The sequence below is a fragment of the Schistocerca cancellata genome, chromosome 4 (assembly GCF_023864275.1).
Source record: "Schistocerca cancellata isolate TAMUIC-IGC-003103 chromosome 4, iqSchCanc2.1, whole genome shotgun sequence".
NCBI classification, from domain to species: domain Eukaryota; kingdom Metazoa; phylum Arthropoda; class Insecta; order Orthoptera; family Acrididae; genus Schistocerca; species Schistocerca cancellata.
In genome coordinates this window covers 339,172,936-339,461,293 of record NC_064629.1, presented here as the reverse complement: position 1 = coordinate 339,461,293, position 288,358 = coordinate 339,172,936, and the positions used below count along the sequence as shown (strand labels likewise).

Here is a 288,358-nt window from a genome sequence, read left to right as displayed (position 1 = left end):
TATCCTTCATAAGAAGACTATCACGAATCTCTAAATGTAATTTTCACATCGAATTACCGTGAGATTATTAGATTATTCAGCAATTTATTAAATCCCATTAGTATTGTACTTGTTTCAAAAATGTGACTGACAGGGCATTCATCCATTTAAAGAAACGAAATAGTAAGCGAAGTGTGTTTTGTACCCTCCAGAGGACAAAAACAAAGAAGCTGGAAGAAGATTACCTCGGATAGACAGTTCGAAGTTGCTAGCTGCACTGCTGTTATTGGTTTGAGCGGCATGTAATGAAATTATTTAGCTGACAGTAAATGCGCGGAGAGTTAGAAGTTAGTTACCGAAGTTTCCACGACCATGGAATAGTGACAGGAGCTACATGGAATTACAGCTGGCAAAGTTTCGTAAGAGTCATCTGACAACGTCGAAAACACGAAGTACTACTTGTCGCATATCAACGTGTCATCCTGTTTCGACACGTTTACTATGTTATCCCACAAACGTTATTTTATGTGGTACTAGTCATACATAATAGCTTTCACTAATTCATACCTTTATTTTTGACAAACTAAGTACACAACAAGACATCCTTACATCCTCATTCATTTACATAACAAGAACTGAAATGTACGAGAGGTGTCCAAAAACACAGAGGAAATGATCATTCATCCTGTAGCCGGTAGACGCGGATAACACTAGCTGTTGCGTACATTAAAAGCTAAAATCTCAAGCTTCGCAAGGACCCCACAGATGCAGCCTGTATCAAAATAAGATTTAATATACCAGATGTTATTACACGTTTTCCTTCAATACTTTTGAATAATATACTGTATACACACTGCGCAACACAATCAAAGGATCCCTTTTTCGAAACGCCGTAATTGTCTCCCATCGCGACACACAAGTTTGAAATTTCGTTCAAAGGTGGCTGCAACCTCTTCCTCTGTAACGGTGCAGAAGTGTGGCGCTCTGCGAAATCATCCTCGAGCTCGCCGACGCTCCAAACAGCAAGATGTCGGCACGCGCGAAAGAAGGCCAAAGCTCAGAAGTTTAACGTGAGGTGTAAGATGAGTTGATGATGTCACACTGACACCGAACTGCATCCGAATTCTGTGCAACGACGCTGTGGATATGTCACACGATCCGAAGGTCGTCACAGCCTCCCTTACCCGTATTTCAGCCTTTTTTTCACGCCTCTGCAATGGAGGTCAAAACTGCGACGCCTAGCGGTAAAATCACGGGGTTTCTTATCGGTGGCCGAGGAATCGATACTTAAAAGCCTTAGCTGTGGCATCAAGGGCGTCAATGAAACCAACCCTTCCCTTGGGATGATGATTCCCATGCATTTCCCGGTCGAAAACTACAATTCGATGACAGAACGACGTTCTTGACAATCTTTGACACAGCTTACACCTCCCGGATGCGTCAACCCTTCACTAAGACAATCGCGGGTGCCAAAAATCGTAAGCACCCTTTGTTGCTTTTGATCACGTTCAAATTTCGTCGAATGGTTTTTGAATGGTCCCTAGTGGTTCCACCCTGTACACAAGAGCAAAAATTGCGGTCGCACTACATTCCGAAGGGGTCAGATCACGTTCAATGGTGTTGCTGCCCCACGATGTCCTTTGAGAAGGGTTTAGAGCAAAGCGCCCGTCAGTCCTGCTCGCTTCTCGCCGTGACCGAGGCTCGTTTCCGCCGACTCGGGAGTGTTGGTGGGGACAGCTGACGTCACATTGCGTGTGCCGAGGCCCATTCTCGTGGGCCTCTGCGTGAGTGAGTGGGCGTCGACAGCTGTCGAATCGGCACGATGTGACGAATTCCCAAGCAAGCCAATATTTCCGCATTCACTTCATGTAGAGGCTGTCTTCAGTATTTGTGCTCGTCTTCAGCTATTCGCGACACTTAATTGAACATGAGCGGAAGTGGAGCAACCTCTATAAGCGGACAGTCTACAATTCGGCAACCACAAAAGAAACTGTTTCAAATAAAATGGCTGATGGAACGTACATTCTACTGGGTCGTCCGGAAGTAAGAAAAACTAGTCGTACATGGGAAAAATTTAAGACAAGAACTTCTATGATTACTTAATATCTGTACACTGATGTGTCAAAAGTCATGGGATACCTCCTAATCTAGTATCGGAACTCCTTTTGCCGGCGTGGGAAATCAACTCTACGTCGCATGAACTCAAGAAGTTATTGAAAGTTCCCTGGAGAAATATTGAGCTATGCTGCCACTAAAGCCGTCCGTAACTAAGAAATTGTTGCCGGAGCAGGATTTCGTGCACGAACTGACCTCTTGATTATGTTCCATAGGATTCATGTCAGACGATCTGGGTGGCCAAATAATTCGCTCGAACTGTGCAGAATGTTCTTAAAACCAATCGCGGACAACTGCGGCCCGATGGCATGGCGCACTGTTATCCATAAACATTCCATCGTTGTCTGAGAACATGTAGTCCATGAATGGCTGCAACAAATTGTCTCCAAGCAGCCGAATGTAATCATTTCCAGTCAATCATAGGTTCAGTTGGGCCAGAGAGCCGAGTCCATTCCATGTAAACACATCCCACACCATTATGGAGCCACAATAAGCTTGCACAGTGCATTGTTGCAACTTGGCTCACCAGGCCACGATTTTCCAGTCGTCTAGCGTCCAATCGACGTCACGAGCCCAGGAGAGGCGCTGCAGGCGATGACGTGATGTTAACAAAGGCACTGCTTGAAATACGTTGCTACTTCCAAGGGATGGAGACACTTTCGTGTTCAAAGAAGGCAGTAACTTTCACGTTGTGGCTAATCATGGAGGCACACGTGCTACATCTTTAAGCGACCGCATACAAGGTTGGGAGATCCAGGTCTACGAGCTTTTGTTACCTCGGGCGCCTTCCCAGAGTACGCTTCCGCGGGAGGCAAAGAGCTGCCCGATGCCAACATAACCTGGGGAGAAGTGCTAATGATTTCTGTGGCCCCCGACCGGCGGAGCGGCTCAGCCTTTGAAGTTTAGGTTGCCGGACCTGTCTGGGAGCCAGTTCTTCGAATCTAGTGGACAACTGGTGTCCCTACGCGACAGTATGCCCTCTAATTAGTTCGAAAGTAACGGCTTCAATTTTAAGAAAATTCCCCATCTTAAGCAATTTTAATACTGATTGAATGGTTAACGGGAAAAATGTTTGGCTCCCTTCGGCCAATAGTACGTCATACCAGCATGACATCTGTGGTGCTTGTTGGTCAGGGAAAATGAGTTTTGATACTCAAATTAACAGATCTGTGCTTGGTATCAATAAACTGTCATCTGTTCAGCAGCGTGAATCTATAATAAGATATTCTGGATCAATTTTATTTCACTCCCTCTCTCTTTGATTTCTGATTATGGAAAGGGCAGTCTGTATGGCTTCGCCATGTGCTGTTTCCGTTCACTAAATGTCTATGGGTTATATACGGATACTATACCGAACATTATTTGTGTCATTTGTGAGCGTCAGGCCTCGAAGCGTAGGTTCCAATGGACAGAGTATCCTAAAAACGCCTTTAATTAGCTTAGTGACAGCTTTAAATAATTGCATAAGCGGTCTTTTACTGTAAACAAAATAGGAATGACTCAGACGCACGCCAGCTGCCAGTACGAAAGAATAGCATGCACGTGTAATCGTGCACAAATCCAGCAAGAGGAACGTGTTGCCATATTTAGCCCTTGCAGATGTTAGCAACTCATTACTATCTCCACGGAATTGCAGACTGAAATCAAAACATGCACTCCGTTCCGAAAGCGGTGCTATCAGTTACTTGAAAGTAATCATCAACATCATCATCATCATCATCATCATCATCATCATCATCAATTTATGTAGTGGAGACAGAAAAATCGTAATACTGAAACTGTCATTTTAATTTTAACCATAAAGTACTATTAATTGCCGATATCTGTATCTACGCCGACCTATATCCACATGTTTTGAATCTTGCCTGTTGCCTTGGAATGTTAACTGGTAAGAGCTACACGTGATGCCTACAGCGTGAACACAAATCCCTTTCACTGTGTCAGTATGCACTGTAATTTATAAGTTAACAAGCTATTTCAGGCAAAATGACAATACTCTTAGGTTGCCCATATACCGTAGTCCACTCAGTCACAGCACGTAGTACACTGGTTACCCATTTCTGCCTCAGAAAAACCACAAAACCAGTTAAAACATGGCTTTTGCAGGTACGTCAATGCCAGATTTATCACCATTAAAGGGTCAATCAAAAACCAGTGCACTGTGTATAAGCTTCAGTGAACGCCGTATCTGCTCGGTTATTGATTGATATGTCAGGGTGCACGACTACGTGCTTCGAACTGGCTGCTACTGTGCAGTGCTATTGCCGAAAATCCCGTCATTTTTAGGTCCACAACATCCCACTCTTCACGGATGCTACGTACTTCGTCAGGAACGTACCACTTCTTTTTCGTTTTAATGTGAAGACGTATATTAAACTGCGAAAAAACTACACTACAGATCGTCTAATTTTACTGCCGTCTTAAAACAAAATAAAAGTTTCACTAGCATTGATTATGACGAAGGCTTCAACAATTTCGCACCTCCCACTTTTCATTTTTAACAGCGAATTACAGTCGTCGGATGCCCGACTATACAGGAGAGAATACAAATCCTCTTGGTGTATGGAGACCGAGCGAGGTGGCGAAATTGTTAGGACACTGGACTCGCATTCGGGAAGACGACGGTTCAGACCAGTGTCCTGTCATTCAGATTTAGGTTTTTCTAGATTCCCCCAAATCGCTCCAGGTAACTGCTGGGATGGTTCTTTTGAAAGATCATTGCCATTTCCTTCCCCATCCTCGACACAATTCGAGCTTGTGCTCCGTCTCTATTGACCCCGATGTCAAAGGGAAGTTAAACCCAGTCTTCATTCCTTTTTCTGAGGTATGAAAAACGGGTGTTGTCGTGCTGACAAAACGACATGCAGTAGAGGGAAGAATCAACTGAATTAAAAACAGCTGCTGTGTCGGAGAGAGCGCGTTCCTTTCGGCACGGGGGAACGGCACAGCTCCGAGTGAGGCATGTTGTCAGTCTGACCTCGTTGTGACCGCCATCGTGGTAGTCGTGTGCACGATGAGTGCCGGAAGCCATCGTCTCTTAAGACGAGGACAACCATTACATCCTGACCGTAGAAAGAAAGAGCCTTTCATAAAATCACACAAACTCAGCACACATTATGACAGCTGATGAAATTGCAAATCATATGACCGCAATCACGGATCAATTACACATACAGAGTGCAAACGTTGACTATTTAACAACGTACCACAGTGGTGTACGGGAAGTAAGGGCTTAAGTCCGGGGAGTATGGTGGATGGCACAGTACTTCCCAGTCCTATCGGCTGAACAGACCAGCCACAGCTTGCGCTGTATGCGCCACCGCATTGTCGTGCAAAATGATGGGTGAGTTGCGCAGAAAGTGTCGCCGCTTCTTTCGCGAAGCTGGTCGCACGTGATGTTCCAAAAACGAACAGTAATACGATTTAAGTCCTTAGGACTTCGATTTGATTCCGAAGATGAAGGAACCGCTTCGTGGCATTCGCTTCAGAAATGTTCCAGAGATTCGATAGGAAGTAGACCGCCCCACTCGCACCATCAACAGAACAGGCACTGCTAATGGTATACTACGCCTTCCATATCGCTGGCAACGGGTTCTACACAACACTGATGACTACTTTGAAAGACACTAACAGGTGCAAACGTGTAACTCTTTTGTATCGGTTGTGAATAAATAGTTGCCACTACGTAAGTTCCAACCCTAGTATATGTAAAGTAGAACAAATGATTCTAATTTCGGAAAAAATTGTACGAAATACTCAAGAGAAAGAACTCCACAAATTGAGTTAGTCGATAACGCGTTGATCCACCTCTGTTCCTTATGGGAGCAGTTATTCGGCTTGGCACTGGTTGATAGAACTGTCCTATGACGTCCTGAGGGATATGGTGCCAAAGTCAGTCTGATTGGCGCGTTAGATCGTCAAACTCCCGAGATGGTTGGAGGGCCCTGTCAATAATGCTCCAGACCTTCTGAAATGCTGGCCAAGGCAGGGTTGGGTAGCAAGAAGGCAAGCTGTAGAAACTCTCGCCGTGTAAGGGCGGGCATTATCTTGCTGAAATTAAAGCGCAGGGTGGCTTGCCATGAAGGGCAACAAAACGGGGCGTAGTATACCGTCGGCATACCGTTGTGCTGTATAGGTGCCACGGATGACAACCAAAGGGATTCTGTAATGAAATGGCACTCCAGACCATCACTCCTGGCTGTCGGGCCTGGCCGGCCGCGGTGGTCTCGCGGTTAAGGCGCTCAGTCCGGAACCGCGCGACTGCCATTTTGGCTGTCGGGCCGTAAGGCGGGCTACAGTCTGCTTGGTATCCGACCGTTGTCCGGGGCGTTTCCAGACGTCTTCACTGGTCATCGAGGCTCACTTCGAAGCAGGACTCATCACTGAAGACAATTCTACTCCAGACAGATTCCAGGCTGAATGTGCCCGACATCACAGCAAACGGGCTTGTTGGTGTACAGAGGTCGATGTTAGTCGGCGCAAGGGTCGCCGTGAGCTAAGTACTTTTTCTGTGAGCTGTCTATTAATGATCCTTGTGGTCACTGAAGTACCAGTTGCACGTGGGATCGATGATAATGATGCCTGGGGTTCTGACTGTCTCGCAGACGATTTCTCGGTCCTCATGTTCTGTCGTCTCTATCTAGGTTGATCGCTTCCTACTTGATGCTGTATTGGGCCATGGTTCATGAAGTCCTACCAACATCGTCAAACAGTAGCGTCTCTCATATTCAAACGTCGAGAGATTCGCCGATTAATCCAGCCGCCTTCTTTGAGCCCCACTGCACATCCTCTCTCAAATGAGGACATCTGCATATATTGTTCACGCGCCTGTTTGTGAGGCTTTGTTACTGTCGAGCTGAGTACAAGGAGTGAAGTTCGCAGAGACTTCATGCTCTTCTATCGACATGTCCCTTGTTTTTACTATTCTTGCCGCTGCGCGGTAAAACTGCGCTACAATGTCACACATACATCCAACTGCCGCTGACGTTTACAATTTTGCATTTTCCGTCGATACCTGTACGAATATCAATTTGTGACCACGATACCTGATGAATGTCAATTTGTGACCAATTTGCTCAACTCCTTCGTGGTGCATGGCTCTTCTTTTCTTTTTCCCCCTTCTTAGTGTGTATTTTCAATGTCCTCTCGCTCTCTTACGTCACCGGCTTAGTCGGCTAGTTCGTTTACATTACTGACGTAAACTTTCCCGTGATGATAGTGACAGAAAAAAAACTACTGTAAAAGTTGTGTAAAAACTAATTATGTTTACAATTCGGTCTATATTTATCTATTATAAGAACAATTGTTTCATAGTAAGCAGGCCAGAAAAAAATTGCTAGTTTTACGCCGTTAAAATTCGCAATATTATGATGTAAAATTTACACAAACCTCAATTCGAGGGTTTGGAGTCATAATGACGTACCTACAAAATGCGTGTTTTCAGATTAACGCAAAAAAAAAAAATATATATTGCTACAGCAGAAGCTATCACTGCACGCTGTGGATGACAAACCAAGGTCGCACGCTGCAACGGTCAGACCATGCCCTGTGACCACAGCAGGGGATGACCACCACCGTCATTGTGAGAAGGGTTTTAAAACACACAAACACCGCGTGACGTATCACTACCGGTGAAATGGTAACGCCGTAACTGTTAAGCAGTAGGTTATAACGAAGAAACGAGCAGAGACAACGAGCTTTCCTCTAGTGACTGATAAGGGCTTCTAGTGACTGGTTACAGACTAGGGCGACTTATAATCAAGGTCAGCCCCACTTCCCTTCCCCCTCCCCCCACCCCCAAGGAATGGATAGAGGTTATCCAGGGGAACCCCACCCCTCTTCTCCCACTCAGAGCAATGAGATTCAAACACCCCTCCCCATCATCATCATGTGGCTGGCTTCACTCTGGAGCTGGGCACCAGTGGGTATGTAGTTGTTAGTAACAAATAATTTAGTTATATTGCCACATCAATTGAGATCTATTTGTTAACAAGAAATTAAATTTAATATTATGCGATTTTAGTCATTTGAGACACTAGCAGGCAAATGTGTAAGTTTTCTAATTTTTTTCCATTATTTTTCGTATTTTCCTCAGTTTTCCGTATTATTCAATATTTTTACAGTTTTTTCCATTTTACACAATTTTCCATATTTTCACACATTTCTTACTGTTTTTAGTTCTTTACCAGAATTGCATACACATAACGTGAGTACCGTTCCACTACTCTCGACATCGCGTCGACGTCGTCGTGCTCTCGGGCAATCGCGATGCAGCAGCATGTGCCCAAAAGTAATGGAATTATTTATCATTGCTAAACCACCACTTCATATGACGCCAGGGTAAATATATAACGTTACAGCAAAATTCCAAGATTTACCCATTTTCAACCAACGATACTGCGTGTATGAGAACTATCACCGCGCTATAAAACACGCACCTAGTATCTGCAACCACCACAGCGAAAAGTATGTCACCTGCGGGATAGACCACTCCTCTAACGTTCATGTGTGGAGTATATCCGCGACCGTGAACACCACGCTAGCAACACCCAAGAAATTTGCAGTATTTTAGGTGTAATCATCTCCGACCTGGTTGCTGGCGCAAATCACTGGTACGAAAGCATACACTCAATGAGGGCCATCCAGCCCATGGTAGTAACGGCAAAGAGGTGCCAAGACGTCGGTGGAAAAAACAGGTGGGTTGGATTGCAGGCACTCACCTCCCTCCCTTCTCTCTATGGACCGATCATAATGAAGCTTTCCGATCTAGTGCTTATGCATGGGCGACGTGAGTCTTGATCAGCCTGAGATCCCCGGTAGAATAAAAAGCCATGTCATGTCATGTTATGTCATCTCTCTCTCTCTCTCTCTCTCTCTCTCTCTCTCTCTCTCACACACACACACACACACACACACACACACACACACACACACACACACACACATAATGAAGTGGTGGCTCAGCAATCATAAATAATTTCGATACTTTTGCTACATTCTGCTGCATTGTAACTGGCTGAGAACACGACTACGTCGGGAGCGGTGTGATGGATTTCAAGTCATTCTGATACAACTGTGCCAAAGAAAGAAAAATTGTAAAAATGTGGGAAAATACGTAAAGTTGTGGAAAATGTGGAAAACTACGAAGAATGGGAACACTTACTGCCTGGCCTCTGAATGCGTCTCGAAGAAAATCGCTTAATATTGGTTATCAGTTACAGTTTTATCACATCACCAGAAGTGATGTGTCACCCTATGTTTACCTGTCTTAGAAGCCGCCCGCCTACACTCTCAGCGTTTAGGACACTGTGATGCGGAAACTTGAGCGCGTCCACAGTTCGACATCGGCCGCTTGCGGACTGAACTGGTGGAACGATTACTACTGCGCCGTGATTCATGTTGGTCATTCTCGTCGAGCGATGTCGTTATCCCGAAGTAAGTCATTCACAAGATGTGCATGATGGGAGTGCGAATTATCGTCAATGAAGACGAATGCCTCGCCAATCTGCTGTCGATATGGTTGCACTGTGTGTCGGAGGATGGTATTCACGTATCGTACAGCCGTTAATGCGCCTTCCGTGATCACCAGCGGCGTACGTCGGTCCCACATAATGTCACCCCAAAATAGCAGGGAACCTCGCTGCACACCGTGGACAGTGTGTCTAAGGCGTTCAGCCTGACCGGGTTGCCTCCAAACACGTCTCCGACGATTGCCTCTTGAAGAGAACGTGATGCCAATCCTGAGCGGTCCATTCGGCATGTTGCTGGGCCCATCCGCACCGCGTTGCATGGTGTCGTGGTTGCAAAGATGGACTTCGCCATGGACGTCGGGAGTGAAGTTGCGCATCATGCAGCCTATTGCGCAAAGTTTGTGCCGTAACATGACGTCCTGTGGCTGCACGAAAAGCATTATTCAACATGGTGGCGTTGCTGTCGGGGTTCCTCCGCACCATATTCCGTAGGTAGCGGTCAGTAGCCCTTGGGCGCCCTGAGCGAGGCATGTCATCGACAGTTCCTGTCTCTCTCCATCTCCTCCACGTCCGAACAACATCGCTTTGGTTCACTCCGAGACGCCTGGACACTTCCCTTGTTGAGAGTCCTTCTTGGCACAAAGTAACAAAGCCGACACGATTGAACCGCGGTGTTGACCGTCTAGCCATGGTTGAACTACAAACAACACGAGCCGTGTACCTCCTTCCTGGTAGAATGACTGGAACTGATCGGTTGTCGGAGGGGAGGTGCTGCTCCTGCATGGTTGTTTACATCTTTGCGTGCGTTTAGTGACATCTCTGAACAGTGAAAGGGACTGTGTCTGTGATACAATTTCCACAGTCAACGTCTATCTTCAGGAGTTCTGACATGTGATTCCATTTTCACGCAGAAATCAGTACCCAGAACAACCACCTCTGGCCGTAATAACGGCCTTGATACGCCTGCGCATTGAGTCAAACAGAGCTTGGATGGCGTGTACAGGTACAGCTGCCCATGCAGCTTCAACAGGATACCATAGTTCATCTAGAGTAGTGACTGGCGTATTGTGACAAGCCATTTGCTCGGCCACCATTGACCAGACGTTTTCTATTGGTGAGAGATCTGGAGATCTGCACTATTCTGTTGAAACGTAGGGTTTCGCAGGGATCGAAAGAAGTGTAGAGCCAATGGTCGTAACACATCTGAAATGTAACATCCACTGTTCAAAGTGCCGTCAATGTGAACAAGAGGTGACCGAGACGTGTAACCAATGGCACCCCATATCATTACGCCGGGTGATACGCCAGTATGGCGATGACGAATACATGCTTCCAATGTGCGTTCGCCGCGATGTCGCCAAACACGGACGCAACCATCATGATGCTGTAAACAGAACCTGGATTCATCCGAAAAAATGACGTTTTGCCATTCGTGCACCCAAGTTCGTCGCTGAGTACACCATCGCAGGCGCTCCTGTCTGTGATGCAGCGTCAAGGATAACCGCAGCCATGGTCTCCGAGCTGATAGTCCATGTTGCTGCAGACGTTGTCGAACTGTTCGTGCAGATGGTTGTTGTCTTGCTAACGACCCCATCTGTTGACTCAGGGATCGAGACGTGGCTGCAAGATCCGTTACAGCCATGCGGATAAGATGCCTGTCATCTCGACTGCTAGTGATTCGAGGCCGTTGGGATCCAGAACGCCGTTCCGTATTACCCTCCTGAACCCACCGATTCCATATTCTGCTAACAGTCACTGGATCTCGACCGACGCGAGCAGCAATGTCGTGATATGATAAACCGCAATCGCGATGGGCTACAATCCGACCTTTATCAAAGTCGGAAACGGGATGGTGCGCATTTCTCCTCCTTACACGAGGCATCACAACAACGTTTCACTGGGCAACGCCGGTCAACCGCTGTTTGTGTGTGAGTAATCGGTTGGAAACTTTCCTCATGTCGGCACGTTGTAGGTGTCGGCACGTTGTAGGTGTCGCCACCGGCGCCACCTTGCATGAATGCTCTGAAAAGCTAATCATTTGCATATCACAGCATGTTCGTTCTGTTGGTTAAATTTTACGTCTGTAGCACGTCATCTTCGTGGTGTAATAATTTTAATGGCCAGTAGTGTAATTTATTTGGAAGCGTGACCAACATCGAAGTACAGAATTTAAATTGTAGACCTCACTTATCTACCTAATCTTCTGACTACACCGAAGACAGTCTTTACATCTAAAATTTCTGGTCTACTGGTGTAATCCTTGCACTTGACGAACAAGGAATTGGAGAAAATATAATAAAATGAGATATTTTTTATTCTCTTATTAACACAATTATATGAATATTTTACAATTTAACCGGTTCCAACAGCACAGTGGTGATCTTTATACTTTATAATAAAGAAACAACACAGCAAAATCCGCAAGTTTCGAACATTACAGTACAAGAAACAAAACAATGTTGTATCTAACAGTACAAGTCGCCTACGGTGACACAGTGGAATCCAACTGCCCACCCCTCTCATTACGAGTACTAAGTAAGTCAATAGTATGGCTGATGGGGTACGTTTTAAAGTTACACAATCATTATCCATAGAGCAATAACTTAAGGGAACTACATATGTAGAAAGCTAAGTATTTGACTTCAAAATTCACACAAACTTTACTTATGACTGCAAATTATAGCGAAAATGCATCACTAAATGCATGAACTTTATACAGACTGGTTTTTAGCAAACGTACTCTTATGTCGGTGAGTATAAACATACCATTGGCAGCGTTGCAAATGAGCACGAGCTGTCACATACCTGCGGAAAAAAGAAAAAGAAAAGAGTACAATGTTTCAATTCGTACACAACAGGAATTAAGTAAATGCGTAGATTGATTTTGACAAAGCAGTAGTGTGGCGCTGCCGCAGCGCTCGTGGCAAACACCTTGTTAGGCCAACTTCGTACCTCCTGTTATCCCAGAAAGTAATTCCTCATGCTATAATGGTGAACACTAAACACCACTCAAACTGAAACGCAAGTTATAAAGAAGATTTCACTTCAAAAAGGTCAAGTTCCCACCGTTAGCAAAAAGGAAGCACAAAAACATCGTCGCGAAACATACTGTAGTACGCGATACTAAGAGCGCCAGAGAAATGGCAGCACGCTGGATTAGTATCCAGAATAATGATTTAACCTTTAGTTGGCTACACTGACTGACTTATTGGCAGTTTCTTTGAGTCACTACAGGTAAGTTTTGTTCGACTTGTATCAAATGACTTCATTCCTGAAGAACAACTAAACCCTAAAACCTGAAAGTAAAACGCACGTAACGGTGCTTACAAAATCATCTGTAAGAATTCCTGTTAACCAAATGACGAAAAATGTCACGCCGTAAACAAAGAACTGGCCCGAGAGAATACATTATTGCAAGTACGACAAAGTAGTGGATGAGGTGTGCGACGATTTTAATGATTTTTAATGATTCTAAGAAAGCTGATAAGTCGCAAAAAGTAGTCAACATATGTTAATGAAAGTCCTTGTATGAAAAAGGAGTTCCACAAACATCTAATGACTACTACTGGCGACCTGTCGGGTTTTTTAGAATCATGTTAAAAAAGGAATTCTTACATTAACGACGATTTGTGGAACAGAGTCACCACGAAAACAGATGGGCAAATAATGGGATTGCTTCAAACCCACTCATACATTTCTAAGGCATCAAGCATGGTATACGTGCTAAATAAATATGGAAACGTTTTTAGCACAGTACGTTTATCGGATTCTTGTTTTTTTTCATTATCAGTAGCTGAAGGTTTATAGAAAATACTGTTGTCACCGTGCACTGAGCCAGTGTAAAATAAGACCGATGATAGCTACAGCGGTTAGACTCGTTGGAACACGGGAGAGTTTCCACAAGGCGCAGACGCAGTCAGCGCGCATTTATGTTTAGCGGGCAGCATCTGTTCACCTTGAAGGCTCTAAGTTGCGCGGTTTTTCGGCACAAAGAATCTGCGGGAACACATGATTAAAGCGATCACAAAGCTTGAATTTCTGAGCTAAAGATTAAAAAAATTATTTTTAGTCATGTCATAATTCCTACAAAATCTCAGAGGGTGACCACTGCAACGCTACATTTAATGAAACGTTCCTCACACGTCTGTCGCCTTCCGCGAGGTAGCTACTAGTCAGAATGACGCAGTATGTACGGAGAAATACCGAGAAACGGAAGCAACAGTCAGCGAACTACAGCATTTCTTTCATGTGACCGATCTCTAACAGCTTAGTCGGAACGACTCATGATGTAAGCCGCGAAAAAAGGCTTTAGATTCCTCTCAACCGCTACTCAGACTGTCGGGTGCAAAACAAACCATGCTTCACCATGCTTGATTGAGGAACACCGTGAGTGTCACATACTACAGAGGAAAGATTTGTAGCAACCAGCCATAATTAAGTAGTTTCCAGTCGCTGTCGATTCTCCCCCAATCGGAGGAGTGAGCTAATATTGCAGTATACCTTCACTCGGAAATACACAGGGCTATACATTTATTTAAAGTTTACTCACACTCGCTATGGTTGGTATTTATGAGTAGCGATTTAATTGCGTTTTTGCCATATGGGACACATGGTTTCGAAAGTTAGCGTAAGGAGGGCTATGCGTGAAGCGTTTAGTGAATTCTAAAGTAAAATACTAGGTACCGACTTGACAGAAAATCCTAGGAAGTTCTGGTCTTACGTTAAATCAGTAAGTGGCTCGAAACAGCATGTCCAGACACTCCGGGATGATGATGGCATTGAAACAGAGGATGACAAGCGTATAGCTGAAATACTAAACACCTTTTTCCAAAGCTGTTTCACAGAGGAAGACCGCACTGCAGTTCCTTCTCTAAATCCTCGCACCAACGAAAAAATGGCTGACATCGAAATAAGTGTCCAAGGAATAGAAAAGCAACTGGAATCACTCAACAGAGGAAAGTCCACTGGACCTGACGGGATACCAATTCGATTCTACACAGAGTACGCGAAAGAACTTGCCCCCCTTCTAACAGCCGTGTACCGCAAGTCTCTAGAGGAACGGAAGGTTCCAAATGATTGGAAAAGAGCACAGGTAGTCCCAGTCTTCAAGAAGGGTCGTCGAGCAGATGCGCAAAACTATAGACCTATATCTCTGACGTCGATCTGTTGTAGAATTTTAGAACATGTTTTTTGCTCGAGTATCATGTCGTTTTTGGAAACTCAGAATCTACTATGTAGGAATCAACATGGATTCCGGAAACAGCGATCGTGTGAGACCCAACTCGCTTTATTTGTTCATGAGACCCAGAAAATATTAGATACAGGCTCCCAGGTAGATGCTATTTTTCTTGACTTCCGGAAGGCGTTCGATACAGTTCCGCACTGTCGCCTGATAAAGTAAGAGCCTACGGAATATCAGACCAGCTGTGTGGCTGGATTGAAGAGTTTTTAGCAAACAGAACACAGCATGTTGTTATCAACGGAGAGATGTCTACAGACGTTAAAGTAACCTCTGGCGTGCCACAGGGGAGTGTTATGGGACCATTGCTTTTCACAATATATATAAATGACCTAGTAGATAGTGTCTGAAGTTCCATGCGGCTTTTCGCGGATGATGCTGTAGTATACAGAGAAGTTGCAGCATTAGAAAATTGTAGCGAAATGCAGGAAGATCTGCAGCGGATAGGCACTTGGTGCAGGGAGTGGCAACTGGCCCTTAACATAGACAAATGTAATGTATTGAGAATACATAGAAAGAAGGATCCTTTATTGTATGATTATATGATAGCGGAGCAAACACTGGTAGCAGTTACTTCTGTAAAATATCTGGGAGTATGCGTGCGGAACGATTTGAAGTGGAATGATCATATAAAATTAATTGTTGGTAAGGCGGGTACCAGGTTGAGATTCATTGGGAGAGTCCTTAGAAAATGTAGTCCATCAACAAAGGAGGTGGCTTACAAAACACTCGTTCGACCTATACTTGAGTATTGCTCATCAGTGTGGGATCCGCATCAGGTCGGGTTGACGGAGGAGATAGAGAAGATCCAAAGAGCGGCGCGTTTCGTCACAGGGTTATTTGGTAACCGTGATAGCGTTACGGAGATGTTTAACAAACTCAAGTGGCAGACTCTGCAAGAGAGGCGCTCTGCATCGCGGTGTAGCTTGCTCGCCAGGTTTCGAGAGGGTGCGTTTCTGGATGAGGTATCGAATATATTGCTTCCCCCTACTTATACCTCCCGAGGAGATCACGAATGTAAAATTAGAGAGATTAGAGCGCGCACAGAGGCTTTCAGACAGTCGTTCTTCCCGCGAACCATACGCGACTGGAACAGGAAAGGGAGGTAATGACAGTGGCACGTAAAGTGCCCTCCGCCACACACCGTTGGGTGGCTTGCGGAGTATAAATGTAGATGTAGATGTAGAATATATTCTATAGGTATGATCAGTTCGACGGTGTTCAAAAGTGTGTGAATTCCTAAGGGACCACACTGCTGAGGTCCTCAGTCCCTAGATTTGAACACTACTTAAAACGAAGTTTAACTTACGCTAAGGACAACACACACACACACACACACACACACACACACACACACACACGAGGGAGGACTCGAACCTCCAGCGGGAGGGGCCGCGCTATTCGTGACATGGTGCCTCAAATCACGCAGGCACTCCGCGTCGACGGTGTTTCTAAAATTCGATCGATGGCAATACAAAGAACAAAAGTGCGATCTATTACTATTACGATGACAAAGAGTTCGACAAAAATTTGCGAACACCTTGAAAAACGCATGCTTTAACATAAATGCATATGCTAGCCACACCTGCAGGTGACGCTACTGTGTTTGAACACTAACGGCATCTGTGGAATGTCCTCAAAACGTTTTAAGTGTTAGTCCTGGTCAGAACAATGTTACATGCCGTTTTGAGTGCATTACGTCGGAGCTCAGTGCATTAGAGCGTGGGCAGAATGTTGGCGTTCGTGCCGTGGGTGCTTCAATAACCAAGGTAGCCGAGGAGTTTGGTATTCCAAGAAGCACCATATCGAACATTTATATCGCGTACAAGAAAAACGGAAAAATATTAACCGCTAAGTCACAATGCTGATGCAAGTGTGTGTTGAGTGATCGTGGAGGACTGTCATTGAAGAGGATTGTGATGAGAAGTAAGAGGACGACAGCTACAGACATCACTGCAGAACTGAGTGTCACACTCGCGAAACTTGTCAGTACAGAAACAACATGATGGAACTGCATAAGCCGTGAACTGCAGGGCGAGCTGGAGTTCCAGAACTACTCATCAGAGATGCAAATTCCCGTAACAGAAAAACTTTGTACCGAATCATAAAACTTGGACCTTGCAGTAATGACAGAAAGTCATTTGGTCGGCTGAGTCTTAATTCAGTTTCCAACATTTGGCCGAGTTTACGTCCGGCGTACGCCTACCGAGCCTACCACTCAGACTGCTTCCTGCCAAGAGTGAAACGTGGCCGTGTTTCGGTGATGATTTGAGCAGCCATATTGTGGTATTCCACAGGCTCCATGGTTACTCTGCAAGATCGCATTACTGACACGGAATTTGTGACCATTTGGATTATAAGGTACAATCAAGGGTAGAAAACTGGTTTCCCTAATGGTGATGCTGTGTACCAAGATGACACGGCCGCTGTTCGCACTGCTTACATCGTCCAGGACTAGTTTCGTGATGAACTGTCAAATTAAAAAAATTAAAAAAGTTTGTTAAATCTGATGGGACTTAACTGCTAAGGTCATCAGTCCTTAAGTTTACACACTACTTAACCTAAATTATCCTAAGGACACACACACACACACACACACACACACACACACACACACACACACACACACACACACATGCCCAAGGGAGGGCTCTAACCTCCGCCGGGACCGGCTACACAGTCCATGATTGCAGCGTCTTAGACCGCTCGGCTAATCACGCGCGGCTGTCCAATTTCCCCTGGCCACCACGGTCACCACATCTCAAGTAACATTGAACCTTTGTGTTCAACTTAGGAGAAAAGGGTGCATGATCGCTTTCTACCTCCATCATAGTTACCTGGACTTGCCACTATACTGCCATTGTATAAATGACGTGTTTATCATTCTTTATTCTGCTAGTAGTTACGACTTTTCATTCATCAGGAGGGGGTACCCTATGTTACATACGTATGCAGGGATTGGATGAAAATAAAACACATTACCATGTCTAATACTGCGGAGGAAGACGTTGGCATTTAAATAACTGGATCTGTACAGGTCCTGTACGGTTTTCAAGGAAATCTTATATCATTTTTCCAGAAAAATAATGGCAAGTTGAGGTAACGATGATGGAGGTGCATAGAGATGACGCACACTTAGGGGAGATGCGACAATTCATCCTCGCGCTGACAAAAGCAGACCTGGACAATGCGAGCTGTGGTAACAGGGGCCTGTCGTCCTGTAACACAGCATCATCATTGGGGAACAAATCTTCTACCGTGGGACGGACTAGATCGCAGAGTAAACATAGTGCCCATGGAATATCGCGATATGGTTGCCCAAATCATCAGTGAAACCCGGCCATGTTTCAACCTTGGGAACTGAACTCGGCCAGAAGCCGCAAACAGTGTGAAAAAAGACTTATTCGAGCAAATAACTTTCTTTCATTGATCTACTGTCTAAGTTTTATGGCTCCGGCTGTACGATTTCTTCTCACGGGCATTTGCATCGCTGAGTGCGCTTTTGCAATTCCGGATTGCCCACCATTGCGCAGCTTACTGGAGCTCCCTTCGCGTTGTTCTGGTGCTGACAGGTTTAGTGAGAAGGACATTCAGTTCTGCAGTGACTTTTGCAGCTGTCGTCCTCATAGTTTTTGTCACAATCCTCTTCAATGACCGTCTGTCACTATCACTCAACACACTTTTTCGTCCGTATTGGAACTTACCTGATGCCGCGCCGGGTGCATGTGATGTAATTCCTCGGCACGTTGCCTCTTGAAACACCAGACGCATCGGCTACCTTGATTACGGAGGCATCAAGCATACGGGCAGGAGCAATATGTCCACGCCCGAATGCATTTTACGAGTAGACGGCACCTACTCGTCATCACCGATTTCGTCCAGATTTATGGTATATGTAGGGCTTGGCCAAAAGTTACGAAGTGGAAACTCAAGATGGTCTACCACTTAAAACAAATAGCATTTTTGGCGCCAGTCGAGCGTGGCGTGAACTATTTACGTTCGCGCAGCATCCAGGACGCGGTTTGCGCACCGGACAGAGAACAGAACCATAATCTGAGAGTAGTGGGATCGTTTCCCTTTTTTGAAACTTCTTTCATTTTTATTTTCAATTTTTTCGCTAACTGCACTGAAAATGAATCATTATAACGCTCAATGCATTGTATTTGTTATTATTTTTATATAAGATAGGAAAAGTAAAGGAAAATTTGGGATTGAAAATAAATTTCCGGGAAGGGATTGTAGAGTGTACACGAGAACTTCGTCTGTAAAATCAGATATCTTTATTATTTTACAGCTGATGATTTACACGTGCTGAAGTGATATTCATCATAAAAACAGGGGAAGCAGTAATTTTCTCGGCATCTTGTACAAGTTACAAACGCCGCGTTTTTACAATTTCATGTTTGCTTTAAAGTTTCACGTTTGTTTTAAAGTTTCTACAGAAATGCATACATGGTTTACATTTATGAAAGACAGGCTCTCATCTCACGTTTTCACAGCAAACCACGCGTAACGCATCATTTCGCCCAATATTGGCGAGGATAGCTGGTGACGTACAATGGAATGTATTTTGAAACATCCTCCTCTGGATGTAATTTCTTTTTCTCTGTCGGTGAGGTAAGCGGAGTTTGAAGCTTTTCCATCAAATTCTGAGGATAACAACAAAGGCCACAGAGTTGCATCAGGGTAATGCATTTAGCGGGAAACGCTTTATAATACTGAACGATGTCAGTCCTCCATATTGAAAAATATCTTCGTACAATTGTGAATTTGTTAGTTCTCCCCACCAACCATTTAACGGAAGTAATTTGTTCTCCTTCACATCAGTCGAAAAACATGTTTCATGCACTTTATAAAGATACTAATAAATGCGGTATATTGAAAATTATTTCGGTTTATCTGCAGTGTAAGTAACGTAAAAATTGAAAATAAAACAGTTTGCACAGAGAGATTCGACCCTCGGATTACCGTTCTGCGTCAAGAGCGGCCTGGAAACTACGCTAGCACAAACAGCTCACGCCTCGCCCGACTCTCTCTCTGTTCTAAACGTTTGGCCATCTGGGGGCTCCCACTTTTGTCACTTCCATTTCTGACCAACCCTCTCCCATTCCATAAATTTGGAAGGAATCAGTCATGAAAAGCAGGCGCGGTCCCCTTGTTAGTTTCTACAGAATGCACAGAACACTGTTCTTTTTTTTTTTTTTTTTTTTTTTTTGTGGTTTTAGGGCGCACAACTTCAATGGTCATTAGCGCCCTGACTACTCTAAAAATGCACCGCGAGCCACAAGTTGACAACAACAACTAAAAGGAAAAACACAATAAAAGACAGACTGACAGGCATAGGATTAAAAAACTTCATCAAATGTCCTTAGCAAGGTGTGTCAAATTGATAAAACAAAGAACACGAGCAGCTGCTCGTGGGTCATCCGCTAAAACGGCATCGAAAGTAATAGGCAGGTTAAGATCGAGGCGCAGTTGGTTAAGATCGGGACAGGACATTAAAATGTGTCTAACCGTCAGCAAGTGCCCACATGGGCAGAACGGCGCCGGCGCAGCCGTCAGCAGATGGCGATGGCTGAACCGGCAGTGTCCAATCCTTAACCTTGCTAAAACGACCTCCTCCCGCCGAGAAGGGCGTGAGGAGGACGTCCAAGCCACGGGAAGAGGTTTTAAGGCCCGAAGCTTGTTGTCGGTAAGTGCAGCCCAATCGGCATGCCACAGCGACACAACGCGCCGACAAATGACCCTGCTAAGATCGGACGAAGGGACACAACAAGAAGCTGTCCGAGGCTGGAGGACCGCAGCCTTGGCCGCGGCATCTGCAGCTTCGTTCCCAGGGATACCGACATGGCCGGGAACCCACATAAAGCTAACCGGCGGACCGACGTCCACCAGCCGCTGAAGAGAGCGTTGGATCCGGTGTACGAAAGGGTGAACCGGGTACGGATCACTGAGGCTCTGGATGGCGCTCAGGGAATCTGAGCAGATGACATAAGCAGAATGTCGGTGGCGGCAGATGTAAAGAACAGCCTGGTAGAGGGCAAAGAGCTCAGCTGTGAAGACCGAACAATGGTCATGGAGCCGGTATTGGAAACTTTGTGCCCCGACTATAAAGGAACACCCAACCCCGTCATTGGTCTTAGAGCCATCTGTATAAATGAAAGTCATGGTGATGAACGTCGAACGAAGTTCCAAAAAACGGGAGTGGTAGACCGAACTGGGGGTGACCTCTTTTGGGAGCGAGCTGAGGTCAAGGTGAACGCGGACCTGAGCCTGGAGCCAAGGTGGCGTGTGGCTCTCGCCCACTCGAAAGGTTGCAGGGAGTGAAAAATGAAGGTGTTGAAGGAGGCGACGAAAGCGAACTCCAGGGGGTAGCAGGGCAGAGACATACAACCCGTATTGACGGTCGAGAGAGTCGTCAAAAAAGGAAGGATAAGACGGATGGTCGGGCATTGACAGTAGCCGACAGGCATACCGACAAAGCAGTATATCGCGCCGGTAAGTGAGCGGCAATTCGCCAGCGTCAGCATGAAGACTCTCTACGGGACTGGTATAAAATGCTCCGATCGCAAGTCGTAAACCCCGATGTTGTATGGAGTTGAGGCGGCGTAAGATGGATGGCCGTGCAGAGGAGTATACAAAGCTCCCATAATCCAGCTTGGAGCGGACGATCGACCGATATAGACGAAGTAGGACGGTTCGATCCGCTCCCCACGACATACCACTGAGAACACGGAGGACATTTAAAGAACGGGTACATCGGGCGGCCAAATATGACACATGTGGAGACCAGCTAAGTTTCCTGTCAAAGGTAAGGCCTAAAAATTTGGTTGTCTCCACGATTGGGAGAGCAACGGGACCGAGTCGTAAGGACGGTGGGAGAAACTCTTTGTAGCGCCAGAAGTTAATACAGACCGTCTTCTCGGCAGAAAAACGGAAGCCATTGGCGACACTCCAGGAGTAAAGACGGTCAAGAGAACGCTGAAGACAGCGCTCCAGGACACGTGTACGCTGCGCGCTGCAATAGATGGTAAAATCGTCCACAAAAAGGGAGCCTGATACATCAGCTGGGAGGCAATCCATTATTGGATTGATCGCGATGGCGAACAGAGCGACGCTCAAAACTGAGCCCTGTGGCACCCCATTCTCCTGGCGAAAGGTGTCGGACAGGACAGAACCCACACGTACCCTGAACTGTCGATCCATTAAAAAGGAACGAATAAAAAGAGGGAGGCGACCGCGAAGGCCCCATGTATGCATGGTGCGGAGAATGCCCGCCCTCCAACAGGTGTCGTAAGCCTTCTCCAAATCAAAGAACACAGCCGCGGTCGGGCGCTTCCGCAAGAAGTTATTCATAATGAAGGTCGACAAGGCAACCAGATGGTCAACAGCAGAGCGGCGCCTACGAAATCCACATTGTACATTTGTAAGTAGGCGTCGAGACTCAAGCAGCCAAACCAATCGAGAGTTAACCATTCGCTCCATCACTTTACAGACACAGCTGGTAAGTGAGATAGGTCGATAACTGGAAGGCAAGTGCTTGTCCTTCCCCGGCTTAGGAATCGGGACAACAATAGACTCGCGCCAGCATGCGGGAACATGTCCCTCAATCCAGATGCGATTGTATGTACGAAGAAGAAAACCTTTACCCGCAGGAGAAAGGTTCTTCAGCATCTGAATATGAATAGAATCAGGCCCTGGAGCGGAGGACCGTGATCGGCCAAGTGCGGTTTCGAGTTCCCGCATGGTGAATGGGGCATTATAACTTTCACAATTCGAGGAGCAAAAGTCAGGTGGCCTAGCCTCCTCTGCCTGTTTGCGGGGGAGGAAGGCAGGGTGGTAATGAGCGGAGCTCGAAACCTCGGCGAAAAAGCGGCCGAAGGCATTGGAGACAGCCTCAGGGGCCACAAGGACTTCATTCGCGACCTTCAAGCCAGAAACTGGGGAGTGGACCTTAGTGCCAGATAGCCGGCGCAGGCTACCCCAGACAACAGAAGAAGGAGTAAAACTGTTGAAGGTGCTTGTGAAAGCAGCCCAGCTGGCTTTCTTGCTTTCGTTAATAATACGACGACACTGAGAACGTAATCGTTTATAATTAATACAATTCGCCACTGTAGGGTGGCGTTTAAAGGTGCGTAAAGCACGTCGACGAGCACGTAAAGCGTCTCTACATGCTGCAGTCCACCAGGGGACCGGTACACGACGTGGAGAAGAAGTAGGGTGAGGGATGGAATATTCAGCAGCAGCGAGAATGACTTCCGTGAGGTGTGCGACCTGACGATCGCAGCTTGTGAAGGTTTGATCCTGAAAGGTCGCCCTGGAAGAAAAGAGCCCCCAGTCTGCCTTGGAGATGGTCCAACTAGAAGAGCACGGAGAGGGAGTATGCTGCAGGAGATGGATAACACACGGGAAGTGGTCGCTCGAATATGTATCAGCAAGTGCATACCACTCAAACCGGCGTGCAAGTTGGGGAGTACATATAGAGAGGTCTAAATGGGAATAGGTATGAGATGTGTCCGAAAGAAAAGTAGGGGCGCCAGTATTAAGGCAGACAAGATTGAGCTGGTTGAAAAGGTCTGCTAACAAGGAGCCCCTCGGGCAGGAGGCTGGAGAACCCCAAAGGGGATGGTGGGCATTGAAGTCTCCAGTTAACAAAAACGGTGCAGGTAGCTGAGCAATAAGTTGCATCATGTCTGCCCTGGTAACGGCAGAGGACGATGGAGTGTAAACGGTACAAAAGGAAAACGTAAAAGTGGGGAGAGTAATGCGGATGGCAACTGCCTGCAGGCCGGTGTGCAACGTGATGGGATCGTAGTAAATATCATCCCGGACCAGCAACATAACCCCTCCATGAGCTGGGATACCTACCATAGGGGGTAGGTCAAAACGCACAGAGGTGTAGTGTGCCAAGGCAATGTGATCGCATGGGCGTAGCTTCGTTTCCTGGAGGGCTACGACGAGCGGACGATGCAAGCGGAGCAGCAACTTCAAGTCCTCTCGGTTGGAGCGAATGCTGCGAATATTCCAGTGAATAAGTGCCATCGAAGAAAAGGAAGATGAGAGAAGGGGTCACCTCGAAGGCCGCTTAGGGCCTGGCTTCGAGCGAGCACTGCCGCCGCTATCAGTAGGCGGACAGTCATCGTCCATGGGGTCTATAGGGTCATCGGCCATCTCAGGAGGATGGCCGGGAGGGGGAGCTTCCTCCGCCGGTGAACGGCCAGATGTACGGCTACCGGCGGTGCGGCCAGGCGAGACGGATGACGGCCTGGGGCGGCAACCGCTGGGTGGCGCAGGAGAAGAGATGCGCCGTGGCGGGGAAGGAGAACTGTGCTTCCTATGCGCCTTTTTGGAAGGACGTTTGGTGGAAGTATCGGTCGAAGGCTGGGAGGTCGAGGGACGGAGGAAGTCTGCACGGGATGGTTCCTTCTTGAAGGACCGTGCATCTGACTTCGGTGTCTTCGACTTAGCAGAAGCTGAGGAAGTGGCTGGTGTCTGTGGTGTGATGGGAGGAAGAGGAGACGTCGACCGCGCGATCTTAGCACTGGCCGAACGGACGACCGTGGCGCTGAAGGTCAGATCGCATGTCTGGGTTGCGACCTCCCGGGTAGTCCGAGGAGAGGCGAGGACAGTACTATATTTCCCCGCTGGGAGCAGCGTGGGCTTCCTACTAGCCAATAGCTTGCGAGCAGCCGAGGTTGACACTTTCTCTTTGACACGAATTTCTTGGATGCAACGTTCGTCCTTATAGACAGGACAGTCGCGGGAGGATGCGGCATGGTCACCCTGACAGTTCACACAATGAGGAGACGGAGGTGGACAGTCACCCTCATGGGCATCCCTGCCACAAGTGACACATTTAGCCGCATTGGAACAAGACTGTCGAGTGTGATTGAAACGCTGACACTGGTAGCAGCGCGTAGGTGTCGGGACATAGGGGCGAACAGAAATAACCTCGTAGCCCGCCTTGATGCGCGATGGCAGCTTAACACTATCGAAGGTCAAGAAGAGTGTCCGGGTCGGTACAAGGTCGTTGTTGACCTTTTTCATGACCCGATGGACAGCCGTCACGCCCTGCTCAGCGAGGAAAGATTGAAGCTCCTCGTCAGTCAATCCGTCGAGGGAGCTAGTATACACTACACCACGAGACGAATTCAAAGTTCGGTGGGCCTCCACCCGGACAGGGAACGTGTACAGGAGGGTGGCCCGAAGCAGTTTTTGTGCCTGAAAGGCATTCTCAGTTTCTAGTAATAAGGTGCCGTTACGCAACCTGGTACAAGATTTGACAGATCCGGCTATGGCATCAACGCCCTTCTGAATAACAAAAGGGTTGACAGAGGAAAAATCCTTTCCGTCCTCAGTGCGAGAAACTACGAGGAACTGTGGGGCAGGCGGTAGTACTTTTGTCACTGTTGGCTGGTCACGTTTCCGTTTTTGGGTCGAAGTCGAAAGCGATGGAGTAGAATCCATTGCGGAGGAATCCCCCATGATTGCCAGCGTCTCCGATGGCGCGCTCCTTCCTTGTGGGGACCCTCTCAGAGGGCACTCCCGCCTTAGGTGAATGTTTACACCTCAGGTCACACCTCCCGAGAAACAGACGGAGGGACCAATCGGCATGGTCAGAAGGTATCAGCTCAGGCAATCACCCCTCCCCGGGCCTGGCCTTTACCAGGGGGTACGCGCGTGCCTTACATGTCTACCCAGGGCGGGGACTTACGCGTTACCCCGTCACCGGCTACGCGTGCGAACGCGTGGGTCGGCCTTCAGACACGCACAGGGAGGAAGGAAGAAGAGGAAAAAGAAGAGAGAGAGGGAGAAAGAGGACAGACTGTCTCAAACGCCGAGGCGGAGACCAGAGAAGGCAAGGAGAAGAAGGCAATGAGAAGGCAAGGAGAAGGCAAGGAGAAAAAGGCAAGGAGAAGGCAAGGAGAAAAAGGCAATGAGAAGGCAAGGAGAAAAAGGCAATGAGAAGGCAAGGAGAAAAAGGCAATGAGAAGGCAAGGAGAAAAAGGCAATGAGAAGGCAAGGAGAAGTCGAGGGAAAGAGTAAGGAAGACAGTGAGGTGGAGAAGAGCAAAGAAAGGGACCAACAAAAGGAAGGAAGAAACGAGAAGTTTAAAACCAAAAAGACCACGATTATAGGTCGTGAAGATCGTCCGTCTCCGGACGCAGGCGCTAACTACCCCCGTGAGGGGGATGGACTCCTTTTAGTCGCCTCTTACGACAGGCAGGAATACCTCGGGCCTATTCTAATCCCCGGACCCACAGGGGGGAGAACACTGTTCTGTGCAAGATAGGCACTTACAACTTATTTAGGCCATTGTGCAGTTGCCGTTCGTAGTCAGATGCAACAGCGTACATGCGGGATTGGCTAGCAGCCCCGTTTATGTTCAAGCAAGCATTTCTAGCAGTGTTTTCATATTTTTATCAAGCCTCTGGTATAAGAAATTGAGGTATGCTTTTACCTCCTAATGATCGAGAGATCGTAACCAATATCCGAGTAAAGCATTTTCAACAGCAGCTGTGATTGTTGATGATTATCTGAGTTACACCTTACACAGGGTGGAAAGAAACTATGTATAAAGGTTTTGAGTGTTTAGGGGAGATAACGTGAAATACTTTCTTCATGTGACATTACTATCACAGGTGTAATGTTTTCCCTCTGGGATCCACCAATGGTATACGCTAGTGATGTTCAGAGACGGAGCCCAAATATTCGTGCATGTGACAAATATTGTTTTAGAGATTTTACTGAAAATTTCGCGCGTTTTCATTCAAGCACAAACAGGATCTCCGTGCTAATGATGGTGTTACTTACACCAAACAACCAGGTGTTTCACAGATAATGGCGGCAATGTCAACCAAACTGGCAATCAGTTCTTCTATCAATGCATTAGACAAAGACTAAAACGCTGATGCCAGTTGTGCATTAATGTATACGGACATTTTCAGCAACATCTCTAGAGCAATATTCAGCACACGGCAGTTTGAACACCGTCTCTGTACATCAATACAGTCAATCTCTTAAAGTTTCTTTTTACTATTCTAAAAACACTACAATTTTGTGTACATGGTTTTTTTCTTACACCCTATACTTTGGAGCATGAAACGCAAAATATTAACCACTAACAAGGAGAGGTCCCCAGCGGTGCGATCGGCTTTTTGAAGCTGTCTATATGGTGATGAAGGAAGGTTAAGATTCCAGGTATCACATACTGCTGCCATTCACCCCGATGGGCCCTCGTCTGCCGAGTAATTGACGAAAAACAGAGAGCTCTGAATTCTGTGTAACACTCGATAGCGTGAAAAAAGCTGTGTGTCAAAGGCTGGTTGTCTGGCGTAATGTATAGGATAACAGCTTCACATGCAGGAGGTTGTCGGTTCGAATTTCATCTGGCGCAATACGTTTTATTTTTTATTTTTAAATCTTTATCGAAACGATTCTGAACATAATTTTTATTCAGTTAATTGATTTAAATGTAATTTTTTAATTCCATTCCTTTGTCACAAAATTTTAATGGTAACAACTTCGTCATTTGTTCTCATTTTCCTTCCTACCATTATTTCTCCACTCCAAATCTATGTTCATGTATTTGTAGTTACTTTTATGTATTAATTTCGATTTAATTTATTTTGTTTTATCGCCCTGTTTTGTCGTCCACATTACTGCATTCATAATACCTACTTTTCTTGGATTTCGTGTTACTTATATACCAGTCTTTCATTTAAATTTTCAAAAAATGATGCAAATGGCTCTGAGCACTATGGGACTTAACATCTGAGGTCATCAGTCCCCTAGAACTTAGAACTACTTCAACCTAACTAACGTAAGGACACCACACACATCCATGCCCGAGGCAGGATTCGAACCTGCGACCGTAGCAGTCGCGCGGTTCCGGACTGACGCGCCTAGAACCGCTCGGCCACGTCATCTACGTCATTATGTTCATAGTGCACTGGGTATTTAGGTTATGTTTTAAATGCCTGTATGACGATTACCGGTCAAAAAATTGCTCGTCAGCTAACAAAAATACATTTTTCACATCATTACACAAATAGATTATTTCGTCCTTTGTTTGTAACTGACACATCGGAATTTTCAAATAATTGCATATTATAATAGATAAATATAACGAAATATATATTCCCAAAATATCGATAGGAAAAAGAATGATATAAAGAAAAAATGAAAGAAACGAAAATGTTCATACAGTGATTAAAATGATGTGACAGACGAATAGAAATGCAAAATTACATTTAAACCAATTAACTGAATAAAAATAATGATCGAGGTAATTTCGATAAAGATTTAAAAATTAAAAAAAAATATTTTGTGTAACTGACAAGATTCGCATCCACAACCTCCTGCATGTGAAGCTGTTCTCCTATCCACTACAGCAGCCAACCAGACTATGACAACTTTTTTAGCGTTATTGAGTATTACACAAAATTCCGAATTTTTTTCCGTCAATTACTGGCAAACCAGGAGGGTCCACCAGGGTGAATGGCTGCAGTTTGTGATACCTGAGATCTTAACATACATCACCGTATAGGTTGTTTCAAACAGTTGACCGGACTGCTAGGGACCTCTACTTGTATGATTATACGAACTCGACAATTAATTCTAGCTGGGGATTCTCTATTTACTGTTCGCAAGAAATGAATAGACAAGCCGGCTTGACGGCAGTAACTTTCCATCTATCAATTATTTCGGGAAACCATCAATCACATACGCAGTACACTTTTCAAATTTTCTTACTGTGCACTCAAATGTAATGTTTTCCTTTGTCAATCAAAACAGACTGCACCCAAAGGGACTAAATTGACTAGTATTTTGCGTCAGTGTAAACAATCTGTAATTTTGTGTGGAATATGGATAACGCTGCGAGTCTTGGTCGTCTCACCATCATCTTTTCCAATGTGCAAGCCGCCGCATGCACAGACGGCCCAATGAGGCGTTTACCCCGCAACGTGTGTAGGCTGTAGTGCAGGACAGAGATGATTCTGTGTTTTCGTTCCACGACTTGGGCCCATTCATTCAGGTTACAGTGAACATAAAGCAAGATGTTCATTTCCACATTCTCCATGATCAAGTGTTGCCCTTTCTTCTACATCTTCATAATGCGGTCTGTTTTAGACTCTCGTCTTCCGAGATGGTGTCAGCCGTGGTTACGGGGCTACAGGCGCACGTTCCTGGTATGACGAACACTCCAGCACCCTAAAACACCTCAACTGTCTGCTAAATCACCCAAAGAATGTGTCTGACTATTTTGGACAGCGAGACAAACTTAACCATCAATGTTGTCAATGAGCGGCTTCCGCTGGTCCCTTTGCTCGCCCAGCTGAGGCCATTATCAAACTTGGAAGTGGTGTCCCGCGGAATTATCGTCCTCTCTATCAAGAAATCCTCAATCCAGTCACAAATTTCATTCGATACTTCCAAATGATCGCACTTTCGTTTAGAGTGGTACCGAGTAGAACGCTTTTCGTAAGTCAAGAAATACTGTGTGTACCTGAGTGCCTTGATCCATGGGTATAGGGATGTCACGTGATAAACGCGCTCTAGTCGTGATTCGCATGGTCACTGTTTCCGGAATACATGCTGGTTAGCACGAAAGAGGTAATTCTCTTCGAGATACCTCACTACAGTCGAGATCAGAATGTCTTCCAACATTGTACAACAAAAAGAGTCACGGGTGGTGGACAGTAGTTTCGTAGATTATGTTTCCTACCCTCCTCATAAACGACTGTGATCTGCGATTTCTTCCAATTGCATGGAAAATTATTTTGCTCGACGGATTAAAGGAGGGTATAAATGAGAGGAAAATTCTGTACAGAACCTGACAGGGATTCCACCGGGTAATATCTGAAACCAGTATGCACAGGAAGACGAGAAAAGAATTTTATTTTTTAAAATTTTTCTTCACATTCCTGGAGATAATATGAGCCAACGCTGTTCGGTAATGAGACGCGTCACCGATTAATTCTCAAACATGTGATAAAAATACAAAATCCGCAAAACAAAAACAAGGGCTCTGCGTATGATAGTACACGCTAAAAAACGACGCACTACGAAGGAGTTACGCCAATTGGTCGCAAATTAGTAATCATACAGGTATCGATGGAAGACGCAAAGTTGTAAACTTTGGCGAACGATGGATGATTGACGCTGCAGTACAATTACACGGTGCTGCTGTCAGATATAGTAAACAGGAGAATATGTTGATAAAGTCTTTGAATTTAATCCAGTGTACTTTGACAGTTGGGCAGTTACTATACCTCGCTGACAGGCGTGTGAACAAATGGCTCTGAGCACTATGGGACTTAACATCTGAGGTCATCAGTCCCCTAGAACTTAGAACTACTTAAACCTAACTAACCCAAGGACATTACACACATCCATGCCCAAGGCAGGATTCGAACCTGCGACCGTAGCGGTCGCGCGGTTCCAGACTGAAGCGCCTAGAACCGCTCGGCCACACCGGCCGGCACGTGTGAACATATACACAGATGTCAGTTTTTGAAAGAAGTCATGCACTTAGGCTCAAAGAAGCCGGTCGGAGTAATCGGTGAATCGCTCCATATTTGAAAAGGAGCGATGCCAATACTCGACAATGTTGGTAGCAATGAGAAAACAATGTCCGAAAGCAGCGTCAAGAAGGAAGCGGTCGACTTAGTGAAACGACGGAACGAGAGGACTGTGCAATCGTCAGACGCACTCAGAGCCCCGGATTCATCATTAACATTGATCCGACGTGCAACTGGCGCATCAGTGACAACAAGGACCATTAATAGGGGTTACGCCCACGCAGCCCTTGCGGCAGTTACCACTGACAGTACACCGACAATCCCATTTGCAGTGGTGTCAAGCACATTCAGTATGGAATCTGACTGATGTACAGTTGTCTTCAGCGATGGGCCCCGTTTCGAAATGAGCCCGTCGACCAGCAGAGACGTGCCTGGAGGCGCCCTGAACAGCAGTGCAATACCAACCCGACTGTCGCCCGCCTTATGGCCCGTGAGCCAGGAGTGGTTGTCTGGTGTTCCATTTCATTTCACAGCAGGACCTTGTAATATCTCTTTATATTCGATGAATTATTCTGATACAATTCTACCCTTGAATGACGTTTACAAATTTTCTATCTTCATACTCGCAGAATCCATGCGCAAAATAGTTTCATACAATAGCTATGCCATGAGCGCATAATTATTCTTTGTAGTACTCTCTCTGGTGGTTGTTAGAAATAAAAAAGCTTCCGGGATTGTCTTCGTGCCGATTAGCCTGAGCTTGGTTTGGAAGAACTGTAATTTGATTATTGAGATTTATCACAGAAGATAACTGATACGAACTGTACGATTAAAAAGGAAATATATATATATATATATATATAGCTCCTTCAAAAAAAAGGTGTGTATGTGACATTTGGGAATTAATGATATTTATCGATATATTGCGTAGTTGTTAATCAGAAGGGACTTCCGAAAGACTGGATACGAACCTGCATTTAATAATCCAAGAGCTCCATTACTTCTTCGGAAGGTTAAACTTCATCAAAGCCAAATATCCGCTTGATCTAAGGTTTCCCGACTGATTATACAACGCTCCCAAAATTACGAGGCATTTTATTTATACGTATTAGCAGACTGCCGCAAAGCACGAGCCTCCAGAGAAGAAGAATCATCGCCTGATTTCATTCTAACAAGTAAAATTTCAGAATCATTTTTGAAGTGACTGAGCTATGACTGTGTTTCCTATCATGAATGATTGATTGCTCGAACGAATTGAGAGCTACAGAATTACGTAGATAGGAGGAAAAATTACAACCTCTTTGGTTGGCATCCACGGCACCATTGCAGCACAACGGTACGTCGACGATATTCTACACCTGGTTTTGCTGCCCTTCATGGCAAGCAATCCTGGGTTTTCATTTCAGCAAGATAATGCCCGCCCTCACACGGCGAGAGTTTCTACCGCTTGTCTTCGTGCTTGCCAAATCCTACTTTGGCCCGCATTTGAGAATGTCTGGAGCATTATTGATAGGGCCTTCCAACCATCTCGAGGTTTTGACTATCTAACGCGCCAATCGGACAGAATTTGACACGATATTCCTAAGGAGGACACAAGATCTCTATCAATCAATGCTAAGCCGGATAACTGCTTGCATAAGGGCTAGAGGTAGACCAACGCGTTATTCACTAGCTCAATTTGTGAAGCTCTTTTCCTTGAACATATTATCCAATTTTTTAGAAATTGTAATCATTTGTTTTTCCGTACACGTACATCACATCTACCGATACCCGTCCAATTCGGATAATTCCTGCGTGGTGTGTGTCATTTTTTGTCCTACAGTGTATATACAATATCGGATACATAACTACGACCGTCTCTGAAATACTTGTGGGTACTCCTGTACAGTATAAAAGATTTTGTACCACATGGAACACTTAAAACTTATATTTAGAACTGCGTAGTTAATCTCTCACTTTTTTTTTCTTCTGCTGAAATCTGTAAACGGTACGCACAGGCTAGTGCACAACTTTCTGTAATAAGCTTAAAGTAGTGTTTTCGAAACGAAAATCGTTTTTGTGTTCCCCCTAGAGAACGCTGCAGCTCCTTTTGAGTTCTAGTTTTCGACCTTTAATTGCCATTTCGATAGCTCTGGTTGGCTACTGCAGTTCTAAGGTGTACGTGTGGGCTCGACATGAACTTTTTAATAGATACTAAGGAATTTATTTGGCCACCACAACGTGAAATCAATTTGTTACCAATACAGCTAATCTGAGTACTGCCCTGAGAACCACTATACGGGTTCAGTCAACTGCTGTCTAGTTTGTGTGTTGTTTGGCCCAAAGAAGACATGCCGCTGTAAGTGGCGCTGCGAGCATTGGCCTTTTGCAGGGTATCCGATTCCTAACGTCCATCGCATGTCGTTTGCTTCGCAACGTTCGCTCAGAAACTGGATGAGATGGATCTGTCGGCATTGTTTCATCCATTTTGGTTGGAGGACACTGCAGCTCTTTTCGTAAATTACACTGTAGGAAATACAGCAACCAGCCCCAAGTTTTCTTGAAATGATTTTATAATGCCATTACTAGTTTCGGGGCTGAACCTATCGTCAAATGGTGGTGGTGACTTCTTTGCAAGTTTTGCATTTGTGAACTAAAAATAACAAAATTTTTGGTGCATATTCTGCGAAAGATTTTACCTTTTGCGTCCTAAAACTTAACAAAATTTTTGTAATTACATAATTTTACACTTATATAGGATCTATAAATTGTACTTACTACCTCAAAAGCCCTCCTTTGCATACTGTAAGACAAGTGTTTGAGCTTCTTTTACAATCAACACCAATCAATGAACTGAACTAAAAACAAGATGGCGGATACATGTATCAGCATTAGAGTAATTACAGAGCGCACAGAGGTGTCTACGTAACCAACCTTCCTGCGCGCGGTATGAGGTACAACGGTTAGTACACTCTCCGTGGACGTCAAGGTGGTTTGCAGAATATCGATGTAGGCGCTATTGTAGAGACTCTTTGTTCACTAGTGTTTGAAAGCTAGGAAAATTTGTGGTCAACGCCCCATCGACGAAGAGCTCATTAAGGAAGTGGCAAAAGTTTTAAATGAGAAATGATGCAAAAGAAATAGGCAATGTCGTTTACAGAGGAACTACTCAACACTCCTATTCAGCAATTTTTTTTTTTGGGGGGGGGGGGGCACTCAGGAAAACTAAACCTTGGTGGACGGACGGGGATTTGAAGTGAATGCGAGCGCAGTGTCTTAACCACTACACCACCTCTTTCGGTATTAATGCTTGTTAGCACATCACAAAATCTATACTTACCCTACTTCGATGAGATTTTCGCAGTCAGTGTATCAATTTACGTGTATTAAGTACGTGGTATGCACGGTGCTGAAGCACAAGGACTTGAAGAAATCTGACGGCATTTTATTTTCAAATCATCTCCCTAATTAGGATACGAACTGACGACTCGACGCTTAAAATAGGTCATCAACAAGACAGCGTTGAATTAGGCACTAAATAAAAATACCCCGAATACAAAGCCGCAAATGAAATCACCGCTATCAAACTGATTCACTTATTTCAATACTGGTCGTATCGTTATTCACAGAATAACCACTTTTGATAGCTGTGTTACCAAATTACCACTGCCTAAGCAAACCTGCGTCGCTGAAATCCCACTCGGTAATGTACGCATCTATATACGGTAGCAGTTACATGTTTAAGGCTAGGATGACGGTGGTGCAAAGGGAGGTAAGAGAGGGAGTCCTACTGCATTGTTGACAGAGAGACCCTTGGAGGTGGTTCAGTATCTTAAATGGAAAAGTTTTCTTTCTTCGTGCACCATGACACCTATACCAGTACTTCGCGATGTGTGAAAGCTGTGTCGTAAGAGTAGGTGACTGGTGAGTGCATGGAAAGATTGGTGTCATGTCTGTTCTGAAGACCACATTCCATGGAGCTCATAGGTCCCTTCCATTAACAACATTACCCACAGTTCCTATCCAACAGCAGCAGTTGGGTCGCCGATCTCATCATCGTTACCTCTTGTAACGTGCCTTCGCACCGCGAGATATTGCGGAGAGGTACAGCGCCAGACACTGGCATCAAGTCTGTTCATTAGCAACCGTACACCATCACCCGTCCTCCACTGCCGGTCAAATACTTGCACTGAAAATTATCTTTACTGCCAGGATTCGAAACAGCTATATCGGAGTCGACTACCACGTAACAAGAATTTCAGTGACCTCCGCTACATAGGCGGGTAGTTAGAATGCTCAGTTCTGTCGAATGGCGTTGACTCAGCTTACCTAGGGCCAAATTTGACCGAAACTTCAAGTTTTTCAGCACGTCACATTCGGAAAAAAATGGACACGTGGTTAACTGGTAGCCAATGTATGCGTACACTGTGTAATAATTCGTGAGTGCAGGCGGTAGTGTAATGTAAGAGCTACGGAGTGCGCCAATAACCGGAATTTGCTTGTATGGATTCCAAAGGCGTGTGTGTGTGTGTGTGTGTGTGTGTGTGTGTGTGTGTGTGTGAGAGAGAGAGAGAGAGAGAGAGAGAGAGAGAGAGAGAGAGAGAGAGATTTTGGGGGAGGGGGGGGGCGGAAGAACTTGATCTCCTGACCTGAATCCCAGAAGCAGATGCCAGGAATGCTCTTGCAAGGATTGAGGTGTGTCATTGTTAAGTCCTCCCCGGACCACTGCCACACTGGATGCAGATCTACAAGAAGAACTGTGGAATAACGAAATCGTGTGCAAGACTTAGTAATTGACGTCACTTAGCTTGGACGTTACGTGTTTTAAGTGCAGCTGTCCATTTTAGCCAACGGCCTTGCGCAGTGGTCACACCAGTTCCCGCCAGATCAGCCAAGTTAAGCGCTGTCGGGTTTAGCTAGCACTTGGATAGATGACCGTCCGGATCTGCCGAGCGCTGTTGGCAAGCGGGGTGCACTCAACGCTTGTGAGGCCAATTGAGGAGATACTTGATAAAGAAGTAGAGGCTCCGGTCACGAAAACAGCCAACAGCCCCTCAATATCCGCATTCACTGACGCCTATCGGCTGAGGATAACACTGCGTACCGTTGGGCCTTCCGAGACCAGTTCGGACGGAGAGGAAGTCTCTCTTTTAGGTGACTAATGTGTGTGTGTGTGTGTGTGTGTGTGTGTGTGTGTGTGTGTGTGTGTGTGTGTGTGTGTGTGTGTATATATAGTGTGATGGATATTTTATTTTGTTGCTGTTGTTATGATGATGATAGAAGGGAGAGGATAAAATACGGCGTGAATAATTCTGTCCATCGTACTCAGTTTTTCCTAAATTTGGAAACGATTTACACACTAAATACAGGGGTTTATGTATGTATCGTTCGTACTACTGTAATACAAAAAAAAACACAAAATATTAATAGAAAGTTCCAGACACACTTATTTCTTGTTCACCTTCAAAGGTATTTCAGAATCTTTCTGGTCACACTCTGATCGATGATTTTTATGCAAAATTACGCTATAGTTAAGAGATTCTCGATCACCTATATGTTTTGGGACACACTGTGTATCTTTAACTTAGCGTTTAAATACGATCAGAGTAAACGAAAACTTATACTCCTCTATCGGTGAACCAGCGCTTGGCGTTTGAGCGATGAGCTACTTTCCTGGAACCAGCAAAGACGACTGCGAAGGATCTACGGACGCGGTGCATGAGCGGTATTCACATGCTGTGAATCTCATAGATATCCGCATCTTCACTAACACCACCGCAAATTTTTGTATGTAATGTATTGCTGCTAAGGATGACGGACTCCTGTTTTAGGTTGCATGTGCAATGCAGAACTGGAACAGTGTGTGTCTAAAGTTTATAAAATTGCACAGTCTCATGTTTTATGAAAGTCTCGTCGTATACCAAACTTCTTGATTTATCTGTTTCTTTGTGATTTTTCCTTGATTTATGAAAAGCACATTAAATAAGTACTTGTGGCACATCGACATTCCTCCGAAATAGAGTCTCTGAAATCTCAACTGTTGCATGTGAAGAGACGTAATGAGAGGGTCTGGATAGCCTCTTTTCGATGGGAGCGGCGAAGACCGTGCGAGCGTGTCGCACAGGATGAAGTAAAGGGGCAGCGGAGCGAAAAACTACCGCCTGCCGCCACTTAATACGAGTACGCCGTGCACGGCAGTAATCAGCAGCGCGCGCCAATATGCATTTACGGCCCCGAATAGCCAAGCACCGACACGTATCCCACGCACTGATTAATAAGCGCGGAACAGCGTGCAAATTAAATCTGATGGGCAATGTGCGCGATTAAAAGCTGCGCCAACGGAGCGACAGATAACGTACGGCCAACTTTTCTCTGGCTATACCTGTCAGTTGCACTGCCGGCTTTCACCCTAACACTTCTCAAGGTTATGTGACTGCTCTTACAATACAATGAATTCTGAACAGACAGTGTCCTTCGTTCCACACATATTAATTAACTTCCCTAATTAGAAAACAGGCAACTGTCTAAATATATTTAGACAATAAGGCGCAGCACGCACACATTTTTGGACGTAATAGTTATAGTGGCGTGCGGACGGAAACAACAGCAGGTAACGTCTCCGTTCGTCGCTTGATGTCTCGACCATTTCGAAATTACTGTTCTCGATGTTTTGGAGGAAGCGTGTACCCGTAACAAAAATACGTGAGCTTTTCTGAAATGACAATTTTAACAGCTCAATAAGCAATCGCACAGTATTCGCCACGATGATTTGTATGGGGTATCGCATCCGCAAGTTCTTATTGATGCATAATGAACCTGCGATTCAATGCAAAGAAAGTCGCTCCACCATCAATCTGCCTCTGAAGCTACGATTGTGAATCGTAAGTATTCCTTTCTTTTTATACTGTGTGAAGTCGATTAAGCGCTCGAGTACCATTTTTGCAGTAAGGACAATTAAATAGCCAAATAAGTAATACAATTATGCAAAACGAGAAACATTTTTGAGGACATGATTTTATGACTGTGTATGGATGGACTAATCTCGCGTAATGTGTTTCCATATAATTGGCTGACAACTGTCGCCGTATTCTGCTAGCCTTTTACTGAAGCGAAGTGAAAACAGGTACCGAAGAGGAAGTGCTAATCAATCACGCGATGGAATTATCTACCATGATAGATGGTAGTTGTAGTTACAAAGCGAGTGACGCTGTAGTCAGAGTGCAGGTTACTTAAAACAGATATAGTTATCAATTGGTAAGACGCATTAACGTAACTGTGTACGCAATACCGCGTAATTTTACGTAATGAAACAAAACCAACGTTCCGGCCAATTTACAAGGATCTTCTGGGCGACGGTTGCCTGTACCTCTGATTGCGACTTTGAGAAGCCCCTTCACGTCGTGCTCTTATTCCTTTATCGGATTTTTAATGTGATAACTGATATCTGCCTGAAACATTGGTAATATATTGCAGCGACTTGCCACATATAGTTTTGTGAGTTACTGATACACTAATGATTCAAATCTCACACCGTACCAGCCGCGAGCGACATTTTTTCCCCGTCATTTTCGTGAATGCGAACGCAGTTGCCCAACGTGCAAATGTACATTTACCATTGTGCTACGCCAGATGGTAGGCATGCGGCAGGAACCTGTAGCTTCCCCCTGCCATGTTGTTGCGATATTTTGAGAGTTCTATATATTTTACGTTCCATTATTTGTTGTTGCTTTCTGAAATACATGATTACAGCAATTTTACATGTACTTCGGAGTCCTTATTCTCCATTATCACTGTTGTCTCACAATACATACTGAATACATCTGCGTGTAGAGAGCATCAATAGTCATCGATTGACAGGTCGAAACTTTTACAGAAAAATAAACGAACAAAATAGGAAGATGGCTACAATTTTAAGGATTTAACGGTGGCCATTTCCTGAAACCGCAGTCACAGATAAATAAAAAAAATAAAAAAAACTGAACTGCTTGGAGCTAAAGACCACGTTCTCGGAGGGTTGACCGACAACAATTTCATTCTCAACAATGTACACCATTCAACGGTAGTGATTCTCACTAGCCCTCTCGGAGTTCGGAATGGGCTCCGTACCAGTCGTCTCTGGTGGTTCCAGGAATGTAACTGTGGTCAGGTACGCTGAACGCTCGCTCACAGAGGAATAATAAGTTTTAGTTTACTCGTTCGTATTTAACCTCTACTGTCAACGTACACAGTACGTCCCCCAAAACATATAAATGGTGAGAATCTCTTTTAACTATGATGTACTTCTGCACAAAAAACATCTGTCAGTCCACGACTAGCTAAGTTTTCTGATGTCTTTCAAGGTGAATAAGAAATACACGTGTATCTGCAACTAACAATGAATACTTTGAGATTTTTGGATTACAACACTGCAAACAAATACAGTCCTCAAAAATAGGGTGTAAATCGTTTACAAATTTAGGCAAAAGTAAGTACGTCAGACATAATTAGTCACGACACATTACGCTAATCCCATATAACACCGCCCGAAGGCTTGACAGTGGCCTCAGTTTCCATTTAAGACTTGTACTCTCGCCTTTTTGTAACTTAAGTGTAATTTCAGGCAGTCTGTAGCGTACTGGTTATTCATTTGTTTGTTCTGAAGAGCCAGGGACCGTTCGTTTCAGCCTAGTAAGTGTCAGTCAGGCTCCGACAGTCGCTGTTACACACCTACAGAGCGCCAAGTTATGTATTTAGCTTTTTCACTGTTTTTTTTTAGTACTATGTTTCTTACATTAGGTACGTGTTTTTCTATTTAAGAGGTGTAATCTCGCCTTTTTGTAACTATAAAGTGCAGAGTCAGGCAGTCTGCATCACAGTTGTCAGTCCTTCTGAACAGAGGGGAGCAAGTCACATATCTAGACTTCTGTCTGCGCTTCTATAACTTACTCCTACAATTAGCCATGCTAGGATAGGAAGAATGTATGCGTGCTATGTGCGGGCTTAGGAGGAGCTGGCCGCAGTTCGCGAACGGCCGTTGCTACGGTCTGCCGTCTTCAGGCCCCTGCCTCACGGTCTGTCGGTAATGGAGAATGTGGCGCGTCGTATGGAGCACCTCAGATACACATTGTTTCGTTCGCGGGCTCTGCTGGCTGTACCCGACGCGGTGGATCCGCCCTCACCGCAGGATGAATGGTGGGCGGCGATGCGTTCGCGTCCCTCGATGCCGAGGGCCGGTGTGGAGGCTGTTGGTCTGACCTCGCCTATTCGCCCTGTGAGTGGAAAGTTGGGCGTTCCTTCAGCAGGGTCCAAGCACGCAGGGACAGTGGTTTGCTAGTTGTTGGGAGCTTCAACATTAGGTGCGTTATGGAGCCCTTACGAAAATAGCATTCAGGTCCGGAAAGAAAGCCAATGTGCATGCGGCTATAGAACGGGCAGGGTGCAGTCTCCTACAAGTTGTGGCTCAATTTGGCACAAACGGCGCCTGTCGCGTGGGTTCTGATGCCATCCTCAGTTGATACAGGCGGCTGAAAGGAGTGAGCAAGGCTGCTCGCATCGTGCACAGGGTGCAAGCGGAGGTCGCAATTTGCAGCATCGCTCCTACAGTTGTTCGGTGTCCTTTGGTTTGGGGGCCAGTAGAGTCTCAACCAAAGGTTTCGTCGACTGACGGTCTTGCCTTTAGATTTCTGGACTTGCGTTATATGGTTGGGGAATTATAGGACTATTTGATAGGTCAGGGGCGCACTACACGAATCAACCACCCACTTAGGTCGCGGGGTACTTGTGGATTGCACATAGGGCTTGTTTTATGCTAGGCTATAGACTGAGGTACTCTGAGAATACTCACTAGAAACAAGCAGACAGCGAAATCAAACGATGTTCAGAGCCATGACACTTCGACTGGTAAAATTTTATCGGTTACCTGTCTAAGTATTCGTACCATAGTTCCTGAATTTACTACCCTGCTGGTAATTTCTCGCACTCAAATTATCCTCGAGGCCAAGAGCTGGCTAAAGCCTGAGATATTTAGCGAGTCATGGAAAGTTTACAGAAACGTATATATGGAAGTGTGAGTTTTCATTGCAGTTGACAAAAATATTGTCTCTACAAAGGTCGAATGCGAGTGTGACAGTGAAGTTATCTGGTCGCGTTTAACACGTCTAGGTGACACCAAGTTAATTGTTTGATGTTTTTACCGGCCACCCGATTCCGCCCTGAAAGTTCTAGAGTCATTCAAACGAAGTCTACGGTCAGATCCGCCGAGGTACACACACCATGAAATATTAGTTTGAAGCGACTTTTACCTACGGAGTATAGACTGTGACGTCTATGGATGCATCGCAGGGGGGGGGGGGGGGGGTACATATAGGCAGTCTTGCGTAGTACATTTGAAGACGTTTTCCGAAAACTGTCTTGAGTAATGGAAATTTTTAGACCTGGGAGCTACATTTTGTTTTCGGGGAGGGTGGGGATTTTAGGGCGCGTTTCGAGGTCCAATACAGAAAGGAAGAAAAAACAAATCTAAAACGTCAAGAAGTTACGGAAGAGTATCTAAAAGACGTCCATAAGACACCGGAGTCACCAGGTAGAAATCAAATCTTAAAACTTAAAACGGGAGCCACAGCTCGCACGTCATCCGCTAAAATGTTCGGTAAGGCGGGCGGCAGTCCGACCCTGAGACGTAAGTGGGTAAAGTAGGGGCAGAGGATCAGGAAATGTCTGTTAATGGCTGGCTACAGAAAGAACAGCTAGGTGCAGGGTGGCCACTCAACAAGTGACGGTAACTAAAGCGGCAGTGCCCCATTCGCAACCGAACTACATTACTTCTGTGTGCCCGACCGAGATTCGAACTCGGGACCTTTGCCTTTCGCGGGCAAGTGCTCTACCATCTGAGCTACCCAAGCACGACTCACGCCCGGTGCTCACAGCTTTACTTCTGCCAGTATCTCGTCTCCTACCTTCCAAACTTTACATAAGCTCTCCTGCGAACCATGCAGAACTAGCACTCCTGAAAGAAAGGATACTGCGGAGACATGGTTTAGCCAGAGCCTGTTAAGTTTGGAAGGTAGGAGACGAGATACTGGCAGAAGTAAAGCTGTGAGACCGGGCGTGAGTCGTGCTTCGGTAGCTCAGATGGTAGAGCACTTGCCCGCGAAAGGCAAAGGTCCCGAGTTCGAGTCTCGGTCGGGCATACAGTTTTAACCTGCCAGGAAGTTTCATATCAGCGCACACTCCGCTGCAGAGTGAAAATCTCATTCTGGTAACATTACTTCCTCACGGCGAGATGGCCGGGAGTAAGTCGACCAGGCTATTGGGAGAGGTTTCGCTTCTCTGAGTTTGTTCCCATGAAGGGAGCACCAATGGTCATGCCAAAGTGACGCGATACGGCGATAGAGAAAATTACGAATATCTTGCGAGGGAACTGAGTAAGAGGCGAGCCGACCGAGATGGACTGCGGCCTTGACTTCATCAGCAGCGTCATTCCCAGGCACACCAACATGGCCAGGAACCCACATGAACATCACTTGGACTCCCCCATCCGGGAACAAACGCAGGCAGTTATGGATCCATCGAACGATGAGGTGGACTGGATCTGGATCATCCAGACTATGAAGGGCACTGAAGAAGTCAGAGCAGATCACACAGCAAGTGAACTGGTGCCTCCGGAAAGTAGTGAACAGTCTGATAGAGGGCAAAAAGCTCTGCGGTAAAAACTGTGCACTGGTCGAGAAGCTGGCATTGAAACTTATCATCCCTGACGATAAAAGCACAGCCAACACCGTGGGAGGACTTGGAACCATCAGTGTACAAAAATATGCAATCGGCAAATTGTGAGCGAAGTTCGAGAAATTGGCAGCGATAGGTCAGCTCGGGAGTTGAATCCTTCTGGAACGAGCTGAGGTCAAAATGAACACAAACCTGTGCCTGAAGCCAAGGTGGTGAAGGGCTCTCGCCCATTCGGAAAGTGGCAGGAAGTGTCAACTGCAGCTGTTGAAGCAGGTGACGAAAGCGGACGCCGGGAGGCCGCAGAGAAGAAACAGACTTCTCGTATTGGCGGTCAAGAATGTCATCAAAAACAGGGTCAAAGGTTGGGTGGCCTGGCATGGAAGAAAGCCGACACGCATACCTACTAAGTAGGATGTCGCGCCGGTGTGACAACGGTAGTTCACCGACTTCTGCGTATAGACGCTCAACTGGGCTAGTACGGAAGGCACCAGTGACGAGACGGATCGCGAAATGGTGGATTATATTTAGACGCTTTAAGATAGACGGCCGTGCAGATGAGTAGGCAACGCATCCATAATCCAACTTTGAACGGACAACGGATCGATAGAGGCGGAGGAGGACAGTCCGGTCAGCGCCCCAAAAGGTACCACTCAATACACGAAGGACACTGAGGGACCGGGTGCAGCGTGCAGCCAGGTAGGACACGTGGGGAGACCAACTGAGTTTCCTATCGAACGTAAACCCTAAGAACTTCGTTGCATCCACGAACGGGAGAGCATTTTGGCCCAGTCGTGAGGACGGTGGAAGATACGCCTTGTACCACCAGAAGTTGACGCTAACTGATTTCGTAGCAGAAAAGCGCAAACCACATGAGACGCTCCATGAATAGAGACGGCCCAGACAACGTTGAAGACAGAGTTGCAGGACACACATCCGCTGGGAGCTGCAATAAATAGCAAAGTCGTCAACGAAAAGAGAGCGGTATTTGCCAGCTGTAAGGGACTCCATAATTTGGTTGATGGCTGTGGCGAAGAGGACGACACTCAGTACGGAGCCCTGAGGCACCCCATTCTCCTGTGGAAAGGTGTAGGGTAAGGAGGAACCCACACGTACCCAGAAAACTCTGTCTGTTAAAAAGTCCCGGATGAAAGTTGGAAGATGACCGAGGAGGCCCCATGTGTGCATAGTATGTAGAATGCCTGTCTGCCAACAGGTATCATAGGGTTTCTCGAAATCAAAGAACACGACCTCTGTTTTACGCTTGTGCAGAAAATTATTCATGATGAACGTCGACAGGGTGACGAGATGATCAACCGCTGAGCGGCGCTTTCGGAACCCACACTGAGCATTAGTGAGAAGATGGCCACCACATTAATCGACAATTAATCATGCGTTCCATCACCTTACAAATTCTGTTGGTAAGGGAAATCGGACAATAGCTGGAAGGAAGAGATTTATCTTTACCAGGCTTAGGTAGTGGAACAATAATAGCTTCACGCCAAAGCGTGGGAAATACACCGTCAATCCAACTACGGGCTATACGGGAAGTAAGGTCCGATCGGTCGCGAAGTGGAAACCACTGTGAAAATCCAATAAAGCTTTGCCCAGATGTGTTGGGCTGTGTCTAGTATTCCCCGTCAATCGCGTCACGTCGCTATTTTCTGTTCTGAGCAAACAATGAGCACGTAAAGATGCCCTGAAAATATCGTCTCCCGTCAAGTACGAATGTCTGGTGAGAAATACAGTCTGAAGCTATGCAGCCCACATAACATCCTCCTTCAAGACAATTCTCAGCCGCATTTTTCAGGGGCACTGAAGATGCGCATGCAGCGTTATCGATGGGAAGTGTTTGATCACCACAATACAGCCCGTAAATGCCCCCTCCCCCCCCCCCCCCTTGGATTTCACCTGTGCTCGTATGAACCGCTGGCTATGAAGACAACGTTTTGGCACACAAAATGCGCTGTAGACCAGCTTAGAGAATGCCAGAAAGCACTGGTGGCTGCCTTCTATGACTTAGAGTATTGGAAATTTTTTTACAACGCTACGATAAATGTCTAAGTCGGATCGGCGACTATGTAGATAAGTAGTTGTAATGTACCGTTAACTACTTTTCATTTTCACAGTGATCTCCAGTTCGCGGTCGATGGGACATTACTTTCCGAGTAGCCCTAACCTACAAGACACATAAGCAAGTGAAAATGCCTCTTCCGTACAAGAGAAGAAATAATACAAAGAAGCAACAGTTTGTGTAGAAGATAGAACTGCTGGGGACGGGACAGCACAGCCGAGTCGAGTCCCAGTGGTTTTTGCCTGAAACCACCATTTTATTGTTTTCTTTTTACGTACCAGTGCCTTTCGCATCAAATCTCCTACGCTATTGCTAGAAACAGACATCTAGTGGTACACAGAGGTGCTTCTACGAATGTAGTGCACTGTAGCAGTAAACAGCGTTCAAACCAACAGTCGGGGCGGAGATTGTGATATGTGATTGTACTAGATTGTGATGTGTGTTTTTTTTATAGTTATCAAGTTGAGGGGATCATTGACAGTTAAAGTAAGTATACCTGAAGTTCTTTTAACGTAAATTTGAGTTTTTACTACTGCTGTTATGAGTGGTTTCCAAATGAAACAACAAAGCAGTACGTATTTTTGATATAAATTTATTAAATTTTGGGACTGTAACTTGTTTTAGGAGTTAACGGAAGTTCCAGTGTGTGCGACTACGTCTAGGAAAAATGCGAAATTGCTTTCAAATATATCATGAAACGACAAGAGGTTGAAAACTATACGTCCTAGTGGTTCCAAAGTGAAACCACAACATTAAAATAAATGAACGTTTACTTTTTGCCAATTTCTTCTCATACATGTAGCTTACTTTGATAATAGTCAATGTTGCGAAAAAATTTAGAATTAATTTTTTAATATTACTATGACTCAAAAGGGTCAAGTGAATGTGATGCAGTTCCAGTAATGGAGGTCGCAGCAGCAGTATCCGTATGACGAATACGCATGCCACTATTTCAAATATGCCGACAGCGGAACTCTAAACGTGTACACTTTCGAGTTTCGCGCACTGGGCTCGACTAATGGGACTAAAGGGCCCGCAATCTAAATTTAAAAATAAAATAGACGTCCCCGGCTGTGGCGTGATCAATGTCACATCAACGCCTAGCCGTAATTATAGAGTGGGGGAAAAAACGTGTGTGGCGGCAGAATTGGGTTAGCTTGTGGGCATAATGAAGTAAAGCGCGGCCGGCGGGGCAGAGGCGGAGGCGGGCCAGGCGGAGGCAGCGAGCGGCGGCGGCGGCGGCGGCGGCGGCGGCGGCGGCGGGTCGATACGGCGCGCCGCTCCTACTCCCGGCGCGGCTCACGCTGCCCGCTCTGGCGTCAAAAACTGATCGCACCCACACCTCCGTGCTCATTACTCGCCCTTCCAGAAATATCCACCACAATAAACTAACAGCGCTAACTTCACTTAGGGGCTAATTCTACTCTGCTGACCACAAAATTAACGTTTACTGCGTTAAGCGCGACGCGATTCTACTATTAATTCTCGCATAAGTAAATTTAGCACCGCTCACCAGATAGCCGAAGCATTTTAACTGGTACGAGTGGCTCCATATTTCTGCCGCTTCATTTCTAACTAGAAAGTACAAGAGCTGTTCACACAGTGAAAAAAAGCTATCCTTAACACGGCGGTCGATTTCAACGACGCAGTATTGTATCGTCTTATTGGAGGAGTTACGCCACTGTCTTCTTTGAACTGACTTAGTTATAGGGAGACCTAGACTTTACCGTGGAGAAACTCGGTATTTTTCACAGTAACAAGTCGTTTCCAGAGGACAGCGGTGAGAGAAAAATGCCAGGTCCGACTAGGAATCGAAACCTAGACCTCTGGAACTGCAGTGTAGCACTTACCACCTGAACCACGGAGCCACACCCTTGCCACACAAGTGTTTCCAGAGACAGTCGAAGAAGAGCCTGCTGTCAAACAATGCGTGGTTTGAGTACGAGGTTCCATTTGTTGACTGGAAAAGGGGGACAGTTCGATAATGTGGTACAAACTAAAAATCAAACGTAAGTATGGGAAAAGGCACCAGTAAATCGTCAACCTATCTTCGGATTCAAAGGCGAGTATGAAATGAAGACTTCATGCAGAGACCTAATATGCATATAGCGAAATACTCCAATGACAAAATTAATTGAGTCATCAGCGGCACCTATCTCTTCGTTTTCTGCAGGGGAAGCACCGCGATTCTGAGAGAAGTCGACTTCTATACAGTATTGGATGCACTATTCTTTACCCAACGGAGCATCAAGCGAAGCACGAAGTGTCTCGTCCGGTGATGGAGCACGAGGTGGAGCAGGGACCGATAGACGAGTTCCAAAGCTGTCAGTCCGTATGGTCTGTTGCCTACGCCACAACCAGCCGGGAGCGTTCTTGGTTAATTTGCGACAACGCACCCTCGGACAATTATGCAAAGTCTAAATTTATTCACCCTAATATCCGCCGCCTACGCAATCAAACAGTGCCAGAAAGCACTGTTACCACACAGAACCTATGTCTGTACAACGTTAAACATGTGGCCTCCATGCTGTCTTTCTGAAAATACTTTTTACAATCTTCGCACTGCGTTTGGCCAATATACAAGCGGGAACTCCCGTGGCGTCCTTAGTCCCAGTGACTCTTTGACGCAGCCGGATTCCTTAAACTTGGAAGTTGGTTTTATAACCGTCCAGTGCCCTAGCAATCTTGGCGGGCCAGCGTTCACTAAGGATGGGAAAAACAGTACGTAGATGTCTTCTTTTGTTTCCTCCTCCTCCTCGTCCACCACCACCACCACACCACCACCACCACCACCACCACCACCACCACCACCACCACCACCACAACGACAACATTCATGGCTCATGGGTGCAGCACATTTTGTGTGTCTTCGAGTAGCCGTTCATGCAGAAGGTTTCGGCAGGTTCCGTATTTCGGCAGGAGGGCTCTTCTCGTAGCAGAAGGCAGTGCACTGTAAACTCCTGACGTTCCTGTACAGGTGCCTGTTTTCATCCCACTAGTAGAACATCCCAGCGAACCACCCGGACTTCACTTCAGCGGTACGTACAGGAATAGCAGATCCATTTCATTTCACGTTCATGCTGAACCCCATGTGTTTGTGAATGGTGTCGAGGTGTCAAAAGCACTTCAGTACAGCGCCGACTTACCTTCGGATCCATGAGGACGAAAGAGAAACTGGTTCAAGGATACCATTACCAGCGACAACCGAAATCAGAAATTGACATTTTTAACAATGTAAGATATCACAATCCTCGAAATATATAGTGGAGCGGACAATTGCCGTCATTTTCAATCCATTCCCTCCTTTCTATTATTTTCGTTTTGTAATACTAGTCGGTGGGTAGGTTTAAGCTGTAAGCTGAGGATTAGCATGTACTGCCGGACCATTCGTCCGTCTGCAAGGAAGGAGAACGAAATATAAGTATATTGTTTCAAGAAACCACTACAAAAAATTACTCACATATGCACACTTAACGCCTCTTTCTTAGAAAAAGATTTATGCAAATAAGTGACTAATATTTGTAAATGAGATAATTAGTAACATATCTACTAATAAAATAAAAATGACCCGCCAGAGTACCCGAGAGCGCTAATGCGCTGCTTCCTGGACTCAGGCAGGCGCGCCGGCCCCGGACTGCAGCCGCCTAGCGGATTAAGACGAGGGCTGGTATGCCGGCCAGTGTGGATGTGGTTTTTACGCGGTTTTCCACATCGCGCTAGGTGAATACCGGGCTGGTCACCACGTTCCGCCTCAGTTACACGACTCGCAGACATTTGAAAACGTTAGCACTATTATATGGCTTACACTAGACGCAGACAGCTGGGGTATACTAATTCTGTCCTGGAAGGGGGGGGGGGGTGTTCGGGGTAGTGTAGCTGTAGGAAGGGCATCCGGCCTCCCTCTGCAACTAACACTGCCAAATCAATAGCAACACGGCCGATCCCACATTGAAGCAGGACCAAGGTCCCGAGAACAAGAACGATACTAATAAAATAAAAATGAATCTTTGGAATTGGGACCTTAAGCATCACTCCTGTTGACGTATATCAGTGCTCCTATGAATCTATCACACGGCTAATTGTAGGTTACCTAGCTGTATCTTAGCAACTTCGTAGGTGATACATGTTACAAACCGGACACAATAGGAAGGACCAGGCCCCTTTCCTTTTTTTCCATTTATCACTCGTTTATTACATCAGAGAAATACACATTTTAAGACAAAATTTAACTACATGAAATACTGCTCCCAGTAAAGGTTAACATAAGCAGTGACAAAATTTAGTTCTCTTAATGGTTTCTGCTCGCAACAAATTTTAAGGAGGCAATGTAAGGTTTATATCAATTTAGCTCAAACACGTAGCTAGTGATTGAATCACGACACAGACACTTTAACAATTTCGGCAACAAATAAATAGCGTGAATTTGTACTCACAGTAACCAACTAATCAACAGCCTTGCCATTGAATATGTAGCAGGCCATTTGGAACGAATTAGCAACACCCAGCTACTAGGGGAGTTAATACCAACAGTGTTTAAATGTCTTGCTCCCCATTAAATAAACAAACTTACAGTAATTAAATGAATAACAAATCGAACACACTACGCTCCACACAAACTCTTCAGTGGAGGCGAAGCCAAAATGAAGATTCCATTAACTGACTAGCACTAAAGTCACTAAAGTTCATCTCTGTGTTCCCAGACACACATGGGGCAAACTTATACAAGACAAGATTTTGAAGGGAGCACATTAGTAAAACCGGTAGTGGAGCTAACTCGTGCCACTGAAAATTAAGATACTAGACCGGGGCACATGGTGGTATACAATGACGTGGCCTTAGTGCTATACTGCGCTCCAAAATATGAATTCAAATGGCCAATTCAAAATTAAGTACACATAAACCAGCATTAATTAACGAGGAGGGACACCAGGTCGCTCGAAGGGATGACAACACTTAATTGAAAAGACGAATGCCGGAGGCGGCAGTAACATCGAACATCTTCTCCGAGTTTTAACCAGGAGTCACTTCCCGCTATACAAGTAAACATTTAACCAAGCACAAGGAAGGAACCCCAAAGAGAAAATTCAAATAAAACCCCCAAAAGATTATAAAGGACAGGGAACCCCAACTATTTAAATCTAAAAGAATTAGCTCTCCCCAAAGGCAGTGTAAACGCGAAGCCACACTTACGAGGCCACCAAAATTGGTTACAAAAAGTCTTATGCATTTGCTCCTTTTCCTTTAAAAAAAACACAAGGCTGCTTAACTTCTGCTGGACGTCCGGTATGGCTCGTGTAGGATACACCAGGCAGTAACCCAAGCTAGGTGGTCGAAAGGCATGGCGAGCAAAATCAGCTTACAGGCAGGCAGCCAACACACATCCTGCATCCTGAACCGGCAGACCGCGTACAACCAACTCCACATATACGTGGTTGCTTCCCATCTCGTACCTCGCGGCGTCTCAGTAGGTAGCCCGAGCAAACGTCAACTGCCCCTCGCCCCGCGAATGCGGAAAACAACAAGGCAAGCAAAGATAAGAAACATCCAAGGATCGATAATGGAGATCCAAGAGACTGGCACGCTCAGTAGGCACCGACACTCGATTAAAACAGGAATCAGTAATAATTTCAATCACAGGAGTTGCATGTATTGCCCTGTAGGTCATACGGAAGGCACATAACCGTGACGGACAAAAAGTTACCCCAGGACAGCCACGATAATACCGCGCACCACCACCTTTAGCCTTGATCATTGCTTCAATTTAACGAGGACGAGAGTCCACAAGTTTCTTCAGGTGTGTCATCTACAGCTGATACCACCTACTGATGAGTAGGTGCCATGGAAATGCCAAATTGTGGGGATGTTGTTTGCTATTCTTAAAGATACAGAGGGCCAATGGAGGTGCTACAGGATGCCTTTGCGTCCGTCAAACCAGGAAAGCGGGCGTGAAAGAGGCTGTTGTCTTTGGTGGCAGGAGTATCGACAGCATCCCCGTCACGAAAATGTAGCGCATGTAAAGCAAAGGGCAGATTGCCAGGGAGAATGTTGAAATGTCAACAGGTCGTGATACGAAAGAAAAAAAACAAAAAAAACAAACCCAAAACGACACAGAACTGCCTCTGGCCTCAGCTACAGCCTCCACACACTGCGACTAAACGCCTCATTGGGCCACTGGTGAACTCGACAACTTACTTCACTGGAAAAGATGCTAAAATTCGCAACTCGCATGACAACATCACGCGTCTACAGTCACAGTCAGCTAGCTACTGTCCAGGTTGTGTGTTGTTTGGCTCATTGCAGATTTATTTGCCGCTGTGTGCAATGGGCTTTTACGACGTATCCGACAACGTATGTCCATTTCGTGCAGTTCCTTCAGCTAAGTTCGTTCGAAAATTGACTGAGGCAGACATGAATTCATTGACAGCAGCAATTCCTGTAGAGTTTGAAAGCGATTATCTTTGACAACGCATGACACTCGTCTCCGATCCCGATCAGTTAGGGTCTTTGTGCGACCACTGTTCCTACGCCATGTTAGATGACTACGAGTGGTACTCCATTCCTTGTAGTTACTGAGACTCCGTGTTGATAACGGCTCCGAATGAAATCAAGTTCTCCTTAGAAAACAGGCTGCTGCTCGTACACATGTAATTATGTATGTTAATCCATGCACTGGGTATGGACCGTTGGTGGTTGCTCTAAACAGTGGTCGTCAAGTGTTCGTAGGGCCCGCGGGTGTCAGCCGTATTTTAGAATAACATGCTTCTGGAAACGAATAATGGAATCAAAAACGTCATATAACGTTAACAGCTTTTCGCGAGTGTATTTTTCTTCAACAACAAACAAAAATACTTACAGAGACAGCAATATTTGAAGAGGTGCTTAATTTTAATTGACATTGGTGAATTTGGCTGTGAACTTACGTCAGGGGCAGATTGGTATGTAGCGCGGTTACTGTAGGGTTAATAGAAATGAGATGGGGGAATATTTTATTGTTTGTCTTCCAAACTCATGAGCGTTATCAGCATGCAAATAGCATCAATCAGATTCTGTGGTATAAATGTCAAACGGAAGTAATACGGATTCGGAATGCGCGTTATACAGATGGTCATATTCAAATACGGCATATATTTGTTACAAAAAATATGAAATAAAATTAAGGCTGTTGTAGTACAATGCAAGGAGTAAAAGAAAAATGGAATTCAAAACATTTAGTAAACATTTGTGATCGTGTTCCATATTGCAATTACTGTTATTAATTAATATGAAGCACTAATTTACGTAAATTACCAATTAATAGTAAGGTCGGTTACGGAAGGTGAAGTGGCCAGGACGGGAAAAGTGGCAGTTGGATATCTTCTGATCTTAACAGCGCTGCTGCTTGCTGAGAAGTGGTTAGACGAGTTCTTATATACATACATCGTCATTGTTGTCAGTGAGACTGAAAGAGAAGCTTTTTCCGTTTTTTTTTAGTAACATCTCTCTGTTTTTGAGTTGCCTGACGTAAGGTAAGTCATTTATATTAGTCTTGTTACCTCACTTGTATGAAGAGCAATAATTTGTACTACATTACGGTTTCAAAAGCGTCTTTTCACCTACAAATGTAGTTCCTTGTTATTTATTTAAGTTTGATTGTGTCTTCTGTGGATCACTAATGCCTACATGGCGTCCGATCTGGAAAAGTGACCGAAGTGTTCACCCCAATAGGAGTGAGTTACTTGCAAACATCACGCAAAATATTACAGATCAGACTGTCTTTTACATCCTTTTTGTATACGCAAGGCTATCATTTGCTAATCTATCTCTTTGTGACAATTCTGAATTAATGAAGTTATATTATTTAAAATCATCTCTGTTCTGTTATATGTCACCTAATACCGAAGTTCGATTCAAAACTATGTGCTGCTGTTGCTTTGTATTCTTTCAAATAGTATGACGTAAAGATACCTGGAATATGTGCCAGGAAAGCGAAACAAGAAACATGGGCTCTTTCTGCAATAGCACTGGACATTGTGTTCATTTAGGTACGGAGAACTAGTCACTATGTAAGCCTTCAGAAAAATGCACGTAGTTCCAACATATTATTTACCTTTTCACTTAAAAATTTACTGTGATATCTCGTACCATGTACGTTCAAAATGTGTAAGTGCTAAGCTTCTATCAATAACCAGGTTTCGTGAAAATTGAATCAGAGTGGCCACAACACATTCTCCCCCCCCCCCCCCCCGCCCCCCACCTTTCGATGCGGCCTGTGTTGTCGCCCTAAAATGTCAATATTGGCTCTTAAGCATAAAAGCTTGACGGCCACTGCTCTACTTACCTAGTGGAGACCTATTGCGGGCGAACGACGAGCACAGTAATATTTAGTACTGTTAGCCGTCATAGGCAGCCTCGACTGTTACTGGACTGCAATCGGTTTCTCACGGAAGACAAATTTCGAAGTCACGCCTTCCATCGTTATACATCTGGCACTGTAATTCAGCAACGTCCACCCAAGATGTTACGAAATGTCCACGGTGGTTTTAGTACAAAACAGATAACGTTTCTTCCCTGCTCTGCTATAAATGTTGCCGAGTGACCATGTGGTACGTATTGATGCGATAACTGGTTGCCCTTCAGCATGCTCCTCAATTCAATTCAAACGTGGATCTGAAACGAAGCAACCTGTCAAGGACTATCTTTGGAAGATACGTAACGCCTTTTGTTTGGATGATGTTACGTATGAGAGTTATCTGCACAGTTCGTGTTACAGTTGGTTATTTGATAGTATTGCTTAGAAAATTCTGCCTATTTTGGCGTTATCACACTTTCACTGTGGGGTCTGCACTTGTCATGTTTATATAATTTCTGCATAAGTACAGGCTACAGTGTCGTTATGTTTTAAGAAATTTCAGGAATACCTTGTTACGAGGCTCAGAGTAACGCTCTGTGCCAGTTCTAAGTAATTTTCTCGAATGACAAACACAGATTAATCTGCAGTTCTTTACCGTAAATGTTCCTTTTTGCATCTGCACATTTTTTAAAAAGTATCGTTTCCGTCATTTCTCTGAGACTGTTCCCGTTTCATATTATCGTGAATGGTGTCGAGTCCTACGTGACAGCTATGGGATCCGCAACCGATTAGTAGTGGACAGGCAGAGGCAACAATGGGAGCGCAGAGTCAAAAGCGTAGAATTAACGGCCCAACTCCGCATTCGTAGATAGCTTTTCGCTTTCTATTCAGTCCAACGCCAGAATGCGGTCGTGCTTGTGATTGCTTGCATCAATACGGCACACAGCGCCAACAGTGTGGACCGCTGCGATTTCGGTTTAAGCTACAATTTTACGTCGGATCAAAGACCATCTATATGCCAATAAAAGGCCACTTGCAGTTGCACGCTGCTGTTTACTGTACACCAGTGAACCGCCCAGTTCAGTTTGCCGAATGTGAAATTGTCATTGAGAATTAAGCCGTAATCCGCTTCTTTTCTGGTGTGGCTAGCACGCGATCAGTGAAAATAAATCTATTGTAGTTTGTGTTTTTATTAATTAATCCGAGAACGTTAGCGGAAACCTACTCCGTATAAGAGCACCACAGTTACACTAAATTCCCCAGACATTGCTGAAATATCAACGGTGTTCGTTGCTAGTCTTTGATTATTTACGCGCTCTTATAACTTGAGGCATCGCTGTTCCGGACTAATGTTCTACCATTCGTCTGAAGCCATACAATAAGCGAACACAATGCATTACGTTACATGGCGACACTGCTTATCGATAATAACAACTGATACTATTTTCTACTGACTGTATGTCCTCTACACGAAATGGACATTATATTCATTTGTGTTCGCGAGCACGCTAAACAGAACTGTGGCTCTCTGGGCTGTATTACCGTTGTGTGTGTGTGTGTGTGTGTGTGTGTGTGTGTGCGTGCGCGCGCGCGCGCGCAACGCTCTTCACATCTTCAATTCTTCACAGACACCATTCTTCTGTTATAGTAGATAGGTAAATGTATTTCCTCCAGTTATCCTCCGAGTTAGTGAACTGTTCTGCTCTCTCTGTCTGTCTGTTCATTGGCTAAAACTCGTCCCAGAGATGTTCAGATGGGTTAAGGTTAGGATCCTCAACCTCTCATTCGATTGTCGTTTAAAAATGGAGAATACTTGCAAAGATTATCCGTTATTTATGGTTAATCGGAGAGAGACGTAGTAGTTGTGAGTCTGGAGCCAGATTCGGCAGGAGTAGGATTAAAACTCCCGTATGTTAACTGTATTTGGTGATTCCGTAGTTTCAGTATGCCCCGTGCTACACAGCTGCACCCTAGTCTCTAATAATTTTGACATGTACGTTAAGCGCCAATATTCTTTCCTCGTTCTTTGTGTCGGTTGGTTGGTTAACGAGGGGGGTGGGGGGAAGGAGGGGCTTAAGGGATCAAACAACAAGGTCATCAGTATCTCGATCCAAGAGTGTTGCCTCCAGGAGTAGAGACGTACACCGAGAACGCTTTTTGATCTCGTCAGGAGATTAACAATAAAAGCGAGAAGGCAAAAAACGTAATGGACGTAGTTTGTACCGTCAATAATAAAAGAGAGCTGAAGGAAATAGGGAAGGGTGCAGGCAGGCGTCCTTGGGGCTCTGTAAGCGACAGGAAACGTCCCACCGACAGCTTTGCCACCCCTGAGCCACTGAAGTCAAGATGCCCACCATTCAGCAGCATGACACACCTAGAACAGAAAATTGGGTGAGGCAGAAAGGAGACAAACCGAATCTAAAAGCGATTAACGTAGAGAAAAATAGGGATGAAACAGTAGCCTGGTCAATGAGGTAGAGTCGGGAAATCCCCGACTTAGCACACAGCAGGAGGGCCCCCATCCTCAATCACCATGACCCTGCTCCGAAGGTAGATTAAAAACATTTAACTTTGCACGGAGAAAACCGGGAACCACGTCAGCCATCAGTGAATCGTCTGCCAGCATTAGAGCCGATGAGTCCGGAACTCCATACATAGCATGTAACATGGAGAGCCAAAAGAAAAAGGGGGCGGGGGGGGGGGGGGGGGAGGCATTCCATAAAGATATGAGCTATTGTCTGTAAGGCTTCACAACCACAATGTGTAGATGGCTCGTTACACAAAAGAAAACGATGGGTTAACCTGGTATGACCGATGCGGAGACGAAGTAGGACGGTGGATTCCTTCCGGGAGAAACGGAAAGAAGAGAGCCATGCTGCCATAGTCTTCTTGATAGTGCGGAGTTACATAGTGCAGTAACCCACAAGATGTCATTCTACTTCCAAGCGAGCATAAATCTCGTGTGGACCTTCAAATCTGTACCCGGGATCGGCAAAGTAAACGGAGAGCGAGTAAATGGTCCTCTAGACAAACGGGTGGCCAGTTCAACCCACAGAAAGACAACTAACCAGGCGGCATGACGAAGGTCACCGAGAAGGTCATGGATAACAGAGACCACAGGGTGGCAAGAACAGCATCGGTCAGTAGCCTGGAGACTGCTCATTGAGTCATTACATATTATAAACACGATCAATAGAATCCCGTTTAATAAAATGGAGGGCTCTGCAAACGGCCGTCAGCTCTGCCGTAAATATATTGCATGTTAACGGCAGCGAATGGAGTTCCATGCTGACACAAGGTGTAAAAGTATATCCCATCCGATCAACAGACTTAGAACCATCGGTGTAAAAGCTGGCAGAACTTTTGAAGAAGTGGACGTAACAGACACCGAAAGACGCGACTGAGGCTTTAGGTCCTTGGGAGAGATCGGTCCTAAACCGCGACCTGGGCACCATCCAAGTCAGAGTGCACGAGAAAACTTGGTGAGCACGCTCCAGGGAGGGAAGATGGAGATCTTGGCAGAGGGAAGTTTTCTTATTTGGGTAATATTATGACCCACCATACTTACGTAGTTCTCTAGTTCACTGTTGCCGTATTTTACTGTTGCATGGCCGACGACAAGGACTGAGGTAATTATGCGTTCGCTTTGATGTTGCAGATCGCCTACGAAGTCCACGTGGGAAAAAAATGAATGACAGGAATGCTGGCCTCTCCTGTACCTGCCGATCAAAAGGACTGTTCTGTATGTATCTAGAACGGCTAGTTAGTTTCTTTCATGGCTATTTGTGCATCTTGTAAGTTTTTGTCTAGCCGCAGTTATGGCGTTTGTTAAGTGAATTCTCGTCAAGTTGTCAGAACGTTACTACAATCTAAAGGTAAGTAATTCGTGTAAATCGCTTAAAAGGCTTCCTTATACCGGTCGGTCTATCAGACGATCGATAATTAATTAATCTTGAGTTCGCCAATTCGACTGCACTGTGTCTCACCTCTTAGTCACGGGAGCTATTGGTATATCTCATCGTGTGAAAAGAATTATTACTCTGTAACGTTATGGAACAACTCTCTCTCTCTCTCTCTCTCTCTCTCTCTCTCTCTCTCTCTCTCTCTCTCTCTGTGTGTGTGTGTGTGTGTGTGTGTGTGTGTGTGTGTGTGTGTGTCAATGGAGATGCAAAGAGTTTTTAAAAACTACCCACGCCCTTTACTCGCACACACTCCAACAAGATAGCGGCTAAACACAAGTAACCTGAAAGGTGAAAGCATTCATAACAGCCTAGCGCATGTTGATCACTTTCTGGTTGTTGATTTGACATTTGACCTGTCTACGATAGAAGACGTTCGAGGTAAAACCAGTCGCCGACAGGTCCGCCAGAGTCACCCTACAAGACAATGCAGCAGGCTCGGAACGAAACTGCTTGCATACCATAAACACACCACTCATCTCTCTGATATGAGGCTTGAAAGTAAACGAAATGGGGACTCTGCAGCAAAATAGCACAGCTTTTTCGCGTATGCTCGAAGCCTCTCCCCCCCCCCCCCCCCCATACACACACACAAACGCGCGAGCAACAATTATTTGCAATGACTTCTCTTGATTTCTCTATGGGATTCATTAACGACATACATTAGGATTACCTATGTTTAATCGATCTTCCCCTTCTGCATCTGCTTTGATCTGACACGAGATGTAGACGTCTTCCCAGCAGAAAGCACTTCATATTTGGTGATAAGGGGGGACGTATGTTGTACCCTGCGCAAAGTAATCTACTCCTGTCATCGACATGCCACTCACAGTCAAGTGGACGGGCACGTGACGAGCTTGTCTCTTTTCAAACGAAGCAAAACGTCGAATACACCTATACCCCAAAGATGCGTTTAATGCGCAGGAAGTGGAGGCTATAGCTGAGACCGGAAGTAGTTTTGGGATCTTATTAATGAAAGGCTTCGCCTGGATATGGGATACCTGAAGAAACTTGTTGAGTCTCCTCCTCGTCAAACTCATGTCAGTATTAAGGGTAAAGGCGATTGTACAGGCTTTTTAGCGTGTTTACTCCGCAGGCGATTAACATTTTCTCCGGTTTGCTGAACACCATCGTATGCACTGTCCACTGTGCACGAAGTTTGCTTTAAAAAATGTCAGGAACACTAGATGAATATGAAATCCATCATCCGACAAAATTACTGCCGTCTCACGGTGTGACGTACAGCGTTTTTCCCCATTTCTGTGAGAGTTCTGGGTGTTCAGAATGAGAGTGCGTTTACTGAAGTTCAAATTGCCGCGGGGAAAAAACTATTCACTTGGTTACAACAGTAGTAACGTTTCCTGACATATGTATGTCACTATAGATAATACTGCACAGGCCTTTATACATTGTGCTCGCTTCAAGAGTCAAATTATACAGTGTGAAATTATACAGTGTCAGTGTGAAATTATACAGTGCGAGTGCGAAATTATACAGTGTCAGGAGGAATGGCCAGTATTCAGGGACACGACAGGAATGATCATTCGCAGCAAAAAAAAAAGTCTAGTGAACATGTGCTCTAAAATGCATACCTTAAGAGCTATGAGCACACTGTTCAGTAAAGGACGTGTGTTGAAACATGAAGATGATTTCGCCGGATTGTCATTATGCACTACCCTTCTTCATAGGTCTGCAAACTGAAGATCACACAGGTTCTTACCCTCCCTCCCTCCCTCTCTCTCTCTCTCTCTCTCTCTATCTACCCCCCCCCCCCCACTACGTCACAAGAAAGAATTACACGGTGTTTCACGAAGTTACACTGACTCTCCGCAGGGAACCTTGCGAATCAGGCGACACAGCGCACAGACATACTAGGGGACTATTTGTTTTCCACAAACTGTGTTAACACTACTTGGAATGCAGATTGAGTTACTAGTAATTATAACGCAAGAAACGCGTACTGACATATTATACGTAAATCTCTACACATTGTTCTCCCAACATCTGTATGAGGCCCAGAGACTTAAATTCTCTCCCTCTGTAACAGTAGTCGATCACCTGTGTGTTGTGGAACTTCATATACTTAAACGTAACTCAAGCAGCAATCCACTACAACAGATTACTGGTCTAAACTCAACTATGATCAGTCTCATTCCATCAAACATAATCACACCCACCTTGGAAGATACACTGTAGACGTGTGTAAGTGGCTCCACTAAAGTAATGTGAAGAAGTATGGCATGAATAGCCGGAAGACACAGATGGGCAGCAGGTTCAGCCACCTAATAGGAAAGGCCCGCGCCCGCAGGCACCTTCCCTTCGCGAAGTGTGAGAACTGTTTGTGTAACTGTACCTGTTAAGTGTGTATGACTGTAACTGCATGTGATCGCGATGATGAAACCCGGTGCCAGCAAATAGCCTACTTCCCTCGTAGAGCATCAAGGGGCCCGCCGAGCTTAACGTCACCATCCGACAGAGGTTTCTCCATCAACAGTGTTCATGGGATACTACGCCACCCCTCCTGTCCCTTCTGCCGTAAGGACGAAAGGAAAATTGTCATCAATAAATGACGCAAACGGACGGTCACCCATCCAAGTACTGGCCACGCCCGACGGTGTAAAACTTCCAGCTCCACTCAGCGCAGCCCACACTACAAGTACCAGCAATTCCTGAATGGAAGAGGTTTGTACAGTCTACCAGGAAGAGAATTAATGGTGAGAGATGTGCAGCAACATTCTACTTTCTGATCACTGTTTAACACACGACCAAGTGACAACACAATTACAGGACCTTACAATATGCTGTCAACGATACACAGTGGAAAGTTCTAAATTTACCAACCCAATACCTTTCCCACAAACACTACAAAGGTATTTTCCCCTATTCGCCATTTATTTGGTCTTCGTTCCCCACGCTTTTTGTGACACGCACTGTTTGCAACATTATGGTCGCTGAATTTCGTCTTGGGTAACCATCCTATTGTGAGAGGAAAAAGTTAACTTCAATTATTTACGCGATTTTAACAGTGAAAGGCACTCATCTTTTACCCAAATGTCAACAACGTTTGCTAATTGAAACAAACCCGTACGATGAGTGAAAGAAATTTTCATGGTCGTCGTGTAATGCTCGTGAACTCACACCAATCAATGTCTCATGGACTGAGGACACGTGGCACTATAGGAGAATATGTCCACCGGATGGGCACGTCAATATTTTTATGTAAAAGTAGTATGCGGAGTTGGAAATTTGGGTTGGACGGGAAACGTGTTCGGACAGCCCAAGCCGTTAAGGCTACCTCTCGCGTAAAGCGGGTTCGAGTCACGGTCCGGCACAAATTTTCACTGGTAAGTGAATTCATTTCAACGACCGATATCAAAATTTCTATTTCATCAACAATTATTTGTTGGCTGCAAGGTAGGACATACTCAATAAACCTAGTCTATTTCGAGGGGACTAGGCTACGTGCTACCAGCTGATTTCACCATCTCCATTTCATTCCACAGTCAGCCTTAACAATACGAACGGTAGCGCTGTATCACGTTTGTCTGCAACAGCTTACTTAGTTGCTACTTTAAAAGCTAAACTGAAAGACATAAAGTGGACAGATTTGAACATCCTTATCACACCTAGAGCGAATTTCGACAAGAAAAATGTGGACCTTAGATTTACGGCAACTTCTGGGTCAACCAAGGTTGCTACCTCGCCTTCTTTTCGGTACTGTTTATTCCGATTCTCGGCTATAAAGCATGAGATTCATGAAATTTCCAGGCAGATTAAAACTGTGTGCCGACTCTGTGTTTTAATCTGCCAGGAAGTTTCATATCAGCGCACACTCCGCTGCAGAGTGAAAATTTCATTCTGGAAACATGAGATTCATGTTTTTCACCTAATTGCGCAACACAATGCCGCAATTACAAAATTTTATTCCATTCCAAATTTGTCCATAACTAATGCGAAACATTTATAACTAATGCCACGTAGACATGATTATTATACAATTTAATTCACGTAATGATAAAAAGAACTTAATTATTCATCAAACTTTGAATCACCATCATATTTCAAAACAGACTTAACATCTTCAGAAATAAATTATCTTGATGTAAAACCAAATATAAGCAAACCCTGTGACATATTTTGAAAATTATTGAACTTTTTTTTGTACTATAGAGATACCTTTTGTTTCTATTATATTTCTGCGAATTTTGCCGTCAAAAAACAATTTCCGAAAAGCGCAAATTGTACAATTTAGTAATTTTGTGCACTGAAATTTCTAGAACATTCTGGAAGCAATACTGTTTCGTATATGCTTCGAAATGCGCACCAAAGCACACACTCCTTGTTAACACACTAAGCGGGTCAAGTCAAGCTGCTATCTGTAAGAACTTCTACTCTGCATATATGACGACTTTAAAAAAAGTATTACGCAAGTGTCTCTCATGTGATTAAAATTTTTGTGTTGTGATTTTGTGAAAAGATCTTCATGTGATCAAAACGTGTGAAAAAACTGGAAATTTATGGTAAGGTCTTATGGGACCAAACTGCTAAGGTCATCGGTCCCTAAGCTAACGCACGTTTTGATCTAACTTTAACTTGTGATGAGAATTTGTCGAAATGAAAATGTCAGTTAAATCTCGACTAACTGCTTCAGTCGCTTATAACAGAAACTCCGGATGAACCTTAATATGATGAAGACTTATCTGTAATTTTCACCTAGACGCTCGATTAAGATAAGCAATAACGTAACATCCACTTTGAAATATTACATACACACATCAAAAACAGATTTGCATCACCCCGGTTCCCAGAACTCCTGACGATAGACGTTGACTGTGGATATTGTATCACAGACACAGTCCCTTTGACTGTCCAGAGATGTCACTAAACATATCCAAAGATGCAAACAACCATGCATGAGCAGCACCTATTAGACGGAGGGGGTCCGACAGCCGATCAGTTCCAGTCATTCCACCAGGAAGGAGGTACACGGCTCGTGTTGTCGGTAGTTCAACCATGCCTAGACGGTCAGTACCGCGGTTCGATCGCGTCCGTATTGTTACTTTGTGCCAGGAAGGGCTCTCAACAAGGGAAGTGTCCAGGCGTCTCGGAGTGAACCAAAGCGATGTTGTTCGGACATGGAGGAGACAGAGATATGAACTGTCGATGACATGCCTCGCCCAGGACGCCCAAGGGCTACTACTGCAGAAGATTGACACTACCTACGAATTATGGCTCTGAGTAACACTGACAACAACGCCACCATGTTGAATAATGCTTTTCGTGCAGCCACAGCACGTCGTGTTACGACACAAACTGTGCGCAATAGGCTGCATGATGCGCAACTTCACTCCCGACGCCCATGACGAAGTCCATCTTTACAACCACGACACCATGCAGCGCGGTACAGATGGGCCCAACAACATGCCAAATGGACCGCTCAGGATTGGCATCACGTTCTCTTCAACATACAATCGTCGGAGACGTGTTTGAAGCCAACCCGGTCAGGCTGAACGCCTTAGACACACACTCCAGCGTGTGCAGCAAGGTGGAAACTCCCTGCTGTTTTGGGGTGGCATTATGTGGGGCCGTCGTACGCCGCTGGTGATCATGGAAGGCGCTGTAACGGCTGTACGATGCGTGAATGCCATCCTCAGAGCGATAGTGCAATCATATCGGCGGCCTATTGCCGAGGCATTCGTCTTCATGGACGATAATTCGCACCCCATCGTACACATCTTGTGAATGACTTCCTTCAGGATAACTACATCGCTCGACAGTAGTGGCCTGCATCTTCTGCAGACATTAACCCTATCGAACACGCCTGGGATAGATTGAAAAGGGCTGTTTATGGACGACGTGACCCACCAACCACTCAAAGGGATCTACGCCGAATCGCCGTCGAGGGGGGACAATCTGGATCAACAGTGCCTTGATGAATTTGGGGATAGTATGCCACGACGAATACAGGTATGCATCAATGCAAGAGGACGTGCTACTGGGTGTTAAGAGGTACCGGTGTGTATAGCAATCTGGCCACCACCACTGAAGGTCTCGCTGTACGGTGGTACAACATGCAATGTGTGGTTTTCATGAGCAATAAAAATGGCGGAAATGATGTTTATATTGATCTCTATTCCAATTTTCTGTACAAGTTCCGGAACTCTCGGAATAGAGGTGATTTAAGACTTTTTTGATTTGTGTTGTAAATGCAATTTATTAACGATACTCACCAGAAGTGCGTGCATGCACGCATGCATGCATGAAGTTATAGTAGTCTACCCAATAATGGACGGTTATACACTATATGAGCAACTGGTTTTGCATTCGACAAGGCAGTAAAATCTTCAACTGGCATTAGTGTACTGGAGAGTGCCATATATATATCCCACTAATTTGGCAAGGGAAAAGTTCAGTAGAAGCCTATCATATAACGCAGAAATAATTCAAATCTAGTCTTCTTGCCATAAGAGTTTAAAATTCAGCCACATCGCAGCTGAGACGACAGGGAACAATATCTACATCTAATGCAATTTATACAGGAAACACACAGTAAATACAAATGAGAAGTCAAACGAAATAGTTAGCTTAACATAAATGAACAGCTACACGTGGCACAAACTTACGTGGAGCGAGGAATATAATAAAAAGTATGATGGATGCATGAAAATAAACTCTCTCATTCACAGGACTCTCAGAAATGTTCTTCGCTACTGGAGGATGATTCTTCGAAGAAAGGACCAAAATGAATGACGTTTGATTTATACGTTATACAGTTATGTATGATCATATTCATAGGGTTACACGTCTTTCGATACATTATCTTGGCGCAAAACAGTTATATGACCAGTCTAAGTGCGGTAATTGTAGGCTACGACTCCCCACACCAGGATGCACGCTGACGGTCCTGGATGTCGTTGCCTTAACACTCCGGCAATCGCCCACTTGCTGATCGTTACTAAGCTAACAAAGCATCCCCGACGCAAAGGTAAATCATCTCCCACTGCTAAACATACCGCTGTCCCAGTCCTCCCTTCTTCCAGTACCACCTTCTAATACACGATCATCCAAGTTCGGCTGCGCGGTAATGAGGTCTGAGTGGATGCGGAGTGGCATCGTTGCTCGAAGGCCAGCCTATCCTCAGGATGCAATGGTTAAAGCCGACACACTGGGTGCAGAATTTTCTTAATCTGTGCTGCGGTTGGTGAGCAATCAACAATGGCTGCTCATCTGATATGGATTTCCACACGTGAATCTGTATGCCGCCGCTATTAGGAGTACGGACCGGAAGTGTGATAACTTTCTTGGACATGACGGCACTTCACGACCACCGAGTTGGATAGTTCTCCTGCCCATCCAGCCTGTCACACCATCTCGCTAAAACTCACATTTTAAGAACTGTGTTCTTCGAAGGAGACCTTACGTACTAAAAATGTTTGCTAGTTCAGTACGATGCTCGAAACAATAGACCATTCTCTCAAAAGTCAGATGCAACTATCGTCGTAACTCTTTCATGCTTATATGTCGTTCCTTCTCACACAGTCTGTAGCGTGACTCACTGAATCACTGTCTTTGCTGCTTCGCTTTCCATTACTGAAAAAGTTCGTTTGCTTTGGATCAGCAGTTTTACTATCTGATAAAGCGTATTGTGTAGAACACACTGATGTTTACACAAATCCCATTAAAGGCTTCTAGGTGTTGTAGAGGGGACTCAGTAGATGAAGTTCTGATGAGGAACCCAGTCCGGAAATGTACCGCTTGCATGAGAAATAAGTTATAAGCTCTACTTCTATACTCGGTAAACAACTAAAGTGCATGGCCGAGGGTTCGTCCGAGTGTACTAGTTATTAGGGTTTTTCCGGCTCCATTCTCGTACGGAGCATGGGAAGAATGACTGTTACATGTCTCTGTGCTTGCCGTAATTATTTGTCCTCACGATGCCTATGGGAACAAAACGTAGAAGCTTGTAGTATATTCCAAAAATCTGCAACGTTAGCATAAGTAGACGAGCTAATCCGCAGCCTAGAATTGCTATGAGGTAAGGTGTATTTGATATATGGCTGAAGCTAGCTGGCCAGGGGCTCACGGCGGGCCGCAGCGGACCCTGCAGGCAGGTACAAGAGCATCAGCGCAAGGATCGGATGTAGGTTCACCCAGTACCGGGAATTTTGGCGACGAACGGTCGCTTTGGAGGATAGACAATGCTACATGAAATCTCAGGGTATCAGACAATCTTAAAAGATGGCTAAGTTACAGCTCTCTGAACTTCGACAATAAATCACAGTTACACATTAATGCAAATCTGAATACATCGGGGATCTCAGAGAGATCAGGCACATCCAATGACAAAAATAATTCAGTACCTTTAGAACTGCAAAAGTTAATACTCCACAGCGAGTATACATTTTCAAAATGCCTCTCTGAATTAACTTTTAACCGCCCCATGTGATTGGAACAAACATTATCTCAGATGATAGCATTACACTACAGCTATCATCCCTGAAATCTACGTAACTGTATCTATTGATTTATGACGCCTTTTATGTCTCTTTCATTATGCAAATGTTCGGCAGAACATCCTATTCTCCACATTTACACAGAAAATGAACACAGAATCAACACCTCACATTTGCCATACTTGTGTTTTTATTTAATGAACGGTTTACTATTTTGCGAGTAACTTTCTTTAAATGTTGACTGCGTGTGCTATTAAAAACTGGATAAGCGCATGTGTTAGCACCACAGTTGAAGAGAGAACCAAAAGATGCTTCTGTTAAGAGCGCATAAATAATTGTCTAAATAATATACGAGGGCTATCCACAAAGTACATTACGTTTTGGAATTAAAAATAAATAAAGTATTGGAAATTTTTTTTATTATATACAGATGAAAGCCACACTTCAATGCTACTTTTCTACATAGTTGCCATTTAAATTAAGGCACTTATCGTAGCGATGGACGAGCTTGGAAATTCCTTCGTCGTAAAATTCGGCCACCTGCGCCTTCAACCACGTGGTTACCTCTTCTTGAAGCTGTGCGTCGTCATCAAAACGCTGCATAGCCAACCACTTCATCATTGCTGGGAATAAGTGGAAGTCGCTCGGTGCCAGGTCGGGACTGTAAGGCGGATGAGGAAACAACTCCCACTTAAAAGATTCGAGAACTTCACGAGTGGCATTTGCCGTGTGGGCCCGGGCGTTGTCGTGAATCAGCAAGATCTTTGAGCCCAACTTTCCCCTGCGCTTGTTTTGTATTGCTCTTCTGAGGTTGTGCAAAGTTTGGCAATACCTTTGAGAGTTTATTGTAGTGCCTCTTTCCAGGAAATCCACAAAAATCGTATTTCTACCGGGTTACTGATTAACCACGTGGTTGAAGGCGCAGGCGGCCGAATTTTACGACGACGGAATTTCCAAGCTCGTCCATCGCTACGATAAGTGCCTTAATTTAAATGGCAACTATGTAGAAAAGTAGCATTGAAGTGTGGCTTTCATCTGTATATAAAAGAAAAAATTTCCAATGCTTTATTTATTTTTAATTCCAAAACGTAATGTAATTTGTGGATAGCCCTCGTATAACGACAATCTGTTGCCATTTATCGTGAGTGCACCTGCACAACCTTTATTCATAATTATTGTAAATGATTTGAGTGTAACCCTGTTTAGGACAATTCTTCATTTAAATATTGCTGTAATACATTAGTTTAGACCGAGAAGTGGTCAGCTTGAATAAAATCATGCCTGTAGAGCTGAAGGCTGATGTATTTTTGGTAGTGGTGGCCTGGACAGTGACGGAACACTGCTGGAGTTGATACTGGGAATGTCGAGTGATGAGCTCAAGAGAGCGATTATGGACACTTTATGTCGAGTTCTTGAAGGAGGCAGACCTGTCTGAGGTAATGTGCGTCATTCAGTGGTATAGGTGACTGTTTTTGGGCGGTGAACGGCCGCTACCATACCTTAGTTTCTGAAGTGAACAGTCAGGCGCGTGTCCAGATGCCACGGCAGGGTAATTCGGCGGTGACTGTGACATCGTGACCCCGTGGTCGCAGCTCGCTCGGCCGCCACCTCTGTGCATCGATTGCCGCTCTGCAATATCGTCCCACGCGTCGACACACTGCAGAAACGTGTGAGCCACCCTCTCCCCATTCACCTCCCAAGGCTCGATCAATGGCAACTGTGTTCTATGTATCCACGACTGCCCACGAATCGTGTTTCCAGATTATTATCTACAATTTTTCCCGCCAGGTGTTGTGACTAGATAAAGCAGAGTATTGCAAGGTGTTTTAATGCACCAACAAATAAATCCGTAAACTGAAGAAGCAGAATACACACGAGAAAATATACGCTCTTACATTTAATAATTTAGATACATGATAATAAGAACGTATTTCAGTTGTTCAGCGATTTTTCTTGCTACATGGGAAATGATATCAAGTTGTAGATAAACGCGGCCCAGTTACACGCCACAATAGGCACTAATAGGTATAACAGTTAGGTAAACACTAGAATCTTTCACAAACAACATAACAAATTAGCTTGTTAAGAAAGCTAAAGTAAATCTTCAATTGGGAAAAACGTGGCACCAAAGATCTTGTTGGAAAGAACTGCAAAAACTGAGAGAATATACTCTGCTGCGTGTTCTTTTGGTTGTATTATTGCCTTAATTTTTCTGATAATTTTCCGCATAGACAGATCATCCGGAGCGCCCGTGTTCCTCTGGAACTGTTGACCCTCACGACTAAGAGTAAGTAAGGTATTTTTCTGATAAACTTGGAGCATTTGAAGGAGACTGCATCTACAGGTAACGCGAATCTCTATAATCACATCCGTGACTTCACATCTGATGGGCCTTCGTGAGTACACTGTTTACCAACTGTGGTAGCAGTGAGAAGATGATGGAACGAACAAATTCGCTGCTTTAGGAAAATCCCAGTGTTGCACAGAGTAGGTGATCTATCAATTCGTCAACTCCCGTACGATCCTGGGCCACCATCCAGACGTGCAAGAAACACACACACTACGAACACAACATCAAGGCGATCAGACAAATCTGTTTTCTAGGCCGAGATAGGTGGCGTATTTGTTTGCAGGCTGGACGCGCAAGGTTGGAATTCCGTGATTCCCCTGAACTGACTACGGCGAATACCAGCACTCCTCATTTGATGATGACATGACCGACTTCTTTTCCTATCATACTCCGCTACATCTTCAACCACTGACTTCGGCGTCGATGGGTCATTAAACCGAAATCATCCTCTTCCTTCTTCATGTCCATCGACCCTATCATGAACATTTATTTCATTTACTTGTTCTCCACATTAACAGCCTATTAAATCCATGGACCATACAATCCACGTATCAATGTATAGTGACAAAATGTATAGCGGAACTTTGAGTTCCAGTTCTTTACCAAAGAAGATCATTAAGAGACAGACTACACAGTTCATTTCTTACTAGGCTGCATTGACTGTTAAAGATCTATAAAGGTTTGCCTCTACGACCTATTGTGAGCCATACTGGAGCAGGCACGCATGATTTAGCCACGTATTTATCTTCTTTATTCAGATCATGATAAGCAAGTGTCCACATATAAGTTCTGCTAGTTATATCAGCTGAAAAGCAACGACATATTCGTCATTTTTGACGTTGGCTCCCTTTTCATAGAAGTGTCTGTGGTGGAATAGCTACATCTCATCAACAAAAGATTTGGGACTGACCTAACAGCGTTGTTTGAACACACACTCTCCCCTACATACGTTTTATTTAACAGAGAGTATTATGAACAATCTGATGGTGTGGTAACCAATCTTTTTATGAAAGATTTTGAGGAGTGATCACTCGACTCGGCAGTTTTAAAACCAACAGTATCTTGGCAATACGTTGATTATACTGTAATAGTTTCGTCTAGTGGTTTGGACAATCTGCGAGATTTCCTCTCACATCTCACTTCCATACATGGAAACATAACATTTGCTATGGAGATGGAAAAAGAATGTTGTTTGTAGCTTTTGAGCGTGTTCGTGCGACGTAAGAGCGATGGTACACATGGACAATGCGGTAGTCGAAAGCCCAATCATATATACCTGCCTTTACAAGCAACTAATTGCCATCATCCGGCACTAAGAAAGAGGATGGGGCCTTCAAGATGTCAACCAACCTACCACATAACATATGTTCCCGCGAAAGTAGACAGAGTACTTCAAAAATATATGGTTAACGTTATCTTTCGTCCTTCTTTAAAAATGTCGGCGATTCTGGGATCGGTCAAAGACGATTCAAAGTAAGGCAGGTGTTAACAAGACTTAGTGCATGTGCGGCAAATCATACCAACTGTTGAGCAATCGACGCCTATTATTCAGGAGAGCATTTTTCACCACCAGCGGCAGACTCGCCTCCTCCAAGTCAGCAAATCCGTTATCGCAGAACACTGTATTTCTGCCGATCATTTGACGAAATACAGCGCAACAATAATTGTAGGCCATACTTCAAACTACTGGAACTCCAGTATCAACGAATCAGTGGAAATAAGGCTGACTGAGGATCGTATCAATCGTAACAGCGGTTTCCAGCTAGACTCCGCATGGAATCTTGTAATAGAAAAACTTCGTGCTCTACGTAGCTGTGAAGACGATCAATATGACATTGATGAGGCGAGCTGATCTCAGAAGCGCAAAAGCTTTGCAGCAGAAGCGCATCCGCTCAATCCGTACATGCACAGCAACAACTGGGTACCCCATGCATGCGTCGATGAGGTTTTAAATAGGGGAGTTCAGTGTTGTCTCCAGTACATACGGGAAGATAGCCAGAAGACGCAGCGTTGACATATTGTGGAAGCAAGATACTGACAAGCGCCAGTTCGCCCTGAATATTATGGAATACAAAATGTAGAACTGACCACCGATGGATGGTTTAAAAGCTTATGTTGTGAGAAATGACGTAGCCAGAATTTGTCAAACGGGAAAGGGAGGGGTGGGAAGTTCAAATTGTCGAAGAGGATCTTACAGGGCTGATGCTTTTTCCTTTACTGTGAATAGGCCATCTGAGGACCACGTACCAATTCCAAGGGATTTTCTCTGCCTCGTGATGACTGGGTGTTGTGTGATGTCCTTAGGTTAGTAAGGTTTAAGTAGTTCTACGTTCTAGGGGACTGATGACCATAGATGTTAAGTCCCATAGTGCTCAGAGCCATTTGAACCATTTTTGAACCGATTCCAATTCTTCGTTCTTTCTTCTTTTCTTCCAGTAAGCCTTCATCTGTTCACTCCGTTTCTTCTGTCTTCAGGCCATTTTGAACCAGTCTGTTTACCCTTGGAATCATGCCATTTTCAATACTTTTTCCAGAAAGGCTTCTATGTTGTTTATATCTTCTATTTTTATATTGTTTCCTTCAAAATCCTGAGGCAACTGAGGTGCACCACGGGCTATAGACAGCCGGGGTGAACAATGGCTGGGGAGATGTGTACAGGCGAATAGGTGTGCAACTGTTTAGGAACTCATCACTCAGATGAGCCAAGGGGCTACCAACAGCGTTTCCTTAACGACCGTTCAGCGAACGTTACTGCGTACGGGAATCCGCAGCAGATGCATGGCTCATGCAACCATGATGACTGTTGTTCATCGGCGACGAAGGCTTCAATTTGCAGGCCAAAACCGCAAATGGATGCCCATTGAGTGACGACGGGTAGCCTTTGCAGATGACACATGGCCTTTGGCGTGGACGGAGTGAAACATCTGAAGGCAATCACCCTGCAAAATCGTCGGAAGGTTCCAGGCCGGAGGAGGAAGCGTTATGGTCTGAGGAGTATCTTCGTGGCATTCTCTGGGTGATCTCATCATTCTCGAAGGCACGCTAGTAGCATCTATCCTTGATTACCATGTCCAATCTCGCATGCAGTTTGTTTTTCCTCAGCACGATGACATCCACCAGCATGACAGTGCAGAGTGTCACTCAAGCTCGCAGTGTACGTGCGTGGTTCGAAGAGAACCAGGATTAGTTTATCGTCCTCCCCTGGTCACCAAACTGTTCGGATCTAAACCAAATCGAGGATCTGTGGGACCACATCAATTGGGCTGTGTGCACCACGGATCCTAAACACCACGGCACTAGAGTTGGCATGGATACAAATCCCTTCCAGATCCTCATAGACACTCTTCCTGCGCGTCTCGCAGCGGTCCTTGCTGCAAAAAGGTGATTCTGCAGGCTTCTCACAGGTGGTCACAATGTGACTGGACAGTGTATAGACAATATACAAGCAATACCCAACTGCACTTAAATATTTCTTTATTTGGCAATATGACAACTTCACTTTATTGCCCAAAGAATTAAAACTCAAATATGTGTTGCATGTTTCTAATAAAACTCAGCTTAGTGTTCTAACATAAGGTTCACAATAGCAGAGCAGAAGATCTTAACGTTGGTTTGATTGACATATGAAGTTAAACAGGTTCAAATCTCTTGACAACAGCTATCTTTCTCTTACTTCAATAGTGTGTTTATATTTACGACTTATCTGAAACCAAGTCAGAATTCCTTCAGCACATAAAAGCATCCTCATTTCCTAGTTAAGTCTCAAATTTAATTAAAGTTTATTTCATTTCATTAAGTGATCAATAACTTCCTTGAAAATTATTATTTCGACAGTCAACTTGAAACTATAGCAACCGATTTTATCTATAAAACACAACGAAATACACAAACACAATGAGCTACAGTTTTGGGATCTTAACACTGATTCACACACTGATTTCAACTATATTTCGAATGTAAGCGACCTCACAAACAAGTTTGTATTTATCCGTGATTATATGGTTATACAGTACTTGATGTTACTAAAATCCTCTACGACTAACAACATACGTTGTCGTTTATATGACATTTATTTAAAAATACATTAAATTTGTGACGGTTGTACACACTATTCCAAGGATATTAAGAAAAAGACATTGCACAATAGAAAATCGTTCTTGTGGCAATGTATATCTAGCCGCCTTCCAACGTAAATATCGCTTAACTACGCATACTTTCGACATCTTACGCAGACCAACGTTAAAATTAAGTACTGTCCGCCCAAGAAATAAATAACTACTCATCAAATCAAGGGAAGCAACGGTAATGTTACCGAAGTAAAGAAAAAATTATTTTTATCTCATTGTTGCTACAATTTAAGACTATTACAGTTTGAAGGTAATCAAATAACATTTGAAAAAGCTTCAGTTATGATAGTACTAAAAGAGCGTAAATATATTCTGGACGAAAGAGTGGGGGTGGAGAGAGGATGGATGGACTGTGCGGCTGGCCCCGGCGGAGGTTCGGGCGTGTGTGTGTGTGTGTGTGTGTGTGTGTGTGTGTGTGTGTGTGTGTGTCCTTAGGATAATTTAGGTTAAGTAGTGTGTAAGCTTAGGGACTGATGAGTCCCATAAGATTTCACACACATTTTTTTTGGAGAGAGGAACGGGGATGCAGGGCGCAGTCGGCTCGGACGAATTCAAACAGCTCCCTGAAAAACCCTTTTAGAAACGAACGAACTATAGAATGTGTTGTCATCACAAACATATCCCTTCCGTTCTCCATAAACCCTACCCCATAGTTCGTTATCGGAACTGGCTTCCGTAATTGAGTAACAGCTGGGTGACTAGATTGGAAGATATCATTTGGGCTACTAATGATAGAACTGAGCATTCTTTTTTGTTTTTTTTTTTTTTAAAGAAATGTAACCATCGCCGTTTAGACGAATTTTTTGTTGATCGACGCTATTTTTGGTAACACAGGCAAATCCAGTCGTACTTGTAAGCACTGATTTTAATATGTTATTTGTAAATGATGTTCACCGCTACGCTGCCTATTGAAATACTGAAATATTGCAGCCCGAAAGTTGTACCAGTCTTCAAATAACGACTCCAGTGTTCATATTAAAGTACTATAGGTAGGTAATTAGGTTATTATAGTTGTGTGTTCGTATTTTTATCTTACCGAACGCTAGTGGACGAATCAATATCGGGTTTCCTCTTCTTCCTTTGTTACAAACTAATACATAATTAGAAAGAATCACAACAGCATATAGAACAAAAGCAATAAACGACGGCACTCACACTAAATTCTACTGCAAGTAAGAACTGAACTGCGTAACTAAATCAATAACTGAGCTCAAGTAAGGCCAATAATGTACAGTAGTTGATTTTAGTAGAAGTACGGATGAGCGATAGCCGATAGTGTTATGATAGTTCAAATCTATCGATGGCCTTGTTAACTATCCATAGTGGACATCCCTTTTTCGTCGTATGACTGAAAAATAAAAAGTCTTTCCACTTCACTACGCAGCAACTATGTCGTGTGTAATTTCATTCAGGTGATTTGGGGTGGGGGGTCGGCAACCCCCTCCCCTCCCTTGGCTAAGTCCTTGTTGCGAGCATCAGTCACACCATTGAACGCCATCGAGGATCTGAATGCCTTGCACTAACATAATTCTTAAATTCGCACACAATGCGACTCAGACAGAAGATCTTAAAATTTTAGTTTTCAATTGGACCAAGAAAAGCGTACTGTGGAGAACCTTCTGCTACGTTCTTCCTGAGACAGAAAGTAACATGGGACTCACTGTGAATCTGCTTCATGTAGTCATAACCGACATTCCCTTTTCTAAATTATGTGACGACATCGGAGTCAGTTAAATATCTCCCCTTTGGCGACCACTTAACAATTTGGGTTCCACCGTAATATTTTGCATCAGATTAGAACGGTCTTCTCCTATAGGTTTTTGTAACATGTATGTAGCCAGTACGTAAATCAAGATGCTGTTTCCCATTCCCTATGATGTCAATATTGGCTCTGAGCACTATGGGACTTAACTGCTACGGTCATCAGTCCCCTAGAACTTAGAACTACTTAAACCTAACTAACCTAACTAACCTAAGGACAGCACACAACACCCAGCCATCACGAGGCAGAGAAAATCCCTGACCCCGCCGGGAATCGAACCCGGGAACCCGGGCGGATGTCAATATTATTCATTTATAAAATGAATACTGACAAGAATACGGCTGTTGCAACAACTGCCACCTGTGTGAAAATGTGGAACGAAAATCTGCGGTAGTACCGTCTGCTCAAACTACAGCGGCACTTAAAACCATTCGCAGATGCGTTAAGTTCGACCGTCCAAGAGCAGCGGCGAACGGGATCGATTATCTAAGGCCACTTACCACAAAAATATTGTAATATGGGATGCGCTGACGAGTGTTTCGATTTCAACTGCTATTTTAACAAATTCTTCACAATTAGTAAGTCTCTCTGCAGCAATGAAGGCCTCAGATTATGAAATTTGCAGCTATCAACAATAATGTAAACTCCGTAAAAATGTATGCAGCTAATGTAAGTACTATACAGGGTGACTCTTTATTCCACCGTGTACAAACTCTAGGGATTGATCGATGAGAGGATACGGAACCAAAAAGGTCTAATGAACTTATGTCCGGAAATGTATGGTTTTCATACTAGAGACCATTTATTCAATCACACTTTGGTACAGAGACTGCAGTCTAATACGCACTGTAACATACAGCCCACAGTTACAATATGCATGGTATCCTCCTAGAGGATGGTACTGTTTCTCGTACATCAGGTACTGGTCCTCGTACGTCATGCCCTAGCGCCCTCTTCTGCCATAGTAATTGGTAATGTTATGTCCGATTCACTTCTCTTGCTGACTCACCTTGTGGTGGATGTGGCACAACATTGTACATTTCGTATTCGAATCGGAGTTTGCCGACATGGTGTTTACTTACAGAAAGGCAAATGGCAACGGGCGGTGGACAGCAAGGTTGTATCAGGAGACAACCAAAGCATTCAATGTTTGCAACGAGATTCGCCGTTTGTCTCAGACAGGTTCTTTTCAGAAAGCAGGAAATCATGAAGGACGTATCCGAAATGTTCAGGCATCAGACTTGGAGGAAAATGTGATGAACACGGTGGAAGGCGACTACCGTGTTAGTACCAGGCAGTTGGCCCGCCAATACAGGATAAGCCAGACGACCGTGTGGAACATGCTCCATGACACCTGTTATTACCCGTTGCACTTAGAGCGTGGGCATGGCCTACTAGCGACAGACTTTCCACACCGGGAGCGGTTTTGTCACTGATTTCTCCACTAGGCAACCATGATTCCGGGATGTGTGTCACCCATCCTATTCACAGATGACGCAACCTTTACATGGAGTGGTATCTTCATATTTCATAATAGTCATATGTGTGATAGTGTACAGAAACCCCATGGTATGGTGACAGTGAATAATAAGCATCGGTGCAGCCGGAATGTGTGGGCCGGGATAATTTGTTACCATATTTTGAGATCAGTGTTCCTTCCAAGTTGCCCAAAAGGCCGGAACTATTAGCGTTTCTTGCGGGTGACTTTGCCTGCCCCGCTGGAAGAAGTCCAATTGGTGATTCGAGGGGTTATGTGACTGCTACATGATGGTGCTACAGCCCACTTCGTCGTTAACGTCCAGACGCGTTTCAATCGTGTCTTCCCTGGTCGATAGATCGGACGAAGGGGTGTAGTTGCATAGCCTGCTTGTTCACAGGATCTCAACCCGTGCGATTGCTGGTTATGGGGCTATCTCAAAAGTATCGTGTATGCAGAGCCGATTCCAGTTGTGGAGACAATGGAGTGACGTATTCATGCTGCCTTCGACACTGCCAATGTGAACATGAGAGAGAAAGCGTACACGCATGTACTGAGGCACTTGGGAACCATTTTCAACACATACCGTAGCTGTTGCTGCATGGCACAGCGCGTTTTAGACTGCAGTCTCTGTAACACTGCGTAATTGAATAAATGGTTTCTAGCATGGAAACCATTTCCGGACGTAAGTTCATTAGACCTTTTTTTGTTCCGTATCCTCTCATCGATCAATTCCTAGAGTTTGTACACGGTGGAAAAAATCACTCTGTATAGTGCGTCCAGGAATGAATTAACGAAGGAACACAGCCTCGTTGTCTGAAACAGCTGTGTGTACTGTCATCCCATATTCCGCACACGAGTTTTGACATACGGCGATATATGGAAGCACACTGGGAAATATTAAACATCACCGAAAATGACACCTAGCGCCCACAGACGGACAGAAACAGACGATGTGTCTGCAAATGTTTTTTTGTTTAATGGATGTGCACAGTTAGCACATAGCTAGATAAGGGAAACCTTGTGTTGCGGTTATTATGAGGTGAGAGGTATTTAATCTCTCATACGAGGTACTGAGATTACTGTGAACGGAGGAACGGATGAAGTAGGCGCAGTGTGGTCTGATCGCAACCATCCTAACAGGTGGCATGAAATATTGACACACTCAAACAGGCGGACGTTGCAGACGTAACGAGCACAAAGATTCGCGGTTCTTCTAACCGTTTACAGTTGCACAAGTTTACATTTCATAACCCGTTCAGATATGTTCCGGAACTACTGGAGGGCATAGAGACAAGCGGAAGTATTCCTGTATGTGACGAAATTTTTTCTGCAGACTTGGTGTGCTCGTCCAAAGTAATAAAGAAGTTCTTCGCCTTTTCAGATTTGGTTTTGGGATACTGTCGAGAAGAATAGGTGATAATTGTTCGCAGATTTCCGAACTAATAAATTTACGTTGGTATACTAAAATTACTTGAGGTCTCCATGGTACTGAAGTTTACCTCCCAGGCTTTGAGCGCATGTGACAATTGGCGACAGATCGTCATACATCTGGACGAAGGCAATATTGAAATCTTCATGTTTGGCACTTACATCGGCGTAGGAATATTTAGAGAATAGAACTGACGAGATATAATTAACAACAATGGTGGGACCAGGGCTGAACCCCGTAGTTCTCCTGAAAGAACATGCGCTCCGGACGGTTTACTTCCCACAGACAATATATTCTGGTCTGTTATTGAAGTAGCCTACACCGCCACTTCACCACACAATTTGAAAGTTTCCGCTGTCGTAATTTTTTGAGAATTATGTCGACGTTGACGATATCAAATTCTTTTCAAGTCTCGTATTGTCAATACTGTGGCCTCACGTTTGTCCGTGGCGTATTTCAGGTTATCAGTTACTTTAGGGCTTTGTTAAAGTTATGACATTTACGAAGTATTTGCCATACATTTTTAATTTTCTTACATATTTAGTCAGCTGTTCGCGAACAATAAATTCCATGGCTTTGGATATAGCTGGTAGGATGCTAACTGACCCGTAACAACAAGGTAATTGTGATTTTTCGTTATTACGAATAGATCGGGCTATGCTTCATTTCCCAAGACACGGCGTGAATAATCAGTCTGGAGCCATTATTCGTCTGCCTTAATAACATCATTTGTATGGAAACGATATACCCCTTAAAAAACTACCGAAATCTGTTGGAGATGCGTGTAATCCACAGCTTTCTGAAAATAAAACAACTCCAAGGAAACATGTTAGAAACATTTTACTTTTACTTACATCGTTAGTATCACGCAAATATTCCTTCGAATTTGAAATGTCAAAGCAAACTGCATGATGCAAAAGCCACATCTTCTCCTCGCCCGTCAGGTACCCTAACACATGTACATTTGACCTGTCGAATGCGTAACCAAGTTTTTGATTATTCACGAATTTATTAAATTCGCATCTGACATTGCTTTGTGCACCTAGCTACAACTGAAACTGAGGTCTCAAACTGACGGAATATTAGTATTTTCTTGATGTTTAGCTGCTTGTTTCTTTTCTGGTTGAAGAACAGAAGAAAAACTCTTGATCAGATAAAAACCGTGTGTCGAACAGTTTTCGGATCAATGTCCTTACTTTTGGCCGGAGGTTGGAATAACGGCATACAACGTTCCGTTCAGAAAGAGGTCATTGGAGACGGAGAGAAGCTCGGATTGGGAACTTGCAAAGGAACTTCCCCGGAATTTGTTTGAAATGATTTAGAGCAGGGCTTCCCAACCTTTTCAGCTGGCGGACCCCTTCTTCAGTCGAAAATCCATGGCGGACCCTAGTCAGTCGAGAGCACAGTAACTTTAAATTTCAGAGCGAAAGCCATGGAAACTGAAAGCTTCTTAATGCAAGTGCGATGTTCCCAATGACCCCCCCCCCCCCCCCCAATACCGAAGTATCAATAGTCTTTGGTTTAGAGATGAATGAAAACAACTTGAAGGTCAGAAATCGACTTATGAAATAGGTAGTGCACTGACAAAGCAAGTTTAACATTTAATGATGCCTGGGGCCGTATACGTGCCAGCGAGCGCTGTGATTGGTCGACAAAGCTTGCTCCGCTCACGCGCAAAAGGTTTCAGCGCATCTAGCGGCGTGAGCCGGCGCACAAACGACCCCCGTATTGTTGCGAAACAATCGATCAGAGAAGCCGCATTCTCCGGCACTGAACTGTGTATGCGTTCTCAAGTACGAACCGCAAAGGCTGCTTGGGAATACGACCTGAAGTAAAAGTACACATGTTTTCACACGAAAAAAGTGATGAATTTGATTTTCACATTTTTATTCAGTAATTTTACTCATTATTTTACACGATTTGGTGAAACGTGGCCGCGGACTCCTAAGGGGTCCGCGGACCACACGTTGGGAAGCCCTGATTTAGAGGAACACGGAAAATGTGAATGTCGATGCCCAGACATGGATCTGAACCACCGTTCTCCAAACTGCGAATCTAGTGTCTTACTACTGACCCACCTCGCTCCGTACTTGCCTTTGGCGGGTCATATTCTTACCAATCGAGGAAGCAGGCAGGCCAAATACCTAAATGTGCCATCAGCTGTCTCTTACTTTCCGACCTGCACGAAATCTCTCCTGCATACCACTCAGGCTGTGGTTAGCCTTTCTCCGCCATATACTTTCTCCCAGCAGTACCGCAGCAACAATGTGAGTAGGAGAACTTCTCTAGAATTTGGCAAGTACTTGAAACTGGCGCCAGTAGGGGGTAGCTCAGTTAGTAACAGCACTGCCCACGAATGGCAAGGATTCGGATTCGGCACACAGTTTTAACCTATGAGGGACTGTAGCAACAATAAACGCTCCGCTCCACTATGCAAGATGAATTTTTCAGAAAAAATCCTAATACTTCGTTCTATAACTGCGAAATAGCTGACCACTTTTTCCCAAATATCGTTGGTTTAGTTATTTATCTGTTCCACAGATCATTTGAAACATTCTTTTATCGAAATGTTGTGGAACGAGTCGGTTTACTGGATATGTATACGTGATTATTGTGAACACTACTGAACATATTTTTAGTCCTACTTACACAACTACATTTAATCGCTAGTTTTTTTAGCCACTACTTTTTAAATAGAAAATTCGTCCATGAAGTAGGAGGAATTGTCCAGGAGAAATTATTTTAGGTCAGATTTGGAATTTGCGTTGCTACTTGTCAGCCATTTTACGTTATCGGGCAAATCATCAAAAATTAAACTTCTTTCTGAGCCACTGAGAGATTTAATAATGGGTAATAAAGGACTTTTTTCTCTAGTGTTGTAGGTATGAGCATAACAATTCTGCTAAAATTGTGACGGACTCTTTACGATGAATTGTATTGAGATGGCGCAGTTAAAAGGCCAGAGTCCTTCAAGGGATGCCTACATGACGACCGCTGATGAACACCACATACCATCCCTGCTGCTCACTTTTGTGCAATTAATACCTTCTTTCTAAGGGATGAGTGACACCAGAAAACTATTCCGTAAGACACTGAAGAAATGAAATATGCCAAATATTTCAGCAGGTTGATTCGTTTCTTTCTGATGTTAGCAATTCTGCGAAGAGTAAAAGTAGCTCAACCTAACTGTCTGAGAAGATCGGTACCATGCTTCTTCCATTGATATGTACACCAAAGAATATGGAGCCATCTATCCTGCTTACTGACTCCATGTGCTACATCAACTTTTTGTGTGACTGTTATGCAGAGCTGAATATAGTATGTTTCCTTAACATTTTGTGAGAGTCCATTTTCAGAGAACCATTTAATAATTCTCTGAAAAACGTCATTAACATTCTCAAGTGGGATTTATTATAACACTAGTATCGTCTGCAAAAAGTACCAATTCTGCTTGATGGATGTAAAGTGGAAATTCAATCACATTATATACATACACAGGGTGAGGCAGAAAAGTCATAACACGTCTTGTATGTTCCCAACCGTAATAGATACAAAGATGCCGTGTGGAAAGTGAATTGCAGGGACAGAGGTTACTTGAATACATTACATTTCATGTTCGTGATATTTTTTATTACACAGATATGAGGCCATCTTTGGTTTTTTTTTTTTTTTTAATGGAACCCTATATCAAAAGTGAGCGTCACATGATGGGCTCGAAAAGACGGTTTCAAATATGTGTACATCATAATATTTAGGCGAATAGTTTTTGAGACATATGTTCTCGTATCGTATTCGTCCTTCGAAGCGGCGTCGTCCAATGCGACCTTTCTTGTTGTGTAGAGTACATGGTAAACGTCGCGAGTCCGTCCTTACAAAAAACACGTCCATTTACCCGACAATAGTAATATTTACTGCGATATTTTGCGCAAAAATTAAATGATGATGTCGCGCAAATATTATTCAGTTATTTGGCAACTGTGATTACCAAAATAGTAGACAACATACAGCATTAAAATACTACAAGATGTTAATAAATTTTAAGTAACAGAAATACAAATGTAAATGAGGAGGCCCTTATTGGTCACAATTATTTCATACGTATTTGTTTTTTATTTGAAAATATTTACTATTGATCACAATACGAAGCAAATACACACAAAGATGCAAAATACATACTTTACATGATACAAAACTTTACTGAAGCATGTGCTCAAAATGCTTCCCCCTCTGCTGCAATGCACATTTGTAGTCGCCGTTCGAATGATTTGTAAACGGCTGTGAGGGTGTCACGTGAGATATCAGCGCACGCTTCGATGATACGTTGCTTCATATCGTCTGGCGTAGCTGGTATTTGAGCATACACTTTATGTTTTATTGGTCCTCACAGAAAAAAAATCAAGAGGGGTCAAATCAGGAGACCGGGCTGGCCTCTTCAGCACTATCCAACAATCCGGGAATTTTTCATTTAACAGATCTGTAGCCACACGGGAAGAGCGAACAGGACAGCCGTCATGTTGGAACCACACGCACTGATGCGTAGTTAGTGGTACGTCTTCCAGTAAAATGGGCAGAACGTTTCGCAGGAACTGTACAAAGTTATTGCCATTTAGTATACCCGGATAGACGTACCGCCCCACAATGACATTTCCGACGATGCCGCACCACACGTTAACACTCCACGGTTGCTGATGCTTTACCTGTCGAAGCCAATGAGGGTTCTCTATTGACCAGTAATGCATATTATGCAAATTCACATTACCGTGGCTAGTGAAATTTGCTTCATCAGTAAAAAGCACCCGTTGAAAACACTTTGGATCATCTTGTAGGCGCTGCAGAGCAAACCAGCAAAATTCCTGGCGCCGTTCGGAATACACACCGGAGTGTGTTTGATATAATGAGAGTTGAAACGGATGAAATCTATGCCGGTGCAGTACGCGTAGAACACTTCTCTGACTTATACCACATTCCAAGGCGATACGTCGCGACGAAACAATAGGGTCGTTATGCGCCAACGCTAGAATTCCCTCTTCATGTACCTCGACAGTTGCAGTTTTCTGCCTCGTCCTCTGTATGGCGTTTCATGATCCCGATTCAGATAGTTTCTTGCAAATCCGTGCAAGCAGCTGGCGCGTAGGATGCTCACGATCAGGATACAGCTCTCCGTACCAGCAGCACACTTATACCCTTCTGTCCAGCTACCTCGTGCGTCACCTTGCGGCGTTATCGAGAAGCAGGAAAACAACGCTTTCCCTGTTAAGTTCCTCAGTGGTCAACAGGAAAGGTCGCATTGGACAACGCCGCTTCGAAGGACGAACATGATACGAGAAGTTATTTGTCTCTCAAAAACTATTCGCCTAAATATTATGATATACACATATTTGAAACCGTCTTTTTAAGCCCATCATGTTACGCTAAAATTTAATACAGTGTTCCATTAAAAAACAAAAAACAAAGATGACCTCATATCTGTAATGAAAAATAGCACAAACATGAAATGTGGTGGATTCAAGTAGCCCCTGTTCCTGCAATTCACTTTCCAAACGGCATCTTTGTATCTATTACGGTTGGGGGGATACAAGGAGTGTTACGACTTAGCTGGATTAGCAGTGGGCCCAAACTGAACCTTATGGGACACTGTGTTTTCTCCCCAGACACTATTTTTTTCCTCTCTTTTCGAGACTGTTTGAATTATTCAGCCTAACGTCTTGCAGTTTTTTAAAGTATGGTTCAAACTAGTTCTGAGTAAGAAAGACGAACTGGTTCCCAGTACTTACTTTTTGGAACAATGGTCTGTAAGATCCGCACACTAGTCTGTATATCCACAATTGAAGACACCATTGCACAAATTTGTCTGTTCTGTGTCTTCCTACGATGCTACTGCGTGGACAGCATCGTACTTTCATAAAAGAGTAATAATACGAGGTACCTGATTAAGAATAAAGAATGACGAAGAGTGATAAAATTGGAAATAGACATATGTGGGATCAATACTGGTCCAGTGAGAAACCAACAAAGTGTTTGGCAAAGGCGCGGGCACAGCTTGGGACCGCGGCGGTTTTGCAACGGCGAAGAAGGGGAGAGGGCGGCTATTGATTCAGTGAGTCGCATCCCGCATCCCGCTGCGCCTCTCAGCCGGAGATGCCCGCGGGGAGCACGCCCCAACTGCAGTCTCATTACACCGGCCGCGGCGCGCCTCTTATTCTACACTCCAGTAGTCACACCGCAAATACTCTAATACCGTCTCACTTCTGTCCACTCCAACACAATAAGTAGATCGACCGCAATACTGGCCAGACGCATAAATGGCTCAATGGAACAATGCGTAACAAAAATTACGCCACCTCATCATTAATACATTACACTGAACTGTTTTATTCCTTGATTTTTGCAGCTAATACGTATTTGTGAATTGCCTCGCAATCTGCGAAATATTTTAGATGTGACAAATTTTAGCTATCATTTTGGGTTATTATCAACTTTCGTCTTAGTATCGCCTCATGCGCTGGTAACAACTGTAAATACTCTGTAGGAACAGAATAAATAGAGTCAACATTAATGACATCTTCTCAGGAGACGTATACACTCACTGACAAAAAAAGTTAATAACTTACAGGAAGAAAGTGAAATGAAGTTGACGCGTTGACAAGTTAGGTGGTTTTATTTTAGTGATGAAATCAAACAAACAACAAAATTGGCAGCACGACGGCACTGCTGGTTCAGATGTTGCACCCCTAGGGTCTGCACGCGCGCAATGATTTGATTGGGAAAATATCAGCCAGCCTTTGTGGCCCACATCTGTTCTAACTACTACTCGATATCCTGGATACTGGCACTGGGAGGGGGTTGACGGCCGGCCGAGCAGGTCACACACAAGTTATTGGTGACAGATCGGGGGATCTTCCTGGCAAATATCTCGTATTAAGTTCATAGACACATGTGCCGTGGAAAGACTAGCATCGTTCTGTTGAAAGATGGTACCCGTATACAGTCACAGGAATGGTAACACATAAGAAACGGCTAACACCAGTGTTTCTCCGAAACATTCAGAGAAAAGGAAAATGATGCAACGCTATTCGTTGGCAGTCCATTCTTCTCAAGCACGGCACCAATCCAAAAGCATCTCGCTGCGTTATAGTGTTAATGGCAGCCCACTCATTAGATGGGGATTTTGTAGCCCAGTTTCTGCTAATCCGCAAGGGGTGGTTTACGATATGCTTGGTGGATAGTAGGGCAAGCCTCCTTTGATAAGATTAGAAGTGGTCACCAGAACACTGACGACGCTTTTGGTTTCCTTGGTGTTCCATCTAGTCCAGACTTGAGACCGGTAACATCCAAACGCCAATAACGACAGGATCTTGCACAATTTGACCAGCCAGCCGTATGCAGACACTCAGTGACGCTCGTTTCAAACTCTTTCAGACGACGGTAACGTTGTCACACTGACGTACGCTGCATTATGTGGCGCCTTCACAATGCTCAGTAATCACGTTACTCATAACACACCCGTTATATACTCTGTCAGACCCAATCAAATGGCAAAGTGGTGGTAACACTAATGTACTCTGAGGGCCGTCACATATCGTATACCTCAGCATTTGCTCGTACAGATCCGCTGACGTTATATATTTATGTATGTATGTATGTATGTATGTGTGCGTAACTGCGTTAACATCGAACCATTCCTCTCATTTGCTTAACTTTCTTTGTGAATGTATTTAGGTACTAGGCTGAGGCTGCCACTGTCGCGAGTAAGGCGAGAGTCGAGCTAATGGAGGAAGCCGTAAAGTCTTCAAGGACAGCGTTTAGTTGCCTGAAAACTCACGGCAGTTCACTACATTGTCAGAACGACTGAGGATTCTTCGGCAGACCAATGGAATATTTTCTATATGATCCAACGGAAAAATCTCCTGTTCTGCTAAAGAAAGAGCGAGACGTGGCCTCAGCAAAAGATCATACTACACTTGTTTACATACCATACAATGATTTGTTTCGCAAGCGATAGTGATGCCACCATACTGTTTTGGTGTTGGTTAAACACTTCCCTGGGTGAGCTCTCAGACGACAAAGTTAGGCCTGTGCATTACGGCACAACTAACTACTGGTGAAGGAACAATGAACAGAAACCAGCGAATATAACTCTTATTTTTCGCCTTTTATAGTAGTACAGTTTTTAACAGTTTTCCTATTCTCCCATTACGCTATATACGAGCTGTAACTGATTCTTACACACACATACACACACACACACACACACACACACACACACACACAAACACACACACACACACACACACAATTTCAGGGCATCCATTGTGCTGATAATTGTTGAACACACAGTGACCAGAATACACTGGACAGAGCCATAACTCCCTCAATAGGTATTATTCTGTCAGTATTTGAGACGGCGTCAAGGTTTTCTATTTCTCAATAACCATACTTTATATTCATCAAGGGTTAAAGTTTGCTTACAAATGGGAGCCTTCAACTGTGATTCATGGATTTTTCGACATTAGAATAAAATAATAATTAAAACTGATCTCGTTTTTCAGCTCTAACTTCCGTAGATTTTCAACAATCGATATAGCCATTTTCTGTGACGCCTAAGTCACAACATCTATAACTAACTGAAGAGCCAGTCAGACGTGCGAGTGGTGAAAGAGGGTACTACTAATAAATGTCGAAACATGGCTTATGTGAGAAAAGCAAATTTTACTTAAGAAAATAAGTTCTCTCCAAATAGCGCAACGAAGCTGAATCCGAATTCACAGATCCGGAGCACGAAGCCATCAGCATACATAGTTGGCAAGCTTGGCAAGCCACTGGACAATTTACGTCTGAGGGTACTTCGTACAATCGTTCTCGATTTTCCGACCTACTCCACTTGTATAATGAGCGAGGGAAAGTTACTGACTCTGCACGTGCCCTCTTCTCTCTTACCTTATTCACGTGGTCCTTATGTGATATATACGATGGCCGCGCATACTTCTTCCAATACATGTTCTTTTAAATTCACTCAACAGGATTTCGCGAAAACTACATCGCCTTTCTTCCTAAGTTGCCATTTAAATTCCCCAGATACTTCTGTTACACTTACGTATGGGCTATAGTCGACCTGTTACGATCCTAGAAGCGCGTCTCTGAATTCATTCGTCTACTGTCGTGCCTTCTTAATAATAATTCTCGCACTACTGTCTTGTAGTGCGATTTCCTTTACAAGTGCACTGCATTTCCCCCAAAACCATGCCAAATCATCTGTCTTCCATTCGCATTACCTAACAATGATTTTACGTAAATGTCTTTATTTCATATCGTTTCCTAGTATTGCCCGTCAATACTTACTCGATTTGACGTTCTCAAGACGTTCACCACTAGTCCTGCAATTGGATGCTATCGTTTACTGTCTCTTGGATATAGGCATTAACTTACATGTATACAAATGTAACGACAACTTCCATTCATTACATCAAGTATAAATTTGGTCCAAGTCCTAAGTTGTTTTCTAAAAAACCACAGAGATCTATCTAAAAGGAGAAATTAGTGTAGATTATTTTATGTTACAAATATCTAATTCATCCCACAGCTACCAGTATCCTCTTATTAGCGGAAGATCACACGAAGGCGCTCTGCCGTTCACAATCACTCTGTCACGTTACTGAGACAATTCTATGCGTGCCGCGATGAACGATTCTCACGATGTGCACTTTTAAACAATCCAACTTATCTATAATCTCACCGAATCTGCAACTTAACTTGGGCGTTATTATCATCATCATCACCTTCACTACAATCGTACTGCATTACCGAATATGTACATACACAACGTATGTTCGCATATGGCAACCAGATCGCAGTACTGGGTGTCATTCGCTTCATGTAACTTTTTCAGGGCACCTTTAAAAAGCAGATTGTGCAGTTCTTCAGAATATCCAATGGAACAAGTTTACTTTTGCCAGTCACTGTTTATTTAAATTTATTTCTTCCGATGTCAATAAGTCACGGTGAAGCCTAGCCAAAGATGTTCACATTTGAAGTCTCCACAATACATCTTGTTGTCTGTCCTTCCGCATCACACACTGATGCAGCACTTTCACAGTTACCCCCTTCAAGATGTGATCCCCACTCCTTTGTCCTGTTCGGATTCGACTGAGCATGTACCATTCGCAGCATGCAAGATCAATCTGTGTGACGCTTTGCATTGGGATTTGAATCAGGTCGGTGTTCTTGTGTGGACTCTCATTCCAGTGTTGTTTCTACCTCTTTGTTACACAGAAAACATCCGTAAACTTAAGATCTAAGTGATGTCGGTTTGTTTACAGTGCAAATGGACAAGATTTTAGCAGTGTAACAACACAAAATTAGAGTTCTGACAATGGTTTACTTTTCTCGAAGACAGCAATAAAGATTTTATGGATTTGAGAGTAAGTGACCATGGGATATTAACTCCGCATCCTCTAAGTGTGTTTCTTGCCGAGTTCTGTAAGACGTGTAAACGATAATATTACACTTCAACGTTTACTTAAATGTTCTCCATAACAAAGACAGATACTACCCGACCATATTATTGCACTTGCCCTCGCATGGCCGTCATCGGAAACACGCGGTGACATTACAATAAAAAATTACAGTGGTGAATCAGGAAAGTGCACCGAACAGTGCATTATCAAGACAGTCCTGCATTTACTATCAAATTGTTCAGCGTGTTTCCGTGGAATATCACGGTAAAAACTCGCGAAAGGCCGACCAAGGAGCCCCTACTCCCACGCGCAGTAATACTGACGATGAGTTATATCCCATTCTGCTGCTGATGATGAACAATCAAGCATGCATTGCAGTGCCTTCATCCCTGTGCCACTCATTTAATGGTCTAATGGGATGTCAGTTATTTGTCTGTTTGTAGGTCAGGTATGAACAGAGCACTCGTTTACACACCTTCGTCTTTCATTTTTTCTAGTTGCTCGATTTCTTTGATGTTTAGGGCCCTGGCAGTATCAGAGATGTCAGAGGTTTAGAGAGTTTAAATTCCCAAGCTCATTGTCAAAGAGAACTATGTTTTATACTTAGCTCATCATGACAAGTGAGTTTACGCAGGGATTTCGAAAAGTAAGGTACACACGTATTCCCAAGCTAAGACCATTACGCAACAACGATGGCGCAGTGTCAAAAGAGAGTACGTGTTTCAGGTGTCCTGCAGACAATTCTGCTGCAGTACAGGTAACAGGTACATCACACCGTGCGACTGAACTGATGCGGCAACTCGAAACTTACTCCAAAGCAGAAATACACTGACAGTACGATTCTTCTCGGGAAAATGTCTAAATTGTACACAGATTCATCGTGAAATTTTGGCTGTATATGGACCAATGCAATGTCCCGTCCGGCTGTAGGGAAATGGTGCCAAAATTTTTTACCAGAGCCGCACAGACGTGGGTGATGCCGACCCGCCATACAGTCCAGATCTTGCACCAAGCTATCTGTATCTTTTCGGCAAACTGAAAGAACATCGGCGGGGGCGGGGGAAGCGATTTTTCAACGATGAGGATGCGCACATGGCAGTTCTCGTAAAGCTCCGTGATCAAGGAGCTAATTTCTATCGTCGAGGAGCTGAATGACTAGCAGAACGTTCCGACTTTTGTTGACAGGTAGCAGGTTACCATTTTGAGAAATAGTGCCCTTTATGTGTGTCACTTTGAATAGTGCAGCTTTGAATAAAAATTGCTTGGCTTGCCATGATAACGTGTAAATTACTTTTTGAAGGTCCCTCGAAGAACTAAATGAATGGTAAAGCAAAATAATTTGCCGTTAATGACTATTGCTGCAAACAGTAAAACAGTAGAAGTAAATTGACAGTCCGACAAAAATCCTGAAATTCTTCCTTTAGACTGTGTCGGATGAAGATAACAATATCACTTTTGACCCCGTAAAAAAAAACCTGATTCTTCTCATAAATGGCTGATGCAAGCCTGTGTTTATTTTCTGCATCTACATAAAGCTCCGACAACCATTATGCGGTGAGCGAAACCCTCTACAACTGCGACTCATTTCCTATCCCGTTCCACTCGCAAATGGAGCGAAGGGAAAACGACTGTCTATATGGAGCCACACGAGCCATGAGAAAGAGCTCTGATTTATCTTGCCTTCGCGGTCCTTACGCGAGATGAACGTTGGTGGCAGTAGAATTTTTCTACAGTCATAGACAAAATTTTCTCAATAATGTCTCGCGATAAGAACGCCTTGTTCCGTCCAAAGATCCCTATTTCAATTCACGCACCATTCCCATAATACTCGCGTGCCGATCGAACCTACCGGTAACAAATCTAGCAGCACGCTTCTGAATTGCTTCTATGTCTTCCTTTAATTCGATGTCGCTGGGATTCCAAACACTCCAGTGGTACTCCAGAATGGATCCATTCGTCTTTCCTATTATCTATCCTATGTTCTCGTTCCATTTCATATTGATTTCCAACGTTACGACTAGACATTTATTCGACGTGACTGTCTCAAACAGCAAACCACTAACACCTTATTCGAACATTACAGGATTGTTTTTCCAACTCATCTGCATTAGCTCGTATTTTTCTACATTTAGACGAAGCTGCCATTCATCACACCAAATAGAAATTCTATATAAATCATCCGGTAATCTTCCTACAGTCTCTTAATGAAGATCCCTTCCCGTATACAACAGCGTCTTCAGCAGACGCTGACTGCCGCTCATCCTATCCGTCAGATCATTTATGTATACAGAGAACGATAGTGGTCCTATCACACTTTCCTGGGGCACTCCTGGTGATGTCCTTGTACTCATGAACACTGTGGTGTACCACGGGAGATAGATGACAGACGTGAACAACGGCTCACATATCTGTACGGGAGAAAACGCGTGCACCTGCTGAGCAACTGACCGCACAGGTGACAAAGAACTACGAACAGTGTCTCGTTAACGACAGTTCAGCGACGTTGTTGCGTGTGGGTCTCGGCAGCAGGCGCCTCGTCTATGCAACCATGATCACTGCTGTTCATTAGCGACGAAGGCTGGTATCTGCAAGCCAGTGCCGCAACTGCACGTCCACTGAGTGGCGAGAGGTGGCCTTTCATATGAAGCACGTTTTTGCTCCACTGGAACAACAAATGGCTCTGGGCACTATGGGACTTAACGTCTATGGTCATCAGTCCACTAGAACTTAGAACTACTTAAACCTAACTAACCTAAGGAAATCACACAACACCCAGTCATCACGAGGCAGAGAAAATCCCTGACCCCGCCGGGAATCGAACCCGGGCGCGGGAAGCGAGAACGCTACCGCACGACCACGAGCTGCGGACTGCTCCATTGGACTGATGGCCGCTACCCCGTACGGCGCGAAACGTCTGAAAGCAAGAGAAAGGGAGCGATATGGTGTGGGGAATGTTTTGGTAGCATTCCCTGGGTGATCTCGTTATTCTGGACGACACAATGAATCAACACAATGAATCAGCACATGTATGCACCTATCTTTGGGGACCATGTCCACTCCCACACGCAGTTTGTTTTCACTCTGCATGACGCCACATACCAGCAGAGCAATGTAACGTGTTGCACACCTCGTAGTGTATGCGCATGGTTCGAAGAGCACTAGGATGAGTTTACAGTAATCCCCTGACCATCAAACTCCCCGGACTTAAACGCAATCGAGAACCTGTGGGAGCATCTCGATCGGGCTGTTCGCCCCAAGGATCTCAGCCGGGGAACCTAGCACATATAGCCACGGCACTGGAGGCGGCATAGCTCCAAATCCCTGTCGGTACCTTCCAGAACCCCACTGACACATTTCCTGCATGTTTCGCGCTGCAAAAGCTGGTTATTCAGACTTTTGACAGGTGATTACATTAATGTGATTGGACAGTGTAAATCCGCGCTCATTTGTGGACAGAAGCCGTTCTGTCTCAAATAAATTTACTTTATGCGAACAAATAACATGATCAACAATTCTGCAGTAAACCGATGTTAAGGATATTAGCCTGTTATTTGGCGGGTCCGTTGTTTTATAAGTCTTGTACACAGGATTCGCCTGTGCTTTTTACCGATCGTTTCGGACTTTGCGTTGAGCAAGAAGTTTGCGATAAATGCAAGCCAAATAAGGGGTCAATGTCGAATACTACTCTTTGTAGAATAGAACTGGTATTCCATCCGTACTTGGCGACTCATTTGTTTTCAACTGTTTCACAGTTGTTTCTCAACGATAGTGATGCTTATTTCTGTGTCCTCCCTACGGGAGTCTGTGCGACCGTCAAATGATTTTTTGAACTCGAAATTTAGAACTTCAGCTTTCCTTCTGCTGTCTTCTACTGTCACACCAGACTGGTCGATGAGAGGCTGAACAGAAGCCTTCGACCCTCTGATTTTTCGCATAACCAGAATTTTCTCAGGTTCTCGTCAAAATTTATTGCTAACGCACGACAAAAGTCTTTATGTGCTTCGCGCATCGATCTGTTAACAGACGAACGGATTTGTATTAACTTTCGTACGTCGAAATTTCCGCGTTCTTTCTCGAGCCAATTGTGCAACAATCCTACTCCCTCAGCATTTTCGGTATGTTGTTATTAAATCATGGTGGGTATATTCCGTCCTCAACCCACTTAATTCGGCACATACTTCTCGAAAATGTGATTACAGTATCTTTCAGCTTTGCCCATTATTCCTCTCTGTCTATCATACTGGAATTAGATAATATCCACTCGTCTGAGTAGCATGCTAACACTTGCTTATCTTTCCAGCATAATAGCCCTTCCAGCTTAGTCGCTGGATTAATTAACTTGGGTAACTATCGTCGCTACGACGACATCACCATCACTAAATTCCTGTCTGAAACCTGACAGCATCGATAAGGTTCGCAGGAGAGCTTCTGTAAAGTTTGGAAGGTAGGAGACGAGGTACTGGCAGAAATAAAGCTGTGAGGACGGGGCGTGAGTCGTCCTTGGGTAGCTCAGATGGTAGAGCACTTGCCCGCGAAAGGCAAAGGTCCCGAGTCCGAGTCTCGGTCGGGCACATAATTTTAATCTGCCAGGAAGTTTCATATCAGCGCACACTCCGCTGCAGAGTGAAAATCTCATTCTGGAAGGTCACGACTGTTTTTGGCTTCAATGTCTAAAATATTTCCACTGGAGAAAATGTGTTCAGTATTACTTCACAATACTATTACCATTTCATTACATACACTACTGGCCATTAAAATTGTTACACCAAGAAGAAATGCAAATGATAAACGGGTATTCGTTGGACAAATATACTAGAACTGACATGTGATTACATTTTTACGCAGTTTGGGTGCATAGATCCTGAGAAATCAGTATCCAGAACGACCACCTCTGGCCGTAATAACGGCCTCGATACGCCTAGGCATTGAGCCAAACAGAGCTTGGATGGCGTGTACAGGTACAGCTGCCCATGCGGCTTCAACACGATACCACAGTTCATCAAGAGTAGTGACTGGCCTATTGTGACGAGTCAGTTGCTCGGCCACCATTGATCAGACGTTTTCAGTTGGTGAGAGATCTGAAGAATGTGCTGGCCAGGGCAGCAGTCTAACATTTTCTGTATCCAGAAAGGCCCGTACAGGACCTGCAACATGCGGTCGTGCACTATTCTGTTGAAACGTAGGGTTTCGCAGGGTTCGAATGAAGGGTAGAGTCACGGGTCGTAAAACATCTGAAATGTAACGTCCACTGTTCAAAGTGCCGTCAATGCGAACAAGAGGTTACACACCAATGGCACCCCATACAATCACGCTAGGTGATACGCCAGTATGGCGATGACGAATACACGCTTCCAATGTGCGTTCGCCGCGATGTCGCCGAACATGGATGCGACCATCAAGACGCTGTAAACAGAACCTGGATTCATCCCAAAAAATGACGTTTTGCCATTCGTGCACCCAGGGTCGTCGTTGAGAACACCATCGCAGGCGCTCCTGTCTGTGATGCAGCGTCAAGGGTAACCGCAGCCATGGTCTCCGAGCTGATAGTCCATGCTGCTGCAGACGTCGTCTAACTGTTCGTGCAGATGGTTGTCGTCTTGCTAACGTCTCCATCTGTTGACTCAGGGATCGAGACGTGGCTGCACGATCCGTTACAGCCGTGCGGATAAAATGCCTGTCATCTCGACTGCTAGTGATAGGAGGCCGTTGGGATCCAGCACACCGTTCCCTATCACCCTCCTGAACCCACCGATTCCATATTCTGCTAACAGTCATTGGATCTCGACCAACGCGAGCAGCAATGTCGCGATACGATAAACCGCAATCGCGATAGGCTACAATCCGACCTTTATCAAAGTCGGAAACGTGATGGTACGCATTTCTCCTCCTTACACGAGGCATCACAACGTCGTTTCACCTGGCAACGCCGGTCAACTGCTGTTTGTGTATGAGAAATCGGTTGGAAACTTTCCTCATGTCAGCACGTTGTAGGTGTCGCCACCGGCGCCAACCTTGTGTGAATGCGCTGAAAAGCTAATCATTTGTCTATCACAGCATCTTCTTCCTGTCGGCTAAATTTCGCGTCTGTAGCACGTCATCTTCGTGGCGTAGCAATTTTAATGGCCAGTAGTGTAGCTTTTTGAACAGCATGTATAGACCCAACACGAAACCTGTACCTTGTGTGCCATAACGATGAAGATAGCCATAACGCAGATACAACTACAATGGAGGAGTATCTGTTAAGAGGACAGACATCTATTTCCTGAAGAGGAGCAACAGTCTGGATGATTGACTAAGCTTTGAACTTTAGCTAACGTGGCCTTGCTATATCGGAACTGCGAACGGCTGAAGTCAATAGGAAACTAGCTGTTACTTTTTTCGAGGGCATGTGCTCTACTATATCGTTAAATGATGATGGAGTCCTCTTGTATAAGATATTATACGGAGGTATAATCGTCCGCCACTCAGATCTCCGGGTGGGGACTACTGAGAATGCTGTCGTCATCAGGAAAAACAAACATGGCGTTTTATGAATCGGAGCGTGGTAGGTTAGAAAATCTAAAAAGGGAAATAGACAGGCTGAAGTCATATATAGTGGGACATAAAGAAGTCATGTGGAAGGATGAACACGACTTCTGGCCAGCTGAGTACAGGGTTATAAATACAGAAACAAATAGGGGTAATTCAGGAGTAGGCCTAATGATTTATATGAAAATAGGAAAGCATAGTGAACGCATTACTGTAGCCGAGATACATACGAAGCCAACACTCATCACAGTAGCACAAGTTTTATAATGCCAACCAGCTCCGCAGATGATACTGAAAGAATGTATGAGGAGATAAAAGACATTACTCAAGTAGTTACAAGAAACGAAAATTTAATTGTAATGGAGATTTAGAACCAAAAGAAAGATAGAGAGAGAGAGAGAGAGAAAAAAACCTGTAAGAGAATATGAACTTGGGGGAAAAGAGTGAAAGAGAAAGCCATCTGGCAGAATTTTCCACAGAGCACTATGTGATCATTACGAACACTTGGTTTAAGCGTCGTCACGAGAAGCAGGTTGTTTACCTCGAAAATACTAGGGCACACCGTCATCGGTCACAAAACTGAAGTGTAAAAAATGTAAATGCTGCAAAAGAAAAAACTGATTCTAAAAGCCGAAAAATCGCTAAGAGTGAAAGTGCAACTACCTTTCTTCGATGTCAGCCTGTGCACACTGTTGTTGTTGTGGTCTTCAGTCCTGAGACTGGTTTGATGCAGCTCTCCATGCTACTCTATCCTGTGCAAGCTTCTTCATCTCCCAGTACCTACTGCAACCTACATCCTTCTGAATCTGCTTAGTGTATTGATCTCTTGGTCTCCCTCTACGATTTTTACCCTCCACGCTGCCCTCCAATGCTAAATTTGTGATCCCTCGATGCCTCAGAACATGTCCTACCAACCGATCCCTTCTTCTAGTCAAGTTGTGCCACAAACTTCTCTTCTCCCCAATCCTATTCAATACCTCCTCATTAGTTACGTGATCTACCCACCTTATCTTCAGCATTCTTCTGTAGCACCACATTTCGAAAGCTTCTATTCTATTCTTGTCCAAACTAGTTATCGTCCATGTCTCACTTCCATACATGGCTACACTCCATACAAATACTTTCAGAAACGACTTCCTGACACCTAAATCTATATTCGATGTTAACAAATTTCTCTTCTTGAGAAACGCTTTCCTTGCCATTGCCAGTCTACATTTTATATCCTCTCTACTTCGACCATCATCGGTTATTTTACTCCCTAAATAGCAAAACTCCTTTACTACTTGAAGTGTATCATTTCCTAATCTAATTCCCTCAGCATCACCTGACTTAATTTGACTACATTCCATTATCCTCGTTTTGCTTTTGTTGATGTTCATCTTATATCCTCCTTTCAAGACACTGTCCATTCCGTTCAACTGCTCTTCCAAGTCCTTTGCTGTCTCTGACAGAATTACAATGTCATCGGCGAACCTCAAAGTTTTTACTTCTTCTCCATGAATTTTAATACCTACTCCGAATTTTTCTTTTGTTTCCTTTACTGCTTGCTCAATATACAGATTGAATAACATCGGGGAGAGGCTACAACCCTGTCTCACTCCTTTCCCAACCACTGCTTCCCTTTCATGCCCCTCGACTCTTATAACTGCCATCTGGTTTCTGTACAAATTGTAAATAGCCTTTCGCTCCCTGTATTTTACCCCTGCCACCTTCAGAATTTGAAAGAGAGTATTCCAGTCAACATTGTCAAAAGCTTTCTCTAAGTCTACAAATGCTAGAAACGTAGGTTTGCCTTTTCTTAATCTTTCTTCTAAGATAAGTCGTAAGGTCAGTATTGCCTCACGTGTTCCAACATTTCTACGGAATCCAAACTGATCTTCCCCGAGGTCGGCTTCTACCAGTTTTTCCATTCGTCTGTAAAGAATTCGCGTTAGTATTTTGCAGCTGTGACTTATTAAACTGATAGTTCGGTAATTTTCACATCTGTCAACACCTGCTTTCTTTGGGATTGGAATTATTATATTCTTCTTAAAGTCTGAGGGTATTTCGCCTGTCTCATACATCGTGCTCACCAGATGGTAGAGTTTTGTCATGACTGGCTCTCCTGAGGCCATCAGTAGTTCTAATGGAATGTTGTCTACTCCCGGGGCCTTGTTTCGACTCAGGTCTTTCAGTGCTCTGTCAAACTCTTCACGCAGTATCGTATCTCCCATTTCATCTTCATCTACATCCTCTTCCATTTCCATAATATTGTCCTCAAGTACATCGCCCTTGTATAAACCCTCTATATACTCCTTCCACCTTTCCGCTTTCCCTTCTTTGCTTAGAACTGGATTGCCATCTGAGCTCATGATATTCATACAAGTGGTTCTCTTCTCTCCAAAGGTCTCTTTAATTTTCCTGTAGGCAGTATCTATCTTACCCCTAGTGAGACAAGCCTCTACATCCTTACATTTGTCCTCTAGCCATCCCTGCTTAGCCATTTTGCACTTTCTGTCGATTTCATTTTTGAGACGTTTGTATTCATTTTTGCCTGCTTCATTTACTGCATTTTTATATTTTCTCCTTTCATCAATTAAATTCAATATTTCTTCTGTTACCCAAGGATTTCTATTAGCCCGCGTCTTTTTACCTACTTGATCGTCTGCTGCCTTCACCACTTCATCCCTCAGAGCTACCCATTCTTCTTCTACTGTATTTTTTTCCCCCATTCCTGTCAATTGTTCCCTAATGCTCTCCCTGAAACACTCTACAACCTCTGGTTCTTTCAGTTTATCCAGGTCCCATCTCCTTAAATTCCCACCTTTTTGCAGTTTCTTCAGTTTCAGTCTGCAGTTCATAACCAATAGATTGTGGTCAGAATCTACATCTGCCCCAGGAAATGTCTTACAATTTAAAACCTGGTTCCTAAATCTCTGTCTTACCATTATATAATCTATCTGAAACCTGTCAGTATCTCCAGGCTTCTTCCATGTATACAGCCTCCTTTCATGATTCTTGAACCAAGTGTTAGCTATGATTAAGTTATGCTCTGTGCAAAATTCTACAAGGCGGCTTCCTCTTTCATTCCTTCCCCCCAATCCGTATTCACCTACTATGTTTCCTTCTCTCCCTTTTCCTACTGACGAATTCCAGTCACCCATCACTATTAAATTTTCGTCTCCCTTCACTACCTGAATAATTTCTTTTATCTCGTCATACATTTCATCTATTTCTTCATCATCTGCAGAGCTAGTTGGCATATAAACTTGTACTACTGTAGTAGGCATGGGCTTTGTGTCTATCTTGGCCACAATAATGCGTTCACTATGCTGTTTGTAGTAGCTAACCCGCACTCCTATTTTTTTATTCATTATTAAACCTACTCCTGCATTACCCCTATTTGATTTTGTATTTATAACCCTGTAATCACCTGACCAAAAGTCTTGTTCCTCCTGCCACCGAACTTCACTAATTCCCACTATATCTAACTTTAACCTATCCATCTCCCTTTTTAAATTTTCTAACCTACCTGCCCGATTAAGGGATCTGACATTCCACGCTCCGATCCGTAGAACGCCAGTTTTCTTTCTCCTGATAACGACGTCCTCTTGAGTAGTCCCCGCCCGGAGATCCGAATGGGGGACTATTTTACCTCCGGAATATTTTACCCAAGAGGACGCCATCATCATTTAATCATACAGTAGAGCTGCATGTCCTCGGGAAAAATTACGGCTGTAGTTTCCCCTTGCTTTCAGCCGTTCGCAGTACCAGCACAGCAAGGCCATTTTGGTTAATGTTACAAGGCCAGATCAGTCAATCATCCAGACTGTTGCCCCTGCAACTACTGAAAAGGCTGCTGCCCCTCTTCAGGAACCACATGTTTGTCTGGCCTCTCAACAGATACCCCTCCGTTGTGGTTGCACCTACGGTACGGCCATCTGTATCGCTGAGGCACGCAAGCCTCCCCACCAACGGCAAGGTCCATGGTTCATAGGGATGGGAAAAAACCGACTGGTTAAATCCGATATCAGTACTTTAGTTCCGAATAGCCGGTGTTTTTCGGTATTTATTTGATTTCGGTTATAACACGTATTTTTTTTCAATTTTTTGTCATAATTGAGTAAAATACCGAAATATCGATTGGCCACAGCAGTTATGTTAAATCCTTTTGTTCTGAATAATCATTTTATTAAAAAAGTAATAATTTTTATTAGTGCCATCTGCATTGCTATGAAATATTGCGTTATTACAGAAACTGGGAAAAACGATCAGTGCTATTTTAATAAGTGCTGACAGAACTGAGCAACAAACACATGGCCTAAGAATCGCTACAACATTGCTCAGACAATAATGTCACTGTGGCCGTGTGTCGTGGTTTGAAGTTCGTGTGTACGTACAGTGTACAAGTTACTTAGCAATGAAGTACAATGCTTCATTCGCTTTAAAAGATTAAAGGTTTGTCTGCCATTTCTGTGAAATAATAAAAAAGGAAGGAAATTATAGTGAAAGTAATAAATTAAAAACTAAATAACAATAAAAATAGATAGTAGCTGATCTGCCTGTGCATACGTAATATGTCTTCATCTGCTTGCAGCCCTCGAAAACGGACAAATTAACAGGAAAAACACCGTTCTTCAACCTCCGTTTTCATCCTTTACCATTGGCCCAAATACTGGTATGATCCCCGATTTAAACATGATTTTTGAGCAGAGTTTCAAAAAATTACAATCGATAGGAGAATAGTTTTTTTTGTAGTATTCAACCACTTACCACTTTTCGAGAAAAGCAGCGAACGGTGGATGGGTTAAAGTTTTCTTTTCTTTTCATACGTAATTTAAAAAAAAATGGTTCAAATGGCTCTGAGCACTATGGGACTTAACTTCTAAGGTCATCAGTCCCCTAGAACTTAAAACTACTTAAACGTAACTAACCTAAGGACATCACACACATCCATGCCCGAGGCAGGATTCGAACCTGCGACCGTAGCGGTCGCGCGGTTCCAGACTGCAGCGACGTAATTTAAAATTTTCATTCTATGTAACTTGCAACTGAAGGACTCAATTTTTCAGTCTTTGTTCGAGTTCTAGGTTTCTTACAGGAATGATAGGAATTAAAACCGAAAATCGGTTACTTCAGAAACCGGTGAAGCTAAACGGCTTTAAATATCAGGTTAAACTGGCGTGGAAAAAATCAGATATAACCAAAAACCGGTTGTTTCACCGACAACCGCCATCCCTAATTCCAACAAAGAGAAAGAAACTTGACTTCAGAACATGTAAAAAAAAAAGCAATAAACGCCCACTGACGATGCTTTGTAAATAAAAGCGAAATGCGTCTGATGTAAAATACTCAAACTGTGGCACGCGTAAGACGAAAAACAACACACAATCACTGACGCAAAGCAATACTGAACCAACGACCTATCTCACAAATGAGACTGAAGAAAGGTAAAGCTACTTTTATAGCATTAGTACATTTAGAGTACGTTTCGAAAGTGTTGACAAATTCGGAAGGTAGCAGGGATAACGCACATGGGCCGAATGGTTATCTACAACTACCACAGAAATGAGACTGCGCTTGTAATAGTCAAACGACATGAAAGGGAAGTCTTAGTAGAGGAGTGAGTGACAGAGGGTTTGCAGCCGATCCCCGTTGTTATTCATTCTGTGCATTGAGCAAACAGTAAAGGAAACCAAGGAGAAGTTTGGAAACGGAATTTTCCGATGACACAGCGACAGTAAAGGACTTTGAAGATCATTTGATCGGAATGGATAATGTATTGAAAAGAGGATTAATATTAACAGACGTAAAAACAGGATGACAAAACGTATTCTAATTAAATCTGGCGATCCTGAGGGAATTAGTTTAGGAAATGAGACACTAAAGGTAATAATGGGTGATGCAGAAAGGCGGACTGGTAACAGCAACAAAATTATTCCTAAACAACAAAAATTTGTTACCTCTAACATAAATTTCAATTTTACGAAGTCTTTTCTGAATGTATATGCCTTCAGTGTAGCCCTGTATCGAAGTGAAACGTAGTCAGCACGCAATTTAGACAAAAAGAGAATAGAAGTCTTGAAATGTGCTGCAAACCAAGGAATGACTCCAGTAATCAGGTTCAAAAGGGTCTATGCTGCAGTAGTTATGCAGACATTAAGATGCTTGTCCAGGATGTACGAGCGTGGAGAACTGCATCAAACCAGTATTTAGACTACAGAAGAAGACCATCACCACCACGTGTCGCAACAAATGCACATAGATTTTTCGTATTTAATTTACTACGTCGTATGTAGTAGTCTGTAAACGGCCTGTGTGTAGCCGAAACACACACACACACACACACACACACACACACACACACACAAAATCACGTACACGTTGTTTTAACATGTCTCTTTCGACTAATACGACAGAGATCTTATGAATTGTGTGTGTAAAATAGAATTAACGACTAACTTAAGCCCTACGATTAAATGAAAATGGCTTTGATCGACAGCGAAAAATGCGCCTCAAAGTTGTCGCGATTCAGTAATGAAATTACCTTTCCAAATTACCTACCGTATTATTGGAACAACTGGAAGTACACTATGTGCGAAAAATCTAAAGCGCCTAGTGGGACACATGTTTTCACAGTGGTTTTGCAGCAGCCGTAATAATTACTGAAGTTTACCCGTGTGATACATTTACGCAGATGTACACACAGCGCGTGCCTGCACGATAAAAAGAAACAGTGCGAAATATTTGGAGCGGCAGGAGGTGGTGGTGGGAGAGCCGGAGCTCTCTAGCATTCACATTCAAGGACACCGGTGTGGTGGTAAACAAACAAAAAAGTTCTCCAAGGAACAAGCGGAACACGTGCAACCGTTCATAGCACTGTGTACCGGAAACAGCAGATGCGCGTCACAGAATTGGTGCTGATCAGAATTAACGGGTGTGAGAACTGGACCGGATATTTCCGATGTGGGTGCTGCTGTACACCGAACAAATCTATCTACCTACCCCCCCCCCCCTCTCTCTCTCTCTCTCTCTCTCTCTCTCTCTCTCTCTCTCTGTGTGTGTGTGTGTGTGTGTGTGTGTGTGTGTGTGTGTGTGTAATACAATACGACTTATTTTCTGAGGAACTTTTAACGTTTATGACTGCCAAATAGTTACACTGACATTATTTATGGAACTACAGACTTTTTCTGTGGCAATGTAAAAGCCTCGAAACACGTCAGACCTCGATCAAGAAGCAACAAAACATCGCCGCACACCAATGTCCCATCGTCAGGAAACGACGTCCTTTACCAAATGTAAGCAACCAAGTAACTCGAGCACAATTCACGTGTTTGCCTGTGCGCTTTAACTCTTCCACATCATCTGGCTACAACTGCGTAAGTTAACTTTTACTGTGTCTTAGCTGCAACAGAAGTATTTTTTCCCACTGGAAACTGAGGTACACATTTCGTCATGCTTTCCAAATTGCTGGGCATCACTATTAAAATATCAACAAGTCAATGCAGCAGTGATCAGCAGCTCGTGACCATCATAATACTAGGATGTGATTGGTTTGCTGTATTCCACCGTATAATTGCATATTGTGACTTTTTTGCTTGTGAATTACTGAACGATCAAAAAAAAAGAAGTTCAAATGTGTGCTAAATCTTATGGGACTTAACTGCTAAGGTCATCAGTCCCTAAGCTTACACACTACTTAACCTAAATTATTCCATGGACAAACACACACACCCATGCCCGAGGGATGGAGGGAGGGCGGGAGGGAGGACTCGAACCTCCGCCGGGACCAGCCTCACAGTCCATGACTGCAGCGCCCCAGACCGCTCGGCTAATCCCGCGCGGCAATGAACGATCATTTTACTATTTATTACAATAGAGAATATTTCATAAGTAATTATTTTAGTCCATAAAGCCAAGTGTACAAAGCATGTTTCGAAAACGGCTACATATTGTTGTATAAATCTTGCATCACCTAAGACCATCACCAAAAGAAAAAATTGCCTTCCTACACAAAAAAATCAGGTATGAAACGGTTAAGCCCATAGGACCGTGTTTTGTTTTTGTATTCACAATGAATATGACAGGCGAAAAAGCGGATAAGATGTTCGTTTGCCGCGAAAGTCGCGTAACTGTTACGTCAGCGGTGCGGTTGCGTATGCTCAAAAGTATCGTACCAAATCCACACGATAAGAGTGTAGGAAACTCGAATTGTGAAAAGTAGAATACGCCACAAAAAACAATAGTGACGTTATGAGAGATGTGTGTAAGGGGTTACTGGGCTGCGGGTCGGGAGAGGGGTGCTTCTGCTTGCAATGTTAACTGAATATGTAAAAATGGCCTAACATATCTGACATAATTCAGAAGAATTCCAAAAGAATTATCAACGATTCTTACCTACGAAATTAAACAAAAATCACAATGAACTTAATTTATTACATAAAACACCAAGAGAAATAATTTGACAATTACTGACAATGATAAGCTAATGCCTTAGCAAGCCTGGCCAAGGGATCTGGAATGTGATTCAATGAATGCCTATCTGGATTATCAGTTATATTTGTCTAATTCGGACCGTGATTTCCGAAGGGTTAATGTTTAAAGTCAGAAAGCGCTACAGACGGGTACGTATTTGCATCTATAGGCGGAGTTTAAGCATTGTGAATCTTTAACGTCAAACAAGTCTTCAGAATGAAGACTGCAATTACTGGATCTTGGTAAAATAACTATTTTCCCTACAGCTCGCCTCGCCATTGCGGCTAATTCTCACCATATTAATCGGCCGGTGGTGGCTGAAAAATCAATCACTGTCTCTATCCCAACAACTTGCGTCTGCATCTAAGTTCAAATCAGCTGGCTACATGCATAACTGATGTCTGCCAGAGACCGCGCCCGTTCATCAAGTCTGTCCAACGTGAATCCCTCCTGTCAAGACACCTGGTTGTAGAGTAACTTTTGACCATCTGCATCTTATAAAGACTAGTGTGTCTGCGTTTTTCTGGCGTTTAATAAGTAACTCAACATTTTTTCTTAAAGCAGGTTGGTTTTATTCAGGATTTCAATACATCATAATATTCGCCACTCTTTCGGCTACAAAACCCTGTTTTTCAACGTCATCTCGGTTCAATGAGACGGCGTTGCGCCATCTTAGTGGGACAGCCTGTATGCCTGCATGATATCACTCTAATGGTCAACGTCGGAGCAAACGTCTTGCTGCGCCAATAATCTACCTATCATTCACGTACTGCTTCCCGCGAAGTGCATTCTTCATTGGGCCAAACAGATAGACGTCGGAAGGTGCGAGATCCGAGCTGTAGGATGGATGAGGAAAAACAGTCCAATTAAGTTTTGTGAATTTCTCTCGGGCGCGCAGATTTGTGTGAGGCCTTTCGTTGTCCTGGAGAAGGAGAAGATAGTTTGCCTTTTTTGAGGCGACGAACATGCTGAAGTCGATTCTTCAGTTTCCTGAGGGTAGCACAAAACACTTCAGAATTGATCATTGCACCATGAGGCAGGACATAAAACAGAATAATCCAGTCTCGTAACGCGCAAGCAATTCCGCACAGGTGGTCCTTTGTTGCTCTTTATGACACTGGGTTGTGGAACCCAGCGTGCACGCACCTTTGCGCACCCCAACTAGTGGAGCAGTGTGTCGCCACTAACAACATAGACGTTCAGCTAAGCAGCTATTAGTGTGATTGTGATCTGTCTATCACCTCGGATGAGAGTGTCCACATATTCCATCACTGGAGGAGTCACAGTTGTGTGCGGCCGGCCAGCACAAGGGCGATCGGACAGGTTTGTGTGACCCTGTTGCGATGATCACAGACGCCTCGCCCGACGACTCACAGTGCCCTTGTTCAATGCCAGGTCCCCATAAAAATTCAGAAGTGCCTATGAATACCTGAGACGCTCTGGTTTTCAGCTGAAAGAAACTCAGTGATAGCTCTCTGCTTGACACGCTTCTCCGTTACAGACGCCATTTTGAGGATACATATACCACCGTCACGTAACGAAACTTCATCAAACTACAGGGGCTGAAGCGACAATAATCCACGACGTCCCACAACAAATTCTGCAATTTTTCAATCTAAATTGGCCGAGAAAAAGAGATGTGTTGCATTACTTATTGAACGTTCCTCCTACGTCGAGTGCCGACCAGTAAGAAGCTGTCTTACAAGACGCTAGTCTCCTTCCCTTCCTCTCATTTCAGGCGATTAACCAATAGCAAATGTCTTAATGCTTGGCGCTGCCAAAACTCAGTCCTTCTATCTCTCTTTCTATGTCTACGTTCGAGTGTCTGATAATGAGGGTGACCCTCTGCATGCACAGTCGTGTTTCTGTCTTCCGCTTTCAAGTTAATTAGTTTACCAAAAAGTACCTGTTTACCACATTTCGTTCAACCTTGTAGGGCCTGAGTTCGGTGGGGGTGTGTCACACTCTTCAGAGGCGTCCTAAACTTCCCCGTTTCCCATTCCATTCTCAGATGTTATCTTTAGCGGTCTATGTATTTCGACTGATTCTCGCTTTCCACCACTCTTTCTGTAATAACTCTTCCGGGACGCTGCCAAAAAGATCACATATCCCCTTATCACACACAGCTCATTAAAAACAGACTCCTTTGTGCCGGCTCAGCTTTGAGATACTATCTGTATTGTGACTTTAGCATGCGGCGCCCAGGGGTAGCTACAGGTAAGCCTCAAGGCACGGGCAGTCAGTCTGCCTGGTGTTGTCCCTTGCAGGTGTCAGAGTGCCTTTGGCGATTTCTCCTGAAGCGGTCTCCCGGCTGGCTTTTATAACCTACGGCCTGTTCGTTCACTAACAGATAAGTGCAAGATGCTTTGAGGGAAGCTACTTATTTAGATTAACATGCATTTTAATAATGGAAATTGTAATTTACGTTAGTTAAGTACTGGCAATCACTGGTACTGATACATATTCCACTTAATGGTGGGCTTTTATTATTCCGATTTGATTTTTCTTGCTATTCCGTATTATACATCAGTTACGGGACGGTTTGAGATAAACGGTCGCATAACGAATGAAACTAACATTTAAGTAGCGGTAACATACAACACACACGTTATAACGAGGCAGCTTGAATGTGTGTGCGGAATCAGCCACAGGGGTGTTTTGCGAGTATTATATTCCGACGCATTTTATACTTCCTGCGTTTTTTCCGCCAACAGCCTCATGTCAATGGATTTCTAAATCTGCTACAGTTCTTCCAAGGATGTCTACGAAAACTACTAACTTATGCAGTGTTTATATACAAGATTTTGTTTGTGGACGAAGCATCGTTTGCAAACCACGAACTAGTCAACCTTCTCAATACCCCTTACTGGACACTTGAAAATCTACGAAGGCTGAAAAGTGGATAAACAACGTCCATGGTCTGTTAATGTGTGGTGCTGGATTTTCACGAATCGCATCACTGTTCTCTGTTTTATTGACGGGACTATGAATAGCAACAAGTCTTTACAATTCCTAACAGACATGATGCCGCAGTTATTCTCTCATACACTTAACTAAGAATGTAACTGGATAAGAAGCAAAGCATGTGGTACAAATACGAAAGATTTCCCATAAATTTCGCACAGATAAATATAGACTTTCTTAGCAGAACATTTTGGAATCGTTGGGAAACACAAAATAGCCTGCACACTCACCAGACACACCACTTCTAGCTATAACAAGAGGTGACTGTTGGCTTGTCTTATTGGTCGAAATAGCACTCCATCCGGAAGCTAATAGCAAGAATGAAAAACAAATAAATAAAACTGCGTAGCTGTGGAACTTTTATTTCCAGAACCAATACCAATTGATTCTCCTTCATATTCTTTACAGATTTAATGAACGTATTCGAAAGTCCTCACCGAACGACGTTTAAGAAGCTATATTAACTACAGATATATCGGTATCAACTTCGCTGTTTCAAACTGAACTATAGTAATTTCTGCAACTAGTACTGTAATTCTAAAAGAGACGAAAAAAATGGAGTATCACTCTTCGAAATTCGCTTAATCCACAAGTTGGTAAACGAATTTTTGAACTTTAAACTCTGAAATATATGCCAATGTAGGAAAAAATCTCATGCATCGAGAAAGTGTTCCACGCGAAAAAAATTGATATTCATTAACTATTATACATGTCTTTTACATTCTGTCAGAGAGCTATGGAATTAATGCAATTAATTTATTGGTGAAGGCCACAAACACTCAGAAAATATATGTTGCTAAATTATTTAACAGCAGCAGCCCACCGTATAATATGAAATGCAGCTGTACTGCACATCAATAACACTGTCTTCCAAAACTAGAAGACTTCGCAGCAGTAATACTACTGTATATATTCACTAGTAACATAACCTTAGTTTTTCCGCGAGACCGCTACGGTCGCAGGTTGGAATCCTGCCTCGGGCATGGATGTGTGTGATGTCCTTAGGTTAGTTAGGTTTAAGTAGTTCTAAGTTCTAGGGGACTGATAACCTCAGCTGTTGAGTCCCATAGTGCTCAGAGCCATTTGAACCTTAGTTTTCCCATATTCCGAACGAAGTTTACAGAACACGCGGTCAGAGCCAATACCTTCCCAAGGACACAAGATACATAAAATATAATTTTTCAAGAAGTGTATAAAACTATCGTCTATGAATATTTCGATGTCTTACTTAAAGCGAAGAGCCTCACTGGTAAAATATTGTTATCAGGAAGCGTGTGGAGCAGAGTGAAAGTGCGTGTGTGTGTGTGTGTGTGTGTGTGTGTGTGTGTGTGTGTGTGTGTGTGTGTCGCACTTCGAAAGTAATTCGACAAGGCCATTTCTTGACAGAACTGGAAATGATGGATCGAATTACAGCAACCTAGGGCTCTATGCTATACTTCTGTACCGCACATCGCTAAATTACCCGAGGAAAAGGGTTTCCTAATAGCTGTAGTTATTAGTGAAGCATGACATTGCCAGGAAGGAGACACCGGTCTTAACGTAATTTATTGAACATTTTTTATGCAAAAACTTATTATACCTAGAACGCAAATTTCATTACACAATTAAAGCATGTGTCTAGTTCCGGTTGCTTTCTACAACCATCTTCAGCTCCTTCAAACAGTAAAAACGAGTTGAATATGCATTGAAGAATATCATCATTAGCTACAGACATGCAATGACACGCATTCGTATTATGAGCCAATAAGACTAGGAAAGTATCTAATTGTACGTTTCACTGAGAGTGAACCATGTTGTAAACCATAATCTCGCAAGATGCAGATAACAAAAAAGGAAAATGGCCAGTTGCATCAGTAAAAATTGCATTAAATGTCTGTTATTTGCAACTGTGCAGCAGAAATTAAAGTGAAAAAGGTATATGCAATGTTAACAAGAATTGTCAGCTGTTCCACAGAAAGGAGTGATTCATAATGGCGCATAAAATAGTCATGCTTATAAAATATGCACAAACTGAAGATTAAAAGAAAAATGCCACAATCCCAAACAGCCTGGCAAGACACATTTGGACGTACATATTTAGAAAGGATTACTATTTTGTACGACATAATGGAACACTCCTTTCTATAGTACAGCTGATAATTTTTGTTATCGTGCCATATACTTTTATCGCTATGATTTCCGCTTTGTTGTTGTTGTTGTCGTCTTCAGTCTGGAGACTGGTTTGATGCAGCTCTCATGCTACTTTATCCTGTACAAGCTTCTTGATTTCCAAGTAACTACTGCATCCTACATCCTTCTGAATCTGCTTGGTGTATTCATCTCTTTGTCTCCCTCTACGATTTTTACCCTCCACACGGCCCTCTAGTACTAAATTGGTGATCCCTTGGTGCCTCAGAACATCTACCAACCGATCCCTTCTAGACAAGTTGTGTCACAAATTCCTCTACTCCCCAATTCTATTCAGTACTTCCTCATTAGTTACAAGATGTACCAATCTAATAAAGTGCCTAGGTGAACATATATTTCGAGAGGAATTTCTCAGGTGTCAAGCATGAAAGGGATGCCGCCGCCTCATCCTGGTGGGACCCAAACTGACACCTACGCGTGGTCTGGCAGCTGACGGCCACGTCATCACTTCGCGGGGACTGCCGATGCATCCGAACTCCTGGGGACGCGTGCAGAGTCGGCGGCGTCGGGCGTGGTGTGGCGGGATGTGTTTTTCTATTAGCATTCTTTTGTTTAAACTATATTCGATCGATTTGACCGACCAATAGGGTGCCGCGAATCAAAAAGATCTACCCCATACATGTGAAGAATATCGATTTAATTAATTTGCATACATTTTTTTACGTCAATGTGGTGTTAGGGGCACAATAGTTAAGGGGAGGGTGTGTGTAAGTGGGTGACATGGAGCAGAACAACAGATGATGTGCGTAACACTAGGTAAATTTGCATAATTTTTACGTAAAACGCAGTACAATAGGTTAAGGGGATTGGGCGACGATGAAGAATGTGCCAGAAATGGCGTTCAAAAGCATGTGAAATTCAAAAAGTGTACCAGAAAATGGTGGGAGGACGTCACTAATTACTTAATTTGGTATCAAAGGCAGTACAATAGTTTAAGGAAATGTGGGTGACATGGAAAACCACTTAACAGAACAATAGGTCAAGTGCCGACAAAGGGTCGAACATTTGGTTAAGACACCCAGAGTACAGTGCCAAACATTAAGTTATGCACATGTTTGCTCCATGTAATTACTTCATACAAGACTACATGTTTCTAAAGAGCAGAGAATGACGAGCAAGAGATATCCAGCCCCCACAAACTGAATTTTTTATAAATAAACAATATACCCTTGAATTTCCTGTTATGAGATCCTACCTCTCTGCCAATTACCATATACTCTGTAAACTGCCTTGAATCCTCTAAATTGTTGAAATAAACAATATTCAACACACAGCAATCGATTTCCCTCAAAATGGCCGATCAATTGAGTCTTTTTCCCGCCAATTTCCAGGAGGGAGGATGGGACGGGAGGGGGGTATACCAGAGAGGGAGAGGTTAATTAATTGATCAATTTAATTAAGTAGGCAATCAAATTGGTAAGAGTGAGAGGAGCTATTCCAATAACTCAGACCTGAAAGTGTACCTGTAGCAGTGAGGGGGGAGGGGGCTTGGGGGACGGGGGGGGGGGGGGGGGGGTGCCTGGGGGCAATAAGATAAGTGCCTGTAAATCAAAAGGAAATGGGGGTGACATGGAAAACCACTTAACAGAACAATAGGTTAAGTACCTGTCATTGCAAGGAGAACAATAGGTTCGCCCTTGAGTGCATACCTGCCCCTTATGCAGGTAACCCGCACTAACAAAATGCACTTGCTGCTGCTTTGTCCCCCTACTGTCGTTAATTCTAAGGCAAACAGCTAATATACCGTACAGATGACACACAACATACATGGTCATGTACCATATTTCAGTGAAGCATTTACAATAAATATGACAAGATATGAAACTTCGATAATTATGCGCTATTCCCTAGATAAAAAGCTACAGAATAGCCAGAGGTAACATTGGGTACAGCTATTTTCTTACCTCTCTCTATTGTTGTAGGATTCGACGAATGTCAGATGGAGGCCGATGGCGAGACACAGCAGGTACTCCTAAAAAGGGTCCAGAGAGACATTTTAGGTCCACAGGAATGTATTTTCTTCCTTAATGAAGTCTTCGACGCAAAAAATACGTGCTGCATGACAGTCAGTCTGGTTTGTGGGCATTTTCACACACGAAGTGTTTCAAAAGTTTCTGCAGAACACAACGTTAGTATATAAAGATCGGAATTGCATTTCATGTTTATGGGTAGGAATGCAGAGCTCGTTGCTTTCGAATCATCACTGGGCAAGAAACTGTGGTTTCTACTTCCTTTTGCAGTTTAGATCATCATTCTAGGTCTAGCATTATTCCCCGAGGCAAGGAAAGACGACAATTATCTCTTCACATGACATGGTATTACCAATTTTAAATTCAGTCCACGACGAAGAGTGAACACAGATGCAGTTTATCCGCACTAGCTCATTTTGAGGTGGCTAATCCTTTCATCTAGCTATGAAACAACGTATCATCGACAACATAGCTATGACTATGAAATGCTCTCACTCGATATAGTTACAAAATCTGAACAACGCCGAGAACTGACAAAAGTGACTGAAATCTTGTTACAGTTACCGCCATCTTACGATGAACGTAACTTTTCAAGTGTTCTGTTGGCGAAATAAAAACGTTTATAGTATATTTTTTCTTGTTCTTTTTTTTATATGAAGCAGGCAGCGAAGTATTTGTCAGCCACCACCACAAATATCAATTTCGAAGAAAATTGGCATAATGAAGAAGTAAAATAAAATGAACAGTACAGAAATGTACTCACTCACTTGTAAAGTATACTCTCATGTTTTTTAATGCTATTCCCAATACCTGATGAGCCTGTAATTTCGTTTTTTCCAGATACCGGTCAACAACTGCTTTCAAGTGCAACAGTTTGTATGTTTTAGTTGTTTGCAGGATCAAAACCTAGTGAGCCATGCTACCTTACAGTCAATGGTTCTATGAAAACATTTTCTTGAAGAAATGAAGATACATTTCTCCAGTTAACTTCTCTAAGCTGCAAAGCCTCGTTCAACGGCAATTTGTACGAGAAATTTAGTGAGTCTGAAAGTTTGTTAATTCGAATCGAATCGACTGTACACAATTTTATCACCCAAGTTGAAACGTCGAGCGACCACTGTTCGTCAATATCTACCCGAAAGTCGTCAGACAACTCACCAGATAATGAACACAAGGTGTAGACGAGGCCTTACAGAGCTCCTGCGCTGCTGCTTTACCTTCTGGTTCTGCATCTAGGGGAGGGCACAGAAGATTTCTGTGTTCACGACTAGACTTCATGTAGCTCCTTTACCCACGAGGCAATTAAAAATTTTTTGTCTCCAAAATAATCTTTCTTCTTAGCCCCTCCCAAAAACATTGCCAAGTTTTGTATAGCTTTAAAAATGGTTAGTTGTCGCACATTAACAATCTAATAGACTGTCCTTACCCTTCTGCAGGAACACAATTATCGGTAACAATAGCTGAAAGGTAGAGCTAATGACTTCCGTCGGCATGGTACTGCACAAATACCTCGCTTCCAACGTCCATTTGATTCAGCTTTTGACACACTATTAACTCGCTTCATACAACTGATATCGGGGAAAATGTTTTCTCGGTTTTAAAATCCACGAGAGAAGTCTGCTCCAAATGCTGTACACAGTCAAAATTTGGGTAAATATTTACAACAGGATTCATCCAGTATAAGTTTAGAGATCCACGACTACTTTTTCTCCTCCTTGCTTCCACTCATGTCTACATAAAAAAGCGGTATGTTTCATGTGACATTCCGTACACGACGAAATCCACACTGACGAGGCAGTTACAAGATTTCGCTCTTTTTTTTAGTGTGGGAGTATCCAGAATGGGCATTTCTTATAGACGTCCCAGTCAACATACGACGTTTACTTGAGAGTCTGAATATAAACAACTCTCATTCTCTTCTTTTTTCAGCAACTCCTTAAAATCGTCACGTTTGACAACTATGTTGGTTTCAGTCTCAATTAGTCTGAGTCATTATGCCACAAATCAAACATACCCTTGCCCTTTATAGTAATTAATCAATAAATCTTCCACCACTTTCAGTTCATAAGGTGCTCATTTCATAGGTTTCTTCGTAGGTGACCTCTCGTACTTCATTTGGTTTGAGTTTTATCGTTAACCAAAATGTCATATTAAATCATCATGCCATAATAGAAACAAACATTCTTGAAATCTACAGTCTGTTCCGTCGTGTCATCATGACAGAGATGCGTGCAAGTTTCCTTGGAAATAGTTCAACTAATATCGCTGTTTGTTTTTATCCCATTACTATTACTCGCAGCGACAGCAAGAGATAGGAAAGAAAAGTTTTGCACTTCTCGTCGTGGTACCATCAGGTTCACCCAGGTAGTCAATAACAATGGTCAATTATCTGAATGTGCAGTAGATTTTCACACATGTAAATGTTACATTAATGAAATTTTTTGTTCACGCCGATTTGCTGGACAACAGCGTCGGTTTTTCTATGTAACGAACCGCGACATCATCACACAAATGTTGTCAATACTTTATTCGTCCATATTAAGTAACTGACAAATAACGTGTTGTTCCATCAGTATCCAAAACATTCAAGAGCGCCTTAGCATTGGATTGATCACATACACACCTCAAACTGAACAATGCAACCTCCAGATATACTCAACATTTTTAGTCCAACAACATACTGATCATTGAACAACTATAATTACGACATACGTTGTAACCTCTGTCTACATCAAACTCGCAATGATTATCAGGTTTGTATGTTAAAATCTCTACTGATTAGACGCGGCAAAATAATTTTCGAAGGTTCAGTCAATGTTCTGCACGTTGTAGGTAGTACACACAGTAATTGTGCCCAACGAGTTTGAGCTTTAGAATCTGTCCAACAAACTCTTTGAAAATACACGTCGTTGCGCAGTTTGTGATACGCTAGCTTGTATATCCTATATTTTTATACGACTTGAAACTATTGTAATTCGTCATTTACCACCTGGTATATCGCGAAATCAATCTGTAGCTCTATAGTTATCAGATGATTGAATTTTTTTGTGTTCGGTCCGCTTCAGGTTGCTTCCAGTAGTAGTAGTAGTAGTAGTAGTTCGTTGATTTATACGATTTTATAAAATTCTTTCCCGGGATACAAGCTGTTCCAAGCAATACTGTGTTCTGTACGTATCTCTTCACTGCTTCCTAAAATGTGCGTTTGTTCTGTATTGAAGTTACATGACTAATTATTACTGGGATGATCTCACACTGTTCACCTGCCACGTACGACTTATCTCTATGATCCAGGTGAGCAGTTTCCTCATTCATGTTCGCATCATAAGGAAACTGTCATCCTTCCAGATGCACTACACTCTCTTTGCCTGTTTTACAATGTCAGTCTTTTTACATGCTACGCAGTACCGTTAGTTTGCACCATTCTGACGTCCAAGATTGTTCCAGCTGCTGTGTGTCTGAGAGTTCCAGTACTACAAGGGTTCAACACATTGGCCAGTGGTGGTTTGTATTCCGTTTTTGAATGAGAGAATAAGGAAGAGCTTTACTTTCTCCACTGTCGTCTAACTGTTCCTTGTCCGGTGTTATTTGTATTTTGCCTCTATTGAATTTTCACTTTCAATTAACTAATCAACTACCATTATAACTGGTGTGTATCACGCCATACCAATCATTTTACAACAACCTCACACCTGCATTGCCACGGACTTTTGGGAAGCACTTTATGTACGAAATATATCGTACCAGACTCTTGTAATTACTGACATTACTCGTACTTGAAGTCAATGATACCTGACTTCGCTATATTGCTCCTTTCATGATAAAGTTATAAAAAATGAATCATATACCTATTGAAAAGTTGATTTTAAACGTCAACCTTTTGTTTTATTACATCCTTTAATTCTTCCGCAATATTTCCTGAAGTGTCTTTTTCCTTCTTTTAATACTACAATCTGAACATCAAACCTCTTTCTAAGTGATGAGTCTCACTAAGCATACAGAGACAACTATTTTTTTTTCCTTATACACACATAATAGTTTTATCAATGATATATGAATTATTTTAAGACTTCAGCACAATACATATAAGCACTGTTCCCGATTAACTTCAAAATTATATTTTTCTGGGTGGTAAGTCTACGGCACTTCCTGAAGCTACCACCGAAAGTGGCGAAGCAGTACAAATATCTTAGATCAACCCTAGCTTCACTTTCTGTGCCTTAATCTTCGAAGTAACTTTATACTTAAATCACAGGTTTAAACGCCAACTAATGGATACGCTAAGAGTAAGACGATCACTGATACGAGAATGTTCTTCGACCTCTGTGTTCAGTAATGTACTTACTTTGTCTTCCAAATTTTAATCCTTTTTCTCTGTAGCATATATTTATGCCCATCTCATCAGGAAACTCAGCCAATAAGCTACGTGATGCAGCAGTCTGAGGAGGACAGGGATCTATTCCCCATCAAGCTATCCATATGTCGGTTTTTCTGTGATTTCCTTGAACAGATTAAGGCGAAAGTCCAGTTGGTTCCTTTGAAAATGAATTGTTCGATTTTACTTATCACTGCCCAACAGGAGCTTCTTTCCTTCCTTCGGTTCTTTGAAAAACATTTCATGATAAAAGTGTTAATCTACATGATTGCAAGCAGAATTTTGTAGTTTTCTTCGATTAGTTCAACATCTACGCGCCATTATTGTTGTCTTGCTGGTACCACGTTGTCCGCAGATCGTGCTCTAGTAGGCAGCGTCGCAGTCTCTACATCACGACGTCCTGCGGGTCGATTCCCGGCAGGGTCGGTGATTTTCTTCGATCGGAGAGTAGGTGTTTGTATTATCCCAATCACTTCATCTCACCTTCATCACAAAGATGCCCAAGTCGTCCGAGTGGTGTCAAATGAAAGAATTGCGCCAAACGGCCGAACAACCCCACATGGGGTCTACTGCCTGTTTGTTGCAAAACCGAAGATAGGCTTTAATGTAATGTTTTAATGCATTAAACGTTTGGCGAGAAAACTCGGCCAGAGGCTATGATTTCTGACAGTAATTCCCAGCTTCACGAAAGAAAAAAGTAAGCCTTCCTAATATTGCAATAGAAATAATGTTCATCAGTTTCTTATGTTCCTCCTTCTTCCTTTGTATATGTAAGGTTCATGTTTAACATTTTTAATCTTCACACCTTGAGACCACAGGAATGGTTGAACATGTCGGGTCCAGACGTCCAAGGAAAATAATCTTCGTCTCTCAAACGTGTCAGATCTTACATTTCAATGCACTCTCTCACTAGCTTCACTACTTCACGTAATTATGTCTGAATTAGCAAATGATCACGATAGCTAAAAATAATCATGAGATCCCCACTTTTGTGCAACATATTTCATTTCCGTGTAACTTGAAACTGAAGTTTGTACAGTGGTCTTCTGTACTACAGTAAAAAAGACTTTCGAAAAAGGATGGGAACACAAATCTTTGATTTTTTATCCTGGTATCATTTCTTCATAAGGCTAGGTAACCTTCAAAAATAAAAGAGGACTATGGCTTCGTGTTGTTGATCCGTGGTTAGCAGTACCACCAAATCGAAGGAACTTCTCAAAAATAGCAGACAATGAAAAATTCATCAATGATGGAATTTCCAGTTCTTCATGAATGATATCACTTCAGACTAAAATCTTCCGTTTTATGCCGTACTTAGTAGGCATTTACCTTCTTATTGCATCAATATTTTTGTTGTTTATGTGGCTCTCCGTCTTACTTTGTAAAACGTCATAAAAACATTATATGTTAATGTCTTCCCAGACGACAAGAGACTGTCCACATAAAGCTGTGGATTCCTACGATGAACTGCTTCAAAGTAGAACATAATTTCATGAATTGGTGAATTTAGATATTTACATTGCTGGAAACAGCACTTTCTTTTTACAGTTTTATTTCATTCCACATTAGCAGTGATAATCAGTTCGCTTCCGGGTCTTTTGTTTATTCACAGAATTGACTAACTAAGTTTATCTATAACATTTCAGAAGATTGTAAGAAAGTTCTCATTAACTAGATGAGACCGTATTTGCATCGACTATCAAGTCCAGGATATTATTTTCACATTCGTTTTACTTGCTTCAAAAGAAACTTTCTTCTTAACTAACTCCATTTTATCTGAATTGTTTCAGTCTTGGTGGATTTTATATTTACCAATGACAACATACTTCCGACTTATCAATCTTGCTGAATAGAAAATTTATTTATGATGACACAACAAAGCTTGGCAAATTTTATTATTTACCCAACAGAAAATAATTCTGAAAATGACATGATAAATACTACTGATTTAGGTAACAATTCTGAAGTGCTTTCTGATTAATACCATCAATTTACAGAATTACAATAATCTCTAACGCACTAGCTTTCTTGTGGCTGTTATTTTTAAGAAAAGTATCATAATTAACATTAGAAAATTCGCTATGCATAATTTATATAATCATTATTAGTTCAAATTTACGATCTCATGATTTTATAAACACAACTAATGGTCTAAAACAATCAACTTCTTTTCAGTCAATATTGCATTAAAGAACTGCTAAATTTTATAACTACAGTTTTGTTCTTCTTCGTGTGCATTCTATCGATGGCACATCGACATTTTCTCGTTACTTGTTGCCTATTGAACTAGACAGCCATTACTTGGTTGACGGGAACAGCCTTCTCCTCGTTGTGAACAGCTACTTCGGCGGACAGCGTGCTCTCTCACCTCAATGAACCTACAGCCTTCACAGCAGTTGTCGGTCCAGCATTGACGACTATGACACGAAACTCACCTGAAACAGAAGACGTAAGATGTTCGGTTACACTATCATGACATTCATCAGGAAAGAAAAGGATGATTTTTATCCTACTTTCGCTGATTTTAGTGCCTCGTCATCAGCGAAGAATGTACGTAAACACTGAACACTAATCTGCACACAGTTTAAATCAGACAACGGTAGTATTTGTCGACATCTCAAAATTGGAAAGCTCAAACACACATTCTTAAATTCCCAGCAATTAGCTTACTTCATGCACTTACAGGTAAAAATAAAAAATAAAAATGGAAAGCTAGCTCTCTCTCTCTCTCTCTCGCTCTCTCTCTCTCTCTCTCTCTCTCAGGAAAGACATGTGATGCCTTAAGTGCATTGTCTGTCTATGTCTATAGACGGGCCGAGAAGAAACATCTGATAATAACTCTGCACTGACAAAGAAGAATACTATATTCAGTCCGTGGACAGCCGGCTCCTATACAATGCACTAGGTATGAAAGAAATGCTTCAATCAACGAACATGACTACGATACGAGCTCTGAGGAAGTTTTCGTTTTAACAAAATAAATGTCCCTGACTGTAAGCAGAAAGTTTCGTGAGTCACCCTTACTCACTACGTAGTCGTTATTGTTTTCGTTGTAGTCAGAAGACTGGTTTGCTGCAGCCATCACACTAGTCTAACCCCGTGCAAGCCTTTGGATAACAAGTTTTTGGATAACAACTGCAACCTACATCCATTTGATCCTGTGTACAATTTTTGCCTCCCCCCTCCCACCGTTTCCCTTAATCACTAAACGGACTATTCCTTGAAGGCTAAGAATGAGGAAGCGAGAGGCACTCAGCAATCAATCGCAATCCCATTAGTTTTTATCATTCTTGTAACTCTAGATTTCGGTTGTAAATAGCCATCTTTATTTCACAAGACTCGCGGCAGTGTGTCAGCCTATGTTCTTACAGGTGTACAGGCAGAAGGAAACTAAGGAGGTTGTTTGCAGCATGTGAAACAGCTTTAGTTGACGTCAACTAAGGCTGTTATACTTGTTGTAAACAACCGCCTCAGTTCCCTTCTGCCTGCACACTTTGTAAGAACATATGGTGACACACTGTCGGGAGTCTTTTGAATTGTATCTCAAAAGCACTGAAGATGGCTATTTATAGATAAAACCTAGATTTGCAAGAATAATAGAAACTAATGGGACTGTGACTGCTTGTTGTGAACCTCTCCTCATAGTCTATGGTCGCTTTAGACAACGGCTCCCTATGGAATCAAAGTTGGCTCAGGATAAGTCTTACAAATCGTTCCCTTTACTCCTAAATCCGATTTTATGCCACCTCATTCGTTATTCGATTTACTCATCTGATCTTCCCTTCTTGTCTGAACTCACCGTCCACGTTTCACTTCCGTACAAGGCTATAGTTCACACAAATACCTCGAGGAAAGACTTCATAACACTGCAATTTGTATTACACGTTAACAAATTTCTTTTTTCACAAATGCTTTCGAATGAAACATGTTTTACTGCTACCAGTAACTATTTAATTATTTCCAAGATGCGTTTCGTAAGGCGGCGGAGGGGGGGAGGGGGGACGAGAGGGGGGAGGGGGAGGGCGGGAGTGGGGCAACGAGTAGGAAGAGGGGGGGGGGATGAGAGACAGTGAGAGAGAACACTTGGATTATGATTCGAATATTATACGCATATAGATACACTCTTAATAATATAAAAAGATCTATATACTGCCAAGCTGATAAGAGTGTACAAAATGTTTGTGTGTGGGTGAACCTATTGTGTTTTGTGAGTCAATCCACTATTGTTCGTGTGTCAGTATGCCAATTTAATAAAGTAGGCTGCTGATAAAAACAGATTACACTGGCGTAAAAATTGTTACTTTTGTCACTTAGGGTGGACTCAGGCTGTTTTCTTCGGTGTTTGTATATTTGGAGCGTTTCAAGGGTGCCTACTTTTGTGATTTTAGGTTGGATATGTAGAATGTTGATACCTTTCTTATTAACATGTTTTATTTTAGGCATGTGAGCGGCTACTGCCAATCTGTATTTTTATTTTGTTTCCTAGAGCTTATTTGTATTACTTCAAACTAATCTCAAGCGATCTACCGATCTCAACTGCCTACATGCGTTAACGGAAATGTAATGCCTCCGAATTTTTTATGTGGAAAATCTTAAAGCTTTTCAAATCAAACTTGAGTAACTGTCTACACCCCTATTCTTCACGTCTGCATGTTTATTTCTCAAAATCGTCACCGTGGTGACGAACACATTTCTCCCAACGAGAGACCAGTTTGTTGATACCGTCACTGTAGAATGTTGATGGAGACAGAACCTCATCTCTGCTTGAACCGCTTCATTGCTACTAAAGAGACCTCCTCGAACGTGTTGTTTAAGTTTCAGAAATAGATGAAAATCGGGTGGGACCAAGTTGGGACTGTATGATCGACAATCAAGGTGACAACCAAGGTGTCCGATTGTTGCATATGTTGAAACACTTGTGTGTGGTTTCGAATTGTCACGCTGGTGCTCCATGTGTCGACGAACTCTTCGAATTGGAAACTCAATTACAGCATGCTGTTTCTCAAGCACCGACGGAGTGACTTTATGCACCGCCATGTTAAACGCTACAATTCAGAGCTCTCAAGCGGCAGATGGCTTTAAATATGTACACAAGAAGAACAAAGGCGTATATGTTAATAACGTTTGTTTTGGTTAAAAAGCTTTAAGAGCTTTCACATAAAAAATTCAGAGGCATTACATTCAAAAACTGAAATTAGTTCTAGAATTCCAATTTTCTCGTTCTCAGTTCAATTGCTCTAAAGGCTGGTGACCCTTTTAGATCGTGAGGATAACACTACAACCCTATTAGATTTGCGAATAGGTGATTTTCATTTTAATGGGTCATGTTCAAATGGCTCTGAGCACTATGGCACGTAACATCTGAGGTCATTAGTCCCTTAGAACTTAGAACTACTTAAACCTAACTAACCTGAGGACATCACACACATCCATGCCCGAGGCAGGATTCGAACCTGCGACCGTAGCGGTCGCACGGTTCCAGCCTGAAGAGCCTAGAACCGCTCGTCTACAGCGGCCCGCAACATGACTATGTTGCGTCCTAGAAATAGGTAAGTCTTGTGGCTCCCAGCCCGGTGCGGATGTTTCGATTTGCTGCCGATTAGGCGTTTGCATGTCATTTTTTCCGTTTTTTTACCTGATAAACTTCTGATAATGTCTCGAGAGAATGTTTGTACCCTGTTTTAGAACTTCCCGTTACTGAAAAAATGCGATATGATCAACGAAAGTTGAGCCAGAGACTAATGTGTGACTTGCCAACAAAACGAATTATTGTTCTAAGAGGCGCGAAAGGGAAGGAAGATTTGGGTTTAATGTTCCATCGACGACAAACTAGGATTGGGAAAGTTTGAAGAAGGAAATCGGCCATGCTCTTTTCTAAGAAACGGGTCTGGTATTCTCCTCAATCAATATATGGCCAACACAGGAAACTTGAATCTGGATGGCAAGAACGGGTGTGAAGCCAATTCATCCTGGATGCGACGTGGGTGCGCTGCGGTGTTCTGTTCATCTGTAATCACGTTACCCTTTAGTGGTGTTGTAAGGTCTGTCGACCTGTCCGACATCACCGCAGACAGTAATAGCCCACAGGATAACCTAGGTTGGTATCTCAGTCTCCACATGCTGGTTTGACTTTCGAGTCATCCCCGAAGTTATGGCGATTCAGCGCAAGGCACGTTCAGTAGTTTCCGTGTGAGATAACACCCACCCCACACAATGCAGTATCATCGCTACATCACATCTAAATCTTAAACGCTTTCTCCCGTTTCTCACAGTTTGCGTGAAAAGGAAGTAAGAGCAAGATAACCTTTGACGAGCCATCAGATAATGTACGATAGCTGTAAGTAACAATAGCGAATAGTAAAAATATTTAAAAAATTAGACGTTGAGAAATGAAGACAGATAAGATACGACGCCCATATTACGAATCTAAATTACATCGTAATGTATTATGTTACTGCCCTCTATTTGTGAACTGCATGTCAGAATTTGTCATTGTCATAATTCGTACTCAGAATGCGAATACCGAACGGTCCTTTCGTGTAATTACAACAAGACATCTTATCTGGTACAGCAGCACGAGTCAACATCCTTATCGGAAACGTGGGGACCTTTGCACCACTGATCCGCTGGGCCGCGATAGCTGACTCCCTACCGTCGAAACCGCCATTATTCCCACACATTTCGTTCTACCAGCATCATACCTGCCTCAGCACATATGGCATCAAGATTTAGTGTGCAGCTACACCTTACTGGCATGAATTTCATATTTTACTGGCATGAATTTCGTATTTTCGGGATTCGGTCCTGTTTCTTGACACCAGGAGGGAGATATTGCTTCTACATCCACATCGATATTACGCAAGCTACCGTGCAGCGCGTGGCGGAGGGTACCCTATACCACTACTAGTCTTTTCCTTTCCTCTTCCATTCGCAAATAGAGCGAGGAAAAACGACTTTCTATACGTCCCTGTACGAGCCCTAATTTATCTTTACTTATGTTCGTGGTCCTTAGGCGAAATGTAAGTTGGCGGCAGTAGAATTGTTCTGCAGCCAGCTTCAAATGCCGCTTCTCTAAATTTTCTCAATGGTAATCGTCGAAAAGAATGCCGCCTTCCGTCAAGGGATTCCCACTGAGTTGCCGCAGCACCTCTGTAATACTTTAGTGTTGTTCGAACATATCGGTAACAAATCTTGCAGCCCGCCTCTGAATTGTTTCGTCATCTTCCTTTAATCTGACCTAGCGCGGATCCCAAACACTCCAGCAGTACTCAAGAATGGGTCGTACTGGTGTCGTTTATGCTGTCTCCCTTACAGATGAACCAAACATTCCTGAAATTCACCCAATACACAGGAGTAGGACCTTTCGCCTTCCCTACTACAGTCCTTACATTCTCGTTCCATTTCATATAGCTTTGCAGCGTTATTGGTAGATATTTAATTGATGTGTCTGTCACAAGCAGCAAATTACTAATGCTGCATTCGAACATTACGGGTTTGTTTTTCCTACTTATCCGCATTAACTTACGTTCTTCCACATTTAGAGCTAGCTGCCATTCATCACACTAACTAGAAAAATTGTCTAAATCATCTTTTATCTCCCTATAGTCACTCAACTCAGACACCTTAACGTATACCACAGCATCAACAAAAAATAGTCCGCCCCAGTAGCTGAGTGGTCAGCGCGACAGAATGTCAACCCTAAGGGCTCGGGTTCGATTCCCGGCTGGGTCGAAGATTTTCTCCCCTCAGGGACTTGGTGTTGTGTTGGCCTAATCATCATCATTTCATCTCCATCGTCGTTCAAGTCGCCGAAGCGGCGTCAAATCGAAAGACTTGCACCCGGCGAACGGTCTACCCGACGGGAGGCCCTAGTCACACGACATCAACAAATAACCGCAGATTGCGGCCCACCTTCTCCTCCAAATCATTTGTGTGTATACAGCACAATAGCGATCGTATCACAATGCCCTGGCCTGGCAATTTTAGTTTATACTATTATTGGATCTCCTTAACAGCCGGCCGGAGCGGTTCTAGGCGTTACAGTCAGGAACCGCGCGACCGCTACGGTCGCAGGTTCGAATCCTGCCTCGGGCATGGATGTGTGTGATGCCCTTAGGTTAGTTAGGTTTAAGTAGTTCTAAGTTCTAGGGGACTGATGAACTCAGAAGTTAAGTTGCATAGTGCTCAGAGCCATTTGAACCACACTGCCCTGGGGCACTCCTGACGATACCCTTGTCTTTTATGAACACTCGCCATCGAGGAGAAAATACTAGATTCTGTTACTGAAGACGTCTTAGAACCACTTACATATCTGGCAACACCCACATGTCTGGAAACCTATTACGTATGCTCGTACCTTCCTTAACAGGCTGCAATGGGGCACCGTGTCCAAAGCTTTCGGGAAATCTAGAAACATGTAATCTGCCTACTGCCTTACATCCGTTGTTCGCAGTTTATCACGTGAGAAAAGGGCTAGCTGAGTTTCACACTAGCAATGCTTTCTAAAACCAAACTGACTCGTGGAAATTAACGTAGGGATATTGGTCTGTTATGTTGCAGGTCCGTTCTTTTACGCTTCTCATACACTGGAGTCACCAGCGCTTTTTTCCAGTCGCTTGGAACTTTGCGCTGGGCGAGAGGTTCGCGATAATGCAAGCTAAGTACGGCGCCAATGCCGTAGAGTACTCTTTGCAAAACTGCATTGGGATTCCATCCAGACCTGCTAACTCATTTGCTTTCAAATCTTTTAGTCATTTCTCTGCGACAGGAATACTTATTACTGTGTCGTCCATACGAGATTCTGTCCGATTGTCAAATGACGGTATATTTGTACTATGCTCTTGCTCGAACGATTTCTCTGACGAGAAATTTGAAACTTCGACTTTCGTTCTGCTATCTTCAACCGCCGCACCAAACTGGTCAACAAAAGAATGGATGGAAGGCTTAGCCCTACTTAGCGATTATACACAGGACCAGAATTTTCTAGGGTTCTGTGCCAAATCTTTTGCTAATGTATGACGGTGGTAGCTGTTGTATATCGCGTAGATTTTATTGCAGACGCACGAATCACTACAAACCTTCGCTTGTCGTCGTTTGTACGTTCTCTTTTAAACCCAGAGTCCAACAGCCTCTACTTCCTCAGCATTTTGAAAATTTCGTTATTAAACCATGGTGGGTCTTTTCCGTACTTTATCTACTTACTGGGCACATAACTCTCCAGGCCGCAACTACTCACATATTCACTTAAGTTAAATGAGCAGAGTGTAGACATTATCTACAGGAAACATGTTATATATTCCTGCTGAAGTCTTTAACTTCAAATGTCTTTTAATAAGGCGACACTGGATCCTACAGTTACGTATTAGGTACATCCTTGTACCCGTGTACTGTGGTACGTACGAAGGATGAGCACTGTCACACTCGTGCAAAAACGTCAGGTTAGATTTAAAGATGCATAGATCCGTTCCGTTCCAGAACTGGTCTTATAAACATGTACACGCACATTTTTCAGTTTTGTTATTTCTGGTCGTTTCCGAAGGAGGTTATGTACTTTAGTTGCCTTTTTACTTCACCTTAAATACAGCTGTATCGACAGGCAAGCCTCGGGCTAGACAGAGAGGAATGGTTCATGTTGGTGAGAAAAAAATAGTTGCTATATCCACCTGGAATAATTCAGGTCAGGACTGTCTTTTAAAAAATAAAAAAATGGAAAAGTGAAAATTGAATAAATTTTTCAACTGGAAAGACCGCTAAAGTCATTCATTCATATCTTACTGGTTTCGGCAATTCTCTCTGGCCATGTTGTAAAGTGGTGATGAAAGTGAGCACTTTTAATCGGCACTATAACATACATGTACTTATTGTTCTGAGGGAGAAGATTGTGTAATAACGTAAACATGTGGTAGATCCGAAGATGGCAACAGTAAGTTGCCGAAACCAATTATCTATATGAATAAATGATTTTAGCGATCTTGACACTTAAAAAATTTATAAAGTGTTCATAATACTTAACATCGCCCCCCTACGCTGACGATGTCGGAAGTGTACTGGAAAAGTTACTTTTCGATTACGTATTTCAGTTTATTCTAACTATGATGTGTGTGTCTTTTGCAGTAATACCGCACATTGTCTATACAGCATTATAAGACTTTCGTCTGAAAAGTTTTTAAGGGTGTTGCAAGGGAGACTGTTCTGAGAAACAACAGCTAAAAAGAAAATTCGATACGTTGCGCCGTTTCCAGTTTATTTAGCAGTAAAGTTAGCCAATCAGGTAGTCACGTGTGCAGCTTCAAGCAGCCTAACGAAGACAGTGTCGCCAAACTTGGTCTTCGTTTGGTTTCCTCAAACCTAAAAAACTTAAGTGTTTCTAACCTAGCTTCAATTTATCACATCCGCAACAGGCACATTTTAACTGGTAATGAGCATCTGAACAAATCGTAATTCACGGACCCACAGGTGATATGTGCATTACAGCATTTCAGCGCGTGAAAGCGATTGAATTTTTCGCGCGACGATCTGGTTGGGTAATTTCAATGCTAAAGAATTCGGAAAAGGCGTAAAGTGTCGAATTTTTTTTCTTAACAATTCTTTCTCAGCACAGCCTCCCCTGCAACACCCTTACAAGCTTTCCAGACTATTTCGCACCACCTTGTATATCACTGCAAATCCATATTGGCGCCATGTACATGTCAACGTCTCCTCTGTGCTTTCTTACAAGGCCATTATGGCTAGTGGGGTATGAAAGTTATGTAGCAGACAAAGCTAACAGCAAAATGACTGCCAGGATGACTCGTCTACCGCACACGGTCCTCCTGCCACGAGCTGAACGCCGGTGTCTCTCTTCCTGCAACAGCTGCGGCACATTTTCACACAGTGTGTATCTCAACAGCTGTAGCACATATGTGTAGAGGCCTTCGTTTCCGGTACTGACAGCCCTTCCCAGCTTTAACCTGAGCGCACTGCCGGTAGTCTCTCTCTCTCTCTCTCTCTCTCTCTCTCTCTCTCTCTCTCTCTCTCCCTCCCTCCCTCCCACTCGCGTCTCAAGATACATTTGATCGCATCAGCTATGTTCCTTCGATAAGTAATTATCATCGCAACGAAACACTTAAAATGAGACTGACTTGTTAAGTTCCCATCGAAAAAGGATTTCACAGCCACGGCGCACTGTAGAGTTGATCTTTTTTCTTTATAATGGCATATTAAATGAGAGATAAACTGATACGAAAGACGCTAAGTCATTAGAGCTGCATTCCTTCGGGATCGATGACTCGCAAAGTCGAAAAATTCACTCGCTGCAAAAACGTTGCAACGTCTTCGACAGTTGTTATGGGAGACATTCTTGCACATTAACCTATTGCCTTAATTATATTTTCCCCATATTCGACCCTATATTTTGTTTTACATACTTTCCTCAATATAATATAATAATTTTTACAGGTATTCCTTGTAAATCTATCCTAACTACACTCCTGGAAATGGAAAAAAGAACACATTGACACCGGTGTGTCAGACCCACCATACTTGCTCCTGACACTGCGAGAGGGCTGTACAAGCAATGATCACACGCACGGCACAGCGGACACACCAGGAACCGCGGTGTTGGCCGTCGAATGGCGCTAGCTGCGCAGCACTTGTGCACCGCCGCCGTCAGTGTCAGCCAGTTTGCCGTGGCATACGGAGCTCCATCGCAGTCTTTAACACTGGTAGCATGCCGCGACAACGTGGACGTGAACCGTATGAGCAGTTGACGGACTTTGAGCGAGGGCGTATAGTGGGCATGCGGGAGGCCGGGTGGACGTACCGCCGAATTGCTCAACACGTGGGGCGTGAGGTCTCCACAGTACATCGATGTTGTCGCCAGTGGTCGGCGGAAGGTGCACGTGCCCGTCGACCTGGGACCGGACCGCAGCGACGCACGGATGCACGCCAAGACCGTAGGATCCTACGCAGTGCCGTAGGGGACCGCACCGCCACTTCCCAGCAAATTAGGGACACTGTTGCTCCTGGGGTATCGGCGAGGACCATTCGCAACCGTCTCCATTAAGCTGGACTACGGTCCCGCACACCGTTAGGCCGTCTTCCGCTCACGCCCCAACATCGTGCAGCCCGCCTCCAGTGGTGTCGCGACAGGCGTGAATGGAGGGACGAATGGAGACGTGTCGTCTTCAGCGATGAGAGTCGCTTCTGCCTTGGTGCCAATGATGGTCGTATGCGTGTTTGGCGCCGTGCAGGTGAGCGCCACAATCAGGACTGCATACGATCGAGGCACACAGGGCCAACACCCGGCATCATGGTGTGGGGAGCGATCTCCTACACTGGCCGTACACCACTGGTGATCGTCGAGGGGACACTGAATAGTGCACGGTACATCCAAACCGTCATCGAACCCATCGTTCTACCATTCCTAGACCGGCAAGGGAACTTGCTGTTCCAACAGGACAATGCACGTCCGCATGTATCCCGTGCCACCCAACGTGCTCTAGAAGGTGTAAGTCAACTACCCTGGCCAGCAAGATCTCCGGATCTGTCCCCCATTGAGCATGTTTGGGACTGGATGAAGCGTCGTCTCACGCGGTCTGCACGTCCAGCACGAACGCTGGTCCAACTGAGGCGCCAGGTGGAAATGGCATGGCAAGCCGTTCCACAGGACTACATCCAGCATCTCTACGATCGTCTCCATGGGAGAATAGCAGCCTGCATTGCTGCGAAAGGTGGATATACACTGTACTAGTGCCGACATTGTGCATGCTCTGTTGCCTGTGTCTATGTGCCTGTGGTTCTGTCAGTGTGATCATGTGATGTATCTGACCCCAGGAATGTGTCAATAAAGTTTCCCCTTCCTGGGACAATGAATTCACGGTGTTCTTATTTCAATTTCCAGGAGTGTATTTACTGATTTATTGGAGTGATGAGGAGTGAAGATAATACTGTTTTACAAGTTTTGTTGGTATGGTATACCAGCGCGACTAGACATTTCTGAAACTCATACCGTGTATAAGTTTTCTTCTTCCTTGTTTGCACACTAATCCATTTCGGGAGGGTGTTTTCTTGATGGGATTGAGAAGGCGATAAACCTTACAAAACCTGAGAAAGATTGCTAAAACTCACAAAATATAGAAAGGAATCGAGTGTGTTATAACACCACTAAGAAGATCAGTGTCTCAGCTTCCCAGTGGTATATAACATGTCATGCCATCTGTTAACAGAGAAGAAGAAACATTAAGAAGCAGCTACAGCTGCTCGGCCAGTCTCACTGCCGGCAATGTAGTAACAGACTTGAAACCTGCGGCAGGCTGTGAAGTCAATGGGTTACTTTCCTGTTGAAAAACGCCATGTGCCGTTATCTCAAAGACAGTCATTACCTTTTGTTCGCTATTTGTTCAGAATATCAGAGTAGGAAAAACCGTGTTATATCTAATAAGGTCCCCAAACCACAGGGGTTTCACAGCTGTGCCTCAAAAATTTTTATTTACTGATTCATTTATCCTGGCAAAATTATAGACTCTCTCTTACATGTAACCTTCATATTTTGAGCAGCCGACTAAGTTGACAGAGTAGTGTCGCCATGAATCTTGTCTGGCCACAACCATCCTAACCAAGCAATAACATGATCAATTAGATCATTCAGGTCGACACATTGAGGTTACAGCGAGATTCACCTGAAAATGCTACGTTTTGCCACTAGTCACACCAACGACAGCTCTAAATGCCCAATGTACTGTAGGTTTTTGTGCTTTCTGGACAATGTAATCCGACGGCATGGCATGCGTCCAGATTGAACTGTCTACGCGGACTCGACGTAATCCATTGGACTGTTGTAGCGTCGAGCAAATGTAGAAAGTGTACGGTCACTTTGTGCGATGGTCACGTTGCGTCGTACAGCGCACGCTCACTGTTACATTTCCAGAAGACCGTTCGTCTTCACATGCTGATATTACTGATACTGCGCCCTTTGACGACAAAAAATTATACCATCAGTTCACACATCGATTGCCGGCTCTTCATGGGGACGATTTACTTTTTCGGTAATATAAGAGAGCGCTGCTATGGGGAAGTTTACGCCCTCTCAATCATTCATTCATTGATGGTACATTTTACTATACTTTCGCTGTTCGTTAATTTAGTGCTATCCTTTCTAGATGTATCAACTTTCCTTCATGTTAGTATGGATGGGATTTCAAAAAGGAGATGTACAGACTACTGTTAAATGATACATTATAAACTGTGAAATAAATACGGAATCAGAATGGCAAATTCTCTGTATGAATTAATTATGAGAATCAAGGAAGACAATAATTCCTGATTGCGTCCAGCAGCCACATACCTTAAGTATCGAAATGAGAAACTGCAATGAAAATAAGTTGACTTTGTGCAACATTATTCTAATATGACATACCAACAGCGGGCAATTTTAGTTTGTCAGCAACTGGTTGAGACTTGCAAGTGATTGTACAGACGGCAGACAAAGTGTGATTCGTGCTAGATGGTACAAAATACGTTTTTACAATTATCGAGCAGCTAGACTAGTCGCAGAATTAAGAATTGCCAATAACTCTCGCTAACAAACAAGCTAGAACTTTGCCACTCTATTTTGGTACCGGGAGTAGTGACAGACGACAATTCTCATATACAGGCAGTGACTGCTTTCGTTGAACTGTTACTAAGGGAAGAACAATAAAAATATGCTTCAACTAGAACACATTCAACCACGTAAATGAGAATGTTGATAACCTATGGTTAAAGATACTGAACAGGCACGCTCAAAATAAACAGCTTACAATCAAAATCTGCCCGATGCAACGTCAAGAGGAAAGATACGTATCGGGTATTTATTCAAACAATTTTAAGCCAAAATTTTATCTTTTGGATTATCAAATACTCACAGGAAGTTTTGGTTCTTTGTACAGTCAGTTTACGAGTAGAAATCATCTCTTCCGCCAATGAATGAGCATCCTCGTACTGCAGTAGTAGATACAATAAAAATAAAATCCCAAATTCTGCCTTTCGAAACACTTTCAAGGCCTGAATTCAATATTCGCTATAGAAAAAAATGCACGAGCACGATCAGGATAAAATTTATATAAGATGGTATTCCAACGAAACGTTGCTGTCGCTCAGACGAGTTCAATCATTGAGCTACCAGCATATTACACGCTAGTCGCCCCCAACAAAATGGTATCTATTGCCGTTGTTACGAACCGCAATAATGCACCTCTTCCGAATCTATAATCGTAAGAATGAAACAGTGTCTTCTTTTTTGTCTGTGTTTGCACAGGGTGGAAGCAATCCTTGTAGAGTGTGGACTGTAGCTCGCCAGAACGGTAAAATTTTACAATGTTGAAAGTATCTGCGTGAATTAAAATATAATTTTGTTTTGTTTCGTTCACTGCACAGTTTCGGCTGTGTAGCCATTTTTAAGGTTTGCGCTATTGCAGCCCATAAAAATCGTCATACATTGATCAGAGTACAAAAATTCATCAAACCACACAAATTATAATTCAAACGCACAAAGTTGGCTACATTACCGGACTTCACAATGAAAGGCATGGCAGCTGCTGTCTAGAACACTACTCATCCATCATACCACTAGTATTTTATGGATGTACTGGAGTAGTTACAGTATGTGGTCAAAAGTATCCAGACACCCCAAAAAACATACGTTTTTCTTATTAGGTGCATTGCGCTGCCCTACTGCCAGGTAATCTGTATCAGCGACCTCAGTAGTCATTAGACATCGTGAGAGAGCAGAGTGGGACGCTCCGCAGAACTCACGGACTTCGGACGTGGTCAGGTGATTGGGAGTCATTTGTATCATACGTCTGTCCGCGAGATTTCCACACTCCTAAAAATTCCTAGGTCCACTGTTTCGGATGTGATAGTGAAGTGGAAACGTGAAGGGACACGTACAGCACAAAAGCGTATAGGGCCACCACGTCTGTTGACTGACAGAGACCACAGACAGTTGAAGCGCGTCGTAATGTGTAATAGGCAGACGTGTATCCTGGCCGTCACACAGGAATTCCAAACTGCATCAGGATCCACTGCAAGTACTATGACAGTTAGGCGAAAGGTGAGAAAACTTGGATTTCATGGTCTAGCGGCTGCACTTCAGCCACACATCACGTCGGTAAATGCCAAACGACGCCTCGCTTGGTGTAAGGAGCGTAAACATTGGATGATTGAACACTGGAAAAACGTTGTGTGGAATGACGTATCACGGTACACAATATGGCGATACGATGGCAGGGTGTGGGTATGGCGAATGTCCGGTGAACGTCATCTGCCAGCTTGGGTAGTGCCAACAGTAAAATTCGCAGGCGGTGGCGTTATGGTATGGTCGTGTTTTTCATGGAGGGGGCTTGCACCCTTGTTGTTTTGCGTGGCACTATCACAGCACAGGCCCACATTGATATTTTAAGCACCTTCTTGCTTGCCACTGTTGAAGAACAATTCGGAGATGTCGATTGCATCTTTCAACACGATCGAGCACCTGTTCATAATGCGCGGCTTGTGGTGGAGTGGTTACACGACAATGACATCCCTGTAATGGACTGGCCTGCACAGAGTCCTGACCTGAATCCTATACAACACCATCGGGATGTTTTGGAACGCCGACTTCGTGCCAGGCCTCACCGACCGACATCGATACCTCTCCTCAGTGCAGCACTCCGTGAAGAATTGGATGTCATTCCCCAAGAAAACTTCCAGCACCTGACTGAACGTATGTCTGCGAGAGTGGAAGCTGTCACCAAGGCTAAGGGTGGGCCAAAACCATACTGAATTCCAGCTTTACCGATGGAGGGTGTCAAGAATCTGTAAGTCATTTTCAGCCAGCCATCCGGATACTTTTGATTACACAGGGTAAGCTCAGCGTCGGAGGCACAGGGGGAATAGCACATTGCCATCGTGGGCAAGATCCTACAGGTGGTGTCTTGCTGTTGCCTTACTTCGACCCATGTCAAGGGTATAACTGAGTGAATGTGGTCAGTGCTTTGTATATATTGTTTTGTGTATGTACTGATATTGTAAATAGGAGACTCATCTAGTACACAGGATCCACATAGAGAGTTCCCAACAACAATTTCGTTCAGCCTTACAAAGAAGGGGATATGAACTAATGAGCTGGCAAATTTCATACGGAAATTTCACCCTCAAAAGTAACTTTCACAGCCATTTCTAACAGACCAACGTGTTTCCAAGAAAAAGGACCATCGGATGAGAAGCTCCACATAACTGTTAGATTCCTGGAATCAATTTAGTAAAGTAACCCAGGCTGGTGTGTCTGTCCAATAAGACGACAAAGCATCAGAGTTCACACTCGCATCGCCGGCCGGTGTGGCCGAGCGGTTCTAGGCGCTTCAGTCTGGGACCGCGCGCCACTACGGTCGCAGGTTCGAATCTTGCCTCGGGCATGGATGTGTGTGATGTCCTTAGGTTAGTTAGGTATATGTAGCTCAAAGTTCTAGGACAATGATGACCTCAGATGGTAAGTCCCATAGTGCTCAGAGCCATTTGAACCAAACTCGTATCGCAGATACGATTCCGCACAGGAAGACATTGTTTCTTGCGCGACAGCTGGTGTGGCGCCACAGCACGGTGTCCAACCTAAACGCTGGTGGTCTCGCACGCTCCTCCGCTTCAAAAGCCGCAGGATGGGGTCAGCGAAGCCTCTCTTCTGGAAAAACTGGCCCTTTTTCTCCAACGTGGTCACTCCATTGAGTCACTACCGAACTAATGAAACTGCAATACTCTCGCCGTTATTTTCTTGTGTAATCTATGTATTCTTTCTCCGTGGTTAGCATGCTTCTGACAAAAGCAGCCCATAATTATGGATTCACGGCTTTTCCCACATTATGAGCCTGATTCGCTTCCTCCCGTGTTTCTTAAAGAGCTATATATTGAATTTAACTAAACTAAAGCATCTCCGTTACACGTCAGTAACCCTTCCCCCTGCCCCTAAATAATTCCAACGCCACAACTGAAGCACTTGCTATAGATTGCGAGCACCAACGCCGAACGGTCAAGTGAGCATGCAATTTTGCAGATAAGCTTTAAATGACCTTTAAAATTGCGGGAAGGACTGAAGAGTTGCCGCTACCTTTGTGATCGATCGTACCCCACCTTCTCAATTAATTAATATCGTCACAAGTGTTGACGAAACAATCATATAATTCCCTCCAGAGCTTCACAGGTCTGGATCATTGTATCCCATCTACAAGGTATTACAATATGAATTGAAGGGACGGAGAGCGTAAAATCCTGTGCCTGCCCGCGTGCGTAACGTCCCTATTCGGCAAATGAGTTACTATCAACAGTATAATATACCCTCACACTATGAGATACTTCTGAAAAATTTTCAACTGAATCAAGGAATGGGCTCAAAGTTTGTTGATCAGGAGCTAAACGCCACCACGGTCGTCCTATTTTCGGCGAAATACTGGTGGTGGAAATCTCTTCCTTTATGAGTACTCGATCATGCTACCTGCAAGGCAAGCGGCACCTTGCGTTGTGCGTCAGTCGCCAGCGGGGTACTGCTACGTCATCTGGGAACTCGCCGTCTCCGCATGCTCGGCCACTCGACACGCAAGTGTCCGCCGCTGCCCATTTAAGTGGTAGCTCGTCACTTGGGTCTATTGCTGGGTACAAGTAGATGATACGAGCGTAGAAACGAGAGAGAGTCCAAGAGTTCACAGGTACAACCGATGACTCGTGGCATCCGCTACGTACACAACTTTTGGGTATGACTTATTATTTACTAGTGCATTGACTAATCTGTTAGCAGTGAATATTGTTTTGTTTATACGTCTATTTTCATGTATATATGTATGTATGCACGTTTGTATACATGCATATATGTGTGTATACAGGGTGGCTCCAAAAGTCACTGGTCTCTGGGCACTGACTTAAACAAAAGATTGAATTTATGTTTCATTACAGATACAAAAAATACTTTCAATTAATTTTTATGTACAAACTGTTTTCTGCCTTCATTAATACATATTTTAAATATTTTTGGAACACTGTTACATCCTCTATGGCACAGTGTGGTATACCGTCCAAATCATGAAATGAGTCGTGTATGTAGTTTTTAGTTCAGCAATGGTCTGAGGCTTTTGAGAACAAGCGGAGTCCTTGACGACACTTCATACGAAAAAATCCACGGGCGTGATATCTGGTGAACGTGGAAGTATGACAGTATCTGCCCTCCGACCAATCACTTTTCTTTGGAAGGTTTTGCTTAAAAAATCGCGGACGATAGTGGTATAATGTGGCGGAGCGCATATCCAAATAGTTAACTCTTGTCACTGTTCCTTCGAAACAATATGGTCCAAGTACGCCGAATAATGATACTGCCCACCAAACACTCAGATCAGGTTGATTGTCACTATACCAGTAAGTGCAGTTATGTCTGTTAACTTGTCCGCTTAACTTCAAATTGGCCTCGTCAGACCACACAACTTTATTGAACAGGTTAGGATCATATTTCTGTTGTTCAAACATCAATTCACATAACTGAAAACGTCGACCAGTAGCATCTTCAAGTAACACCTTTCGTAAATGTGGAATGTAAACTTTAGACTTCTGTTTGTGTAACATTCTTTGCACCGAGTACAAGTGCGTTCAATTAACGATTTAACAATTTAAAATTTTAGAGAACCTGATGCTAAATTAAAAGTTACCTAATTTCATGATACCTTAGCCATGGCTTACTAAAGGGATAAAAATATCTTGTAAACAGAAAAGGGAAATGTATCTCATAGCTAGAAGGAGAAATGACCCAGAAACAGTGAAACATAATACAATCTACGGCAATGTATCAAGAAAAGTTATTAAAAAGTCCAGAAGTGTGGGCACTACGTCTGGGATAAGCACATCTGATAATAAAATTAAAACAATTTGCAATATTATTAAAACGGGAACAGGGCAACCGAAAGCACAGGAAAACTGAATTCCTATCAAACTTAATGAGAAGTTTGTTAACAAAAAGTCAGAAGTAGAAAAAATTTTTAATCATCACCTTTCAAGTATCGTAAAGAAAATAGGATCCAGCTACTCATTAGAAAATACAAGGCAGTAATATGGAAAAAGCAATACCTATGCAATTTGATAAAATTGGAATTCAACCCACCTCTCCTACTGAAATTAGGAAAATAATACATTCATTCAAAAGGAAAGCTCGCATGGAATTGATGGCTTTTGCAACAGAGTACTAAAAGCTTGTTCCCAACAGATAAGTAGGATTCTTAGCCACACATGTAGCAGCTCAATGAAACAGGACATTTTTCCAGATAGACTGAAATACGCTATTGTCAAACCATTGCATAAAAAAGAGGATAGGTCTATAGCTACGAACTACCACCCGATCTCACTTCTGACAGCTTTATCCAAAATTCTGGGGGAAAAAGTCATGTCTTCAATAGTAGCATCACATACTTGTTGAGAATGAAGTACTAACAAAATGTCAATTTGGTTTTCAGAAATGTTTTTAAACAGAAAATGATATATACGGTTTCATTGATCAAATATTAAATGCTTTGAATAACCGAACATCCCCACTGCGATATTTTGTGATCTCTCAAAGGCTTTTGACTCTGAATTATGAAATCCTTTTACATAAGCTTTTGTATTGTGGTATGAGTGGGGCAGTGCAGAAATGGTTTAATTCATATTTAACTGGAATGATGCAGCAGGTTGAAATTAACAGTACAGATAGCCTGCAAAAATTAGCAGAGTCCTCTAACTGGGGGGGGGGGGGGGGGGGGGGAGTGTTTAAAAATGGTGTCCCACAGGGCTCAGTCTTGTGTCCCTCATCGTTCTTAATATTTATTTATGACTTGCCACTCTATACTCATGAAAATGCAAAGCTAGTTCATTCAGCCAATAACAGAAGCATAATAATCACAGCCAACAAACCAAGATCAGCTGAGGAAATTGTAGATAATTTCAGAAAATTATTAAGTAGTTCTATGCGCATGGACTTTCACTAAATTTTGAGAAAACACAGTATATACAATTCTGTACAGTAAATGTCGCAACACCATTGATAAATACAGACTTTGAACAGAAGTTTGTTGCTAAGGCAGAATACTCAAAATTTCTGTGTGTGTGCACTGATGAGAAATTTAATTGGAAGAAACACGTTGAATATCTGCTAAAACGGTTACGTTCAGCTACTTACGCTATTAGGGTTATTGCATATTTTGGTGATAAACGTATCAGTAAATTAGCCTACTATGTCTACTTCATTCACTGCTTTCATATGGCATCATATTTTCGGCTAATTCATCAGTAAGAGAAAAAGTATTCATTGCACAGAAGTATGTAAACAGAATAATAGCTGGAGCCCACCCAAGATCACCTTGCACACGTTTATTTAAGGAACTCTGTATATTCACAGTACCTTCGCAATACATATATTTACCTATGAAATTTGTTATTAGAAACCCGTCCCAATTCAAACATTAAAAGTCTGACAGACAGCCAACCAACATTTAAAAACAAATTGAATGAGTTTCTGAATGATAACTACTCCAACTCAATAGGTGAATTTTTGTATGTGAAGTAGTAATCGTACAAGAAATTAATTACATTGCGTAAAGAAAACTTACATTAAACTCACATATTTCACATCATTACAAAATGTCGTATTCTTGATCTATGGAACAAATATTAATTTAATGTAATGTCACTGACCTTCCCAATAAATCCTGCTTAGTTGCTAATCGTCTGGTTGATTTTTGCGGACAATGGGTCAGAGCTAAAAATACTCACAATTAATTTTCCTCAGTTGTGACGGTTGTTCGTGCATGCATAACAAATCCATGTTCTTCATATCTATCTTGTATGGCGTACAGTGTTTGACTAGACGCTGGTTATGATCTGAAGTGTCTTCCCCATTTATTAACAACTGCAGTAGCACCAATTTTTTATAACGTTCTTTTAATGAGAAAATACTTTCTTCTTTCGTTAACATCAAGACAATTCGGAAACCTACAGCCGTAAGCACGTTCACGTTTTCAACAATTCACTAGTTTAATTATTGTGTCTGTTTTGTTTGACACCGCAGTGTATGCCAACTTGACAAGGCGTAATTATCACTGTGTGTGTGTGTGTGTGTGTGTGTGTGTGTGTGTGTGTGTGTAAACAGGTATTTGTATACATTGCATCACTTACTCTTCCTTTTACACCATCCACCATCTCAACTACAGCTTCTTGGAGGCCATCTGATCAGGAGATTCGGCCATTTTCCCGTCAGCTTTACATTACAACAGAAGACTGTGTTCTCAACTTCCATACAAACTCACGATTAGCCTTGCACTCCTGTACGCTCCAGTAAGAGGGAATGAGTCAGCGAGTTGGTTTGACCGCAGTACCACCGTCCTCAGACCCGTCATAATTGTCATATGCGCAGAACCACAGTGGGAAGGGGTATAGCACTCACCGAAGACCGACGCCTTGATTTCTAACGTATGCAACCCTCAACACTGGACTCGAACCCACTCCGCATGCATGTCATAAGTTGAAACAGAATGTAGGCTTGTCAGCTACAATCTGAATTACCGTAACTGCCCCGCTACCATGGTAAGAATTACACAGCTAATGTTTGACACTAGGACTTCACTGTTCAAGTTGTGAGTGTGCACAGGGCTCTTTCCCCAATTTTATCAAAAACAAAACCAACCACTCAAACAACCAACCCATCAGTATGAATATGAGCAACTACACCTCCAATATGCTTACACAGTGACAGATCTGTGTAGGCCTTATCCTGTTTTGTATCCACTGAACTATGTTGTATGCATCAACAAGAACACAGTGCAATATTTGACAAGGGCAATTATTTGCTGGAAAGTCTCATATGCTCAGTATTCCATGAGAATAATATCATGTAGTATCAGCCAACCTGAATATGCCTGACACATGCAGAATGCGTCATTAGTGAATAAATAATACTTACAGCGCTGTAACCAAGACCGATCCTTCATCGTATATCACTGGTCGCTTTAAAATCCCGGCTATGAGTTGGAAAAATTTTTATATTTTATTTCTTTGGTACTGCCAGACAACATTTTTACTTTAGAGTTCAAGACAATATATTTTGCAAGCTTCATTCTGTGTTTGCATTTATTATTACGAATACAGTGTGAAAATTCACAGGCGTCAGCCGCGAAAGACTTTTTGTTTACAAACCGTTCCAGGGCCACAGGAGTTTGAGAGGCGCTGCAACTATCTACTACAGAGCTCAATGGTTACCAACTCTTTACAAAAATCGCCTCTCATTTCGCCTCTCATTTCGCCTCTCAACAGACAGTTTTATGAGGATCATTCAATAAATAATGCCCCACATATTTATCCTTTTCGAAATGCGTCCCACATTGAGAAACCTTAAGTGGCCTAAACAGATGGAAATCCGAGGGTGCACGGTCTGCACTATAGGGCGGATGAGGCAAAGGTCTCCAACCTAATTTGGCAAAGCGTGCTCCAGTTCTGAGACTCTTGAGTGAGTATGCACTAGTATGTTGAAGCAAGATTTCTTTTTGCATTCTTGTCAGGACGAACACATCGGAAAAGAATCTGAAGTTTGTTCAGTTTCTTCACATATACTTCTGAATTAATGGCTGACACTTTTGGCAACACATCCGTGAGAACGACAACATCCCTGTCCCAAAAGACAGTCATATTGACTGTCTTACACGGAGCTGCATTGAATTTCTTCTTTCTTGGTGACTGCAGGTCCTGCCACTCCAATGACTGGCTTTTTGTTTCCAGCTGAAAATGATGCACCCAGGTTTAGTCACGTGTAACGATTCGTGACAGGGAGGTCTCCACTACCTCATACTGCTCCAACAGTTCATATGAAATGGTTTTTCTCTGAATGTTGGCGTCTCTTGTGAGCATTCATGGAACGCATCTTGTGCACACGTTTGGTTATCCAACAGTTTCAATCATTACACTCTCCCTTCCAATGTTCGCCCATTCAAGTGAAGTATTAGTGGTGTACTGATGGCGCCGGTTTGCACGAACAGTGGCATCTGCACGATTCACCCTGTCGGCAGCAGTGACTCTGACACGACGTCTCGAACGTGGTCTACCATGGAGCTCAGTTTCTGCACTTCCTGACGCTTTAACACTATTTTCCTATCGCCCAACAGTGGTGTCAGTTGTATCACTACCATAAATCGCAGTCAAATTTTTATGGATGATCACCAAGGTTTCATTTTCCGCAATCTAAAATTCAATCATAGCACGTTGTTCATAACGTGTGCATTGCGTATGTGACGTTTAGATATTTCACTAAGGCACTGCTATTTGTCGAAACTGTTCGAAACAAGTTGCTTAAAAATCAAGTTTAAAGCATCTAAAGGGACTATTCCTATATAATATGTAATACGTTAAAAAAATTGGGGCATCATTCATTGAACAACCCACGTATGGCATGATAAAGCGATTGGCTGGTTTGCAGCTGGAAGCGTTCTCTGATGCAATTTATATAATAAATTAAGTTCGTTAGGTATTAACTGTAATCTAAGGGGTATTATTTATCACAGAGTTTGCTGTCGACAGCGAACGCCTGTACTCAGTACAGATCTACTGCCCACAACAGACCAGTTGGGATTAACGATTATCTATCTCCTCGTTATGCAATGCCCAAAATTCCTTTCATACAACTACTGGAAGAAAGTAGTAAAACAAAGAATTAATATCGTACGATGATTTTTGGTTCTGACTCCATCGTACGAAACCTTCGGATGCAACCAAGCCTCTAAAGCTCACAAGTAAAACAAAGCAACTATCCATCGTAATGAAAAAATACGGCGCCAAAGACGCTTGCCGCTTCCATAGCTAATTAAGAGCATTACTAGCAGTATCGGTACAGTTAATTAACAGACAGATAAAAAAATTAACCATAAATCACTTATAATGAGACATGAAGCAGAAGGCTAGTGCAGAACGAAACAGTCTACAGGCGAAGCGGCCAACAAATGAAATAAAATGAACGGCCCATCATAGGGTTTATAAATGATGGGCCCATAATAGGGTTTAAAACAGAAAAAGTTGCGTTGTTCGTGTGTCATGGGTCACAGTAAAACTAACCTCTAATAACACGAAAGGGTCAGTATCAATGACGTTCACTCCCCTTAACCCTGATTCTAGCTTTCATCAAAGAGCATTGCATATATCCAGGGTCACAAAATCCTCAAGCAGGTTCTAGTGACAGTGCGATGCTAACCGACTATTTCATCCTCACCTTGCAGCGTCACGAGATCGCAGAACTGGAGGACCGTGTTGTTAGCACATTGCTCTCCCGGTCTTTAATGTCGGCTCTCTTGTTTCAACAGTAAGTCTTGCAAATGGCTCTGAGCACTATGGGACTTAACATCTGTGGTCATCAGTCCCCTAGAACTTAGAATTACTTAAACCTAACTAACCTAAGGACATCACACACATCCATGCCCGAAGCAGGATTCGAACCTGCGACCGTAGCAAGTAAGTGTTGCACTCAGGCATTCCCTGGTGAAGCAATGAAGCAGCGTTCCAAAATAAGTTGTACTATATATACGGTGATAATTATTGAACTATATGAAGAAACGTACATTAGTTACTAACTACAGCGTGCACACACTTTATTAAACATTTACACGTCACTACAGACATTCTGGTTTAGGTTATGACATGTTCGATATGCCTGCCATCACTGGCGATGATGGGGCGCAGACGAATAGCGAAATTCTGCATGAACCGCGGAAGTGTCGAAACATCGATGCTGTCGATGACCTCCTGCATGGCTGTTTTTAGCTCAGCAATGATTTTTGGGTTATTTCTGTACACCTTGTCTTTAATTTAGCCCCCCAGAAAGAAGTCGCATGTGTTCAGATCCAGAGAATATGGCGACCGACCGCGGCCCATGCCAGTGGCCTATGGGTACCCCAGAGCCAGAATGCGGTCCCCAAAGGTGCTCCTCCAGGACATTAAATATTCTCCTATCTCGATGGGGTCGAGTTCCGTCTTGCAAGACCGCATATTGTCGAAGTCAGGGTCCCTTTGGATAATGGGGATGAAACCATCTTCGAAAACCTTCACGTACCGTTCGGTAGTCAGCGTGCCATCAAGGAATATCGCACCGATTATTCCGTGACTGGACATTGCACACCACACAGTCACCCGTTGAGGGAGACGAGACTTCTCGATCGCGAAATGCGGATTCTCAGTCCCCCAAATGCGCCAATTTTGCTTACTGACGAACCCATCCAAATGAAAGTGGGCTTCGGGCTTCGTCGGTAAACCAAACCATACTAATTCCCATCAGGCCCCGCAGCCAACCGTTCATTTTGAACGTCCTAACGCAAACCGTTCAGAAGTTATGACGATTTTATTTCATAAAGTTCAATAATTGTCACCCTGTATTTACGCAGGTATGAATAATAGAATTTCGTTTGCATAACGGGGTAGTTAATAGGTCGATGAAATGACAGCATTCGTCCTAGAGGAGACTGTCCGCATTCTCGCAATGAAAGCGATCTCCATTCTCCGATTTGATAGAGTACGGGAGGAAACAGTGAGTTAGTGTTCCAAGGTCTAGCGTGATCAAGTCACATATTTTTCATTTCATTTCGTGTGCAAAGTATGTAGGATGGAAACCAAATCGTTCGTTTTCTTTTCCAGAAATGGACGACCAGAACTGGCTGCCACTTTGCTATCAGCAAAATCCCATACAGCACATATAAAGAAGTTTATGTGATCACATTAAATTGAACTAACACGATAGCTCTGTTTCATCTACATCCATACTCCGCAAGCCACCTGACGGTGTGTGGCGGAGGGTACCTTCAGTACCTCTATCGGTTCTCCCTTCTATTCCAGTCTCGTATTGTTCGTGGAAAGAAGGATTGTCGGTATGCCTCTGTGTGGGCTCTAATCTCTCTGATTTTATCCTCATGGTCTCTTCGCGAGATATACGTAGGAGGGAGCAATATACTGCTTGACTCTTCGGTGAAGGTATGTTCTCGAAACTTTGACAAAAGCCCGTACCGAGCTACTGAGCGTCTCTCCTGCAGAGTCTTCCACTGGAGTTTATCTATCATCTCCGTAACGCTTTCGCGATTACTAAATGATCCTGTAACGAAGCGCGCTGCTCTCCGTTGGATCTTCTCTATCTCTTCTATCAACCCTATCTGGTACGGATCCCACACTGCTGAGCAGTATTCAAGCAGTGGGCGAACAAGCGTACTGTAACCAACTTCCTTTGTTTTCGGATTGCATTTCCTTAGAATTCTTCCAATGAATCTCAGTCTGCCATCTGCTTTACCGACAATCAACATTATATGATCATTCCATTTTAAATCACTCCTAATGCGTACTCCCAGATAATTTATGGTATTAACTGCTTCCAGTTGCTGACCTGCTATTTTGTAGCTAAATAATAAAGGATCTATCTTTCTGTGTATTCGCAGCACATTACACTTGTCTACATTGAGATTCTGTTGCCATTCCCTGCACCATGCGTCAATTCGCTGCAGATCCTCCTGCATTTCAGTACAATTTTCCATTGTTACAACCTCTCGATACACCACAGCATCATCTGCAAAAAGCCTCAGTGAACTTCCGATGTCATCCACCAGGTCATTTATGTATATTGTGAATAGCAACGGTCCTATGACACTCCCCTGCGGCACACCTGAAATTACGCTTACTTCGGAAGACTTCTCTCCATTGAGAATAACATGCTGCGTCCTGTTATCTAGGAACTCCTCAATCCAATAACACAATTGGTCTGATAGTCCATATGCTCTTACTTTGTTCAATAAACGACTGTGGGGAACTGTATCGAACGCCTTGCGGAAGTCAAGAAACACGGCATCTACCTGTGAACCCGTGTCTATGGCCCTCTGAGTCTCGTGGACGAATAGCGCGAGCTGGGTTTCACACCGTCTTTTTCGAAACCCATGCTGATTCCTACAGAGTACATTTCTAGTCTCCAGAAAAGTCATTATACTCGAACACAATACGTGTTCCAAAATTCTACAACTGATCGACGTTAGAGATATAGGTCTATAGTTCTGCACATCTGTTCGACGTCCCTTCTTGAAAACGGGGATGACCTGTGCCCTTTTCCAATCCTTTGGAACGCTACGCTCTTCTAGAGACCTACGGTACACCGCTGCAAGAAGGGGGGCAAGTTCCTTCGCTTACTCTGTGTAAAATTGAACTGGTATCCCATCAGGTCCAGAGGCCTTTCCTCTTTTGAGCGATTTTAATTGTTTCTCTATCCCTCTGTCGTCTATTTCGATATCTACCATTTTGTCATCTGTGCGACAATCTAGAGAAGGAACTACAGTGCAATCTTCCTCTGTGAAACAACTTTGGAAAAAGACATTTAGTATTTCGGCCTTTAGTCTGTCATCCTCTGTTTCAGTACCATTTTGGTCACAGAGTGTCTGGACATTATGTTTTGATCCACCTACCGCTTTGACATAAGACCAAAATTTCTTAGGATTTTCTGCCAAGTCAGTACATAGAACTTTACTTTCGAATTCATTGAACGCCTCTCGCATAGCTCTCTTCACACTACATTTCGCTTCGCGTAATTTTTGTTTGTCTGCAAGGCTTTGGCTATGTTTATGTTTGCTGTGAAGTTCCCTTTTCTTCCGCAGCAGTTTTCTAACTCGGTTGTTGAACCACGGTGGCTCTTTTCCATCTCTTACGATCTTGCTTGGCACATACTCATCTAACGCATATTGTACGATGGTTTTGAACTTTGTCCACTGATCCTCAACACTATCAGTACTTGAGACAAAACTTTTGTGTTGAGCCAACAGGTACTCTGAAATCTGCTTTTTGTCACTTTTTCTAAACAGAAAAATCTTCCTACCCTTTTTAATATTCCTATTTACGGCTGAAATCATCGATGCCGTAACCGCTTTATGATCGCTGATTCCCTGTTCTGCGTTAACTTTTTCAAATAGTTCGGGTCTGTTTGTCACCAGAAGGTCTAATATGTTATCGCCACGAGTCGGTTCTCTGTTTAACTGCTCAAGGTAGTTTTCAGATAAAGCACTTAAAAAAATTTCACTGGATTCTTTGTCCCTGCCACCCGTTATGAACGTCTGAGTCTCCCAGTCTATATCCGGCAAATTAAAATCTCCACCCAGAACTATAACATGGTGGGGAAATCTACTCGAAATATTTTCCAAATTATCCTTCAGGTGCTCAGCCACAACAGCTGCTGAGCCAGGGGGCCTATAGAGACATCCTATTATCATGTCTGAGCCTGTTTTAACCGCGACCTTCACCCAAATCATTTCACATTTCGGATCTCCGTCAATTTCCTTCGATACTATTGCACTTCTTACCGCTATAAACACGCCTCCCCCTTCACTGTTCAGCCTGTCTCTGCGGTATACATTCCAATCTGAGTTTAGGATTTCGTTACTGTTTACGTCTGGTTTCATCACACACATGAGTATGTGGTTGTCTGGCACATGCTAACTAGAAATGACCTAAGTACTTCAATGTAGCGATACCGGCGAATATAATAATGATATGGGGTAACGCAGCACCCGAGTGTCACAAAACAATACTTAATCCAAAACACATTATCGGGACCTACTTAAAGTATTACCTGCACTTTCTCTCAAGGACAGGATAGGTAAAATGTCCAATAAAATATTAATGGCATTACAGATGCGCATTAATCGGAGAGTGTTTTGTCAATTGTATCAATTTATATTAGGGTCAACTGTAATTTCACTTTTATTTCTTTAGTATAAAGTCAACAGAACTATAAATACTACAAATCTTACGCAGGTGAGGACGAAAATCGTTGCTCTGGGTCCCTGCCGTATGCTTATACCAGCGATCCATTCAATTACTACTTTCAAGTTCCTGGAACACTTTTAGACAAAAACTAGTAATTGTGAGAGCTGTTGACGGTCGACATACATTCATAGTGATCCTCTGCTATGTTCTCACATTAATATGTAACGGACAGTCAAATGAAAAAGAGACAGATGGAAAAAAAGGAAGTAAACTGTTTATTATTTCAAAAGCAATCGCCATAACTGTTTGTTCATTTATCCCACTGTGAGAGAAGACGATCAATGCCTTCATGAAAAAATGTTTGCGGTTGCTGCACACAGGCGTGCACCTCTTCGTGTGAAGAAAATTTACGATCACCAAAGTCTTTCTTCACGACCTCCAAAAACATGGAAATCACATGGAGAGAGATCAGGACTGTATGGAGGATGTGTAAGGCCTTCCCAGCGAAACTTCTATTGTGCAGTCGAAACAACAGGCACGCCAGCTGCAGTAAAGGCATAACGACTTTCTTCTATTGCAATTGCACGCTGCTCGTTGGCATTCTGCAACACGGCGCCACAATTCACGTACAGCGGTACATGGACACCTTGCAAACACCGAAGCGCGTACCAGTCCAAACGCCCAGGAATCATTCTATTGCAACTTAATGCCCACCCTCTTGTTACCAAGATTACTTCTAAGACGCTGCTGAAGTTTCACTGGGAAACCTTTACACCTCCTCCATAAAGCCCCGATCCCTTCCCATGCGATTTCCATATTTTTGGAGCCCTGAAGGAAGACATTCGTGGCCTTTTTTTGATTGTACAAAGAGGTGCACGCCTGGGTACAATCATCCGAAGGCAACAGCGAACATTTTGCCATGAAGGAACGGACCGCCTTATCTGACAGCGGGATAAATTTACGTTATTAATATTTATAACGACTACTTTTGAAATAATAAACAGTTTACTTACTTATTCCCATCTGTATCGTTTTCAGTTGACTGTCCCTTATATGTAGCAGATTAAATATCTTCTCCACCTTTGCGTTCTGAGAACATTTGCTTCTTGTCTGCTTCCCTCGGGGAACATGTGTTGCTGGAATTAACAAGACTCAACATTATCAGACAGTTCTTCAGACTGCTTATCAGATGTGATTCATTCTTTACTAACACGTTACGTGATAATCTTACGACGAGAGAGAAGTGTCATACACACTCTTATCAAACGAAGGTCTCGTAAATGGATCACCTAATCGGCACAGGAGATACGGAGGGGAAATGCCAATGCCTTAATTTTCTTTTTCTGTGTGCAAAGGAGAGCTAATAGTGGCCATGGCGCAAGTTCGGTATTTTTGCATGATGTAATGCGGAAGGTGGTAATCGTTTCGAACAAAGGCAAGTTTTTAATGTGCTTGCTTCTGACAAGAAAGGAATAAATTTTTTAACGGTTTGCCCTGGAATAATTTACACTCTAAGGAAGAAAAAAAAAAAACAAGCACAACGAAGGAATTGTCCGAATGCGATAGAAATCGGTGGATGTGATGTACATGTGCAGACAAACAAATGACTTAAATTTCAGAAAAAAATTGGATGACTTATCCAAGAGAAAGAGGTTCACAAATTGAGCAAGTCGATAATGTGTTGGTCCACCTCTGGGCCTCATGCAGGCAGTCATTCGGCTTGGCAATGATTGATAGAGTTATCGAATGTCCTCCTGAGTATTATCATCCCAAATTCTGTCCAACTGGCGCGTTAGAGCGTTAAAATTCCGAGCTGGATGGAGGATCCTGTCCATAATGGTCAAAACATTCTCAATTGGGGAGAGATCCGGCGACCTTGCAGGCCAATATAGGGTTTGGCAAACTCGAAGACAAGCAGTAGAAACTCGTCGTGAGTGGGCAGGCATTAACGCTGAAATGTTATTCCACGTTGGTTAGGTTAGGTTGACGACAAAACATCGTCTATGTAGCGCTGTGCTGTAAGGGTGCACGAATGACAACTAAAGGAGTTCTGCTATGAAATGAAATGGCACCTCAGACCATCAATCCTCTTTGTCGTGTCGTATGGCGGACGACAGTCAGGCTGGTATCCCATCGCTGTCAGGGGCGTCTCCAGCCACGTCTTCGCTTGTCATCGGGGCTCAGTTCGATGTGACACTGATACCTGAAGACAATCCTACACCAATCAATGAGATTCCAGGCCGAGGAGTATATCCCCAGAGCCAAGACTAAATGGTTACTTTAACGTAAATAAAACGCTTACTTTATATATACATTTATTTTTTACGAAGGTTCAACAGTGCTCCGATGTCGTCCATATTCAAATGCTGTGGCACAGATTTCAAACAATCTAATAATAACAATAAAAAATGCTTGCCAGGGGCATCTGCTTCAGGCTTTGACGAATTTTCGCCCCTTGCGTTTGTGCAAGTACCTGAAACAATTTCTCCTCCTCCTGTCATCTTTTGTCTCTTACGAGAATTGGAGGCAGCTCGATCCTGAACATCAGAATCATTTGCCTCATCAGTATGAAAAACAGCTTCTTCCATCTCTGGTTGTTTAGTGGCAATTAGAGGTGATAAGAAATGAAGCATGTCAAAATTTAGATTTTTTTATTCTACAGGAGAACCACTTTTTGAGGCCTCCTCTGCGTGGCACCTTCCAATGTGAGATACGCATACATTTTCGATCGCAGATTTACAAACTCCACAATAAGCAATACATTCGCCTCGTCTTTCGTAAGGCCAATAACCTTCTTGTTTTCTATGGAACAATACCATAAGGATTAATCAGCCATGTATGAGGACGTGTCGAATTATTACAGTGGTACGTGTGTACTTCATATGGATCACAGTTCCCCACCCAATAGATAAAGCTATCTGTATCCATATAAAGTAACTTAGGATCTGCAAAATGCTTTTTCGCAAACCTGTAATGAAAGCAGTACATGTGGAATTTGGACAGCTCTAGTATGCACATTCCCCAATACGAGACAGGTTTCGTGACTTTACTGCAACCTTTGGCATCTTCACAGCAACGAAGTTCTCATTGAATATTGTGACCCATTTACAATTTGGTCTGGCGATGCATTTTCTCACGTCCCAACGGCCATCCCACTCGGTTCTAATCAAAATTTCACGTTCCTTCAAATGCTCCGTTGTTTTACCGAACACTGAATTAATCATTAATTTAGAGATATCTTTCTCAAAGCCACATGTTGCAGGAGCCCTCAGTTTCGTATTCAAATAAATATACTCCTTCAACGAAGGGGATTGCTTGAAGGAGATACCCGGTGAGTCTAACCAGCTTCATCCCCAATCTGAGACACTGCTGGAGATGGACAGTGAATAATGTATCTCCGCTTAGTACGCAGCGTTATCAGTTTTGGGATGGAGCCTCGTCACGTAACTAGTTGCACAGGACACAGAGGAAAATCGGAGTGCGTACAATGCAAACTAATAGGGTGCGTGATTCCTGCTTTCACCACATACCCCGCATCAGAATTATCCGACATACCCTCGATTTTTCCACCTAATCCCTTGGATTCGGGTCTGGCACCCATTGAAACTCCCCAATCGGCAGTCATTGCTGTATAGCATGCCCGTGTAAGTTATTTATATTGAAGAACATGACATAACTCGAATCAAGGGACGCACTGACCCTGTCACCCATTCGTGGGTTATTTGCCTTGGCGTGCCTATGGAAACTGCCAATGTCCCCCACGGATTTCTTGCTCTAAGGAAAGAAGCATGGCAGTATCAGTCAATAATTCGATTCTGCACTTCGTTTTCTCAAGCATTGCGTCCCAAGACAACCCAGGTGCCGTGTAGCAAAAGGCAGGATCCAGAGAATATGTGGTCATGCATAGACTCCAGAATTTCTCAAAAACATCTGCAAGCAAGTGCACATCTGTGTCCACGTAAAGCCGTCCGCACTCTCCTAAAGTAGAGATGTTGAATTCCCGCCAGACATCCACAGCGTGCTCATACTCTGCATCTGTTACGGCATCGTCCGTAATGTTGCTGGAGAATGCAGTTACGTCAGGAAGCCTGGTTTCGTTGAGTTTTGCCGTACTATTCAGATACTTGTATGGAAAAACGCCCCTGCTACTCACAAGCTGAAACTTTTTTTCGTCGGGAAATGCAGTTCGAGTGATGTGCATATCCTTCCGAGGTGGAGTTTCAACGAGTTTCTGGAGTGTTGCCTGCATAAAACAGAGCGAGTCAAGGAAGTGGAGCGTAACTCTTGGTGTCATTCGTTTGGAAAATGAAATATATTTCTCAATGCTTTGGGGCAGGACACTGATCTGACTTTTCTCCATACCGATATCAGTCAAGTGCTCAACAAGAAAGCGAGCGTCATACCCGCTTAAATTATAGAAGAAAACGTATTTGTGCCTGGGTGGCTGATATTTCAAATTTCACATATTATCAGCTGCGCCACGGAACTTCCCCAGAAGATGACAGTGGTCCCTACGAGGAGTTTCCATTTTTCTATCTAACGACAGCCCACAAACATGGCAGCCAACTGCATTACTGCACACACGGATCATCATTCTCTTTCGGATTTGGTCATGGGAATGTTGTTGCTGTAAAGCTTATCAAACTCCCACGAAAGTTTTACAAGCTCAGTGAAAAGCCAAACCGCAGGATTACCCCCAACATAAAATTTGTAGCAGTTAATGACAATACAATTGGGTACGCTGCCACATATGGTACGCGTTTTCTGTGAAGGTCGTATGTGAGCCTGTGGGGTCACCTTCACAGTGGGACTTAGGAGCGACGAGGCGTTCAGAGTTGGCAGACACCATGAACGGGCATCACTCGCTTGTCGAAAAATAATTCAGACGCCTTAGACAAATATGCTTTACACGTATACTTTTTGACAATTGAAAGGAAATAAGTCAAGATATGGCTCTGATCTATAGATAACGATACCTCTCTTCCTCCACATTTTTCTCTTCGGAGAATAGCAGTATTTTTACATGCAGCTTACGCTCACCTGTAAATTTTGAGAAACAGAGGAGTCCAACGACTATATGCTCATTCCGCCCCTTCGACTTGCGTTTCGCCAGGCCATAAACATGAACAATATATCAGTATTCGGAGCCTGAAATTTAGATATATCCTGGAGTTTAACGGGGAACTCTATACTACCAAAGTTATACCCTCTGTGAATAGTATCTTTACGCACGTCATATTTCCCTGTACGCTGTGCATCTTTCTTGTAATTTCTCTCACAAATCAGGACCGACCATGCAAAACAAGCATGATCCTCTTTACATTCGACATTAACACATGCCTTCTTATTTGCTATATCTTTAGGTTGTTCGATGTAGCTAGAGACCTTCCATTAGTTGTAGGGCAAAGCGAGAACCAGCGTACTTTTGATATCAAATTGGTATGAAATTAATTATGCAAATGAATTAATTGATATATTAATTACCCCATCCTCTGATGACGACATGGGCTTTCCGCAGCCGGCACGTGGGTCCCTTCTCCGTACCCCACTCCTTGTAAATGGTAGGAAATTGAAATTTTGGCGGAAATATCAAATGATGTGTGTTCACCTCGAGCTTCAGAGATCAGTTGACGTGGAAAAAGGACTGAGTCTGTGCTAGGCTGTCTGACAGCTTAGACGCAGTGCAGATTGTTTATTAAAACAATTTGAGTCGCCACTGATCAAGCACTAGACAGTAGCTCTATCCTGTTTCGCCAGTAACTGCGGAATGTAGAGAGGATACTATTGCTATTAGTCCAGCACTAGATAGTTTCTCCAGCCAGTCTAGCCAATACTCCTAGATAGGTGATATGGTAGTTAATAATAATAATAGTAATAATAATAAGGCAGCAATCTATCACTTAAGTACAGGGGAGTAGCCTCCTGCCGATCTCCAAGTGAATAGCTGCTGCTGGGAGAAACATAATAGAACAGCGACTCACTGTCCCACTGTGGCTGTAATGCCCTGTCTTTATACATAGGACTTCTGTAGCAGCATCATTTGGGAATGAAGCACACTTATAACTATTTACGAATTGCAAGGCGCATCCTACCCCAACAGAAACATGGGAAATATATCATAAGATTTTTTTTTTACATATGTAGTGCTCGATACCTTACCAGAACACGATCTCTCAAGACGATAAATAAAACTGACCAGTCACCTCCAGCTTAGTCCACTGTCATCTACCGGGTGTATTGCGTCCTGAAAATCCGGCCTGCCGGGATAGCTGTGAGCAACACCGGCCGTAAGCCTCGATTTCCGGTCGCCCAACATCCTCGTGACCACTCCAGCCGCTGACCGTGGCACTGCAGCTCCACTCCTGACAAACACCTCAGTTTAAAAAATGCGAAACGGGGATGTTTTGTCAATACACCTCGAATTTCTCACGCGAAATGTAGATTCCGCTCTTTTACACGTGTTATTTTCGAAGACAGAAGAAATGCTTCACACGCGTTTCCACATCGCTAAAATATCGTTACTTCTTGTGAAAATCCTGTACAACACTATGGCATAGGCTATATTTCCTGTAAGTATCCTCTCATCACATAGAAAAATCTGCTCTTATCTGCTTAGTATCTGCTATGTCCTGCATTACAGGATCAGAACATTAAACTCATTTTTGGCTCATGATGGAGTGCTAAGACCATGCTCTACCTGTGTACCGGATGCTTCCTCACTTTCGAACTCTTAATGTAAACAAATGTCTCACCACATATGAAGACTCTCAAGATAGTATCAGGTTTGTACTATGTATCATTTTATATAAATTCGATAATGCAGCCACTTGCATTATGATAATCATCTCTACCTATTATGGTGGGAGACTGAAATCCATTATGAATCATACCTGTGGCACTCTCGCCGGCCGTTGTGGCCGAGCGGTTCCAGGCGCTTCAGTCTGGAACCGCGCGACCGCTAGGGTCGCAGGTTCGAATCCTGCCTCGGGCATGGATATGTGTGATGTCCTTAGGTTAGTAAGGTTGAAGTAGTTCTAAGTTCTAGGGGACTGATGACCATAGATGTTAAGTCCCATAGTGTTCAGAGGCATTTGAACCATTTTTATGGTACTCTCGCCCTCGCTCCCACTCGCCTGGTGGCGCATCACTGATATCAAACTGACAGCCTAATTAATTAAATTGATCGGTGTCCTTTTGCATGCTGAGTAATTTTTCCTGCAGACAGATTATACTCGCTAGATAACCGTTACAGACGTTTCTGTGACTTCTCCAGAGGATTCCCAAATGCTAGGTAGTCATTTCCTCTGATACCAAAATGAGTGGTAACCATTGTCAAATACCTGAAGACATCCAACACTATTTGTCTTGTCATGTTGGTGGAAGTAATTCACTTAGAATTCTGGTACACGGCCCCCAAACTAATCCTGCTGAGACCTTTATGTCTACGGGGGGCAGTACGGTGTTACACAGTCTTCTCCACCCCGACGACGCCTCTTTCACTGGATCGCATGTGAATAGTTAACACTGCCGCCACCAGGTCGTGACTCTCCGCCCACACGTCAGGGCTGTACCTCTCCAAGCAGACAACCCAACACCCGCCGTGCCAGACAGCTGTTAATGATTTCACACTCGCTATAGTTGTTCTATCGTTACCAGGAGGACTGGGCGCAAAAATGTCGCTGAGGTAAATACCAGGAAGTTGAACAATATGCTTTGCCTCATCCTCCTGCAAACAGAAACGTTCTGAGATGTGTTTTCGAAATATCCCGGAAAGGCTGAAGTAGTGAGCAGTAATAAAATAACTGTCTACTGACTGCCACACCCCAAACGTGTGCGTGTCTGCTGAGCTAGGTTTTGACATGTAGACAGTCTTTTCTCCGTAGCTCTATTTGTGAGTGGAATAAGGAAGGAAATGACTAGTAGTGGTAAAGGTACCCTCCGCCAAGCACCATATGGCGGCTTGCGATGTATGCATATCGGTGTAGATGTAAATTTAGTCTGCCTACGAACATGTCTCACTGTCCATTTATGGGCGCACAAATCTCACGCAAGAATGTCGCCTCTTACTTATTGAGAAAACAAAAGACAGAACTTCTGCTGATTGTACGTAGAAGTGGTGTCAGTCCATCATTATATGGTAATCAACGGCATACCAGAGGACGGATGAGATGAAAAAGACTCTGCCGATATGGGACGATGTACTGCAATATGCATCACAGTTGATAGTGTGATCAATCTTAGCAATTCTATCAATTTTTCCGTAATTTCAACGTCAACCAATGACACGACAGCATGCTTCCCAATTTCTGTATCATTGATAAACCACCCCTCCGCTACTCTATGAGCACCGTATACTAGATTGCAAATGTAGATACATGATCGTAGTACATTTAATCACGGTTAATTCTTGAACATATACACAGAAGTATGTCAAACAGCACCCTATCCTATGCAGTTAGGTTATCTACATATTTCTAGCACTTCGATTGTAGTGCATACTTTAAGATTGCCCATATTTCTCTATGTGGATGGGAGTCGAGGAGCATTCTTAGGATCTTGTCACATTGTTTTTGACCAACCCTCCCTAAAACACTGTTGCCGACTTAATTCGTAGCTGAAGTGTACCATACCCATTACATTCCACGTCCCATGAAGTTACAGAGCAAGTCGAGTCCGTAACTACTGCTCAGCGAAGACTGTTCCGCACCAGTCTCTCTCACGGCATCCATCCAAGTGCACAAGATCTCTCCAGATGCAAGCAGGTCGAGGAGGTTAGCACCCCTTATCAGTGTATAGTAGAGATGAGTGTATTGTGTTGATGTCACAGACAGGTAAGAAGAAATATGTGGTTTATGCATGATGGAGCTCCACAAGGATGGAGTGTGAAGCATTTTACGCAAATCAACTGCACTATCAATTCTGAAGTTTTTTTGTCTGGGGTGAGTACCAAGAAGGTATTGGCAAGAGAAACGATCGTGGAACATAAAAACTCTCACTTCTAAGGCTACAGTGTTCTGCACTTAAACACGCTATAATATTAAAGCCATGTGGTTTCCAAAATATTAGTAATGCAGAGTGAAACGGTCTTGATATTCTAATGCAGGACATGTATGTCCAACATCTGACATACATTCAACCTGCAAGTTTTCTATCCCGCTCACTATGGTGACAAACTTTAAGATTATGAAGCCTACTGTGTCACAAGCAGATGGAACATGCTGTAATGTATCGCCATGGGCACTGTTTATATGCCGATTTGGATCCGAAATTTAATTTTGTACTTATTGCGACAGTGTGAGCGGCTTTGTTGTTAATATCTATCTGTGTGCTTCTACCGAGAAGGACAGTTGGTAACACATCGCTCACCTACAGAATATTCATGTATATACACCGTATTAACTAAACTTTGTCAGCATTTAGCATGTGCTGTACAACTGTTGCTTGTTACAAAGGTGTTAATACGAAGATATAACACAGGCATACTTTGCTCAGATATATATACACACAACATTTGTTTTTCTTTGCATAAATTAGAGTCGATATATGGGCAAATACTTTAATCAAAACTGGCATTAACGTGAATGCCCAGGAATAAAATAATGTAAAGGTATAGTATTTGCATGAACTGCAGCTGTTTATAAGACCATGAATTTTATATTTAAAAAACAACAAGCACAAAACTTCAAATGAACTGCTGACTTATTTCTGTTCTTACATTAACATGATCTGGAATATTAGTAAAGGCAGATTGTGTTTATTTCAGCTGAAGGTAATATGTAGAAAACTATTGATTTATTTGAACAGAAGTCAGCAGTTCATTTGAAGTTTTGCTCTTCTTGTTTTTCGGTATATAGTTCATGGTCATACAAAGAGCTGCAGTTCATTGCAAATACTGTACATTACTTTATTCCTGGGCATTCCAGTTAATGCCAGTTTTGATTAAAGTATTTGCCCGTACATCAACTGTAACATATGCAAACAAAACAAATAATTCTTCTGAACAAAGTATCCTGTATCTTCGTATGAAGACCTTTGTAACAAGCAACAGCTGGACAGCACATGCTAAATGCTGGTAGAGTTTCGCTACTATGGTGTATATACGTATATATTCTGTTCGAGTGAGTGATGTACTACGAACCGTCCTTCACAACGGAAGCGGATAGATGGATATATTAATAACAAAGCCGCCTACATTGTCGCAGTAACCACAAAATTAAATTTTGGATCCAATCCGGCATATAAACAATACTCATGGCGATGCATTCAAAAAATGTTCAAATGTGTGTGAATTCCTAAGGGACCAAACTGCTGAAGTCATCGGTTCCTAGACTTACACAATACTTTAACTTGTGCAAAGAAAACACACACACACACACACACACACACACACACACACACACACACACGCCCGAGGGAGGACTAACTTCCAGCGGGAGGGACCGCGTAATCCGTGACATGGCGCCTCTAACTGCGCGGCCACTCCGCGCGACATGGCGATGCATTAAAGCATGTTCCATTTGCTTGTGACATAGCCAGCATCCAGCATTACGCTTTGAAGTAGCTATGTAACCTCCTGTGCACCATCTGAAGATGAGCCTGAAAAGATTCGAAAACCTGTCCGTGGAATAAATAACTATTCCAAAAAAGTGACTGGTTGCAGCTTTCTGTATTTATACTACATAAACAGTCGCGAGTTCTTAAATATCCGTAATGGATAAGCTTAATAAATAGATCGTTTTCTTGAGGAGTTCAGTAACTTTGCTTTCACGGAACTATGGTCGGTAACATCAATGCTATCGCACATTGAAGATATCGATAGTGACTTGGTGCTGGTAGATTTACAATCAGAGTCTCTCTGGATTTTCTCATAAATTTCGAGATAGTGGCTCGTGTGGCAGTTAGTGTGCGGCGGCAGCTGCGTGAGGCGAATCGAAGTGACTTCTTCTATCTGCCTGGGTTGGCCTGACAGCTGCAACACTTCGCAGCGGCCAAATCAAACTATCGCACGCTGCTTCACTCTATTACTGGCTTCGCCAATTTGTTTCTGTTCCTCAGACAATGTGCTACAGTATTGTGGTGCGGGAATTTCAATTTTTTCGAACTGATAATTGAAACTTTATGACTTCCTTTCGAGTACAGCGAGATCAAAGCAGTGGGTGTATCTGACATTTTTACACGTACAGGAGAAATCGGAATATACGGATATCTGGCCCAGTAGCACGCTGTAGTAACTTATAGCAGTGTTTCTAGAACTCAGGGTTGCAAAATCCCAAGGGGTTGCGTAAACTATTATGAGGGCCGCGTTGAAACAAAAGTTTTCGGAATTGAAAAGTCTCGCTGGTTACAGTCTTTCCATTTTTTATATCAAACAGTCATAGTCGTCAGGAATCATAAATTCTGAAATTCGTTTGTTGTGGATCTTGGCTCCTCTATTTGCTCTACATTGGACGTTTCATTATGAAGTACAGAAGGCCCGAAAGAAAACCCAACAACATTCACCTACACACTAATGACAGGAAGGACCCGGAACTCTTATCCGAATTGCGCGGGATTCAAGCCTCTGTTCGAAAATACAGTTTTAGGTATTCCGTGGTTTTCGTGAATGACTTTAGGGTTGGTCCTTTGAACAGAAATTTGGCCGACCCGAGCTTCTGCGGTGTATCTACATCAATGGGACTTTAAAGCTCTCTCCTTCCCTCGAGCTAATGCGCACTTCTTGTTACGAATCTAGAAGGCAAGTATGCAGTGTATTAAGTGAGCAGTACACTACGACTGCCTCCAGATGTGAGAGGCAGATGCAATGGCGAGGCGACTATCGGCGCTTATCTTATCTAATAGGAGCGGCGTCAGTAGTTGGATCCGGAACAAGGCACAGAACAGAGCGACAAGTGCTTCGTGCCGCTGTTGCTTCCGGCACGTACACGCGCCGTATATCACTTCAAATTTGAAGGCTTATAATAATATAAGCCACAATTGGAGCACACGAAGCAGAAACTTTATCTCTACGTTCAGTTTTGACCAATGTCACTCACGGCTTTTACTTTCAAAACATATGCTACAATCCCTCTTGTAACCTAACTGTCTGCGTCTTCCGATAATGCCACTTTCAGCTGATACTCATTTGAGATCTGGCGACACACACCGATTTCAGGTTTTCTTCTTTATTTTTCTTCAACTAGAGCAATTTGTTACCTAATTCCCCTCGCGACTCACCCATAACCGTCCTCCACACGCACATTTTCATTTATTCTGTTTAGTAGCTCTCCACACTGCCCTCGAATGATCGATCGTCTGTCTACTTCATGTGGACAAACAATGTTTATCGATTCTGATTTACTTACAACATTCACAGGACATGAAAGGGACCATTTTTTTTGTTAAGTACACAAACTTGATTTATTTTAACACGACCTGTGTATTGCGATTATAATTTAAGGTGTCTTTCGCTCTCTCGTCTACGAACATCAAATAGTGTTCTTCAAGCCGACAACACAGGAGAAATCCTATATTGCTGTTCCAGTTCGATTTCTACACTTAGTACCACGTATAATAACAAGTCATAACGCGTTAGTTAGATGAAAATGTGACCATTCAATGTTTCAGCATCTCAGTTTCTCCCTTCGTTGCTTAACTAGCTGCCATGACTGTATCAGTCTCTGGTAGTGCAAAACTGGACTAGCACACAAGGCTGGAAACACAGACTCCCTGCGACCATTCGTGGCCCGTCGTACCGCGTGTTAGGAGCCAGTAGCAGTCGTCTCTTATTTTACAGTAGCGCATCCACGGCTGCCTCACACCCACTCGTGCCTCTTGGATCTTTATAGTCTGCTCACAGCAGAGATGGTGCTCTTGTTTACTGTGCAACCCCAATTGAACACAGCGTGCGCGTTCTGCTACACATGTACTAACATGCACTCCCGTGGCCACTATGTTGGCGGTGCCTCACACTGAATGTATCGTACACGCCCGCCGAATTGGGAGACCTAGCATATGCTGTAGCCTCCAACCACTCCAAGAAATTGATTTTGTGGTAAGTTCCTATGGGACCAAACTGCTGAGGTCATCGGTCCCTAGGCTTACACCCTACTTATTCTAACTTAAACTCACTCGCGCTAAGGACAACATACACACCCATGAAGAGAAGAAGTACGTTGCCTATTCGTTTGCTGACGCCCTTGAAGGCAGAAAACTATTTTTCTCAGGGTAGCTACAGGATCCCGAATGTCTGAATTGTCTATCGTAGTAATTACGCAACAGGAACAAAGAAGAATGACGGGAGAAATGAGCCTCACTATTTTGTTCTATATGTCCCTCCATCAGCTTAACTGCATATGCGGTGGGTTTCACCGCATAGCCCAGTCCTTTGCAACAAGAAAAGGAGCTCCTCTGTTCCTTTCGGCAATGATTTGTGATCCAAGTTGTTCGAACACGCTGTACAGAAAAGTCTTCCGCCGCCTCCCTCGTATAATGGCAGCCAGTTAAAAAAACCCTCAGCACTGGACAACAGTAAAACAATTTATAGCTCAAAGCAATTTGCTCAAGAATTTGACGCAGGATGGTATGGGTCTGCGGTGGCCGCGAACTCGCACTGTCTCGACCTGGGTTTAACCTTCCCTTCGGGCAGACCACATCCCGACTCTACAATTAAGGTTCAGAAGTGCTATTCAACTCTACGAATGATTTCTACGTCTACATCTCTCCTCTGCATGACACCTTGAAGTGCGTTGCGCAGGGCGCTTTGTGAACTAGTGTCATACCTTTCCTGTTCGAGTTGCGAACTGTTCGCGGGAACATTGGTTGTCGGCAAGCATCTGTGTGAGCTCGAGTATCTAATTTTATAATGTCGCAGAAGAAGCCCAGCAGCGCACTCGCCGTAGTATAGTAGTTATCATACTGGATGGTTGCATGGAGGGTCGTGAGTTCAAAACTCACCTGAACTGAAACATTTTAATTTCTATATTCTGTTCGAGTACATTCTAGAAGTATCCACAAATGGCAAGAATCGTTGTACTGGAATGTTCTGTAGCTGTATATATACCGTGTTTGTTCTGGCCAGAGGCAGTTCGCTCTGCGCTCTTATATGTGCAAGTGCTGAATAAACCTTCGTTAAGTGAAGTTAGTGTTCGTCATTCATCTACTTACACCATCCTCTAGGTGACATTATTCTGGTGGAGGCGCTGGCTATTGGAACTTGTGATACCGCACATTAGCGACGACACAGTGGCTCCCATCAGGCCACGACAGAGCTGCCGTTTACGAGGAGAGAAACCCGAGTTAGAGCCATTTTCAACAGATTGCAATCTATCAGAGACGAAAGAAGACGACGACGTCACGATGACATCTACTGTGTGCCACCACATGAGACATCCTTCTGGATTCTCTGGTGACGATGGCCAAGATCCAAACAAATGGCTGAAGGTATATGAGCGTATAGCCAAATTTAACAAATGGGATGACACCGTGTGTTTGGCTAACGTACACTACTGGCAATTAAAACTGCTGCACCAAGAATAAATGTAGATGATAAACGGGTATTCATTGGACAAATATATTATACTAGAATTGACATGTGATTACATTTTCACGTAATTTGGGTGCATAGATCCTGAGGAATCAGTACCCAGAACAACCACCTCTGGCCGTAATAACGACCTTGATACGCCTGCGCATTGAGTCAAACAGAGCTTGGATGGCGTGTACAGGTACAGCTGCCCATGCGGCTTCAACACGATACTACAGTTCAAGAGTAGTGACTGGCGTATTGTGACGAGCCAGTTGCTCGGCCACCATTGACCAGACGTTTTCAATTGGTGAGAGATCTGAAGAATGTGCTGCCAGGGCAGCACTCGAACATTTTCTGTATCCAGAAAGGGCCGTACAGGACCTGCAACATGCGGTCGTGCATTATCCTGCTGAAATGTAGTGTTTCGCAGTGATCGAATGAAGGGTAGAGCCACGGGTCGTAAAACATCTGAAATGTAACGTCCACTGTTCAAAGTGCCGTCAATGCCAACAAGAGGTGATCGAGACGTGTAACCAATGGCACTCCATACCATCACGCCGGGTGATACGCCAGTATGGCGATGACGAATACACGCTTCCAATGTGCGTTCACAGCGATGTCGCCAAACACGAATGCGACCATCAAGATGCTGTAAACAGAACCCTGGTTCATCCGAAAAAATGACGTTTTGCCATTCGTGCACCCAGGTTCGTCGTTGAGTACACCATCCCAGGCGCTCCTGTCTGTGATGCAGCGTCAAGGATAACCGCAGCCATGGTCTCCGAGCTGATAGTCCATGCTGCTGCAGACGTTGTCGAACTGTTCGTGCAGATGGTTGTTGTCTTGCAAGATGCCCGTCATCTCGACTGCTAGTGATAGGAGGCCGTTGGGATCCAGCACACCGTTCCGTATTACCCTCCTGAACCCACCGATTCCATATTCTGCTAACAGACATTGGATCTCGACCAACGCGAGCAGCAATGTCGCGATATGATAAACCGCAATCGCGATAGGCTACAATCCGAGCTTTATCAAAGTCGGAAACGTGATGGTACGCATTTCTCCTCCTTACACGAGGCATCACAACAACGTTTCACTAGACAACGCCGGTCAACTGCTGTTTGTGTATGAGAAATTGGTTGGAAACTTTCCTCATGTCAGCACGTTGTAGGTGTCGCCATCGGCGCCAACCTTGTGTGAATGCTCTGAAAAGCTGATCATCTACATATCACAGCATCATCTTCCTGTCGGTTAAATTTCGCGTCTGTAGCACGTCATCTTCGTGGTGTTGCAATTTTAATGGCCAGTAGTGTATTTTTCTACTTGGAGGGCACTACCAAGCAATGGTATGAGAACAACGACGGATAGTTCACAATCTGTGAAGTATTCCAGGCGGAACTGCGCAAGTATTTCGGCGACACAGAATGACAGAAGTGCAACGCTGAAGATAAATTCAAGTGCATGGCACAACATCCATGAGAAACTACAGCATCCTACATTCAAGACGTACTGGAGCTGTGTAAAATAGTGGATTCTCGAATAAAAGAAGAAGATAAGGTTGCACATCTCATGAAGGGTGTTGCTGAGGACATGTATCAAGCCCTACTCCTGAAGGAGGTTTCGATAGCAGACGACTTCATAAAATGGTGCCAGTATATCAAAAAAGAATTACACATAAGAAGTTTGAATGGCTTCCAAACGTAGTATCGATGTCTGTGACGGACGAAGAAACTGGGTTCACAAGTGTTCTTCGTCAGACCAGATAGTGAGAGAGGAAGTTCAGAAGGCACTTGGAATGCACGGCGAACAAAAAACCGAGACGCTTCAAGAGGTCATAAGGGAGGAAGTGGAACAGACATTGAACCCAATCTCTCGCCCTTCAATTCCCTTTCAAACTGTAAAAAAGTCGAGACCCAGGCGCAGTTACGTTCCTACAGTGTCGCATGGGGAACCTGTTTGGGCACCAAGGAAGACTGACGTCTGGAGGTCGATAACCAACCAGTATGTTTCCACTGCGGACGACCGGGACATGTGGTGCGCTATAGTCGTAAAAGGCGGCGGATATTTGATGACGTCCGCGCCACAAGACAGGAGACCGTTCTTAGCCGACGCCAACTCCGGAACGACGAAGATGAACAAGAAGATGTGGGTGCAGGACGGCGTAGGTCACCATCGCCGCAAGCTAGTCGCTGGAGAGGACGCTCCTCAACACGCCGATCAAGGTCTCCATCGCCGTTTAGAAGCTCCAGCCGATCACCTAGCCGCCGCAACCTGGAAAACTAAGGGGTGCGACCTTCCTTGGAGGTGAGGCCGCCGAAGAGAAAAATCCTCCGCCGTCGATCACTACAAAAATCATACGAAACTACGTCGATATCCTGGATGGCCGACCAGTCCAAGCTCTTGTGGACTCTGGACCATCATATTCAGTCATTTCGGAGAAGTACCGTCGCCAGTTGCAGAAAACCGTATTCGTCGACAGAAAAACATCTCTGCTGAAGGTGTCAAATGGGAGATATGTAAAACCTACAGAAAGATGTGTCATTCGTGTGGGTATAAGTGGCTACACACAGCCCTTAGAATTCATCGCCGGCGGGAGTGGCCAAGCGGTCCTAGGCGCTACAGTCTGGAACCGCGCGACTGCTACGGTCGCAGGTTCGAATCCTGCCTCGGGCATCGATGTGTGTGACATCCTTAGGTTAGTTAGGTTTAAGTAGTTCTAAGTTCTAGGGGACTGATGATCTCAGCAGTTAAGTCCCATAGTGCTCAGAGCCATTTGAACCATTTTTTTTTTTTTTAGAATTCATCGTCTTACAAGAGTGTAGTCATGACGTCATTCTCGGATGGGACTTTTTGAAAGTTTCTCAAACAGTTATAGATTGTGGTCGCTCGAAGATTATGCTAGACAAGATGAGATACTGTGGACAGGAAGATGCGCATCCGAGTGTGTGGACACTATGTGTGCTGGATGAAGTGATCATTCCTGCAGTCAGCCGTAGAGAAGTAGCTGTCATGTGTCATGCCATGCAGCAACCCGTCGATCTTTTAGTGGAATGTATGAGAAGCATACCACTGAAGAATAACTTGGTCATACCGGCCTCTATCGTCTCGTTTCAGAGCGGATTCGGTGAATTGGATAGTTGACTGTCGCCGAAAACCGCAGATCCTTATAAAAAGCATGTGCGTACCAAACGCTGAGCCGTTAATTGCAGAACAGCTGAGTTTCATAGAAACCTCCCACGCCGAGTCTGTGGGCGAAATTAGCGCTACCACTAAGAGACAAGATCTTCTAGCTCGACTATCACCAGATCTCACTAAGGAACAACAGAAGAAACTACTTGCCATTCTTCAGGAGTTCTCTGAATGCTTCAATCCACAGGTGAAGAGAAAATTAGACAAATCGACGTTGAAGCACCGGATTAGCACTGGAGACCATCAACCAATAAGCCAGAGAGCATATCGTGTGTCAGCAACGGAACGTCGAATAATTCGCAACGAGGTAGAGAAAATGATGAAGAATGACATCATTCGGCCTTCGCAGAGCCCACGGTCGTCACCAGTGGTTCTCGTCAGGAAGAAGGATGGCAGTTGGCGCTTTTGTGTTGATTGCAGGATGCTTAACAAGATAACTAAAAAGGACGTTTACCCTCTTCCACGAATTGACGATACACTACATTGTCTGACGGGGGCAATCGAAGTAGATGAGGCTGATCGTGAGAAAACTGCATTCATCATCCCTGAAGGCCTGTATGAGTTTAAGGTAATGCCTTTTGTTTTTTGTATTGCACAAGCAACTTTTGGACGAATGATGGATAATCTTCTAAGGCGATGTGTCTTTGTTATTTAGATGACATTATAGTGTTCGAGACATTTGATGAACACACAAAAAGACTGAGGGCCGTTCTAAGTGTCTCCAACAAGCCGGACTGGAACTTAATCCAAGAAAGTGTCTATTTGGAGTAAAAGAAATCAAAATACTTGGGCACCTTGCGTCAAACGAAGGCGTGCGGCCAGATCCAGAAAAGGTGAGAGCTATAACGGAATTTCCTATTCCTAAAAGTATGAAAGACGTGAGAAGTTTACTCGGATTGTGTTCTTATTACCGTCGTTTTATCAAAGACTTTTGTATCAAAGCCAGGCCACTCCAAGAGTTGTTACAATCCGATGCTAAAGTTATCTGGGGGTGGTGCTCAACAAGATTATTTGGATGTGCTGCGAAAAGCTCTGCCGGCTGACCCTGTACTTGGTCTCCATGATGAGAGAGCACCTACAGATGCCAGTGGGTATAGGATCGGTGATGTTCTGGTGCAGATTTCGGATGGGAAAGAGAAGGTTATAGCCTATGCTTGTAGGACACTTACAAAAGCCGAGAGAAACTACGCAACTACAGAAAGAGAATGTCTTGCTGTGATCTGGGCCATGTGCAAATTTCGACAGTATCTCTATGGAAGGCCATTCACAGCTGTTAGAGACCATCATTCACTTTGTTGGTTGACAGGTCTTAAGGATCCAACAGCACGACTGGCCAGGTGAGCACTACGTCTTTAAGAGTATGACATTACCATAGCGTACAAAAGTGGAAGAAAACACCAGGATGCCGACTGTCTCTCAAGAAACCCTCTGCAAAACCATCAAGACTTTGATGAAGATATTGACTGTCTCGCTGCACTTCAGGGTCTCTCTGCTGAGCAGAAGAAGGACGCCAAGATATCTCAAATTATGCTTGCCTTAAATCGGTCAGAGGGTGTGAAAGGACAATTTAAGGTAGTTAATGGAGTACTTTGCGAGAACAACTTTGATCCGTTTGGAAAGAGGTGGTTACCAGTGATTCCTACACACATGCGCTTAGATGTTCTACAGAAATTCCATGACGCACCTGAGGTCGGACATTTAGGATTTATGAAGACATAGGATAGGATCCACAAGAGGCCAGGTTTATTTAGGAGTGATCGTCACTATGTGTCGTCCTGTCGAGAGTGCCAGAGGAGAAAGGCAGTTCCTCAGAAACCACCTGGCCGACTCATACCAATTCCACCATCCGAAACGCCTTTCCAGCGTGTTGGGATTGACCTCCTCGGACGATTTCCAGCGTCTGCTAGTGGCGATAGATCGATTATTGTTTGCACTGATTATCTGACGCGCTTTGCCATTACAAAAAAAAAAAAAAAAAAAAAAAAAAAAAAAAAAAAAAAAAAAAAAAACAGCCGAAGGATTCGAGGTAGCTTAAGACATTGTATTAAAACACGATGCCCCAAGGTCGTTAATTACGGATCGAGGGAAAGTTTTTCAATCGAATCTTGTGACAGAGATAAACCGTCGGTGCAATATTACTTAGCACATGACGACTGCCTACCATCCGCAAACTAACGGTTCTACTGAACGCCTTAATAAGACCTTGGTTGACAAGCTATCAATGTTCGTCAGTGTTGAGCAAAGCGACTGGGATGAGGTGCTACCTTTCGTGACGTTTGCCTACTACACCGATAAACAAGACACCACAGGATTTACGCCATTTTTCCCGGTGCATGAGCGTGAGACGACAACGACGGTGGACACTGTGTTTCCGTTACATCCCGATGACGTGGACGACGACTACAGAGCTGAGGAAGCTCGGCAGTTAGCTCGACTCCGCACGCTGCAGGCTCAAGAAAACGATCGCCGAAGGTATGACGCGACCACCGCCCTGTTGTCTACCAGCCTGGTGACCTCGTCTCGATCTTCACTCCTGTTCGGAAGGTTGTTCTCTCTGAGAAGCTCCTCACGCGCTACTTTGGACCTTATAAGGTTGTAAGACAGTTGTTTGTTGTTACTTACGAAGTTGAAGATTTCGACCCGACTCAAGACGACGAAAGATCAGAGATACGGACTACGTCCTTCGAATGAAGCCCTATAAGGATCCTGCAACCCAGTGTAAATTCGAAGCTGCAGCGACAGGCAACAAGCGGAAAGGTAACGAAGAACGTAGCAGCAAGGAAGTTATAATATCACCACCAGGGCGAACATCAGTCATCGGGAGTCGGAGTATGCAGGACCGATGACTTGTTCCCTGACTGGGAGGATGTAACACCGGGATGCTGTTCTCTATTCCACAGTCACATATTTCGGTGTCGGCCATTTTGTCATTTGTACGATGATTTAAAAGAGGTACTACAGTGTGATCCTCCTCCGAGAAACAGATTTGAAATAAGACGTTTAGATTTCGGCCTTTTCTGTGTCGTCCTCCGTTTCAGTGCAATTATGGGCACAGAATCCGTCGACAGACGACTTCGATTCTTCTACTGAGTTCATCTAAGACCAAAACTTCTCAAGATCTTCCGTCACGTCTACCACGTGAAAATTACAGTATTCAATAACTGTTAGAGAGAGAATGAATATGTAGCACGCTAGTCTCTCTCTCTCTCTCTCTCTCTCTCTCTCTCTCTTCCCCCCCCCCCCTCTCCCCGAGAACAGAAGGCATGTTGTGCGGGATAGTAACAAATGTTTGGTTATCGCATCTGTTAGAATTCCTTAAATATTCAGTTCATGAGTCAGATAAATTCGATTCGACTTATCGATCGACTGCGTCACAAGAATGCGCTTTACGCGAATCATAATAATAATAATAATCATCATCATCATCATCAATGTGAAGAGTCGTACCGCTGCCAGATGAGTAAAAATCTGGCTTTACGAAACCGTACGAGGAAAATGACTTGCAGGAGGCTGCAGCAGCCTCTTTATCTTGGTAACATTAGGAACACCACTTCTAAGCCTGGGGTGTCATTAGCAAACTTCGGTACTACTCAAATGCCCACCCTTGCCAAAAGGGTCACGCTACGTGACTTCACTACCAGGCTTTTGAAACGGACAGTTATCCTGCTGGAACATGCCATTGCCGTCTGGGAAGACAAAAGAGTACGAAGAGCGGCACGTGGTCGTCAATAATGCTCACGTAGTCCACACTACTTCTGGTGCCTTTATTAGCACCACAGCCCAGGTCATATTTTCCACAGCCGCAATGCGTCTGGGGCGCAGCCCTTGGCCTGGATGACGACATATACGGTCACGAAGATCGACCTGAAGTAACCAGAAACTTTATTCACCCGACCAGTCCAGAAGTCCAGACTCCATGATCCCACGCCCACGGCGATCTTAATTGGTGCTATTGGGTCAAAATGTAGGGGTTGTCTGCTGTGGAGGCACATGTTCAATGTGTGCTGAACGGTGTGCTCCGAAACACTTGTGCCTGCACCAGCATTTTACTCTGTCAACACATACAGATCGCCGCTTATCCTGCTTTACAGAGCAGACGATCCTCCGACACCCCATTCTGTGACGATGCACGAACGTCAAAGAACTTTTCACCTACTCGTGGTTTTACTGTCATTTAGCGTGTACTCTGGGGACTGAGAAAGAGAAGTAACTAAATTCTTTGGAGATATGGTGTTATAGGCGAATGCTCAAAATAAAGTGGACTGACATGATTAGAAACGAAGACGTCCTTAAAAGAGTGGGTGATAGGAGAAACTTGTGCAAGTCAGTTAAAAAAATAATACAGCTTACTGGCCATTTAATGAGGCACAAGGGTTGCCTCAACACAATAATATGGTGGTAGGTTAGTGGTAAGAGACCCAAAGGGAGACAACGTCTAAGTTATAAAGACCAAATTATGAAAGATGCGGAATGTGACTTACGCAGAAATGAAGTCTGGAAGGCGTGGAGAGTTGCTGACAAAATAAGTACTGCCAACCAATTCCCGGACTGATCACTACTGAAGAACAACAGGACGATACATACATTATATAGTAGCACTATGACAAAACAGCTTTACTTCTGCCAGTATCTCGTCTCCTACCTTCCAAACTTTACACAGTTTTAATCTGCCAGGAAGTTTCATATCAGCGCACACTCCGCTGCAGAGTGAAAATCTCATTCTGGAAACATCCCCCAGGCTGTGGCTAAGCCATGACTCCGCAATATCCTTTCTTTCAGGAGTGCTAGTTCTGCCAAGGTTCGCAGTAGAGCTTCTGTAAAGTTTGGAAGGTAGGAGACGAGATACTGGCAGAAGTAAAGCTGTGAGCACCGGGCGTGAGTCGTGCTTGAGTAGCTCAGATGGTAGAGCACTTGCCGCGAAAGGCAAAGGTCCAGAGTTCGAGTCTCGGTCGGGCACACAGTTTTAATCTGCCAGGAAGTTTCGTATCAGCGCACACTCCGCTGCAGAGTGAAAATCTCATTCTGGAAACATCCCCCAGGCTGTGGCTAAGCCATGTCTCCGCAGTATCCTTTCTTTCGGGAGTGCTAGTTCTGCAAGGTTCGCAGGAGAGCTTCTGTAAAGTATGGAAGGTAGGAGACGAGATACTGGCAGAAGTAAAGCTGTGAGCACCGGGCGTGAGTCGTGCTTGGGTAGCTCAGATGGTAGAGCACTTGCCCGCGAAAGGTTTATGACAAAACTGTTTCAGATACGACCAGTGTAAAGTTTGTGTACCTCACTTTCCACGACAATGAATTATTTACTTTCATTTCCATTTTAGAGTACATTTAACGATTGGCAGTGAGACGTAACTTTTCTAGACTTTGCGGGAAGGAAGGAAGGATGGACGACGCTGCACAAAGCTAAAATTATGGAACGACATCGTCCATGTAAGTGATTTAGGGAAGCCATGAAAATGGAGAGAGAGAGAGAGAGAGAGAGAGAGAGAGAGAGAGAGAGAGAGAATTCGGAGACAGCTAAGGTGGTGGTGGTTAGTGTTTAACACCGAGCGAGGTGGCGCAGTGGTTAGACACTGGACTCGCATTCGGGAGGACGACGGTTCAATCCCGCGTCCGGCCATCCTGATTTAGGTTTTCCGTGATTTCCCTAAATCGCTCCAGGCAAATGCCGGGATGGTTCCTTTCAAAGGGCACGGCCGATTTCCTTCCCCGTCCTTCCCTAATCCGATGGGACCGATGACCTCGCTGTCTGGTCTCCTTCCCCGAAACAATCAACCAACCTTAGTGTTTAACGTCCCGTCGACAACGAGGTCATTAGAGACGGAGCGCAAGCTCGGGTTAGGGAAGGATTGGGAAGGAAATCGGCCGTGCCCTTTCAAAGGAACCATCCCGGCATTTGCCTGAAACGATTTAGGGAAATCACGGAAAACCTAAATCAGGATGGCTGGAGACGGGATTGAACCGTCGTTCTCCCGAATGCGAGTCCAGTGTGCTAACCACTGCGCCACCTCGCTTGGTCTCGGAGACAGCTAAGCTTCCACTTGCTGTATTCGTCGGTCACGGGAGATTGCCTAGTTGGACAACTTCGTTTGACTTAGAAGTTAACACTAGATCGGTCAGTGACGTGTGTATGGGTAGCACAATAACGGCCTATTCACAATCATCCACTTGTACACGGTTGAAGGGAAGTACGTTGTATACCTCGACAACCGTGCACAAGACGCTGTTTGTCAACCGTGAAAGTGTGAAACGGCCCGGCACGCGTATTTAACATGTCAAAAATGTTCAGTCAACCAAGTTCTCTGAGATACTGAACGTAATCATAGCAGTCACCAACACAAACAATATATTATATCAGTTGTAGAATGTCTACCAAAGCACATGATAATTTCTGAGTAAATGGAAGAGACTGAAAAGGAAACAGTATTATTTTCCATGTTACTAACAGCAACTGACAGAGCGGTAGGTTACGACCAGTGAAAGTATATATTTTTTATGATTTTATTACTAAATATGTTACTACGAGATAAATAAACAACAATATACATACTTCGAGACAAAACAGTCGAAACTGTTTGTAACAACAACGACATATTAGTGTACGACTTTATTTCGAAACTTTATGTTATTACGCTGTGACCTGGTTCATCAGTATCGAGGACTCAAGAGGCAGTGGATGAGAATCCTGAAAAATTTGTTGTACGAGGTCCAACACATCAGGACCAAGTCTGATGCTATAAATTTTTGTACACTCATGTTCAGAAAACACAGAACGACTAGAGATAGGACGTTCATATTCACAGGACATGTGCATTACTATGTTATGCAGACATGATTAGCATTTCAGTCACCTCGGTTCAGCATGTGTCCTTTTACTTAGTACGTACAGGGTCAGCCACGGGCCCTGATAAGTTGTTCCACGCTTGATGGCATCTAGGAGTACAAGGCGCGAATGGCGTCCTGTGATATAGCCATCCATGCTGCATTCACCTGGTTCCGAAGTTCATCTGTGGTGGTTGGCACTAAGTCACAGCGCTGACCCTTCGTTTCATCATATCCCACACGTTTTCGATTGGCGACAAGTCTGGTGCTTTGGCGGGCCAGGGCAAAAGGCTGACATCCGTGACACCAAGAAGGCACGTGTTCGTGCAGCACTGTCTTGCTGAAAAACGGCGTCTGGGGTATTGTGCAGAAAGGATGTGGATACGGCTTGCAGGACGTCATTCACGTAGGTCACACTGGTCATAGTGCCCTGGACGCGCACCAACTGTAATTTGTGGTTGCACTCAATAGCACCCCGAACCAGAAGGCCTCGAGTTGGCGCTGTACGTCTTGTGAGAATGCAGTCACTGTGATGCCGCTCCCCCTGTCTATGGCGAACCAAAATGCAACCATCATTTTCATTTTCAGACAAACAGAACTTGGATTCGTCAGAAAACACCATCTGATGCCATTCCTGTCCCCAGTGACTTCGTTCCACACACCATTGCCGTCTAGCATGTTTCTGCATATTCGTAAAAGGTGAGCAGATAAGTGGACGACTCGTACGTAACCCATGCCGTAATAAACGCCGACGGGCTGTCAACTCTGATAGTGTACGATGTGTTCCACTGTTGCGCAGAGTAGGACGCAGATCTGTTCTGCAATGTCATTCGCGTGAGGTGCCGATCTTCTCGAGGGGGTGGGGGGTGATCTGGGTGGTGCGACCCGATGCATCTCGTTATGTTCTACGATCTTCCTTGAACCATTCTGCATACACCCGTTGCATCGCCAAACCACTTCGTCCCACACGAGCAGCAATTTTCCGGATGGATGAATCACATTCTCTCATACTAATAATGCGCCCTCTTTCAAGCTCACTGATTCGACGCTACGTTTCGCGCAAACGTCTGCGAGGCATCCTGCACGTCTGCTCAAGACACACTGATCCATTACTTTCGGTTTACAGCGACAACGACAGCCGCAGGCATATTTTACTGCTAGGTGATGTTGCGCCGCGTTATCTATGTTGACCTCAACCCGCGGTCCGACATGGTTCAAATGCTGATTATTTCTGCGTGACATACTAATGTACATGTCCTGCGAATATGAACGCCCTATCTCTAGTCGTTCAAGGTGTTCTGTTTTTTTTCCTGAACATGAGTGCATTTACCCACGAGGTTGAATTAATGGTAGTTGCCTTCAAAGTACGGCCTATTTTCATACGTATTCGCACCTTCCCCTACTCTGCATGTCATTTGCTGTGGATTCATAGACGCTCCATCGTTTCTGTCTTCCGGCAGAGTGCAAGACATGATATGCAATAAACTGCCCCTCTACTGTCACCGCATAGATTGATTTTGATGGAATTTGTCACAAAGTAAGGATACAGTTCAAATTTGGAAAACAAACGCGCACCAGCAGATGACTTCCTTAGTAATACGAGAAATGTAATTACTTTTCAGTCCAGATACTAAAACCACCTAAGTGTTACAGCAATGAAGAGAATAAATCTCAAAGTATTAATGTTAAATATGGGTAATAAAGCATTCAGCTTAAGGAAAAGTCCGTTTTTTTGCGGGGAGGAGCACTTATATGGGCATGTTTTAGTAGTGTGATCTAGTGACATTAGATTGACTAAATAAATAAATAACTTACAAGGTACGTCTGTAAAGTTCGGCGAATGGTCTCAAAAAATTTAGAAAACAAGAGTTACAAACAAAAATACCTTTCTGGCCTTCAGTATAGTTACCATTAGCTACAACGGACTTCTGAGATTCGCTATGTAGCTGTTAGAAACTGTCCGTAAACACTTCTTTTGTCAATTGCTGGAAGCACTGTGGTCGCGCGTTGTTTGATGTCCACATCAGTATAGGAGATGAGACGTGGCGTGCTGCTACCAAGACGATCCGTAGACCAAGCGACAGTCAAGAGCATGGTGTTCGTTTTCACCGCCTTCCAACAATATTGGCTAACAAAATCGAAGATTAAGACGATGTTGATCGCCTTTTTCGACAAAAAGAGCTTGATGCATCATGACTTAACCAAGAGCAGCTAAAAAGTCTAACACCGTGTCACTGACTGTCGCTTGATCTCCAGATCGTATTGGTAGCAGCAGATATAATCTCCTGTAACGATGCGGATATCCAATACCGCATGACCGAGCTATTCCTTCCACAAGAAGTGTTTGGTGACAGTTCCCAACAGTTTCACAATCGATGTCTGAAGGTTGTTGTAGCTAGTGGTGATTACTTTTAAGGCCCGTCGAGGTATTCTCTTTGTGACTCCGGTCTCAGCAAATAAAAGAAACAATTCACCGAACTTTGCAGACGCTCCATATATAATACAAACGTGAACAACACACTCATCCAACATGAATTAATATCACGTCGTTTAAACAGTGATAAATGTATAAACGCTTATCAGTTTAATTAACTGATTTGTTGCTAAAGGTGAAATTAAAGTCTTAAAACTATTATGTTATCTACGTTTTCACTCATTCCAAGGCGGCCGGTGTGGCCGAGGGGTTCTAGGCGCTTCAGTCTGGAACCGCGCGACCGCTACGGTCGCATGTTCGAATCCTGCCTCGGGCATGGATGTGTGTGATGTCCTTAGGTTAGTTAGGTTTAAGTAGTTCTAAGTTCTAGGGGACTGATGACCTCAGATGTTAAGTCCCATAGTGCTCAGGGCAATTTGAACTCATTCCAAATGCAGCCTCCCTTGTAAGACACTAAGTTTTAAGTTAAATAGTCAGTAGTCACTGTCAGATTCTTCATTCTGTGCGTGCGATGCCGTTTGCCAATTCTTTAGAAAACGCTTCTTTCGCGGAACATGAACTTTGTGTTACTCAAAACTAGTTTTCTCAGACTACTCGTATGTAATTGCAATATAGAGTACAGAATAATGAGCATATATGATGATGATGTATGGTTTGTGGGGCGCTCAACTGCGTGGTTATCAGCGCCCGTAGAATTTCCCAATCTTTGCTCAGTCCAATTTCGCCACTTTCCTGGATGATGATGAAATGATGAGGACAACACAAACACCCAGTCATCTCGAGGCAGGTGAAAATCCCTGACCCCGCCGGGAATCGAACCCGGGACCCCGTGCTCGGGAAGCGAGAACGCTACCGCGAGACCACGAGCGGCGGACGATGAGCATATGTGTAGCAGCATATATCTACGAGATAAGTCCTCAGAAAATGAGTTCCACAATGCACTGCATCCGATGAGACAGAAGGGAAACGTAACGCGAAAAAATGTCCTACGGAGGGGTTAAATTTGAAGCACGCATTTTATGAGATGAAGTAATCACCCATTGCTTATGTACTGGAGCACTATTTTGAGATCATTCTATTACGTCTTTACAAAATAATGTTATCGCTTATTTCTACACCGATACACTCGATACTCATGATGCCGAATAAGATTCAGTAATTGCACAGTTTCGGGTAATGCTCTTGCACAGCTGTTCCATTTACTGTCTGCAGGAAATCTTTAGCAAATGTCCAACAGCAAATATGGCGCACATGACATTGTTGTCCACGAATTCTGGAGCTAATCGTCCAGTTTGCTGGGAAGACTGTCCATCTCACGAAGCCGTATAGATTAGCAGCGAACGAAACCTTCTTGACGGTTGATCTTCAGTCCGAAATAGCAATTTCCGTGCCGTAAGTCCGTCTTCACCGTGATCAGCTCTGTCACAGAAAACGGGGACCGCTGGCAACAAGAGATGCAATCAAGGAGGCAGCCGGCCTTGGGAAGCAATTGTGGATGGGCGACTGGGTAAGGCCGCCAACCACCACCGGCCAGTCACCCTTCCCTTGCTGTCGTCATTAATCAAATCGAGCACAAGCTCAAATTATAGTGTACACCATTTATGTAAATATCAGGTAACCTCGTATGGCTTGAAGGCTCAGTAGTTAAGTGCCAGACTAAGAATCAAATTTAATTCCTGGGATTTTTATTGCTCGCTGACCACTTTTTTCAGCTTTGGCAATGCTTGTTAATATGAAAACTGCCGAGTTGTATGGCGGTTCGCAGTCTACATTAAGCTTTAGGTCCCCTAGTAAATAGCCATGTAAGTCTATTTAAAGCTCGGAGAAATGCAAGGACATACCACCTCTAATACGGCTGTGTCTAGTAAAGCTATGTGGTGTTCAAAATAAACTTTGGCTTGACGACCGCGTTACAAGTAACACGCAAGCCTTTTACAAAAATATCTACCGTATTTTTGTTGAAATGTATCCACCAATGGTTACAGCAATGACAGTGGTGCGGGTGATGTTCTCTGTAGGCTGGGATTGTGGGGCAGGGTAGTGGAGGGGCGGCGATATCCACATATTCCCGCTCTACACTAAGGAAACAGGATTTCAGCAACGTAGTCATCACAATCAACGGGAGTTGATGAATGAAAATTAACACACTGGATTCATAAATAAGCCAGCAACGACTACAGACACAGATCATCAATTCAAGACATAGAAAAGCAGGACAGCAAAATTCTAAGGAGAATTTTTCGCATAGACTACTTATGTGGGGGTTAGGACGAATCGAAAATATCAGGAAAGGTATCAGAATACCGAGCACGTTATAGGTAAAGTTGTAATCAACAAAAAGGCTGGTTTGAACATTATAGTGATTTATCCCAAAGTGCCCTGCTGTAGGTGGTACGGCACTGCCTTATTTCGAAATGACACTGACTTATTCAGTTAGTTCTAGGAGTACATATAATTTAACATCGGCTCAACACCACTGTTCAACTTGGAATTTTTCACGCCAATAAATCACTGCAAAGGCCATCCTGTTAATAAGCTAAGACGTAAGGGGACGCCGGCGGGTGTGGCCGTGCGGTTCTGGGCGCGTCAGTCTGGAACCGCGTGACCGCTACGGTCGCAGGTTCGAATCCTGCCTCGGGCATGGGTGTGTGTGATGTCCTTAGGTTAGTTAGGTTTAAGTAGTTCTAAGTTCTAGGGGACTGATGACCACAGATGTTAAGTCCCATAGTGCTCAGAGCCATTTGAACCATTTTTGAACGTAAGGGGGCGAGATCACCTTCAGCAATGATGCCTTTTTGTATCTAATAATTTTAGTATGAGGAAACTGTCAGCATTACTCACTTAGACACTCTTCTGAAAAGAAAAGGGGTACAATACACTGACGAATCAAAACATTATGAGCACTGCACACCGCGAGATCGAATACTGCCTGGTGGAGTTGCGAGCACGTAACACGGCACGGAAAGTACACCTATATAGGACAGGCAGAGAATAGTGGGTCATCATTCTAACGACGGCAAGGGGAGCAAAACCGGAAATCCACTGAAAAAAGGCGACTTTGACACAGTGTAGATTATCAAGGCCCGCCGCCTGGAAACAAGCATCTAGGAACCGGAGACGCTGGTCGGCTGTTCACGTCCTAATGTAATGAACATCTATGCAAAGTGGTTGAGGAATGGTGAAACCACAAGTATCCACATGGTGCCCGCCCCGTTAGCGGTGCGGCCCAACACACTGCTTTCCGGTTAGGAAGGCGTGCCGATCCCCGTGTCGAAGTCCGGTGTGCCAGCCAGTCTGTGGATGGTTTTTACGACGGTTTCCCATCTGCTTCGGCGAATGCGGGCTAGTTCCCCTTAATCCGCCTCAGTTACACTGTGTAGGCGTTTGCTGCCGCAAACACTTCCTCCACGCACTCGTACACCATAACTACTCTACCACGCCTGTTGTGGGGTTGTGAACCACTAGGGGCTACGGCGGGGACTAAGCCTCTCCGTCGTTCCGTCAGTTCCATACAATACAATCGACAAGGTGTTTGTTGTCCACGCCTCATTCTGTAAAACTGGATAGGAGGCGATCTGTGACAGAGCCGACGACAGATGGCAGAGTAAAATGCTGGAACAGTCACAAATGTTCCGGAACACACCGTTCACCGCACAGTGAACATTAGCCTCTATAGCAGATGACTCCTACGTGAGTAGGATATCAGTTCGCTTTGTGGTTGCAATAATTATCTTATCTCAAGGTCACTGAAATGGACTTTTGGTGTCGGGTTACAAACTTTGGCGACTTATAATCAAGATCAACCCCCACTTGTGTGTGGTACATTCAAGGTCATCCAGGGGAGCACGACACACACTTCAGGCGCCTGTGCGAGTTATATTTAGGGTCATCCAGGGGAACCACTGCCCTAATCACGCATCGTCTACTGAGCAACGATGTAACTAGATACTTGCCACGTTATATATTACTGACGGGAAACCCCTGGACCAATGGCAGCACAAAAAAATAGCGGGAAACCCCAAGGACCAATAAGATTCGAAATCCCCATAATCATTCTTTACTACTAGCCCAACTGTGTATAGGCCTCCTTATTCCAGGTCTGAGCATCATGGGGGAGGGGTTCAGGTTTTTAATAAATAAATTATCAATAATTCTACAGTGACAGGGTTGGGAATAATAAGTCATGTAGCAAATGAACTTATAGTTCAGTGCTTTTTAATATATATTACACAATTTTCTATTTTTTATATACTGATACCATTTATACATTTACGAAGTAAGTGTTTTCCTGTTCACTTATAACAATCAGTTACAAGACGAACAACTGAAATACTACGTTTCACGTTATCTGTATACACACACACACACACACACACACACACACACACACACACACACACACAAGCACTTCATCCAACTATTCTATACACACACGCACATAACATCACCTATTTACAGTCCGCAGCTCGTGGTCGTGCGGTAGCGTTCTCGCTTCCCGCGCCCGGGTTTCCGGGTTCGATTCCGGGCGGAGTCAGGGATTTTCCCTGCCTCGTGATGCCTGGGTGTTGTGTGAAAATGAAAATACAGCCACACACTCAGTCACTCTAACGAACACTGTTAATATGGTAGGGTGCCAGCCCCGTCCCCAGAGATGAACCGTTTGCCATTATGATACAACAGCCCTGCTTCTAGCTGCTATGCTGTATGTACCTCACAACCTCTCGGTAGAAAAACTTACTTGCTCACCATATGTGGAGTATCGCCAACGCTCTCGGGTAGGCACATCTCGTAATCGTCTAGCGAGATGAAGCCTCTGGGTGGCACTTGCATCTATGCAGTATGTTTACATTTGCGACCTGAGCTCTACAAACTCCATAATCTGCGAACCATTAGCCTGACCTTTTATCAGGGCGAAACCTTCTTGTCCTGTGATATTACTCTAAAAGGGTTATCCAGAAGTGTTGAATTCTTCATCATTGTACCTAATTACTTCCTATGGATGGTAGTCTTTCACCAGTAGATGAAACTGACTGTATCCATATGAAGTTAACTTGGGATCAAAGAAGTTTGGCATTACAAACTCACCGTGAGAGAGGTACATATGATGTTTGTAGCGGTCCATAACATAATACCGATATACACAGGATTCGTGAACTGCACCGACCCTCGGCCATCTCCATACTGACCAGTCCTTCATTGAAGGTGGTGGCCTGTTTGAAATTTGACCTGGCAATGTAATCTCTTGTGCCGTAACACCCATCCCACCGGTGGACTAATGAATTTCTCGGTATTCTCTAACGCTATCCATGGTTTTTCAGAAAACCGAATTGTTCATTAACTCGGAACCGTTTTGCGAGGCTATGCACTCCAGACAGTAAGTTGCTGTGCTTGGCGTGCAAATGGGTGAGATATGCCAGTTCTGCCTCCAGGACATCTCACTCACAGCCACAGCCACATCCACATCATGGATCTTTTCCTTCAATCTATCAATTTCCCCTTTGCTCGTCCAATGGAACCCTCCAAATTGTAGACTTGGTTGAGTGGTGCACCCATAGAAGTTTTTTACATTCAGGTAACAGATGTCACTTAAATCTTCAAATTGCCTGCACTACTACTCATTCACTCACTGATTATTCGCCTTGGCGTACCTGTGTACGCACAGTCGGAGTTACTCCACGAATTCCGCATTCAAATAAGAGCAGCATGGCAACATCAGTTAACAGCTCACTGCTGACATGTTGTTCTTAACACTGCGTCTCATAAAAGCACTGGCATGATGAAATGGACAGGAGAATGTGTATGAGTACATTCGTACACCCAGAACTTCCCGAAAATATTCCCTGAATAAGGGATTCCGAACTCTTGCCAAATATTCATAGCGTGCTCATACTTCATATCCGTTATGGCAGTGCCACTTAGTTTACTGAAGAATGTGGTTATGTCAGACAATGTGATTTCTTGGAGTCAGTGCATCGAATCCAGGTATTAGTATGGAAAGACCCCCTCCTTCGTCAGAGGCTGAAACATTGCATCATCAGGATATGCGGCTCTGTTAATACGTATGTCGTCCTGATCTGAACAAGTTTCTGAAGAGATGCTTGAGTGAATTGAAGCTAATCCATGAATGGAGCGATATTCTTGAAATGATTCTCCACGAAAAGAAACTTACTTTTCAACCGTATCAGGACTGACACAGATATTATCACCCTCCAACCTGAAATCACCCACGGGTGACCGAGATAGTGAGCACTATACCCGCTCAGATTGTGGAAGAAGATGGATATGTGTGGTACTGTTGGTACTTCAATAGTTGCTTGCACTGTGAGCTGCGCAATTTCCCCGTTAAATGACAATGTTATCTATGTGAATTGTCTGCGTACCTATCCAACGGCAGTCCACAAATATGATTCAGCTGCTTGCTCGTACAAGGCAACATTCTCCTGCGAGTCGGTCATAGAAACATTGTTGCAATAAATACCATCAACTTTCCAGGCAATATTTTCAAACTCTGTGAGCAATCATCTCGCATGATTATCACCGACGTAGCTGGAGTCATACGTTCATAGTGGTTCATACGCCGGCACATACAAGAAGTGATGTTCTGTGAAGGTAGTAAGGGAGGTACAGGGGTCGCCTTCACATCGTGCCACAGGAGCTAGGAGGCACTCGAAATCGTTGCATATGACGAATAGACATCGGTCCTGGTGATGGGCGGTCTTTAAGAACTCTCTCTCGTCGATAGGCATTTCCACATATACCGCTTCCTGGCTCGAGCAGTCAGTGGGGTGCCTTTTTTATACTCACTCTTACTTCTGTGTTGATGTTATTTTCTGCTCATCTGGGAGAAAAGTAGGCGGGGCATGTTTTTGATCCATACGTACCCCCGGTAGCAACAAATCTACGTTTGGGCACTGAGTGGCTAATTTTGAAAAGTACGAGGTCCAACTACTTTGTGCTTAACTTCTTTGTTCTGCACATCGTGCTCTTGGTCATCCTCTTCTGGCTTCCTATCAACAACATCCAGGATGTATACGTGAATTGAATCATCAGAGCTTAAATGATGATAAACCAATCAGAAAGAAAATGTAAATAGACAGGCAATGTGAAACGTAGTATTTAAGTTGTTCGTCTTGCACCTGATAACTAAGTCTCCAGGAAACAAATTATTTTGTAAATAAGTCATGTGTGTGTATACACCAAAAAATTGAAAATTATTGTATATGTAAAAAGCTTTGTAAAAATCATTATGTGAATAACAAATTACTGTAAATAAAGAAACTGTAACAAATAGCCCTGTAGAAATAAAAATAAGTTTTAAGTAACAAACTGCAAAAACAGAATGTTCATAATAAACTATTAGTTCATTTGTTATATCACTTATTTCCATTCCCTGCCAATGTAGAATTAATTTGTTTATTAAAACCAGAACCTCTCCCCCATGATGCTAAGACCTCGAATGAAGAGGCCTACACAGTTGCTTTTTTTTGTGGTTTTAGGGCGCAAAACTGCTATGGTCATTAGCGCGCGGTCCGTGACATAGGAAACAGTAAAAAACCGAAAATGGAAATCAGCAGCAATGGGAACGAAAGTCATAAAATTGGAGAAACAAAAGCAGAAGGAAGGCTTAAAAATCCTCTACAGAAAGGGGTTGGTTGTCCCCAAAAAAAGCTTCAAATGACTGACGTCATTTCATTGGCACTAATAAATTCGAGTACGCGATCGGCTGAGCGCGTGTCATCTGCTAAAATCGACGATATATCAGGCGACAGCTGTAGACGGGAGCGTAACGGATTAAAATAGGGGCACTCAATTAAAAGGTGTCTTACCGTCCACAGGTGAGAGCAGTGGGGACAGAGTGGGGGAGGATCGCCACTTAAAAGATGTCGATGGCTAAAAAGACAGTGCCCTATCCGGAGTCTAGTTAAAATTACCTCCTCCCGACGACGCGGTCGGGAGGAAGAGGTCCAAGCACAGGGAAGAGCCTTCACGTCCCGCAATTTATTATGGGGAAGTGTCGACCAATGTGCGTGCCATAAAAGAACAACACGACGACATAAAATGCTCCGTAGATCGGCGACGGGAATCGATTGAATATCTGGCCGGAGAAGAGAGACTGCAGCCTTGGCCGCAATATCGGCCGCCTCATTTCCACAGATACCAACCTGTCCCGGGAGCCAGAGGAACGCCACCGAGACGCCCCCCAAGTGGAGCAAGCGCAGACAGTCCTGGATCCGGTGGACCAGAGGGTGGACAGGGTAAAGAGCTTGGAGACAGAGGAGAGAGCTGAGAGAATAGGAGCAGATAACGTACTGTATCCGCTGATGGCGGCGGATGTAGTGGACAGCCTGGAGAACAGCGTAAAGCTCCGCAGTATAGACCGAACACTGGTCGGGAAGCCGAAAGTGATTTGGGGTGTCGCCAACAACATAGGCACTCCCTACACCTAACGATGTTTTCGAGCCATCGGTGTAAATAAATGTGGCTCCCGTCATTTGTGGGCCATAGAGCAGCAAATGCCCGACGATAAACAAGTGAAGGGGTACCATCCTTGGGAAATCGACAAGGTTCACGGAGCAGGCAGATCCGGGGACGGAGCCAAGGCGGTGCTGTACCCCAAGTTGTCAATAAGGTTTTAGGAAAGCGGAAGGAAAGAGAATGGAGCAGTTGACGGAAGCGGACTCCCGGTGGTAGTAGGGAGGAGGGGCAGCCTGCATACCCTACATCAAAAGAGGCGTCGACAAAAAATGTCATGGGCTGGATTAGCAGGCATGGAAGACAGATGGCTAGCATAACGACTCAGAAGGACTGCTCGCCGATTGGACAGCGGAGGTTCTGCAGTCTCAGCATAAAGGCTTTCCACAGGGCTGGTGTTAAAAGCTCCAGACACTAAACGTAATCCACGGTGGTGGATAGAGTCGAGACGCCGAAGAATAGACGGCCGAGCAGAGGAGTAAACTATGCTTCCATAGTCCAATTTCGAGCGCACTAAGGCGCGATAGAGGCGGAGAAGGACCACTCGGTCCGCTCCCCAGGAGGTACCATTCAGGACACGGAGGGTGTTGAGGGATCGCAGACAGCGAGCCGAAAGATACGAAATGTGGGAGGACCAGCATAGTTTTCTGTCAAACATAAGACCCAAGAATTTAGCGACGTCTGAAAACGGAAGGTTGACATGTCCGAGATGTAAGGAGGGTGGAAGAAACTCCTTACGTCGCCAAAAATTAACACAAACGGTCTTACTGGGAGAAAAACGGAAGCCGGTTTCGATGCTCCAAGAGTGGAGGCGATCGAGACATCCTTGAAGACGTCGTTCAAGAAGGCTGGTCCGTTGAGAGCTGTAGTAGATCGCAAAATCGCCCACAAAGAGGGAGCCCGAGACATCAGGAAGGAGACAATCCATAACTGGATTTATGGCAATGGCAAACAGTACAACACTCAGCACGGAGCCCTGGGGTACCCCGTTTTCTTGGGAGAAAGTACGGGAGAGAGTAGTGTTCACCCGCACCCTAAATGTGCGCTCTGCCATAAAATCGCGAAGAAAAAGGGGCAGCCGACCTCGAAAGCCCCAAGAGAACAGTGTGTGGAGGATGCCTGTCCTCCAACAGGTATCGTATGCTCTCTCCAAATCAAAAAAGATTGCTACTGTTTGGCGTTTTCGGAGAAAATTGTTCATGATATAAGTGGAGAGAGCAACAAGATGGTCAACTGCAGAACGATGCTTTCGGAATCCGCATTGGGCAGGTGTTAAAAGACTGCGGGACTCCAGCCACCAAGCTAAACGGTAATTCACCATACGCTCCAAAACCTTACAGACACTAATCGTGAGAGAAATGGGGCGATAGCAAGAGGGGAGATCTTTGTCCTTTCCAGGCTTCGGAATAGGAACGACGACAGCTTCCCGCCATCGTCGGGGAAAAGTACTGTCGGTCCAAATTCTATTATAAAGGCGAAGGAGGTAACGCAGACTATGGGTTGAAAAATGCAGCAACATTTGGACGTGGATACCATCCGGTCCTGGGGCGGAGGAGCGAGAAGAAGAGAGTGCATGTTGGAGTTCCCGCATGGAGAAAAAGGTATTGTAGCTTTCGCGATTTGGAGAGGAAAAAGCAAGAGGTCGCGCTTCCGCTGCACGTTTCTTCGGGAGAAACGCTGGCGGGTAATTTGAAGAGCTCGAAATCTCAGCAAAGTGCTGACCCAATGAGTTAGAAATTGCGACGGGGTCCACTAATGTATCATGCGCGACAGTGAGCCCAGAGACCGGGGAGAAACTAGGCGCGCCTGAGAACCGTCGAAGCCGACTCCAAACTTCCGAGGAGGGAGTGAAAGTGTTAAATGAGCTAATAAAGAATTTCCAGCTGGCCTTCTTACAATCGCGCATGACACGACGGCATCGCGCATGGAACTGCTTATAGCGGATACAGTTAGCCAAAGTAGGATGGTGGCGGAAAACGCGAAGAGCACGTCGCCGCTCACGTATTGCGTCACGGCATGCCTCGTTCCACCAAGGAACTGGGGGGCGCCGGGGCAATTCGGAGGTGCGTGGTATTGAATGTTCCGCAGCTATAAGAATAACGTCGGTAATATGTGTGACTTCATCATCGACGCTGGGAAAGTGACGGTCATCGAATGTCGCTAGAGACGAAAAAAGTGTCCAATCGGCTTGGGCAAACTTCCAGCGTCGCGGGCGCATACATGGCAGTCGAGGCTGCAGTCTAAGGACACATGGAAAGTGGTCACTCGAGTGTGTGTCATCAAGGGCGAACCATTCGAAGCGCCGAGCTAGCGGAACAGTACCGACCGCAAGGTCCAAATGAAATAAATTTGTCGTGGAGGCAGACAATAATGTAGGGACCCCAGTGTTGAGGCAAACTAGATCCACTTGGTGGAAGACGTCTAGCAATAGTGAGCCACGTGGACAAGGATGTGGAGAGCCCCAAAGCGGGTGGTGGGCATTGAAGTCCCCAACCAGCAAATACGGGGGTGGAAGCTGACCAAGAAGATGAAGGAGATCAGCTCGCGCCATTGGTGTGGACGAAGGAATGTATACAGTACAAAGAGAGAACGTGTATCCAGAAAGGGAAAGACGGACGGCGACAGCTTCGAAGGAGGTGTTTAAGGGGATTGGGTGATAATGGAGAGTATCATGGAGAAGAATCATGAGTCCTCCATGGGCTGGAGTGCTTTCAACAGAGGGGAGATCATATCGGACGGACTGAAAATGAGGGAGAACAAAGAGGTCATGGGGACGCAGCTTTGTTTCCTGAAGACAGAAGATGACCGGCGAGTAGGATCGTAAGAGGATCGACAATTCATCCCGATTGGCTCGAATGCCGCGGATATTCCAGTGGATAATGGACATTGGGTGGACAGAAAATGGAGGAGTGTGACCAAGGTTGCTGTCAACTCAACGACTGCTCAGAGCTTGCGACCGACAGCATGGAATGGCATTCAGCCGAAGGCAGAAGATCCTGATCCATAGGTTGTTCAGGAGCAGCTACTGCCACCAGCGATCGGCCGGTTGATCGGCCGCCAGCAGTGCGCCTCGGCGACACAGAAGACGGCCAAGGGCGATTTCCGCCAGGTGGTGCTGTAGATGGGGCACGCCTTGGCGGAGAAGGAGATGAACTGGGTTTCTGTGTAGCTTTCTTGGAATTATGATGTTTAGATGAAGGAGGAACCGATGGTTGTGAAGTTGGGGTACGTAAAAAATCTTCACGAGTATGCTCTTTTTTCGAAGTCTTGGTGTCTGACTTTTGGGCTCGAGATTTAGCAGAACCCGATGAAGGGTGAGCCATAGAGTGGGCAGGCGAAAGTGGTGAGGTTGAACGGGCGATCTTTGCGCTGGCCGATCTGACGACCGTGGCACTAAAGGTGAGGTCGCAAGTCTGCGTGGCCGCCTCCCTTGTTGGCCGAGGAGAAGCAAGGACAGTGCTGTATTTTCCTGTCTGAGGCACGGTGGGCTGTCGACTGGCGAATAATTTTCGAGCAGCAAAGGTCGACACCTTTTCCTTCACTCTGATTTCCTGGATGAGCTTTTCGTGCTTAAAAACGGGGCAATCGCGAGAGGAAGCAGCGTGGTCACTCATACAGTTGATGCAGCGAGGGGATGGAGGTGGACAAGCACCCTCATGGGCATCCTTGCCACACGTAACACATTTGGCCGGATTGTAACAGGACTGGCTGGTGTGATTGAACCGCTGACACCGATAGCAACGCGTAGGGTTTGGGATGTAAGAGCGAACGGAAATTATCTCATAGCCTGCTTTGATTTTCGATGGAAGTTGAACTTTGTCAAATGTCAAGTAGACAGTGCAGGTTGGAATGATGTTCGTGTCAACCCTTTTCATAACTCTATGAACAGCCGTTACGCCCTGGTCAGACAGGTAGTGCTGAATTTCTTCGTCAGACAATCCATCGAGGGATCGTGTATAAACGACTCCACGCGAGGAATTTAAGGTTCGGTGCGGTTCCACCCGGACAGGGAAGGTGTGGAGCAGAGAAGTACGCAGCAATTTTTGTGCCTGGAGGGCACTGACTGTTTCTAACAACAAGGTGCCATTCCGTAATCTGGAACAAGACTTTACAGGACCTGCAATTGCGTCGACATCTTTCTGAATAATGAAAGGGTTGACCGTGGAGAAGCCGTGACCTTCGTCAGACCGAGAAACAACAAGGAACTGTGGCAACGATGGGAGAACCGTCTGTGGCTGAGACTCAGTATACTTACGCTTCTGAGCAGACATAGTGGAAGGTGAGGAAACCATTGCGGAAGAATCCCCCATGATTACCGGCGTCTCCGATGGCGCGCTCCTCCCTTGTGGGGCCCTCTCTGAGGGCACTCCCGCCTTAGGTGATTGTTCACACCTCAGGTCACACCTCCCGACAAACGGACGGAGGGACCAATCGGCACTTTCGGAAGGTATCAGCTCGGGTAATCACCCCTCCCTGGGCCTGGCCGTTACCAGGGGGTACGTACGTGTCCTACCTGTCTACCCGGGCCGGGGAATTACGCGTTACCCCGTCACCGGCTACGCACAAAAATGCGTGGGTCGGCCTTCAGACACGCACAGGGAGGAAGAAAGAGAAAGGAAAGGAAAGAAGAGAGGTCTCAAACGCCGCAGCGGAGAAAAGGGTAAAGAGAAGAGGTAAGGAAATGAGAAGGACAAAGGAAGGAGGAAGACAGACAAGCGAAGAAGGCGAAGAATGCGTTACATTTTCGAGCGTCCGTCTCCGGACGTAGGCACAAACCATACTCCCAGATGGGGAGAAAGGGAAAGAAAGAGCCAGAGGTGAGGGGAGGAGGGGCGAAGATCGGGGATGGGGAAGGATGCGGAAAGGGAAGGTATGCAGCCCGGAAAGGAAGGAAGGCCACATTAGCTCGGGGTCCTGTGCTCGCTACGCACGTATCCACAAAAGAGTTGTGGACCCCCTGGGGGCTACACAGTTGCTGTAGTAGCAAAGGATGATAAGGGGGAGATTAAATTTTGTTGGTCCTTGGGGTTTACCGCTATTTTAATGAGCTGCCATTGGTCCATGGGATCCCCGTCAATAAGATATGTTATCAGTATCGAGTTAGGTGTATGGGTAGGGCAGGGGAAGTGCTGGTGATTCCCTAAGGGGAGGGGCGTGGTGGGTGACCATGATGTAAGTCGCCAAAGTTTGTAAGCTGACATCGGAAGTCCCTATCAGTGACCTTCATATAAGATCGTTAAAACGGCTAGAATGCCTACTGATATCGTACTTACGAGTTCCCATGTTGATCCAATCACATCGTCAATTACGATCGAGACTGGACTGTATATCAATGGAAAAGTGTCCCATGGTCGGTATAATCACATTTCTTACTACAAAAGAACGACGTTGGTGCCGGATACGTCGACAGCTACTCGAAACATGCACGGCACCGTGGACGCGGGTTGGTGACGGCAAATATTATGCTGTGGAGGGTATTCACTATGGGGACTGTCTTAGTAATCGAATGCACCACGACATATGAGTACGTGAACATTACTGCGGACCACCTACATCCCTTCATGCTTCACGTCTTCCCTCACGTTAATGGCATCTTTCAACAGGGTAACTGCCCATGTCGCATGGCCAGAATCTTGCTATAGAAATCTGAGAAGCATCATAGTGAACTCACATTGCTGTTTTTGCCATCAAATTCGCGTAATGTCAACCCGATGGAATAGATCTGGGGTGCTACTGAGCACCAACTTCGAGCCCAAGAAGCAGTGGCCCATAATTTACGGGTACTGCGTGACCATTCACGAAAACATCTCGCGCCATATACTTCCGGAAACCTACCAAGGACTTGTCGAATCCATACCACGCATAACTGCTGCTGTATTGGGTTCCAAATGTGGATCGAAACGCCATTAAGCAAGTGGTCATAACGTTTTGCTCACCAGCGTTGGAGTCACATGGAGTAAGAACACGCTAAGGTGACTGCATGTTATTCCGATTAGTCCATCTGTTATTATTTGGACGTCTCAAAATCATTCAAAATGCTTATCGACCAAGTGCTGGAATATTGGGAATTCCTCGCGTAAGTTACAAGGCGGGGACGTAAGAAGTGAAGTAGGCCTGCAGCGACCGCATCTGGCAGAACTACGACCCTGACGCACAGCCGCAAACAAACAGGTCCGGAAACTTGCCCGCCGGAATCTGCCAGACTTCTGCATTGAGCACCAGGCATTCTCTCGCTACCCACTGTTCGACTAAGCACGAGGAATTGTCCAGTCTCTTGTCTTTAGCATCAAAGCGGACTTTACAGAAACTGCCGCCTTCTATTTTAATAGCGTTTCAGACATTATCGGGATAATCTCACTTGATACGACTTTAAACTCAAACGCATAAAAAGTTAAGTTTCATTAAATACTAGCTCGTAATACAGAATAACGTATTTATAGTCACAACCGGTTCTAGCCCCTAGTCCGCTTCCAAGTGATCAATTTGTTATTACAAACGGAATCCTTTAATTCCAAGGGTGTTTGACCACTCAAGGACTTACAACATGACTGTGTATGTGGCAGCTAATTTCTAACTAGAAACTGGTCCGTGTGCCAAGAAGGGTAACAAAATAGATAAGTTTTTATACAACTGGAGCTTTCAGTTGATCACACTGATAATAACAGCGGGATATCCACAACGCGGAGCATTCTAGATGAAATAAGTAAATAAATTTTACTATTTGATCACAATCGACTGAGTAGTTTTCCACCTAAAAATATTTAGAGAGATCTTTCTGTTGACGACAATATAAAATTATTATTTCTTTCACAGTGTTCCATGTAAGCACAGACACACAGTAATTTTAGTTAATACTATTATTGGATCTCCTTAACAGCCGGCCGGAGTGGCCGAGCGGTTCTAGGCGCTACAGTCTGGAGCCGCGCGACTGCTACGGTCGCAGGTTCGAATCCTGCCTCGGGCATGGATGTGTGTGATGTCCTTAGGTTAGTTAGGTTTAAGTAGTTCTAAGTTCTAGGGAACTGATGACCTCAGAAGTTAAGTCCCATAGTGCTCAGAGCCATTTGAACCATTTTTTTCTCCTTAACACAACTTCAAATTCTACATCTATTTGTTCGACCTGCATATTATTCCGAACAGTCATTCTGGGAGAATATAAAGTTTCGGTCACACACACACACACACACACACACACACACACACACACACTTGTTGATACTCTGTTCGCGAAAACAGATGCATGTGGCTCAGTTGGGCATTAAACTGTAGACACCTTCGCGTCAGTCGGCTGGATGAGAACGGCTCTCACACAAGAGGAAGGGAAGGGCGTACTGCCTCGCTTAGGACCATGCGATAATCCAGCTAATCTTCCGATTTTTTAAAGTTTTATTTCTTAAAGCTATAGCAGTCGGATGCTTAAAGTTGCAGATATGAATACGCATAACCAACACATCCAACTATATCTGACAAGGGGAAGGCCTCAAACACGGCCAACTTATTCGGGTCAAATTTGGCAGGCCACCTGTGTTCAACCTAAAACGAAGGACTAAGATGTTTTGGCTCAACGTCCCCCCCCCCCCTCCCACCCCCCATCACCGAGTCGATTGCACGCCATAACCTTTAGGGATGATTTTCTCAGAAACGGGAGGGTATTGAGCCAAAATATCTTACAGTCCTCCGTTTTAGGTTGTACATAAGTGTCTGAGGCCTTTCCCTTGTGACACTAAATGAATAAAGAAGAGGGAGAAAGATTTGAACACAATACGAGTCACCTGTTCTAATCACTCCGTTCCGTTATATATCGTGTGGAAGAACTACTTTTAAAACCATCTTAGCGTGCTATGGGACATGAGAGCTAATTGTTTCGAACATGGTAGTATGGAGCAGGGGCACACATCCTTTTTTATCCTGATTTGGTACAATATCTTTATGTCCCTTTATTGAATCCACTATTTTCTGTCAAACAACAGACTATTCACGGGCACCTGCATGCAGTGAAAAACGCCATAATTAGACACAATGACCATAAACCGAGCAATCATTAAATATTCATAAAACATTCTTCACATAACCCATACTTGCAAAAGACGTTATGCTTTCAATCATGATCATGTATCTAAGTCAATGTTATACATTTGCTGCAACTTAATGATCGAATCCTTTTGAATTGTCACCTAATAACTGTACTGCGCCACGCTTAATTCAAATCCTCAAGCAGAAGTGGATAAGTTTAACATCTGAATTCAAACAGTAGTAGAACGGAAACGGTACGTTTCTGATCCTGTATCGTTACTGGTGAAGAGAAATGCTGTCTTCATGCATAAGGAAAAGGAAGGATGGTTATGTCCAAACAAAGCAGCAACTCACTGTACAAAACGTAATGTTGCGCGTCTGGTGGAACAGCGACGGTATAGTGTACCACGAATTGCTTCCCAGAGGTGTAACCATCACCGCTGACATTTACGGTCAACAACTGAGACGTCTTGCAAGCGCAGTCCAAGAATAACAACCAAGAAGACTGCGTGAAGTGATGCTACTGCACGATAACGCCCGCCCGCATTCTGCTAGAGTGACAAAAAGCTCTATATAGGAATTGGGTTGGGAAGTCGTTCCCCACCCACCTTATTCACCTATTTTGTGTCCTCAGATTTTCGCTTTTTCCTCTCTCTACCTAACTGCCTTAAAGGAGCTTCCTTTCCGGATGAAAATGTACTCCGAACATGGCTCGACGACTTCTCCTCCTCAGAACCACGTGATTTCTATAGTCGCGGAATCGAGAAGTTAGCCCGGCGTTGGAAGCCTGCCGTAAATAGTGAAGGAGCATATATTATTGACGACCGAAATCTTTGTCATGTGTATCTGTTGTGTTTATTAAACTTACGGAAAAACGCTACGAACCTATGCACCACCACACACATTATATATTACTCAATATCTGAGGAAATGTACAAGTATTGACAAAAGCGAAACTTCTCACCCTCTAGCGTGATGAGGTAGATATTGGAAGATTACAACCTGTTGAATACTATCCAGGTGATTATAGCTGTATTCCCTGTACATATTAGAAGGCAAAAACAGGGCTTCCGCAGGGATGTTTGGTCGAAAACGGCCAGATTCCAAAAGCAACGGCAAACTGAACGCACCGGGAGAAGCGAGCAGAGGCGCCCTGCGTATACAGTGTGGTCGCCCATCCAATAGGCTCACGGAAGCTCGAGTAATTCTGCAATTTCCTGGGAACAGTGGTGGGCGCTCGACCAATCATGAGCCATTACGGGCTATTCCTGCCCCAGGCCCCAGCTTACGCACACGCTCCCCCCGGTGTTTCGCCATATTCGTGGCGGGGCGAGGAAGCGCGGTAGCGGCGGGGCAGGTCAGCGTGATGCTATTCACGGATCCGGTCGGTCAGGGCCTGCGGTCGCATTTCCGACGACGCCGCGCCGCTCCTCTGCTACACGCCACGCTAACGCTGTACTACCAGAACAGTTGCATGACTCTACCAGTACACAGACAATTATGCAGTACTATTAGCATTCACCTACCCTCTTTTTTCATTATACATACGCTGTACACCTTGTACGGGAGTGAAACGTGGACGATACACTGCTCCAACAAGAAGACAATAGAAGCGCTACAGAAAAATGCTAAGCCTTGGATGGGTAGACCGAGCAACTAACGAGAGGGTACTGAACCGCACTGGCAAAAAGGGAAATTTATGCCACAATTTGACAAAAAGAAGGGATCAGTTCAAAGAACACATCCTAAGGCTTCAAATGAGTCATGGAGTGAGATGTGTGGGCTAAAGATTGTAGAGGGAGACCAAGTTTCGAATACAGCGAACCGTTTAAAATAGACGTGCGTTGCAGTAGTTGTGCAGATATGAAAAATCTTAACAGAGGAGACACTAGCGTGGAGGACTGCATCAAACCAGTCTTCGAACTGATGACCAGCTATGGAATTCATTTGAAAAGTTTCTCGCATACATAACACAGCATGACAGTCTCAACGAAGAGAAATCTTCAGACGTAGAAGAAACTGCGTGTATCCCAACGGAGTGTTATACCACCGTTACTTTTCATAATATATAAAAACGAGACGAGATCAAAATCTAGAGGGAATTTTTTAATTTCGAACATCCGATTTTTAAAAAATCATCTCGTTAGTACTCATGTTCCTAACGTATGTTTGCATTTTCAGCTATTTTGAATATTTAGTTTATTGTTGATATTCGGAAAGGTTGTACGTGTTTTCGAGTACTCCGTGCATTTTTACTTTCGAAAGAGGCGGATCTAAGAATTTGCATTAAATTTTGCTTGAAAAATGGAACGAAGTGCAGCACCACATTCGAAACGTTGACTGTGGCTTTTGGCGAATCTGCTATGCTGAAGACACGAGTTCACGAGTGGTCAAATGTTTCAAAAAGGGTCGAGAAGACATTGAAGACGATGCCAGCCCTGGAAGCCCTAGCACATCAGTTACTGACGAAAGTGTCGAAATAGTAAAGAGAATGGTCCTGGAAAATCACCGAATCTCCGTCAGAGGGGCTGTTGACGGCATATCCTTTGGCTCATGACAAGAAATTTTTTCGTATGTTTTGGGCATGAAACGTGAAGCAGAAAAGTTTGTTCCGAAATTGTTGAACCTCGACCAAAAACGACGTCGCGTAGATACCGCTCGGGAAATGATGAATGAAGTCAACAACACACCAGAACTTCTACAGAAGGTTATAATAGGTAATAATAATAATAATAATAATAATAATAATAATAATGACGTGTGACGAGGGACTCCTGTTGGGTAGACCGCTCGCCTGGTGCAAGTCGTTCGATCTGACGCCACTTCGGCGACTTCCGCGTCGATGAGGATGAAATGATTAGGACAACACAACACCCAGTCCCTAAGCGGAGAAAATCTCCGACCCAGTCGGGAATAGAACCCGGACCCTTAGGATTGACAGTCCGTCGCGCTGACCACTCAGCTACCGGGGGCGGACATAATAGGTAATGAAACATGGGTATATGGATATGTAGTCGAAACCAAGGCCCAGTCGTCCCAATGGAAACTGCGTGAAGAGCCAAGAGCAAAAAACATTCGACAAGTTCGATCACGTGAAGGCGTCACGTGGAAAATAGTTTTAGTGCTACGGTTATTATGAGTTGGATTTACTACTACTGGCTGTTCGGAGGATGAACTCATGGTATTGTTCACCGCTAGTTGCGAAAATCCGACCATCTGAAATTTGAGTGGCCACTCATTCAACCACAGGCGGATCACCGATGTCCCCATGCAAACACTAATGTAAACTGATTCGTTCTACTGCCGTGTGCAATCATTAGATCGTCTCACTTTCGCTTGCTCTCAGTTATGTTTCTTTATCTCTCTCTTTTGCATATCTCTTTTAGTAATCTGTATGTGCAGTTTTTCTTCACTGAAGGATGTTTGTCTCTCAGTCTAGTATGCACTATCTTTCATCCAGACAATTTTTCCACCAATTTAGGTGCCTTTCTTACGTTGTACGAAATCTTTTATTAATTTGATTGTGGTTTTTCTTACAAATTATAAAACAGTCGGCAACAGACTTATTTTAGTAGCGCTGTGTTACACCCACCTTATTTCTGTCTAATGTATCATCGCTTCGGATCTTCTCTCTCTTACAGTCATGAAGACAAGATCTAATCACAAGTGTAGGAAGAGCTTAAATGGTTCAAATGGCTCTGAGCACTATGGGACTCAACATCTGAGGTCATCAGTCCCCTAGAACTTAGAACTACTTCAACCTTACTAACCTAAGGACATCACACACATCCATGCCCGAAGCAGGATTCGAACCTGCGACCGTAGCGGTCGCGCGGTTCCAGACTGAATCGCTTAGAATCGCTCTACCACTATGGCCGGCTTATTTTTATCAACTGATTCTGGCAGGATTAGTGTGAACAGGTCCTCCCTTACATCTAACCAACCATTTTACAGGTTTTACATTCTACTATTCTTACGGTACAGTCTTATAATAAAGCACTTAAAATAGGATAAAACACTTAGAAACAACATAAATAGTGGAGGCAGTACTACCTACTGTAGATTAAGAGAGACCTGTTACGCGATTATGATGAGATGAGCGGTACTTAATCTCTATCAGGAATTCCTGGCTTTTATGCAGACTCAGCAGCAGATGACGTAGACGTAGCGTATGGTAGTTGCGTAACTTGTCCGGTCGCAACCATCCTAGCTGGGTATACGGAGCACTGGCATGATCAAATAGCTGGATGTTGTATATACGCATTATATTCGTAGACCATATTTAATTATTGTGTTAATACAGAAAACTACCTTCTCAGACTTTCCTACTGTTCAGTACCCCAGAAAGCAACCCACTGGAAATATCTTCACTGCTATCATCATCAAAAACGTATACTGTTTGCAAAAATTGAGGAGCCACAGCTTTATGTGACTGATCATATATCAATGACAAAAAAACAATTATTATTACATAACTGTAGATGATCTCCAACTATATGAATTCACTAAAGCCGGATATTGCGGAGACATGGCTTAGCAATATCCTTTCTTTCAGGAGTGCTAGTTCTGCAAGATTCGCAGGAGAGCTTCTGTAAAGTTTGGAAGGTAGGAGGCGAGGTACTGGCGGAAGTAGAGCTGGGCTGAGTCGTGCTTGGGTAGCTCAGTTGCTACAGCACTTGCCCGCGCAAGGCAAAGGTCCCGAGTTCGAGTCTCGGTCCGGCACACAGTTTTAATCTGCCAGGAAGTTTCGTATCAGCGCACACCCCGCTGCAGAGTGAAAATCTCATTCAGCCTCAGCTGTCGTTTAACGGTCCATTTATCCTGTGCGTAAGTGCCCTACAAATGGTATAGAAATAAACTTAATCTTACTTTCAGTCTTCAACCTGCTGTTGCCTGAAGTTGAACACTCACGAAGTGTTTTTTCTTTACAGCATGAAGAGTCAACCTAGGGTCATATACACTGCTAATTGCAATGGATTTAATTACGAATATTTTTTTTTGAAAACAATGCTTTTCTAAAGTAGCGCGCACTGCAGAGTGGAGGACGTTTATCACACAGGGGAAGTAGGCTATCAAACACGAAATATGTTTGCAGATTTGGTGTTTCTGTGAGCAATAGTCTAAAACAAAACTTATCCCATTCTATCATAACACAAGACCATCGTTTCACTAACTCTGGCCTTTACGAAATTACATGTAATGACTGCCCGCAAGTATTACATAGGACAGACAACGACCGTTCACAGTAAAATATAAACAGCACCTGCTAAGTAAAGATGGGGACAATGTGTACAATCCCACTTTTGCTGAACACCCGCTTCTTCTCAACACACACCACGAACACTAGAGGATTGAGAGCTTTTGTATAAGCAAAGTCGAGGTTACAGGCTTGACCTGCTAGAAGAATTAAAAGTGGCTCGATCTTCCAGATAATTATTGGATATGTCTTTTCCTCATATTAATGATAGTGGTACATATGTTTCTTCTTCGTTATTATGTAAATGTATTTCTAGAGGTTTTCACGTTCACAATTTTTCTAATAAATTACATTTGTGAGCTATACACGTTGTTACGATCTCCCCCCCCCCCCAAAATCTCTCCCCATCCCCCTTTCCGCCCCTCCCTCTACAGACCATTCCCCCTCCCCCCACCTACTAGAGTATCTCATGGGACATAACTTCTGAGGTCATCAGTCCCCTAGAACTACTTAAACCTAACTAACCTAAGGACAGCACACACATCCATGCCCGGGGCAGGATTCGAACCTGCGAGCGTAGCCGATTCGACTGTAGCGCCTAGAACCGCTCGGCCACCCCGGCCGGCTTTAAGTAAGTTTAACACAATAATGTTCATTCACTATCGCGCACCCTCCTCACGGATACTACTAGTGCCTTGTCTTGCTGGAAGCTTTCGTTAGCTCAAGCATTACGTACGCGACGCTAGTGCACTAGCTGTACATTGTTGAGGTTATATAAAAATCACAATGTTGTGCATGTTTTAATATATATATATATATATATATATATATATATAGAGAGAGAGAGAGAGAGAGAGAGAGAGAGAGAGAGAGAGAGAGAGAGAGAGAGAATTTCCTTCTGTAGAAAAGGTTTTCATAAATGCTGAAAATACAGTCAAAAGGTTTAAATAAACCTTCAGTTTCGAAACTAATTGGCTGTTTATTATTTCCTCAAGATTATTCTGATACCTCAATCACAGAATATTACGTTATCATATTCAATGCCTTCATGTAAACATAATATTTTGTATGTTACATCGAACAACATCAATTTAATTATGTATCTTATTTCTATACAAAACACATACACTCCTGGAAATTGAAATAAGAACACCGTGAATTCATTGTCCCAGGAAGGGGAAACTTTATTGACACATTCCTGGGGTCAGATACATCATCACATGATCACATTGACAGAACCACAGGCACATAGACACAGGCAACAGAGCATGCACAATGTCGGCACTAGTACAGTGTATATCCACCTTTCGCAGCAATGCAGGCTGCTATTCTCCCATGGAGACGATCGTAGAGATGCTGGATGTAGTCCTGTGGAACGGCTTGCCATGCCATTTCCACCTGGCGCCTCAGTTGGACCAGCGTTCGTGCTGGACGTGCAGACCGCGTGAGACGACGCTTCATCCAGTCCCAAACATGCTCAATGGGGGACAGATCCGGAGATCTTGCTGGCCAGGGTAGTTGACTTACACCTTCTAGAGCACGTTGGGTGGCACGGGATACATGCGGACGTGCATTGTCCTGTTGGAACAGCAAGTTCCCTTGCCGGTCTAGGAATGGTAGAACGATGGGTTCGATGACGGTTTGGATGTACCGTGCACTATTCAGTGTCCCCTCGACGATCACCAGTGGTGTACGGCCAGTGTAGGAGATCGCTCCCCACACCATGATGCCGGGTGTTGGCCCTGTGTGCCTCGGTCGTATGCAGTCCTGATTGTGGCGCTCACCTGCACGGCGCCAAACACGCATACGACCATCATTGGCACCAAGGCAGAAGCGACTCTCATCGCTGAAGACGACACGTCTCCATTCGTCCCTCCATTCACGCCTGTCGCGACACCACTGGAGGCGGGCTGCACGATGTTGGGGCGTGAGCGGAAGACGGCCTAACGGTGTGCGGGACCGTAGCCCAGCTTCATGGAGACGGTTGCGAATGGTCCTAGCCGATACCCCAGGAGCAACAGTGTCCCTAATTTGCTGGGAAGTGGCGGTGCGGTCCCCTACGGCACTGCGTAGGATCCTACGGTCTTGGCGTGCATCCGTGCGTCGCTGCGGTCCGGTCCCAGGTCGACGGGCACGTGCACCTTCCGCCGACCACTGGCGACAACATCGATGTACTGTGGAGACCTCACGCCCCACGTGTTGAGCAATTCGGCGGTACGTCCACCCGGCCTCCCGCATGCCCACTATACGCCCTCGCTCAAAGTCCGTCAACTGCACATACGGTTCACGTCCACGCTGTCGCGGCATGCTACCAGTGTTAAAGACTGCGATGGAGCTCCGTATGCCACGGCAAACTGGCTGACACTGACGGCGGCGGTGAACACATGTTGCGCAGCTAGCGCCATTCGACGGCCAACACCGCGGTTCCTGGTGTGTCCGCTGTGCCGTGCGTGTGATCATTGCTTGTACAGCCCTCTCGCAGTGTCCGGAGCAAGTATGGTGGGTCTGACACACCAGTGTCAATGTGTTCTTTTTTCCATTTCCAGTAGTGTATTTCAAACGAAACATAAAATAATGGGACAGGGCAAAAAGTTCACTACAGATTCAACAAAATCCAAAGCCTTATTGATGAACGAAAACTGAACAAGACCACAACGAACGCAAGTAGAGCAATGCGAGAAGTCTTCGACGAAGTCGAAACTGTAGCTATATATACAAAAGTGAACCAAAACATTCATGACCACCTGCTTGACAGCGCGATGGCGTATTTTTGGAACACAATACAGCAGCGATTCTGCGTGTATGGATTCGATAAGTCCATGATAGATTTCCGGATTATGTAACTCCAGATATCTACCCACAGGACACACAAATCCCGTAAATTATGTGACAGCGGTTTGCGGTTGAGGAACTCTTGCTCGATAGCACAATTGTGGTTTCCTGACACGGATATTTGTTCTGCAGGAAGGTGCCATCACCGTCGGGAAAGGCATCAAGCATGAAGAGATTTAGCTCGTTCGCAATAACGTTCACGTGGTCCACATTTGTCACGGTACCTTTATTACAATCACAAGTCCGACGAGAGCCCAGGCCGATCGTCCCCACAGTGTAACGCTGCTCCCACCGGCCACCGACGGTAGCGCGGTGCATGTTTCGAGCAGTTGTTCGTCTAGATGATGCCGTATCCGACACTAACATCGAGCTGGTGTGACAAAAAGCATGATTAACCAAGCCAGACGACTCATTTCCATTGATCCACAGTCCAATCCCGATGATACGGTGGCCACTGCAATCTTATCTGACGATATCGTTGGGTCAACATGGGAACACCGAGGGGTCATCTCCTGCTGAGCCCCATATTCAACAATGTGCACTGAAGAGTGTGCTCCGAAATATTTGCACCATCATTCTCCCTGTCTGATCTGTCTCAGATCGGCGCCTAGTCTGTAAGAGCGGGCAAACTTCCGAACTCAATGTTCTGTAATGAGGCATCGATACCCAATACTTTGTCGCAGAATACACGTGATCTCACAGTCATTCAACCACTTTTCTTATATGCTCCCAATAGTAGCAGACGAAATGCCTAGCAGCTTCGCCGTCTCCGAGATTTTCGATATCAAGCTGCGGTGCATAACAATCTACCCTAGTCAAAGTCCTTATGTCGGTGTATATCCCCCAATCGTCGCTAAAATGAGTTCCCATTCGTTTCCGCTCCGCTTATATTATATCCTTGGCACGTCTAGTGCCCACAATGTCACCAGGCGGCATTCAATCTTGCGGTGGGCAGTTGTAATGTTTTGGTTCAACGGTGTATGGTTGTCATACCATGACACTTCGGCTCGTGCTGATCATACCGCTAAGACAATGACGCCTCTGCAAAAGCAGCAAGTGGAATAGGTTTATACCCAGAGACGAGCTGATATTAGATCGGATAATGTGCAACTGCCGATAATTACTACCATGTTGTTCCCTTGGTTGTAACTTCGTGCACAGTGTTGGCTCAACGGTGATGCACTGCAAAGGTTATTGATCTGTTTTCGACGGTTGGACGGGGTATTCTACTGACTAGTCTTGGTGTTTCGAGTGTCACTGCGTAGATTTCCACTGTCCGAAAACCAAAAATGACTGCAATAGGCACTTGGTCGTGGTAAAATATATTTTCGGACGATCTACACTTTAACTTGTTCTATACTTTCAGTAGCTGTCATTGTGACTACAATGTGACAACCAGCATTAATGTGCTATATTGCAGGCAAAGCGAACTGTGAGTTTCTGGGGCTTCACTGGGTACACCAAGTGATTTCGAGTTCTACAAATTAAGGTAAAGAGGAGCAGTATCATCTACATAATGGTGGTTTCATGGCCTAAAATACTAACCCTCCACCTGCCATTTCTCAGCAGGGCAGTGCAAGTATAAAAGAGTCTTAATAGAAGAATGACTTGCACCACTGCTTACCGGAGCTGCGTGTTCGCCTGACACGCAGTCCACCCATGTTCTTACTCGTCACGGTCCTCATGCAACAACTACTGATGGTTTGTGGTCCTGCATAGAATCCAGGTGGAGAGAAATTCTCCACAAAAACATACCCAGAGCTTCTGAGTCTATACCATGAATATTAGGAAGCCCGAGATCACGTATAGTTTTGTAATCATAGTCACCCATATACCTCAACTGTCCTATACAGGGTGTCACAAGGCGGAATGGTCCGTATTCAGGGATATGATAGGAACGATCATTCGAACCAAGAAAGTCTAGTAAATATGGACTCCCAGAATGTACACCTCAAGCCGGCCGGAGTGGCCGAATGGTTCTAGGCGCTTCAGTCGCGGTCGCAGGTTCGAATCCTGCCTTGGGCATGGATGTGTGTGATGTCCTTAAGGTTAGTTAGGTTTAAGTAGTTCTAAGTTTTAGGGGACTGATGACCTCAGTTGTTAAGTCCCATAGTGCTCAGAGCCATTTGTACACCTCAAGGCCTACGAGCACTTTTTCAGTAAAAGAGACGTGTTTCGTTGTAGCGAAGATGAACAAGCGCTCATAGCTCTTGATGTATGAACTTCATTGCCCATTTTTTTTTTTTTTTTGTGGTTTTAGGGCGCACAACTTCAATGGTCATTAGCGCCCTGACTACTCTAAGAATGTACCGCGAGGCACAAGTTGACAACAACAACTAAAAGGGAAAACACGATAAAAGACAGACTGACAGGTATAGGATTAAAAAACAGCATCATCAAATGTCCTTAGCGAGGTTCGTCAAATTGATAAAACGAAGAACACGAGCAGCTGCTCGTGGGTCATCCGCTAAAATGGCATTGAAAGTATTTGGCAGGTTAAGATCTAGGCGCAGTGTGTTAAGATCTGGACAGAACATTAAAATGTTTCTAACCGTCAGCAAGTGCCCACATGGGCAGAACGGCGCCGGCGCAGCCGTCAGCAGATGGCGATGGCTGAACCGGCAGTGTCCAATTCTTAACCGGGCTAAAACGACCTCCTCTCGCCGAGAAGGGCGTGAGGAGAACGTCCAAGCCACGGGAAGAGGTTTTAAGGCCCGAAGTTTGTTGTCTGTAAGTGCAGCCCAATCGGCATGCCACAGCGACACAATGCGCCGACAAATGACCCTGCTAAAATCGGACGAAGGGACACAACAAGAAGCTGTCCGAGGCTGGAGGACCGCAGCCTTGGCCGCGGCATCTGCAGCTTCGTTCCCAGGGATACCGACATGGCCAGGAACCCACATAAAGCTAACCAGAGAACCGACGTCCACCAGCTGCTGAAGAGAGCGTTGGATCCGGTGTACGAAAGGGTGAACCGGGTACGGATCACTGAGGCTCTGGATGGCGCTCAGGGAGTCGGAGCAGATGACATAAGCAGAATGTCGGTGGCGGCAGATGTAAAGAACAGCCTGGTAGAGGGCAAAGAGCTCAGCTGTGAAGACCGAACAATGGTCATGGAGCTGGTATTTGAAACTTTGTGCCCCGACAATAAAGGAACACCCGACCCCGTCATTGGTCTTAGAGCCATCTGTATAAATGAGTCATGTGGATGAACTTCGAACGAAGTTCCAAAAAACGGGAGTGGTAGACCGAACCGGGGGTAACCTCTTTTGGGAGCGAGCTGAGGTCAAGGTGAACGCGGACCTGAGCCTGGAGCCAAGGTGGCGTGTGGCTCTCACCCACTCGAAAGGTTGCAGGGAGTGAAAAATTAAGGTGTTGAAGGAGGCGACGAAAGCGAACTCCAGGGGGTAGCAGGGCAGAGACATACAACCCGTATTGACGGTCGAGAGAGTCGTCAAAAAAGGAACGATAAGACGGATGGTCGGGCATTGACAGTAGCCGACAGGCATACCGACAAAGCAGTATATCGCGCCGGTAGGTGAGTGGCAATTCGCCAGCGTCAGCATGAAGACTCTCTACGGGACTGGTATAAAATGCTCCGATCGCAAGTCGTAAACCCCGATGTTGTATGGAGTTGAGGCGGCGTAAGATGGATGGCCGTGCAGAGGAGTATACGAAGCTCCCATAATCCAGCTTGGAGCGGATGATCGACCGATATAGACGAAGTAGGACGGTTCGATCCGCTCCCCACGACATACCACTGAACACGGAGGACATTTAAAGAACGGGTACAACGGGCGGCCAAATATGACACATGTGGAGACCAGCTAAGTTTCTTGTCAAATGTAAGGCCTAAAAATTTGGTTGTCTCCACGATTGGGAGAGCAACGGGACCGAGTCGTAAGGACGGTGGGAGAAACTCTTTGTAGCGCCAGAAGTTAATACAGACCGTCTTCTCGGCAGAAAAACGGAAGCCATTGGCGACACTCCAGGAGTAAAGACGATGAAGAGAACGCTGAAGACAGCGCTCCAGGACACGTGTACAGTGCGCGCTGCAATAGATGGTAAAATCGTCCACGAAAAGGGAGCCTGATACATCAGCTGGGAGGCAATCCATTATTGGATTGATCGCGATGGCGAAGAGAGCGACGCTCAAAACTGAGCCCTGTGGCACCCCATTCTCCTGGCGAAAGGTGTCGGACAGGACAGAACCCACACGTACCCTGAACTGTCGATCCATTAAAAAGGAACGAATAAAAAGAGGGAGGCGACCGCGAAGGCCCCATGTATGCATGGTGCGGAGAATGCCCGCCCTCCAACAGGTGTCGTAAGCCTTCTCCAAATCAAAGAACACAGCCGCGGTCGGGCGCTTCCGCAAGAAGTTATTCATAATGAAGGTCGACAAGGTAACCAGATGGTCAACAGCAGAGCGGCGCCTACGAAATCCACATTGTACATTGGTAAGTAGGCGTCGAGACTCGAGCAGCCAAACCAATCGAGAGTTAACCATTCGCTCCATCACTTTACAGACACAGCTGGTAAGCGAGATAGGTCGATAACTGGAAGGCAAGTGCTTGTCCTTCCCCGGCTTAGGAATCGGGACAACAATAGACTCGCGCCAGCATGCGGGAACATGTCCCTCAATCCAGATGCGATTGTATGTACGAAGAAGAAAACCTTTACCCGCAGGAGAAAGGTTCTTCAGCATCTGAATATGAATAGAATCAGGCCCTGGAGCGGAGGACCGTGATCGGCCAAGTGCGTTTTCGAGTTCCCGCATGGTGAATGGGGCATTATAACTTTCACAATTCGAGGAGCGGAAGTTAGGTGGCCTAGCCTCCTCTGCCTGTTTGCGGGGGAGGAAGGCAGGGTGGTAATGAGCGGAGCTCGAAACCTCTGCGAAAAAGCGGCCGAAGGCATTGGAGACAGCCTCAGGGGCCACAAGGACGTCATTCGCGACCTTCAAGCCAGAAACTGGGGAGTGGACCTTAGTGCCAGATAGCCGGCGCAGGCTACCCCAGACAACAGAAGAGGGAGTAAAACTGTTGAAGGTGCTTGTGAAAGCAGCCCAGCTGGCTTTCTTGCTGTCTTTGATAATACGACGACACTGAGCACGTAATCGTTTATAATTGATACAATTCGCCACTGTAGGGTGGCGTTTAAATGTGCGTAAAGCACGTCGACGAGCACGTAAAGCGTCTCTACATGCTGCGGTCCACCAGGGGACCGGTACGCGACGTGGAGAAGAAGGAGGGTGAGGGATGGAATATTCAGCAGCAGCGAGAATGACTTCCGTGAGGTGTGCGACCTGACGATCGCAGCTTGTGAAGGTTTGATCCTGAAAGGTCGCCCTGGAAGAGAAGAGCCCCCAGTCTGCCTTGGAGATGGTCCAACTAGAGGAGCACGGAGAGGGGGTATGCTGCAGGAGATGGATAACACACGAGAAGCGGTCGCTCGAATATGTATCCGAAAGGGCATACCATTCAAACCGGCGTGCAAGTTGGGGAGTACATATAGAGAGGTCTAAATGGGAATAGGTGTGAGATGTGTCCGAAAGAAAAGTAGGGGCGCCAGTATTGAGGCAGACAAGATTGAGCTGGTTGAAAAGGTCTGCTAACAAGGAGCCCCTCGGGCAGGATGCTGGAGAGCCCCAAAGGGGATGGTGGGCATTGAAGTCTCCAGTTAACAAAAATGGTGCAGGTAGCTGAGCAATAAGTTGCATCATGTCTGCCCTGGTAACGGCAGATGACGATGGAGTGTAAACGGTACAAAGGGAAAACGTAAAAGTGGGGAGAGTAATGCGGACGGCAACTGCCTGCAGGCCGGTGTGCAACGTGATGGGATCGTAGTAAATATCATCCCGGACCAGCAACATAACCCCTCCATGAGCTGGGATACCTACCACAGGGGGTAGGTCAAAACGCACAGTGTAGTGTGCCAAAGCAATTTGATCGCATGGGCGTAGCTGCGTTTCCTGGAGGGCTACGACGAGCGGACGGTGCAAGCGGAGCAGCAACTTCAAGTCCTCTCGGTTGGAGCGAATGCTGCGAATATTCCAGTGAATAAGTGCCATCGTAAGAAAAGGAAGATGAGAGAAGGGGTCACCTCGAAGGCCGCTTAGGGCCTGGCTTCGAGCGAGCACTGCCGCCGCTATCAGTAGGCGGACAGTCATCGTCCATTGGGTCTATAGGGTCATCGGCCATCTCGGGAGGATGGCCGGGAGGGGGAGCTTCCTCCGCCGGTGAACGGCCAGATGTACGGCTACCAGCGGTGCGGCCAGGCGAAACGGATGACGGCCTGGGGCGGCAACCGCTGGGTGGCGCAGGAGAAGAAATGCGGCGTGGCGGAGAAGGAGAACTGTGCTTCCTATGCGCCTTTTTGGAAGGACGTTTGGTGGAAGTACCGGTCGAAGGCTGGGAGGTCGAGGTACGGAGGAAGTCTGCACGGGATGGTTCCTTCTTGAAGGTCCGTGCATCTGACTTCGGGGTCTTCGTCTTAGCAGAAGCTGAGGAAGGGGCTGGTGTCTGTGGGGTGATGGGAGGAAGAGGAGACGTCGACCGCGCGATCTTAGCACTGGCCGAACGGACGACCGTGGTGCTGAAGGTCAGATCGCATGTCTGGGTTGCTACCTCCCGGGTAGTCCGAGGAGAGACGAGGACAGTACTGTATTTCCCCGCTGGGAGCAGCGTGGGCTTCCTACTAGCCAATAGCTTGCGAGCAGCCGAGGTGGACACTTTCTCTTTGACCCGAATTTCTTGGATACAGCGTTCTTCCTTATAGACAGGACAGTCGCGGGAGGATGCGGCATGGTCACCCTGACAGTTCACACAACGAGGAGACGGAGGTGGACAGTCACCCTCATGGGCATCCCTGCCACAAGTGACACATTTAGCCGCATTGGAACAAGACTGTCGAGTGTGATTGAAACGCTGACACTGGTAGCAGCGCGTAGGTGTCGGGACATAGGGGCGAACAGAAATAACCTCGTAGCCCGCCTTGATGCGCGATGGCAGCTTAACACTATCGAAGGTCAAGAAAAGTGTCCGGGTCGGTACAAGGTCATTGTTGACCTTTTTCATGACCCTATGGACAGCCGTCACGCCCTGCTCAGCGAGGAAAGATTGAAGCTCCTCGTCAGTCAATCCGTCGAGGGAGCTAGTATAGACTACACCACGAGACGAATTCAAAGTTCGGTGGGCCTCCACCCGGACAGGGAACGTGTACAGGAGGGTGGCCCGAAGCAGTTTTTGTGCCTGAAAGGCACTCTCAGTTTCTAGTAATAAGGTGCCGTTACGCAACCTGGTACAAGATTTGACAGATCCGGCTATGGCATCTACGCCCTTCTGAATAACGAAAGGGTTGACAGAGGAAAAATCCTTTCCGTCCTCAGATCGAGAAACTACGAGGAACTGTGGGGCAGGCGGTAGTACTTTTGTCACTGTTGGCTGGTCACGTTTCCGTTTTTGGGTCGAAGTCGAGAGAGATGGAGTAGAATCCATTGCGGAGGAATCCCCCATGATTGCCAGCGTCTCCGATGGCGCGCTCCTTCCTTGTGGGGACCCTCTCAGAGGGCACTCCCGCCTTAGGTGAATGTTTACACCTCAGGTCACACCTCCCGAGAAACAGACGGAGGGACCAATCGGCATGGTCAGAAGGTATCAGCTCAGGCAATCACCCCTCCCCGGGCCTGGCCTTTACCAGGAGGTACGCGCGTGCCTTACATGTCTACCCAGGGCGGGGACTTACGCGTTACCCCGTCACCGGCTACGCGTGCGAACGCGTGGGTCGGCCTTCAGGCACGCACAGGGAGGAAGGAAGAAGAGGAAAAAGAAGAGAGAGAGGGAGAAAGAGGACAGACTGTCTCAAACGCCGAGGCGGAGACCAGAGAAGGCAAGGAGAAGAAGGCAATGAGAAGGCAAGGAGAAAAAGGCAATGAGAAGACAAGGAGAAAAAGGCAATGAGAAGGCAAGGAGAAAAAGGCAATGAGAAGGCAAGGAGAAAAAGGCAATGAGAAGGCAAGGAGAAAAAGGCAATGAGAAGGCAAGGAGAAAAAGGCAATGAGAAGGCAAGGAGAAAAAGGCAATGAGAAGGCAAGGAGAAAAAGGCAATGAGAAGGCAAGGAGAAAAAGGCAATGAGAAGGCAAGGAGAAAAAGGCAATGAGAAGGCAAGGAGAAAAAGGCAATGAGAAGGCAAGGAGAAGTCAAAAGAAAGAGTAAGGAAGACAGTGAGGTGGAGAAGAGCAAAGAAAGGGACCAACAAAAGGAAGGAAGAAACGAGAAGTGAAAAACCAAAAACACCACGATTATAGGTCGTGAAACCGTCCGTCTCCGGACGCAGGCGCTAACTACCCCCGTGAGGGGGATGGACTCCTTTTAGTCGCCTCTTACGACAGGCAGGAATACCTCGGGCCTATTCTAATCCCCGGACCCGCAGGGGGGTCATTGCCCATGTTCACTAGACTTCTTGTTTTGAATGATAGTTCCTGTCATATTCCTGTCTATTAACCAATCCTCGTCAGATACCATATACAGTTCGTTTCAGCCAATAACGTATACTCGCAACGATCATAAAAATAGCACCCTACCACAATAACACTGACTTCAATATTTTGATTATCTGCGAGTATAACAAGTTTCACCCCCAACCCTGTCAACAGATCACTGGGTATATTTCTCTCTGTGACAAACATGTAATAAACGCAAGAAATGTCTGCTACTGCCCGAAGATGAGATTCAGGCAGAAACTTGTCATGATACATAAATCGGCTTGGTGATGAAACTGTGGTCATTTGCAACGATTTGTTTCTCAATTTCAAAAGTGTAGATTAAGCCTTCTCTACAGTTAATCACCAAAAGGACACGGTCATCTGTCAAAAGCCTTTCTAGGAAGAGCTTTTGCCTCCATCGAATTCCGGTGTTGGGTGGTTTATCAGCATCTGAGCATTGTATTGTGACGTTGGCTTGCTTGTACTTATAAACGTGTGTTTTCCTCGTTTCTTGCGAGGAATGTTATGCTACCTCGGACGCTATAAATTAGGGACTAAAGAGAAGTCATAAATGAAGAAACGTAAGCAACAAGAAGCCCATACTCAAACAGGCGCAGAGAAATGGAGTGCTAGTTTTAAGCTGCTTAAACGGAGAGCGAAAGCTGCTTGGTGCCGCTCCCTGGCTTGCATTGTCTTCTCATCGCCTGTTGACGTACTTAATTCGTCTGGTTCACTTTTTATCAGCGGGCAACTGAGCTGAAGCATTTAACATTGAAAGCAGATGTAAAGTCATAATCCCGTTGTGTGAATTTATTATATTATGATCTGGTATTTGCGCCTCTGTTATTTCGTCCCTTTTACGTGTGCGAGTTTCCGCTTACGGCACGTTTCGAAATTGCTTGTTGCTGTTCAGTGAATTACCGCTTTATCTACGCGAAGGTGTTAAGAACCGTACTGCAAAATTTAAGAATTCACAAACCTTGTAGTTGTGGATGTGTTACTTCCAAACGACTGAAGACTTGCGCCGCAATACTTGTTGCAACGAGCCGGCGGAACAATCAGCCGGTTATTGAGAATAAGGCTGCTACAGGAAATGATATCTGAAGTACAGCAACAGGTTGTGTTTCCACTCAAAAGAAAGTGACAGTCTGAGGCGGAAAATTACAGCGCTGTTATGAATACAAATGTTAGTGAAAAACATGCTCTAGTTGAAAGTAGGAGATCTAAACCAAATTACTGTGGGTCTTGTTGTTTTCATATTGCAAGTAAAATAGAGTGTTAGCAAGATGCCTTCAATGTCTGTTCGAAAATGAACACACTTGGATCATCCTGAAATTAAAGTCAAACTGTAAGTATTACATCGGCAAAAATACCATCGAAGTGGAAGTAAGAAACATACTCACGATCAATCATTTAATATGATCGTAATTATTTGCACAGCGTAACTAATGGCGTATATAGCTTCTTATATTGCGCGTAAGCAAGGTATTATTCAAGACATTCATTCAGAATTTGAGGCGCAGGAAATACATTCCGAAATCGAATTTTTCTATTTTTGACACAACCATAGCCGGTTTCAGCCTTCAAAGGCCATCTTCAGACGCTATGGATGGCATTTTATGAACAAGTTTTCATGTGTTATGAATGCCGCCCAAAGCATCTTAAGACGGCCTTTGAAGAGATTGTGAAACCCTTTAAGTACCAGTGGCTTCTAACTGATACTACCATTTCATTGAATTAAGTGCCATTGCCTTTCGCGTAGAACCAACTGCGCTATTGTAAGGTACAGACATGTAGTGGTACATTGAGGTATACTACAAATGTAGTGAGTGCATCGTAGCAGACACGCCGTTCAAAGCAACAGTCGGCGCGGAGATTCTTCTATGTGAGTCTACAAGATTGTCATGTGTTTATTTATTTTTTTTAGTTATCACAGTGAAGAGTTCATTGACAGTGAAAGGAATTATATCTAAAGTTACTGTAATATAAATCTAAGTTTGTACTACCGCTGTTGAGTGGTTTCAAAATGACACCACTCTAGCAGAATGCACTTTTCAGATAAATTTATTAAATTTTAGGTTTATTTTGTTTGTTGTTTGGTATTATAGTTTGTTTCAGCATTATGAGTTCATGGAAGTTTCAAGATGTGGGATTGTGTCTAGGGAAAATGCGAAACTGCTTTCAAATATTTTTCAAGAAATGGTGGGTGGTTGAAAACTGTATGTCCCAAACTTTGCAAAGTGAAACCAAAACTTTGAAACAAATGGTTGTTTACTTCTTGCCAATTTCTTCTTCTATTCATTGTTTACTATGATAATAATAGTTGATTTTGTGACGAATTTTGAATTTTCTTTTGTATTGTTTGGACTCAAAGGATTGATCGTCAGTCTCCTTGGCTCAATTATCTAAGAGACATAATATACAACAAACAGCTCTACGCCCGTGTGGATTACGTCAGAGAAGTAGAAAGAAAGTGCTATTGTTTCGAAAGCCAGCTTCGACGATTGACAGTGTGAATATTACTAGTTGGTTTCAGCACTATCCTGCAAGTTTGAATGGTGTATCACATCAATAATGAATAAACATTGTCATGCAAACATTCAGAAACCTGAAAAGTAACATTCAGAATACGGAAGCAAGTTCACAAAACTGAAATGTCTGAATCTACAGGCTGTGTGATATAGCATTTCAGCACGTCTTGAGGGTAGAGATGTCTGAAGCGATGCCTTAGGAAAGGACTGAACCAGACCCGGATTCCGTTTACGCTTATTTACTATTTCTAGTCAGTTGTGCATCTGTGTCAGAAGTATGAATTTGTGGGGATTCCCACTCCATAAAAACAAATGTCACATATAATTACAAACTATGTAGGAAAGTTAATCCAACAACAATAGAGTTTTCTTAAACTTCATCAAGGAACAAGAGTCGCAGGATGTTTACAGTGCCGGTAACATAGATGACAAATATAATGCTTTCCTTAGCACATTTCTCATGCTCTTTGAGAGTTACTTTCCATTAGTACGTTTTAAACAGGGTACTAGCAGCCGAAGGCAGCCTGGGTGGCTCACTAGTGGGATGAGGATATCAAGTAGAACAAAGCGGGAATTATATCAAAATGTTAGGTCACAATTAAGCTACAGTATCCCATTACAAACAGTATTGTAAAGTGCTCAAAAATGTTATTAGGAAGGCAAAAAGTATGTCGTACGCAAATAGAATAGCTCATACACAGGATAAAATAAAAACCATATGGTCAGTTGTGAAGGAGGTGTCTGGGCAGCAGCATAAGGTCGACGATATAAAGTCAGTTCGTAGTAAAAATGTTTGTTACTGATAAATCAGATATACTTACAGTATTTAACAATCATTTTCTTAGCATTGCTGGTGAATTAAGTAAAAATTTAGTTTCTACAGGGAATCATAACTCTCTTGACAAATGCCTCTCCAAGATTGATGTCTGAAATACTCCTCTGTGATACAGACAAGGGGGAGATTGAGTCAATAATTAAATCACTGAAGACTAGGGATTCTCATGGATATGATGGAGTGCCTAGCAGAATATTAAAGTACTGTGCTGCAAATGTTAAACCTTTACGTATGGGACCGATGACCTCGCAGTTTGGTCCATTTCTCCCCTCCCCCCCCATCCCCCTCCCTCTTTTAAACCAACAAATCCTGTACGTAGCCGTGTTTGTAATTTTTCCTTTAAGAATGGTCAGTTTCCAGAACGATTAAATTACTAAGTAGTAAAGCCGCGTCATAAAAAAGGGAGAAAGGGATAATGTAGGCAATTTTAGGCCTATCTCTACGCCATCAATGTTTGCTAAAGTTATTGAAAAGACTGTGTATGTAAGGATAATTGAGCATTTTATATCAAATGTACAGTTCGGTTTTAGAAGTCGTTTAGCAACTGAAAATGCTGTATTATCTTTTCTCTGTGAAATGGGATGGGTTAAACAAAAGGTTTCCAACGCTAGGCATATTTTTTGATTTAACTAAGGCGTTTGATGGTGTTGAACACAAAACATTGCTCCAGAAGTTGGACCATTACGGAATACGGGGAATAGCTCACAATTGGTCCACCTCTACTTTAGCAACAGACAGCAAAAGGTCATCATTCACAGTGTTGAGAATGGCTGTCAAGTGGGGTCTGAGTCGGGTACACTCAAATGGGGGGTGAGGGGGGGGGGAGGGGTGCCCCAGGCATCAGTGTTGGGGCCACTCCTGTTGGCGCATATGGCTCTGAGCACTATGGGACTTAACTACTGAGGTCATCAGTCCCCTAGAACTTAGAACTACTTAAACCTAACTAACCTAAGGACATCACACACATCCATGCCTGAGGCAGGATTCGAACCTGCGACCGTAGCGGTCACGCGGTTCCAAACTGACGCGCTTAGAACCGCACGGCCACACCGGCCGGCATTGGCGCATATATATATATATATATATATATATATATATATATATATATATATATATGCCCTCTAGTATTCGGGTAATTATAAAATATTTCTATCTGCTGATGACACTAGCTTAGTAGTAAAGGATGTTGTGTGGTTTCAAATAGTGCAGTTCATGACATAAGTTCATGGCTTATAGAAAATAAACTTACGCTAAATCACAGTAAGGCTCAGTTTTTACAATTTCTAACACACAAACAACAAAACCCGAAGTTTTGATTTCACAGAATGGGCATATGATTAGTGAAACTGAACAGTTCAATTTTTCAAGTGAACGTTAAACGCGAAAATTAGTCTACATTGCTTATTTTCAATCGCTTATTTCGTATGGTATTATATTTTGGGGTGACTCTTCCCAGAAACGGGCGGTTCGAGCAATAAGTGGTTTAAGTTCGCGAACCTTTTGTCGACCTCTGTTCACGAGTCTGGGTATTTTGACATTGGCCTCTCACTATATTCCTTACTGTCATTTCTTGTTAACAATAATAGTTTAGTCCTAAGAATAAGCAGCTTTCACTCAGTTAATACTCGGCAGAAATCAAATCTGCATTTGGATCGGACTTCCTTAACTCTTGTGCAGAAAGGTGTGCAGTATACTGCTGCATCCATTTTCAATAAGCTACCACAAGAATTCAAAAATCTTAGCAGTAATCCATGCGCTTTCAAATCGAAACTGAAAAGTTCCTTCATGGGCTACTCTTTCTATTCTGTCGAAGAGTTCCTTGAAAAATTAAACTGATTCTTGTTGTATTGTTGACTGCATTTACTTAAACTTATGGCTTGACTTTTTTCGGGTTCATAAACATTCTATTTTTATCTGTTACTACATTTATGTTGTAATTTCATGTACCGATACGTTCCATGACCTTGGAGATTTGCTCCTCAATTTGGTCCTACGGAACTTGACGTGTAAAGTAACAAATAAATAAATAAATAAATACTTCGGAGTCAAATATAGCTTACAGAAGTTTGCACAGTTCTCAAGACAGAGAATTCTCGTACAGTACTTTTTCCCCATGTCAATGTGACTGTGACGATCACGCTGGGAGGGGGTATCCGGCCACAGAAATACACGCAAATAACACTATCTCTGTAATGAAAGCATTATGAATAGGCAAGCAATATCATCGGAAAAATCTGAAAACCTCTCTTCGAGAAGGTCTGTGCGACAAATACAATGGTAACTACTGACACATTTTCTATGTAACTGACATTTATATCGTAGAAATCTATCACAGGAAAACCCCGGCGCATTCTCTCAGCGAAGAACCAGTTTCCTGTGTCAATAAAGTGACTCTTAACTCTGCTATACTAACATAGTGCTACGTAACCTGAACTTTTTTTCTGAAAATTAAGAAAAAGAAGTCTCCAATAAGTATCTACAACAGACACCAAAAAAAATGCAACCGACCGGATGAAAGCAATTTCGGCTGGGTTATAATGACCTCTTCGTGGATTGGAACGATCTGTGTGGTTTCCCAACAAAACTATTTCATGGAGTAACTTTGATAACTTAACTGCAAATTAATACTTGGAACAATTTATTCATAATTTTTTATAGTCACACATCGTATACCTACTCTAAAAATTCCAACTGAATTGATGACCACTTACACTCTTATAAAAAAGTATTCGGACACCTATTCTAAAGGTGGCAGGGGTAAAATACAGGGAGCGAAAGGCTATTTACAATTTGTACAGAAACCAGATGGTAGTTATAAGAGTCGAGGGGCATGAAAGGGAAGCAGTGGTTGGGAAGGGAGTAAGACAGGGTTGTAGCCTCTCCCCGATGTTATTCAATCTGTATATTGAGCAAGCAGTAAAGGAAACAAAAGAAAAATTCGGAGTAGGTATTAAAATCCATAGAGAAGAAATAAAAACTTTGAGGTTCGCCGATGACATTGTAATTCTGTCAGAGACAGCAAAGGACTTGGAAGAGCAGTTGAACGGAATGGATGGTGTCTTGAAGGGAGGATATAAGATGAACACCAACAAAAGCAAAACGAGGATAATGGAATGTAGTCGAATTAAGTCGGGTGATGTTGAGGGTATTAGATTAGGAAATGAGACACTTAAAGTAGTAAAGGAGTTTTGCTATTTGGGGAGAAAAATAACTGATGATGGTCGAAGTAGAGAGGATGTAAAATGTAGACTGGCAATGGCAAGGAAAGCGTTTCTGAAGAAGAGAAATTTGTTAACATCGAGTTTAGATTTAAGTGTCAGGAAGTCATTTCTGAAAGTATTTGTATGGAGTGTAGCCATGTATGGAAGTGAAACATGGACGGTAAATAGTTTGGACAAGAAGAGAATAGAAGCTTTCGAAATGTGGTGCTACAGAAGAATGCTGAAGATTAGATGGGTAGATCACGTAACTAATGAGGAAGTATTGAATAGGATTGGGGAGAAGAGAAGTTTGTGGCACAACTTGACCAGAAGAAGGGATCGGTTGGTAGGACATGTTCTGAGGCATCAAGGGATCACCAATTTAGTATTGGAGGGCAGCGTGGAGGGTAAAAATCGTAGGGGGAGACCAAGAGATGAATACACTAAGCAGATTCAGAAGGATGTAGGTTGCAGTAGGTACTGGGAGATGAAGAAGCTTGCACAGGATAGAGTAGCATGGAGAGCTGCATCAAACCAGTCTCAGGACTGAAGACCACAACAACAACATTAGCGGACATTAACATGCGGTGTGTTCACCCTTCGCTTTTATAACGGCTTGAACTCTTTTGGGGACATTTTCAATGAAGTGTCCGAATGTCTGAAGGAATGGCAGCCCATTCTTCCTTAATAACAGTAACCAGAGAAGGTAGTGATGTTGGAAGCTGGGATCTGGAGCGAAGTCCATGATCCCTTAAAATTACTGTGCGTGCCAAGCGAACTGCCCAACCCTGTGGTCAAATTTTAGTATGGATCGCACATTGGCTATCTAAAAACTATTGTACGGAAGTGTGGGCTCGTGCAGCGACACTGAATGCGCTGGCAGCAAGCGTGGCACAAGTGCTTGCCTTATACAGAACCGGATATCCGTACCCCACACCTCCAGGCGCACTTGCCCAGCCTACACTCTATCACGCTTCATGGTTACATATTCGTCTGCAACTACAATTTTGCAATCAATGGTAGAGGAAACTCGTTAATAGAATAGTTGCCGAATACGATTGGTTTACTGTACTTACAAACCCTCGACTATAGCAACTTTAGAGGCGATTTTTACAACTATCTGCGTCTTTTATTATAAACTCACTCCAATCTCAGCACTAATTTGCGCATATCTTCGTAGTAGTCCCTGAACATTATATAGTTATATCGTTATTTCATTCCCTACGTCCTATTCGAACCTCGCGAGAAGAGCGAGTGAGCAAGCAAGCAAGCAAGCAATCTATCAATCCTTTAACAAGAATCAGTAATTTTTGGGAACATGTCTCTTGGTTAAAAGCGGTTTTCTTTACTTAAGAATGACCGTGAACAGTCACAACTGCAAGAAACTACTACTTTTATGAGGTTACCGGTTTTGGTCTGTTTTAGACCATCTTCAGACATACCACTGAAATATGTGTATACAGTAGTATTAGAGGGATATAGTAATATATAACATACATCTTTAACAAATAATAAAAGAAGAAATTACACCCGTGATGGTAGACGGTGGCGGTGAAAGGAGCAGGCGCTATGTCTCCACCAACGCTAACTACTAAGGAGAGCAATGCAGCTGTTGCTAAAATATGCGACGCTCCGCCCACTGCACACCGAATTACATCAGCGATAGCCAATCAGGCATTCCGGACAAGAAAGCATATCCAGAATGATTACACGAAAACTAACAACATATAAAGAAATAGGTGCTTTGTATTACGACGTTAATGGTTCCCATGGAGACAGCGTGGTCATATCGACATGCGCCATCGAAGAGAAGAGGATCTGAGAGCTGCAACATCGGCTGGATGTCGAATATCTACTGGCATGCAAGTGATTGCGTATTGCTCTCAGATCGTAGCGCCAGTGAAAATACAGCTTGGCTGACGCTGTTATCATGGAAGCGGCGTGGAGGTGACGATGTACACGTTTCACAGGAGCCGATTTCAAAGTTGCGGCAGCGATTAATTGTTATCAACTATTGGCATGCAAGTAAGGCGGCTGTCGTAATGTGTGTAGGATCCCCCAGATGACATTAACCAAGTAACTAACGAAGATAACTAGTACAGTACGATACCTAGATCATAGAAATGAAAAAAAATACGTAAGTTACATCATCAAATGAAGTATGGCCCAAAATCTCATTGACCCATCGAGGTAGACAAAGGCATAAAACAATGAACATAAAAAACTGAAGTTACAAAACCGTGAACGTAACTGTTTACGGTAATTCCTACTACGTTCACAGTTCTATAACTTCAGTTTTCTTATGCTCATTGTTTTATGTCTTTTTCTACCTCGATGGGACAATGAGATTTTGGGCCATACCGCGTTTGATGTAACGTACTTTTTTTTCCTTTCTATGCTCTAGGTATTATACTCTACTAGTTATCTTTGTTAGTTTCGCGGTTAATGTCATCTGGGGGATCCTACACACATTATGACAGTCTGAAGATGGTCTAAAACAGACCTACACCGGTAAACTCATAAAAAAGAAGTTTCTTTCGGTTGTGACTGTTCATGTTTATTCTTTAACAAGAAGATATCTGTCATAATGCAACGACCATTGGTATTCTCCTTTTGCATAAAGCACAAAAAGAAAAACATTGTTGGTGTTCCGCAATAATTTTAAAAACTGTTGCAGAAAATTAGAAAATTGTTAGTATCGTGTTCTATCAAGCATTCAATTAACGTGCCCTTGGAAGCATACTCTTAGTTTCTTCTTCCGATCGTAGTAAGACAAAATTTACATCAACTTGGACACCACACAATATTCTCGAAGTCGACTTTGCTTACAAAATTAATGAATTACTTAAAGAACCAGACCTTCCGTCATAAATTGCCGGACAGTTTATACAAAAAGCAGGTGTAATTTACTTGACATGATCACTTACAAGTATTGGAACAGGGCAGAAACAGTTTGGAGACATTCTACTCAGTGGAACTAGTGTAAATGCACACACAAAAGCCGTGTTCTTCCGACATCGAATCACCCCTTTTGCTTGCTCTAAACAAGAGACAAATATTTCTAATTACTCAAAACATCAGGAAAAAAAAAATCTTGCAACCCTTGCCCTCGTCGTCAGTCGATCCGACAATTTCGTATGCTATCTTACTTTGGAATTACCAAAAAATGTAGGCAAGGAAATTGGGTTTTCACCTGACGACAGCTTAACAAGCTAAACGCCCGTTAGTGACAAAATGAACATAATTTTGCTGAATATTAAGAAGGGATTCCTATATAATTTTATTGTGTTCACTAAGCAGTGACGGAAAATTCACTTAAAGGGTATTAATTACCATCTACGAGATATCTTTACACAACGTAACACCCTGATTATAGTAATTAAACAATCTTTAATACGGTGCGCCTAGCTGGATCAAGTTTGGCCAGCCTAACTCCCCCTCTCCCTCCCCCTCCCACATGCGCTATGTTAAGGCTCCGACTCGGAACGAACTCATTTTCATGGATATTCATCGGCACCCTTTACAGCCGCTGTTAGCTTTTAAGATGTAAGCACCAGGCGTGGTGCATCTTTGTACCAATTCAGATCATCCTTTATGTTTTCGCGCTGCCGAGAGTGGACGTGAAATGACCGTCTACGAACTAACTGTTGCATGCGTGGAGGCCGTTAACATGCGACTCCGCTAACAAAACTAATTGGTCTAGCTCACTTCTCGTGTACTACCTGCACCCGTGCAGCCGCTTTGAAATTCCGCTGATTTCGCACGATGGACGTGAAAAAGCCCTACTGGTATACGATAGTCACGGATAATATCTTTCAGCGACATCAGCCGTTACTGCTCACAGTAGTATGTACAGCGAGCCTGAAAACAAACTTTTTTAAAAAAAGTTCTACATATTATATTGTGAAAATCGTTTGACATATTCGCCGACTTACTTTATGACAGTCCGTTACGACTGGAAACTCTTATTAGTTCGAATAGTTCACACAGTGCACTAAAAAAAAAAAAAAATAATCCGATTGGACTAAAATAGAAATCTCTGTTGGTCCATCATGGCCATTATACAATTTCTTCATACAATTGCAGTTGTATAACGATTGGAATTTACGATAGACAGTGATTTATGGCGCTGTACGACAACTTCGTTTATTTGGATAAAAGGGTCCTACAGGTGGCAAAATGAAATGCCGAGACTGGTTGCTTTCAGAAGAAAATATCTTCAAGTATACGGCTGTTTGTGAACTTCACAACATTGAAAACTGTAGAACAGAAATGGTAAATATTTTATCAATTCCTTTGACAGGACCATTCCTTTCATACTACTACACTGCACAGTCTTGTTTGGTGTTTAATTGCCTTTATCCCGTTTAGATGGTACATACACAAGATGACTACACTGACAGCGTCCAATATTCCCGCAGCCATTAACAGTTCTATATTAAGAGTATTATATTATATAAAGAATGACATTATGAGACCGGGAAGAGGTGCTGTAGTGTGTATTTATTCACAGGAAACCAGCTTCCGTCGCCGTTCTGTACATGCATTCAAGCGTCGTTTGTAGAAAAAAGTTTATAACATTCAGCTACATCATCAGTTGTTTAAATTATGACTGCAGATACACCCAGGTGACCTCCTACTCTAACTTATATGGGTTGCTTATTTCGATGTCTGTTTCTAACTTTATGGAACATGTGTATTTTCGAACGCTATGACTGAGCGCTATCTAACGTTGAAAAATGATAGTGGACAACAGGTATCACATTACGTTGCTTCAGAGACGTATGTTTTCGGCCCCCAACCATCCAGCTATGCAGAAAGCCTTCAGAAATTTCTGAAAGTGCAAAATGACAATTCATCGTTGTAAAGTATGGAAATCAATGTCTTAATTGACTAAAACGTACACTACAAGAAGTCAAATAACAGGCACTTCTTGACAAGAATATTATGGACAAAGCGATGTCACCTTTCGACAGCAACATCAGCAGTGGCAATAAAACAGCGAGAAAGAGGAATGGGCCTTTCAGTTGAGGTCAACGGCTTCCAACGTCGTCCAAAGAGCCGTGGGAATGACACAGTACTCCCACATCTACAATGACCGCTAGAGAAAGCGGAGTGCTGAAAGAAGTTATGATCTCCCTCACCGACGCTCCACAAAGTGTTATTTTCTCTTCTAGTACACGGCTGTTCGGTCTGTGGCGGTTGTTTCTGTGGCTTAACAGGTTTCTCTATACCCCACATCAAACTAAAATACATAGCCAGTTTAACGTGGCCTCCGAATGACAGATGATGATGATGATGATGATTTAGTTGAGGGGGGGCACTCGACATCATGGTCATCAGCGCCCTGACGAAAAGTGAACATGAAATCTCATGGGTGGGGACGAAGTCTATTCACACATGCAGAGCAGTTTATATCGTACTAAATTGTGCCGCCCTTCCCTACCAGTTTAAGGATGAGGCCTGACAGTTCACAGTTCGTAAGAAACAGCTATATCTTTATGGTGATACAAATATCGGCAAGTCAACTTTAATTGAAAAAATCTTGTCTCGAAAGCAACACGTGTATCTACCTTTTTGTTCAGAATTTGGCCTTGGCGGATACGATGCACGTGTGCATAATGTAATTGTTTTTGAGGAATTCGAATGGTCCAGGTGGAGGCAATATGCGTCAACATTGAAGCGTATTGTTGAAGGACGGCCTGTCACTGTTAATGTAAAGAATAAGCCAGGAATGGTTATTAAACATCGTGGGCTGGTGATATTTGTATCAAATGAATTTTCAATTGGTGACGAAGCATTGATTTCACGTTTGAATGTTATACATGCCGATTGTCACATTTTGCATTGTCGTTCTTTGAAGGCGGAATTGGATTCGTCGGACACGTCGGATGTGGAAACCCCGGAGGAAATCGTTTGTATTTCGTCGGATGAGGATGTACCGCAGGGTTCGCGCTGCACGCCCGAGGCGTTGGATACGCCGACGGACGAATCTGAGTAGGCCGTACTTCGGTCGTATGTGTAGATGGCGTACAGAATATACCCAAACAGATGGTGTTAGGTTTGAGTATAAATGGGCGTTGCTGAGAAACATGATGAAACTTCGAAGAACTTTGCAAAACTCCAACATTATGATATTACTGATGAATTTAAGTTTTTTTCTAATAAATATGCTTCTGTAATAATAAATAAAGTAGTTACATACGTGTATAGGATTAATGTTAGGACTGAGCGTCTTACTTTGGATGAGAGAGCTAACAAGAAGATCTTTGAGGAACAAGGTGCTTTGGAAAAAGTTCGTATCGCATGTACTAATAAAATTGGTGCTTTTGATCTTAATCCGGAGCGTTCTGCAGGTGTTCCGTGGCGTAAATATAGTAGAAGAAATAGATTTAAGTTTGTAACATATTCTAAACCTGAAACAAGTGCCGATATATCTAAGGTTAAATCATGGACTGATTTGGAAAGTCAGTGTAAAGCAAAGAATCGTTTGTTTCAAGGTACTAATCCATTTTATATTGGTGTGCAAATTGCTGGTGATGAACCTGGTAAGAACGATAATGTTCAGAGTGAGGTCAAATATGTAACATATGTTGTAAGAAATAGAGTGTATATGACTTTTTGTAAGAGGAAAGGTACTGTTACATTCTGAATAAACGTTATTGTTTACAGCTAATGTCTGCGTTGGAGCTTTTTATGCCAGTTGGGACCATATCAGAAATTACCCGGACGACCTACACCTGGCTTTCCTTGTTCCCAACAATCAACAGAGGATTGATGAATTAGCTATTACTTTTTATGGTAACAAAATAAATTATTCTGCAGCTATTATTGTTTTAGAAGATCTGTGGTATTATAAACCAAATTTGGATGATTTAATTCGTCAATTTAGGGACGCATACAGAGAGTTTGTGTTTATGCCTAATGGTATAATGTGTGCAAATCGGTACTTTGATTTTAGACAGGGCCGTTATAGGCCGTTGTGGTACAATTATTAGAGCCTCAATAATTAAAACTCACAAGTCATACCTCAGACGCACAGCACACTGGTATCGGTATCTGCGAGGATGGTGGGCAGATCTCCAGCGAGACTGAGGGCTGCCCTAATATCCCAAACGACAGAACAACTTGGCTTTACTTCCCTTTACAAACAAATCATCGACAGAGGCGAAGGAAGAGATCAGGGGAAGAGATCTAGGTCCGACGAGGAACAGAATCCTGAACTTACGGATTTATAACCTGACACCCATGTAGCCTTCGAGGCATACACGCAAAAAAACACGTTTATAATTTTAACAGTCTACGGTTATAATCGGGTATTAATTATAAAGTAAGTTTCTCTACACGCGATTTAAAAGTTAAGTAACTCATACGAAACTAGCTGTTGCATACTTTCCTCGCTGATCGTACAAACTTTTCTCCTGGACACATTAACAACGGTGCTCATTTGAACGCTTTTACAGCTTCCCCCATAATCCTAATACACAAAAACTTTTCAGGGCACATTTCACACAAATCAGGACTAAAAGCGCTATTAGTTAAATGGAAACCACGTTCCATTCATCTGACAAGCTGCGTTCCATCACCTAATACGTCACCCAAAGCCTACAGCAGCAGCAGCTGTAAGCTAAGCTTTAGTTTCCTTTTTTTAACTAAACACGTCGCTGCAAAGCTAACCAAGTGCATTCTGAAAGCCTCTTACCATAACTTACGATTTATATTTCATTACTTTAGAAATAAACAACAAAGAATATGAAGTCAGATGAAAAAATGAATTACACTAATCATAATGTTCGACCAAACACAAAAACGAATTTCGTAACTGGCGTCTCTCTTCAAGCCGGTTAATTCTTTAAACACGTTTAGTTACTGTCATCAGGGGCAAGGAAGTCTATAACTGTTTGTTGCATAATGAATTATTACTGGACGTAGTTGGATATTAAAGTGCTACCAGTAGACACTGAAGGTAATGGGTAGATAGTTCAGCAGCGACACTATATCATAGTTATATGGAGACCTAAGTTTTGTTGTCACTAGAAGGAATTCGTCTCTATCACTACACACAGGTTCCTTCCAAGAACTACCAGTACGTCAGGTAATGTCGAGAAATTTCGAGACCCTATTCACAGTAATTAAAGACACTTGTGTAGAAGGACTGCAGTGTCACATATGTCAGGAGACGTACCATGCGCTTATACATGGTGTACATAAAGTTCGGGAACACTTTCAATTATTTATTGTACAAGAACTGAACACTGTACAGATGTTATAAATATTGCATTTTGAAGAGAAACTCTCAATTTTTTTTCGATCATTCGACATGCGAACCACGAGTGACCCGGCATACGTCAATACGGTAATCGAATTCTTGCCATACCCGTCCCAGCATAACATCGTCCACTGTGACAGTCGCTTCCCGTATTCTCTCCCGGAGCTCTGCTACATCACGCGGTAGAGGCAGTACATACACCAGATCTTTAATGTGTCCCCACAGATGGAAGTCACACGGAGTGCTATCTGGTGATCGGGGAGGCCATTTCATGAAACAGCTGTCCCCTTCTGTAGCACGACCGTTCCATCGATGCGGCAGCTCTATGTTCAGGTATCCACGAACTTCACGATGAAAATGGAGTTGAGTCCCATCCTGCTGAAACAAACGGAGAGCCCGATTGCATTTGAGGCATCATCCGTTGCTGCCCAAGTAGGAAAATCCAGTGAGTGTTCTTATCGAAGAAGAATGACCCGTACAGTTTAAGACGTGAAAAAAAATTACCTTTAGGGAATCACGCTAAAATTCAATGCATTCGTGTGGATGCTTTGTACCCCAGATTCAACAATTATGCCTGTTCACATTCCCATTAGTGTGAAAAGTGGCTTCGTCGCAAAAAATTAAGCGATCAACAATGCCATCCCCACCCTCATTCAATTGTTATAACAGCCAACAGGGCTCAAAACGCTTGTCTTTGTCGTCATTGAGCTTCTGCATTAGCTCCAATTTGAATGGTTTCATACACAGCTTCTGTCGCACGACTTTCCACACTGTCAATGGAGCCATTTCGAGCTACGCGCTCCAGATTCACTTCACTCTCACTGGGACGTCCGCTTCTCTTTGCCGGGAACAAACAACCTGTCTTAACTAATTTGTTGTGCTAGTGGTAAATAGCCTTCCTTGTTGGTGGCTTCTTACCGTACTTCGTTCTAAACATTCGCTGAGCAGCTGTAGCACACTTGTTTTTGTCGAACTCCAACACACAGAAAGCTCGCTCTGCACCTGAACTCGGCATGTTTGAGACTAGCGCGGACTATCGGCAAATTACCAAACTACGCTGTGGCGGTATACTGGAAAAAACTTTCAGGGTTTCTCTTGAAAATGACATGTATGATATCTGTACAGCGTTTGGTTCTTGTGCAATAAATAATTTAAAGTGTCCCGGACTTTATGTACACTCTGTATTTATCGCTCTGACTGGACGTATACTTAATATAAGTTTGCTTTCCCAAGCGCGTAATTCCCCTTATCCCGTAGGATGGAGAATCGCACGCAATCGCATATTTGTTATACTGCAACAAACTTCATTTTAGCATTTTTTACGTTTAAATTGATTTATTATAGTAAAACTAGAGTAAATATAGCAATCTTTCTTACAGTTGGTTTTAGGTTACTTATGAGTGTGTCAAGTATTGCGCAAGTGCACACTACTCCCCCAGTTTCCCTTATACCTAGAACGAGTTAACATATTGATATGCGGTTTGTGTCGAGTTATAGTGGAAAATGTGACGAGTTTTCTGCCTTTCGCAAGTAATTTTGGGTCAGTTCAAATAAAGTGGTCCAATAAAAATTAAGTTGGTTGCCTGACCATTTTTAAATATTTTAATTTTTTTATATGTGATTACCCTATAATTGGGAAGTTCAAAACAGTTTTTAAAAAAAATTACCTGTCAATTATACTGAATGGTGGCCATTTTAGTTTGTAGGCGCGCGACGATGTTTCAGTTTAGAGACGTTAAGAAAAATATGAATATCTCTGCACTGGGTTAAGTTACAACATTGCAATTGACATGATTGTTTTTAGAAAAGTATCCTCTACAACATTGTCTATTACACAAAATACCCTAAATTCAAAAATAACCAGTCAAAATGACCTCCAAAGTTTGGTATCAGAATTTTCAAAAATCCACTTTTTAGGCCCAAAAATAACAAACAAGGCGTGATTTATGACAGTATTTTTTCCTATAGTTAGATATCATACACTACTACCCTCATATAGAGCAAGAACACAAATGTTTCCCTAATTTTTTATGAATTTTCGAAATTTGAAAATTTTGATTTTTTGTAAAGTTTGTGGTTAATTATCTCAGGTGGAACTGAATATAAAAATACGATTTTTGCACAGTTTGTATACCTATATGATAGCAACGTATTGAAAAATTTCAACATCGATATCGGACTGTGAACGAAGATATGAATGTTTGAAAATGAGGAAATAATTCACATTGCTCTACAACTGATTTTGTGGGCCTATTTAAATGATTTATTGTAATAAAATTTGCAACATGTATTTAGTTAACACTGTCAACCAATATTCATTTAGTTTGTTTGTTTTTAATAATGCAATATTAAACAATAGGAGCTTTCGCTTTTGTTCTATGGTAGTAAAAAAAATGTCCATTTACATTTAGGTTTATTGCCAATAAAAAAGTACATTATTGCTGGGTGTGGCATTTTTGTTGTCAGTCTGTTCTGAAACCCCTGTTAGAGTGGATGTACATACTTTGAGAGTGTAGAATGTTTTTGTGCCTTGTTCTGTGTGTAATTTGTAATTAATTTTAAGAGATTAACTGGAATGCAATAACATATGTACAGTGCTCTGTTGGACAGATAGCAAGTGAAGTGTGTCACAAAACAGTTTACGGTTCAGTTTCAGAAAACTTGAAAAATGTCAATGACTTTGATGAAGTTAGACAAACACTGTTTAAATTTCGAGTAAGTTCTTCTGCAACATCAGTGTGTGAGTGGTTCAAATGGCTCTGAGCACTATGGGACTTAACATCTATGGTCATAAGTCCCCTAGAACTTAGAACTACTTAAACCTAACTAACCTAAGGATATCACACAACACCCAGGCATCACGAGGCAGGGAAAATCCCTGACCCCGCCGGGAATCGAACCCGGAAACCCGGGCGCGGGAACCGAGAACGCCACCGCACGACCACGAGCTGCGGCCAGTGTGTGAATACCATGAGAAGAAATATATTCTGAAGTACAACCATATTTTTGGAATAAAGTGCTATGATCTACTTAAAGTTCATATAAAGCCTATTACTAAAGGTTTGAGGGAAATAAAACTTGAATTGATGAATATAGATGTAAAAAGACGATTACTGAAAAGTAAGAAACCATTCTAGGCGATGATGATCATTAAATGGTGGAGATGGTGTTATTAGCAAGGGATATCATATTACAAGACGACCTTGTAACTGTCAACAGCAGAGGAAATTTCCGAGATTGGTTTGAGCTCAAAGAAGAAAACTCACTTCACAAGGCTCTCTGCAACGTACATATTTAGATATCAGCATTGGAAATACAAGTAAGGAGACGTCACCCTCTTCCAGCACTTTAAGCCATATATACATATACACTTTTTTTTTACACGGAGTTTTCTGACTTTCACACAAGTCATTTACTAACAACCACATGCAACAGCTGTAATAGTAGTTTGTCATTGTAAGTTCTGAAAGGTTTTCTCGGTGGATCGACAACGATCCCATGGGCACGTAAGCTCCTACTCTACCGTGGAACAGGAATAATCAAAAGAAGACATATTTACGTTGATCATTGTTTATTATCAGAAATTTGATAATTAGTCTTTATTATCACAAGTTGTGAAATATTAAGTAATGATATTAGGTACGCAAGGAACATAAAATGTATCATTATGCATGAATATTTGTAAAGCTTTTGTCGTGCAAATTCACGTTACATGTGCGCACATTTTGACAGTTTCATTTTTACAAATCGTACATCTCCTGACCCGACCAGTGCAAACAAACCATTCAGGATTCACTGAGCGTCGGTATCCAAGAAAATAAGATCGTTTTAGATGTTAAAATTGGCCTTACAGTATCATTAGGTGGATATTCATGGTTCAAATGGCTCTGAGCACTTTGGGACTTAACTTCTGAGGTCATCAGTCCCCTAGAACTTAGAACTACTTAAACGTAACTAACCTAAGGACAGCACACAACACCCAGTCATCACGAGGCAGAGAACATCCCTGACCCCGCCGGGAATCGAACCCGGGGACCCGGGCAAGGGAAGCGAGTGGATATTCATATTATTTCGTCCTACCTCTATTTTCCTCAATGGTCATTAGCTATAATCGCCCAGTTAACGTGGAATTATTTGACCAAGATTATAAGTATGCTTGTGCTGCTGTTTGTTTACTTGTTTTAGGGCCGTTGCTGAATATGAATGTATGCAATTTGTGAATGTCGCAAAGAAGTCTTTCCTCAGAAAAGTTTAAATATATTACTAGTTTTTTGACAATATGTATAATGTCAGTGTTTGGGACATTGTGAATGACTCCCCGTTCATGTAAGATCACGGGGGAGAGATGATACCCACCAATGTCAACACTTCCGTTCCATACTGTCTATGCTTGAAAACAGTATTGTACGAGTGATTTTAAAAAGCGTAAAAGTTTAATTTTTAATTAAAATTATTTATAATTTAAAGTAAGCATATTAAAAGAAAGTACAAAAATATGAATGATTGTGTACATGTCAACAAACGAGCTCAAGCTGATGTCCTCGCAGTTAAATAAAATTATAGTAGTCTTACATAAAACATTACTTCGTGATACAAAGATTAGCTGGACGCAAACTATCCTAAATACACTCCTGGAAATTAAAATAAGAACACCGTGAATTCATTGTCCCAGAAAGGGGAAACTTTATTGACACATTCCTGGGGTCAGATACATCACATGATCACACTGACAGAACCACAGGCACATAGACACAGGCAACAGAGCATGCACAATGTCGGCACTAGTACAGTGTATATCCACCTTTCGCAGCAATGCAGGCTGCTATTCTCCCATGGAGACGATCGTAGAGATGCTGGATGTAGTCCTGTGGAACGGCTTGCCATGCCATTTCCACCTGGCGCCTCAGTTGGACCAGCGTTCGTGCTGGACGTGCAGACCGCGTGAGACGACGCTTCATCCAGTCCCAAACATGCTCAATGGGGGACAGATCCGGAGATCTTGCTGGCCAGGGTAGTTGACTTACACCTTCTAGAGCACGTTGGGTGGCACGGGATACATGCGGACGTGCATTGTCCTGTTGGAACAGCAAGTTCCCTTGCCGGTCTAGGAATGGTAGAACGATGGGTTCGATGACGGTTTGGATGTACCGTGCACTATTCAGTGTCCCCTCGACGATCACCAGTGGTGTACGGCCAGTGTAGGAGATCGCTCCCCACACCATGATGCCGGGTGTTGGCCCTGTGTGCCTCGGTCGTATGCAGTCCTGATTGTGGCGCTCACCTGCACGGCGCCAAACACGCATACGACCATCATTGGCACCAAGGCAGAAGCGACTCTCATCGCTGAAGACGACACGTCTCCATTCGTCCCTCCATTCACGCCTGTCGCGACACTACTGGAGGCGGGCTGCACGATGTTGGGGCGTGAGCGGAAGACGGCCTAACGGTGTGCGGGACCGTAGCCCAGCTTCATGGAGACGGTTGCGAATGGTCCTAGCCGATACCCCAGGAGCAACAGTGTCCCTAATTTGCTGGGAAGTGGCGGTGCGGTCCCCTACGGCACTGCGTAGGATCCTACGGTCTTGGCGTGCATCCGTGCGTCGCTGCGGTCCGGTCCCAGGTCGACGGGCACGTGCACCTTCCGCCGACCACTGGCGACAACATCGATGTACTGTGGAGACCTCACGCCCCACGTGTTGAGCAATTCGGCGGTACGTCCACCCGGCCTCCCGCATGCCCACTATACGCCCTCGCTCAAAGTCCGTCAACTGCACATACGGTTCACGTCCACGCTGTCGCGGCATGCTACCAGTGTTAAAGACTGCGATGGAGCTCCGTATGCCACGGCAAACTGGCTGACACTGACGGCGGCGGTGCACAAATGCTGCGCAGCTAGCGCCATTCGACGGCCAACACCGCGGTTCCTGGTGTGTCCGCTGTGCCGTGCGTGTGATCATTGCTTGTACAGCCCTCTCGCAGTGTCCGGAGCAAGTATGGTGGGTCTGACACACCGGTGTCAATGTGTTCTTTTTTCCATTTCCAGGAGTGTACATCTTTATTCTTCATGTCTACATATTTACGTCTCAACATACACACGTTGGTGACAAACATTTCTACCAACGGGACACCAGTTTGTTGATGTCGCCACTGTAAAATGTTTGACTTCGTTGACGGAGCCACAACCTCACCTGTCCTCGCACCGCTTCATCACTATCAACGAAGTCCTCGAAAGTGTTCTTTACATTTCGGAAACAGACGAAAATCAGATGGTTCAAGTTGCGATTGTATGGAAGATGATCGATGACAGTGAACCCAAGGCGGCGTCGGATTGTTGCAGCGCTCGTGTGTGGTCTGGCACTGTCCTGCTGAACTAGAAGGTGCTCCATGTGTGGACGAACTCTTCGAATTCGGAACTCTATTACAGCACGCTGTTTCTCACGCACCGACATAGTTACGTTACACACTGCCATGTTACACGCTACAGTTCGGAGCCCTCTGGCGGCAGAGGGCTCCAAATATGTAGATATAAAGAATATAAATGTAGAATGTTTAATAATGATTGTTTTATTAAATAAGCTTTAAGAGTTTTAACATAAAAAATAGGAAGCATCACTTTTTAGCATGCCCTCGTAGATGAACCGTTGATTAACACATTACACTGCAAGAATGTCGCAGATTGACAGTGTACTAAGTCAATCGATAGTGTCGATCAACGTTTCATTGTTGTGAATGCAGAGTTTTGTTTCGTGTTCAACTCTCCTCTACGACGAACAGGAATACGGGAGGCTTATGTAAATATGGAGAGAAAAACTAAAAATACGTAGAAGCAAGGAAAGCCAAACATTTTGGCATTAATTAAGGAACACCAACCCTCTCCTGTTTATTCCACTGGCAAAATTTTGCAAGAAAATGGTTCCCTTCCTACTTCCTCCATACAATCTACACCTAAATCCTGTATAACAGGTCTGGAAACTTGCAACGAATAAGATCTGCATCTGTAATACGTCATACACCTCGCTCTCTAACCCTAAAAAATAACAGCTGGAACTTTTGCTGATAATAACTAAACATCATGTGTCATCTAGCCTGGGTTAAGTCTTTCCATGTAAAACCCTTCTTCGGCGAACAGCGCATCAAGTTCGCTTCTTTTGTATTTGAGTAACTTTTCATCTGGTCTCACCAGGCTGAGGAGACCTCCTTTCAAAACTTTCTACAAGAGAAAAACTGAAGGTGGTCACCGGAAATAGAACCCAGAACCTATGCATTACTAGCTGAAACCGCTAACCACAAGACGATGCAGATAGTTTCCTTTTGATATTGTAACATTAGAAAACTAGAAAGGTCGTGGATCTCGCCAAAAAAGTGAGTGATGAATACTGGAGAAGATACTCTGACGGGCGACAGCATAAATCATTCAGCGTGGATTCGAATCAAGACTCGGCATTACCCGCGACTGAAACAGCGGACGATTAATCAACATGCACAACTGAGGAAAATAGCGACATCAGCGGAGAAAATAGGTTTACGGATTTGGCCAACAAAGCATCGAGAGCAGGCAAGGTGAGATATACAGTACGTCTTGCTTCTGTGCTTGTCCTAAATGGCACTTCATTTAGTGATCCGCACAAACGGGTAGCGTGTGGTAGCTCTCCACTTACACAGTACGCTGTCACTACCTCCCCTCCCTGCTTCTCGAACCTACACACGATAGTGCTACCATCCTGGAAATGTCACACGAACCGCCGTAATTCACAAGTAGTATTCTTGTGATATGTCTCACAGATAAATTAGCGACCTTTTCTTTTCTTTCCATCTTCTTCAAAAGTCTGGGAAAGCTGCAGAGAGCCGGCTGCCACCCTCCCCCCCCCTTTTTTCCTTCCTTTGCCAATGCCGTCCCTGAGTTTTCTATTACTGTTACAGCTTGGAATCGCTCCACAGCATTCCCTTTTAACGTTAGGAATCTAGCCTCGAAGGAAGAATGCTGTTATGAATGAGGATCATTCTAACAGGGTACGATGCCATAAGAAGGGAAAATAACGAAACCGTGTGTATTACGGATGGATGAATAAACAAGTCTTCTCCATTAAACCAGTATAAAAGATCAAGTCTTTACTAAAGTGATTAAAATTATAACAAGATTGTGTGGTTTTGCTGCTCACAAAAAATTAACAGCTATTATTAAAAATTTTGGTTTCATGCATAAGCAAAACCTAAAATTCACACTAAAAGAAACTTATGTTAACACGACATGAAAGATAGAACAGAACAGCAGAATGTGACTGTTTAACCGCGTGGGAGAAACGTATAAAAATGGTTCAAATGGCTCTGAGCACTATAGGACTCAACTGCTGATGTCATAAGTCCCCTAGAACTTAGAACTAGTTAAACCTAATTAACCTAAGGACATCACACACATCCATGCCCGAGGCAGGATTCGAACCTGCGACCGTAGCGGTCTCGCGGTTCCAGACTGCAGCGCCAGAACCGCGCGGCCACTTCGGCCGGCGAGAAACGTATAGGTTAGTCATACTATTACGCATTAAAATCGACCTAACATTTTAGGAGGCGCCTCGTCTCATCCCAAAATTTAATACTTCTCCAACACTGTGGGGTTGCCAGACAAAATTGACAGTAAAACCTTAAGAAATTCGAGACTTTCCTCCTTGTTAGCAAATAAAACGCATGCAGCTAAAACATGGTATATAGAATAGGTTATATTGCAGCTACTGCATACTGGTGGGTTCTCTGTCCGAAAAGGTAGCTGTGAATCATTGAAGTAAGGAAGATTGGGATCCACTGTTCCAACGACGAAGAGGTGGATGATCGCAGGGGGAATTTGAACATCAGTCCTCCCGAATCCAAGTCCAGTGTCTTACCACTGCGATACCTCGCTCTTTGTGAGTTGTGGAGAGATTCCCTATTTTGTGTCTGCTGCGCAGCACTTCCATCCTTGTGGCTAGGAGTACGTGAACCGCAGTCTTTGTTGATCACTATTTATTGTTCATCCCCTTCGAACATTCTTCTTGACGTGACTAGTAATTTCTGTTTTCGTTGCCGAGGAAAGGGTACGTTGGGGAAGAGGATCATCTTGCACAGAACTATTCTTACAGGCGCCTCCGACTGTAGCTCAAAGGCTCTGAGCACTATGGGACTCAACATCTTAGGTCATAAGTCCCCTAGAACTTAGAACTACTTAAACCTAACTAACCTAAGGACATCACACACACCCATGCCCGAGGCAGGATTCGAACCTGCGACCGTAGCAGTCCCGCGGTTCCGGACTGCAGCGCCAGAACCGCACGGCCACCGCGGCCGGCCTCCGACTGTAGCGTCCGCTATGTCGTTGCCCCTAATTTCCACATATCCTGGCGCCAAACAAAAATGTACTTCTCTCTGTTCGGAATGTTCAGGACAATATCTTGATTGTACTGAATCATTTTGCCCGATTGGCACATTTCCACTATTTCTGCGGGTACTGAGAACCAGAGCAGAAAAAAAACTTCCTGCTAGGATGATTTTTTATTTGTCAAAAGCCTTTTTGATAGCGTAAACTTCCGCACCATATCCGCTACACATATTAGGGACACGGAACTTTAAGACCTTATGTGAAAGAATAACAGAGCAGGACCAATATATAAAATATTCAATCATAACCCTTACTTAAAACTACGGTTAAAACATTATTACAAGTACGCGGCTTTTAGCGTTGTGTTGAATCAGAGACTTCGAAGGTTCTGCTACAAGCTAGGCTTCGACTTTCTATACTTTTGCCATCAGGATGGGAAATCTAGAGTTCCCATAAATATGTCAGATGTGTACTATACATCACAGTCTGACACCCAAGCAGCTGTGTATGGGAGTACCCCCTAGGGATTTTATTTTTAAAAACTAGGTGACTCTCCGACCAATCCACTTGACAGCTGTAGGAGAACCCGAAGAATTAGTGTAAAAATAGAGACAATCTCTCCAAACCACAGTCCTGTCCACGTAAGTGCTTTCTCCCTAAATATCCAAGACGAGGAGGATCCTGCTACTGCTTTTCATCAATAAAACCGTAATTCTAGAATTTTTCTTGAGTAAGCGTTTTGACAAAGTATACCAGTTTGCGACAGATGCGTTGAAAACTTATTTCGATGGGAAAAATGATGAATTGCGTTTTTCCGTTACAATCTTATTTTAAACCGAAAAAGGCAACAACACACAATCATTCGTAGCGCTGTTAATCATTTTAACATACAAGGTGGAAAAGTCGTAGAGCGAGGAAGCAAGACCACTACAATAAACAGATACTTTATCACATTTGTGAAAACAGAGGCAAAATATTGGACTTACTCAACACAAAATCTTTCCAAACGACTGCATTTTTGCTTTTAAAGGTGTTGGTTCGATTTCACGTCCACAACCTTGGGAAGAGTATTGGCTAACCAAACGTGTTTCAACTCGCGTTGCGAGGGAAAGTTGGTTGTTTGAGGTTTACGGGACCAAACAGCAAGTTCATCAGTCCCTTGTTTCAAATATGGTCCATTCCGCTAATGGGACATATCAAGAAAGTCAGAACAATAAAAGAGAAAAAACTAAAAATGTAAAACGGCAGTCATGTTGTCAATGGTAAAAACAAAATGAGGGAAGTCAGCAAGACAACGAACCCAACGCTATGCTGAAGCAGCATAGGCAAGACCACCTGTGACTTAAAAGGTGCAACCGCTAGAATGTAGAAGTACGTATGGGAAAAGGAGACTAACCAATCCTAAAAAACAGGGTAAAAACAGAGTAAAAGGGGAAGAAAAGAGAATCTCGGTCAGGGAGGTGAATACGAGGGAAAGGAAGGGAAGGTAGGGATGAGACGTTTCGCGGTTCAGATTTCAGATCGTTAACTAGAAACCCATTTCCTCTCACAAATTAATTCGAAATCAATTACTAATTAACAAATGCCCAGGGATAAGCGCTAGCCTCACTCCCACAAAAATTTCGTGATTACTATACGACTTTTGGTACAATTCCTGGCCGATAAACGGTACTGCACTTTTTAGTTTGGATAAGAAATATCATCTAAGCGATTCAAACAAGATCTGAGCTTTGAAGATCTGGTCTACAAAAGAGTGGAAGAGACCGACAGAAAGACGGAGCGGAAAAGTTTCCTTGTAGTTTCTCAAATCACGCAGATTCGTTTCTGAAATAAAGTCGGACAACAATACACTTTCAAGCTCATAGGTAAAATGCAGTTGATCGAGCGAAGAGTCGCTGATGTTGACCAGTGGATTACAAACCGGGAGCAGAGCGGTGAAAGAAATGTCCAGTTTCTCTACAGAACACCCGGATGATTGTCTAGTTTAACTGCGAACACAATGCAGTGAGGTGTTAGAGGTGGACACGACAGCAGGTGTGCAGATGGGCACGTTCCCGTCTTTCCTGGCACGCACCACCGCCGTCTGCCTACGCGGTCGGCATGCAGACACCGCACTGCCTGCCTTCGCTAGTCGCCTCTGACACGAATGCCGGCTAATTTCATTAGTGGATTCCATAGCGGCAGCTTCGCCGCGACTATTATGTTGCGCTTTTTTGCATACGGTATGGTGCCTTAAGTTCTCGACAGTCACATTTCATAGGCAGATACGATGGCAAAATAGAAAGAAAAAAGTTAGAACTTAATGTCTGAAGAGTGCTACATTTTTATAATAGTTTTAAAACAAATACAATTTATACCCGAGGAACGCAACCATATTCAACCACAGGTTGTTTGATGACCCAACCAAACAACTGTCAATGAGATATGCTCTTAGCTTTGGACGTCTGCACCGTAATTCTTCATAGGTGCCCCACGCGTGCACGACACAGACTTCCAGGAATTTCGGTCACACTTTGTTCCAGGACCATGCGATCACTTCTTGAATGTTTTTCGTGAGGAAACAGCGTCTCGTTCCTTTTCTTTCACACCACATAATATTTAACGTCAGTATTTGGTCTGCTTGTCGCCTGAATCTCTGAGCTTGAACCCTGAGTTTGCTACACAAATAAATGTCAACACCAGTCGCAGATGACAAAATGGTTCAAATGGCTCTGAGCGATATGGGACTTAACTTCTGAGGTCATCAGTACCCTAGAACTTAGAACTACTTAAACCAACTAACCTAAGGACATCACACACATCCATGCCCGAGGCAGGATTCGAACCTGCGACCGTAGCTGTCGCGCGGTTCCATACTGTAGCGCCTAGAACCGCTCGGCCACTCTGGCCGGCCACAGATGACACCTTAATGCAAATGTGAACACTCCAAGTCAAAATAATGAGAGCCGCACGACAAAGTAGCCAGAATTTAATAACGAAACTAATGATGTGTTTGCTTCTCGTCATAATAAATGAACTCTCCTCTGTTTCTGAGCCTGGAAAGGACTGGTTACAGGACTGAACGGCTAAGATATTTTGTTTAATAGGGCCTAAGTACTGGAAACAATGTATTTTGTGAGCGGCTGCGCACCTCATCGTTTCTTTGGAAGTTAACTTCAAATCTCTTTCGAAATGCTTTCAGTAATTTTGCATTTATCTCTGTATATTTAGTGAAAAGACGCTGATTCTTCAGTTGCTTAAGAATTACTTCTCGCTCGTTGGTGTCATGCTGTTCTTCACAGTAAGAATATTTTACGTGGAGTTTCTCGATTTTATGACGACCCCATGGTATCATCCTGATGAATAAGATTAGTCTAGCCTTTAACTAAGTTAAGCAGGGGTAAATATTATGTAGAAATACTCAGAACAGTGTACTGAGCGCTACATATGGGGCTCTATACCTTTCATTCGCGGATCAATTAAGACTGTAGCAGGTACGAGATTTGGGGAGGGGAAGGGGGTGAGGAGGTACTGGCATTAGCTGTAACAATACATTTTCGACTTTTATAAGTTTCTCTTGATTTGATGCATTTCCGCTGTTGGAATCTGTTACGTAGCGCCGAAATCTCTTTACAATGAAGTTGTTCACGTAGGTGAAAAATTTGCAACTTTTACGTATCCAGTACAAAGTCAATTTATAATCGTCATGTGGTACCGAAACTAATTCCAAAACGCTGAATATAAAGTATTATAGTGACAGAAATTTACACTTAGAGAAACACTGCAACACATTAACGAACAACTGTTACGTTCTCAATATAGCTGAAATTGTTGCTACCGCCATCTACCTCGTTCGGCTATTACGTGGCATATGTAATATAACTTTATAGGTAGCTCCGTGGTAAAGTGCTAGACTACTTTAGTCAACCTTAGTCAGTCCAATGATTTTTTGTGTCACTTATCGCTTCTTTCGCATTTGGTAATGTTAATATAAAAAATGTCGAGTTGCACCGTGGTTCACGTTATACACTGATGCTCATAAATTAAGGATAATTGAAGAATGTCGTGCCAAATAATGTGGCACTACAAAAAACTGGCGCTAAAAGGATAGGCACATAGGGAACACACACGAAACAGATCTGCTAGTCCATGGTGTTGGTGATTAGTTGAATTTTTTTTTTTGGGCGCAGAATTGCTATGGTCATTAGCGCCCGGTCTGTGACTTAGGAAACGGTAAAAAACGAAATTGGAAACCAATGGGAACGAAACTCAAAAAATTGGAGAAACTAAAAGCAGAAGGAAAGCTTAAAAATCCACTACAGAAAGGGGTTGGTTGTCCCCAAAAAGAGCTTCAAATGACTGACGTAATCTCACTGGCACTAATAAACTCGAGAACGCGATCGGCTGAGCGCGTGTCATCTGCTAAAATGGACGACATATCAGGCGACAGCTGTAGCCGGGCGCGTAACGGAGTAAAATTGGGGCACTCAATTAAAAGGTGTCTTACCGTCCACAGCTGAGAGCAGTGGAGACAAAGAGGGGGATGATCGCCGCTTAAAAGATGTCGATGGCTAAAAAGACAGTGCCCTATCCGGATTCTAGTTAAAATTACCTCCTCCCGACGACGCGGTCGGGAGGAAGAGGTCCAAGCACAGGGAAGAGCTTTCATGTCCCGCAATTTATTATGGGGAAGTGTCGACCAATGTGCGTGCCATAAAAGAACAACACGTCGACATAAAACATTCCGTAGATCGGCGAAGGGAATCGATCGAATAGCTGGCCGAAGAAGAGAGACTGCAGCCTTGGCCGCTATTTCGGCCGCCTCATTTCCACAGATACCAACGCGTCCTGGGATCCAGAGGAACGCCACTGAGACGCCCCCCAAGTGGAGCAAGTGGAGGCAGTCCTGAATCCGGTGGACCAGAGGGTGGACAGGGTAGAGAGCTTGGAGACTGAGGAGAGAGCTGAGAGAATCTGAACAGATAACATACCGTATCCGCTGATGGCGGCGGATGTATTGGACAGCTTGGAGAACAGCATGAAGCTCCGCAGTATAAACCAAACACTGGTCGGGAAGCCGAAATCGATTTGGGGTGTCGCCAACAATATAGGCACTCCCTACACCTAACGATGTTTTCGAGCCATCAGTGTAAATAAATGTGGCTTCCTTCATTTGTGGGCCATAGAGCAGCAAATGCCCGACGATAAACAAGTGAAGGGGTACCATCCTTGGGAAATCGACAAGGTTCACGGAGCAGGCAGATCCGGGGACGGAGCCAAGGCGGTGCTGTACCCCAAGTTGTCAATAAGGTTTTAGGAAAGCGAAAGGAAAGAGAATGGAGCAGTTGACAGAAGCGGACTCCCGGTGGTAGTAGGGAGGAAGGGCGGCCTGCATACCCTACATCCAAGGAGGCGTCGAAAAAAAAATGTCATGGGCTGGATTAGCAGGCATGGAAGACAGATGGCTAGCATAACGACTCAGAAGGACTGCTCGCCGATTGGACAGCGGAGGTTCTGCAGTCTCAGCATAAAGGCTTTCCACAGGGCTGGTGTTAAAAGCTGCGGACACTAAACGTAATCCACGGTGGTGGATGAGTCGAGACGCCGAAGAATAGACGGCCGAGCAGAGGAGTAAACTATGCTTCCATAGTCCAATTTCGAGCGCACTAAGGCGCGATAGAGGCGGAGAAGGACCACTCGGTCCGCTCCCCAGGAGGTACCATTCAGGACACGGAGGGTGTTGAGGGATCGCAGACAGCGAGCCGAAAGATACGAAATGTGGGAGGACCAGCATAGTTTTCTGTCAAACATAAGACCCAAGAATTTAGCGACGTCTGAAAACGGAAGGTTGACAGGTCCTAGATGTAAGGAGGGTGGAAGAAACTCCTTACGTCGCCAAAAATTAACACAAACGGTCTTACTGGGAGAAAAACGGAAGCCGGTTTCGATGCTCCAAGAGTGGAGGCGATCGAGACATCCTTGAAGACGTCGTTCAAGAAGGCTGGTCCGTTGAGAGCTGTAGTAGATCGCAAAATCGTCCACAAAGAGGGAGCCTGAGACATCGGGAAGGAGACAGTCCATAATTGGATTTATGGCAATGGCAAACAGTACAACACACAGCACGGAGCCCTGGGGTACCCCGTTTTCTTGGGAAAAAGTACGGGAGAGAGTAGTGTTCACCCGCACTTTAAATGTGCGCTCTGCCATAAATTCGCGAAGAAAAAGGGGCAACCGACCGCGAAAGCCCCAAGAGAACAGTGTGCGGAGGATGCCTGTCCTCCAACAGGTATCGTATGCTCTCTCCAAATCAAAAAAGATTGCTACTGTTTCGCGTTTCCGGAGAAAATTGTTCATGATATATAAGTGGAGAGAGCAACAAGATGGTCAAACTGCAGAACGATGCTTTCGGAAACCGCATTGGGCAGGTGTTAAAAGACTGCGGGACTCCAGCCACCAAGCTAAACGGTAATTCACCATACGCTCCAAAACCTTACGTACACTACTCGTGAGAGAAATGGGGCGATAGCAAGAGGGGAGATCTTTGTCCTTTCCAGGTTTCGGAACAGGAACGACGATAGCTTCCCGCCATCGTCTGGGAAAAGTACTGTCGGTCCAAATTCTATTATAAAGGCGAAGGAGGTAACGTAGACTATGGGTTGATAAATGCAGCAACATTTAGATGTGGATACCATCCGGTCCTGGGGCGGAGGAGCGAGAAGAAGAGAGTGCATGTTGGAGTTCCCGCATGGAGAAAACAGTATTGTAGCTTTCGCGATTTTGAGAGGAAAAAGCAAGAGGTCGCAATTCCGCTGCACGTTTCTTCGGGAGAAACACTGGCGGGTAATTTGAAGAGCTCGAAATCTCAGCATTGTGTTGACTCAATGAGTTAGAAATGGCGACGGGGTCCACTAACGTATCATGCGCGACAGTGAGCCCAGAGACCGGGGAGAAACTAGGCGCGCCAGATAACCGTCGAATCCGACTCCAAACTTCCGAGGAGGGAGTGAAGGTGTTAAATGAGCTAGTAAAGAATTTCCAGCTTGCCTTCTTGCTATCGCGGATGACGCGACGACATCGCGCACGGAACTGCTTATAGCGGATACAGTTGGCCAAAGTAGGATGGTGTCGGAAAACGCGAAGAGTACGTCGCCGCTCACGTATTGCGTCACGGCATGCCTCGTTCCACCAAGGAACTGGGGGGCGCCGGGGCAATTCGGAGGTGCGTGGTATTGAACGTTCCGCAGCTGTAAGAATAACGTCTGTAATATGTGTGACTTCATCGTCGACGCTAGGAAAGCGACGGTCATCGAATGTCGCTAGAGACGAAAAAAGTGTCCAATCGGCTTGGGCAAACTTCCAGCGTCGCGGGCGCATACATGGCAGTCGAGGCTGCAGTCTAAGGACACATGGAAAGTGGTCACTCGAGTGTGTATCATCAAGGGCGAACCATTCGAAGCGCCGAGCTAGCGGAACAGTACCGACCGAAAGGTCCAAATGAGAGAAATTTGTCCTGGAGGCAGACAAAAATGTAGGGTCCCCAGTGTTGAGCAAATAAGATCCGCTTGGTGGAAGATGTCTACCAATAGTGAGCCACGCGGACAAGGATGTGGAGATCCCCAAAGCCGGTGGTGGGCATTGGATTCCCCAACCAGCAAATAGAGGGGTGGAAGCTGACCAAGAAGATGAAGGAGATTAGCTCGTGCCATTGGTGTGGACGATGGAATGTATACAGTACAAAGAGAAAAGGTGTATCCAGAAAGGGAAAGACGGACAGCGACAGCTTCGAAGGAGGTGTTTAAGGGGATTGGGTGATAATGGAGAGTATCATGGAGAAGAATCATGAGCCCTCCATGTGCTGGAGTGCTTTCAACAGAGGGGAGATCAAATCGGACGGACTGAAAATGGGGGAGAACAAAGCGGTCATGGGGACGCAGCTTTGTTTCCTGAAGAGTAGGATCGTAAGAGGATCGACAATTCATTCCGATTGGCTCGAATGCCGCGGATATTCCAATGGATAATGGACATGGGGTGGAGAGAAAATGGAAGAATGTGACCAAGGTTGCCGTCAACTCAACGACTGCTCAGAGCTTGCGATCGACAGCATGGAATGGCATTCAGCCGAAGGCAGAAGATCCTGGTCCATGGGTTGTTCAGGAGCAGCTACTGCCACCAGCGATCGGCCGGTTGATCGGCCGCCAGCAGTGCGCCTCGGCGACACAGAAGACGGCCAAGGGCGATTACCGCCAGGTGGTGCTGTAGATGGGGCACGCTTTGGCGGAGAAGGAGAGGACCTGGGTTTCTTATTAGCCTTCTTGGAAACATGATGTTTAGATGGAGGAGGAACCGATGGTAATGAAATTGGGGTACGTAAAAAATCTTCACGAGTATGCTCTTTTTTCGAAGTCTTGGTGTCTGACTTTTGGGCTCGAGATTTAGCAGAACCCGATGAAGGGTGAGCCATAGATTGAGCAGGCGAAAGTGGGGAGGTTGAACGGGCAATCTTTGCGCTGGCCGATCTGACGACTGTGGCACTAAAGGTGAGATCACAAGTCTGCGTGGCCGCCTCCTTTGTTGGCCGAGGAGAGGCAAGGACAGTGCTGTATTTTCCTGGATGAGGCACAGTGGGCTTTCGACTGGCGAATAATTTTCGAGCAGCAAAAGTCGACACCTTTTCCTTCACTCTGATTTCCTGAATGAGCTTTTAGTCTTTAAAAATGGGGCAATCTCGAGAGGAAGCAGCGTGGTCACCCATATAGTTGATGCAAAGAGGGGATGGAGGTGGGAAAGCACCCTCATGGGCATCCTTGCCACACATAACACATTTGGCCGGGTTGGAACAGGACTGGCTGGTGTGATTGAACTGCTGACACCGATAGCAACGCGTAGGGTTTGGGATGTAAGAGCGAACGGAAATTATCTCATAGCCTGCTTTGATTTTCGATGGGAGTTGAACTTTGTCAAATGTCAAGAAGACTGTACGGCTTGGAACGATGTTCATGTCAACCCTTTTCCTGACTCGATGAACAGCCATTACGCCCTGGTCAGAAAGGTAGTGTTGAATTTCCTCGTCAGACAATCCGTCGAGGGAGCATGTATAAACGACCCCACGTGATGAATTTAAAGTGCGGTGCGGTTCCACCTGGACAGGGAAGGTGTGTAGCAGTGAAGAATGCAGTAATTTTTGTGCCTGGAGGTCACTGACTGTTTCTAACAACAAGGTGCCAATTCGTAATCTGGAACAAGACTTTACAGGACCTGCAACTGCGTCGACACCTTTCTGAATAATGAAAGGGTTGACTGTGGAGAAGTCGTGACCTTCGTCAAACCGAGAAACAACAAGGAACTGTGGCAACGATGGAAGGACTGTCTGTGGCTGAGACTCATTGAACTTACGCTTGTGAGCAGACATAGTAGAAGAAGAGGAAACCATTGCGAAAGTATCCCCCATGATTACCGGCGTCTCCGATGGCGCGCTCCTTCGTTGTGGGGGCCCACTCTGAGGGCACTCCCGCCTTAGGTGATTGTTCACACCTCAGGTCACACCTCCCGACAAACGGACGGAGGGACCAATCGGCACTTTCGGAAGGTATCAGCTCGGGTAATCACCCCTCCCTGGGCCTGGCCGTTACCAGGGGGTACGTACGTGTCCTACCCGTCTACCCGGGGCGGGGAATTACGCGTTACCCTGTCACCGGCTACGCATGGAAACGCGTGGGTCGGCCTTCAGACACGCACAGGGAGGAAAAAAGAGAAAGGGAAAGGGAAAAAACAAAGGCAAAGGAAGGAAGAGAGGTCTCAAACGCCGCAGCGGAGAAAAGGGCAAAGAGAAGAGGTACGGAAAAGAGAAGGACAAAGGAAGGACGAAGACTTGCAAGTGGAGAAAGCAAACAATTTGTTACAGTTTCGAGCGTCCGTCTCCGGACGTAGGCACAAAACATACTCCCAGAGGGGGAGAAAGGGAAGGAAAGAGGCGGCAGTGAGGGGGGGGGGGCGAAGATGGGGGATGGGGAAGGATGCGGAAAGGGAAGGTATGCAGCCCGGAAAGGAAGGAAGGCCACATTAGCTCGGGGTCCCGTGCTCGCTACGCACGTATCCACAAAAGAGTTGTAAAAAAAACGCCATGTAAGACGGCATCAATATGGGATATGATCACCATGCACACGTACACAGGCTGCACAGCGGGTTGGCATACTCTGGATCAGGTGGTCGAGCAGCTGCTGGGGTATAGCCTCCCATTCTTGCACCAGTGCCTTCGGAGCTCTTGAAGTGTCAGACATGCAGCGATACATCGACCGAGAGCATCCCAGACGTGCTCGATGGGTTTTAGGTCTGGAGAACAGGCAGGCCACTCCATTTGCCTGATATCTTCTTTTTCAAGGTACTCCTCTACGATGGCAGCTCGGTGGGGCCATGCGTTTATCATCCATCAGGAGGAAGGTGGGACTCACTGCACCCCTGAAAAAGCGGACATACTGGTGCAAAATGACGTCCCGATACACCTGACCTGTTACAATTCCTCTGTCAAAGACATGTAGGGGTGTGCGTGCACCAATCATAATCCCACCCCACACCATCAAACCACGATATCCATACAGGTCCCTTTCAAGGACATTAAGAGGCTGGTATCTGTTTCCTGGTTCACGCCAGATGAAAACCCAGCGAGAATCACTGTTCAGACTATACCTGGACTCGTCTGTGAACTTAATCTGGGACCACTGTTCCAATGACCATGTACTGTGTTCTTGACACCAGGCTTTACAGATTCTCCTGTGACCAGGGTTCAGTGGAAGGCACCTTGCAGGTCTCCAGACGAATAAACCATGTCTGTTCAGTCGTCTGTAGGCTGTGTGTCTGGAGGTAACTGTTCCAGTGGCTGCGGTAAGGTACCGAGCAAGGCTACCTGCAGTAATCCGTGGCCGTCTGCGGGCACTGATGGTGTGTTGTGTTGTTCACTGTGGACATCCCGTACTGTAGCACCTGGACACGTTTCCTGTCTGCTGGAATCGTTGCCATAATCTTAAGATCACACTTTTGTGGCACACAGAGGGCCCGTGCTACGACCTGCTGTGTTTGACCATCCTCCAATCGCCCTAGTCTTCTACCCGTCATAACGTCATCAATACATCATCTTTGAGCCATTTTCAACACACAGTCACCATCAGCACGTCTGAAAACGTCTGCACATTTACTCGCTGCACCGTACTTTGACATGCACCAACACACCTCTGCTTGTGTGAATTGCTGCCAGCGCCACCGTGCGACGATCGCAGGTCAAATGTACCGCCTGGTCATACCCCGAGGTGATTTAAACCCGCAAAACCGCCCACCAGGTCATTGTTTCGCAATGTATCAGCATTATCCGTAATTTATGAGCATGAGTGTAGTACACATTTCCCCATGACACTAGATAGGTGAGTTCGAAGGTTGGATGGTAGCAAGGGCACAGCACCTCCAATAGAACCACGCCTCATAAAGCACTCGCGGGTCTGCAGCCAGACATCTGGCTGCATACTAGAGAAGAATATACTGAATTAATACGCCAGGGACCTTTAGGTATGCACATAACTTTCACGTTGACGACAGTTTTACCTTTTTTATGTGACTAGTGCGGTAACATGCGTTTAGGCCCGTGACTGCATATACAGGTGAAACTGTGACACCGTCACCGATGCTGTAATTCTGTCTACCTGATCAAATCGAGATAGTGTACGTTAAGCACACTGAACAAAAAATTAGTCAATCTCAGTGGAATGACGCTAATACCCTGTAACACAACCTGTAGCCTTGATATTGGGCTCAATTAGTAGAGGAAGAGAGTGCACAAGCTTCTCCGGATACGCCTTATGAAGCTGCTCATTGATGATTAGATCCCATTGAGCTACCACTCTGTGGGGGTGCTGATGGCTAAATTTCACCTGCTGTTCCAGTAGTCCCAGAAACTTTCTAGAGTTTACTTCGCTATGTTCGTTCGGAGACTGGTTGAGATGGGCTTTCATTCATTTATTTATTGATATGTGAAATTCCTGTCGGATTTTAAACATATTATCACTGACGAGGCTGTACACCCACATCTGCTCCGCGTCGGTTAGGATCTTTTTAGGACCACTGTTCTTAGGAAATGTTACGTGGCTGCTAGAGGTACACCATTTCTCTTATACACGTCCGACAGTCCGTGATGATACACAAAACAAATCACAGGACTTCCTTTACAGTTTAATCATAGGCACGTCCAAAGGTGACAGGTCCTTCCTGCCACACTGTCATGTTTCTACGCCGACCAATTCGTGTTCTATACACCATACACCATAAGCTGTAATTTTGTGGCTGTATTGTAAGAAACAATGAAAAGGTGCACACTGGGATCAGTCAGTTTTAAATGATAGACTATCTACGAGTTTATTTACCAAATTGTATCTGCAACTGAGGGACAATGAACTTAAATGCTTTAATCACTTCAGAAAATCTATCAAATCATTTGAAAACTTGCTCCGTCTCATCCAAGAGGACATTAAAGGAGACCAGAATGCCATCAGGTATTTCATTTCAGCAAAATAAAAACTCATAATTGCTTTAAGATAAGTATTATTTAGTTTTATCAATGTTAACATTTGACAGTTTAACACTCAGCGAACAGTTGAAATTGTGAATCAACGCTGAGACAGCTGAAGGTTTACTTGGTGCTAAATTCCACCCGCACCGTTGTGCAGCCATATCCACAACAATATTGTTGTGCGGGCTAATTATTTCCTTGTTAATAATGTGATGGTGACGTTGATGGAGAGCTGAAGCCACTGTGTGCGCTTTGGTGCTGTGCTATTACATAGTATATGTCTATCTTAGCTCTGAGACAGCTATGTTCAGGGACTGACTTTATTTCGTTCACTAAAGACAAGCAAAATAATGTCTTCATTGCCACATCACCGCTGTTAAGTCAAAATGGGTTGAATTTCTTTTGTCAGCTACGAAGGTGGATCATCATTAGTCTTCGCACTATCACTTATATTTCTTTAGTTAGTACGCCAGATTTTAGGAACAGTAAACTGTTGAAGACAATGTGACAGTTCTTGCACGCACCAGATCCATATTTTCCTTTCTTCGTCGCTTTAATGAAACTGTCCGTGTTTTCCATTTCTTTTGTGTCAAAGCAGGGGGCAGCTGTAAAGAGTAAATACTAAACGATATTAGTCATTAAAGATATCTTGGAAGCGGTTGTTCAGTGGCGAGCTGCACTATTCATATAAAACTGGAATAAACTGCATATGGGATAACTCAGCAAGTATGGTAAGTTATCTGAATGAAATTAAATGAAGAAAAATGGATTGAAATATCTCAAGGATTTAAACATTACGCGAAGTTTCCGCATTGCATCGGAGCTCTCGACGATAAACATATCAGAATCCAGAACGTTCAGGTTCCTTATACTTCAATTATAAACATTTTTTTCTAGTGCTGTTGACGTTATGTTATTCTCACTATCACTTTATTTGGGTACACACTGGCGCTTATGAGAAAGAGAGCGACTCTGGAACTTTCAGATCTTACGTGGTATATCGAAGACACACACTAAAATGTTTGTATATATGGAAGCCAAGACCATCTTTATTCAAAAAACACATGACACTTCCTTATGCGATCGTAGGCGATGAACCATTTGGGCTAATGGAAAATTTAATGACACCCGGCGGTGGCATGCACCTGGCTTATGTAAAAATGATACTTAACCATAGGCCAACTTTTCCACGTAGTTTGTTTAGTGTATTTTTGGTAGGCCTATAATGTGTAATAAGTGGAGAATACTACAATGCCCAATAGATGTCAGTGCTCATTGCGTAGAACACAATGTAAAAGATACTATAGTGTTTCATAACTATGTTCGAATGTGAGAGCTATTAAAACACTAAGACATCCAAGGGGGAAATTTTATAAGTATATAAACGCTACGCACAATGGAGGTCCCACTTCGTCAGCGGATAACATTCCGGCTGTATTTAGTTAGTATTCTGTCAGTAAAGGTAAATTTGAACGTACAGATCGTGTCATATGAACGAAAGCGTACTGGACAACAGTAACGTTTTTCTTACCTATATTCTTCTTTTTGACAGTCATTTCCCTTACAGTAATCAAAACCAATTCTTCCCAAGCTCACATCTCAAAAATTATTTTTATACCACTCTGACGTTATATTCCAAATTGCTCGCCTTTTTCTACTTCGTCAATTAGTACCTCTATGTCAATATTCTCACCTTGCGTTTCACTCATTTTTCACGTCATACAAATAACAGTAACGGAAAGACACAGAAAGTACGTCTGGTTACGATGGAAACGCGCATTTGTCTGCGTCTAGAGACCTTTTGCAATAAACGCGCATCGGCGGTTTACTGCGCGATTGTATGATTGGTTGTAAGTTAATGTTAGATGTTTAAACGCGCGATTTGAAAACGAGCGTCAAATTTCCGTCGAGTGAGCACAGCCTAAGGGGGCGACCAAACAGTTTTAGTTTGAGGGTGCTCCTGCGGCGTATGTACTACGTAGCTAGGTTCCGATGTGGGTGTACTAGCACCGACATGTAGGCAAGGGATTAATGTGCTTGATTGGATTGAAAGAGGGGGAAAGGGACCAAACTACCATGTCCTCAGTCCTTTGTTCCGAATAAAACAATGCCACAAGTGTGAGAATAAAACAAACGAGACTGACAACTCAAGACGGAATGAAAGGAAAAATGACAAGAACGATGAAGAGCAACAAACATGTAAATGAACAAAAGGGGACAAGAAAACCACAGAAACGCAAGAAACGGGATGAAGAGATTAAAACAACAAGGCAGATTACCATGGCTGGCTGACCATGAGAATAAAACAGGAGAAGCCAGCCACTTTGCAACACATTAAAACCTCCACCCTAGAAGCACTAGGATGGAGGACACAGAGGGACAAGGGACATGCGCTAAAACTTAGATCAAATGATAAAACCCACCCTCACGAATAAAACGTATCAAAGATATATGGGCCACTGTCAACAGGGCGCTACACCGACACTGAGACGCGTCTTCACGGCGCAGGAGGTAGCCGTGGATCGCCCAAGCGTGTGGCCCATGCGAAGCCGGCAGAGGACAACTGATTCCCTGCGAAAGGCCCGCATGGAAGACTTCCACACATTCGTAGTCTCGTTAATGACACGCAATTTGTTGTGTGCACTGTTATGCCATTCCGTCTCCCAAAGCCAAAACGCCCTACGGCGTAAGTCACAACGCAGGTCAGGTTCACAGATGCCCATCTCCAGAAGCGGTTTCCGCGTAGCCTGTTTGGCCAGCCTGTCGGCAAGTTAGTTGCCTGAGATGCCGACGTGTCATGGGGTCCACACAAACATCACTGAACGACGGGACCGGTCCAGGGCATAGATGGAATCTACCAGACGATGGCGAGGGTAGCACTGGTCGATAGCTTCTAGGCTGCTCAAGGAGTCAGTACACAGAAGAAACGATTCCCAGGGGCATGAACGGATATACTGAAGTGCACGAGAGATGGCCACCAACTCTGCAGTGAATACACTGCAGCCATTGGGCAAGGAATGCTTTCAAAATGGCCTCTGTGGACGTAGGCCAACATGACCATCAGCCATCGAGCCGTCGGTGTAAACCGCTTCAGAGCCCCGGAACTCGTCAAGAAACGAGAGGAAGTGACAGTGGAGAGCGGCAGGAGTAACTGAGTCCTTAGGGTCATGCGAAAGGTCCAGACGAATCTGCGGCCTTGGTGTACACCATGAAGGTGTATGCGGACGGACCTGGATGGGAGGTGGTAAAGGGAAGGACTCCAGTTCAGATAGAAGGGATCGCACGCGAACCGCAATCGTTAGCCCTGAACTGGGCCGTCGATGTGGGAGATGAACTGCCGCGGGTGGAAAAAGGAGGCTGTAATTCGGATGCCCAGGAGAACTACAAATCACAAGGGCGCTGGCCACTGGACTCGTCCTAAAAGCTCCTGTCGCTAGGCGAACGCCAAAGTGATGCACTGGGTCGAGTACACGCACCGCTGAGGGCGCCGCCGAACCATAAATCAGACTCCCATAGTCAAGGCGGAATTGAACAAGGGCTTTTTAGAGCTGCAACAGAGTAGAGCGATGTGCACCCCAGTTGGTGTTGCTCAGGCAGCGGAGTGCACTGAGGAGCTGCCAGCACTTCCGCTTAAGCTGACGAAGGTGCGTCGAAAACATTTCCTAAGAATCGATATGTCTCCACTACAGTGAATGGGTCGTCATGAAGGTGAAGTTCTGATTCCGGATGAACGGTACGACGCCGACAGAAGTGTATGACACACGACTTAAAGGCCGAAAACTGGAAGCCGTGGGCGAGAGCCCATGACTGTGTCTTGTGGATGGCTCTGTGAAGGCGCCTCTCAGCAACACCAGTGCTGGTAGAGCAGTACGAAATGCCGAAGTCGTCTGCATACAGAGAGGGTAAGACGGACGGCCCTACAGCTGCTGCTAGACCGTTAATGGCCAATAAAAAGAGATAAACTCAATACAGAGCCCTGTGGAACCCCATTACCTTGGATATAGGGTGAACTATGGCAGGCACTTGAACACGGAAAGTACGGAGCGACAGGAAATTCGGGATAAAAATTGAGAGCATGCCTCGGAGACCCCATTCGTATAATGTGGCACGGATATGATGTAGCCAGGTGGCGTCTGGAAAAGGCTGTTCGGATGGCAGACTCGAGGGACACAAGATTATTAGTGGTAGAGCGACCCTGGCGGAAGCCATCCTGACATGGAGTCAGTATGCCACGTGACTGCAGGACACAACCCAACCGCCGACACACCATACGTTCCAGCAGCTTACAAACAGCGTTGGTGAGGCTGATGGGCCGATAGCTATCCACATCAAGCGGGTTTTTGCCGGGTTTGAGCACCGGGACGATGGTGCTCTCCCCCCACTGCGATGGAAAGACGCCATCGCACCATTTCCGGTTGAAGATGACGAGGAGATGGCGCTTGTAGTCAGACGAGAGATGTTTAATCATCTGACAGTGGATCCGATCCAGCCCAGGAGCTGTGTTGGGGCAATGTGCAAGTGCGCATAGGAGCTCCCACTTCGTAAATGGGGCGTTATAGGGTTCACTGTGGCGTGTAGTAAACGAGAGAAGTTTCCTTTACATCCGCCGTTTGTGGGTGCGAAAGGCTGGGGAGTAGTTCTCCGACGCAGAGGCTCGAGCGTGGTGCTCAGCAAAGAGGTCATCAATCGCGTTTGCGTCGGTACATAGCGCGCCATTGATGGTAACGCCAGGAACACCTGTTGGGATCTGGTACCCAAAAAGTCGTCTGATCTTCATCCAGACTTGGGAAGGGGACGTATGGCACCCAATGGTCGACACGTACCTCTCCCAACACTCCTGTTACGCCGTTTTAGGAGATGATGTACATGGGCACGGACCCAGTTAAGGCTATCAGATGCTCCAGGGAAGGGTATCGCTGATGTCGCTTGTAGAGCTCGACGACGATTGCCTCAGCGACTTCCAGCGACCACCAAGGGACTTTGTTTCGCCAGGAGCACCCTAAAGAGCGAGGGACCGCGTTTTCTGCTGCAGAAACGATTGTGGTAGTCACCTGCTCAACCATCACACCCATGTTACCATGTGGGGCAGAGTCAATGGTGACATCAGAGGTGAAATTTTCCCAGTCCACCTTGTTTAAAGCCAATATGGGCAGGCGTCCGTGGGCCTGACGCCTGGGCAGTGACAGGAAGATGGGGAAGTGGTCACTATCACACAGGTCGTCATGTGCTCCAGTTGATGGATGGGAGAAAACCTGGGCTGCAAATTGATAAATCAATGGCCGAGTAACTACCTCGGGCCACAATGAAATGTGTGGTGGCCCCAGTATTTAAGAGGCAAAGGTCGAACTGAGACAGTAAAATTTCGACATCTTTGCCTTGGCCAGTAAGCATGGTGTCACCCCACAATGGGTTGTGGGTCAAAAGTAGGGAAGGTTTAGGGAGTTGATCAATCAGTGCAGCTAATACATTCAGGGGTACTGCACCATCTGGAGGAAGATATACATTGCAGACAGTTATTTCCTGTGTCGTCCTTATTCTGACAGCCACAGCTTCAAGAGGGGCTTGAAGGGGCACAGTTTCACTGCAGACTGAGTTTAGGGCATAGACACAAACTCCACCTGACGCTCAATTATAGTCGCTACAGTTCCTGTAATATCCCTTATACCCGCAGAGGGCAGGCGTCCGCATTTCCGGGAACCAGGTTTTCTGGAGGGCAATGCAGAAAGCCAGGTGTAAAGCTCAACAGTTGCCGTAGCTCTGCCAGGAGGCGGAAAAAAACCGTCGCAATTCCACTGGAGGATGACGTCATCGTGAGACTGGGAAGGCATGAGGCAGTTTACACCGACTTTTGGCCTGAGCAGTCTATATCCATTGTGTCTGAGAGTCCGGCGAGATATAGGTCCTCAGCGGACGCCAGAATCTCCACCGCATCCTCAGACACAGAACTTGTAGGTAGCGGTGGTGTGGGTGCCACCGCTAGTTCCTTGTTCTTAGGGGTCTTCTTTTTCGATTTCTTGCACTATTCCTTGGGTTTCCCTGGCTGGGAGGACTTCACTGAATTAGGCTCCATGACTGAGGATTAGCGTGAAGCCCTACGACTAGCTGCTTTTGGGCTCTTCAGGCGCTGGCGGGTGTTATCTTTCCCACTAGCAGAAACCTGGGAAGCGAGTGACCCAAGGGATCCCACCCTAGTGAAAGGAGCCAAAGAAGCCTTACGCTTCTCTGGCTCAGAAGTGGGAACTGAAATCCCCGATGGTTGGGGGGGGGGGGGGTGTTGCTCCGAAAGTAGGTGGTGCGGGAGCAACAAGGAGGGAACATCAAGGGGGCAGGTGTAGCCTCCCAGTTCTGAGAGGAGACAGGAATTCGACAAACAGATGGGACGAGAACTGTTCTCGTAGCGGCAGGGTATGAGGTGGTCATAGCCACAGGATGTAGAGGTTCAAATTTCCTCTTAGCTTCAGTGTAGGTCAGTCGCTCCAGGGTCTTATATTCCATGATTTTCCTCTCTTTCTGTAAAATTGGGATGCGATGGGCATCCACAATCTCGACAGGTGGGGCTGGAGGTACAGCGGGATGACATAAGGCCGAATTTCCAGCACTTAAAGCACTGCATCGGGGGAGGGATATATGGCTTGAGGTCACAGCGGCAGACTATCACCTTCGCCTTCTCGGGCAATGTGTCACCCTCAATGGCCAAGATTAAGGCACCGGTGGCAACCTAGTTATCCCTCGGACCCAGATTGACGCGCCGGACAAAACTAACACCTCGCCAATCTAAATTGGCGCGCAGCTCGTAGACAGACTGAAAAGGTCACTGGGGAATATAATATGCTGGACCATATTTAAGCTCTTATGAGGCGTGATGGTAACAGAAACATCCCCCAACTTGGCACAAGCGAGTAATGCCCGTGACTGGGAAGAGGATGCCGTTTTTATCAAAACTGACCCAGAGTGCATTTTGGACACGCGCTCCACCTGCCCAAACTTGTCCTCCACATGCCCCACAAAAAACTGAGACTTCATGGACATGAAAGATTCGTCAACACTCGTGCATACGAGGTACCGAGGCGAATAAGCTTCACTGCCATCCTTAGCCTGGCGTTCCTCCCATGGTGAGGCCACAGAGGGGAACGACTTGGGGTCATATTTCTTAGCACTGAATTTAGACTTTGCCCGCTTAGAGACTGCTGGCCGCGGACCGCCAGCAAGAGATGACGTACTGCGCTTCATGGCGTGTCATTTGCCCTGATTCCACCCACTCCGACCAGTGGCCCTCCCTACGGGCGCCACCCAGTCGCAGCAAAGGCCACATGGCAGGATGGCCAATGGCGGGAGTCCCGATGCCCCAGGGTAACGGGCATCTACTCCTTGGCATACGTGGGGAGTTAACGGCATAGGCATCAGCAGAGTGATCCCTGTGTTGTCAGTGGGCTACAGCCAACAGGGCACATGGCGGCCCCATCACAACGGACTGGCTACCGTGCCGGATATGAAGTGCAAAGAACTCCCTTGGTCATCGTCGGCACAGAAAGTGACACTGCATAGCGCATGGTGGTAAACGCACAGAGAAACGTGTCCTCGCCCAAGAGATGGAGAATAGGCGGGACTGCAAAGCGACGACGAGAAAGTGGGCTAAAGAATTCAATGCATGATGGACACGATGCAACATGTAAGGCGCCCTTCCCCAATTGGCTCGCTCTTCGGGAAAATTTGGAAAAATGAGGTCAAACCCTACAGGGGACCATCAAATAAAGGCCGAAACGTGTGAGACTCCTCCTTCTAGTCGCCTCTTACGACAGGCAGGAATACCTCGGGCCTATTCTTAACCCCCAGATCCGCAGAGGGGGGGGGGGGAGGGGAAATAAAGTGGCTTTCGTGTCTTTTCGACATGCGTTATATACGACTACGTGAGCTCTGCCGGCCGGTGTGCCCGAGCGGTTCTAGGCGCTTCAGTCTGGAACCGCGCGACCGCTACGGTCGCAGGTTAGAATCCTGCCTCGGGCATGGATGTGTTAGTTCTACGTTTTAGGGGACTGATGACCTCAGATGTTAAGTCTCATAGTGCTCAGAGCCATTTGTTTTGAACGTAAACTCTGGCGACGATATTAAAAATGCGCGCAGAAAGGACCACTGTGCTGCTATTCTTTCCTTGGCTGGCGAAGGCCAAACACCAGTAGATGGTTCAAATGGCTCTGAGCACTATGGGACTCAACTGCTGTGGTCATAAGTCCCCTAGAACTTAGAACTACTTAAACCTAACTAACCTAAGGACAGCACACAACACCCAGCCATCACGAGGCAGAGAAAATCCCTGACCCCGCCGGGAATCGAACCCGGGAACCCGGGCGTGGGAAGCGAGAACGCTACCGCACGACCACGAGATGCGGGCAACACCAGTAGACATCCATCGGAGAATGGAGAACTGTATGGAACACATGTCTGTCGAAACGACCACTGTTGCGTGCTGGGTGCTGCTGTTTCATGGTAATGCATGTCCCTCATATCGCAAATGTAACGCCAGTTCAAGTGGGAGACACTCGAGCACCCGCCCTATAGTCATGGTCTCTCCCCATGCGCTTATAATGCCTTCAGTCCCCCCCCCCCTTAAAAAAAAGCCCTTTAAGTGTAAAATATTTCTGTTACATACTTCTTCACGCAGCAGGGTACTGTGTTTTACCAAACGGAAATCTTCAACCTGGTGCGTCGGTGGGATGATTGCCTAAATGGTCACGGCGATTTTGCCTGATTGACAGACCGATTGCGCACTGTACGGTCTTACAACGCAAACTTTTGGTAGTCCATTATACACTCCTGGAAATGGAAAAAAGAACACATTGACACCGGTGTGTCAGACCCACCATACTTGCTCCGGACACTGCGAGAGGGCTGTACAAGCAATGATCACACGCACGGCACAGCGGACACACCAGGAACCGCGGTGTTGGCCGTCGAATGGCGCTAGCTGCGCAGCATTTGTGCACCGCCGCCGTCAGTGTCAGCCAGTTTGCCGTGGCATACGGAGCTCCATCGCAGTCTTTAACACTGGTAGCATGCCGCGACAGCGTGGACGTGAACCGTATGTGCAGTTGACGGACTTTGAGCGAGGGCGTATAGTGGGCATGCGGGAGGCCGGGTGGACGTACCGCCGAATTGCTCAACACGTGGGGCGTGAGGTCTCCACAGTACATCGATGTTGTCGCCAGTGGTCGGCGGAAGGTGCACGTGCCCGTCGACCTGGGACCGGACCGCAGCGACGCACGGATGCACGCCAAGACCGTAGGATCCTACGCAGTGCCGTAGGGGACCGCACCGCCACTTCCCAGCAAATTAGGGACACTGTTGCTCCTGGGGTATCGGCTAGGACCATTCGCAACCGTCTCCATGAAGCTGGGCTACGGTCCCGCACACCGTTAGGCCGTCTTCCGCTCACGCCCCAACATCGTGCAGCCCGCCTCCAGTGGTGTCGCGACAGGCGTGAATGGAGGGACGAATGGAGACGTGTCGTCTTCAGCGATGAGAGTCGCTTCTGCCTTGGTGCCAATGATGGTCGTATGCGTGTTTGGCGCCGTGCAGGTGAGCGCCACAATCAGGACTGCATACGACCGAGGCACACAGGGCCAACACCCGGCATCATGTTGTGGGGAGCGATCTCCTACACTGGCCGTACACCACTGGTGATCGTCGAGGGGACACTGAATAGTGCACGGTACATCCAAACTGTCATCGAACTCATCGTTCTACCATTCCTAGACCGGCAAGGGAACTTGCTGTTCCAACAGGACAATGCACGTCCGCATGTATCCCGTGCCACCCAACGTGCTCTAGAAGGTGTAAGTCAACTACCCTGGCCAGCAAGATCTCCGGATCTGTCCCCCATTGAGCATGTTTGGGACTGGATGAAGCGTCGTCTCACGCGGTCTGCACGTCCAGCACGAACGCTGGTCCAACTGAGGCGCCAGGTGGAAATGGCATGGCAAGCCGTTCCACAGGACTACATCCAGCATCTCTACGATCGTCTCCATGGGAGAATAGCAGCCTGCATTGCTGCGAAAGGTGGATATACACTGTACTAGTGCCGACATTGTGCATGCTCTGTTGCCTGTGTCTATGTGCCTGTGGTTCTGTCAGTGTGATCATGTGATGATGTATCTGACCCCAGGAATGTGTCAATAAAGTTTCCCCTTCCTGGGACAATGAATTCACGGTGTTATTTCAATTTCCAGGAGTGTATTAATACCACTGCCTTTTTTCCGACATTTTGATTATACTAATTTAACGGATGCAAATTTCATAACTGACCGCCACTGACGCCACAGAATGTCGCTCGCGTCTGTTTGCCAGTAACATTACGCATTTCTTCCAGTTTAAATTCTTTATGAAACTAGCTTATATTGGTTGCCGCCATTAACTTGGTCGCTTTCTCTTACTAATAATGCTGAGAGGGAGTTGAAAGCAGTTGTTAAAACAACTGAGAAACTATGCTATCTCACATTGTAACGATGTTTGTTACACGTTGCCTGCCTGCATGTTAAATAGATATTCAGAACATATCCCTCTTCTAACTACGGAGTAATTCAGTTACAACAGACCCCAAATATTAATAAAAGTCCAGTCACTCTTTTTGTTTCATTCCATAGCGCGTTTCGAGCGCAGATGGTGCTACATACAGCCATGATAGGAAAACCCAAGGGACCTGCAACACATATACAGCAGGAAGTTACAACAGCCAACAGCAGTCATTGTAGTTTGGACAGGCAAGCTCTAATAACAAATAAACGCCTATTGATTTCAAATGTCTTATGAATGAAGCGGTCAAAATGACACATTGTGTAAAATCTCGACCACTGCAGTCCAGATTGTTTCAAATTTTGTGCGACAAGATGGGTACTGAACACAACACCCTTTTACTACATACAGAAGTAAGAGGGCTGTCCAGAGGAAAATTACTATTGACGCTTTAGGAACTACTAATGACTTATTGATTTTAATGCGCAAAATCATTCAGTACCAAATTTTCCTGAAGTTTTAAGAAATCTTTACGGTCGTTGAAACTCCCAAATCTGGCAGACATTTTACACAGTGCATCGGAATTAAGTAATCATTGGAAGGAAATAATGATAAAATTTTTAATACAAGAGATAAAATTGCATCATTTTAGAGAACATTTAAATTTTGGATTTCTTCAGTTCAAAAATCAGTTCCGAAGCTATTTATAAAGAACTTACATGACTTAGAAAAAAATCTTTTACAATATTTTCCGAAGATTAGTGAAGATAATTCCTGGGTTCGAAATCCATTTTCTGTAACAGCTCAGCCAGCAGGCTTAAATGCAAGACACTATGTAAAACTACTGGACTTAATAAGTGACTGATTTAAAGCAAATGCACAAATAGCAGGCATTATGTAATTTCTGGGCCAATTTTAAGGAATAATATCTGAATTTACGATAACAAGCTACAACTGTTTTACTTTCGTTTATCACTGCATATTTATGTGAAGTAGATTTTTTTATGCTGCAACGTAGGCGAAGTTCAGGAACAGGCTTGACACCGCACCAGATACTTTAATTCAACTTTCTACTATTGTATGCCATGAATATTTGTAGTTTAATGGCCCAAAATTACCCAAGCCACTGAAAACTTTATTCCACTTTGTTGTTATGTGTTAACGAAAAAACTTAAATAATTACTAAATACGTCTGAAATATGAAGTTCTATGTTATCAGTTATAATTTGAAATAGAAGTAATCAATGAATAAAATAAGTTTCTTATTTTTTAAAATTTCGTTGATTTTATTAACCTTTAAAATAAACAAGGTTTTCCATGAAAGTACCAGGTTTCTCGAAGTATTCCGCCAGACGGTACGTCTGGGAATCCCTGGTCCAGAACAAGTTCTATGTGCAAGTCTGAGGAAGTTTTCTAAATGTTTGCGTAACCTGTGTCTGAGGCAGGAGGTGGATGCCCAGCTCGGTATTCACCTAGTGGGATGTGGGAAACCACCTAAAAAACCACATCCAGGCTGGCCAGCACACCGGTATTCGTCCTTAATCTGCCGGGCGAATTCGAACCGGGGCCAGTGCCCCGCCCCCTTCGCAGAAGCGGGCATTCGAACATGCACGGCTATTCAGGCGGGTAACACGACCACCTGGTAGTAGTTGGGTAACTAATGCTTTGGCCGTGAGGTTACCACAAAATGTAAAAGGTTACAGAATATACATGAAATGTATTCGCAGTTGCGAATATGAACAACCGTCAGCTGACAATGAAAATTTGTGTCGGACCGGGACTGGGATCCGGATTTCCCGCTTATCGCGGGCGGTCGCCTTCCATTAGGCATCCGAGCACGCTCCACGGCCAGACTCAAACTTACACATGTCGTCAAACACGTGTCAACAACCTGCACTCATACATTTAAATGCATCTTTCCGCACAGGGGACATTGAAAGTCACATGTTCGATGTTGGCGAATAAATACGATATTGCAGTGCCTGTGTTGTTCAGAATCACGAAGCACTGTGATTCACTGCATCGTAATTCTGAAAAACACAGCGACTGCAATTTCGTATTACAGAAGACAGCTAGTTTCTGATGGAGATCGCTATCTGGCTCAACACCAGATCAGGTTATTTGTGAATAAATAATTTGTATGCACCTTTCGTTGATTTCTGAAACACAGTAGCTTTCAAATCTTATCTACGCTTTAGAGCATCAGATTTAGAGCAAAAAGGAGACACCGGGATATTTCGAAAGAAGATTACAATTCAATGTCTCGGTGATGATGGGACAATGATCGCGTATAAGCTGGTAACGGACAAGGAGGGGGGAGGTAATCGGCCGTGACCTTTATATTTAACTAGCCCGGCATTCGCCTTAAATTAGTGAAACACCGGAAAACAACATTTGGATGACCACATGGTGGTTTCGAGTTCGCTCCTCCTACTGGTGAGCCCAGTCACATCTCTATCTCTATCCGTGGGTCCGCAGCTCGTGGTCGTGCGGTAGCGTTCTCGCTTCCCGCGCTCGGGTTCCCGGGTTCGATTCTCGGCGGGGTCAGGGATTTTCTCTGCCTCGTGATGACTAGGTGTTGTGTGCTGTCCTTAGGTTAGTTAGGTTTAAGTAGTTCTAAGTTCTAGGGGACTGATGACCATAGATGTTAAGTTACATAGTGCTCAGAACCATTTGAACCATTGAACCATCTATCCGTGGGAAATTTGCACGCAAATTAGAAGTATTATGACCTTTCGCATGTCCAATGAAAGCCATTAAAGAACCAGCGAAAGCTGTGCCGCAGACCAACTGTTCATACATTTTGTGTGTTAGGTATAAGCAACTTCATCTGTAGCCATGCACACAGTATACTGTAATCGTAAATAAAGGTATAAAATAGGGCGCAAAAGTATGGAAGTGGCTCAAGCGAGATTTTCTCATAGGCCTTCATATTTCAACTATTACATGAAGCAAGAGACCGTTCAGGACTGCACAGTACTCAAAAATAACCCTTAACGCATAGGACATCGTCTCTGCAGCTAATACGAGTACATGAGGGTTGTGGAAGAGAAAAATTCCCCATCAGCGAACCCACACAATAAAGTTACCCCGGTTTATTTTGTGGACGGTTCGAAATAACGTAACGGGGTTTTCGGCAAATGACACTAGGTAGACCTCACGTGATCGATATGAACAATTATTTTTTTAAATAGAACGATACACTTTTTAAAAGCATTCGAAAGCCCCAAAAGACTAATACAGCGATACAATGATCGTTAATGCTGGCGTTGAAAGGTAAGGCGGCCGGAATCTGCTATTGCGCTGAAAACGCCGATAAGTTGAGTTCTGAGCAGACTAATACAGTAAGGTATACAACAGTAATACGTCAAAATGGTCTACTTAAAACCGTCTCCTCGGATGGTATAATATAGTTCAGAAGCTTTGATTTTTATCCATGAAGGCTTCAAGAGCGTAGTGGTATTAAATTTGAAAGCTAAAATATAGGTACAACCTAAACGAGGTTGTAAGAGAAACAGCAGAAGGTCCGATTTCCTAAGAGATTAATGAAATCTGCCTTGTACTTTCCAAAGGAAGCAAACCCAATTTCAGCTTAATCTATTTAGGGAAATTACGGAGAAGTTAAATCTGGATGACCGTACGATGATTTGAAGCATTCTCTCCCGAATTTCAACAGTTTCTTGGGCTAATTCGTGAATTCGACTAAACAAAATTAGCGAAACCACGTAAAACTTAAACTTCGTTAGCACGAAGCTGATATGATACGGCTCCAGTGTCGTAAATACTGTGCCATCACTCCTAGTATAAAGACAAAAATCTTACAAGGCAAATAGTAAAGATCGTAAGGTTCGTGTGCCAGTCAAACGATGCACAAAGTAAAGTACGATATATTAAACTGTAACAGGAAAACATTCTTGACTTTCGGTTTCATCGGGTTCTGTAAACATACCACCACAATTCCAAATATTAATCTGCGTTGTATTCGTGCCACTCGGGTAAGCGGTTTGAGAAATAAAACCATTTGCATGCAGAACGTAGTAGTAAAAGGTCACGACTTACATCGACCGTTCCTCATGGAGTTTTCTAATATAATGTATATTTACACTATGTACCGTACATTTTGTACTATACAATGTATAAATAAAAAAAACGTGCTAGGGTTGCTGTCCCACTAACCTCATTAGCTTTGAACAGTCAGCCATGTACCACTCGCAAGATTCAGGCTCAAATTTTACACGAGGGTCGGTAGCATTAAGCCACATAAAATTTACATATATTGTGCGTCGAATTATTTGTTTTAACCATTTCCAGCATGGTGGACTCATATACAGAATGAAGCTTTTAATTTTTCCATTAATTGCTCATAATCTTTTCTGACTTAATAATTCGTTTGGAAAAAACGGAATCTTGTTTAATTGCCGTTTTTGTCGTGCTTTCTGTCATACATAAGAACAGTAAACTACTGAACCACCTAAGTTTTTCGTTAAAGAAAACTTCGGGTTCACCTGTTAATGATGTAAAAGGTTTTTAGTACGTTCCGGTTTTTTGTAAAAATTTGAAACGATCTGATTTTTTACTTTATTGTGAAAACAGAGGTGTAATCACCACCTGCAAATGTGTGGAATGCTGGTAGATACGTATGATGAGGATACCAACTTCAATGCTAATTCTGTACAACTGATGCAGTTAAAGACTTATTTCTTATCTTAGTTGCTGAACCAGTCAACCAAATTACGTATTCAGAAACTTTATGGACATTGGCCAGAAAAATTACTGAAATATCAGTATATGAGGATTTTACCAGAATTTTTGAAGTTGGTGGCTCTTTAATACCATGAAACGTAATTCGCTTATCCCTTTTTATTTATTTATTTATTTATTTTACTTTATGTCTTCATGTTGACATCCATAAACAATTTTCAGTTTTTAAGACAGGACTTCCCTTTATTTGTATGAGTAACACTGACTTCCAAAGGTTATGAAGACTATCTTAGTTTGCATTTTTGATACCAAGGTGGTCATTCTCCCAATAACCGGCTAAGAACTTCACCAAAACCTCCGTAACACGATAATTCTTACAACTTCCCAACAAATCGGTAGGTCTGGCTAACCTAACCTAAGCATTTAACTGACGCTTTGGTTAACTGAACATCGTCATACTTAAAACACATTTTCTTTTCGGAATAATACGTTTAAAAAACGACTTTTAAATGTTTCAATGTCGAAATCAAGTATTCCTTTACCACTCACATCACAGAAGAAATAAATCATTTTATTACTAATTTTCAGCAAAATACACCAAGTAAAGCTTAGCAAACACTACATAGGCCCTACTGCGCGGAAGTCACGCGAACAATGAAATTTCACTCGCACTGCGCTTGTGAGATAGCAGCAGTTTCGGAAACGTTCATTTGTCTTTATTACACGAAGAAATGAGCAAGCCCCGCTCTTTTACTTAGCAACTGTTTCATTTGCAGCTGTTATTCTACGTCTTTCTCTACCGCATAGGTTTTTACAGCCAGTCTTCCTCCGCCGAGCCATGTTCTCGTTCGCTGTTACTGAAACGTAAAATCGCGACAACACTCAGATAGGCCTACTTTTGCTAAAGCAACCCTATACCACTGTGTTCGCAATAAAGTTATCTACATTTTCTATATGATTGTATATGAAAATTCGATGAGGCAATTTACTCCTACAGGCTTATCTGTTTGCACCTGGCAACCTTTCATCGTTGTGTGGAAAAAGGTAGACAGACTTACTTTGGCGTTTTATTGACACATTTTACTCTTGATTTATATTAACTTTAACAAACTTCATAAGACTAACTACCGAAAAAACCTTAATCAAACAATTTTGATTAAAAATAGCTGTGCACGGATATGGAGTGACAATCCTAACATGCTTTGTTTATTTACAGATTATAGTAAAGAGAGATTTTATTAGGAAAATCGATGAGTGAAGATCTATGTAGGTCGGCACCTTAGACTATAAGCTCAAGGAGGTCCCTTGCGCTAGAGTTCGCTATCTTACTTGACGACCTGTTCCACTGTGTCACGTGGTAACCAAGAGTGCTGTTCTGCCACAGGTGGACGCAAGACCTATCTGTAAGTTACAGTATGTAACACCACCTTTACTGCCCTTACTTTTCTTACGACAGCCTGTTTTACTGTTTGTTTGCAACGACACACCGCTCGAAAACTGCAATCTTTATTATTACAGATACAGCGCACCGACGGCGACTCCTTTAATGATCAATTAACTTCAACAGGCCGAATGTCGGCAAAGAATGTTATCATAAAATAGTAAACAAGATTAACATCAGTATCACAGTCTGTCCCCAAAACCTTTGAGTGTAACTGTGGATTGTCTAGTCTTCTTCACTGTGTGCGAGAAAAAACACATTCCAAGCATGTGAAGACTATGCTCTTAGTTTCGGATAACATTCAGTAACGTAAGAGTTCAGGATGAAAACTTCGCTGCGTTATTGGCCACGGACATATGAGCTGTTAAAGCCAAAAAAGATCACTATCTCTTGCTCGCAGTTTACATCTCAGCAACAGCGGGACTTGCAATCACCTATCAGACCACACAATACTAATCCATACAGTTCACAGTGGTCTGCGTTAAGATAGCTGTTGCGCACATGGGCCCTTTAATGTGACCCTAAAGCCCTAAATGGGGATACAATCACCTGTGCCGAGTATGTCCTATAAAGAGCCGCTATTTAGTATCAAGATGAAAAGCGGCGAATTCACTTCCCGCGAGTGTGTTGAAGACAACACATTAGAGTGTGAAACATACAGGCACAATAGCGGCGAACAGGGGGTGTACACAATAATCAGCATTAATGGAAAGAAGCAGCCCGTTACATAAAGCTGTTCTTTGATAGCTCCCATTCGGAAGGACGACATTTCAAATCCTTGTCCGGCTGTCCCCACTTAGTTTTCCCGTGGCTGCCCTAAATCGCTTAAGCCAAATGATCCGATGTTTCCTCTGGAGAGGACACGGCCGATTCGCTTCCCAAGAACTTCGGAACTCCGTCTCCAACGACATCATCGTCGATGAGCCACTAAAATCTGATCTTCTTCCTGTTCTCTGACAGCTCACAGCATCGGGGGCAAAATTTTGAAGTAGTTTGTTCTGTACTATGGATTCTTGCGTTAGTAGTGGGTCCTTCCTATTAGACGGCTTCACTATTCTCCGTAGAACTCGCTTCGTGAAGGATATGTTCCACTATGAGGTCGTTATTCCACTGCCTGTCAATTTGTACCCGAATTTAAAACATACTGAAGAGGTCTGTTTGCTTAAACGACATACTGGGATCGACGACTGCCACTGAGATTGAATCTACTCTTCTTGAGGAGCGCTACAATGCCGCGCAGGAACTGTTCAATAATTTCATTGAAGAAACGGCTGTTTGGCCTGTTTGAACTACTCAACCGGGACACAATTTGTTTTGTAAAGTTTTGTGTCGTGTTGGCAACAGTTTCCAAGCACCTACATGAACATAATCCAGTGCATTCAGCTGTGTTTGAAAGTATCTCCTCCAATGTAATCACATAGGACAAAAAAATTAGTCGTCACCAAGGAAAATTTAGGATAATACGGCTTATCACTACCTTTAGCCTTAATAATGCCCTCAATTCGATGATGATGAACGAATACTAGTTACTTCACGTGTGTCACATCAAGCTGAAGCCACTCAAGGCTGATTACATCTCGTAGAGCTACCTATCTGCAGGGATGTTTAGTGCTACGTTTCGTCCGCTTTTGCAAACATTTCCAGACAATTTTTGTGGGGTTAAGACGAGTGACTTGCGGGCAAGTCGAGGTGCGATATGGTGCCTGATCGCCATTTAACCATTTGCGCTGAAATACATACTGACAAGGGAACCTCCCCATCGCACCCCTCTCAGATATAGTTATAAGTTGGCACAGTCGATATGCCTTGAAAAACTGAACACAGATCAATCGAGAAAACAGGAAGAAGTTGCGTGGAACCATGAAAAAAAATAAGCAAAATATACAAACTAAGTAGTCCATGCGCAAGATAGGCAACATCAGGGATAGTGTAAGCTCAGGAGCGCCGTGGTCCCGTGGTTAGCGTGAGCAGCTGCGGAACGAGAGGTCCTTGGTTCAAGTTTTCCCTCGAGTGAAAAGTTTACTTTTTTTTATTTTCGCAAAGTTATGACCTGTCCGTTCGTTCATTGACGTCTCTGTTCACTGTAATAAGTTTAGTGTCTGTGTTTTGCGACCGCACCGCAAAACCGTGCGATTAGTAGACGAAAGGACGTGCCTCTCCAATGGGAACCGAAAACATTTGATCGCACGGTCATAGGTCAACCGATTCCTCCACAGGTAAACACGTCTGATATATTCTATACGACACTGATGACGGCATTTGCGTCACATGACAGGAATATGCTGTCGACCAACCTAACTTGTACACTTGGCGAATGGGTAAAAAGATTCTTCTACCTTGCCCGATTTAGGTTTTCTTGTGGATGTGATAATCACTCCCAAAAAAGTGACGAAAACACAAGAGTTTGTCAGATAATAATTGTCTGAAAATAAAAAATTAAACGTTTCACTCGAGGGAAGACTTGAACCAAGGACCTCTCGTTCCGCAGCTGCTCACGCTAACCACGGGACCACGACGCTCCTGAGCTCAGACTGCTGTTGATGTTGCCTATCTTGCCATGGACTACTCAGTTTGTATATTTTGCTTATTTTTTTTCACAGTTCCACACAATTCTTCCTGTTTTCTCGATTGATCTGTGTTCAGTTTGTCAAGGCCTATCCACTGTGCCAACTTATAACTAGATCTGAGGGGGGTGCGATGAGGAGGTTCCCTTGTCAGTGGCCGCGCGGTTTGAGGCGTCACGTCACGGGCTGCGCGGCCCCTCCCGTCGGAGGTTCCAGTTCTCCCTCGAGCGCGCGCGCTTGTGTGTGTGTGTGTGTGTGTGTGTGTGTGTGTGTGTGTGTGTGTGTGTGTGTGTGTGTGTGTGTGTGTGTGCGCGCGCGCGCGCAGACAAAATTCAACACATCGTTCTTGACGGAGCAAAATCGACATGTAATGGTAACTTCCGGAGTACCCCAAGAAAATGATATAAGACGTTTTTACTGTTTACTATATATGCAGCTCATGGATAGCGTCGGAAGCTCCATGAAACTGTTCGCGGGTGATGCAGCTGTCTATAAGAAGACAGCAATGCAAGATGACTGTAGCGACTTGCAGGATGACCTGCAGAGACTCATAACTGGTGCAGGGCCTGACAGCTGACCCTGAACGTAAACGAATGTAATATATTTCGCATACATAGGAGAATAAATCCACTACCGTTCAATTCCACTAGGTGACAAAATGCTAGAAACAGTAACTACTGTAAAATATCTGGCAGTAACCATCCGGGTCGACCTTAAGTCGAATGACTACATGAAACAAACTGTTGGAAAAGCAGATGTCAGGCTGAGAGTCACTGGCAGAATGTTAAGGAAATTTAACTCAGAGAAAGAAGAGCCAACGATGAGCGACGCGCTTCGTCAAGGGAGAATTTAGGGGGCGCGAGAGCGTAACGGAGATGCTCCAAAAATCTAGTGGCATACGCTACACGAGAGTAGTAGCATACCAAGGAGAGGTTTACTGTTGAAATTCCGAGACAGAACGTTCAATATTACTGAACACTAGGAAATATTGAGCAGCGATATTCACTGTCTAGAGGGTGCTCTCATTTACTTTCGCCTGCAGAGCTCTCACTCCGTGGTCGACTTATTTACGTTTCGGTAGCGGAATCTATTTGCTCCGTAGCGAACCATCCTCGATGGTGCACAAATGTTTGTAATTAGGGGTTTTGACGCATTTGCACGTGATGACTAGTGGCATCATTAGCTGCCAAACGCTAGATTTCTATCTATACTCTGCAAATCGAACAAGTGCGTAGCGAAGGCGACTTCGTGTCACACCCTATATTTTGGTTTTTTCCACTTCCATTAACGGATGAAGCGTGAGAAGTTTCTGTTGCTTGTGCGCTCTGTATCGACTATTCACCTTCACGGTTCCTATGAAAGCAGTATGTTGGAAAATTAAGTAGATTATGGTCCAGAGACAATTCCCTACTATTTTCTAAGTGTTGCAAAACTGTTGTTCGTAAGTGCCTGTGAATTCTAATTTTGCAGCGTTCCTGTTATACATTTCTGCCATTCCAGTCAGACTGCGCTGCCTGTCGTAATCTCTCGCGGTATCGCTTGTTAATCCGATTTCATCTGGGTTTAACACATCTGAGAAGCTGTGTAAGTGTTTTAAAAATTATATCTTCTGAGGACACATTGCATTATCTCAGAATCCTGGACAATTCTTGTTGAAGTCGATATTTGACATGACTGACCCCTGTTGCACCTTGTTAAAGTTGTCAACAGTTTTTTTTTCGTCACATGCACAATTTTACGTCTCTGCATAAAAAACTAGTTATTCATTCTTTTAACAGGATGAGATACGAAACAGGTATGGCATTGTTAAAAGAGGCAACTCGCGCTGACGAAGTGGTTGAGAGAAATCACGGAATGCGTAGTAAACGAGGAATATCACTGAACTCCGACAAAATGGAGTATAGTGTAGTAAAAACTGCGCAATATCTGCCGGTAATTTATAATTACTTATGTGGCTACTTAACAGATTACACCTCAATAGGATGCTCAGTGTTATACGGCATTGTTGATGTTGACTTCCTTGTGGAAGAAATCATGAAGCGCCAATTATCTTTCGCACTTACCGAAGGCCGTAGTGCAGTGGTTAAGGCAATGGATTCGCATTCTGAAGGACTGGTGTTCGATTCCCCTTCCGGCGAATCAGGTTTAGGTTTCCGTCGTTTCCCTAATTTACTTGAGGCGGCCCATATCCGATTCCATCCTTCCCTTGCTCTTGCCCGCGCTCCGGCTCTACGGACATCGTCGTCGGCATGACGTTAAATCCTATCAAGAGCAATAACTTTCGTGTTAGCAACGAGTTTCACACCACTAAATCGAGAGGGGTTTCTCTGCAACTGACGAAAGATTGTATTGGACGACTGCTAGATGGCACCCCTTTTTGGGTAGTAACACCTGACTACCTGATTGCTCCCCCCACTCTTACAGCAAAGGTACATTTTGATAAACAATTTCCAGCTGGCTAAGAAACCTCAACGTTTCCAGTACCAAACCTCTGATAGTACAAACAAAAAATATGATGTAATGCCGAGAACCCGCATGTTGCGACTGAACACTAAAGTATACGACAGAATCATACAAGGTACATTGTAAACTTAGAATTGTCATACGTGGTTTTTACGAGCGCTTTTAAATCTCCTTTATACGCTTATTTATTGTTCACTACCTAATGCTCACTGATAAATAATCCACCTTTTTCTGAAAGTAACCACGAATTAAGAGCGAATAAAGTTAACAACATAGCAACTGCGAACGTAGGCTATCATTGTGAGCTGAGCTGACCTGACGCAATCTCGAGCAATCAACAGCATTGTTTTCCGTATTTTAAAGTAGGGAGCAAGCAACTTTCGAAACTTCGTGGCAGCTTGAAACTGTGTACCGGACCGGAACCCGGAGACTTGCCTTTTGCGAAAAGTTCTCTTACGACTGAGGTAGTTTCGTCAGAACATCGGTTATCTTACTGACACCGAGACGGCTTTTGTATGTATACCTTACACATTATATTTAAATTTGTACTAAAAATTCATACGAAACAAGCTTCAAGATTCTTGTGAAAAATCAGCTGCTCAATCCAATATTAATAGCAAACTTCTCGCTTTGATCACCAAGGAATTACTACCCCTCCTCTAGTCTCACAAGGAGACGGCACGAGCGTGGGGTCGGCGATTTGTCCGAAATTTTGTGTGGTGAAAGAGGACCCCTAACACCTCACGTGGTTAAAATACAGGGTGATTCAAAAAGAATACCACAACTTTAGGAATTTAAAACTCTGCCACGACAAAAGGCAGAGTTAAGCACTATCTGTCGGCGAATTAAGAGAGCTATAAAGTTTCATTTAGTTGTACATTTGTTCGCTTGAGGCGCTGTTGACTAGGCGTCAGCGTCAGTTGATGCTAAGATGGCGACCGCTCAACAGAAAGCTTTTTGTGTTATTGAGTACGGCAGAAGTGAATCGACGAGAATCCGCGGGAAACAACTCAGTATGAACGTGACTCACCTAAGGTGAACGTTTTCTGTGCCATTTCTGCCAATAAAGTTTTTGGTCCCTTTTTCTTCGAAGGTGCTACTGTAACTGGACTACAGTATCTGGAGATGTTAGAGAATTGGCTGTTCCCTCAGCTCGAACAAGAAGCACAACAATTCATATTTCAGCAGGATGGAGCGCCACCACATTGGCACTTATCTGTCCGTAACTACCTGAACGTCAACTACCCGAGGCGATGGATCGGCCGCCAGGCAGCCCGTGACAGAGCACTTCATCACTGGCCTCCAAGAAGCCCTGATCTTACCCCCTGCGATTTTTTCTTATGGGGGTATGTTAAGGATATGGTGTTTCGGCCACCTCTCCCAGCCACCATTGATGATTTGAAACGAGAAATAACAGCAGCTATCCAAACTGTTACGCCTGATATGCTACAGAGAGTGTGGAACGAGTTGGAGTATCGGGTTGATATTGCTTGAGTGTCTGGAGGGGGCCATATTGAACATCTCTGAACTTGTTTTTGAGTGAAAAAAACTTTTTTAAATACTCTTTGTAATGATGTATAACAGAAGGTTATATTATGTTTCTTTCATTTAATACACATTTTTAAAGTTGTGGTATTCTTTTTGAATCACCCTGTATTAGGACGCACTACCCGGAAAATCGCGGGAAAAATCGATCCAAAGTTTCTTAGGGGCCTTATCAGTATAAAATGTTAGTCCATTCCTATTCCTCCTCTGACACTTTTTTTCTTCTGTTTCATTTTCTTTTGTTATTCCACCAATTACTCAAAAAGTTTCCCAAACCTACATTATCTTTAACAAATTAGTTACATTACTGAATAAAAATTATTTTCTGTTTGTCCAACAGCACAATTCATGGCGGTGGGTTTTCCATTTTTCACAGTAAAGTATATAAGGAGAATCATTGGGTTTTTAATCAGAATAACAAATTCGATTGCCGGCCGCGGTGGTCTAGCGGTTCTGGCGCTGCAGTCCGGAACCGCGGGACTGCTACGGTCGCAGGTTCGAATCCTGCCTCGGGCATGGGTGTGTGTGATGTCCTTAGGTTAGTTAGGTTTAAGTAATTCTAAGTTCTAGGGGACTTATGACCTAAGCTGTTGAGTCCCATAGTGCTCAGAGCCATTTGAACAAATTCGATTGGTAAACATTCAATTTTTATGCATATAATAATCATAAAAAAGAACCGCAGTGGTAATTATCGTAAAAACAAAGCAATAATTTTTGAGACACCTTGCGCAACATATAAAAGCGAATTTTTTAAAATCACAGGGCGTTTGCAATAAAACTGTGCAAAAATATGCCTCATTAACATTTCCGAAAATGTTTTGAGTTTCTGATAATTTTGAGGCAAACCAGGCATATTGTATCATGTCTCGGAATATTGGTGACGATAATTGATGGTGAATTATAGGTTGGTTGGTTGTTTTGGGGAAGGAGACCAGACAGCGAGGTCATCGGTCACATCGGATTAGGGAAGGACAGGGAAGGAAGTCGGCCGTGCCCTTTGAAGGGAACCATCCCGGCATTTGCCTGGGGGGGGGGGGATTTAGGGAAATCACGGAAAACCTAAATCAGGATGGCCGGACGCGGGACTGAACCGTCGTCCTCCCGAATGCGAGTCCAGTGTCTAACCACTGCGCCAGATGGTGAATTATAGAATGAATTTTTATACAGTCTTCCCGGGAATTAATTTCACGATTCTCCTCCAACAATGCGCTGCAATTTTGCAAGCAACAGAAAAAAAAGTGCCGGAGAAGGAATCGAACTCGAGACCTCTGGCGTAAGAGTCCGACCGCTAACCATGTAGGCCAGACGGCGGCTTGGCAATGGACTAACATTTTATACTCATAAGGCACCTAAGAAACTATGGATTGATTTTTTCCGCGATTTTTCGGGTAGTGCGTCCTAATATTTTAACCACGTGAGGTGTTAGGGGTCCTCTTTCACCACACAAAATTTCGGACAAATCGCCGACCCCACGGTCGTGCCGTCTCCTTGTCAGTCAAGAATAGTTACCTAGCGATTGTAGCTTCATGTGTCACAGCTCTGCGACACATCTAATCTCCTTTTCTTCTGTTTTCATCGGAAAAGTGATAACGCATAATATACGCGGGCGTACTGAAAAGTAATGCCTCCGAATTTTATATGTCAACACTCTTCACAGCTTTTTAAATAAACAAACGGTTTAACATTCTAAATCTTTATTCTTCACGTCTACATATTTATTTCCCAACGCAGTCACCCTGACGACGAACATTTCTCGTGAAGAGAATCAGCTTGCTGATACCTACACTGTAGAATGTTTAACTTTGCTGACGGAGCCACAACCTCACCTCTGCTTGCACCGCTACATCACTATCCAAGTGAAGTCCTCGAAGGTGTTCTTTATGTTTTGGAAGCAGATGAAAATCAGATGGGGTCAAGTTGGGAGTGTATGGAGTATGATCGAAGACAGTGAACCCATGGTGTCCGATTGTTGCAGGTGTCACAGCGCTCATGTGTGGTCTGGGATTGTCACGCTGATTGAGAGGGTGCTCCATGTGTGGACGAACTCTTCTGACTCAGAAACCGAATAGAGCACGCCCTTTCTCAAGCACCGACGTAGTTACGTTAACATCGCCATGTTACACGCTACAATTCGGTGCCCTCTAGAGGCAGAGGGCTGCAAATAGGTAAACATGAAGAACAGATGTAGAATGTTAATAAAGTTTGTTTTATTTTAAAATCTTCATGAGTTTTTACATAAAAAGTTCGGAAGCGTTACTTTTCAGCACGCTTTCGTGTGTGTGCCAAAAGTGGTTACAAAGTATGCATAAGAAACGACACCAAACTGGTGTATGTATTAGCTACCAATTGAAGTACGAACATGCAGACTAAAATTGCGTGCTATACCAATGTTTGTCGCCTCTAGAGATGCAACAGCTGTCGAGCCGTTATAAAGGAAGCATTTTATCGATGTGACTATCAAGCGTCTTACACGCGACCATAGCGTACGCTCAAACAGCGGTTTGCATAGCGACAATAGCCCGTCGTGTCATTTCCCGGGAGGAGTTAGCGCACGCTGTCGACAGTTAACAGTGGACCCCGTTGAGCACACCAGTATCACTAGACTCAGTGACGAAGCTAGTAACCTTTCGTTCTTTTTACATATTCGCAGATACCATCGTGCAACAACAACAACACTATGGGAATTGTGGGTCCGCCTTGATGCAAAATATTTATTTATTTATTTATTTATTCATTTACCATGCCAGTTTCAGGGACAAATATCACCTACATCAGTGTGTTGTTCCAATTCTACAACATTCAGAAATGGTGTCGTTATAAACCAATCCCAATTGTATAACGCTGACACACACAAGCTCACGTTTTTGTATTTGTTTACTAACAGCCGCTCATACAGCTGCAGATGACATGATGAATGCCGACGAAAACGGCAACCGAAAAACACAGCAAATACGCCGCACACAGTGACAACAATCTTAAAACCATGCTGTGACGTATAGTAAATAAGGTATTATAAAAATATTCACAGAAAACAATATTTAAACAACAGCACATACGTAATAAGGTTTACAATGTTTTATAACTATGCAATGTTTTGGAGTTAATGAACCCACTGATGATGGTGACATTTGTCGCTAAAACTAATTTGGAGAATGAATAAATAAATAAATAAATAAATAAAGTATTTTGCATGAAAGCGGGCCTACAATTCCCTTTTTTTAAATATGCGAACGCGGACCAGTGGAAGAGTTCCAAGACAAAATTATCGACCTGACAACTAATTTCCATCTGACGTAAGAGAAATCGCGCCTGATGTCCAGCAACTTAACAGTTTTCTCCTTTCTCGTTGTGCGCATGTACTGAGATCTCCATCCGAAAGGCCACAAATCGTTATACTCATAGCATTAACACTTTTAGGAAAAAAATGGCGCAGCTGAACTCTACCTAAAACATTGTTTGTACACTGATATTTAGTGGCGCTCAGTCGGATATCAGCATTCAGATGCCTCACGGTATTACTGTACTGGTCTCTCGAAGATAGAACACTCTTCACATCGCGAAGTGGTTTGCCGTCAAATTACAAGCTAAATGCTTTCGCTGTCAAAGGTGGTCGTTACAGCGCAATCGATCGTTAGCAGTTCCGCAACTCTGGTCAAATCCGCTAGCCCGTAGTCCTTCCTAGAATCTTTGCCAGTATTTCGTAGTCACCCACATAAGTTATTTAACAGATTCTCGAGTTGAGTTCATCCTAATGTGTTTACGCGAAACATAACTTTACAGTTGGCATTTTATGGCATGGTAGGACTGAATTATGTCCTTAAAACTGACGATGTAAACCAGCTCTCAGATAAGAAAAAAAAAAAAAAAAAAAAAAAAACAGTGCATGTCATCTTCTATAGCACCGTGCCTAGTTGAGCTCTGTGGTGTTAAAAACTAACCTATTTAATGAGAGCCGCATCACAGTCTCAAAAAAATAAAAAAAAAATAAATAAAATGTCAAAACTAAAACATTACCACTATTAATCACAAACAAATGCAAAATTTTAACAATTTTTTTCGGGTCATATTCAAGTATTACCTTCGGCCTCATTCGTACGACGTCAAAACACACCTTACTCAGCACGGGATACGGAGCACTTTATTGCCTACGACTGATAGATGGTAACAGCGATGCCTGCACGTAATTTACTGCACTAGTTTTTTAATCAAATGCCTGTTGATAAACATTGGTTGATAAGGAAATCAGAAATTTTTACTGAAAGAGTTGATACTGTAATGGGAGATACAGCCGGAATAACTTGGAATCGCTACCCAGTACTGCAGCTTCTGTTGCGCCGTCTCGGGAACAAACAAAAGAAACTCAACATTAACACTTGAAGATTTCAAAAATCACCACTCGCGCCGTACATTAATTTCAAACGTTGACGGTACAAATGTGTGTAAACCAGTGGAAAAATGCTCCTTAGAAGCACAAAATAGGACGAATATGTTCCTGCTTATTTAAAAGACTGACTGAAAAGTGGGGTACCAGCTGCCTCATTCTCCCTTCCTCAGCATCTTTAAACATTTTGGCATGTGAACATATTCACACTTATTTGTAACATGCAACTCTACATCTACATCGATACTCTGCAAACCACATTTCAGTGCCTGGTAGAGGGTTCTCCTCAAACTCCTATAAGCTCCTCTAACTCAAATCCACTGGTCCATCAATGTAAGTTACTCATACCCACCACTCCCAGTTGCCCTTTCTCACTCATTCAGTCCAACATACTGTCAGTGTCTCTCTCTGTCATTGTCTCCTGTGTCACGGCCACAGTCCTCTCTGCTCTGTCCTACAATAAAGTCACATCTCATTGTCACTACCTCCTCCTTGCTCTCTTTTACTGCTAAAATATCGTTCCTTCCTTTTCCACTGCTGCTGTCTCTTCCCACCTCTCTCACCTCTTCCTCTTCCTCATTGTCATATATTCTCTCTCACTGTCATTTGCTCTCAGCCACTCCCACTATCTTTATTCTCCCTTCTCCTCTCCCCCTGGCACTGTCTCCTCTACACTCTTCGTAGTGCTGTTATGTCACTGTCAACTACGTTCCAGTGTCACCGTGCCGCCCCCCCCCCCCCCCCTCGCACTACTATTGTCTCTCTCACTATCTGTAACATAACCGCTATCTACTATCTCCCAGTAATTATTACTTTTCTGTATTTCCGCCGCTCCCACTGTCTTCTCTCTCAGCATAAAAAGGCGTGACTATGATCATATGTCAAAATTTTTTGAATTTTTTAAAAATATTCTGAGGAATGTAGAATGACGCAAGTGGTTCCCACTTTACAGTCAAAATATTTTAAATGAACAGGAACATACTGGCAAATTTTGTGCTCCAAGAGGAGCATTTTTCTGCTGGTTTCCTCCTTTTCCCTGTTGCAGTAAGGCATGTAACTCATATAAAAAGAAATGTATTGGTTAGTAAAATTTAGATAGTTTACTTATGTGAAATTGAAATAACGCAAAACTAACGTTACACCAGAGATTGGATTTAGCATGCGCTTCAGTACTACAGCATGGGGTTTCCAGACAACGGAGACACTTTACAGCATATTTCTCCGTGCTACATCCCTTTATAAACTACATTTTTTCCTCACAATGGATTTTACGAGCACTTTTTGCACTAACAAGTCGGGTAACTATGACCCTTGTATCTAGGAAACGGATAAAGATACGAAGAAAATTTGCAAGGTTGTTCCAGATTGGATCTTAGGAACATATCGTATAAATTTCAGCCATCTGCTGTGTGGCAGTCTTCGAATCTTTTGCTCGGTTTTGGTGACGTCAAAATATGGTAAAAAAAATCCGAGGAACGCCCATGAATTAATGGTGCCTCCGTAAGTCCCATCAAGCCCACTGTACACCATATCAAAATGCAAAAAAGAACCAAACGATTTGCTCCATCTGCCTAAGCAGGAGGAAGTGTATAATATTCATACTATGGCCCTGCACTGTAGGATAGTGCCACCATTTATCTGTCGCATATACAAGTAGTCCCTGGTCCATGGGCTATTCAAAACACTTGGCACTACCCTTTTATCAAAGTCACCCGAGTTGTGAATACCGAAAATTCCGTTTTTATGGGCGGCGTTTTGGAATGTATTAGGTACCCATGCTGTCACTTGCATAAAGATGACCAGAAATTTAGAAATGCTTGAAAAACAATTCTGACAATAGCTATGAATCTTGTGGTGGCAAACATAAGCCTCATAGCAAATCGCTATTGTGTTAATCCCAGATTCGTAAGAACATATGCGGATGGATGGTTGTTAACACTCTGCCGACGCCAACTGAAGGAAGAGCTCAGACGAGGGCATACGAAAGTATACATTGTACAAGATAAATTACTCGGTCCAGCGTGACAGAAATTTGAGTACTCCCACGAAAGTTTCATCTTTCTGAGGAATATTTTTTCGTAACTCGAACAAGCAAAACAAACCAGTTTCGCCAATGTTCAGTTTGTCTAGCTACATGAATTATCAGCAAAATGCTCAGCAGCGAATCACACACATACATACGGTACTAAAATACGACAACTACAAAATGAAAATCTTTTCACGCTGTGCATGAAAGTCCAGCGAGTAACATACGCTTTTTAAAGCAATAAGGTTAAAAATTTCAGTTGTCAGCGCCACAAAACAAAATATTTACAGGAACACATAAAAAGGTACTGATGATTTAAACACTACATAAACTACTTCGAGAAAAAGATGGAGCATATAATTATTCATGTGTTACAAAGAACAGCATATTCTTTCACTGGGAATCTTGTTGATATACACAGGAAAATAATACTACATGATTATATTCATTGTGGGACATGAAAAAGAACACTTCTCGCTCTCGCTCGCCAGTTCAGAAGATGGAATAAATCTCCCAGTGGCACGTAAGAGAGAGAGAGAGAGAGAGAGAGAGAGAGAGAGAGAGATGTGGGTGCAGGCGTAAGCATCCTCATGCGCACGAAGTTTCCGCGGTAAATACAATCTGTCCAATGAAGAAGCCATGACAGCCAGGCCATTCCATAATACATTTTCATTAATAGGCCTCGCTTTCAAAACTAGTGCATTTATTATATTTACAGATCCTGTCTTGAAATAGCAGCCACATGACTAAAACATTTAAATTCATATGGCTGACAAATAGTAAAGACGCATTACGAATTTGTCAACTACACATTAGAATCTGAGCTACATCATGTGCCGAATGAAATGCTCTACAAATGAACTCAAAACATTGCAGTTTTTCACATACATTAAAGGATAGAAAGCAATATATCGGAAAGGCGCGAAGATGGTGTTGATATTGCAAAACACAAAAATTATAAAATCTATAATATCAATGAGTGATTCGCAAATGATAGTGGAAATAATCTAGTTTGTTGAAGCAATAACAATTTCTGTCAGTAGACAGCAGCAGCAAACTAGGGCGATAATGTACTCACAATAACTGTTCGATCCTAACCTCAAATTCCGTGAACTCCCATGCAGCCAATACAAACGAAAATACATATTTGCAACCGCCAATGGCACATTAATTGCAACCCATCACACTATGTTTTGCTCGTTATAAAAATTCTGCGATTGTGCACCACAAAGAGGCAGCAGCTACACCACTTTACCGACAAGCCAACAGCTGATGAAAAGTATGATTTCATGAAACTCGTTCACTAATATAAGCTGCAGTTTGTATTTCCCTGTATGGCCATTGACAATGGCGGTCACGACTTTTGAACGGACAATCAATAGGCTCACATATCATGTTCCATAGCCCCATGCACTAGGATGGCACTCACCTGAGGAAGGTTTGCTGAGATCTGTCGCTGAAGAGAGTCCCGCTCTTTTTCTACTTCTTGAAGTTTTGCTTCTGTTTCACACAGCCTTTCTTGAGCTTCTCGTAGACTGTCCATAAGCTTGTCCCGTTCATCCAACATTGAAACCATAAGCTGTTCGAAGTTCGCATCTTCTCCAGAGAATTGCGAACTTCTCTGACTGATACTGTCCTCCGAAATTGTCGGCATCACATCACACATCATATTCCACATGGTTGCTTATTCGGAAGCACCGGCAAAGAGTGGTAAATATTAGCGGAAAACAAGAAACTGAGCAGTTTCGGACTACAACACTAAACGGAATGAATATCTATATTTTACAGAACATGCAGCTATTTATATTATCTAGAACTGACACACGGGGCTCTTAACGCTTCATTGCAGATACGATCATACACACAACAATCGAAGCGGCAGTACTTCATCGGCATTATTGCCGAACCACTAGCGTGACACACCTACGTTCAGTCTCCTACCACCCCATTACTACAACTACACTTCTTAACCCACGCGGCCATATTGAAACATGACGTCACAAATGACAGACGCCGAGAGGTCACGGGACTCGAGCATCATGACTGAAAGAAGTCGACGCAATGCGAAGAGTCTTTGCTTGGTATCGCGTCGTAAGAAGTGTGATGTGTGGATAGTATTGTCATAAAATTCAGGCGTTTGTGTTTTTTTTACAATTAAAGAGCTAAATAAACTGGTTTGCGACGGATAAGTCAATTGCATAAACCTTTACAAGTTTAATAGTAGTACAGCAAAAACAAACACACTAGGACAGCCAATAAATGTTAATCGTTATAATACGCAAGAAAATAGCCATAATGTGTCTTGTAATAGACGTGGATAGTAACATTATATTAACATTTGAAATATTAATGTTACTTTTAGATGCATTGGCGTGCCTTTGAAACAGGCCCTTTTGCATTAAGGTTATAATAGCATACGGTATTTCAATGTGCTTATTTAAGGCGAATTTGAACAAGGGTTATCTCGGATATAACACATTTCAAAACTTGTTAGCGCACGAACAGACACTTCTTTCATAATTTATTGATATACTGTACACATGAAGATTGCCAGTATCCACATTGCACACACATCTCAACATTGGAGCCGTTTGCTTCACTTCTTGTGTATCATTGTGTCAGCTACTGACTCGTGCTTGAAGATATGTGATACAAATCGTACTAATGATTAAGGTTACTTCGTCTTTGCGTTGCTGCTCAAAAAATATTGTGTGGAACTCCATATGGAGCCTGGAACGTAACTTAAAAAATTACATTAGTTTTGTGTTTTTTTACCAAGGGTGAAATCATTCAGTGAATTTCACAGTCGTATCCCTTCATATTCTACTACACCTGTCGTACAGTAACCCAGGAACATGAGGTACCCAAAATTCCATCACCACCGAGCTATCAGGATGTATTTGCAGTTGCACTCATGTGCAATGAGTATGCAGCAATCTTTACATAAGAGTTACTACAAACTAAGAGACTTTCTTTCCAAGTCTCATTAAAAAAAGTTGGATGAACCAGGTTTCTGCCTCCGCATAGTATACATCAGCAATGAAAGCAGCGGGATCTGTTAAATGTGACAGCTTAGGCATACCCAATTAAAGACTAGTGTAGCATAATAACTTTAGAGGATGGGAATACTTCCAACCAGAGTGACCGTTTTCAAACATTTAGCAGTTCATGAAAAATTTAACCACTTTTGTAGTGTAGTATGTGTGTACCATTTTTGGATTGAAGATAAAATCCACAGTTTAAGTGAGAGCTTCCTTTGTAATTAAGTCTCTCAATAGAATCTGATGTAACACTTACGTGATCCTGTTGAATATAAATCAAGAGCAAGTTGCAAAACAACAAACAACATAACAAATAATATTCTTCATATGTGTATCTCATTTTGGTTCTCCATTGTACCGAACGACAAAATCTTTGATATATGCTCTGATGACTATTATTAAAATGCATATTTATAGTTTCCGATTTGAAAAGATAAGTGTTGAGGAAAATTTGCTGTTCTTCAGGCAATAGGAACAAAACAGAGATGACACGACTCTTACAGGAAATAGTGACAACATTATTTGAGCAGTAGGGGATAAGTCTACTTTGAATACTTTAACCATGAAATTTTCTTTTTTTTCTATTTAGAGGCAACATGCACAAATAGAAATATGTACAGGCAGAGGGATGTAAGTGTCTCCTGTTTACTGTAGAAATTGGACTTACACCCTTTTCCCCAAAGAAGAGCTAGTTATTAAAATCAAATTTTGAATTTTTGAACATTTTAACTTATAGCCTAGGTAAAACACTTACCTCATCACTTACCTATGCAGGTAGTATTCTTCCAGCTGAGCACAAAAACATGCTTAATCTACTGGTTCAAGGAATTGAGCTCCTACCAACTGACACCTTCACTTTCAGATGCTGTAGATGATCTTCTGCTGATGGTCTCTGTCAGTCTCATTATCAACACATCAGCAGTTTGCTGTCTCACTGACCTTTATTGAGAGTTAGCGGCATGTTGAGGTTGTGTGTAATCTTTATAAACTGTTGTTTCATAACAAATTAGATAGTCAAAACTTTGTTTGTGCCTGTAAGTACACAGAAATTTCACACAAATTTATGCGGACAGTAACATGATACACAGCTGCCACAAACTAATAACATGGAGTAAGTCTTAATTCTTAAATTATGCAAAAATAAAGATTCATGTGAGTATGATAAAATATTTGATTGGTGTGTAAGTATATGTGCAACATACAATAGTGTTGATGGAGTTTTCTTTATAATTTGACTTTAACCCTTCATGCCCTGAAGTTTTGTTCTTTGACGTTGACAGCTTCCAATTTTTTGTGTAATTTTGGTGGATTGTAAATTGCTTTAGATGCAAGAAAATCACAGAAATGGAACTTAAGAGCCCCATCAGGTCATAATGGTCCAATCATTGACAAACATTAATTCATGAGAACTGGTTTTGGTGAAAACAAAAATGTTCAAATGTGTGTGAAATCTTGTGGGACTTAACTGCTAAGGTCATCAGTCCCTAAGCTTACACACTACTTAACCTAAATTATCCTAAGGACAAACACACTCACCCATGCCCGGGGGAGGACTCGAACCTCTGCCGGGACCAGCTGCACAGTCCATGATTTGGTGGAAACAATTTTCTCTCTTACTGACAGATAAAAACATTTTGCATTGGGAACAATTGTAATGTGTTCTCGATTCAATGTTGTAAATAGCATAGTTTTCACATTTTCCATGATTAGCAATAAAATCTGGCATAACCTTCACGATTTTTGGGTTCAAATTTTATTTGCAAGTAAAATCCCCTTCTTTCTTCTTTTATTCTGAAAATAATTGGGAGATATTTCCTGGTATCACTACAGTCTTCAAATTGAATTTCTTCAACTTCTGGAGAATAGGTGGAGACATTCTGCTAATGATGACAATTTGCGTGGTGTCATTTATTGTTTGTGCGGTCTGTAAATTGGTGAGTTCACATTATTCAATAATGTGTTTTGTTTCAGAATGACTACTTTGCCAAATTGGTGTATCAATATCAGATGAGGAAAACTTCTAGTGTGACTCCATTTTCTGCTTATCTTTCAATTTTCATGCATCACTTTATTATTTTTCTCCAGTTTTTAATTTAATAATTTCTTTGGCTGTTTGAGTAACTTTTCCTTGGCCTGTCATACAAAAATATGAAGCTCCTGACAGGACTTACAAGTGCAGAAAACGAAAGTTTTCTAAAAATCTTCAATATTGTGGGCTTCTAAAGAGTTATTAGTATAAATATTTTAACCACAAAATTGGGAAAAAATTTGAATACCAGATTACCACTGTAAGCAGTCAAAACCGAGCACAAATTGGGCCATATCCGACTCCACTTAACTGAATAGTCAGAGGACTGCAAGTGCTGATATTCAAACTGATCTGGAGTCGCAGATAAAACATCTGTGAAAGTTCTGCTATATGTTAACAATGTACCAAACTAAAATTAAACAATGTGCAGCAGTCCTGTCAGGTTGCTAGTGAAAGAGAATATTTTGTGCTCATTTTCTTTTTAAAGTGGGACTCAAAAGCCCCATCAGATCTTAAAGGATTAAATATTTTGGTTTACCTGACGCCTTTAATGGCCAGCTCTCAACCAAACTGTCACATTTCAACCTACCCTAAACCTCGGTCTGCACTGTAGATCAGTAGGTACCACAACTAAGATTTCATATTTACATTCATTGCCTTTGCCAACTCTCAACCAAACAATGGAAGCAATCTTGAAGGTAGATGGCAAAACAGCATATCAGAACATACGGGACACTGTGCTATGTTACAAAAGAAAATGACTAAGAAGACTATGAAGTCTAGCAGTAAAATATAACCTATGATGACACTGCAAGATGATACACATCTCTGCTGCAACGGACTAGAAGTCGTTCTTTCAAACCACTTGCTGAACACACTGTGGTGTAATGGCTTTATCAGGTTGTTTAAGAACACTTCATAGAACTGCATTTCTGGGGATACAAAGCAAAACCTGTACCATGAGCTACACTGCAGTTGTTAACCACAACATACATCACAAAAATAATACAAATGTGAAGAATGTAGTCTGCGTTCTGTTCTCTTCCTTTTTGTACACGTGTGCTGTAACATGCTACGTCTTTAAGTCACAGGACAAAGCAGACATCCTGAATCGGTGGCTGTGGTTGACACAAGATTCTCAAGCAATTGAACATGTGCATTGGCCAGGTAGGTTGATTGATTATAGAGAAGAAAGGGTGGCAGTAGACAATTAGAAAGCAACAAGTATTTTTAGTTATTTGTAAAGAGAATAGAATCATGCATCTTAGTGTGTTTAAATCAAGTATAGTCTCATGGCTGCAACATCAAGTAAAACGGCACATTTCTCTCTATGTTGTTAAAAAGTGAAATTGCAAGAGTTGTGTATCATACCTTAGAAAGACGTGTTCACAGCTTGCATTCTGAGTGTGTGGCATACTGCATAAGAAAGTTTAGGGTTTAATATTCTGTTGATGGCATCATCATTAGAGTTAGAGGTAAAATCTTTGAAGTTTTGGAGATACCATCATTGCAGTGCCCCACAATATTCCATAACAGTCACAGTGTGAAACCTCTGTTCTGACTTTGTTGTTCCTGCAACTGTAGTCGTGATTTCAGGCTGCATATAGTAGACATTCACACAATGAGCAACGGAATTTACCATTTGGGCATAATCTCCATCCATGGCCAAGTTTTTTGTTGGTTCAAGTAATTCAAACATGCGATAAATCCATTTTCATCTACATCTACATGACTGCTCTGTAATTCATACTTAAGTGCTTGGAAGAGGGTTCATAGAACCACTTTCAGACTATTTCTTAAATGTTCCACTCTTGAGTAACACGTGGAATAAAAATGAGCACCTAAATTTTTCTGTGTGAGCTCTGAGATGAAAGTATGTGCAGGTGCCACTACAAAATGAAACATGTTTAGTGTTCATGTAATAATTGCACACACAACAACATCAATTCTTCCTTTGGAATTTAATTGAAACTGTCCCTAAGATTTTACACAGCAGTCTTCATGCAAGGGAGACAGCAGCTATCACAATATCTAACCCAGTATCAGCGTTTCATTGATTCAAATGCAGCCAACAGATGTTTGATGGTTTTAATTCTGGAAGGTCAAAATCAGTGGCCAATGAAGCAACAGTTTGCAGCATCTTACTGTAAAAATTTGATATGAAGTTGAAGTAACAATTGTGCATGTTGGTTCCCACTCTTCATTATAAGTCTATGTATCGTCACACGCACACTTGAAAAATATACAATAACAACTGCAGATTTGTATACTGGGATATACCTTTCTAAACTGCTATATGTGTGGATGCTCTTTCTTCATTATACACAGGGGAAAAAAAAATTAGTACAGCCTTTTAGAGGTTTCCAATTTACACAAAATTTATTGTTCCTACAGTGCAAATGGAGTAAATGAAATGATTACATTTACAGATCAATAGCATAAGCGGTTCTAAGGTACCAGGTATCGACCCGTGCTGTAACACCCATATTAGTATATGGTGTTGCCTCCACAGGCAGCAATGCAGATGGTGATTCTTACATCTGATCAATTGTACAGAAGGTGAATACTGTCCTGGGATACATTACTCCACACCTACTTGACCTGTTCATGAAGTTCCGTAAGAGTTGTTGGCTGACGAGTCACGCAAGTCACTTCTCGTCCCATCACATACCACGCGTGCTTGATTGGAGACAGGTCCAGATATCATGATGACCAGGGAATCTGCTACATGCCTTGCACAGTACATTAAGTCTCACAGGCAGTGTGTGGGTGAACATTATCCTGTTGGAACAACACATCGCCTTCCTGTTGATTTAAAAACGGGTCTAACAACTATCTGCTCATATTGAGCACTGGTTAATGTTCACTCCAGAAACGCCAAAGGTGAACGAGAGTTGCAGCTTATCGCACTCCAGACCATAAGGCCTAGGGTGGGGCCAGTGTGTTTTGGATGAATGCATTCTACGAGACTGCTCACCAGGTCTACGACGTACTTGCAAACGACCGTCACTTATGTGCAGGCAGAATCTGCTTTCATCACTGGAGACCATGGCACACCATTCCATCTTCCTATTGTACCTCTGATGGGACCAGTCAAGCTGTGCGTCTTTATCCTGGTAGCCTGAGTGGAATACAGGCTGGAGGTGTTTGTGCCCATAGTCTCACTGCTATTAACCGGTTTGCAAGAGTTCTTGTTGACACTTCTGGTCTTCCAAGCCCTCTTATCTGTGCTGTGTTAGCTGTACGCTCTGCCACTGCTGCTCTTAAAATACGGTGATCCTGTAAGGCATGTGTACTATGTGGACATCTAGAACCTTGTATACTGGTGTGAGAATGTTCATGTGACCACTCATACCAGTATAACTGCGCAACTGACACAGCACATCCAACTTGTGTTTCTATTCTCCAAAAGGAGCATGCTGCCAATTGGAAGGCCACATGGTTTGACCTCTTTCAAATTCGCTCAGTTGCTGTAGGAAGCACTAGTGTGTCTCTGTGACACAGCTGCATGTTTCCTTCACACATTTGCACCACACTGAGCCTTCTGACTTGAGCATCCACTAGTAAAGGGTAGACACAGATGGCTTTCTGGTAGCCATGCCACTATGCTCTCCGTTGGTGGACAACATTAAAACTATTATCAGTACATCTATTATCCCCCAGGTGGAATGTGCCATCATTGGATGAAAATCAGTGTCACCTTTCCAGGTGTCCTATTTTTTCTTTCTTTCTTTCTTTCTTTCTTTTTTTTCTTTCTTTTTTTTCAGTAAAATTATTAACATTTGAGTAATGTGGGACATGTATTGAATGTTGTTTTGCTGGAGTACATCTCTCTAAATTTTTTGAAAACTTTCAACAGAAGCAGCCAAAGGCAAGCCTGAATGGAATTTATTCCATCACAATGACACATCTACTCACTGGGCAATAAAAGTACAAAGCTTTCTCTCAGTAATTTGAAATCTAGACAACTCCACATTTACCATACTGGCCAGATCTGACTCCATGCAATTCTTTTCTTTTCCTGAAAGTGAAAGAAAAAAATCTGAGAGTTGTGTATTATGTTCCCAGAAGTGCTGTGTCTGTGAAGTGTTCTTGAACAAACTTATAAAGCGATCACACTTGAAGAACCTTATAAAGACATCACATCATATTGTGTTCAGCAAGTGGTTTGAGAGAATGGCTTCTAGTCAGTGCCTTGCAGCAGAGATGCGTGTCATCTTGTATCATCATATGTTACAGTTTACTGCCAGATTTCATGCCCTTCTCAGTCATTTTCATTTATAGCATGCCACAGTGCCCCATACTTTCTGATATGTTGTGTCATCACCCTTGGATATTGTTTCCTTTGGAACTTCAATGTTTACTTATAATGTGACTCACTTAGATGAGACACAATGAACCTTGTCCAAGAGTTCAGTGTCGCTGATGGTGATATATTACGCATCTGACTCCCCTGTTTTTGATGCCTTCTCTCACCTGCAGGGTCCTAGCTTGTACATTCATTCTGTATTTCTCAACATCTGCATGCTCTACCCTCAGTTGCATTTCTCACTAGTTTCATTCTGTTGCACTGGTTCTATACAGATATTGTGTTGCTCATAGACAATAAATCGATTTCACTCAGTTGCTGTTCATTACATTCTTCAGTCTAGTCATTCACACTGAATGTAGAAGCTGTGATCAGGAAGAGCTATATGAATAAAACTGGAAGCTCTAAAGATGCTTACTTCACTAAATTCTCTGATGATACCTCTGCAATAAATCACCATGAACATCTTTGGAGTGAAAAAAAGACACTCGGGTGGTACTTCTGAAAGAGATTACATGCGAAACAGACTTTGTTAGGAAAACTCATAGACATACATTTAGTAAACGAGAAGTATAACACCATTAAAGAACTCTTGATCAGTAGGATATTAAAGATGCCTTGAAAACACTGTATTTGAACCTTCCTCTTAAGTATCATGGAATGTGGTTTCACCTCTCCATTTGTTTAACAATATTTCCTCATCCTTTGATCATTTTGTACAATATTGCAGACAGATACTCTTTTAAAGATTTGTGCAATCTGGTGCATAGGACTGAGAATCATATGGAAACAAATATTTTTGTTGAAAACTGAAATGCACTGGTTTGGTGTTTCACAATAATATTTATTTTCTTTCTGTTTTGTATGCCTTTCTCAGACAACTTAAGACTATATGATGGATATCTGAGTTTCATTAGCACATTTGATAATATTTATGGAATTTTCTGCTGGTACTTGAAGAGATATTGAAATATTAAAAACAAGAATATCAGTGTTCTTTGAAGTACTGACAGAATATTCCATAGATGTTATCAGGTGTTTTAACATAGCTCAGTTATCCATCATATAGTCTTAAGTTGTCTGAGCATGGTCTAGGAAGCCAAAAGGAAATAAATATTATTGCGGACCAGCAGCACTACGTGCTGCAATGTTTAATAGGTTGGTATTCCTCCAAGTACCAACAGAATATTCCATAAGTATCTTTTTCTTAATTATTTTTGAAAGCACCTAAAATCTTATGTTCTAATCCTTTCACATGTATAAAGATAAAGCATTGTAGGTATACATGCTTATGCAATGACATAGTTTCTGTGCTCACAGTGAGGAAGAAGTCTTTTTCCCAGCTTGTTAACTGGGTTGTGTTAAAATTGCTGATGAAAATGAGACTTTGAGAAATAACCTGTGCCTGTGACTTGTGAGGGCTGGCGAGTTCACTTAGTATGTGTTGAAAATTCTCACACTAACTTATGATGCATACCGTAGCATCTTGCCAGCACACTACCAGCTGTGCTGTCATTCATTTTCTCACAACAAAACAACTATCTGCTGGAGTGAGCTTCTGTCTATGGGAAAGGCTGTATGTGCATTCAAATGGTTCAGTGTTGGTGTGTATGCTTTGTGGAAGGGCTTGAAGATGTGCGTGATGAATAGCACACAGGAAAGGCCACTGCAGTGACTTGTGATGATGCCATTATTGCAGTTTGCAGTATGGTGGGTGAAGATCATCAAGTTACCATTGACATAATAGTCGTGCGCCTACCCTCTGGGTCTGCAATTGGATGCAAAGATACTGATTGGCCATCAACACTACTGCAAAGTGAAGATTGGTGCCACATTTGGTGAGTGATCACCAAAATCAGCAATGGATGGACTCAGTCAGAATGTTTCTGGAAATCCATGAGAGAGTTGGAGATCTGCTCTTCAAATGGCTTGTCACTGGGGTGAGACCTGGGTCCATGATTCAACTCCTGAGTGCAGACATCAGGGAGGAAGAAACCCAGCAAAATTGCCTCAAAACAGGCAAAGTCATATGTTCAGCAGGAACGTTATGGCAACCATCTTTTGAGACTGTCCAGGGGTTTTGCTTCTTCACTACCTGCCTTACAACACCATAGTGAATCCAGAGGGATAGTGTAATGTTTTGAGGAATCTGCGAGCTACCATCAAAAGAAAATGTCCTGAACTTTTGTCTCGCAAATTTCTCTTCCTTCATGACAATGCTCGGCCCCACACAGTTCAAGTGGCCCAGGTGGAGCTTGGAAGATTCAACTAGAAGTGTTCCTGCCTCCTCCATTTTCACCAGATGACCCCCCCCCCATGTGATTTTCACATATTTCCTCAACTCAAAGGTCTCCATGGAGGTAAGCACTTCAACACCAATGATGAAGTCACATCAATAATGACCAGCTTGTTTTGAGCAAAGGACCCAACCTGGTACAATGCTGGTTTGGAACACCTCGTGTCAGATTAACAAAAATGCTTGGAAAAACATGGTGGTCATATAGAAAAGTAACAGAAGCATTTTACAATGTGAATTAAATTATTTCAACATGATAAATTGTGTGTAATTTTTTTTGTAAAATAGGGAAACTTACTTGTTAGGTTCCCCATATATTTTAATTTGTACTTGGTTGTAGTAATATTGTATGTGAGTGTCAACAAAAAGGTTGATGAGGTGCAGTTGTTTTCTTAGGTGCTCGAAAAGAGTCTTGCACCACCTGCATTTATATAAATGTGTCTCAATTTGGATTCATAATAACCAAAATAAATGTAGTCTGTCTGAAGTCCGCTGCTGAAATATTTACTAGGACTGGACAGTAGTTTAGAGGATCCTGACTCGGTTCTCTGTAGCTGTCAAATTACAGTTGGTAGTAATTCGAGGTGCCCAAAATCTGTATATGATACTAACCGTAACATGATTGATCCTGTATCTTACTGAACCCATGAAACTGCATGCCTGAGAACTGCACTGGCACTAGCACAATTTCAGACCTTTTATTATAATTTTCATGCACAAGGCAGATCCTTTTTTCGTCTATGAAGGGAACTTAATACCACAGATTGAGGTTCCATTCTGTGTGTTCCTTTACCCACCTTCTTTGAGTACTATAGTGCAGAAGGAGGAGGGGGGGGAATTGTACTGTTGTCCATAATGGACAGCTAGAGGCTAAATTGATTGTGTGGAGATAATTGTATACTGTCTGGGACCGATACAGCTCACCCAGTTACCTCCAAAAAGACAGCATGAAGTTATTTTACATTCTTCTTGGAGTAAATAAGAGCCATAATTTCTAGGTAACATTCGTCAACATATATTATTGACTGCAGGCAACCACAATGAGGTAGATTTTCATTGTTTTGTGTGTCACTGTATTGGCTGAATGTTCAAATAATGCCACTGTGATGTACACCAATCCACTGGGAAACTTCCTGTGCCAACAACCCTTCTTTCTGTGAAGTGACATAGCACACATGGCATAAGCTTGAAATGATTATGTGATGCATCTTGACTGACTAAACAGTGTACATAAGCTATTTTGTCACATCTATAACAGATCTCAATCTGTTGAACAACCTGGGGTGATCTCCACTAGTTTTGAGGGCAGATTGCCTTTATAGAAGTCCCGTTTATGATAAGGGACACATTGTGCTCTACTGAACTACACAGAGAATGAAAGTTTGCTTTTGCCACCATTATGCAGGTGGCTATATGTAGCAATTTTGGGTGGTCAAAAGGATACCAGTACTGAGAAAGACATTTTTTTTTTCAGTTAAAATTTTTTTGCTGAAGTAACTTAACTTACCTCTCCTCCTTGCAGACTTTTGTGATGGCAGTCATTGAGTGAATGATGACATTCATTGTTTGGTGTCTGTAACCACTCAGTCACTGAGCCCTGTGTTGCATGCCAAAATGATGTCAGTTTTTTCAAGGTGGCTATGTAACTAGAAATGTCAGTATTAATAAAAGTCACAACATTTATTCGATGTGCAATATATACGGTTGGAATCATATGAAGAGACTGGATAAAATACATAAGTTCATTAAGGGTCACTTAGAAGAAAAGTCCAAACTGGATAAGTTATACTTTCCTAATTCAAAGTCTAATCCAGACTAGCTGGCTGTTGGTTGTAGTCCATTGTGTACATATTAATAAGCCAGAGTAGAAACCTGGCTTACTCAAACTTTACTTGATGACCATTTCTAGACAGCTCATGGACAACTGCTTGTAGAACTAGGAGGTAACAGCTGATCACTTAACTTCACTGGAGTCACAGTTCAACTGGCTCTGCAAACAGAGCAGCTGGCTTGGGGGTGTGTGGCCTCCTAAGCAGCAGCTGAGCGGATGAATTCTTATCCCACTCTATTCTTGTGTATGTGAGCAGTGTAAACAAACATTGCAGTGATTTTGGCGCTGCCTGTGTGAGTTCCGCCTTCTGCGAGACTGATCACAAACATGATGTCATCATACTGTGGTTGTCTACCAGGTATGCAATCTGGCCAACCTAGCTGTACCATGGAAGGGCTTAAGACCTAGGATATAGCAGAGGCAGTATGTAGGATATAGCAGAGACAATACCTTGTTGTGCACAATGTACTCAAATCCCCAGTCTACAAATACTCAAAATATTTATGCATGCCAAAAAGAATGTCCAGATATATGAAAGTAGATCAGATGTGCACTCATATGGAACCAGAAACAGGAACTTACTGAACTTTCCATGGACTCAATTTAGTAAAGACAAAAATAATTTTTCACTTATTGGAAAAATATTTTTCAACACTTTACCATATGACATAGGAGAATTATGTGAAAGTAAATGTAAAATGGTGGTAGAGACATGATCGAAAGAAAAATGAATTTATATACAGGGTGTCCCAGAAATGTTGCAGCAAACTTCTAGGGGAGGTGGGGCACATCAAAAGAATTGAGAATTTCATAGAAACCCATGGCTGCAAATGTCCTTATACACTGCTAAGTGGGGCTGTACATGAGAGTATTGGAGGGGAACACTTCTAGATGGTGCTGTACATGAGATTACTGTAGGAGGAATGTGCCAATTTCCTCATTCGATTGATAGCCAGGCCAGCCTACAAGTACCCTGGAATGGTATACAAATGGTGAGCTTGCAGGTATGCACTTCATGTTTGGAATAGCTGAGTGCAGTGGATGAGCTGCTGGATGCATTTATCAAGAATAGTTCCCAGACAGACATCAACCACACTGCAGTTTGTTCGCATGCCTGCATCAAAATTTGTATTAGTATGGATCATTAAGAAGTGGCAGGGCTAGTAAGGGCAGGCTATGATTGGTGGGTTCAGTTATTAGGAAAGAAAGTGTGTTGGATGCTGTAGAGACTTATCAAAGCACCAGCATATGTGCTATTACCTCGGTCTTAAGAATGTCTCGTACCAGTGTCTAGTGTGTTTTGAACATCAAGTCCGTACATGCCTTTCCTCTTCAAAGGATGCAGTTATTGCAAGCCAATGATCATCCTGCACTAGTGTGTTTTGCTCAGTGGTTTCTGCCCTGAGTGACTAAGACGTGCATTTCCCAACTTCTGTGGTGTTCACTGACATTTTCCAGCTTATGTATTGTTCACTGATGAAGTCAAATTCACTAGAGATGGCATATTCAGTCACCACAGTGAGCATTTATGGGCCCCAGGAAACCCCCACAGCATGTGGCACAATGCTGCACAACATCAGTTCACAGTTAATGTGTGGACATGCTTTGTCAACTACTGCTTAGTCAGGTGCATTTGGTCATTAGGGAAGATAGTTTGTTGGGTGCCATGGAGACTAATCCAGGCACCACTGTAGATGCTGTCAATTCTGACCTAAGAATGTCTCATAGCAGGGTCCAGCATGTTTTGAACATCGAGTCCTTACATGCCTCGCATCTTTGAAGGGTGCCATTATTGCACCACGATGTCCATCCTGTATGAGTGCATTTTACCCAGTGGTTTCTCCAACAAAGTGTCTGAGATGTGAGTTTCCTGGCTTGGGAGGCCACATTTACTAGGGTTGTCGTATTCATGCACCGCAATGAGCATTTGTGCAACCAGAAGACATGCATGGTGTGTGGCACAACACCACTTCACAGTTAATGTGTGGGCATGTTTGGTTGGTGACTGCTTAGTTGGGTCTTACCTTTTACCATCCTGCGTGGTCACTGCAAATTGTCAGACCTTTCTGGAACAGGTTCTTCCTGGCTTGCTTGAAGATGTTCCATCAAGTGTGAGGTGGAGCATGTGGTTCCACCTGCTCATTTTGGATTGGCTGTTGGCAGGCATTTGAACAAGTCACTTCCACATCATTGATTTTTAGTGTTGTGGACTGGCTCCCACACTCACCAAATTTATTGAACTTTGAGATCTCTCTGTGGAGTCTCAAGTGGATCTCATTGCAAGAATTGTCTGTGCAGCTGTGTTCAAGTGTGTCTGGCAGTCAATGCTTGATTGGAGTGAGCCATGTTTTGCATGCATGCAAACGTCGAATATCTCCTGTAACATTAGAGCTGTATTCATGTTGTACACCATGTGTACTCATTATGTCCAATAAATGTTTCAAGTGACTCACAATCTTGTTTCCTTTCTAATCTTCAACCTCTGCTGCCATTTATGCCTGATGTTTGGGGCCGTGGGTTGCTTTGCAGATCTCAATCCTTATGATGTGCCCTACTTGGCTGTGACTGAATATGGCAAACCTGGGGTTCCTGAAATCACCATTTACAATCACATAGGGTTCATGTGTATGATTCATGAATTACTATGGCTGTGGCAAGCTTCATCTTCCAGCTTGGTTAATAGTGTCAGTGATTAGTAGTGTCAGTTCTTTATTACTGTAAGCTCCATGCATACTTCAGAGATTGTGGTTGGCTCTTACAGTGGAATGTATAGTGTCAGAAAGAGAGAGAGCAAGAGGCTTGAGGAGTATCTGGTCAAAGTTGAACTGATGCAACACCTTATTTCAGTAAAGTTGTTGTGAATTGCCATGTAAAAGCAGTAGACCTTCAGAAAGAATTAGACCTAGAAGTACGAAATATAATGCCGTGAAATGTGCTTTCAGTATATGTACTGCTTGAAAATAGCTAATGGTCAAATCTAGCCATGAAGTACTGAGTGGTTATAATTAACTGACAGAGTTCCGAATGCATTAGTGCAGGTTGTATATATTGCAGGATTCTGAAACATCGTGGGTACGTTCTTTAATCTGCACACTTGTGGAGCATGCTGAAAAAAAAATAGTTCCAGCTTCTGCCAGCAGGTGAAAATATGGTGCTGTAAGCAGTCAGAATGTTAAATGTTTCCTGTTTCGACATCAGTATGCTGTTTGTCGGTCGGCAATGCATGTTGATTTCTTTTGTGAAGTGACTGCTGGTGTTAAGGGTCAAGAAAGTTGAAGTTATCTGTACAAAATGCAATGACTATTGAGAAGAAAGACTGTGCATTGCTGTTAAATCTCTTTTATCAGAACAGCAGCACCAGCACTAGGACTGTACTGCCGGACTATCACTGACAGAAACAGCTGTAAAAAGAGGGCCCATGTCAATAAATGGGCCAAAGACTATGATCAATAAATCTACAGAAAAAAGTGAAGTAGGTGTTGCAGCAGGGAGAGGGAGGCAACCCTTTCCCATGGCAGTTATTGTTGAAGTTACTGTAGCTATAGCCGACAGTGCAGCATGTGCCTCAAATTCTGCAGCCGGTGTTTGAGATGTGCCGCAGGAATTTTGTCTCCCCTTGTCAACAATACAAAAGATGATGTGTCAAATTTTGCTCTGGAATCCATACAAGACTCAGAATGTGCACCAAACAAAGCCCCAAGATAGGCTACAATGCCGTGACTTTGCACAGTGTTTGTTGGCATGCATGGAAATCGATGACATGTGGCTGGGAAATAATCTTTGGACAGACAAGGCACATTTTACTCTTTGCAGTGCTATGAATGCACAGAAATGTTGCATATGGGGTTCTGCTCCACCACATGTTGTGCAGAAGCATTCACTGCACTCAGAATATATGACTGTGCAGTGTGGTTTCACGAACTCCTTTGTTCTAGATATGTTTTTCTTTGTGGAAATTACACCTCGTGGGTCTGTTAGATGTACAGCGACATCTGCATGTTATAAGGACCTCATTGTGCAACATATGATTCCAGCTTTGTAAGAACGCAACTGTGTACAAACCACTATTTTCATGCAAGATGAGGCGACACCTCATGTCGCTCGCCAAGTGAAAGATTTACTTTAAGAAATTTTCAGTAATGACCACATTATCTCTAGGCAGTTTCAAGATGTGTGGCCATCTGGATCCTCTGACCTAAATCCATGTGACTTAGGATTGTGGGAATATCTGAAACAATATGTGTGTCAGGGATCTGTCCGGACTCTTCCTGAGCTGAAGGATAGCATATGATGACACATTGCTCTGATTACGGTGGATATGTTGTGAGCAGCTGTCGACCATGCTGTGTTATGGATGCAACATGTTACTGAGTTGAGAGGCCATATTGAACTCATGTTGTAACTTGTGACCATTATCCTAATAAACATGACAGAACCAACGTCATCATGTGTTTGGTTGTTCTCCCCTTATCGTGCAACAACACCACATTCTGGCTGCTTGCAGTGCCACATTTTCCCCTGGTGGCAGAAAATTGAACTATTCTTTTTTCCGGCATACTCCACAAGTGCCTGATGAATAAACCTACCTATAAAGTTTCAGTGCCCTGCGATCTATACAGCCCACACTGCAGCACTCTGAACAGCGTCAGTTTAATTATAACCACATAGTATATCCAATAAAGACAATACAGAATCGATAAAATATATAATGAAAAATGTTGATGGTGTGCTGGAAAAGTCAACCACTTTTCTGTTAATCAGGGTACCTTAAAACAGGTTCCATTAAACTTAAAGTGTGACACTTTTATTTTAAATCCTCTAAAGTATTTCAAATAATAGAAATTTGACATTACTGTCTTAGTATTTTAGAGATAATGTAACTTGCAAAAGATCTCATAAGGAGACCAGTGATTCAAAGACAGCCTGTTTGTCCTTGCTATCACACCTGATTTCCTTAATTAACCATCTTGCTTACAATTTCAAGACACCGAGCTTACTGAAGAGAGAAACTGAAGTACCTCATGCAATTGTTTTGTTTAAAAATCCTAAGGTAAATTTGATGCAGTTCTTCTTTCATCTCACTTGCCAGCTATCCTCATCATTCCAGCATAACTCATCCATCCTGCATCATCGGTGATCTGCCTTATACACCTCTATGTAGGCCTGACTCTGTGATTCTTTCCCTCCACCATCCATTCAACGACAGTTTTCATCAATAATTTATGTGGTAATATGTACAGCACCAAACCATTCCACCTCTTCAAAGCATTCTGTACTTTACTAGAAATTTTTTCTTGTTGATTTGTTGCAGGGCATCTTCGTTCCTTACTCTGTTAATCCAATAATCCATACAATCTTTAACAGTTTCTGTCTTCCTCATTGTGCATGTTTTATACCCTTATACAATTGTGATGCAAACATAACTTTTTGTTCATCTTTTACTGATCTGAAGGTCCATATTTTTTTATGTTAGCGGTTTCTTTTTCTAGTAAGCTCTCGTCATGTGAAATTCTTGCTTCTGTGTCTTTCTTGCATCTTTCATGTTTGTCTGTGCTACTTCTGAGGTAATTTACCCACCTCTTCAAGAGACTTGTACAGATTGAACATTTAGCCATCCAGCATATCCATCTGCTGCACACTCAGCATTACATTAGGTCTCTCTTTGTTTGTACTCATATTACAACCATCAGCTAGCACACATTCAATTTCATTGAGCCCTCCAGTTACTGTTTACTTTCAGTGACTACTGTTAAGTCATCATCAAACTGCCATTCTGGGTCTCTGCCTTAGAGAAGCAACTCCCACATTGATATAGTTCCTTGCTTTCCTCATTGTAACAAGATCCATACCCCATACTGAATCCAAGCCATAGTGAATATTTCCTCATGGGAGCCCTGCATGTGAATTTGCACAAGC

General features: G+C 43.8%; 2 protein-coding genes across 2 annotated transcripts in view; both read right to left on the bottom strand.

The window, feature by feature from the left end:
* LOC126183371 (liprin-alpha-1) overlaps positions 1–109,211 on the bottom strand; it is a 1,187,054-nt gene extending 1,077,843 nt beyond the window's left edge. Inside the window, exon 1 of the mRNA XM_049925301.1 lies at positions 108,460–109,211. The gene's annotated coding sequence lies outside the window, so the exon portion shown is untranslated. The remainder of the gene's footprint in view (positions 1–108,459) is intronic.
* A 5,816-nt stretch (positions 109,212–115,027) lies between these two features.
* LOC126184587 (liprin-alpha-2-like) lies at positions 115,028–270,897 on the bottom strand. Its single transcript, XM_049927023.1, has 2 exons — positions 270,366–270,897; positions 115,028–115,332 (listed from the first exon to the last, which is right to left on the bottom strand). Exons 1-2 carry the CDS (start codon positions 270,612–270,614, stop codon positions 115,315–115,317), a joined length of 267 nt encoding a protein of 88 aa, XP_049782980.1. The 5' UTR covers positions 270,615–270,897; the 3' UTR covers positions 115,028–115,314.
* Between the last annotated feature and the right edge of the window lie 17,461 nt (positions 270,898–288,358).

What these genes read in the sequence shown, in the direction of transcription:
- LOC126184587 (XM_049927023.1), bottom strand. Translation starts at nt 270,614, where the DNA reads ATGTGGAATATGATGTGTGATGTGATGCCGACAATTTCGGAGGACAGT.